Below are 252,722 nucleotides of genomic sequence, written 5' to 3' on the forward strand. Positions count from 1 at the left end.
TCCTCTGATAGCCTTCCCCTGGTCAGGGAGGGGCAAGTGAGCAAGGTGACCTTGTCATCTGGACCTCAAGAAAGGTTTGTTGTCTCCTTGCCCCATCTCTGTTACCGGGCTCAATGGGTCTGTCCCTTGTGGTGCATAGCCAGTGCACACACCAAGTACTTTTGAGTAAAGCAGAAGCATTTATTACTTGTGACAAGTAAGGAGACAGAGAGCTAGCTCTCAAAGTACTGTCTCTCCAAAGCTGGACGGGGAAGTTTTAAACCTGGGGGGCATGCATAGTCCTGAAAGGGCAGGCATGGTAAAGAGAGGTTACTCTAGGTTACCAAAAACTGCAAGCAAGCAGGTGTTTTGGTTGTTTGTTTGCACTCTAACCTTTTTGAAACATCTGGCGTTTGGAACTTTCTGCAATTTAACAGTTTATGCAAAACAAAGCACACTTTGGTGTGCTTTAACCCCATCCTTTCCCTACTGCTGCTTAGCTAACATATCCTTCTCCAAGAGAGAGCTCCAAGGAGGAGAAAATAATGGTTGTGACATCTAAAAGTCGTACATAAGGTGGCTTGGTATTTTCTCTTTGTTTGTAAAATGCTTTATTTTTTCAGGAGGTGTTTTTTTTCTTTCTTGGCTAACTCCTAACAAAGACCCATGAAGTAAACTGGAACCTACTGTTTCTCTTTGGAAATATCTTCCTTGCATTTGTAATTTTAAAAATTAATATGTATGCTGAGTATTCTGATTTTACATATGTATATATATGTAACCATGTAGATACATATATGTACACACGTATATATACACACATGTGTATACATATATATTTTTAGAATACTTTCATTTAAATGATGTTGTAACTTCCCACATAATTGAAAGTTATTTGAGAATATTTTTAATATTAGACAGTGTTGTTTTTTCATGTGTGACTAACCCAATATCCTTTCTCTCCTTTATTGCTATAAAAATCCGAATTTTGTTTGAAGGGGCAGTGTGCTCAGCTTAACAAAAAACAAATAGGAAGGGAATTCCCTGGTGGTCCAGTGGTTAGGACTCCCACGCTTCCACTGCAGGGGGCATGGGTTCGATCCCTGGTCAGGGAACTAAGATCCTGCAAGCTGCACAGCATGGCCAAAAACAAACAAACAAAAAACATGTTTTAGTTTCCCTTATAGTTGTAAACAAAAGCTGTTAGATTGGATTTCTTAGTTCTTTAAAGGGGTGGGGATGGGGCAGGCTCAGTGGGTATGTATTCTTTTGGCCTTCCTCCTTTCTCCTTCCTGCCTGGAAAGTGGATATAGAGCTGCATATGGAGCAGCCATCTTATAACCATGTACTTACTAGGAAAGGAAGCATAAGAAAATTTACCGTATTATATTAAATGAAAATAGAGGATTTTAAATGGTATATATTGTATGAAAGTTTTTGGTAAACAAAACAAAATTTACCTATAGGTGCATGAAATGTATAGTAGCATTTTAATTCTTTTCATTTTAATGTGGACTGAAATAAAAACACACGTGAGAACTGTGAGTTTCAGTTTTATTTGGGGACTTACTGAGCACTATACCTTGGGAGACAACCTCTCAGATAGCTCTGAGAAATTACTCTGAAGAGGTGAAGGGGTACACACAGTTAAGGATACATCTCGGTAGAAGGTTACTGCCAGTCATGAGGAACAAATATCTCAAGTAATGATTTTAGTGCTTTTCTAAGTTTGGGAAGATGCAAGAATCCAAGTTCATTTAAAAATTCTCCTGAAATAATTCTAACTATCTAAAGGCCCATTTTTGCAGAGCACAGAGGGACTCATCCTGAATTCCTTTCAGGATGTAAGTCAGTGACTATAGTGGCTAATGGCTTGATTCTTGTAGAACTGGATGGTGTACAACATTTTTTGTTTTATAGTTTCCCCCTTTTGGTCATAAGTTCAACCAAGGTTTGTGAGGCATTTTGTGACCAATTTGTCCCATGGTGCTAGGAAGGCTCATTCCTAGGTATGGCGAGGATTTCATTGATGGGCCACTCAGTGTGCTGTTACTGGACTAGGCATTGTTAATGGTAGTCATAAAAGTTTCTGTACCATCTGTCTTACTAGTCTGTTATGGTCTAGGAAATGATTCCCTCCTGCTGCTTCTTCCCATATCTAGGGTTACACTACTGCAATCATTTTGACCTTATATGTATATGTAAAACTATATTTAGTTAATTGTTTCAGGTTGCTTAGTCATCATTATCTTTATTGGAGGCTCAGTCACATTTGGTAATGCAAAAACAATAATTTTATAAAATAGGCAGGGTATAAGTAATACAGCTAGTAGCATTGATAAGATCATAAGTAAGAATTTATACCAAGAGCTTCCATTAGGTGTGGCCCAGTATATCCCCAGTCATCTGACCCAGTGTGTTCCTTACCAATCGCTATCTTTAAAGGTAATGATATATAAGCATTATTCATAAGGCACTCAGCCCAATTTCCTAGTGTTATTAGGCTGGTTATCTTTAGTATGATTTAATTGTTCCCAGCAAACAAATTGTTCCCTTAAATTTAAACAACCATAGCCTGGTATTAGCCATATAAATCCATCCCATGACTGAGGGAGGGTCCCTCCTAATAATCAGGAGTATATATTCTTTCACTGAAATTAGCTCATTTCTCTGAGCTTGAGTAACTTTAAAATTCATATTTATGTCCAGGGTCAGAGCAAGTATGATTGGTTGGCCAACTGAGGGGGTCCCATCTAGTAATATCAATAATGGCCCGAAGAGAACTATAACTTCTTTCTTCTATAATAAATTTCCTAAGGACTATCCAATCATTGCCTTGGAGAGGAGAAATCCCCCAAGGTAACCCAAAAGTACTGGACATAAGTAATTGACCATAAGCCCAACAATTGGATTAAGTTTTAAACTCTGTGTAGAATTTTGCCTGTAATAGAAAACATTTGATTCATATGCAGAAGTCCAAGAGATCAAGAGAACACTATAAATAATCATACAAGTCAGGTCTAGCATCTTGGGATAGCTATTTCTGATGTTGTCTTCTTGTCCTGGTGTGCCATTTCCTCTCTGTTTGAGCATTGTTTTAAGGTGAGTTTGAGGTCAGCAGTGCTCTGTATAGACCAGTACAGTGTAGGGGCCCATTTTAAGTGGGAAATATGATTCTAAGAGTGAATTTCTTCACTTTTGCTGCACATCAACTAGTTTAAGGGTCCTTTCATCTAGGTTGGAGACAGTCCTTTAAATCAGGGGTTCCCAACCCCTGGGCTGCGGACCTGTACTGGTCCGTGGCCTGTTAGGAACCGGGCCGCAGAGCAGGAGGTGAGCGGCTGGCGGGTGAGTGAAGCTTCTTCTGCTGCTCCCTATTGCTCCCCACTGCTCTCATTACTGCCTGAACCATCCCCCTCCCCCCTTCCACGCCATCCGTGGAAAAACTGTCTTCCACAAAACCAGTGCCTGGTGCCAAAAGGGTTAGGGACTGCTGCTTTAAATGATGTTTCTTCATATGTATATAATCTCCTGGTTGTAGGTCACAGGGCATCTGATCTTCATCTAAAGATAGACTACTGTGATAAGCTTCAGAAACAAACCTAGAATGTCTTTTAATAATTCAGTTAAACTTTTGTAATAACACAACGTAGTAACAAGGAGTCATCCAGGAAGTGAGTCTTAGGTAGTAAACACAAACCCTCAGAAGCAATTGACAACACTAGAACTTAACATACATAAAGTAATATCACTAAACCATAATTTTTCTCTCTAAAATTATCCTGATTTCTACCAAAGATAGTCAAATTAAGACTAATTGTTTGCAAAATAAGTTTGGTTTCAATAAACTTAGCCTGATTATTCACATAAGTGTAATTCATCCTACAGGCTCTTTTAAATTGGCTGTGCTGGAACTTTTTATAAGGAATCTCAGATTGAACTTTTAAAAGGCCTCTTAAGGCCAGGAAAGCCCTGCCAAGGACTTGCCACCTGTGATGGGTATAGATTTGGATGAATTCCTCCCTTCTCAAGGTCCCCAAAATAACTCAAAATTCCTGTACCGTCAGGAAGTGGCCTTCCTTATTTACCTGGTAAGGCTGCTGGGAACCTAGGAGTTTCCAATTTCTGGAGGGATCGGGTAGAAAAGATAAATGTTTCTACTGTGCTTACAAAAGTATAGTTTACCAAATTGCTGTCAGTTATAATTAGCTTAAGGGGGAGGGTTTCCTTATATCTGGAAAACAAAGATTAAAAACCAGTAATATTTCAGACAAAAAAGTCATAAAAACTATCATTCAGCCCTATGTAGCTAATTCTTGTTGATCTTGCTCTTTTGTTAACAGTATTATGAAGCCATCAGGGTTTCCATTAGAATTCTTTAATTTCTTACCCAGTTCAGTGGTATGATGTAAAAATTATCAGAAACCTGTACTGGTCAAAAGGTCCTTTCTATGAATCTTCTTGAAGATGAAGCATTTTTATAAAAGCATCAGAGTACAATAACTGCCTATAAATGACAAAAGACTTAAAAACGCATGGTCAAAGATCTGATTACAATGCAATTGGCAAAGAAACTTGGTTACTTCTGTAACATAGAACAATTAAAGATAACAACTAGAATTATGACTGATAACATTATACTAGAACATACCAGACTTTTAGGAATTCCACGTAATTTCTAGAATAGCTATATTAATAACATTTATCCATACAGTATATCCTAAGAGGGTTTATCACCATTCATTTGATAATACTTCCCATGTTCTTTAATATACCAAATAAGCCTAATTAGTTTAATATCTTTCTCTGATAAGGAGAGAAAACAAATCTCTTGAGATGTTCCAGGGGACCTCTGGAAAATGTCAAGTTTATTTCAGGTCAATAACACTTCATTTAGAAGTTGATTTTTGGAAAGTTTGTCAAAAACATCAAATAGGATTATAGGTGCTGTGAAACAATACTTTTTCACTTAACTAAAGTGACAATAAAAGATTTCAAAGGCAAATACAGATAGTTACAACAGATTACTTAAAAGGTAAAGAAACTTTTATAATCTGTTATTAAAGCAGATCACTATTCCAGGAAAACTTTGTCCTCTTAACAGAGAGGGAAACAAATTCTAGTTTTGCACCACCTTACCTTTAATATTAAAATTCATTTACTCAATTAAATTTATTCTAATCTTAGTCCTGATCACACATTAAACTCTTTGCCCAGGGTTTCTTTTCCATTACTTTCTATAATTTCCTTTTTATCTCCAGATTTTGTCCATTTCTCTTCTATCTGACCTCTCTTTCAGACAAAATTACTTTCTTTTCCCTTAACAAAATGTATTTCAATTCCTTATACCTTCTTTTTCCTTGCATACAAGGATGTTTCCTAATTAATTTTTTAAAAATTTATTTTTGGCTGTTAGGTCTTCGTTGCTGCGTGTGGGCTTTCTCTAGTTGCGGTGAGTGGGGGCAACTCTTTGGTGCGGTGTGCGGGCTTCTCATTGCGGTGGCTTCTCTTGTTGCAGAGCACGGGCTTTAGGCGCATGGGCTTCAGTAGTTGCAGCACGTGGGCTCAGTAGTTGTGGCATGTGGGCTGTAGAGCGCAGGCTCAGTAGTTGTGGCTCATGGGCTTAGTTGCTCCATGGCATGTGGGATCTTCCCGGACCAGGGTTCGAACCCATGTCCCCTGCATTGGCAGGAGGATTCTTAACCACTGTGCCACCAGGGAAGCCCCAGAAGTTTTTAATTTTAATGACATCTGACTTATCAAGTTTTATTTTTCAGGGACCATATTTTTGGTGTTTCTAGGAAAAATCATTGCCAAACCCAAAGTCACCTAGATTTTCTCCCATGTTATCTTCTAGAAGTTTTTGTGTTTTTGTTTTTTTTAGTTTTACACTGTAAAGTTAGGCCCATGATTTATTTTGAATTTTTTTTTAAGTCATAAAACCTGGTCCAGATTCATTTTCTTAATGTGGCTATCAAGTTGTTCTAGCAGTATTTGTTGATTGTTACATTTCTCCGTTGATTTGTCTTTGCTGTCTTGTCAAAAATCAGTTGGCTCTATTAGTTTGGATCTATTTCTGAGCTCTCTATTATATTCCATTTATCTACTTGTCTGTTCTCTTGCCAGTACACACTGTCTTGATTACTGTGTCTTTATAGTAAATCTTGAAGTTGATAGTGTTAGTCCTCCCACTTCTTCATCTTCAGTATTGTTTGACTATTCTGGGTCCTTTGTCTTTTCATATAATCTTTAGAATCAGTTTGTCAATATCTACAAAATAACTTGTAATTTTAATATAGCATTGACTCTATAGGTCAAGTTTGGAATACCTGTCATATTAACAATATTGGGTTATGAACATAGAATTTTTTAATATTTATGAACATAGAATATTAATTTATTTAGTTCTTTGATTTCTTTCATCAGAGTTTTCTAGTTCTTCTCATATATCTCTTGTACATATTTTGTTAGATTTATTCCTCAGTACTTTTTTGGTTCTAATGTAAATAATTATGTGTTTTTAATTTCAAATTCCTATTTTTCATTGCTGGTGTATAGGAAAGTACTTGACTTTTGTACATTAACCTTATGTTTTGCAACCTTGGCTATAATCACTTATTAGTACCATGAGTTTTTTGAGCATCCTTCAGGATTTTTACACATTCAACCATGTCATCTGCAGATAGCTTTATTTCTTACTTCCCAATCTGTATACGGTTTCTTTTTCTTGTTGCATTAGATAAGACTTCCAGTACAATACTGAATATGAGTGGTGAGAGCAGATATCCTTCCCTTGTTCCTGCTTTTAGAGGGAAAGCCTTTATTTCCTCACCATTAAATATGATGTTACCTGTTAGTTTTTGGTAGATGTTCTTATCAAATTGAAGAAGTTTCCTCTATTTCCAGTTTCCTGAGAGGGTTTTAATAATGAATGAGTATGGAATCTTTTCATATGCTTTTTCTGCATCTATTGATATGATCATATGATTTTTCTTCTTTAGCCTGTTGATATGATAGATTAATTACTTGATTTTGAAATGTTGAGCCAGTCTTGCATGCATGGGAGAAATCCCACTTGACTGTGGTATGTAATTACTTTTCTACATTTGTTGGATTTGATTTTCTAATAATTTGTTGAGGATGTTTGCTTTTATATTCATGAGAGATATTGGTATGTAATTTTCCTTCCTTACAATGTCTTTATCTGATTTTGGTATTAGGGTAATGACAACGTCATAGAATGAGTTAGGACATCATTCTATTTTCTGGAATAGATCACAGATAATTAGTATTTCTACCTTAGACATTTGGTAGAATTCACCAGTGAAATCATCTGTGCCTGATGCTTTCTGTTTTGAAGGTTGTTATTCATTTCCTCTAACAAATATGGACATACTCAGATTATCCATTTTTTTGTGTGTCTTTTGGTAGATTTTGTCTTTTTTGGGATTTGTTTTGTAAGTCATCTAATTTGCTGGGATACAGGTATTCATAGCATTTCCTTATTATACTTTATATTTCTGTGAGGTTGGTAGTTAAGCCCTCTTTTTCATTCTGGATTTTAGTACCTTCTCCCTTTTTATTTTCATGGTGGTTTTAGCCAAATATTTGTCATTTTGTTGATCTTTTACTTGATTTAAAAAAATTTTTTGACTGCGCCATGTGGCATGTGGGATCTTAGTTCCCCAACCAGGGATCAAACCCACGCCCCTTGCACAGAGTCTAAACCACTGGATCACCAGGGAAGTTCCTTGTTGATCTTTTAAAGAAACAAATTTTGGTTTCATTTATATATTTTTTCTATTATCTCTTCCATTTATTTCTCATCTATTCCTTATTATTTCCTTCCTCTTCTTGTTTTAGGTTTTCCCCCCTAGCTTCTTAAGCTGCAAAGTTAGGTTACTGATTTGAGATTTCTTTTTCTTTTTTAAAATATAAGCATTTACAGCTATAAATTTACCTCTATGTGCTGCTTTATATGCATCTCCTTAGGTTCATTTTCATCTGAAAATATTTTTCTAATTTTCCTTATTTTTTGTTTGACCCTTAGGGTTAATTAGTAATGTGTTTAATTTCCAAATATCTGTGAATTTTTCAAATTTCTTGGATTTCTAATTTAATATCATGTGACTGAAGGATATACTTTGTATGACTTTAATCCTTTTAAATTTATTAAGATTTGTTTCATGTCTCAGTGTGTTTTATCCTGGAGAATGTTTTATATGTATATGCTTGAGAACAATGTGTATTTTGCTCTTATGGGGTGGAGTTTCTATTGATGCCTATTATCTAAGTGATTCATAGTTTGTTCAAGTCTTCTATTTTCTTGTTGACCATCTACCTAGTTTTTCTAGCTGATATTGAAACTGACTTTGAAGGCTCTACCTATTGTGAAATTGTCAATTTTTGCTTCATGTATTTTGGAGCTCTGTTTTTATCTGCATTCCATGTTTATTTGGGCATTTTTATATAGTAACTTTAAAATCCTTATAATTCCAACATCTTTGTCATCTTGGTTTGTTTTGGTCTTTTTTCATTCAAGTTGAATATTCCTTGTTCTTGCTAGGATGAGTAAGTTTTGACTGTACCCCAATGATTTGGGTTATAATCTTATGACACTCTGGTTCCTATGTAAATCTGTTACTTGTTGATAAGCAGGAATTTAGTCATGGCTCTCTTTACACACATAGTATTTGGAGCCCCCACTGGCTGGAAAGGGAAAGAACCTTTGTTACTGCTTCATTGGAGTGATAATTCACATATTGCCCCTGTAAATGTCTGTCAGTGCCAAGTCGCAACAGTAGTCAATGCCCCAGTTGTACTTACACACTCTCAATGCATCTGCCAGCCAGGAAATGAGGTGTGCTTCATGGTTCTTGGGCTAGGTTGGCAGTCAATGCTCTAATCACATACATGATCTTTATAGATGCCCATTATTGATGGGCCAGGATGGCAGTCAGGTCTCTGCTCACACACACAACGCCTCCATATGCCCATTGCTTGGGAGAAAAGTCATTACTGCTGGGCTGGGATCTTAGGCTGTGCACACACAAGGCCTCTGCAGATGCTTACTGGCAAGAAGGGAGGATGGTGCTGCTAGCTGTTGTGCATAGTAGTGTGAAAGATGGGCATTTTTAAAGTGTTCAGCTAATGCAGAGTTGGCATTGTCAATAGGGTATTGTTCTGCAGGGCAGCAACCTTCTCAGCCCTTTGGATAGGAAAAGGAAGCATACCTTGGGTGTTTTTATTTTTTTGTTATTGTTTGGTGTTTTGGTAGTTGTTTGCACCTGGTGGTCTTTCTAATTTCAAGTCTCTGGTGCTCAGATAGGAATATATGGGGAGACAAAAACAACAAAACACCCAGTCTTCTGCCAGGGAACTCACCACTGGGCTGGGTTGTTATTCGAATCCCAATGTCAATAGATTTGGCCTTCATTACTCCAACTTTCAGATTCTTCTTAAGTTTATTTCATGTATTTTTTCCATGGATTTTAAGTCTAATAAGTGGAGAGTAATAGGGCAAAGTGTGTTTACTCCATCATGTCCAGAAGTATGGTTTCTTATCTTTGCTCTTTTGCACATACAGGATATTTCTCCCCCTCCCTGCTTCTAAGATTTTCTCTTTGGCATGGATTTTAATCAATTTCGTTATGATTCCCTTGGAGTAATACCCCCTGTCCCCCATGTTTCTTGTGATTGGGATAGGTTGAACTTCATGGACCTGTGGGTTTATAATTTTCATGAAATTTGGAAAGTTTTCAGCCATTATTTTAATTAATTAATTTATTTATTTATTTATTTATTTTTGGCCACATTGGGTCTTCGTTGCTGTACGCGGGCTTTCTCTAGTTGTGGTGACTGGGGGCTGCTCTTCATTGTGGTGCACGGACTTCTCATTGCAGTGGCTTCTAGTTTCAGAGCATGGGCTCTAGGGTGCATGAGCTTCAGTAGTTATGGCATGCGGGCTCAGTAGTTGTGGCTCACAGGTTCCAAAGTGCAGGGTCAGTAGTTCTGGTGCATGGGCTTAGTTGCTCCACAGCATGTGGGATCTTCCCAGACCAGGGCTTGAACCCGTCTCTCCTGCATCGGCAGGTGGATTCTTAACCACTGCACCACCAGGGAAGTCTCTTAGCCATTATTTCTTCAATTATTTTTTCGGCCCCTGCCCATTCTTTTTCCTCTTTTCTAGGGATCTCAATTACACATAATTAGGCTAGTTGAAGTTGTCATACAGCTCTCTGATACTCTTATTTTCTCAGTCTGTTTTTCTCTGTTTCAATTTATATAGTTTTTATTGCTATGTCTTCCAGTTTACTAATGCTTGCTTTTGCAATGTTTAATCTATTAATCCTAGCAACTGTGTTTTTATGTCTCAGACATTGTTGTTTTTACCTCTAGATTTGTTTGGGTCTTTTAAATATTTTCGACATTGGTACTTAACATGATCAATCTCTCTTCCTTGTTGGATATGTAAAATATAGTTATGACTTTTGTATTGTCAGTATCTATTATTAAATACAAGATCTATTTTTGTCATTTCTAGTTCTGGTTGTGTTTCTATTGATTTTTTGCATTATAGTCATGTATGCCTGCTTATTTACACTTCTGGTAAAATTTATTTGCTACAGACATTATGAAAGTTACCTTCAATGTGCTTGGTATTTTTGCATTTCTATAAATATACTCAAACTTTGTTCTGTAATATACTTATGTTACCTGGAAACAATTTGTTCAAGATTTGCTTTAAGCTCTGTTAGGTGGGACTAGGAAAGCCTTAATCTAGTGCTAACTTGCCTATCTACTGAGGCAATAGCTTTTTGAGTAATCTAACCAGTGCCCTATAAATTATGAGGTTTACCACTCTTGCTGGTGGGGACACAAACTATTCCTGGCTCTGTGTGAGCTCCAAGGATTACCTGTGCTCTTAAGCATTTCTTTTGTTGGCCTCAGGTGGTTTCCTTGATCCCATGCACTGATGAGAACTTGGCTCAATACTCTGCCCTGCAGACTCTAGCCATCACTGCCTCCCTGGACTCTCAGCTCCATCTTGTCTACTTAGGGAGATTACAAAGCTCCCCTTGTATTCCCCCTCACAGTGCTGAGGTGTGGAAATGCTCTCTAGGCAGTAGGCTGGGTCAGGTGTGTGGATCACATTTGTTTATACTTTCTTAGGCATTACCATTGTGTTGCCTGGTGTCCAATGTCTGAAAACCTTTATTTCTCATATTATATCTAGTGTTTTGTTATTTTAGGCAGGAAGGTAAATCCTGCCTCTATTATTCCCATTTTGACTGGAAACAGAGTATTAAAAAAATAAATTCTATTCTTAAGAATTGAAAGAAGAAAAAAAAAAACAAAGAATTGCAAGAGGAACTACAGAGCTTCCATATGCCCTTCTCCGAGTTTGCCTAATACTAACATTTTACACTACTGTAGTATAATGATCAAGACCAGGACATTAACATTGGGAACAATACTATCATCAAATGACAGGTTTGATTGAATTTCATCAAGTTTTCTCTGCTAATGTTCCAAAAATTGAATCCACAATCTGGCATTGTATTTAGTTCCCTTGCCTTTTATGACCTAGAAAAGTTATGAACTTTTGGAGTATTGGGCAAGTTATTTTACAGAAGGGTATTCATTTTGGGTCTGCCTGCAGTTCCTTCATTATTAGAACATAGTTACGCATGTTTTGGTGAGAATACTACCGAAGTGTTTGCCCTTCTTAGTGCATCACCTTGATGCCAGTGTCTCACTGTTGGTGATTATTTGGTTAAAGGGGTGTGTGCAATGTTTTATCTTTGTAATTACTTGGGAGAGATACTTTGAAACAATTCTAATATCCCATTTTTTCCTTATACTTTCACTTTCAACTTTTACCATCCATCAATGGATTTTGTATGTAATTACCACTATTATTATGGTGATTTCCTATTTCCCTCATTCCCTTTACATATATTAATTAGAATTCTTCACCATTAAATTGAACCAGAATCCTTTCCTTGCAGTAGCTAATTTTATGGTTCAGGACAGCAATAAACAGGATAGGTCTGGAACATCCCTTTGTATTTGGGGAAAGAACCCAAAGCTTCCAAGTAGGCTAGGGAAAATGTGGAAAGGATAAAGGAACAAATGAAAATGGAAAGGAATAAATTTTATCAATTTGATCACCAAGAAAAAGTACCAGAAAAAGTACCAAATGTTACATTTTGGTTTATCAGATTAGCAGTCTGTGAAATGACAGGAGTTCATAACAAAATTCAAAGAAAAATGTTAATGTAATGTGACCAAAATATTAATGTAATGTGAACAAAATGTAGCTGTAATTACAAATAAGGGAGACAATAAGGATGTGTTGTATTTTTTTTTCATTTATTAATGATTCAAAAAAATAAGTGTCAAGCCACATGGTTATTTTATTTCTGTCATTAATTTTAAGTCCGTATATAAGGTTTGGATAGTTCATTGTTTTAATTTGTTCGAGCAAGCAAAAAATATTAAAAACACACAAAGAAGTGTAGGACAAGTAGCTCTGAAGTACTGTGCAAGAAGAGGGAAATTAATCAGCATTGATGGTAACTCAGAATAACCAGGTAGAGTAGGATATAAGAGCAAATCAGCAGTGTGGTCACATGACAGCTCAGTAAATAGAGTGAGCTATTAATAACAACATTAATAATTATAATACAATTGAACTATTTCAAAGATATGAAATAGCAAGTATCCTAATAAGGGTAACAACAGAGACCCATTCTTTTACTCTGTAGGACATGAATGATCAGTTACATACTTTTAATAACTGCTAAGTTAAGTAAATTACTAATAAGGAATATGTAAAGAAAACATAGCTCAGTATACCCAATGAGAAAACCTTACTACTGCTGATCATGCAAAACTGGGCAAGATACCAATCTCAAAAATTAAAATCTAAAAAAAAAAAAAAAAAAATTAAAATCTAATGAATGACAGTGATGTAAATGTATGTAAATATAACAGGTAAATTTTCTTATAAAAATTAATAACCAGTGGCTTTTGATCACTTTGATTCTATAACCAGGTCAACTGTCATAAGAAAGAGGTGATGAGTAGCTAAGATTTGCAACCTTATTAACTGTCTCATTTTTTTGTTGTTGTCTTTTCGTTTTTCCTGGTCAGGGGAGATTGCTAAAATCAAAGGTCTACTGATTTTCCAACTGCCAAAACACAGTAAGACAACACTGAATGGAATAAAAAGGAAAATTATAAATAGATACAAAACCCAATTGAAGACATGGTAAATAGGCAGCGTTGTAAACCCTCTTAATTTTAGTGACCAGCTTATAATCATTGCAATAGCTGTAGATTTTCTCCTACTTTTAAAGTTGCCTAAGAAATTTAAGAGATGTAAGATTGGGTTAGAATATTTTATGAAATATTTAAAATGCTCATTTTATTTGGATGCCTACTGGTACTGCCTAGAGGTGAAAAGGCTCCTTAAAGGAATTGTGTTGCAAAAGGTATTTAGGGAAATCTGTTGTGTCAAAACAAAACAGAAATTCAAAAAGAATTCAAACATTTGATGACAATGGAAAAGTTAAAACATCTACCATTAAAACAAAATCAAAAGAAAACAAAACAAATCTACACAAACACCTGGCAGGACCACAAGACTTTAAAATCACATAGTGTCTGGGGGTTCTAACTCTCTGGAGAAGATAAGTATGCCATATAAAACAAGCAAAAAATTAGAATGCAAAAGATATATTTGAGCAGTATTACAAGTCACTAAGCCAAAAACAATAAATAGCCAAAAACACAAAAACCAAAAGTAACTGTAAGCAAAACATCCCTGGACAAGAAACTCATATGAGGGCTCCCCTGGTGGTGCAGTGGTTGAGAGTCCGCCTGCTGATGCAAGGGACACGGGTTCGTGCCCCGGTACGGGAGGATCCCACATGCCATGGAGCGGCTGGGCCCATGAGCCATGGCCACTGAGCCTGCGCATCCGGAGCCTGTGCTCCACAACAGAAGAGGCCACAACAGTGAGAGGACCGCGTACCGCAAAAAAAAAAAAGAAAGAAAGAAACTCATATGAAAATAACTCAAATAATTAATAATTAGGGAAATACATTTCCCATGCATTTAAGAAACGGATTGATAGGCATCATCCTACATAAACGGATATTCAGAATGTTAATTGATATAAAAAGGAGAAATATTTGGTGATATTGAACAAAGCTGAAAGTATATCTCACTTATGAATGAATAATTCTAGTTCTAGAGTGGCCATAAAGTCTGGAAATAGATTTAATTGAGGTAGAATCTCTGCGATAAATTATACTTAAATACACATATTTTTCCAATGAAACTCAGAAATAAATGGGCTTTATATATGTCTTTCATTCAAAAATCTTCTCACCAGTACAACTTGTTCAATGTCAAGTAATTTGCCTGCCCGCTCTAAAGGCATTCCCACATTCCTTACATTCATAGGGTTTCTTACTATTATGAATTCTCTGATGTTTTGTAAAGGATGAACTATGTCTAAAGGCCTTCCCACATGCCTTGCATTCATAAGGTTTCTCTCCAGTATGAATTCTCTGATGTTCAGTAAGGGCCGAACTGTGTCTAAAGGCCTTCCCACATACCTTACATTCATAAGGTTTCTCACCACTATGAATTCTCTGATGTTGAATAAGGGCTGAAGTAAGTCTAAAGAACTTTCCACACACTTTACATTCATAAGGTTTCTGACCACTGTGAATTCTCTGATGTCGAGTAAGTTCACTACCTACTCCAAAAGCTTTCCCACATTCCTTACATTTATATGGTTTCTCACCAGTATGAATTCTCTGATGTCTAGTCAGGGATGAACTGTTTCTAAATACCTTTCCACATGCTTTGCATTCATAGGGTTTCTTACCACTATGAATTCTCTGATGTCTAGCAAGTTCTCGACAGACTCCAAAAGTCTTCCCACATTCTTTACATGCATAAGGTTTCTCACCAGTATGAATTCTCTGATGTTCAATAAGCTGTGAACGAATTCTAAAGACCTTCTCACATTGTATACATTTGTATGGCTTCTCACCAGTATGAATTCTCTGATGTTCAGTTAGTTGTGAATGAAATCTAAAGTCCTTGCCACATTCCATACATTTGTAAGGTTTCTCATCAGTATGGATTTTCTGATGTCTAGTAAGTTGTGCATGCACTCTAAACGATTTCCTACAGAAAGTGCATTCATAGGGTTTCTCACCATCATGAATTCTTTGAAGTGCAGTGATTTTTTCAATTCTTCTAAAAGTCCTTCCATATTGCTTACATTTATAGCACTTCTGATCATCACAGTGTACACTATGGTCTTCACAAAAACTAAATGCATTCCCACATTCCATACATTTACAAGGTTTCATACCAGTATGAATATTCAGTTGTAGGGTATGTGGGTCATCTACTCCAAAGGTTTTCCAATATCTACTGTGTTCAGAGGTTTTCTCAGTATATATTTTCTCATATTCATCAAAGTTTAAGTCACAACTAAGGACCTTCCCAAATTCCTTACAGGGCTTCTCACTATCATGAATTCTCTGATGTAATGTAAGAGATTTATGATTTTTGTAATTGGGTACTTTTTCAGAGATGATTTTCATTTGACTGAAATATCCCACTTCAGGTCTTTGCACTTCAGTCTTCCTTTTGCTTTGCCAATCATTTCTGACAATGGAGTTCTCAAGGCCAACTAATTTACTACTTTCTATTACTTCCCAATGAGAACCATTTTTTTCAATAATGTCCTTCTCTGTAGATAAAGTCTCTTTGTCACACTTGGATTCCAAGTCTGAAAGAAAGGGAAAAAAAAATTTCTTTTTTCATGTGTAACAAAGATAAAATAGTTATAAAATGCACAGGAGAAAAACTGAAAATAATTCACAGTATAAGTGAATGATTAAAATACTGTTATGAAGTTTGAGGAAAGGTAAAGAGAACTCAGAGAATGATAAGAGTATAACATAAGGTTGTGAGGTTTGTGCTAAGAGAAATGGATTAAGTCAGTGGGTCTGAAATTTTGGTGTTGATCATCACCTAGTAAGCTTGTCAAGCACTGATGTTCATGAACTAATCCAGATAAACTGAATCAACACCTATAGATGTGGAAATTAGTCATCAGTATCTTGTAGAAATACTGCAAATACAGATCAAAATTTGATTATTGATACATACTAACAATTTTCTGATACTTCTTTTATAATATAATCCCAATACTTTATCATCGATAACAGGGTGCTGCTTGTAAAACAACATCTTAATCCATTATCCCCTTTCACCTAATCATTTTCACCTTCTGCATCAAACCACATTTCCTATCATTTAGAGATACCCACAAGATATTTCATTTCTCAGAAATGGAATCCTTATATACTACTTCCTTTTCGTTGTCTGGGTCTAAAAGTTACCACCCTCTGAAATTAGGTACTAGCTGACTCTAAGTAAGTTCATATCTATGTCTCTATTCCAATATCTAGTTCCTTGCCCTCATACCCATTTTTCCAATTGTGTAATCTGTAATTTTCTCTGTTATCATACTGTTTATTTCCTTATTAAACTCCAAAAGGACAAATAAAATCATTCTATGTGCCACTGAATAGCAAGCCCCAAGGTCATAGTAATTTATAATTACAGGAAAAGCAAATCACTGGTTGAAAGCAATGTGAGAATAAAAGCCAATATTACAAAAAGAAGTCACTGGAAAACACAATTACCAGAATAATTATATAACTATAAGAATCTCCATGCCTTTAAAACCTCACACGACACTACAGTGATTTTATATATATGTTTATATACATGAAAATTATAATATAGTAAGATACATTCATATATATAATAGTGTTTATAAATGATTGTTTTCCAATTGCCTCTCCACCTACGCATACTGTCTCCATCACTGCTGTTAATTTCCTCCTATGCAAAATCATGAGTTTCTTCATCCCAATAAAGATGGTGTTTTATTTACCTCTCTTCAGTAACATTTTCACTATTATTCATCTATCCTCCTGAAATCCTAGTCTATATTTAAATGTTTTCCTTCATGCTCTTTCCCAGGTATTCCTTTCCATTTTCTTATTCTCAAAGCTAACCACTGCTATACTGCCTAAAATAGTATCAGAATGTTTTAGATATTATAATAGGTATTTCCCATATTTTAAAGCTTATGCAATTCTGAGTAAACCTGCGGCTGAAAAGGAGAATTTGGTAACAGAATGATATGTAAAATGTGGTGAAGGTGGGCAAGAGTGTAAGGCACTTTGTAACAAAAGATCTCTTGGACCTAGCTGGAGATTGGCAATCAGATGAGGGAACAACCTAAGGAAAATCCAAAGTGACTGATATACATTGCATGATAAAAGGCAAAAATAATTTCTTGTGACTGAATTATGTATAATTAAGGTGAAATAATGCAAACACCATTATTTGACTGAAACAATAAAATCATAAATGAATGCCAGTATCAGTAAATTAAAAGTACTTCCAATTAGAAATGAAGACACTTTCTATCAAATAACTGTTTAGTTATTGTAGAAATGTAACAGAAATTACAAAACTTTCAGGGAATGGTGGCGTTGAAAATATTGCACATTAAAAATCTATGAAACTCAATATTAGTCACATAGAAAGTAAGAATTTAGACACTTATATTGATAAAACTGAAAGAATGAAAACCAATGTATACATTCCATTCAAGAAGACAGAAAAGAACAAAGTGACCTAAAGAAAAGGTGAGAGGAGAATACAATAAATATAGAATCAGAATGTGATGAGTTAGAGAACATATAAAGAATATAATCAACAAATATAAAAAGTGAAATAAATCAAAGATGACACAAACAGATGGAGAAATATACCATGTCCTTGGATTGGAAGAATCAGTACTGTGAAAATGACTATACTACCCAAAGCAATCTACAGATTCAATGCAATCCCCATCAAACTCCTAGTGGTATTCCTCACTGAATTGGAACAAAAAATTTTACAATTCGTATGGAAACACAAAAGACCCAAATAGCCAAAGCAATCTTGAGAAAGAAAAACGGAGTTGGAGGAATCAGGCTCCCTGACTTCAAACTATACCACAAAGCTTCAGTAATCAAGACAGTATGGTACTGGCACAAAAACAGAAAAGTAGATCAATGGAACAGGATAGAATGCCCAGAGATAAACCCACACACATATTGTCATCTAATTTACGAGAAGGGAGGCAAGAACGTACAGTGGAGAAAGGACAGCCTCTTCAATAAGTGGTGCTGGGAAAACTGGACAGCTACATGTAAAAGAATGAAATTAGAACACTCCCTAACACCATACACAAAAATAAACTCCAAATGGATTAAAGACCTAACTGTAAGACCAGACACTATAAAACTCTTAGAGGAAAACATAGGAAAAACACTCTGACACAAACAACAGCAAGATCTTTTTTGACCCACCTCCTAGAGTAACGGAAATAAAAATAAACAAATGGAACTAAAAAAATCCAATTAAAAAATGGATGGAAGGGGCTTCCCTGGTGGCGCAGTGGTTGGGAGTCTGCCTGCCGATGCAGGAGACACGGATTTGCGCCCCGGTCTGGGAGGATCCCACATGCTGAGGAGCAGCTAGGCCCGTAAGCCATGGCCACTGAGCCTGCACGTCTGGAGCCTGTGCTCCACAGTGGGAGAGGCCACAATGGTGAAAGGCCCGTGTAACACACAAAAAAAAATGGATGGAAGACCTAAATAGACATTTCACCAAGGAAGACATACAGATGGCCAAGAAGCACATGAAAAGATGCTCAACATCACTAATTATTAGAGGAATGCGAATCAAAACTACAATGAGGTATCACCTCATGCCAGTCAGAATGGCTATTATCAAACAATCTAGAAACAATAAATGCTGGAAAGGGTTTGGTGAAAAGAGAACCCTCCTGCACTGTAAGTGGGAATGTAAATTGAAACAACCACTATGGAAAACAGTATGGAGGTTCCTTAAAAAACTAAAAATAGAACTACCATATGACACAGCAATCCCACTACTAGGCATATACCCTGAGAAAAGCATAATTCAAAAAGAGACATGTACCACAATGTTCATTGCAGCACTATTTACAATAGCCAGGACATGGAATCAACCTAAATGTCCATCGACAAACGAATGGATAAAGAAGATGTGGCACATATATACAATGGAATATTACTCAACCATAAAAAGAAACGAAATTGAGTTATTTGTAGTGAGGTTGATGGACCTAGAGTCTGTTATACAGAGTGAAGTAAGTCAGAAAGAAAAACAAATACCATATTCTAACACATATACATGGAATCTAAAAAAAAAAATGGTATTGATGAACCTAGTTGCAGGGCAGGAATAAAGATGCAGACATAGAGAATGGACTTGAGGACATGGGGTGGGAGGGGTAAGTTGGGGCGAAGTGAGAGAGTAGCATCGACATATATACACTACCGAATGTAAAGTAGTTAGCTAGTGGGAAGGAGCAGCATAGCACAGGGAGATCAGCTCTGTGCTGTGTGATGACATAGAGGGGTGGGATAGGGAGGATGGGAAGGAGGCTCATGAGGGAGGGGATATAGGGTCATATGTATGCATATGGCTGATTCACTTTGGTGTACAACAGAAACTAACACAGTATTGTGAAGCAATTATACTCCAATAAAGATCTATTAAAAAAAATAAATGACAAATGAAAGAACCATCACAGAGGGTATTTTTTAAATGTTATAAGACTCATATGCCAACCAATTTGAAAATGTTGACTTATGAATTATTTTCTAGGTAAATAAATACTGAAAACCCCAGAAGCCATAAAAGTTGAAAAATGAACAATTTGCTAGAAAGAGATAAAATTGTCAAAGACTTACCTCCCATGAAACAAAAAATCATAAGCATGCCTATTGCCCAGGTTGTGGCAATAAACCAGGTAATGAACCATGGCTCCTAAAATAAAGATCTGAGTCACGACCTGGAGCAGGTAAGGTAGAAGATGTGCCCTTGACTGTTGTGACAGAAGCAAGAATGTTTTATAATATTAATGAACCATAACAAAAAGACACAGATCATCAAAGGAGACCACCATTTTGACAATACAATAATCAAAAGAGGGTTAAAAGTACTTTGTGTACCTAAACATGTTAACTAAACACTAAAAATTTATAGCTAGAATTAATTTTTTAAAAAGGAACAAAACACATAAAACATGGAAGACCAGAAGAACTCACTTTAAACCAATTCAGGTGTTTGGTCTGGGATAGGGAAGTTATAGGGTGAGCCTGGGAAAGCTTCAGAAAGCAATAGTAAATTCAAAGAATAAAGAATCAAGTCAAAGGTACACAAAAATCCATAAGGAATTAGTATTTATACAGCTAGGCATCAACAAAGACTGTGATGGGCTAAAGTATACTAAACCAATGAAAATCAACAAATCCATAATGATACATAAATAAGAGGTCAGAAAATTTCAAGTGCACCATTTGAGGTGGCTAATTAGTTACAATCATATAAAGAGTATAATCAAACACTTGCTGCCTTTTCCATTAGATTTCAAGTTTATCAAGTAGCATGAGGGTAACTAATTAAATGTATTAGAAGGAATGACGGACTTAGTACAACACTGATTTAAATGAAGGTTTTCAATTGTAAAGAGCATTAAGTGAATTGTTGATGAGGAACTGTGTATTCACAGAATGCTAAAGTAGGACCAGAGAGATCCCTTTCTGACCATAATATCTGAATTAGTTCCATTGTTCTTCATCCCTTTATTTTGCTTACTTTTCTTCATAGCACATATCACTATCCATGATATATTTTCTAATCATTTATTTACCTATTTATTATATATCTCACTTACTAGTATGTTAGTTCCATGACATTAAGATCTGTATTGATCTTTCTTACCATTGTACTTATAGGGCTAACACAATATCTATCTTACTGTACACACTGATTAACTGTTGATTATATAAATGACCAAGATTTTTTTGTCAGTGAAAACATTTATGTAAGTCTAAATACAAGAGGAACTAGGGGAAATGTTGGTTGAATTGAGGAAGATCTTAATTTCCTTCCCCAAGTATCAGGCTTTTTTCCCATATGGGTTTAAAGGGAGTTTCCCCAAAACATCACAGGGGCCAACCTCCTCTTGGACAGGCTGGGCTTTTTACTCTGGTGATGGCTTTCCTTGCTTCATCAAGTCCTCACTCACCTAGCCCCGTTTACTTGTCACATTCCTCATAACCCTCCAGGGCAACTTCCCTTCCACTAATAAGGCAGTCAAGACTGGCTTAGAAATGGAACACTCTGTTTACAACAAAGAAATGTAACATAATATATAGAAATATATAAGAATCATAACCAATTCTAAAAAACACTTTTGAGAATTGGTTAAGTTTTTAATAAATGAGGTTGAAATGAAAGACTTCAGAGAAGATAAATATGAGAAGATTGAAAGAACATTCACCTTAAAGTGACCATAGAATTACAAAGTATAAAGAGAGTATAAATTTTCTGACCTCTTATTTATGTATCATTAAGGATTTGTTAATTTTCATTGGTTTAGTATACTTTAGCCCATCATAGCTTTTGATTGTTAATGGCTAGCTGTATAAATACTTTACCAGACAGGTAAAGAAATGTCTTCTTTTATTTAAACCCATGCTCTCTCTTTGCCTTGAGAGGCAGTATGTTGTAACAGCTAAGAATATCAACTCTGGCATCAGACTGCTTTGGTAAGAAAACCTGCTTCTGACACTAACTAGTTATGTAACCCTGGAGGGGTAGCCTAAATACTCTTTGTCTTAGCAATCTCTTCAAAGAACAATAATGCAAGTAGTATTTATGCCATAGGGTTGTAGAATTAGATAACTCAGTATATTAAAAGGGCTTAAATCGGGGCCTGGTACAAGGCAAGAACTATGTGAGCTGAGAGGAAAACAAGGAGCTTTCTAAAACATTAAAAGGTCCTTGCTGGAATACTGACTTAACGTTAAATGCAAAGTTCTTTAACCCCATAGCAGGTGTAAGACAACACTTGTGTCAGGCAATGAATATGACTTCTATTTGCCAATGTAACAATATAAATTATACAAATTCTTTTAATAATCATAACAACTCAGGACACAGTATCTTAGCTGTTCTCCCAGAAGGTGGGTAAGAAAGTAATAAAGAAATTTTAGCAATTCTGGGCTCAAACACAATATAATAAATATCTCAAAGGATACAGTGTATGTATACTAGAAGTCAAATCCAAGGACTTCCCTGGTGGCGCAGTGGTTAAGAATCCACCTGCCAATGCAGGAGACACGGGTTCAAGCCCTGGTTTGGGAAGATCCCGCATGCCACAGAGCAACTAAACCCATGTGCCGGGGAGAAGGAGCGGAAATTGGCAGAAGAGTAAGACGTGGAGATCACCTTCCTCCCCACAGATACACCAGAAATACATCTACATGGGGAACAACTCCTACAGAACTCCTACTGAACGCTGGCGGAAGACCCCAGACATGCCAAAAGGCAAGAAACTCCCCACGTACCTGGGTAGGGCAAAAGAAAAAACAGAGACAAAAGGATAGGGACGGGACCTGCACCAGTGGGAGGGAGCTGTGAAGGAGGAAAGGTTTCCACACACTAGGAAGCCCCTTCGCGGGTGGAGACTGTGGGTGGCAGAGGGGGAAAGCTGCAGAGCCGCGGAGGACAGCACAGCCACAGGGGTGCAGAGGGCAAAGCAGAGAGATTCCTGCACAGAGGATCGGTGCTGACCGGCACTCACCAGCCCGAGAGGCCTGTCTGTTCACCCGCCGGGGCGGGTGGGGCTGGGAGCTGAGGCTTGGGCTTCAGTGGGAGCGCAGGGAGAGGACTGGGGTTGGCGGCGTGAACAGAGCCTGCAGGGGGTTAGTGCACCATGGCTAGCCGGGAAGGAGTCAGGGGAAAAGTCTGGAGCTGCCAAAGAGGCAAGAGACTTTTTCTTCCCTCTTTGTTTCGTGGTGCGTGAGGAGACGGGATTAAGAGCCCTGCTTAAAGGTGCTCCAGAGACAGGTGCGAGCCGCGGCTAAAAGCACGGACCCCAGAGACGCGCATGAGATGCTAAGGCTGCTGCTGCCGCCTCCAAGAAGCCTGTGTGCAAGCACAGGTCACTATCCACACTCCCCTTCCGGGGAGCCTGTGCAGCCCGCCACTGCCAGGATCCCGGGATCCAGGGACAACTTCCCCGGGAGAACACACGGCACGTCTCAGGCTGGTGCAAGTCACATCGGCCTCTGCCGCCGCAGGCTCACCCCCCACTCCGTACCCTCCCTCCCCCCGGCCTGAGTGAGCCAGAGACCCCGAAGCAGCTGCTCCTTTAACCCCGTCCTGTCTGAGCAAAGAACAGACGCCCTCCAGCGACCTACACGCAGAGGCAGGGCCAAATCCAAAGCTGAACCCTGGGAGCTGTGAGAACAAAGAAGAGAAAGGGAAATCTCTCCCAGCAGCCTCAGAAGCAGCGGATTAAAGCTCCACAATCAACTTGATGTACCCTGCATCTGTGGAATACATGAATAGACAATGAATCAACCCAAATTGAGGAGGTGGACTCTAAGAGCAAGATTTATGATTTTTTTCCCCTTTTCCTCTTTAACCGTGTGGATGAAAGGCTCTTGGTGCTACATCCAGGAGTCAGTGCTGTGCCTCTGAGGTGGGAGAGCCAACTTCAGGACACTGTTCCACAAGAGCCCTCCCAGCTCCAAATAATATCAAGCAGCGAAAATCTCCCAGAGATCTCCATCTCAACACCAGCACCCAGCTTCACTCAACGACCAGCAAGCTACAGTGCTGGACACCCTATGCCAAACAGCTAACAACACAGGAACACAACCCCACCCATTAGCAGAGAGGCTGCCTAAAATCATAATAAGTTCACAGACCCCCAAAACACACCACCAGACGTGGACCTGCCCACCAGAAAGACAAGATCCAGCCTCATCCACCAGAACACAGGCACTAGTCCCCTCCACCAGGAAGCCTACACAACCCACTGAACCAACCTTAGCCACTGGGGACAGACAACAAAAACAATGGGAACTACGAACCTGCAGCCTGCAAAAAGGAGACCCCAAACACAGTAAGATAAGCAAAATGAGAAGACAGAAAAACACACAGCAGATGAAGGAGCAAGGCAAAAACTCACCAGACCTAACAAATGAGGAGGAAATAGGCAATCTACCTGAAAAAGAATTCAGAGTAATGACAGTAAAGATGATCCAAACTCTTGGATATAGAATGGAGAAAATACAAGAAACGTTTAACAAGGACCTAGAAGAACTAAAGAACAAACAAACAGAGATGAACAGCACAATACATGAAATTAAAAATTCTCTAGAAGGGATCAATAGCAGAATAACTGAGGCAGAAGAACGGATAAGTGACCTGGAAGATAAAATAGTGGAAATAACTACTGCAGAGCAGAATAAAGAAAAAAGAGTGAAAACAACTGAGGACAGTCTCAGAGACCTCTGGGACAACATTAAACGCACCAACATTCGAATTATATGGGTTCCAGAAGAAGAAGAGAAAAAGAAAGGGACTGAGAAAATATTTGAAGAGATTATAGTTGAAAACTTCCCTAATATGGGAAAGGAAATAGTTAATCAAGTCCAGGAAGCACAGAGAGTCCCATACAGGATAAATTCAAGGAGAAATACGCCAAGACACATAGTAATCAAACTGTCAAAAATTAAATACAAAGAAAACATATTAAAAGCAGCAAGGGAAAAACAACAAATAACACATAAGGGAATCCCCATAAGTTTAACAGCTGATCTTTCAGCAGAAACACTGCAAGCCAGAAGGGACTGGCAGGACATATTTGAAGTGAAGAAGGAGAAAAACCTGCAACCAAGATTACTCTACCCAACAAGGATCTCATTCAGATTTGATGGAGAAATTAAAACCTTTACAGGCAAGCAAAAGCTGAGAGAGTTCAGCACCACCAAACCAGCTTTACAGCAATGCTAAAGGAACTTCTCTAGGCAAGAAACACAAGAGAAGGAAAAGACCTACAATAACGAACCCAAAACAATTAAGAAAATGGGAATAGGAACATACATATCTATAATTACCTTAAATGTAAATTGACTAAATGCTCCCACCAAAAGACACAGACTGGCTAAATGGATACAAAAACAAGACCCATATATATGCTGTCTACAAGAGACCCAGTTCAGACCTAGAGACACATACAGACTGAAAGTAAGGGGATGAAAAAAGATATATCATGCAAATTGAAACCAAAAGAAAGCTGAAGTAGCAATTCTCATATCAGACAAAATAGACTTTAAAATAAAGTCTACTAGAAGAGACAAAGGACACTACCTAATGATCAAGTGATCGATCCAAGACAAAATTATAACAATTGTAAATATTTATGCGCCCAATATAGGAGCACCTCAATACATAAGGCAAATACTAACAGCCATAAAAGGGGAAATTGACAGTAACACATTCATAGTAGGGGACTTTAACACCCCACTTTCACCAATGGACAGATCATCCAAAATGAAAATAAATAAGGAAACACAAGCTTTAACTGATACATTAAACAAGATGGACTTAATTGATATTTATAGGACAGTCCATCCAAAAACAACAGAATACACATTTTTCTCAAGTGCTCATGGAACATTCTCCAGGAGAGATCATATCTTGGGTCACAAATCAGTCCTTGGTAAATTTAAGAAAATTGAAATTGTATCAAGTATCTTTTCCGACCACAACGCTGTGAGACTAGATATCAATTACAGGAAAAGATCTGTAAGAAATACAAACACATGGAGGCTAAACAATACACTACTTAATAACGAAATGATCACTGAAGAAATCAAAGAGGAAATCAAAAAATACCTAGAAACAAATGACAATGGAGACACGACAACCCAAAACCTATGGGATGCAGCAAAAGCAGTTCTAAGAGGGAAGTTTATAGCAGTACAGTCCTACCTTAAGAAACAGGAAACATCTCGAATAAACAACCTAACCTTGCACCTAAAGCAATTAGAGAAAGAAGAACAAAAAAAACCCAAAGTTAGCAGAAGGAAAGAAATCATAAAAATCAGATCAGAAATAAATGAAAAAGAAATGAAGGAAACGATAGCAAAGATCAATAAAACTAAAAGCTGGTTCTTTGAGAAGACAAAATTGATAAACCACTAGCCAGACTCATCAAGAAAAAAAGGGAGAAGACTCAAATCAATAGAATTAGAAATGAAAAAGGAGAAGTAACAACTGACACTGCAGAGATACAAAAGATCATGAGGGATTACTACAAGCAACCTATGCCAATAAAATGGACAACCTGGAAGAAATGGACAAATTCTTAGAAATGCACAACCTACCAAGACTGAATCAGGAAGAAATAGGAAATATGAACAGACCAATCACAAGCACTGAAATTGAAACTGTGATTAAAAATCTTCCAACAAACAAAAGCCCAGGACCAGATGGCTTCACAGGCGAATTCTATCAAACATTTAGAGAAGAGCTAACACCTATCCTTCTAAAACTCTTCCAAAATATAGCAGAGGGAGGAACACTCCCAAACTCATTCTACGAGGCCACCATCGCTCTGATACCAAAACCAGACAAACATGTCACAAAGAAAGAAAACTACAGGTCAATATCACTGATGAACATAGATACAAAAATCCTTAACAAAATACTAGCAAACAGAATCCAACAGCACATTAAAAGGATCATACACCATGATCAAGTGGAGTTTATTCCAGGAATGCAAGGATTCTTCAATATATGCAAATCAATCAATGTGATACACCATATTAACAAGCTGAAGGAGAAAAACCATATGATCATCTCAATAGATGCAGAGAAAGCTTTCGACAAAATTCAACACCCATTTATGATAAAAACCCTGCAGAAAGTAGGCATAGAGGGAACTTCTCTCAACATAATAAAGGCCATAGATGACAAACCCACAGCCAACATCATCCTCAACGGTGAAAAACTGAAAGCATTTCCACTAAGATCAGGAACAAGACAAGGTTGCCCACTCTCACCACTCTTATTCAACATAGTTTTGAAAGTTTTAGCCACAGCAATCAGAGAAGAAAAGGAAATAAAAGTAATCCAAATAGGAAAAGGAAAAGTAAAGCTGTCACTGTTTGCAGATGACATGATACTATACATAGAGAATCCTAAAGATGCTACCAGAAAACTACTAGAGCTAATCAATGAATTTGATAAAGTAGCAGGATAAAAAATTAATGCACAGAAATCTCTGGCATTCCTATACACTAATGATGAAAAATCTGAAAGTGAAATCAAGAAATCACTCCCATTTACCACTGCAACAAAAAGAATAAAATATCTAGGAATAAACCTACCTAAGGAGACAAAAGACCTGTATGCAGAAAATTATAAGACACTGATGAAAGAAATAAAAGATGATACAAATAGATGGAGAGATATACCATGTTCTTAGATTGGAAGAATCAACATTGTGAAAATGACTCTACTACCCAAAGCAATCTACAGATTCAATGCAATCCCTATCAAACTACCACTGGCATTTTTCACAGAACTAGAACAAAAAATTTCACAATTTGTATGGAAACACAAAAGACCCCGAATAGCCAAAGCAATCTTGAGAACGAAAAACGGAGCTGGAGGAATCAGGCTCCCTGACTTCAGACTATACTACAAAGCTACAGTAATCAAGACAGTATGGTACTGGCACAAAAACAGAAAGATAGATGAATGGAACAGGATAGAAAACCCAGAGATAAACCCATGCACATATGGTCACCTTATCTTTGATAAAGGAGGCAGGAATGTACAGTGGAGAAAGGACAGCCTCTTCAATAAGTGGTGCTGAGAAAACTGGACAGCTACATGTAAAAGTAGGAGATTAGATCACTCTCTAACACCATACACAAAAATAAGCTCAAAATGGATTAAAGACCTAAATGTAAGGCCAGAAACTATCAAACTCTTAGATGAAAACATAGGCAGAACCCTCTGTGACATAAATCACAGCAAGACCCTTTTTTACCCACCTTCTAGAGAAATGGAAATAAAAACAAAAATAAACAAATGGGACCTAATGAAACTGCAAAGCTTTTGCACAGCAAAGGAAACCATAAACAAGACCAAAAGACAACCCTCAGAATGGGAGAAAATATTTGCAAATGAAGCAACTGACAAAGGATTAATCTCCAAAATTTATAAGCAGCTCATGCAGCTCAATAACAAAAAAACAAACAACCCAATCCAAAAATGGACAGAAGACCTAAATAGACGTTTCTCCAAAGAAGATATACAGATTGCCAACAAACACATGAAAGAATGCTCAACATCATTAATCATTAGAGAAATGCAAATCAAAACTACAATGAGATATCATCTCACACTGGTCAGAATGGCCATCATCAAAAAATCTACAAACAATAAATGCTGGAGATGGTGTGGAAAAAAGGGAACACTCTTGCACTGCTGGTGGAAATGTGAATTGGTACAGCCACTATGGAGAACAGTATGGAGGTTCCTTAAAAAACTAAAAATAGAACTACCATATGACACAGCAATCCCACCACTGGGCATATACCCTGAGAAAACCATAATTCAAAAAGAGTCATGTACCAAAATGTTCATTGCAGCTCTATTTACAATAGCCCGGAGATGGAAACAACCTAAGTGTCCATCATCGGATGAATGGATAAAGAAGATGTGGCACATATATACAATGGAATATTACTCAGCCATAAAAAGAAATGAAATTGAGCTGTTTGTAATGAGGTGGATGGACCTAGAGTCTGTCATACAGAGTGAAGTAAGTCAGAAAGAGAAAGACAAATACCATATGCTAACACATATATATGGAAGTGAAGAAAAAGAAAATGTCATGAAGAACCTAGGGGTAAGACAGGAATAAAGACACAGACCTACTAGAGAATGGACTTGAGGATATGGGGAGGAGGAAGGGTAAGCTGTGACAAAGCGAGAGAGAGGAATGTACATATACACACTACCAAATGTAAGGTAGATAGCTAGTGGGAATCAGCCGCATAGCACAGGGAGATCAGCTCGGTGCTTTGTGACCACCTGGAGGGGTGGGATAGGGAGGGTGGGAGGGAGGGAAACACAAGAGGGAAGAGATATGGGAACATATGTATATGTATAACTGATTCACTTTGTTATAAAGCAGAAACTAACAAACCATTGTAAAGCAATCATACTAATAAAGATGTAAAAAAAAAAACCCGTGTGCCACAACTACTGAGCCTGTGCTCTACAGCCTGCAAGCCACAACTACTGAGCCCTCGTGCCACAACTACTGAAGCCTTCACGCCTAGAGCCCATGCTCCGCAATAAGATAAGCCACAGCAATGGGAAGCATGTGCACTGCACTGAAAAGTAGTCCCCACTCACCGCAACTAGAGAAAGCCTACACGCAGTAACAAAGTCCCAACACAGCCAAAAATAAATGAACGTAGAAATTATAAGAGACTGAGAAGGAACTTCATAGAAATTACATGAAGTTTCTTAAAAGATAGCTTTGAGTTCACTGAATGTCAACTGATATTCTATAGAACATATTCTAAATTATGTAAACAGCTAAATTTACCCAGTGAGACCAAGTTGCTGTAATTTTCCATCATCACGTCCCAGTACAAGTCCCTCTGAGCAGAATCCAGATACTCCCATTCCTCCTGAGAGAAGCTGATGACCACATCCCTGAATGTCACCAATTCCTGAAACAACAAACCACATAAGTATAATTGAAGGAAACATTTTTGAGTAAAAGATAAGAAATAAAGAATTGAATTAAACTATTTTATATAGAATGGATAAACAATAAGGGACTACTGTATAGCACAGGGAACTATATTCAATATCCTGTAATAAACCAAATGGAAAAGAATATATATCTATATAACTGAATCACTTTGCTGTACAACAGAAATTAACACAACATTGTAAATCAACTATACTTCAATAATATAAATTTTAAAAAAAAAGAAAAAGAATTGCATTACAGGAAGGGGGTCTAATAGCAAGTACATCGGCCAGGGGTAGAAGCCTATGGTATGGGAAGTAAGGAAATTAATGCTACCAAACCAGACTATCTACAGGTCTTTAAAGAATCCTTTTGATTCAGAGAAATCTTCCTGCATGCTATGGGATTTCTTAGCTAAGCACGTCTGGAAATAAAATAATCAGTTTACAAATTAAAAGAAATAGTGTATACATGAACGCTGCATGCTACATGCCTGCTGAATGTATTATCAATAATAGTGAATTTCTACATCCTCGTTCCTCTGTAAAGGAAAAATATCTAGCTTAGAAAATGGGATATGAACAATATTTTAAAATTTCTTACAACCCCAAGTTCATCACTGTTAATCACCATTTCACATTATATAAGAATTATAACTTCTAATGAAAAATTATTTATTAAATGCTTTTTAGTGGCTACAGAGTAGTCTGCTTGGTGGAAATATATCAGCCTTAATTATATTTAGACATATAAGTTGGATAAGATCTCCTCCAATTCTGAAATCTACAGTAATCTATTTATGTCTGACTGAGACTAGTCAACATCAAATCCAGTCTACCTGGAAAAATAGGTCTGTTCAGAAGTACAGACTTTGCCCATATGTCATCAAATGGATCCATTTGCTCTTTTTCTCTACCCAAGAGTATGAAAAAGGCTGGTCAATGCCTCCATCTAGGGATTCCATTTCTACCCTATAGCTGCTCTGAACAAAACACTGAACACATAGGAATGTTGAACATTATTTGGAGAATAGATAGACACATAGGAGGTACAGTGTGCTGTTTGACTCCAACTCTCACAAGAAAGTGAAAATGGGGATTTTTATGGGGATGTGGGGTACACTCTTAGGGCTGCTTTCTGGGAAGATTCAGACAAATGAAATGTTCACAAAGGAGAGAGAAATAGCAACTTACATGGTCCATGGTTAGAACTGTAGAGAATTGATCAGGGAATTCCACTTCTGGTATGACAGCATGAGGAGCTCCACCGACATGCTCCCCATTGAAACTGGTAAAAATTATATATAAAAACATAGAGCAAATGAAGTAACATTTGTAAATCTACTAAAACTTATTAAGAACTGTGAAAGTCTGCAGTATCTTAATCTAACCTGCACCCTTCCTTGTCCATCCCATCCTAGTGAGAAAAAGATTCCACTGCAAACTAGTACAGCCAAGGACACAAACTTCCTCACCACTCATGCCCTGTTCCCAGTCAGATAACTATCTTCCTGGGAGGAGTAGAACATCAGCATTTCTCATTCTGCCCCCAGATACCTGTTGCTCAGGCAAATGCAACAAAGGAATGGAGATTTTCTTCTGCCTAGTAGCCACACAAGAATTGTATGTTGTACCATGGGTGTGGCACTGCTGAGAATACTGGGGTTCCAACTGTCTTTGCCTTGGCTCATAGGGCAGGAGTTCCATGCCACAAGAGGCAAGTTGAGACCTAGGACTGCTGCCCAATCCCCTCCAGAGCCCTCTCCAAAGGAACTGCCTTCATTTGCAACAGAGTGTGAAGAAGTTCAAGGGTAAGGACATTCTCAAAAACACTGGAAATTTTGGTGAAAGGCTATTGCAAGAAGATTGAAAAATTCATTGGAGTTAAATGCTAAACTGTAGGCTGGCTAGTTTGTCAGAAAGGATCAGAGAAAGATACTTGGGGAGCCCTTCCTATTGTCAGAACAAATCTCAGACACTGACTTTATTTCATTAGTCTGCGAAGCAGTGTAACCCCACAGCATTACTGAAAACAATAGTGCTATCAGTCACAATCAGTGGATCCTAACAGCTTGGTGTGGTCAGGTAAAGAGACACTCAAAGACAGCCCTGTCAAAACCACTGTCATCCAAGGGTAACTGTGGTAATAGCAAAGTCTATACCCCAAGGAGCAACACCAGAGATTTACACTATGGGGGAGATAGATTTCACTTCATTAATATAGCCAGTCACTAAACAAGAAAGCAAATAACAATAACAGGCCTGGGGAGAAGAAGTAGACAAAAGTACCAGAGTTACAACAACTATCTAAAATATCTACTTTCCACAAACAAGAGACAGGTGAAGAAGTAGGAAAATATAACCCATAAACCAAAAACACTAAAGCCAAAACCAAACAGACAACAGAAACTGCCTGTGAGGAAGAAACCAGATTTAACAAAGACTTCAAAGTAGCCATTATAAATATGTTCAATAAACAAAGGAACCCATGCTTAAAGTAAATGAAGGTATGATCACAATGTCATATCAAATAAAGAATCAGTGAAGAGATAGAAGTTATTTAATATCACCAGATGGAAATTCTGGAGTTGAAAAGTATTAACTGAAATGAAAATTTCACTAGAGTAACTCAACTGTAGATGTGAACTGGGCAGAAAAAAAAGTACTAGAAAACTTAAAGATAACGTGATAGAGATCATGCAATCTGAAGAACAAAGGAAGAAAACACAAGGAAGAAAAATGAAAAGAGCATCAGAGAAATGTTGGACACCATTAAGCATACACCTGTAATAACTGTAACAGAAAAGAGGAAAGGCGCATTTTAATATATTCAAATAAATAATGGATGAAAAGTTCCCAGGACTTCTCTTGTGGTCCAGTGGTAAAGAATCTGCCTTCCAATGCAGGGGACACGCGTTTGAGCCCTGGTCTGGGAAGATCTCACATGCCGTGGAGCAACAAAGCCCGTACGCCACAACCACTGAGCCTGTGCTCTAGAGCCTGCGAGCCACAACTACTGAAGCCCGCACACCTAGAACCCGTGCTCCGCAACAAGAGAAGCCACCGCAATGAGAAGGCCGTGCACTGCAACGAAGAGTAGCCCCTGCTCGCCGCAACTAGAGAAAGCCTGCACGCAGCAACAAAAGACCAAGTGCAGCCAAAAATAAATTAAAAAAAATTTTTTAAATCAACTGTATAAAGTAATTCATATATATGTATACACATACATAAACATATACATGGGCTTCCCTGGTGGCGCAGTGGTTGAGAGTCCGCCTGCCGATGCAGGGGACACGGGTTCGTGCCCCGGTCCGGGAAGATTCCACGTGCCGCAGAGAGGCTGGGCCCGTGAGCCATGGCCACTGAGCCTGTGCGTCTGGAGCCTGTGCTCCGCAGCGGGAGAGGCCACAACAGTGAGAGGCCCGCATACCGCAAAAAATATATATATATATTATATACATATATATACACACACATAACATGTATTATTGGGCCTGCAACATATATAAATGTAGTATGTTCGACAATAATAACACAAAGGAGATAGGTAGAAGAAAAGCTTCATTAGGCAAAGGAAACGAATCCAGGTGGTAATCTGAATCCACAGGTTCAAATAAACAGAATGAAAAATGATAAACAGGATTAATATAACAATGCTACATATCATCTATAGCTGTTTATGTGCTACAATGGTAGAGTTGAGTAGGTGTGACAGAGACTGTGTAATCCACAAAGCCTAAAATATTTAATATCTGTCCTTTACAGGAAAAAAAAACCTTGTTAACCCCTACTGTAGAAGTTAATTTATGCATTTTTCACCTGTTACAACTGTAAACCCCTTGTTGTTGAGTGTAAACTATTTCAGTTACTTTGGGCAACTATTTGACACAATCTACTAAAAAAATATATACTATGACTTAGCAATTCCACTCTTGTGTATATGCCCAATAGAAATGAGTTTTTCCATCCAAAAAGTATGTAAAAGAATTATTTTAGCTGCATTTCTTTATACTGTCCTGAAACTGTTAACAACCCAAACATGCATCAACAGAAGTAGGGAAAAATTAAATGAGATACATTCCTATAGTGGAAGATTACTTAAGAATAAAACTGAACAAACAGCAGATGATTTTCATAAACATGAGGCTGAGCAAAAGAGGGCAGAAAAAAATGTACATAATGGGGACTTCCCTGGCTGTCCAGTAGTTAAGACTCTGAATTTCCACTGCAGGGGGTGCAGGTTCGATCCCTTGTTGGGAAACTAAGATCCCACATGCCACACAGCACGGCAAAAAAAAAAAAAAAAAAAGTACATAATGTACGATTCCATTTATATGAACTTCCAAATTAGTTAAAACTTATCTATTGTAATAGTGAAAAGAATATTGGTTACCTTTGTTGGGGGTAAAGGCAAGTTGGTAATGACTGGAAGGAAACAGAAGGGAGCATCCTGGAGTGTTGGAAATATGCTATATCTTAGCTGTGTAATGGTTTCATAGATATACATAAATGTTAAAAACAATCCAGCTTTAGAATACGGTTTGTATAGTTTACACTAAGTTACATCTCAGAAAAAAACCAAATCCACAAAGTGGCAGAGCTGTTTTGAACTCATATTCCTCTTACTACAAAGCCAGTTCTAACTCTCGTTCTTGTCTCTTTAGTTCAGAACTTCTTCTTTATGTAGTGAAATCTGAGCATGGGTAGTAGTTCACTGGCAAGTTAGAAACAATCTATAAACTACCAAAATTTACTAAAGCATGAAAGTTATTAAATAAATCCATTCATGTTCATGGATATCTCATGGGTGCAGTAAACAATGAACTCAATGGGTCTGGAGTACCCAAACCTTGCTCTTTCCAAAGAAAGGAATGGCCCTTGAACAGCTCCTGGGAGACAACCTCTGAGCCCTTACAATATCCTGCTTGATAAGAGCATATCTGGGCTATGCCAGACAGATAATTTATGCTATAAATGTGATTTATGGTAAACACCTATTTTTGTTGGCCAGGGGTCCTGGGATGCACTGTATCAATTTGACCTCTGTAGCAGCTAAGCCTAGTCACACAGTTGCTCCATGACTGTGTGACTCACTCTCAATAAAGAGTTGGACATCAAGGCTCAGGTGAGTTTCCCTGACCTACTTCACATGTGTTGTTACAAAATGTTGCTGGCAGAATTTAGTGCTGTCTATATGACTCCACTGGAAGCTCACATCTAGTTTCTCCTGGACTTTTCTCTTTGCTGATCTTAATCTGTATCCTTTGACTGTAATAAACCATGAACACAAGCATAACGGCTTTTCTGGATTTTGTGAGTCCTAGCAAATCGTCAATCTGAGGATGGTTTTGGTAAACCCTGACAATCCATGGCTTTAGTGTATGTTGGTAAAAACCTAACAGCCTTGGGTTTGTCTCCATGACATCTCTCCTCATCAACTTCAAATGCATGTCATCCAATTTCTTTAATGATCATTATCATACCCTACTATAGTTTTAGTCCTATTCGCAGTTTATATTATGTGATCAGCTGTAAACAAGTTAAGGGATAGCAACTATGTCTCTTTAATGCTAATATCCACACCAATAACATGAATAAAATTGGCATATTACAGGCATTTAATAAATATTTAATCTGTAAATGCAACTTCTGGAATTTTTTCCTTAAGTAACATAAAAAAGTAGACAAAGTTCTATTAAAATGATGTACATCAGCGTAGTTTATGATAATTCTAAATATCTACGGATAGACAACAGGTTAAAGTGTGGTGAGCTATATGTTAGCAATATCTATGCAGTATTTAACAATGATAACATTGATTCATATTAAATTTGGGGGGAAAACATTTTGATGAATTACTCATCAAACAATCAGATTTTTAAAATAATTGGAGGTTGTGTACTATCATGATAAAGAACATAAAATCTATCATCCAAAATTCAGTTTGCAAATCTTATCTTTGGCTCTTACTGTGTAACCTTTTACTAAGTTACTTAACTGCCTTAATTTCCTCATCAGTAAAATGGAAATAACAATATGACCTACCTCAAAGTGTTGCTGTCTGGACCAAATTAAGTAAAAGACATAAAGCATTTTCAGTGCCATATAAAAAGCACCTAATGATACCTAATAAAAGCTGTCTGCTAATTTATGAAATGGTAAAGAATATTTCACATCCCTTGTTTCATTATTTTTTAAAAATTCCCTCTATGCTTCACCTTTGTGCTACAGTGAAATTTGAGATTTTCAGGTCTGTTCTTTCCTATAATGTTAACTCATTTCAGAGTCCAGCCTTGAGATTACAATTTTTCCTCAATAATATTTGTCACAAAGATTCTCAAAAATGAAAGGACATATCTCCTTGACCTCTACACAAAGCTGCAGACATATAACTAGAATCTATCTAATATGTAACAATTTGAGCATAAAAGGCTTAATCTTGTTCCCCTGTCCAACACAGAGAGTTACATGCATATTTATTTCTGTTTCTATAAAACTGTCCTTTCAAGTGTAATTTGTATAATGAGGTCTTGTATGATACCTGGATTTCCCAGATCATTCCTATGTCCTCTGAAAGAAACCACCACTTCTTAAAAAACCATGAATCTCTGATCAGCAGTCTTAATTCATGATTTGTTCTCCTGGTAATTGTTTATTTGATATCTATGTAATCTCCAAAGCTTTGAAAAGTTAGATATGTCAAATCACATGGTGACCACTGGCACTTTCTACTTATGCCTACCTGCCTAGAAGTGTGATAAAACTGTGACTTTGTCTCACTTATGTGGCAAATTTATTTAATTCTTTTTGCAGAAACAAAAGAAGAAATACATACACAGGTTCAAAAATTCTGAACAAAATATTAGCAAACTGAATTCAACAATACATTAAAAGGATCATACACCATGACCAAGTGGGATTTATTCCATGGATGCAAGAATGGTTCACCATCCCCAAAACAATTAATGTGATACATCATATTAACAAAATGAGGGATAAAACACACATGATCATCTCAATAGATGCATAAAAAGCATCTGACAAAATTACACATCCATTTATGATAAAAATTCTCAGTAAACTGGATATAGAGGGAACATACCTCAGCATAATAAAGGTCATATATAACAAGTCCACAGCAAATATCATACTTAATGGTGAAAAGCTGAAAGCTTTTCTTCCAAGAACAGGAACAAGACAAGGATACCCACTCTTGCCACTTTCATTCAACACAGTATTAGAAGTCTTAGCCAGAGCAATTACATGTTAAAAAAAAAAAAAGAGAGAAACAGAAAAAAGAAATAAAAGACATCTAAATAAGAAAAGAAGCAAAACTGTCACTATTTGCAGATGTGATATTACATACAAGAAAAGCCTAATGATTCCACCAAAAAACTATTATAAGTAATAAACAAATATAATAAAGTTGCAGGATACAAAATCAATATACAAAAAATCAGTTGTATTTCTATGGACTAATAATGAACACTCAGAAAGAAAAATTATGAGAACAATCCCGTTTACAAGTGCATCAAAAAGAATAAAATACTTAGGAATAAACTGAGCCAAGGAGGTGAAAGACCTGTACACCAAAAAATATAAGACACTGATGAAAGAAAGTGAAGACAAAATAAATAAATGGAAAGGTATTCCATGTTCATGGATTGGAAGAATAAATGCTACCCAAAACAATCTACAGATTCAGGGTAATCCCTATCAAAATTCCCATCCAATGGCATCTTTCAGAGAAATAGAAAAAACAATCCTAAAATTTGTATGGAATCACAAAAGGCCCCAAATAGCCAAAGAAATTTTGAGAGAGAAAAATAAAGCTGGAGGCATCATGCTTCCTGATTCCAAATTATATTACAAAGCTATAGTAATTGAACCAATGTGGTATTGGTTTTTTAAAAAAACACACACAGAGGAAGGAACAGAATAGACAGCCCAGAAATAAACTCAAGTACTTATGGTCAATTTATGACAATGGAGCCAAGAATATACAATGTAGTAAGGACAGTCTCTTCAATAGATAGTGTTGGGAAAATGGACAGCCACATGCAAAAGCATGAAACTAGACCACTATTTTGCACCATACACAAAACTCAAAATGGATTAAAGACTTGAACATAAAACCTGAAAACATAAAACTCCTAGAAGATAATACAGTGGGTAAGCAACTTTACATCCGTCTTGGCAGTGATTTTTTTTTGGATTTAGCACAAAAAAGCAAAAGCAACAAAAGCAAAAAACAAAACAAAACAAGACCCCGCCACTCCGCAGCACGTAGGATCCTCCCGGGCCGAGGCACGAACCCGTGTCTCCTGCAACGGCAGGCGGACTCTCAACCACTGCGCCACCAGGGAAGCCCTTCATTGTGGTTTTGATTTGCATTTCCCTGATGATTAATGATGTTGAGCACCTTTTCATGTACCTGGTGGAAATCTATGTTTTCCTTGGAAAAATGTCTATTCAAACCCTCTGCCCATTTTTAAAATCGAATTGTTTGGTTTTTTGCTATTGAGTTGTATGAGTTCTTTGTATGTTTTGGATAGTAACCCCTTATCAGTAATGTGATTTGCAAATATTTTCTCCATTAGAAGGTTGCCTTTTCATTTTGCTGATGGTTTTTTGGTTTGATGTAGTCCCACTCGTGAGCCATGGCCGCTGGGCCTGCGCGTCCGGAGCCTGTGCTCCAAGACGGGAGAGGCCACAACAGTGAGAGGCCCGCATACCGCAAAAAATAAATAAATAAAATAAACCACAATGAAACATCACCTCAACTGTTAGAATGGCTATCATCAAAAAGACAGATAACAAATGCTGGTGAGGATGTGGAGAAAAAGAAATCCTTGTGCACTGTTCATGGGAATGTAAATTGGTACAGCCACTACGGAAAACAGAATGGAGATTCCTTAAAAAAATTAAAAACAGAAATACCATATGATCCTGCAATTCCACTTCTGGGTATTTATCTTAAGGAAACTAAAACACTAACTCAGAAAGACTTATGTACCCCCCATGCTCATGCAGCATTATTTACAATAGCAGGCATGGAAACAACCTAAGTGTCCACAGATGGATGAATGGGTAAAGAAAATGTCACACACACACACACACACACACACACACACACGGAATATTATTCAGCCACTAAAAAAAGAATGAAATCTTGCCGTTTGTGACAACATGGATGAACCCTGAAGGCATTATGCTAAGTGAAATAAGAGCAAGACAAATACTGTATGATATTACTTATATGTGGAATCGAAAAAACCAAAAGACAAACTCCTAGACAGTGAAAACAGGTAGATGATTGCCAGAGATGGTGGGTAAGGGGTGGACAAAATAGGTGAAGGTGGTCAAAAGGTACAAACTTTTAGTTATAAAATAAATAAATCATGGGGATCAATGTACACCATGATGACTATAGTTAATAATACTGTACTGTATATTTGAATGTTGCTAAGAGTGTATCTTAAAAGTTCTTATCACAAGGAAAAAAACAACTCATAATTATGTATAATGATGAATGTTAACTAGATTTATTGTGGTCTTTTTGCAATATACACAAATATCGAATCATTATGTTATTCACTTGAAACTAATACGATGTTATATGTCAATTATATCTCCAAAAAAATAAAACAAAACAACAACAAAAAGCCCCACACACCTAGAGAGAAAAATTTTGGAAGAATGTACATTATGTTATTACAAGTGATTATTCTGGATGGTGGGACTATGAGTAATTATTGACTTTATACTTTCCAAGTTCCTTAAAAACTGAATAGTTTACAACACACCTGCATTAATTCCATCGTCAGAAATATATGAGAGGTATTTCTGCATAACAGATTTAACAGAGTTGGAGGCAAGTTTTCCTTCTGTTTAATAACATTGTGAACAAAAAGATCTTCAAAATGAGTGGGAACATGAAGGAAATTTGTGACTGAAATAAATTACTTCTACAAACTTATGAACATCCTTTAGTTGTATCACTCCAGTGCAGTAGGGTACATTCACTATTCACGTACTTGAATTAACAAAATTCAAGATGGTAGCATTTTCAGATTAAATAAGAAAATGTGTGTAAAGAAGGCAGAAATGTGTTTGGTACAGCGTACACGCTTATTACATATGGCTTAATTTTTTAACTTCATTATTCAAAAACTAATATTTTAGATATATAAAATTGCTTACAAATGCAATCTTAGTAAAACAGATTCATATACAATACTGACAATTTGGAATGTTCTTTTCCCTATGTAAAAATACTGTATAATATTACATATTAATCATTTTTCTTTTTATGACTAACTCCATAGTTTCTCTTATCTGCATGGTATTATCATCACATTTACGTAATGTGATTAACTTAGTTTTTAAGATTATATACACTTATATAACCCCATGAAGTTACAGACATTCTGCAAACAAAACCAAACATACCAAAAAAAAACAAGTTAGGAACTATATAATAGAATAATTTTGAACATAATTTCAACAGATTTGTGGTCCTTTGTGAGCACCAAAATGGAATCAAATTGCCTTAGGTTAAGAATTTCTATTTTAGGACTTTTGCAAATCTGGCTGTTAAAAATTCCTTTTAAGTGCTCATCAAAATTAACTTTATATTTTCATTACTCTTCATTTATAGAAATTTATGAGGAATATTTAGAATCTTCACATAATAACAACTATTTTTTTTCTTGAGGACTTATTAAGTACAAGGTACTCATTAAGTGGTCTAGGGCTATGCCCAGATTAATGTATCCAATTCTCATAAAATCCATAAGGCACTGATGTGATTATTATGTACATTTTATAAAAAGAAATTATAAAACATAGACTAATAACTATTGACCTCCTTGAAATATGACTAGTGTGAACAAAGAACTGAATTTTCAATTTAGTTTTAATTAAAATACAAAAGAAATATAAAATGTTTTTCAATTAAACACAATTTTATTGTTTTGGTGTGAATATATTTCACCTTAACCACTGAAAATTTAGCATCCAAATTGAGAAGTGCTATAACAATAAAATATGCACGAAATTTTGAAAACTTAGTATGAAGATATGAATGTAAAATACTTCAATTTATTTGTTATTATATGTTGAAATAATATTTTAGAGATATTGGTTCAAATAAGATGCATTATCAAAATTAATTTCAACTATTTCTTCCTACTTTTTAAAATGTGTTCAACAGAAATTGTAAAATTATCTAAGTGGCTTTCATTATATTTCCATTAGTATCGCTTTAGACTCAAATACCACTATACCACACTGCCTATCACAGTCTACACCAATATGTGGTCTGAAACAGTCTACTGCCAAATCTCAAACAAGACTTGGTTGTCACCACTCAAAACTCCCCATGGATTCTCTGGAAAAACTCCCTGCCCTTGTACACACATACCTCTCTTCACGAAACTCCAATCATATACCCACTCTTAAATGTCAAAGTCAACTTTGTCACTTACTGAGTGAAATCAAACCACTTCCTATCTTGCCTTGCTTGGAAACCAAAGGTATCTGCTATGTTATTCTACCTAACCTTAACAAAGCATATTCTAAAACAAGCCCTTAATTTATCCTCCATGAGTTGTATTTCTGTGCTATCCTTTGGAAAGAAGAGCATGTGCAGTAATTGAATGATTTACCCAATGGGTATGGGAATATTAACTGGAAGGGAAAAGGGTATTTGGAAAGGCACTGGAAGAGAAGGGGACCCATCTCTATGGCCCTGTTATTAATTGGGAAGGGAAGTCCTATGAACCAGGAAAATTGATAAGTCACAATTAGGTAGGGAAATTTAAAAGAAGGAAAGCAAATATTCTATGCTCTGTAAAACAAAAATGTATGAAAACAAAAAGCAAACACGAACTGACCTTGTATGGGCCATTAAGTTAGTAGCAATGCTCTCCACTTCAGAACTTGCAGAGCTACAGGACCAAGAAGAAGGGACTTGTGAGACTCAGGACTGGCTAAGAGTCGTGGTGAACACACTGTCCACCATCAGACATGACCCATCATCCACCACAAATACAAGCGGATGGAAGTAAGAGTGAAACTAGAATGCTGACTTTTACCAGTATCAGAGAAAAAGGTAAGCATCACCTATGCCCAGACCTGGAATCTAAGTTCACAGCAGTTTCTACAGGACACAGCTCAGGGAATGCTGTGGTTGTGAAATGTGTAAATGGCCTCCATAATGCATCCAAGGGAGTTTAACCCACGAAGGGATTCTACACCTGTGCCCTCCCCCTCATGTCTTCCCAGAAGCCTGTCTTGAAGGCAAGTGCAGGCCTAAATGCTAATCCAAGGATTCAGTATGTAGTTTTCTATTGGGAACTTTCATTATAGGAGTGAAATTCATGACTTTCACTCTGATGGCCATCCCTCTACAGCTAGACCCAACTGGCTACATGGTGTGAGGACAGAAGAGAATCCAGGGAAACACATTCCAAGAAACGATGGAACCTACAATTGGACCTGGATGGGCAACACTCACTTCACCAATGCCCTCTCTGTGTAAAGTACGAGGCTGGGTACTGGGGACATGGTGTTAATAGCTTATACACACACACGTACAAAAAAATTTTACACACTCCTAGGTGAAAAAAACAAAACTCCAAACTTCAACAAGCTCATTGAAAACAAAATTTAAAAACTCCACTTCGTGCACACTTATAGTCAGTCACAACAGAGATATTACAGGATCACTCGGTCACAGTTTCAGACACCCTCGTCGCCACGTCCATGTTAACCATGATCACACAGTAGGCTCCGCCCCCGCTGACAGTCTCACCAACCCAATCAGGTACCAGTAACGCCAACCCAGGGCCCCGTCACACGCACTCTAGCCCTCGCTCTCACGCACGCACAGGCGTGAACTAACACTCAACAAGGACGCCGTCACAAACAGTAGCACCCGCAACCATGGTCGTCCGCGGCTCACGCATACACAAGCTCCTGGCTCCACAAGCCCCATCCACGCTCTGCGAGCTTCAGGCCTCCTCACCGCCAGCCCCTCCCGCAGCTTAACCTGCGTCACCTCAACTCACCAGGTATAACCCAATAATGACCACGACACCGGAAGGTGAACCAAAGGTCGAAGGTCATTGGCGGCTCTGGGGCCTGTGGGAAACGTAGTCCAACACCGAAAAAGTCCAGACTTTCGAGCGGAGCGTGGAGCCCATCAGCTGCAGAGACACTCCCCTCCCCGCCCCGAGACTACCGGGAATTCCAGGGCGCAATGATCGCACGACTTTGGTGGAGGGGTTGCAGCTGGTTGTCCTTCCAGATGCCGAAGAGCCGGGTGATGGTTCTCTGAGAGCGAGGTGAGGTCACGGAAGGAAGGAGCGCCCAAGCCGAGGAAGTAATCGCAAACCTGGGCCGGGGAGGGCAAAAAAGGGAACTGGAAGCCGGGTGCGGGCCGAGGAGGCAAACGGAAAAATCCTGGCTCGGGTAGGGCTGGCTGAGAATTGGAAGCTCCGGGCCTAGGAGGGAAGAGGGAGTTGGGAACCCAGCAGAGGAGGGCCGGGGCGGGAATCGTGAATCTCTGCCGAGGGAGGCCGGGCTAAGAAGGGCTGAAGCCGTGCGGAGGGACTTCGGGCAGGAGAGAGCCCAGGCGAGAAGTTCACTCAGGCCTGTACGTGCGGGACCCCAGGTCCGTGATCGTGAACCAGAGGGTCAAGGGTTTTGTTGTTTTTGTCAGTTTTGGCCCTTGAGAAAACCCCAAAACCCATGGCACATGGCAGACGCGCAGTGAGTGTATGCACGCCCTTGGCGTGTTTAATATCGTCACTGCCAGGAAGTTCGCTGGTGTCTTTTTCCTTTAGTTTCATAGCGGAGACAGCCATAGTTCTGATACATGTCATCGTAGTTTAGCTTTGTCAGTTCTACAATTCCAATTGTCTCCTTTAGCTCATCCTAGTATTGTAAGATTTATTAATGTTGTTTAGTTCATTCCTTTTGTTTCTGGACAGCATTCCATTGTGCAAATGTGCCACAATTTGTGTTTTCATTTTTCTCTGTATGAACATTTAGTTTATTTCCAGGTTTTATGTATTTTTATAACGCTGGCATGTTTCCATTTCTCCTGGGGAGATACCTAGTGGAAGAAAATGCTGATAATAAGTTAAGTTTCTATTTAACTTTCTAAGAAGCTGACAAACCTTGTAGGATGATTAGTTACGATTTCTGTTTGAGACTGTATGTGACTGTGAAGTAAGTGGTTTCTGAGTTTGATTTGGTATTCTTCTATGGAATTAGGAGATGGGCTCAGTGGAGTTAGGAATATCACATATAGTCCATGGAATTGTGGTTTTGTGAAGTGGGTGAGATTATAGGAAACAAGGTGTCTGTACCAACTTTTATCATGATTTTGTGTGTTCATTATAATGTGACTGTGAAAGTGGATCACTACATAAGTGATATTAATGAATGACTGCGAAACTGTGTGTGTCTAGTTAGGTGTGTTTCATTTTGGTTCTGCTTGCAGAATTATGACTGTTTCTAATCAAGTAAAATAGCAGTATAAGATTATCCAAAGGAAATGAAAACAGGATATTAAAGACATACCTGACTCCTTCCTATCTTCACTGCAGCAATATTCACAATAGCCAAGACATGGAAACAGCCTAAGTGTCCACTGACAGATGAATGGATAAAGAAAATGTGTGTGTTTACACCCACGCACTCATTCACACACACACACACACACACACACACACACACACAGGAGTATTATTTGGCCTTAAAGAAGGAAATCCCGCCATTTGTGACAACATGGAAGGACACTGAGGGCATTATGCTAAGTGAAGTAAGTCAGACAGAGAAAGGCAAATACTATGTTCTCACTGTATGTGGAATCTAAAAAAACCCAAACTCATTGAAATACAGAGTAGAATAATAGTGGTTGCCTGAGGGTGAGAGAAAGGGAGAGATGTTGGTCAAAGGTTATAAGATGAATAAGTTCTGGGGATCTAATGTACAGCATGGTGACTATTATTAATAATACTCTGTATTATATACTTGGAAGTTGTTAAGTGATTAGATCTTAAATGTTATCACCACACACAAAAAAGCATAATTATATGAGGTAACTAACCTTATCGTGGTGATCTTTTCCCAATATATACATGTATCAAATCATCACATTGTACACCTTGAACTTAAGTATGTTACTTTAAAAAAAAAGAATTGGAAAGTAGGAGGTAAAATCAATTTCTAGATGACTGGATTGTATACTTGGAACACCATCTGAACTAATTCTAATATGTTGAAATGACTAGGGTTCAATAAGTAGTTCACAAGAAAATACTTTTTTTACCTCTATGTACTACTTTTAACAGATTTGAGTGAGTTTTTTTTCCCTGTTCCTGGATGAAATTATGGGTAATTTAATAACTTTTTCAGTCGCTCTAAGCTAAGGAAAAGTATCTGAAATACTTCGAATCACAAGGTCAGTCTCATAGCAATTAAATTAGTCATTTTCTAATAAAAATGTTTACTGTAAAAATCAATATTTAAACTTCATTTAAAGGAAAAATTTCTTCCATCTGACTGAAACCTGCAGTGTGGAAAAGTACATAATCAGTTTCTTCTCTATTTCCCTAGCCTGTATTACTGAATAGTTAATATTTAGCATAATGAATATTAATATTTAATAGTAACTGTTTACTGTGTAAGTAGGCAGATTTAATCAAGTTGTTATGGAAACTCTAAGGTAAGTGCAGTTTCACATGTTTTCTTATGCCTCCCTTCTCTCTTCCTTGTTCATTTTTCTAAAAAAGAATCGAAAAGAGCAAAGGTCCTCTCTTGCAAATCTTAAAGCCATGGCTCCGATTAGAGGATGTTTCTTTTCTCCTTTCTGCAATAGTCTTTTTCCCCTAGCATATATGAGCAGTTTCCCATTTTGAAACTTCCTGGAGATAGGATTCCCTTTCATGAAACTGGTCCACATTTCCTTTTATTCTCTCCAGATAAACCTGTACCTTATCCAACATCTTCTTCTAATTTTAACTAATGTTCACTTACTAATTGCATGTTTTGCTCAGCATCTCCTTTCTCATGCCCACAAATGGAAATACATTCTCCTGAATTAAATAAGCATATATTCCTTGAATGAACCTTTCTTGTCTAGACAGTGATTTGGTGTCTAAGTATTGAGTGCTTAGGAGAGCCCATACAAGAAGAAGACTTTATTATGTCCACAGACCTTGGTTTTCTAGTGAGTAAACATAGACGTAAAATCAATAGATTATAATATTACTATATGGCAAGAAGGGAGGTTCCCGTGTTACACTGTGTCCTTTCTTCCATCTCCAGCTCACCCTTATGGATCATGTTTCTCCATCTCTCCCTCGTAGTCATATCCCAGGAGTGCTTTGTCCCATTTACACGTCTCCATTCTGTAACAAGCACCAAAGGCATGGAAGTAATCTATGGTTGAAAAAGCAGATAGAAAAGCCTACTTTCTATACACACTAAAGCACTGGAGAAGAGAGAGGTCAAGAGAAGCAGGTCCTTGGTGACAGGAGCCTAGGAATAGAGCAGACCTTGAACCTCAGTAAAATTAGAAAAGCTGCCCTAAGCCTTCCTTTGGTCATTAATTCAATACTACCCACTCTTTTTTCTTCTCCATGCCTCCCTAACATTTTTTTAAAAATGAGGAAATCATTCCATTTTTTTTCTCTCCTCTAGGTAAGAGGCAAGAACAAAGTATAGTAGAAATTTTAAAAATTATTATTTTTTTTAAATTTATTTTTTTAAATTTATTTTTGGCTGCGTTGGGTCTTTGTTGCTGCACTCAGGCTTTCTCTAGTTGCAGTGAGTGGGGACTACTCTTAGTTGCAGTGCACAGGCTTCTCATTGCAGTGGCTTCTCTTGTTGCAGAGCATGGGCTCTAGGTGCACAGGCTTCAGTAGTTGTGGCACATGGGCTCAGTAGTTGTGGCTCGTGGGCTCTAGAGCACAGGCTCAGTAGTTGTGGCACAAGGGCTTAGTTGTTCCACGGCATGTGGGATCTTCCTGGACCAGGGATCAAACCCATGTCCCCTGCATTGGCAGGTGGATTCTTAACCACTGTGCCACCAGGGAAGTCCCAGAAATTTTTTTAAAAGAGAGACATAATAAGTGGATGCCTGCCCCTACTCCCCCTATAAACACAGAGAAATGCCATCTAAACTATGACAGAATGTCTTAAAAATGGTCAAGTTCAAAAGAAAAGAAAAGGAAAAAGGAAAATTCTGCATCCAGAAACAAAGAGATGAATCACAACCGTAAATGTAAAGGTAACTTTGAGCTGACACCTCATAGAGATCTTTGATCCCATATATAATGCTTAAGAGTACTAACTGGGGTCTGGGGTTCTAATTTCTACACAGGAACAGGGGGCAGAGAGCTGGAACTAAGACCCTGCTTAGTCCTATAAAATATTTCTAGAAAAATACTACTCACTGGCCCAAAGAGATGAGGGAGCTTGCAATCTCTGAGACTTTTTTAGGGGATTGGGGGTAAAAAATAAAAATACGGTATTACTCCACTTATATGAAGTATCTAGAGTAGTCAGACATATAGAAACAGATAGCAGGATGGTGGTTGCCAGGGGCTGGGGAAGAGGAAATGGAGAGTTATTGTTTAATGGATACAGTTTCAGTTTTGCAAGATGAAAAGTTCTAGAGCCTGGTTGCATAACAATGTGAATATCCTTAACAGTATTGATCTATACACTTTAAAATGGTTAAGATGGTAAATTTTATGTTATGTGTGTTTTACCATACTTTTTAAAAATGAATAAAGGCTGAAAGAAACTAGAAAAAGACAACCCAAAAAACAAAATCCAAAATAAGTAGAAGAAATAAAAATAGGTAGAAATCAATGAAGTAGAAAGCAGACAATAGAGAAAATGAATAAAACCAAAAGTTGTTTATTTGGAAAGAGTTTTAAAATTTATAAATCCATATTAAGAATAGTTAATAGGGCTTCCCTGGTGGCGCAGTGGTTGAGAGTCTGCCTGCCAATGCGGGGGACATGGGTTCATGCCCCGGTCCGGGAAGATCCCACATGCCGCAGTGTGGCTGGGCCTGTGAGCCATGGCCGCTGAGCCTGCGCATCTGGGAAAGGCCACAATGGTGAGAGGCCTGTGTCCCTCAAAAAAAAAAAAAAAAATAGTTAATAAAAGAAAAAACACAAATTACCCATGTCAGAAATGAAAATGGAGATATCACTACAGACCCCACAGATAGCAAAAAAATAAGGGAATGTTATGAACAAGTTGATGCCAATAAATTAGACAACACAGATAAAATGCTATTATTGCTTGAAAAGCACAACTTCCCAAAACTAACTAAAGAAGAAATAGAAAAACAGAATCTCTCTGTATCTATTAAAGAAATTTAATTTTTAATTAAAAAAAATTCCTACATGGAGAACCTGGTTGAATTCTACTGAAATGCTTACAACTCGGCAGGAAGTAAATGTAACAGCACTGCTTTAGAAATTCTTTTAACTCAGGGCACATGAGATTAAGTTGAAATAAACAACAACCTCTTCCTCCACTGAAATGAGCTGAAAAACAAAACCTATAAATCAACAAGAAGGGACTTCCCTGGTGGTCCACTGGTTGAGAATCTGCCTTCCAATGCAGAGGACACAGGTTCGATCCCTGGTCAGGGAACTAAGATCCCACATGCCTTGGGGAAACTACACCTGCACGTGGCAACTAAGCCTGCGCACCACAACTACTGAGCCTGCACACCACAACTACAGAGCCTGTGTGCCTCAACTACAGAGCCCACATGATCTGGATCCCATGTGCCACAACTAGAGAGCCCACGCACCGCAACTACTGAGCCTGCGTGCTCTGGAGCCCGCCCAGCACAACGAAGAGCCTGCCCACCACAACAAAAGATCCTGTGTGTGGCAACTAAGACCCAACACAGCCAAAATAAATAATTAAATAAAAAGGAAGGAAATTTTTTAAATCAAAAAATTTAAAAAAATTAATCAAAAAGGAAAAAGCCATCACAGGAGAGTCAGCAGGTAAAAAATAAAGTTGGTGGTGGGTAGGGGAATTAGGTAAAGATGGTCAAAAGGCACAAACAAGTAAGTACTGGAGATATACAACAATGTGACTATAGTTAACAATGCTGAATAGCATATATGAAAGTTGCTAATCCTAAAAGTTCTCATCAGAAGGAAAAAAATTATTTTGTAACTATGTGAGGTGACAGGTATTAACTAAACTTATTGTGGTGATCATTTCACAATATATACATGTGTCAGGGATCATGCTGTGCACCTTAAGCTTATATGATGTTATATGTCAATTACATCAGTAAAACTGGGCGGGGGAGTGAAGAAAGTTGGTACCTACAAGAACTGCATATAATATGACAACATAAAAGAATATGAAATAAATGTTTAAAATGGAAAAGTCAATAAAAGCACAATACATAAAAAGAATCTGCAGATAGTAAAAGAATAAAGAGAATTTCCAGAAATAAAAATCAAAGTAAAAAAACAAAAACCCGAGAACTTAAAAAATTAACTACTGAAAAGTAAATTATTAGACTTAAACATGTATCTGAGGGAATCACCTAGAAGGCAGCACAGAGATGAAATGTAAAATATAGAAGGGAAACTATAAGAGATATAGAAGGAAATGAAAAGGTTCAATACACATCTAATGTCATAAAAGGAGGGAAATAGAGAAAGGAGAGGAGGCATCAGAAAAGAAAATGGTTTAGAACTTTTCATAATTAAAGTCATGATTTCACGATCAGGAATCAAAATAAGTTGTAAATGGGATAATGAAAGTAGATCTAATACCTAGACACATCCTGATACTGCAAAATAACAAATCTTCTGAAGGAAAGAAAAAGAAAGAAAACATGTTACCTAAAAGGAATGATGATTAGGCACATGAGATGTCAGAAGACAATGGAATACTACCTTCAAACTGATAAAGGAAAAATAGCAGTCAAGAATGGGGCAAAATAGGGGCTTCCCTGGTGGCACAGTGGTTCAGAGTCCACCTGCCGATGCAGGGGACATGGGTTCGTGCCCCGGTCTGGGGAGATCCCACATGCTGCGGAGCGGCTGGGCCCGTGAGCCATGGCTGCTGAGCCTGCGCATCCGGAGCCTGTGCTCCGCAACGGGAGAGGCCACAACAGTGAGAGGCCCGCGTATGGCAAAAAAAAAAAAAAAAAAAAAGAATAGGGAAAAATAAAGACATTTAAGGCAAAGAATGGGGATTCTTTCATAGACTCACTGGAGAATTTCTAGAACATACACATTAGCAAGAAGTAAATTGATCCCAGAAAGACAGAATGAGATAAAATTTGTTGGGAAGTCTAAGTAAGTGTATACTAAGTAATAATGATTAATTAATGGCGTTTCAAAACAAAAGATTAAAAAGCACTAACAATAGAAAGAATAGACTTAAAGCATTCTAAAATCTTCGAGGTGTCCTCTCCCAGTGAAATCATGGACGATGCTAACTTTTTTCAGCAATAGTGTGTGACTAAGCATGGAGTACTGCCAATCAGGGAAGCTCATCTGAGCCTTGGTGGCCAGAGTTTCTACTGGGGCTCAGTCATATAGACATGGTTGACTGCCTGCATGGCTGACCTTAGTTTCCAGCCCCCTCCAGAGTTTGCACTAATACTGCATGACTCAAAACTCCAACCTAAATCACATTATTAGATTCTTCGGTTTTTACCCTCAGGTAAACAATGACACTATCAAGCAGGATATTCCAAGGGTTTAGTGATCACCTCCCAGGAGCCAAATGCAAAGGCAAGACCTCTTTTTGTGTAAGGTTAATTCTTTACTACATAGGAATAAAAACAGAAAATATTACAATAACTAAACTAATAGTATGTGTTAGGAAAACTCAGAAAAAATTCAAGAATAAATTACAAATGAAAGTTTACCAGAAGTGAAGACAAACAAGCAATAAAGAAAAACAATAAAACCACAGATTATATCTTAAGACAAATAAAATTTTAAAAAATACAAATTTTCAAAGTAAAGAATATATAAGCAGCCAGGGGCTCAATAGTCTACCATAAGAGTTTTCAGTTCTGGGATAAGGAGATTGCTTCACTTGGTGTTTATACCTGCCACAAGAGTGGTGGGTCTTAGTATCAGGGCTTGCTTGCCCACAGCCTCTATGAGATTATTTTTCCAAAAAAAAAATTCAAAATAAAGGTATAAAAAGAGAAAGAGTTCACATATCTTCTGTCAGAGTGGTGGAAAATGGAGCCCATGAAGGAGCTCAATCTTCTTGACCACAACTGGGGAGAGAATCAGGGTCTGGCCCATGTGTTGACATGTACAGAGAAACTCAGGCAGAGTTTGTGGTCTGCATGGATGACAGCCTGGATACATGCAGAGTAACTGGGTAATAACTAAGTATACTGAAGATATCTGGAACCATGATTCTCATAGTCAGAGAAGATAGGTACAAACATGTAAAGGAAGAGGTCTGAAATAAACCTTGTTAAATTGGATTGGAATTAGAGGTGTCAGTGTCCACTACACAATATTTAAAAGTGTTTAAATCTTAACAAGGCAGAATTCTATATTCAGAGAAAATATATTCAAGAATGAACGAAGGGGCTTCCCTGGTGGCACAGTGGTTGAGAATCTGCCTGCTACTGCAGGGGACACGGGTTTGAGCCCTGGTCTGGGGGGATCCCACATGCCGCGGAGCAACTAGGCCTGTGAGCCACAACTACTGAGCCTGCGCGTCTGGAGCCTGTGCTCCGCGACAAGAGAGGCCGCAATAGTGAGAGGCCCACTCACCGCGAGGAAGAGTGGCCCCCGCTTGCCACAACTAGAGAAAGCCCTCGCACAGAAACGAAGACCCAACACAGCCAAATATAATAAATAAATAAATAAAAATTAAAAATCACAGTATTCCAAATCATTAAAAAAAAAGAATGAATGAAAAATAAAGATACTTTTAGATAAGAGAAAAATAACAATTTGTTACCAACAGACCTGCATTACAAGAAATGCTAAAAGGAAGCTTTTCAGGCTAAAACACAATGCTACCAGTGGGGAAATGGAATCTTCAGGAACAAAGGAAGAGAGCATAAATGGTAACTCTCTGGATAAATGTAATAACTCTTTTATTTTAACTTCTTTAAACTACATATAAGTATTCAAGGTAAAAATTATAGTCTGTTGTGTTTATATAGATACAGATTGTATAGCTAGTAGAGTGGCTATACTGTTTTCAGATAAACTACACCAGTGATAAAGAGGGACATTCCATGATAGAAGAGTCCATACATTAGCAAGAATTATTATCATATATGTGTACACACCTAAAAACACAACATCAAACAACACTGCACTTGCATGACCCTAAGAATGAGTGCCTCCTTAAATTTTGCACCCCAGGTGCTTTACTCAATTCAGCATTACTGTAGTCCTGGCCCTGATTTTAATATCTCAGCAATTGAAAAAAATACAAGTCCAAAAATATCATGAAGACGTAAATGATATGAACTATCAACCAACTTGGACAAATTAATATTTGTACAATAATTCACCCAACATCCATCGAATACATATTCCTTTCAAGTGCACACGACATATTCACCAATGTAGACTATATATTAGGCCATACAAAAAGTGTCAATGAATTTCAAAGGATCAGAATCATACACAGTATATTCTCTGATCAAATAGGACTAGATTGAAAATCAATAACAATGAAGTAGCTAGAAAACACACAAATGTTTGGAAGTTAAGCAACACACTTCTATATAATCCATGGGTTAAAGAGGAAATCAAAACGGAAATAAAATATTTTGAACTGACTGATAAAAATACAATATATAAAAATTTGTGGAATGGAGTTAAAGTAGGGAATTTCTGGCTTTAAATGTTATATTAGAAGAGAAAAAGGGTCTAAAACCAGTAACCAGAGGTTCCACTTTAAGAAGCTAGGAAAAGAAAGGCAAAGTAAACCCTCAGTACCTAGAAGGAAAAAGAGAAGAAATAAACTAAATAGAAAATAGACATACAATTAGCCAAACCAAAAGTGATTTCTTTGGAAAGAGCAACAAAATTGATTAAACCTTACCTAGATTTGTTAAAAATAAAAAACTGCAAAGACAAGTCACCAATATCAGGAATGAAAAAGAACTTATCACTAAGGAATATATAAATAGTAGAAGTCTAACAAGGGAATTATTATGAACCACTTCATTGCAACAAATTTGACAACTCAGATGAAATGGACAAAATTACTGAAAAATATAACAGTATAAGACAGATACAAGATGAAATAGAATATCTGAATAGCCCAATACCTATTAAAGAAAGTGAATTTGTTATCATAAACAAAGAAAACTCCAGGCCTAGCTAATTTTACTAGAGGATGCTACCAGACATTCAAGAAATAATACCAATCTCATACAAACTTTTCTAGAAGAGAGGAGGAAATAGTTCACATCTTATTTTATGAGGCCAGTACTACACTAATACCAAAACTTGAGAGAAAATGACATACTAAAAGCTTTGTGCAAAATTTCTTAAGAAAGTGTTAGCAAATTGGGTAGGAAAAACACATTCCTCCTGTGTTTCTCCTTTAGTCTTACACTGCTATCACACTTTACTTCTGGTCACCAAAAGTATGGGGTTTTTTTAACATCAGCTGGGTGTCCTAAAATTTAACTCAATTCTGATGCCATCTACCTAGAGATAGCATCAGATCCCACAGGTTAAGGGCACAGTCCAAAAAGACTCTCTTCCCTACTCCCCCACCCCATTTCAGATGCCAATCAAAAGCCCCAGGTTGTCACCTGTACTTTTGACCAACTGGCTATAAATCGGGGTTCTTCATTGGGTATGAGCATTTCCTAGAACTCACAGAACTCAGAAACACTTATGTTTGCCAGTTTGTTATATAACAAAATATATCATAAAGGATACAGACGAACAGCCAGATGAGGGGGTACATAGAAGGAGGTCTGGAAGGGTCCCAAGCCAAGGAGCTTTTGTCCCCGTGTTGGGCCACACCACCCTCCCGGTATGTGACTGTGTTCACTGACCTGGAAACTCTCAGAATCCCATACTTTGGGGATTTTTATGGAGGCTTTATCATGTAGGCATAATCAATCATTAGCTTAATCTCCAGCTCCTCTCCCTTACCTATGATGGGTGGGGCTGAAAATTCCGAGCTTCTAATCATGGCTTGATATTTCTGGTGACCAGCTACCATCCAGGGGTCCACCAAGAGTTACCTTCTCAGAACAAAAGACACTCTCCTATTACCTAGGAAATTCCAAGGGATTTAGGAACTCTGTCAGGAACCAGAGTCAAAGACCAAATATTAGAACAAAAGATGCTCCTAGTACTCTTATGACTTAGGCAAATACAAGGGTTTTAAGAGTTCTATACTAGGAACTGGGGGCAGAGATCAACATATTTTTCTATTATTTCACACAAATTTAATATGGAAATATATATAAGGAAAGACAACATGACCTACATATACAAGATTGAGTTAACAATCAAAAATCAATTTAATTCATCATATTAGTTGAATGAAGGAGTAAAGACATATTGCTTCAGTAGATTCAGAAAAAGTATCTTACAAAATATAATATCCCTTCCTGATAAAAACTTGCAGCAAGCTAGGACTAGAGAACTTGCCAAATTTGATAGAGCATCTATACAAAACCTCCACCTATGTGTAATGATGAAATATTAAACATTATCCTCCCATGACCAAAAAATGGCAACAATGTCTACTTTCACTACTTCTATTCAACACTGTATTGGAAGTCCTAGCAAGTACATTAAGGCAATAAAAATGAATGAAGATATAAACACTGGCAAAGAAGAAGAAAATCCTATTTGTAGATGGCAATTGTTTGTTTACAAAATCCTAAAGAATCTGTAAAGCAAGAACTAGCACTTATAAGTAAATTAGAAAAGTTGCTGCATACAAAGTTATTATGTAATAATTAACTAATTTTATATAGTAACAGCAAACAATTGAAAAGTGAAAAATTTTTTAAAAAGCCCTAACAGATGTAATTAAAGTTCCCTGCCTGATCAGCCCTCACTCAGCTGAGCTCTCTGTCTTCTTGACAACCCTCCCAGCTTCTTCCCTTGCTCGAATATGGTGGTCACACTGCCTATAAGAAATAAATATGAAATAATGTATAAAAATATTAATAAGAATTAAAACCAATTCTATAAAACACTTTGAGAATTAAATTTCTAATTACCTGTAAGCAAAAATAATATTGGTGAAGACTTCAGAGAAGGGTAGAGGGATTGAGAGAACAGTCACCTTAGGGTGATGAAAGAATCACAAAGAATAGAGAAATGAGAGAGGTAAGAAAGGTCTTATTTAAACCTATACTGGCTCTCTGTATTAAAAGGCAATATAGTATAACAGTTAATTCAATGAGAACTATGTTGGCTATGATTACTATATTTTTGTTATTTGCTAAGAGGAAAAGGGGAGATTTCTGAAACATTCACAGGTTCTTTCTAGAATGCTAAACAAATGCTGATAAATGAAAAGTTCATGGACTGTCATTTTCAATGACAATGTAGGTCAAATAAAAAAATTTGTTATAAGAAATGAATATGTTCACTTCATTTAAAATATTTTTTGACTCAATGCATCACCATGTAAACTGTAGAGATTACTTTGAAAATCAGTACAAATCAGGATTTTTTCTGTCTGTTCTAAAGGTGGGTCAGAAAATAATGTACAGCATCTTTACCAATTCTGAGTTCAAACACAATATAACACCTGGTTTCTTTGTCAATAGATATGTCTTAAGTGTCCCACAAATCACATCTAGCTCCCTGGGTATCAAAGAAGGTAGAAATTATATGAAGGGACTGAGAAAAGTATGACTATCATGAAGAATGAATGTCATGAAGAATGGTGAGGTGTCATCTGCAACACAACAAAGCTTAACCCATTCCTTTGAAAACAGGGTGAAAAAAATCACCTAGTTTCTTAAAAGATAGCCTTGATACTCCAGAGAGAATATTTAAATTATTTGAGGCAGACAGCTTACCCAGTAAGACTAAGTTGCTGTTTTCCATCATCACATCCCAGTACAGTTCCCTCAGAGCAGAACCCCAGATATTCCACTCCTCCTGAGTGAACTCTAGGGCCGCTTTCCTGAATGTTCCCCATTCCTAAAAGCACAAACCCATGCATTACTGGTGAAATTCAAGAAATGTTTTCAAAATAGAAAGAGAGTAGATAAAGGTTTGAAATCCAAGAAGGGAGCTATATAGCAAGCAAATAGGCTGTGGCTGGAAGTCTATGGTAAGAGAAGTTAAGGAAATCAGTGTTTCAGAAGCAGATTATACACATATTTTTAAGTAATCTAGTTGATTTAGTTCATGCCTATTATGTGATTCCTCAGTTATAAAAACATGGCTAGAAACATGGCTAGAAATGAATAAAAGAATCACAATTTACCAATTAACTGAAATAGTGAATATGAGCATACCGCATACCATATGCCTACCTCATAAGTTATTAATAAATGTTAATTTTTACATCCTCTTTTTTCATTATAGACTAAGAAAATATAACTTATGGAATTTCTTTTCCAACATAGTATTAAATCTCTATATAGATAGAGAGATAATAGTTTGCATAAAATTAAAGAATTTCTTCAAGCCTCAGGTTCATCATTATGTTATATACCATTTTTTTTCTAGTTGTCATTTTTTTAATGGTTTCATATTTCACACTAAATTGTTCTCTAACTTGTTTCGGTTTGGGTGTAAGACCATTATTTAAAAATATGTAATAAGCACTAAACTTTCTTATGCCAAAGTATTTAGTAAATTTTTTTAACAGCTACAGTTAATCTAGTAGATATATCACTCTTAATTATTCTTTTATACTACCAAGTTTAGGGTGGGGAAAAAAATCTCTAACATCTTTTCTACTGATGGGAGTCTGTAGTTAGCTACTTCTTTTAAATCTAGCTGAGCCACCATCCCTCACTGAATACTTTCCTTGATCCTGAGTTAGTGGATATAAAACACAGAATGGTCCATAATCACATAGAAAATCATCTTAAACCAGCACAAACTTTTCAAGTACACAATAAATCTTCCTCCTGATAATCATCTTTCCATGACTGATTCCCAAGGTAGATCCCTGATTTCTCTGTATGCAAGTCCCAATTTTACTCCTACCCAATCCTAAAAGCCTCATAAAACATGTAATCTCAACACATACCAACACTGGGGCCAATCAACTGCCAATCGTATATTTTCCTAGAAAATGCAAAGAATTTCTAAGTTTTTCCATGAGTAATCAAATGGGACCAACTTCTCTTAATCATCTCTTCACCATTCTTTGGATGGTGAAATACCTCCTCCTCAAGCGATTTAATTTTACTCCATAACTCTTCTTGAAATAAGGCTGAACTTATAGGAGATGCTACATATTAATGGAAGAACAGGGAGACCCATCAGGAGGACCCTGGGCTGGTTGGCATCATACTTCACTGGTATGGGAGGAACTGGGGACAGCTTCTTAGAGATCTCTGTTACACAGGACATTTCTAAATAAAGAAATGTTCACATGATCTAATATATAACTATGTTCAAGAACTAGAGAGAAACAGAAACTTACCAAAGCCATGGTTTAAAATGGTTGAGAAACTTGTCAGTACTCTTCAGGGTTTCCCTCCTGGAGAAGCACAGAGACTACAGGGGTGAGAACTGGGAAAAGAAAAGTTGCTCTGACACCAGATGTACTTCTCAGCTCCCCAAATGATACACATTAATATGTGCTTTTTTCTTTTGTCTTCCTGCCTGTAAACAGTACCTTATCAACATACATAGAAAATAACAGGTAAGATGGGTTCTGGACAAATCTAAACAGTCCACACACAAAGAATCCAGTAAACAGGCACAGATACCAAGCAGAGGTCCTCCTGTCTGAAAGTAGGATCCAGACATTTCAGCAGGAGGGTTCTGGCTCGTCCTCCACTCTGCTAATACTGGCCTGGGCCTGAGATTGGACACATCTCGAGCAGATACTCCTCCCGCTATTCTACTTTGCAGGGCTGCAAAGGGAAGACATCATCCACACCTAAACCTCATCTTTGGCCTCAGAGATTGACACATACTGTAAATTCCAATAAGGCGCACATACTGTAAATTCCAGTAAGGCCCACAACAATATTTCAGGTCCTGCATGTCCTTCCAGAATTTTGCCATTCACCTACTTCATCAAGAAGTGGGGTTTAGGGGCTTCCCTGGTGGCGCAGTGGCTAAGAATCTGCCTGCTAATGCAGTGGACACAGGTTTGAGCCCTGGTCCAGGAAGATCCCACATGCCGTGGAGCAACTAAGCCTGTGCACCACAATTACTGAGCCTGTGCTGTAGAGCCCACGAGCCACAACTACTGAACCCCGGGCACCCTAGAGCCCGTGCTCCACAAGAGAAGCCACCGCAATGAGAAGCCTGCGCACCGCAACAAAGAGTAGCCCCCGCTAGATGCAACTAGAGAAAGACCACACGCAGCAACGGAGACCAAACGCACCCAAAAATAAATTAATTTTTTTAAAAAAGTGGAGTTTATTTCCCTTCCTTTGAAACAGAACAGGCCTTTGTGATTCTCTTGATGAATAGAGTGCAGTGGAAATGACACTGTCTATTTTCCGTGGCTAGATTAGGAAAGGCAATAGAGCTTCCTACTAACTCACTGTCAAGACGCTCACCCTGAAACCCACCCATTTTGCTGTGAGGAATCCAAGCAGCTACACAAGAAGGCCACAGCTAGATATTCCAACCACAGTCCAGCTGAGGTTCCAGCTGACTGCCAGCATCAACCACCAAATACATAAGTGAGCAAGCCTTCCGATGATTCCAGTCCCCAATCTTAAAACCACCCCAGCTGAAGCCAAGTAGAGCAGAGACTAGCTGTCTCCACAAAGTTCTGCCCAATGAACAAATTAATGATTAAAACAAATGCTATCATTGTTCTAAGCCACTAATTTTGGGATGGTTTTTTATGTAGAAACTGGGAATGCCTGATCACCCCACACACAAAACCAGAAAACAGTGCCATTGCAAAACAACATTGGCTCACATGGAGTCCTACCCCCAAGCCAACACAAGTCCCAGAATCCAACAGCTTAGCACTTCCCATTTCTTTCTTTTTTTTTTGCGGTACTCGGGTCTCTCACTGTTGTGGCCTCTCCCACTGCGGAGCACAGGCTCCGGACGCGCAGGCTCAGTGGCCATGGCTCACGGGCCCAGCCACTCCGTGGCATGTGGGATCTTCCCGGACCGGGGCACGAACCAGCATCCCCTGCATTGGCAGGCGGACTCTCAACCACTGTGCCACCAGGGAAGTCCCTACTTTTGTTAATCTTTGATTTGTATATCCTGAAGCTGTTATTAGGTATATTTAAATTCATGATCACTATATCTTCTTTTTAGGTTTAAACATTTATCATTATGAAACGTCCCCGTTATCTCTTGTAAGTCCTTTTTTTTTTTCTGAACTTAATAGAGAGACACCAACTTTCCTTTAGTATTCGCATTATACCTCTTTCAGATTTCGTTTTCTGTGTCATTATACTTAATATGTGTCAGCTGCTAAAAGCATATGGTTGATTTTGTTCTTTTCAACAATTTTCTTTTTATTGGAGTGTTTAATCCACTTTCATGAAATTTAATTACTAATAATGTTGGGTGCACCAACGTTTGCTTTTATGTGTCCCCTCTGTATCTTTGTTCTTCTATTCCACCATTCTTACCTTCTGTTGTATTAGTCAAATACTTTTATTATTCTAGTTTTCCCCATTAATTTATACTGTCATACATTATTCTTAGTGGTTATCATAAAGATTGCAGTATTATGCTTAACTTATTACAACTAGAACTCTCATGCAGTGGCTGTTAGAGCATACCATACTGGAAATATGTTCATTGATGTCTACAAAACTAAACATAGATGTATTACATAACCCAGCAATCCTTTCCCTGTGCATCTCCACAGCAGAAATGAATGCTTAAGTCCACAAAACACATGTACAATAATGTTCATAGCAGTAGTATCTCTTCAAGAAAAATTAGAAACAACTCAAATTTCCAACAACGGAATAGCAGAAAAATAATCTGTACAACATCCTATAATGGAATACATAGCAAAAGAAAAGGTGCCTGCTATATGCAGCAACATGGATGAATCACACAAAGATGTTGAAAAAAAAAAGATCTATCTTTGGGCTTCCCTGGTGGTGCAGTGGTTAAGAATCCGCCTGCCAATGCAAGGGATGTGGATTCGAGCCCTGGCCAGGGAAGATCCCACATGCCGCAGAGCAGCTAAGCCTGTGCACCACAATTACTGAGCCTGCACTCTAGAGCCTGAGAGCCACAACTACTGAGCCTGTGTGCTGCAACTACTGAATCCTGTGTGCATAGCCCGTGCTCTGCAACGAGAAGCCACTGCAATGAGAAGCCCGCGCATTGCAACGAAGAGTAGCCCCCGTTTGCCGCAACTAGAGAAAGCCCGTGTGCAGCAACGAAGACCCAACACAGCCAAAAATATAAATTAATTAATTATTTTTTAAAAAGATCTATCATTATGTGAAGTTCAAAACAAGTAGATTTTGAATGGAGAGGTACATAGGTATTTGTATTCAGTGAGACCCAGATAAAAGGGTAAACTATTCAGTTCCTACATTATTCCCCTGAATAAATACACCTGAGCAAGTTACTGTCATCTGCATTCCACCCAGCAGGAGCCAATGTGACGCTGCAGAACATGTCTACACTTGAAATGACACAAATATTCCCAGAGGGTCCTAGATGGGGAGGTAAAGTTGGCCAAGACATGGGAGCTGCAGAGCAAGTAGAAGCAAATGCCCAGGTAAGATTCAGCTTTAGCAATAACTGATTTGTTTAAAATAAATTATAGAACATCCATTCATGACTACTAAGGCGGTCATTAAATGCATGGTTATAAAAAAATTTGTAGTTAACATGTTCAATTATATCTCAATAAAGGTTGGAAAAAGTACGAAAATATTCAAAACATATTCAATAGTTTTTTTAAAATAAATACATAAATATAATGTCATTTTGCCTGTAAAATGTATATATATAAACAGAAAGAAAAATATCTGGAAAGTTATGAAACCTTTTGTTAGCATTGCTTCTCTATGCTGTGATTTTTTTATTTAAAACTACTTCTTAAGAGTGGCCATGTATTAATATATTTTTGAAGAATAGCTTTCTTTTTAAAGACTTTTAAAGTGCATATTTATATTAATACATGGCCACTCTTAAATTAAGAAGTAGTCTTAAACAGTCTTCCCTGAACTTTGAGAAGATGCTCAGGACAAATAGATGCCAACTCTGAATGGCTTTTGTTTCTTTCTGCTCCCAACACCTGATTTAACACTTTGATTTTTACATATGGCAAAAGAAGTTGGAGTTTTGCCTAGAAAAGAACGGTTAAAAGTCCCTGAGAGAAGTCTCATAAGTTTTGATGTTCTAAATGCTGCCTTCATGTCTTCCTGATGTATGGGTTTAATTCACTTCTAATTCATTCCTTTTAGCCCTGATGACAACCAAACACCTGTTTAATCTTGTTCTGTTAGTCTCATTTTTACATCTAATCTCACGAAAATTTTCTTGAATAAAACCTATTTACCTCCCCAGAGCTTTTATGTCTTCCAATATAACTGGTCATAACCTAAGAATGCTGTCATCAGAATGTCTCTTCCATATGCATTCCCAACATGTGTCATCTGACTTAAGAGCCTTTATCACAGTCTACCTTATATTTATTCCCACATATATTTGATCTTTGCTTAATAATGAGCAACTTACCTCTTTTTAGTGCTGGTGTCCCGTCAAGTACTAGAATAAGTTCTGGCATATTTTGAGCAGGAAACATATAAAAGTAGATGAAGATATATCTTAAGGATATTCATCATAGTTTTGATAATCATAAATATCTCAGGGTAGAAAAGAGGTTAAATAAATTATTGATGGGAGTTCCCTGGTGGTCTAGTGGTTAGGATTTGGCACTTTCACTGCTGGGGCCTGGGTTCAATCCCTGGTCAGGGAACTGAGATCCCACAAGCCACATGGGGCAGCCAAAAAAAAATTATTGGTAGCTATTATTAATATGTACGTTAGTTTTTAAAGGTGATTACCCTAATTCATAGTAAATGTTGAGGAGAGACATTTGTAATGAATTAATAAGTAAGACAGGCAGGTTAAAAACTTATCGAGATTATGTGCAGTTGTAAATAAGAACAAGCTCTGTGGTTAAACTTTCAGAATGTCAACCTTAGCTCTAAAAGTTATTGCGTGTGTTCATAAGTATCTTATCTGTACTGCCTAGATTTCCTTATCAATAAAGTGAGAAAAACAATAGTACCTAGTACCTCAAAGAGTTGTCAGGATTAAGTGAAAAAAAAAAAACCAACAAAATATTATCTATTTTTTATTGATGATGAAGAGACTATTTCATATCCTGTAACTACCATTAAAGGAAATTCTCTTCTTTGCTTACCATTTTTTCTGAAAGTGAAATTCAAGCTTCTTAGGCCTGCTCTTCCTTATAATGCTAATATATTGCAGAGCACAGCTTACAAATATAATTTGTTTTCACCAGCAACATTACCCACAAAGAATGGGAGAAAGAAGAGGACAGCAGCTGCAGGTAGACACCATTCTGCCTCATAAAGCTAGCTAAGAGAATCTGACCCACTTAAGTAAGAAATTGAAAATACTAACAAAAAATCAATCTTGTTCGCTGTCTAACCCAGGCTTTTATGCTGGGTTATTTATAACTATGCATATTTATAACTACTAACATCTAATTCTGTTATCTGAAATTATAAACTCATCCTTGTCAGCATAATTTATATAATGGAGTCTCCTAAGATATTTGGTGTTGAGATATTAGCGCTATTTTCCGAAAGTAACTATGCAAAAAAAGAAAATTAAATACTTAATTGAGTAGCTTTACTTGATAATTTGTTCCCCTGGAATTATGCATAAATTGTTATCTGTAAAATTGCAAAAGGTCTGTCAAATCAGTTGGAGGTCATTGTTACTTCCTTATCCCTACTGATAAAGTTAATTTGTGTATCAGGATCCACAAAATGGGGGCCATCCCAGTGGTCCAGTCTACGTCACAAATGTAAACTTAAGTCAGCTTACATTTACAGGAAACACCTATTAAGGAAATCTAACGTTACACCAATCACAATCTTCGAACTCAGCTTTGGCTAGCTTACCTTACCCTAGAAAACTGGACCAGCTAGCCTTATAAGAAAATCCCTGACCTCCTAGCCAATTATGCCATTTCCCTGTTGCCTCTTCTAACAGTATATAAAATTCTCTCTTGCCCAAAACCCCTTGGGAGAGTGCTCTACTGCTTGTGAGGCACTGTACTCCCCCAATCCATGGATTGTTTCCCTTGAATTAAAGACATCAAACTCGTTGCCAAATTGTTTTAGTTTTTGTCATTTGACACTACATACAAGGAAGTATAATAAACCATTGATTGGGTTGAATTCCTTTTTCAAACTAAGAGCTAGAGAGGTCTTTATTCATTTAAATGATTAATTCACGTGATTTTTTTTCCTGAAAAAACCAAAATCATATAAACATAAGCATAAGGAAAAATTTAGAATGTACACCAAAATGTTAATAGTGATTATTTCTAGATGCTAAAATTATAAGTACTTTTGATTTTATAAGTGCAATTTGGATTACTAATTTTTTTCAACAAGACTACGTTCATTTGATCATCAGGAATTAACACCTATTTCCATATAAAGCATTTTTCTAAAAAGCGTTGTAGGGAGGGGTATCTTCTACTTCTTATGAAAACTGTGAGCAAACAGACTGGCAAAATGACAGCTAAAAGCACTAAAAAACCAGTGTGACTAAAATAAATAAACCTACCAAGTATTGTACCTTCTCTTACTGTATTTCATAAACATAGTGAGACACTTTCTATGTTAAGATTCACCTGTGAATGCTGCTCAGTATTCTGTAATAACCTAAACGGGAAAATAATTTGAAAAAGAATAGATACATGTATATGTATAACTGAATCACTCTGCTGTACACCTGAAACTAACACAACATTGTTAATCAACTATGCTCCAATATAAAATAAAAATTAAAAGAAAAATCTTCAGTCCTAAAAAAAAAAAATTCACCTGTGAATGTGCACAATTTAGGTAAGTGACACTTTCAATATTTGGTTCATAGTAGAGACTTAATAAATGTGGCTTTATCATTGCCTTTCTCTACTGAACGACCAGTTAATGTATCATATTGGATACAATCCTTGAAAAATTGGTAAGAAATGCCATTATAATAATTAAACTGATTTATAATTTAGCAATTTGAGTAATTTTGTTCATAAACATGAATACTGCATAGCATTACACTTTGTATTTTTCATACTAGAATCTCTTTTTGTATCTATATAATATTAATCACTTGAATGTAATGTGATTAACCTTATATTTACATGATACAGGAAATTATTTTGGGACAAACTCCTCTTAAAGTTCACTTCCAGGTGTAAATTATTGTTTCCAGGTCAGTGATTCAAACCCTGTTTGGTTCCTGTACACCTTTGACAGTCTCCAAATTATAGACTTTTTCCCCAAGAAAAATATACATTAATAAAATAAATATACAATAATTTGGTATACAATTCCAGGGCAAATCATTTAAGGTGAAGGATACCTGTTATAGACCATCTAAGCATATACCTTGTTTTCTTAAAAATGCCCATTATAATTAACTTTATATTTTCATTGCTCCTCATTCATGAATGTGGGATGACTTAGGATATCCACATAATAACAACAGGGTTCTTTTTAATTTTAATATTTTTAACTTATTTATTTATTTTGGCTGTGCGGGGTCTTAGTTGCGGCACACATACTTCTTAGTTGCAGCATGTGAACTCTTTAGTTGCGGCATGGAGAATCTAGTTCCCCGACCAGGGATTGAACCTGGGTCCACTGCATTGGGAGCGCAGAGTCTTACCCACTGGACCACCAGGGAAGTCCCAATAACAGGTTTTTAGGTTTCTTTTCCCTTTTTTTTCTATAAATTTATGCATTTATGTATTTCTTTATTTTATTTTTGGCTGCACTGGGTCTTTGTTGCTGTGCATGGGCTTTTCTCTAGTTGTGACGAGCAGGGGCTACTCTTCGTTGCGGTGCACAGGCTTCTCATTGCGGTGGCTTCTCCTGTTGCGGAGCACAGGCTCTAGGTGCACAGGCTTCAGTAGTTGCGCTTCGCGGGCTCTAGAATGCAGGCTCAGTAGTTGTGGCGCACGGGCTTAGCTGCTCCGTGGCATGTGGGATCTTCACAGACCAGGGCTCGAACCCGTGTCCCCTGCACTGGCAGGCGGACTCTTAACCACTCTGCCACCAGGGAAGTCCCCGAATAACAGGTTTTAATTTAAGCACTTATTATTGCTAGCCACTGTTCTAGTGCTGTTAATATTAACTCTCCTAATCCTCATAAAAACTGTTTGAAATTGGCACTATTATTTGTGTTTTACAAACAATAAACTCTGGAACAGAAAGACACTGAATATATTGCCCAAATTCACCAATACTTACAAGACCAAGATTTTAATCCAGATACTCTAGATTAGGGGTCAGTTAATTTTTCTGTAAAGGACCAGGTATAAATACGTTGGGCTTTGTGGGCAAAAGAGAAAATCAAGGATATTATGCAGGTGCTAATGTAACAAGAGAGAAAACAAATTTCCATAGAAGTTTTTGACAAAATTCAAAACTTTATTTATGAACACTGAAATTTGAATTTCATATAATTTTCACATCATGAAATATTGTTCTCCTTTTGATATGCTGTCAATTATAGAAAAATGTTAAAACCAGTCTTAGTTCACAAGCCATAAAAAAAATTGGCTACAAGCTGGATTTGGCCTGTAGGGTCATGGTTTGCTGACCTCTGCTCAAGACTCAGAGACCATTATACATTGCTGACTCAGTCTACACAATTATGTGACTTGAAAAAAATGGATGCTGCCTAATCTTATTCAATAATTGGTTGGTACCACATAAATCTCCTAATTCCTTGGAAAAAAATTTCTGCCCTTCTTGAAAGAGATGTCTCTATACATACCCCTAATAATATTCTTAAAGGTCTCCAAAACAGAAGACCGTTTTTACTGAAGACTGTTACTGAAATCAATCAAACCTTATCCTACCTTGCCATTTTCCCACTCATGTCTTTGAAGAAAATCTAAAGTATCTAATGTGTAATTCTACCTAAGCATTAACAAATCACCATGTAAAGGAGGACTGTTTCTGTGTCATGGGACTGCTTAGACAAAAACAGCACAAGGGGAAAGTGTTGCCAAGTGGTTATACAAAAATTAACTGTAGGAAGGGCATTTGATAAGGAACTGGGAAAGAAGGGTATCCATCCTAATGGTACTATCATTAACTGGGAATAGAAGGCTTGGCCAGGTAAATGGATTAGTCACTATTTGGCAGGGCATTTAAGATGAAGTTATTCTATATCCTGAGAAACAAAAATTCATTCCATGAAACAAAAACCTCAAAATGACTTCTAGGAAAGGGGAGCCCTCTTGCACTGTTGGTGGGAATGTAAATTGATACAGCCACTATGGAGAACAGTATGGAGGTTCCTTAAAAAACTAAAAATAGAACTACCATATGACCCAGCAACCCCACTACTGGGCATATACCCTGAGAAAACCATAATTCAAAAAGAGTCATGTACCCCAGTGTTCATTGCAGCTCTATTTACAATGGCCAGGACATGGAAGCAACCTAAGTGTCCATTGACAGATGAATGGCTAAAGAAAATGTGGCACATATATACAATGGAATATTACTCAGCCATAAAAAGAAATGAAACTGAGTTATTTGTAGTGAGGTGGATGGACCTAGAGTCTGTCATACATTGTGAAGTAAGTCAGAAAGAGAAAAACAAATACTGTATGCTAACACATATATATGAAATCTTAAAAAATAAAAAAATGGTTCTGATGAACCCAGGGGTGGGACAGGAATAGACGCAGACATAGAGAATGGACTTGAGGACATGGGGAGGGGGAAGGGTAATCTGGGACGAAGTGAGAGAGGAGCATTGACATATACACTACCAAATGTAAAATAGGTAGCTAGTGGAAAGCAGCTGCATAGCACAGGGAGATCAGCTCGGTGCTTTGTGACCACCTAGAGGGGTGGGATAGGGAGGGTGGGAGGGAGATGGAAGAGGGAGGGGATATGGGGATATATGTATACATATAGCTGATTCACTTGGTTATACAGTAGAAACTAACACAACATTGTAAAGCAACTATACTCCAATAAAGATGTTAAAAAAAAAATGACCTCTAGCTTGGCTTTGAGATGTGCAGCTGCAACACTTCTCCTTTCATGGCCCTTCTTTTGGGATATGGCAAAACTTGGAAGGAAAAGGGGATCATGACATACTAGGCCTTTCATACCAAGACAGGCTAAATAAGAACACATTCTTCATCACTAGCAAGCCTCCATCATCCATGTTAAATACACCCAATGGAAGTAAGAGAAAGATTGGAATACCCTTGACCCTTCCCTGTATCATAAAAAAAAAGTCAGGTTGACTGAAGCCTAGGAGCAGAATTTGTTTCTGCGTTCACAGCAGTTTCCTGTCAACAAAGCTATGAAAATGCTGTAGATCTGCAATATGCAGCTTGCCCCCACAGAGCTTCCAAGAGGAATCTTTGGAGGAAGGACTCCTACTCTTGGTGCCTTAATATCATGTCTTCCCAGGACCCTGCCTCGAGGGCAATTCCAGTTCTAAAATCCCTGTAATAAACACGGAGCTCTGATTTTTTTAGTTGGAACCTTCATTCTAGGTCTCAAATATTCAACTTCCCTTTGAATATTTGAGACCTAGAATGCTAGCCATTTTTGTGCAGCTAGCATTTCTGCGCAGTGTGGCTATAACAGGTGAAAACACAGAGGCAGCGAAAGAAAGCCCAGTGCAACAAATTCCAAGAAACCATGGAATTGACAATTAGCTCCCAAACAGGTAACACTTAATGTACTGCATGCCTGTGTATTAAGCACTAGGCTAGACAATAGATACAGGGTGCAATGATGAAGGCAACAGGGGCCATGCTTTAGAACTGGGGACCTCTGTGGTTAACAAGGGGCTCGCAGCCTTTGACAGGCACAGGCTGAGTCACACAGGGATCTTGTCCACTGATTCCTCAATGCTAGAACTGCAAAAATGAAACCACCCTCCTAAAAGTAAAAAAAGTCACACCAGGCCAGTTTTGATCTGTCGCTAGTCGGTCACAATAGTGCTGTCACAGGATCACTTGGTCACAGTGTAACACCTCACAGTCGCCGCCGACCACGGTCATTAATAAGGCCCCGCCCCCTCTCAGTCCTAGGAAGCTGATCTGGGCCAGTCAGAGCCTTCCCACCACGCACACAACCCCGACCCCATACTCACACACACGCTCTCGCTTGCTCGCTCTCGCCCTTTCTGATACACACATACACTCATATGCGTGTATCTTACACTGATGCAGTCACACAATCACACGTGCCCACCCACAATCACCTTCCTCAGCAGCTGACTCACAAAGGCCCGAGGCTCCTGCCTCCACCTGCCGCATCCGTGTCTGGGAAACTCCGGGACTCCTGCAGTGAGCTCCTCCCTCACCCAGACCCGGGTCACCTCAACTCACCGCACAAAATCGATGACCACAAGGCTAGCGGAAAAAGAACCAGAGGCCGAAGTTCATCAATCTCCCCAAGGCCTGTGAAAAACGGAGTCCAACCCGGAAGAGTGCGGACGCCGACACTAACACACCGGAGCGTCCGCAGCTGGGACCTTGCCGTTCCTAACCCGCCGCCCCGCAGACTCCTGGGAGCGCCTGCCCGCGCGGGAGTACGCAGGCGCAGAGAACTGAGCCTTGGCGGGGGTGAGGTTGGTAGGTCCTAGGGCCTCTGAGGAGGAGGCGGGAATTGGGAGCTCCGGTCCCGGAGGGCAGACTAGGGAAGCGGGACCTGGTGGGCAGTCTGGGGAGGAAACCGGGAGCCCAAACCCGGCCTGGTAATTATGAGGAGGGAACCGGAACCGGGCCGTGGTAACCAGACACTCAGATCTGTGCTACCGGGGCCTCGGGCGTGGTGCGTGGGCGTGACCCTGAAGGTGACAATCGAGTGTGACCTGGAGCGAGTTTTGCGAGGAGAGATTTTGTCTGTTTTGACCCCGAGGAATCTCCATCGCAGGGAGCAGGGCCTCACACAGAGGATGCTGTGTGTGTGTGTGTGTGTGTGTGTGTGTGTGTGTGTGTACCAAATGGAAGCGGCCTCCTGTGTCCAACCTGCTGCGTTTTGGATGCGTGCTGCTCTGTGGGATGTTGCGGCTGACTGTGTGTGAAACTGGATGAGTCTTCTTGCGTGGGGACTCCTCTGCATATGTCTCTCTTCGGATTAGGTGTGAGTCGTGTTTGAGATCGCAGGTGACTATGGAGAAGCGAAATGATTTGTGATGTGATTTTATGACTTTGCCTGGAATTAGTAATGTGCTGTCTGAGATTGTGAATAACATGGGGGTGCTGTGAGACAGTGCTTTTCTGAAGTAAGTGATCGAATGTAACTTTGCATGTGTTTGTAACCTACTGTTACTATTTGTGATTGAGAGACTCTGTATGACCACTAGTTAGGTACTTAAGATTTGATTATCTGAATAGTGGTCATTAAGCCTGCCTGCAAAATTGTAACTCAGTAGCAATTTAGCAAATAAAATAGAGGTATGAGTATTGGAAAGGAAGAGGTAAGATTTCATAATTCCCAGATGGTAAGGTTCATTACAGGGAAGTATTATATGAACTAAAACCAATGTGTTAAAATGATTAGTGTTCCGTGGGTAGCATGCAGGAAAAAACAATTTTTACCCATAACTAGCACTTTCAACACTGATATATGAGTAAGTTTTCCTGCTTCTGGATGAAATCTATGGCAGGGTCAATAGCCTCTTCAGGCATTCCATGATATAAAAGTATTAGGTATACTTTTAATCATAAGACCAGCCTCATTTTAGTAATTAAAATATTATTTTGCTATTTAAAATATTCACTGTAGCAGTCAATACTTCAGACTTCATTTAGCAAACTATTCTTCTCTCTGCCTGAAAGCCTACAGTGTGGAAAGATCAATTTCTTTTCTATTTCCATACCTGTACTACTAAAAAGGGTTGTTCAGTAGTTAATACTTAAATTACTATTAATAAATTAATAATGAATAATGGTTAATTTTCAATAATTAACTATGCTAATTTGTAGTACGCACGGGTGAATCAATAAAGAGATGAAGTAGAGAAATTAAATAGAAAGTCCAAATATTCTCAAGTATATAGTGATGTGTAATGATGATAGAGATGGCATTTCACATCAACTGAGAACATAGTATTGCTAAACAAAACATGCAGGGAAAAAAATCTTCACAAGGCATAAACACTTTAATAGTTACATGAACAGCTAAGAAAAATTACTTTCAACTTAAAATAGATAAAGGTTTAATTTATTAAATCGAAAAAGAAGATAATGTCAACCAATTAGAAAATAAACACCTATGAGAAAAACAGACATACTGTAAGATGTCATCACAGAAAAGAAATAAAAACTTATTCTCATAATAAGAAATGTGTAAATTAGAATATATATATTATATATATATGGTAGGCAGAGATTAAAGTTATTTTCAACTGCATTCATTAGGGTGTGGAGAGGTATTCTCATGCACTGCTGGAGATAGTGTAAATTGGTAGGAAATCCATGAAGAACGATTTGGAAATATATGATAAATCTGTCTTCCATGGCAGATGGAAGGTAGAGCTGCAGAGGGAAACACACAATGTTCCCTCTCTCCAAGCTACAACAGATTCCCCAGAATCTATTCTACCTCACCAGAAGATTAGGTTTCTGGCATTGATAAGGCAACAGGATTTGTCCATTTCCCTACTAATCTCTGTCCTGGATTTGTGTGGGGTACACAGAGTGGGCAAGTGCTGAAACTGAAAATAGATGTAGATTTAACTGAGTTATTCTGGGTGATCTAAGTCAAATATGGTTTCACATGGCTCCTTGTATCTTCCCATCTCTGCCTTCTCAGGACTCTTCCCTTTTCCAAAAGAAGAGCTCATAAGAGAAGTTTCATCTCTTGCAAATATCAAAGCCATGCCTCAGGTGAGATGATGTTTCCTCTCTTTCTGAAGTAACTTGTTTTTAGGTTATATGAACATTTGCTTCCCTATCCTTAAATTTTCTGGATATTGGGATTTGCTCCCATCAAACTGGTCTCCAGTAGGGCAAGCAAGTGGCCTAGGTACAAAATTTAAGAAGGACCCTCAGGGCTGTCCAGCTCTAACTTTTGTACCCTTCGTGTCTTACCTGCCTCACCCTAGTTGCAGTCCTGTTCCCAGTTTCTCTCATTCCAACCGGATAAACTTAAGTCTTCCCCAAATGCACCTTCTAGTTGTAGCCAATGTTTGCATATTGATTGGGTGTATCATTCATCATCTCCTTTCTCAGTCCTCTCATAAAAGTACTGCTGGAACAGAAATGTATTATCTTCATTTAAATGGGAATATATTACTTGAATGAATCTATCTTGTCTAGACACTGATTTGAGATCTAAATTTGTGAGGAGTCAGGGAGCAGACATGCAAAAACCTTGATCATCTCCACTGACCTAGGTTTAGTGGGGGGTAGAATTGGTAGATCACATTATTATTTTGGATTAGATTTCCTGTTTTGTGAGGTTTTTAGGATAGAGATTTGCTTGCAAGCTTGTACAGAAAACTGAAATTTTACATTGCTCTCTGATATATTTTATCCACATCTGCCAGCAATTCCTATAAACTGTGGCCCACCAGTGAAAACCTTTCCAGTGTTTCAGTGCTATTATAGATTTATTCTTATATTTTTGGTTTCTTCTAATCTTTATATGTGCATGCAAGAGAAGGAGATGCATTTGCTAATCCACTTTTGAGATTCTATTCTTGAATCAAAGGTGGTACTTTCTCCTGTTTCCATATCTTTCTTTCAGAAAATTCCTCTTCATCTACAAATCTTTGAAATACCAATCTGGGTTTTCCCCAGATGGTAATTGGTTCCCTTCTCCTCTCTGTCTCTTTTTCTGTATGCACAGTCATATTCACTCCAGAGGTTATACTGATCTGATTCTAGTGACTCTCAGATACCTCTCTCCATCCTAGACCTCTAACCAGAGTGTCAGAACCATATATACAACCTCCAACAGCTATCACTACCTGTATGTTTCATAGACATTTCAAGAACATGTCCAAGGTTTACCTCATTACCTCCTTTGGTCCAGCTTATTATTTCTCCTGCTTCCCATTTCCATTTTCTAGTCTCAGCACCCACCCACTTGCTGTGCAGATGACCTAAGAGCTGTGCTTCTCTTTTTTCCACTCTACAACCAATTTATGACCAGTTCTGTTGAAACTCATCATGAAGCAACAAATTGTCTCCTGTCCAGACCACTAATACCATTTTAATCTTGGACACATCTCTAACAGTGGTTACTTAATTGTCTTTCCCACCTAACACACCTCAAGCCTTCTCTAGTGTTCGAGAGTATTGCCTCTAAAGTACAAATTTTTTCACATAACATATGTGATGACTTAACATTTCTTCATGTTTTTTTATACTCCATAAAGCAGCAGACCCAAAGTGGGGTATGCATTACAATGGAATGTACAAGACAGTATACTGAAAAGGAGGAAAATACTAATAGTTTATATTCCAGAACAGTAATCGTTAACAATGTGGATTGCTATTAATGCCAACTGATGATTTATAAATAAATACAAATATGTTGGGAGTGTGCTCAGTACATTTTTAAGACCATTGCTCTGTCTTAAAACAGAGTATTAAGACATCCAGTATTATTACATAAATATGCCTACTGCCTACCTCCATATACCTTTTTCTTCTTACAGCTCAAAGACTCTTTCCTAACATACTGTACCTTTGCTATTTCCTGAATTTACTGACTGGTTTTACTCTCCCCATGAGTCTCAAAAGCCATTGACATGTAGTTCTACAAAAAATATTCATTGTGAGTACAAAATTTTTATGTCCTCAATGAAGTCTTAGAATACAAAATGAAATTTTCTTTACTTTGTAGTATGTTTCCTTGTACATATTTCTGTCATTGCATCTGCAATATCTATTTTTTTTTTTAATTTTAATTTTTTTTTTTTAAACATCTTTATTGGGGTATAATTGCTTTACAATGGTGTGTTAGTTGCAATATCTATTGAGTGTATGTATTTACACATATGCCCTTCTTTTAGCCTGTAACTTCTTATGAGCAAGGTCAGGGTTTTATTTGTTTTTGTGCACCAAGCAACCAATCACATTCAAGGCAAAGAGTATGATCTCATGTATTTTTAGCATGAGATAATAAGTAAATACTGATGAATGTATTTTCAGAGAGAATTTTCTACAGTATAAAACACAAAGTAAGAAAACCAGTTTGACCACTGAACATGGTCTCCAATGTCTAGTTCTCACTAGTTTCAATTACTTTAGGATGAACTAGACTATGCCCTTACAGGGATCAGTGTCATTCAAGGATGTGACTGTGGACTTCACCCAGGAGGAGTGGCAGCAACTGGATCCTGCTCAGAAGGCCCTCTACAGGGATGTCATGTTGGAAAACTATTTTCACCTCATCTCTGTAGGTAAGGAAAACTCTTTGAAACTTTCAGTGTCATGCATCTCCTTTCAAGAATTTCTGAAACATATGGAACATTGACTTTCAAAGATCAGAGGTGATGAATCCCTTTCTGTTAGTAGAAAGCGTGATTGTGTCCGCACTTGGCCTAGTGCAAGGTATTAACTTTGGTAGGACATTAATGTGTACCTTGTCTGCCATCTTGAAGCTGTATCTTTATCTTCCTTCAATAGTTTTGAAGCCCAACAGCTTAGACCAAGTCTCATTTTTTATTATCAGGATTTCACATGACTAAGCCTGATATGATCCACAAGTTGGAACAAGGAAAAGAACTATGGACAACAGAGAAAATTTTTCCAAGTCAGAGTTACCTCGGTGAGTCTGTATAGATAAAGTCCAGTGGGCTCAGGTAGTTGATGTCTGAATATTTTCAGAGATCTATTTTTTAAATTTTGGTAAAATAAACATAAAATTTATCATCTTAACCATTTTTAAGCATATAGTTCCATGGCATTAAGTACTTTTACATAGTTGTGCCACTATCACCACCATCCATCTCCAGAACCCTTCATCTGTCAGAAGTAAAACTCTGTACCCATTAAACAATAACTCCTCATTACCACCCCCAACTATCCCCTGGCAACCAGTATTCTACTTTCTGTCTCTATGAATATGACTACTGGTAGGTATCTCATATAAGTGGAATCATATGGTATTTGTCCTTTTTGTGACTGGTTTATTTCACTTAACATAATGTCTTCAAGTTTTACCCATGTTGTAGTATGTATCAAAATTTTCTTCCTTTTGAAGGCTGAATAATATTCCATTATATGTCCATGCCACATTTTGCTTATCCATTCATCTTTCAGTGGACACTTTGGTTGCTTCCACCTTTTGGCTACTGTGAATAATGCTACTATGAATATGGGTGTACAAATATATATCTGAGTCATTGCTTTCTTTTGGGTATATACCCAAAAGTAGAATTGCTGGATCATATAGTAATTCTATGTTTAATGTTTTGAGGAACTGCTATACTGTTTTCCATAGTGGCTACACCATTTTACATTCTCACCAACAATGCACAAGGGTTCCAGTTTCTCCACATCCTTACCAACAACTGTTATTTTCTTTTTTTCTTCTTTTTTTTCAGATAGTAGCTGTCTTATTAGGGATCTGTTTTTAAAGGCCTGAGATCTTTGAAGTGTCTATACATGACTGACTTAAATACCTCTAAAATCTAAATTTTATTTTGAATATCACTCCCCACATAAATCCTTTCCTTGTGTGTCTTATGCTTATAGAACTATTGGCTGCTATTACTTTACCAAGAATCCACTCCATGCTTTGTAGGTATAACGTCCAGAGAGATCTTAAGTGTAAAGTTCTTTGAGTTCTGACAGAAGTATAAACCCACGTATCTCACACTCTAGTCAAGATAAAGGACACTTCCATTAACCCATTAAGTTCCATCAGGCCTCTTCCAAGTCAATCCCTCCCTAAGACGATCACCACTGTGATTTCTACCAACATAGATTAGTTTTGTCTATTCTGGACCTTTTTCATGTCTACTGTCTTTCACTCAGCTTAATGTCTGAGAGATTTATACATGTTTTTGCATATATAAATAGTTTATTTTAATTAAACAGAATAGTATTCAATTGAATGGAGATACCAGTTTATTATGCATCTCCTATTGATAGACATTTGAAATGTTTCAGTTTGGGGCTATTATTATTAGTAGTATTATTATTACTATTATTATTATTTTGGCCACACTGCATGGCATGTGGGGTTTTAGTTCCCTGACCAGGGATCAAACCCAAGCCCCCTGCCGTGGAAGCGCAGAGTCTTAACCACTGGACCGCCGGGGAAGTCCCTGGGGCTATTATGAATAAAGCTGTGGTGAACATTCTTGTAAAGATCTTTTTGTGGACACACGTTTTTATTTCTCCTCAGTAAATACCTATCAGATGGTGTTGCTCATTCATAAGTCAGGTTTATAGTTCACATTTTAGAAGCTGCCAGTTTTTAAAAGTTACCATAGCATTTTAAACTTTTACAAGCAATGTTTGAGAATTTTGATTGCCTCCCACATTCTCTTCCACATTTGATGTTATCAATATTTTCATTTTGGTCATTGTGAAGTACTATTCTGAAGAATGGTAGCATATCTTAGCAGTTTCAATTTAGATTTCTTTTATGACTAATGATGTTGAGAACTTTTTCATGTGCTTTTTATATCTTCTTCAGAGGTATCTGTTCAAATGTTTGACCCATTTTTTATTGGGTAATATTTTTTTTCCTTGAATAGTAGGAATTCTTTACATTTTCTGAATAGAAGTCTTTTGTTTGATATAGGTATTGCATATATTTCCTCTAGTCTGTGGCTTGCCTACTCGTTTTAATGGTGTCTTTAAATAAGCACAAGTTTTTAAAGTCCAGTTTATCATTTTTATCTTTTATCATTATTTCTTTGACCTCTCAAACAAATATTTGCCTTAGGTTGTAAAGATAGTTTCCTGTATTTTTTTCTAAAAATGTTATGTACATTTTGCTTTTTTAAAATTAGTTCTATGATCCATCTCATGTTAAGTTTATTTATGGTATGAGGTAAGTGTTAAGAGTCTGTTTTCTTCCATATAGATATCAATTTGTCCCATCACTTGTTGAATTGAATTAAATTGCTCTGATGATCTTATCAAAAATTGTTTGATTGCTTCCCTGGTGGCGCAGTTGTTGAGAGTCCGCCTGCCGATGCAGGGGACACGGGTTCGTACCCTGGTCTGGGAAGATCCCACATGCCGCGGAGCGGCTGGGCCCGTGAGCCATGGCCGCTGAGCCTGCGCGTCCAGAGCCTGTGCTCCGCAACGGGAGAGGCCACAACAGTGAAAGGCCCACGTACCGCAAAAAGAAAGAAAATTGTTTGATTGTATTTGTGTCAGTCTATTTCTAGAGTATTCTTTCCTTTGATATAATTTAAGTCCTATTACTAATACCACCTGGTCTTTGATTATTGTAGCTTTATAATAAGTCTTGATGCCAGAGTAAGTCCTCTTAACTTTCTTCTTTTTAAAAAATTGTTTTGGCTATTCCAGGTCATTTTCATTTTCTTTTTCAAATACATTTTAGAATCAACTTCTTGATTTCTTTATTTTATTTTATTTTTTAACATCTTTTATTGGAGTATAATTGCTTTACAATGGTGTGTTAGTTTCTGCTTTATAACAAAGTGAATCAGTTATACATGTATATATGTCCCCATATCTCTTCCCTCTTGTGTCTCCCTCCCTTCCACCCTCCATATCGCACCGCTCTAGGTGGTTACAAAGCACCGAGCTGATCTCCCTGTACTATGTGGTTGCTTCCCACTAGCTAACTATTTTACGTTTGGTAATGTATGTATGTCCATGCCACTCTCTCACTTCGTCCCAGCTTACCCTTCCCCCTCCCTGTATCCTCAAGTCCATTCTCTAGTAGGTCTGTGTCTTTATGCCCATCTTGCCCCTAGGTTCTTCATGACCTTTTTTTTTTTTTTTTAGATTCCATATATATGTGTTAACATACGGTATTTGTTTTTCTCTTTCTGACTTACTTCACTCTGTATGACAGACTCTAGGTCCATCCACCTCACTACAAATAACAATTTCATTTCTTTTAATGGCTGAGTAATGTTCCATTGTATATATGTGCCACATTTTCTTTATCCATTCATCTGTCGATGGACACTTAGGTTGCTTCCATGTCCTGGCTATTGTAAATACAGCTGCAATGAACATTTTGGTACATGACTCTTTTTTTTTTTAATTCATTTATTTTTGGCTGCATTGGGTCTACGTTGCTGCAGGCGGGCTTTCTCTAGTTGTGGTGCAGGGGGGCTACTCTTCATTGCGATGTGTGGGCTTCCCATTGCAGTGGCTTCTCTTCTTGTGGAGCACAGGCTCTAGGCATACGGGCTTCAGTAGTTGTGGCATGCAGGCTCAGTAGTTGTGGTTTGCAGGCTCTAGAGCACAGACTCAGTAGCTGTGGTGCACGGGCTTAATTGCTCCGTGGCATGTGAGATATTGCTGGACTAGGGATCGAACCCACGTCCCCTGCATTGTCAGGCGGATTCTCAACCACTGCGCCACCAGGGAAGTGCCCATGACTCTTTTTGAATTATGGTTTTCTCAGGGTATATGCCCAGTAGTGGGATTGCTGGGTCGTATGGTAGTTCTATTTTTAGTTTTTTAAGGAACCTCCATACTGTTCTCCATAGTGGCTGTATCAATTTACATTCCCACCAACAGTGCAAGAGGGTTCCTTTTTCTCCACACCCTCTCCAGCATTTATTGTTTGTAGATTTTTTGATGATGGCCATTCTGACCAGTGTGAGATGATATCTCAATGTAGTTTTGATTTGCATTTCTCTAATGATTAATGATGTTGAGCATTCTTTCATGTGTTTGTTGGCAGTCTGTATATCTTCTTTGGAGAAATGTCTATTTAGGTCTTCTGCCCATTTTTGGATTGGGTTGTTTGTTTTTTTTGACATTGAGCTGCATGAGCTGCTTATAAATTTTGGAGATTAATCCTTTGTCAGTTGCTTCATTTGCAAATATTTTCTCCCATCCTGAGGGTTGTCTTTTCATCTTATTTATGGTTTCCTTTGCTGTGCAAAAGCTTGTAAGTTTCATTAGGTCCCATTTGTTTATTTTTGTTTTTATTTCCATTTCTCTAGGAGGTGTGTCAAAAAGGATCTTGCTGTGATTCATGTCATAGAGTGTTCTGCCTATGTTTTCCTCTAAGAGTTTGATAGTGTCTGGCCTTACATTTAGGTCTTTAATCCATTTTGAGTTTATTTTTGTGTATGGTGTTAGGGAGTGTTCCAATTTCATTCTTTTACATGTAGCTGTCCAGTTTTCCCAGCACCACTTATTGAAGAGGCTGTCTTTTCTCCACTGTATATTCTTGCCTCCTTTATCAAAGATAAGGTGACCATATGTGTGTGGGTTTATCTTTGGGCTTTCTATCCTGTTCCATTGATCTATATTTCTGTTTTTGTGCCAGTACCATCTTGGTTTCTCTAAATAAATATGCTGGGATTTTTATTGGTGAGAAATAACATCTCAGTAATATTGAGTCTTTCGGTCCATGACTATACTATATCTTAACATTTTAGTTAGCTTCTCTAATTCCCATAAGCAGTGTTTTATTATTTTTAGTATAGAGGTCTTATACATATTTTATTAAGTTTATCTCTAAGCTTTTAATATTTTTCCTGCTATTGTAAATAATGAGATTTTTAAAATTTCTTTTTCCAGCTTGTTCTTAATATGTGTAGCCACAATCGACTTTTAGATATTGACTTTGCATATTTCTTTTGATGGTATTAAATTTTGTTGTTGTTACTCTTGTTCTTTATTTGTTTTGTTATTTTTTTTAGATTTTCTATACATAAAACAGGCCTTCTTGAAATAAGATATTTCACTTCTACATTTGCACACTTTATTGCTTTCATTTCTTTTTCTTACCCTGTTATACTGACCAGGATCTACAGTAAAACGTTGAATAGAGGTAGTGAGAGTGAGCATCCTTAGCAGTTCACTAAATTTAGAAGGTAGACATTTAATATTTCATTCTTTAGCTTAATATTAACTGTATATTTTTCATAAGTGCTCTTTGTTAGATTCTGGAAGTTCTCTTTTTTCCCTAGTTTTTGGACAATTTTAATTATGAATGGATATTGATCTTAAATGCTTTTTCAGCATCTGTTGAGATGATCATATGATATTTCCTTTTTAATCTGTTACTGTATGTATTACATTGATTTATTTTATTTTATTTTATTTTTTTTTGCGGTACGCGGGCCTCTCACTGTTGTGGCCTCTCCCGTTGCGGAGCACAGGCTCCGGACGCGCAGGCCCAGCGGCCATGGCTCACGGGCCCAGCCGCTCCGCGGCATGTGGGATCCTCCCGGACCGGGGCACGAACCCATGTCCCCTGCATCGGCAGGCAGACTCTCAACCACTGCGCCACCAGGGAAGCCCGATTAATTTGTATTTTAAACCAACCTTGTGCTCCTGGGATGAACCCCATTTGGACAAGATGCATTATCTGTCTTATAGATTGACGAAATTGGTTTGCTAATATTTTAGTAAGCTAAATGCATGATTTTACCAAGGATAGTGGTTTGTAGTTTTCTTGTAATGTCATTGAAAAGTTTTTGTATCCAGAATTGTGTCAGCCATATCGAACTGGGGGTGTTTCCTTTTCATCTACTTTCCTATGGAATTTCTGTAAGATTGGCATTGTTGCTTCCTTAAATGTTTGAAGAAAACCATTATTAAGCCATTTGGGCCTGCATTTTTATAATTCAAAACTTCTGCTTCCAGCCCTGAGGAAGTAACAGAGTCCAGAATTATACTACTACAGGAAACAACTAGAAAACTGGACAAAACTATTTTCAGATATTGCACAACAGGCAGCACAGGCCTGGATTCCTGAAAGAAGAGAAATAAATGAGATGCACCCTACCTCATTCCAGGCTTTCATTTGAAGGCAACTTCCAGACTGCAGTGCAGAGAGAGGAATCCAGAAAGAACAGTTTTACTGACTTTAGGGGACCAACACTGGCATTCAAGGAAATTGAGGTGACTAGAATTTGCAGGACACACTTTCCAAAAGAGGGAGTTATGCAGAGAAAGAGTTCCCCAAATCTTGAAAAGGTTCCCCTTGAGTCTTGGCTAAAGATAAGTCTGCACATGGGTAGGTGAAACCCCATGAGACCAGTCAAGGAAATGTTCTAAGAAAAATACAATTACAACAGTGTTGTGAGACAAACAATTCTCATAGCCTGCTGCACCCGGAATCATTTTATTTCCCTTCAGCCAGAGTGGAGAGAACTTGTTAATACATAGGACATTAGATAGACACCCTAGAAAGGTCACACCTAATAAATGGGGCAATAGATTAAAGACTGCAAGATTTGTCATAAAAGGGCTTAAATTAAAGCATCAAAAGGATTAAACTAATCCAAAAATAACTTCTGTGTGCCTGTTGGGTCCTCCAAGGAGATGCTGAGTTGGAGTTGGGAGTATAATAGATTTCTTAGAGGTGACATCTATGAAAGATAAAGGAAGAAGTAAGATCAGAAACAGAAAGCCATCAGACCATGATACAGATATGTGGAAGAAAAGGGGATTGGGCAGGGAGAGCCTTAGACCATTATGTAGATCTGACAAAGTCTCAACCAACCTAACTCCTCTGAAGCAAAGACTGTTCATCAGAGGATTCCTAATGGACAGAAATGGCCACCCTCTAGTACCCACTCAGTGTTCAGTCATTTGGTGGGGATTCCCTGGGGAGACCTTGGCTTGGTTCAAAATCTGAAGAGCATCCTGAAGATGCTAACCATTCTTGCACATGAATGGTAAGTTCTTTTTGAAGGGAGGTCCTAGTGGTGCAACTCTGGATGCCACAGAATGCCAAAAAAAAAAAAAAAAGACTAATATTCTTTATGAAAATACAACCATATCTTAAACTCAACGACATTAAATTGATAATGTCTGATGTCCAGTCAAAAATTATTAAACATATGAAGAAGCAGGAAAATATGACCCATAAACAGGAAAAAACTCATTCAATAGGAAAAAAATGCAGTTAATAAAAACAGACCTAAAAAAGGTAGAGGTGATGGAATTCGCTCACAAGTATGTTAAAACAGCCATTATAAATGACTTGAGTATCATCAAGGATGTAAACTGAAAGTGAACATAATGAGACAAGATAGCAAAGATCGAAATAAAAACTAAAAGAAGCTTCTAAAGATGACTGTTCAGTGTCTGAAATGAAAAGAAAGACCCAACTATGTCCTATGTATTAAAATATAAAGACACAGGTAGGTGAAACATAAAATGATGAAAAAATATGTACCATACTGCCTTGCGATTGCCCTATGTGGGGATGAGATCATCCCCCACTCCACTCACCCAAAATTTGGGACAGATGTCAAGAATGAAATCTCACATAATGATGCTTTCTAGGGAGAGCAGGGAAGATTCCCAAGCTGGTCCTAAAATGGCTTGAGAGAGCAAGGAGGGGTGTCTGGCTTTGGTGTTTATTGTGTTTTGGTGGGGGGTAAGGTCAGGTCTCTACACATAGACTAGGGCTTGCATGGTTTAAACTTCCTGCCAGCACCAACAGAGAGAATATGCAAGGTTTCTGATTGGCTTGCCCAGGTGTGGGGCAAGAGAGGAAAAAAAGGGAGTGGGTCTAGGAAGTTGTCAGCAGTAAGACATCAAATAGAATCTGACTCTATTACACATGGAAACACTAAGAAGAAAATGGGAGTGGCCATATATCAAAGTAGATTTCAGAAAATAGAATATTACAGTGATAAAGAGAGACAGTTCATTGAGAGGTCATAACAACTGTAACAGCTTCAAAATACTTCAGTGTTTCTCAGCTTTTTATCATTTTCACTACCCTAAAAAGTCTTTTTAGAGATTTTCTTTCTAATTGCCCCCCCATGAAATTTTAATACAATAATCTATGTTCTGTTGCCCTTTGGAGGGCCACAAACCATAGTAATATGTAAGATTTTCTTTTTTCATTTTCTTCAGAACCAATTTTGCTCCCTGAAAGAAGCAATATAATTATAGCTTAAGATATAAATACTTTTCCCTCAGTAATTGAGAGAACAAAGAGAAAGAAAATCAATAAGGCTATGGAAGGGTTGAAACACAATCAATTGTACCTAGTTAATCTTTATAGACTATTTTACATGGAACATTCACCAAGATAGACTCTATATGCTGGGCCATATGTATCAATAAATTAAAAACAAGTATCAATAAATTAAAAAGAATTGAAATCATAGTGTATATTTTCTGACCACAGTAGAATTAATTTAGAAATCAAAAACGTATCTCTAAATTCCCCAAATTTTTGGAAATTAATCACATTTCCAAATAACCCATGAAGCAAGGAAGAAATCCTAAGGTAAATTAGAAGGTATTTTGAACTGAATGATAATTAAGACAACATATCAAAATGTGTGGGATGCAACTATAGCAGCATTAAAAATTTTTATTTCTTTAAATCAGGGCCTAAAATGGGTTAAACTGTCACCCTAAGTAACTAGAAAAAGAAAAGTAAATTAAACTCAAAAGTTAGTAAGAGGAAAAAATTGACTAAAGCAGAAATCAATGAAATACATAACAGAAGAATAAATGAGTGGAGCCAAAAGCTGATACATTAAAATAATAAAATTAATAAACCATAGCTATATTACTAATAAAAAATAGAAGACACATCACCAATATCAAAAATTAAAGAGGCTACATCACTACAGATCCTACAGACATTAAAAGGACCATTAGGGAATATACAAACAATTTTATACCAACCAATAAGAGTAGGAGAGAACACTTCCCAACTCATTTTATAAGACCAGCATTATCCACAATCAAAGGCACTATAAGAATAGAAAACTACACAGCAACATCCTTCATGAAGCTAGATATAAAAATCCTTAATAAAATATTATAAAACTGAATCTAAAAAAATAACTGAATCTAGCAGTATTTTAAAAGGATGATACCACATAGCCAAAAGGAGTTTATCCCAGGAAAGCAAAGTTGATTTGGAATTCAAAAATCAAGCTAGGGCTTCCCTGGTGGCGCAGTGGTTGAGAGTCCGCCTGCCGATGCAGGGGACATGGGTTCGTGCCCCGGTCCGGGAAGATCCCACATGCCGCGGAGCGGCTGGGCCCGTGAGCCATGGCCGCTGAGCCTGCGCGTCCGGAGCCTGTGCTCCGCAACGGGAGAGGCCACAGCAGTGAGAGGCCAGCGTACCGCTAAAAAAAAAAAAAAAAAAAAAAAATCAAGCTACAGGGACTTACCTGGTGGCACAGTGGTTAGGAATCTGCCTGCCAATGCAGGGGACATGGGTTCGAGCCCTGGCCTGGGAAGATCCTACATGCTGCGGAGCAACTAAGCCTGTGTACTGCAACTACTGAGCCTGCGCTCTAGAGCCTGCACTCTAGAGCCCACGCACTGCAACTACGGAGCCTGTGCTCTAGAGCTCATGCGCCACAACTACTGAGCCTGTGTTCTGCAACTGCTGAAGCCCGCACGCCTAGAGCCCCTGCTCTGCAACAAGAAAGAGAAGCCACCGCAATGAGAAGCCTGCTCACCGCAATAAAGAGTAGCCTCCGCTCACCACAACTAGAGAAAGCCCGTATGCAGCAACAAAGACCCAACACAGCCAAAATTAATTAATTAATTAATTAAATTAAAAATAAAAAACTATATAATTCACCATGTAAAGATAAAAAGAGGTTGAAACTCAAGGATATAAGCTACCACTTAAAGTATAGAAAAATAAAAAGGAGAGAAGACCACAATCATCTCGGTAAATGCAGGAAAATAATCAAATTCAACTTATATTTATTATAAATCTATTTATTAGCAATCCAGGGGAATTTCCTCAACCTCCTAAAGAATATCTTTGAAAAACATAGCCACCATCACATTCAGTGGTGAAAGCTTGAATGCTTTTCCTCTAAGAACAAAAACAAAGAAAGGATAACCATTATCACCACTTCTATTAAATATTATACAGAACACGTCAGTACAATAAGGCAAGAAAAAGAAGTTAAAAGGCTTCAGATTAGAAAGGGAACTATCTTCATTTGTAAGTGACATGATTGTGTACATAGTAAATCCTCAGGAATCTAAAAGAAAAGAACTGTTAGAACTAATAAGTGAATTTAACAAGTTCACAGAGTTCTTGTTTTAGATAAAATTTGGGAAAATTTTGGTCTGTACTTGTACAGTTTTTTTTCCTGCTCTTTTCTCAATTATATCTTAAATCATTTCATCCTACCCTGTAGTTCACTAAGGATTTTAAAAGTTCTTTTAGTTTGGGTAGTTTCTGTGAACCTGACTTCAAGTTTACTGATTCTTTATTCTCTTATGTTTATTTGCTGTTAAACCCATCCAGTGAATTTTATATTTCAGCTATTGGGTTTTTTTTTCAGTTTGCATTTCTTTATGCCTCCTGACTACTCCATCTCTTCACCCATATTTCCATCTTTTCTTGTAGATTTGTAAACATATTTATCATAGTTCTAATTTCAACATAGGGACATATATCAGTCTGTTTCTGTTGAATGGTTTTTATCTTCCCTATTGGTCACATTTTCCTGTTTCTTCTCAGGAAGACTTTATATAACATGTTGTGAAGTTGCTGGATCCTTTTTCTTCCTCTGAAGATTGCTGAGTTTTAATCTTACAGGAGGTTAAGTTACTGGAGGCTCATGTCGATTCTTTTGTCAGGTTGCTTTTAAATTGTTCAGATTATTTCTATTTCGGTTTCAGTTTTGCCTTTAGTTTTATGGTATTCCTCTAAGTCCTGGGATGCAGCCTTTACTCCTAATACATGGCCCTTCTGGGATTTCAGTAGAAAGACCAAAGTTTTAACCAGGTTCTTCTAACTTGGCACAGGACTGGAATTTAAAACTGTTTTTGCAGAGTTAAGTAGCTGCTGAAATCTCTGCTGAGTTCTTTCAGTGTTCCAGCTTTCTTTTCCCTTTATGCTCCTTCTAGTCTTACCCTGTAGAAATGAAGTTAACCAAGGTTTTGAGGAGGGGTTTATGCTAACGTTGGGGCTTTCCTTCTATGCTTTCTTCATCCTTGGATTCTGTCCTCAATTTACAGCCACTCTGGTACTCCTGAACTCTGATCTCTGATTCTTTTGCACAGGATGGCTCCTGCTTTCTCCTTGAGATCTATCCCCTGTGTGCTGCATGAACTACCAGGGCACACATTGGAAGACCTGGATAAAAGGAGATCTTATTGCAGTATGGTTTCTTTCTTTCAAAGGTTGTATCCATTCCAGTTTCTGCCTGCTTTTGATCATTCTTTAGTGTCTTCAAACAAGTTGGTCTTCTATAATTGGTCCATAGTTATCATTGTTATCAGTTGGAAGGTTGTTCTGATACAAACTTCTTTGCTATTACCAGAATTTTGAATGTCTAAATCAGCAGTTCTCAAACTTTTTAGTCTCAGGACTTAAAAAAAATTTTTTTTATTTAAGTATAGTTGATTTATAATGTTGTGCCAATCTCTGCTGTACAGGAAAGTGACTCAGTTATACACCTACAGACATTCTTTTTTTATATTCTTTTCCATTATGGTTTTTCACAGGATATTCAATATAGTTCCCTGTGCTATATAGTAGGATCTTGTTGTTTATCCATTCTCAATGTAATAGTTTTTATCTACCAACCCCAAACTCCCACTCCATCCCTCTTCCTCCTCCTCCCTTGGCAACCGCAAGTCTGTTCTCTATGTCTGTGAGTCTGTTTCTGTCTTGTAGACAGGTTCATTTGTGCCATATTTTAGATTCCACATATAAGTGATGTCATATGATATTTGTCTTTCTCTTTCTGACTTATTTCACTTAGTATGATAATCTCTAGTTGCATTCATGTTGCTGCAAATGGCATTATTTCTTTCTTTGTTATGGCTGAGTAATATTCCATTGTATACATGTACCACATCTTCTTTATCCATTCATCTGTCGATGGACATTTAGGTTGTTTCCATGTTTTGGCTATTGTGAACAGTGCTGCTATGAACATAGGGGTGCATGTATCTTTTTGAATTATAGTTTTGTCCGGGTATATTCCCAGGAGTGGGATTGCTGGATCATATGGTAATTCTATTTTTAGTTTTCTGAGGAACCTTCACACTGTTTTCCATAGTGGCTGTACCAACTTACATTCCCACCAATGGTGTAGGAGGGTTCGCTTTTCTCTACATCCTCTCCAGCATTTGTTATTTGTAGACTTTATAATGATGTCCATTTTGGCTGGTGTGAGGTGGTACCTCACTGTAGGTTTATTTTTGTTTTTTTTTTTTGTTTTTTTTTGTGGTACACGGGCCTCTCACTGTTGTGGCCTCTCCCGTTGTGGAGCTCCGGACGCGCAGGCTCAGCAGCCATGGCTCATGGGCCCAGCCGCTCCGCGGCATGTGGGATCCTCCCGGACCGGGGCACGAACCCACGTCCCCTGCATCAGCAGGCGGACTCTCAGCCACTGCGCCACCAGAGAGGCCCCTCACTGTAGTTTTGATTTGCATTTCTCTTAATAATTAGTGATGTTGAACATCTGTTCAAGTGCCTACTGCCATCTGTATGCCTTCTTTGGAGAAATGTCTATTAAGTTCTTCTGCCCATTTTTCAATTGGGTTGTTTGTTTTTTTGCTGTTAATTTGCATGAGTTGTTTGTATATTTTGGAGATTAAGCCGTTGTCTGTTGCATCATTTGCAAATATTTTATCCCACTCTGTAGGTTGTCTTTTCGTTTTTGTTTTTTTTTTTTATGGTTTCCTTTGCTGTGCAAAAGCTTGTAAGTTTGATTAGGTCCCACTTGTTTATTTTTGTTTTTATTTCTATTGCCTTGGGAGACTGACCTAAGAAAACATAGGTATCATTTATGTCAGAGAATGTTTTGCCTATGCTCTCTTCTAGGAGTTTTATGGTGTCTTGTTTTATGTTTAAGTCTTTAAGCCACTTTGAGTTTATTTTTGTGCATGGTGTGAGGGTGTGTTCTAACTTCACTGATTCACATGCAGCTGCAAGACTTATTTATACTCTTAAAATTATTAAGAATCAAAAGAACTTTGTGAATGTGTATATATCCTATTCAAAATTAAAACACATTTTAAAATATTCATTTATTTCATTTAAAAAGAACAATATAAATATAATAAAGTCATTACATGTTGACATAAAAATCATATTTTTACCAACAAAAACTATTTTTCAAAAGAGAAAAGTGAGTAAAGGGGCATTGTTACATGATTGAAGATTTATTTAATGTCTTGCTGAATAAAAGATAGCTGATTTTCACATCTGATTCTACATTTAATCTGTTGCAATATGTTGTTTTAATTGAAATATATGGAGAAAATCTTCCTTCATGCGTATATGTAGTTTGAAAGAGAAGTATTTTAAAAACCTTTTTAGATTGTCATGGATATTCTTCATTAATACTACACCCAAACTTAACAATTGGTAGTTCCTAAGTAGTTAGTTGCCACTTAACAATTGGTTATTTCTAAACAGTTAGTTGCAATATAAAATCTGAAATCATAACAATGAACTTTTGTAGACTATTACATAAAATCCAATGGTCTATTTAAATATTTTACCCATGCATTGTTTTGTAATATGTATTGGTCATTTTGAAAGTAACAATTCACTGGTGCATACAGGTCTGCCAAATTTTGACACATTTCCATATCAATATTTTTTTAAAAAACCCAAGCCCACATGTGTTAATATCACCAGCAATCTCATTATAAAAGTCTTTTAAGTATTGGGAAGTTGACAAGCTCACTGTAGCAAATACAAGCTTTCTAACATAATGACTTATACTTCTTTTATCCTAGGTAACAAGTATTGGCAGATGTTTTCTTTGAATAGACAGGTTCACATTGTTCAAGAAAATGTTTACCAGATACCCACATCTGAATAATAGTGTTTTTTCAAGTAAAACTGCTGTTCCACAAAATGTAGATATTTAGTTCTCAACTCACATAATTACACCAGCACTTTTCCTCACAAAATACATTATATGATTGGCCCTTGAACAACATGCATTTGAACTGTGCAGGTCCATTTATATGCAAATTTTCTCAATAGCAAATATTACAATACTACACGATCCACAGTTGGTTGAAGCCACAGATGTGGAACTGTGGATATGGAGGAACTGAGGGCCAACTATAAGTTATATGCAGATTTTTGACTGTGCAGAGGATTGGCGCCACTAACTCCCCATGTTATTTAAAGATCAACTGTACTCTGGTATGCAAAAGAAGTGCTGTATGCATAATTCTTTAACAATCACACAGAATATTGAAAATATATGTACTCAAGGGTGGAGATCTAATAAAATTAATGAATTTTTTCTGCTCTATCAAAAAGTCTTAAGTGAAACTTTTTTCCTGCGAGTGTGTGGTAGTTAGAAATGCAGCAATTACTATTATAGATTGGTGCCAGTGCTTTGATATATGTTAATGTGCCAGCATTTTACCCACCGTATCAATCATTTTTAAATTTTCTATATTTTATGTTTTGACATCTTTGGGGAGTCCTACTGGCTGAGGAGAGATTGCCCTTCCCAGAGCTAGCCAATTTCTAGAGATAGTAAACAAACAACTTGTTGGTGAGCCCACCTTTCATATACAAATCAACCAATCCCCACTCCATATCCTCAACCACCTCCTTTATCTAACTCACAGACACCAAGCCAATATTTACCCTGCCCTAAATCACCCAGGACCAGGTACCAGACAACTGGAGAGCTCTCCTATAACCCATAACCTGCCAACACTCTTCAAACTAGCCAATCCTAAGCTGTTTCCCCTGCCTTGCCTTGCCTTTCCCATGCAAGCAAGCCCCAGTAAAGGCTCTGGCCTACACTTTTCCCTTGCTTCTTTCTGCCTCCTGACCAAAGCTGGTGCTTCCCCATGTAGCCCTGCATGGCATGGCATGGCCCCTCCTCTCAGGAAAGGTAAGTAATAAAAAATTTTCTTTTAATAGCATTAGCCTCCCTGTGTCATCACTCAGTCACCTCTATAAATTAAAATTTCATGAGACAGCCACCAGTGCTTTTGCTCCACTAATGCAAATAAGAACACAGTTTAAAATACTATTATTTTTGTTAATAATGAAGTGTTGTTATTTTTATTATTATTTTGACTGCACTGTGCAGCATACGGGATCTTAATTCCCTGACCAGGGATTGAACCCATGCTGCCTGCATTGGGAGCACGGAGTCTTAACCACCGGACAGCCAGGGAAGTCCCAATGAAGTGTTATTATTATCTTTTTTTTAAAAGATTTTTTGATGTGGACCATTTTTAAAGTCTTTATTGAATTTGTTACAATATTGCTTCTGTGTTATATTTTGGTTTTTTGGCCACAAGACATGTGGGATCTTAGCTCCCCGACCAGGTATTGAACCTGCACCCCCTGCACTGGAAGGTGAAGTTCTAACCACTGGACCACCAGGGAAGTCCCCCTGAAGTGTTATTACTAACAAAAATATTTTTGACTTACTGCACCTCTCATAAGGGTCTCTTGGAAACTGTTAGTTTAGGCCTTTCTTCTTGCTTTTCATCTCTTTCTTTAACATTTCAGCTCTTTATCTTTCTTCTTTTATGATAGTCTCCTATTTATATGCATTCTTAAATCTATCCAAAATATAAAAGGGTAATCATTGATAATATTAATCTTCCTCTTAGTTTTCATTTCCTTTCCTTTCTACTTGTTTTCTGCACTCAGTCTCACATCCCATTCTCACTGTGAGACCAACTGTCGGATTTCAAAATCCATATGCCTTGGACTAAAGTGATAATTTCAGTATCACTTCTTTCAGTAAATTTCTTCCCAATAAATCTCCGTGTTTCATAACATAGTGCTCAGATTCCTGATATGTACCCACCTTGATTTGGGTGAAAAACTTATCCTACATTCCTGAGTGCCTTTTTCATCTTGGTTGCTTTTCTTCCCTCTGACAAAATAAATATTTGTTGAATAAATGGATTTTATTTCAGTAGGCTCTCATCGGTATCCTTAAAGAATCTTTCTTCATCCTCAGTTCTTGTCTTTATAAAAGCCATGTAAACTGTAATAATCTGATCCATTCTCAAGTTGTGATTTCCTTATTTTATGTGAGTGGCTTTCAAATAGCCATTTTCAGCCCATTTCTCCCACTTGGACTCTAGTGGTATATATATATTTTTTTGGTTTTTCTTTTTTTCTTTCTTTTCTTTTTTTTTTTTTTTTTGCAGTACACGGGCCTCTCACTGTTGCGGCCTCTCCCGTTGCGGAGCACAGGCTCCGGACGCGCAGGCTCAGCGGCCATGGCTTACAGGCCTAGCCACTCCGCGGCATGTGGGATCTTCCAGGACCGGGGCATGAACCCGTGTCCCCTGCATCAGCAGGCAGACTCTCAAAAACTGCGCCACCAGGGAAGCCCTCTACTGGTATATTTTAATCTGCCTACAGCAATATAGGGTCACTTGTCTCATCCTTTTGGTTATTGATGTTTCAGAAATAATAGTCATTAACTTTATCTTATCTTTGTATATCCTTTGTTCCTGTAGTCAGTTTCTTGTAACATCAGGTTGATTCCATCATCTCTGCAATATTTTAAAAATTATCTCTCCACAATTTGTGTTTTATTTCACTCCATGAAATCTCTTTACATCCTCTCATATTCTTGTTTGCCACTGACGTCTTCAAAAGTGAGAGCCATGTTATTTCATGTTATTTCAGGTGTGGGCTGCTGTAATTACTATTTGGATTTGCCATGATTTATTTTCCAGTTCTTTCAGTTTTCTTTCAGTCAATATGCAAAAAAGATATCACTTATTATATGAAATTTAAATCCCTTCTATTTCAAGGGCTGACAGAATAATATCCCATCTTGTCATTCCACATGTATTTCTCTTTTTGACTAAGAATTCCTGCTAACGTCTGTTCGAGTCTCCCAAATGTACTCAATAGAATTGATTTTATTCTTCACAACTGGACCTTTCATTATATGAGAGCTGCCATATAACCATAGGGATACTTGCAAAGTTAGCCAACTACAAAGTAAGAGAGTACAGTAGTACACACAAGGCCACCCTCACTTCTGATACCAACTGTAAGTTCAAGGGTCCCCATGACTACTGTTAGGATCAATAGTTTTCTATAAGGACTTACAAAACTTACTGAAAGCTATAATACTCACAGTTATGGTTTGTAAGAGAAGAATACAGATTAAAATTAGCCAAGGGGAGAAGCACATAAGGCAGAGTCCAGGAAAGTACCAAACACAGAGCTTCTAGTAGTCCTCTCTCTGGAGTCATGGACAGCATTACTTCCCTGTGACAATACATATAGAATACTGCCAGCCAGGGAAGATTCACCCAAGTCTATTATCCAAAGCTTATATTAGGGCTCCATCACATAGGCATGCTTCACTGCCCATGTGGCTGACCTAAGTTTCTAGCCCCTTAAGAGACTGAGCTAATATTCTGTGACCCAAAGCCCCCCGCTCTCAATCACATTGTTGGTGTGACTCAAAGACCACCCCCCCCAAATCACATTGTTACTTTCTGGTTGGCCAAAGGCTCCCAGGCAATTAATACTCCTCTCAGGCATGACATTCCAAGGACTTAGAGATTACCTCCCAGAATCCAAAGGCAAACGTCAGACTTCTCTTTGGGCAAGATTATATATTCTTTACCACACAATACTACATATCCTTTGAATAAAAGATCAAATTTCACTTCCCCATGAAATGTTCCTTGATGACTCCAAAGCATGTGAGTTCCTTTTTTTCTGCATTCACATTATACTTAGTGTCTATAAACATGCAAACAGACAAATCCTCTGATATGATCTAGTAATTTCCTACCTGATTCAACATTGTTTTATCTGAGGCCTCTCTTCCCATCTGATTAACAATTCCCTCAAAATAAGGTCCTCTCTTTTACTTTTCCTTACTGTGGCTTGTAGCAGAGGCTAGATATTCAATAGTTACTTGATTGATGGCCTGTGGTAGCATGCAAGGAAAACATTTCTCATCCATTCAAAAATCATTTAATGGTAAGTTCTTTTTAGATATACATGTCAAGATCATATCTCTTTACCACTGATAAGTGTGTTAATGTATACTCAGAAGGTTTCGAAGAAGATAGTCAATAAAATGTTGATGTCCAAGAGCATAAGTGTTAGTTGGGAAGGCATTATTATCAAATTGAGCATTTTATGTATAATTTTATATGAAAATAGCAGGTTGTTGAAAGATTGCTTGAAATGGATGGTCCAGACTATAATTATATACTAATTTCAGACAAAATAGACATTGAAGGGTAGAAAGAATATGTGAAGGCTTTTGGATAAATTGGATTGTAGCATATCCCTGCAGGTGGCTGAATTATCAGGAAGGCAGTATAATTACAATTATTGATACAGATTAGTTTTGTGTGTCCTAGAACTACACATAAATGGAATTGTACGACATGTACTCTTTTGTATAAAGCTTTAAATCTAAAAAATGTTTGAGATTCATCCCTTTTGTCATTATGTATCAGTAGGCTTTTTCCTTTTTATTGCTGAGTGGTATTCCATTGTATAAATTTCACTGAAGTATTCCATTTTATAAATACATGATACAGTATTACCTGTTTACCTTTCAATGTCTAGTTTGATGGGATAAAAGGGCTGTTTTAAATAAGATGCAAGTCGTGAGTAAGATGAATCCATCTTTAAAATTGCCCCACCAGATATGGGAGGTGGTAAGGCAACAGTAGTAAGATATAGTTTTTAAGGCCAATCAGTGCTGTACATATACACTGAAGAATTCAATCTTTCACAGCCCAAATAGGAAATAGCAGAGTTAAGGTATGTTACTCCACTGGGAGGAAAACTTGAACCCATCCTTCCCTAAAACTGAAAAAGTAATTTAACAAATTGAAAGGAGGAAAAGTTGTAATTGACGGTCAAGAGAATTTAGTTATTGATCATTTCTGGAAGAATACATTGATGGTAGCAGCAGTCAGAACATAACAGTGATTATATTCATATTGCAGATATACTTTGTCCTCTGGTTTATTTCACAATTCCTAATGGAATTATGTTTTCCTAATTCTTCCCTTTCAAGAGAAAAAAATTACAGTGATATGGAGAGTTAGGGTCTAGACAATAGACTAGTGTGTCTGTTTGCACTAGGAAATGAGTCCTAAGAAAGTTCATTTGCCATGGGTGGGCTAAATACAATTGAGGAAGAAACACATGGAAGTATTTTATAACACTTATTTAGTCATTAGGGAATAAATATATAGTCTTTCATCTTCACCTGGACATTTTCATTGCTTACTGTTTAGTACCCTTGATAGACTCCCTCCATTATCTCTGAATCTGCCCATTCCAAGAGCAATCCCACTTTCACCATCCTTTATCTTCTGCTTACTTGCCCTTGTGTTTATTACACCTGCTCAATGTAGCTTATATTTACAACATCCCAAAGATATGTGTTGTTTGCTTATGGCAATTTTTCCTCATTTTAATGTTATATACATTTTCCCTCCAAGAGGTAATTTATTTTGGCCTTTCTGTAGACTACAGTAGTGAGATAGACAGTCCCACCATGGGTTGTTTGTATATATATCTTATCCATAACGTTTATGTGAAGACTTACTGGTATTAATTGTATTTTTTCTAGAAGAAGATTGGAAGGCTGAAGATGTTTTAGTGAAGTTCAAAGAATACCAAGACAGGCATTCTAGATCAGTTGCATCCATCAACCACAAAAGGCTAATGAAGGAGAGAACTAATATTTTGGGGAAAACATTTACTGTCAGCAAGAACCGTATTATTTCAAAAACAACACTACGTGAATATAAACCTGATGGAAAGATTTTTAAAAATATTTCAGAATTAGTCATTAGAAATATAAGTCCTGTAAGAGAGAAGTTTGGTGAGAGTAATGGATGGGAGAAATCACTCCTTAATACTAAACATGAGAAAATTCATACTGCAGTGAATCTCTATAAACAAACAGAGCGGAGTCTGAGTGGTAAACAAGAGCTTATTCAACATCAGAAGGTTCAAACTCCAGAGCAATCATTTGAACATAATGAATGTGAAAAACCCTTCCTTATAAAAGGAATGTTATTTACACATACTAGAGCTCACAGAGGAGAAAGACCCTTTGAATACAATAAAGATGGAACAGGCTTCATCGAAAAGTCAAATCTCAATGTTCACCAACAAAATATGGAGAAGAAGGCCCACACATACAGCAAATATGGGAAGTTCCTCTGTAGGAAGTCCATTTTTATCATGCATCAGAGATCTCAAATAGAAGATAAACCCTTTCAGTGTCCTTACTGTGGGAATAGCTTTAGAAGGAAGTCATATCTCATTGAACATCAGCGAATTCACACAGGTGAGAAACCTTATGTTTGTAGTCAATGTGGAAAAGCCTTCCGTCAAAAGACAGCCCTCACTCTTCATGAGAAAACACATATAGAGGGGAAACCCTACATTTGTATGGACTGTGGGAAGTCCTTCCGCCAGAAGGCAACCCTTACTAGACATCACAAAACACATACAGGAGAGAAGGCCTATGAATGTACTCAATGTGGAAGTGCTTTTAGAAAGAAGTCATACCTCATTGATCATCAGAGAACACACACAGGAGAGAAACCATATCAATGTAATGAATGTGGGAAGGCATTTATCCAGAAGACAACCCTCACTGTACATCAGAGAACTCACACAGGAGAGAAACCCTATATTTGCAATGAATGTGGGAAGTCCTTCTGCCAAAAGACAACCCTCACTCTCCATCAAAGAATTCACACAGGAGAAAAACCCTATATTTGTAATGAATGTGGGAAGTCCTTCCGCCAGAAGGCAATCCTCACTGTTCATCAGAGAATACATACAGGAGAGAAATCCAATGGATGTCCTCAGTGTGGGAAAGCCTTTAGTAGGAAATCAAACCTCATTCGCCATCAGAAAACTCACACAGGAGAGAAACCATATGAATGTAAAGAATGTGGAAAGTTCTTCAGTTGTAAGTCAAACCTCATTGTCCATCAGAAAACTCACAAGATAGAAACCATGGGAATTCACTAAAATCTGTGACTTTTTTGGTGAAAACTTTTAAAGTCATAGTAAACCCTGTACATGATGTTGCTTGCAAGTGTAATAATATTAAACAGTTTAAGGTACTGTACCACATATTTACCTACTATTTGCTAGCCTATAAAACACACAAAAGGAATTACTGGACAAATTAAATGATAAAAGTCATTGAAAATACAAGCATAAAATTTTTATTAGATTCACCAGACATAAATTCCTCTATCAAATTGCTACAAACATTTTAAATTGCTTATTTTAAATTTTAATATATACCTTGTTGTGACCCAGTAATAAACAGTAGGCTGCCTGGCAGTGGTCCATGGACCACACTGTGAACAGAACTGCTTTAAAAGAAAGGTGGTGTGACTGTATTTCTCATTGCAAATATGGTATAAAATTTGTTACCTCCTCAGTGTTAACCACAGTTCTAACTTCTAACGTTATAGTTTTTGCATATAATAAACCTTTATATAAAGTAAATTATACATGTATTCTTTCATATATGGCTTGTTTCATCCATCACTCTGTCTTTAAAACTCATCATTAGTGCATGTGGCAGAAGCTTATTTATTTTCATTCTGTATAAAATTCCATTGTATGATTATATTTCAATTTATCCAATCTACTGTTGATGGACTTTTTTTATTGTTTACAGCTTAGGGTCATAATAAATAATGCTTCTTTGAATGTATTTATATTTTGGTGTACATATATTCATTTCTCTCGTGTATATACTTAGGAGTGGAATTGCTGGGTCCTGGGGTATATGTATGTTGATACTATCAAACGACTCATAACTTTCATAACATGAGATAATTCACTCTGAAGGAAGACAACTGTAAATAGTATCAATATGGTGATGGTTCAAACCAAGAATTCATACTACAGGGAAACTCTATGAATGTTGTGAAAACTGGGAATCCAAATATAATGCATGTCCAAAGGCTTTTAGCCACAGCTCAAATCCTAAATACCAGACACATGTAATAAATGTGAGACTGCCTTTACCCATAAGAATGCCTATTTGAAATCAAAGTCATACTAGAGAAAGGGAGGCATCTAGTATCTTCCTTGCTCAACATTAGAGAATTCTAACTGGATAAAATACTATCTTACTGGTCATATAAAAATGATAAATATGGAAAAGCTTATAGCCATAGCTCAAATCCTTACAACACCAGGGAATTCACAATGGATGGGAACACTTCAAATGAAATGACTGTAAGAATGATTAGTTCTAACTCACTCTATACAACAGCAAAGAATTCATACTAAAGAAAGGAAGGTTGACAAGGGAACAGATGAGGCTTCAACTCTTAACTCTGGGGAAAGCTGTTTCCATGAAAGAAGTCCAACCATACCGAGATCATGATGCTAGAGAGCCTATGCGTAGGCACCCTAGTCAATAGCCCCAGCTAAGCACCAAGCCATTATCCAGTATCATCTGCCAACTATATGAATGGGCTATCTGGGGCAAGTCAAGTCTTTAGATGACTGTAGCTGCTCTGACATCCAACTGGAACCACATGAGAGATCCACTCCCCTCTTCCCAAGCAGGAACTGCTCAGCTGAGGCTGCCTCAAATTTCTGACCCTCAAAATTAAATGGTCACATTTTAAAATTAAATTTGATGGATTAAAAGAAGGGGAAAATAATCTCTTTGTATCTGTATTATAAAAATGAAGGTAAGAATATTTGGATTCCAGGGTCAATGAGCAAAATTGTGGTGACTACGAGGTGATCAAGGCATGAGCAAAAACTGGCCCTGAAATACAGTTGAAGTTTGGACTGTAATTTTTGTTTACAATTACATATCTAAATAACAATTCAGTGAGGAGTCCATATACATATCTTTTTTTCATCCTTATCTTTTTTTTTTTTCTCCTTTTCTGGTAGTAAGTTACACTCATCAACTTGATTACCAATGCAAATGTATACTTCCCAATTTTGCGAAAAAAATTAAAATAGCCCCAAAATACCAGCTGTGGACAGTGCAGAGAGAAGTAAGTCTATCTTTGAAAGATCCTGTGCAGAGTCATTTCATGAACTAAGGTGAAGATAGAAATCAAGATATAGAATCCAATGGACATAAGTACAGCCATATCCTTGTAGGAGGTACCTTTGAATGCCTTGAAGAAAGCCTAAGTGAAGTTTTGCTTTCTAACAAACGTTCAGGAAAATTAGGTCCAATAGATTTATTTTGGTATGAAACAGGATTGGGCTATATTCCAGACTCCTGTGTTAAGATTTATTTTGAAGAAGTTGAAAATGTTCTTTTTCTTTAATTTTTATGGGTCCTTATTTTATGAATTGATAAATATATGAAATGAGGATTTTCATCTAACTGATCTTTTGGTCAGTGAAGTTTGTGCAGCTCTGAGGAGTGGACATGGTTTTGGAATCCAAGTCCACTTATTCCTAAATATATACAAGATACAAATTAATTTGAAAATTCATATTTTGTAGACATAACTGCAAGGTCATAGGACACAAGAGAATTAACATGGGCAAAGATTTCATCAGTTCAGAAGAACTAACAAAACTCCACAGAGTATATACGTGTAATGCTTTCCTTTAAAAGCAAAGGATGGGGCTTCCCTGGTGGCACAGTGGTTGAGAGTCCGCCTGCTGATACAGGGGACGCGGGTTCATGCCCCGGTCTGGGAAGATACCACATGCCTCAAAGCGGCCAGGCCCGTGAGCCATGGCCGCTGAGCCTGTGCGTCCGGAGCCTGTGCTCTGCAACGGGAGAGGCCACAACAGTGAGAGGCCCACGTACCGCAAAACAATAAATAAATAATAAAAGCAAAGGATGCAGCTTACCAAGAGAAAGGGTAGGCAAGCATTTGGTTGGGGGGAGTCCAGTTGCAAGCTCCCCAGTGTCCTTATTCACACAGAGACTGCACTCTTACCTCCTGACTGAACCACTAAGATCTGTGTGAATCTTGGCTCTGGGAGAGCTCAAGGCAGAAGTTCCCCACAAGGGCTTTTATGCCCCTCTGTTCACTGGTCACACAGTCAAGCTGGGTTATCTAATCGTTTATGTGAGTAAACAAATTGACTCTGGGCTGTCTCTGAGGAAGTTTTCAACTTTAAACAGCACCTTATATATCCCTCTGCCCTTATCTCAATCAAAGTCAACATCAGACATTCAAGCATCATGGAGATAATGTTAGAGATTTTCCAGTCCAACTATAAATCAATTCCATCCTATAAACATGGTTCCTACAACTCCTATGTATTTTCTGATAATCTGTGTATGCAAACAAGCATGTCGCCTCACTTCTTGTGTCCCCAGTATCATATTGTGCATAGTGCATCTCAAACCTGAAACATTTTTGCCAGGTAATACTTGAATATCTTCACTTAATTTGTGGTCCAGAAATAGTGCCACACTTGTCATGCCCTGCCTTATAAGTAATATACAACAGCCAAAACACAGATATCAACACTGGTCTCTATAAACTGGGGCTTTTCAGAATCATAGATGTGTGACAGTACCAAGCAGTGAAGAGGATGTGAAACAACTGGAACTCTCATACACTGCTAATGGGAACGCAAAGTGGTAAAACCACTATGGAAAACAATTTGGTCGTTCTTAAAAAGTTAAACATACACTTCCCATGTGACCTAGCAATCCCACTTATATTTAGCCTAGAGAAATGAAAACTTATGTTCACACAAAAACCTATTCATGAATGTCTATAATATTATTATTTATAATCACTAAAAACTGGAAACAATCCAAATGTTTTTCAATGGATAAATGGATACACCATGGTACATCCACAAAATGGAATATTACTCAACAATAAAAACAATGAACCATTGACACATGCAACATCATGGATAAAACTAGTCTCAAAAAGTTACATACTGGGAGAAGCTTCAAGATGGCGGAAGAGTAAGACGCTTCCTCCCCACAAATACATCAGAAATACATATACATGTGGAACAACTCCTACAGAACACCTACTGAACCCTGGCAGAAGACCTCAGACCTCCCAAAAGGCAAGAAACTCCCCACGTAGCTGGGTAGGGTAAAAGAAAAAACAGAGACAAAGAATAGGGACGGGACCTGCACCAGTGGGAGGGAGATGTGAAGGAGGAAAGGTTTCCACACACTAGAAGCCCCTTCGCGGGCGGAGACTGCGGGTGGCGGAGCGGGGGAGCTTCAGAGTCACTGATGAGAGCACAGCAACAGGCGTGCGGAGGGCAAAGTGGAGAGATTTCCGCACAGAGGATCGCTGCCGACCAGCATTCACCTGCCCGAGAGGCTTGTCTGCTCACCTGCTGGGACGGGTGGGGGCTAGGAACTGAGGCTCGGGCTTCGGTCGGATCCCAGGGAGAGGACTGGGGTTGGCTGCGTGAACACAGCATGAAGGGGGCTAGTGTGCCACAGCTAGTCGGGAGGGAGTCTGGGAAAAAGTCTGGAGCTGCCAAAGAGACAAGAGACTTTTTCTTGCCTCTTTGTTTCCTGGTGCGCGAGGAGAGGGGATTAAGAGCACCGCTTAAAGGAGCTCCAGAGACAGGCGTGAGCCGCGGCTATCAGCGTGGACCCCAGAGATGGGCATGAGACGCTAAGGCTGCTGCTGCAGCCACCAAGAAGCCTGTGTGCAAGCACATGTCACTATCCACACCACCCCTCCTGGGAGCCCGTGCAGCCCGCCACTGCCAGGGTCCAGTGATCCAGGGACAACTTCCCTGGGAAAATGCATGGCACGCCTCAGGCTGGTGCAACATCATGCCAGCCTCTGCCACCGTAGGCGTGCCCCGCATCTGTACCCCTCCCTCCCCCCAGCCTGAGTGAGCCAGAGCCCCCGAAGCAGCTGCTCCTTTAACCCCGTCCTTTCTGAGAGAAGAACAGACGCCCTCAGGCAACCTACACGCAAAGGCAGGTCCAAATCCAAAGCTGAAACACGGGAGCTGTGCAAGCAAAGAAGAGAAAGGGAAGTCTCTCCCAACAGACTCAGGAGCAGCGGATTAAATCTCCACAATCCACTTGATGTACCCTGCATCTGTGGAATACCTGAATAGACAACGAATCATCCCAAATTGAGGAGGTGGACTTTGGGAGCAACTATATATTTTTTCCTTTTTTCTCTTTTTCTGAGTGTGTATTTGTATGCTTCTGTGTGTGATTTTGTCTGTATAGCTTTGCTTTTACCATTTGTCCTAGGGTTCTGTCTGTCCATTTTTTTCTTTTTTCATTTTTTTAATACTTAAAATTTTTTCTTAATTATTTTTATTTTAATAACTTTATTTTATTTTATTTTATATTCTTCTTTTTTTCTTTCTTTTCTCCCTTTTATTCTGAGCCATGTGGAGGACAGGCTCTTGGTGCTCCAGCCAGGTGTCAGGGCTGTGCCACTGAAGTGGGAGAGCCAAGCTCAGGACACTGGTCCACAAGAGACCTCCCAGCTCCAAGTAACATCAAACAGAGAAAATCTCCCAGAGATCTCCATCTCAACGCCAAGACCCAGCTCCACTCAACGACCAGCAAGCTACAGTGCTGGACACCCTATGCCAAACAACTAACAAGACAGGAACACAACCCTATCCATTAGCACGGAGGCTGCCTAAAATCATAATAAGGCCACAGACACCCCAAACACACCACCAGACGTGGACCTGCTCACCAGAAAGACAAGATCCAGCCTCATCCACCAGAACACAGGCACTAGTCCCCTCCACCAGGAAGCCTACACAACCCACTGAACCAACCTTAGCCACTGGGGACAGACAACAAAAACAACAGAAACTACGAACCTGCAGCCTGCGAAAAGGAGACTCCAAACACAGTAAGTTAAGCAAAATGAGAAGACAGAGAAACACACAGCAGATGAAGGAGCAAGGCAAAAACCCACCAGACCTAACAAATGAGGAGGAAATAGGCAATCTACCTGAAAAAGAATTCAGAGTAATGACAGTAAAGATGATCCAAACTCTTGGATATAGAATGGAGAAAATACAAGAAACGTTTAACAAGGACCTAGAAGAACTAAAGAACAAACAAACAGAGATGAACAGCACAATACATGAAATTAAAAATTCTCTAGAAGGGATCAATAGCAGAATAACTGAAGCAGAAGAACAGATAAGTGACCTGGAAGATAAAATAGCGGAAGTAACTACTGTAGAGCAGAATAAAGAAAAAAGAATGAAAAGAATTGAGGACAGTCTCAGAGACCTCTGGGACAACATTAAATGCACCAACGTTCGAATTATAGGGGGCCCAGAAGAAGAATAGAAAAAGAAAGGGACTGAGAAAATATTTGAAGAGATTATAGTTGAAAACTTCCCTAATATGGGAAAGGAAATAGTTAATCAAGTCCAGAAAGCACAGAGTCCCATACAGGATAAATCCAAGGAGAAACACACCAAGACACACATTACTCAAACTATCAAAAATTAAATACAAAGAACAAATATTAAAAGCAGCAATGGAAAAACAACAAGTAACACATAAGGGAATCCACATAAGGTTAACAGCTGATCTTTCAGCAGAAACTCTGCAAACCAGAAGGGAGTGGCAGGATATATTTAAAGTGATGAAAGAGAAAAACCTACAACCAAGATTACTCTACCCAGGATATATTTAAAGTGATGAAAGAGAAAAACCTACAACCAAGATTACTCTACCCAGCAAAGATCTCATTCAGATTTGACAGAGAAATTAAAAGCATTACAGATAAGCAAAAGCTAAGAGAATTCAGCACCACCAAACCAGCTTTACAACAAATGCTAAAGGAACTTCTCTAGGCAGGAAACACAAGAGAAGGAAAAACCTACAATAATAAACCCAAAACAATTAAGAAAATGGGAATAGGAACATACATATCGATAATTACCTTAAATGTAAATGGATTAAATGCTCCAACCAAAAGACATAGACTGGGGCTTCCCTGGTGGCGCAGTGGTTGAGAGTCTGCCTGCCGAAGCAGGGGACACGGGTTCGTGCCCCAGTCTGGGAGGATCCTATATGCCGTGGAGCGGCTGGGCCCGTGAGCCATGGCCGCTGAGCCTGCACGTCCGGAGTCTGTGCTCTGCAAAGGGAGAGGCCGCAACAGTGAGAGGCCCACATACCACCAAAAAAAAGACATAGACTGGCTGAATGGATACAAAAACAAGACCCATATATATGCTGTCTACAAGAGACCCACTTCAGACCTAGGGACACATACAAACTGAAAGTGAGGGGACGGAAAAAGATATTCCATGCAAATGGAAATCAAAAGAAAGCTGAAGTAGCAATTCTCATATCAGACAAAATAGACTTTAAAATAAAGACTATTACAAGAGACAAAGAAGGACACTACATAATGATCAAGGGATCAATCCAAGAAGAAGATATAACAATTGTAAATATTTATGCACCCAACATAGGAGCACCTCAATACATAAGGCAAATACTAACAGCCATAAAAGGGGAAATTGACAGTAACACAATCATAGTAGGGGACTTTAACACCCCACTTTTACCAATAGACAGATCATCCAAAATGAAAATAAATAAGGAAACACAAACTTTAACTGATACATTAAACAAGATGGACTTAATTGATATTTATAGGACATTCCATCCAAAAACAACAGAATACACATTCTTCTCAAGTGCTCATGGAACATTCTACAGCATAGATCATATCTTGCATCACAAATCAAACCTTGGTAAATTTAAGAAAACTGAAATCATATCAAGTACCTTTTCCGACCACAATGGTATGAGACTAGATATCAATTACAGGAAAAAAATCTGTAAGAAATACAAACACATGGAGGCTAAACAACACACTACTTAATAACCAAGAGATCACTGAAGAAATCAAAGAGGAAATCGAAAAATACCTAGAAACAAATGACAATGAAAACACAACGACCCAAAACCTATGGGATGCAGCAAAAGCAGTTCTAAGAGGGAAGTTTACACCTATAGAAGCCTATCTTAAGAAACAAGAAACATCTCAAATAAACAACCTAACCTTACATCTAAAGCAATTAGAGAAAGAAGAAAAAAAATCCAAAGTTAGCAGAAGGAAAGAATCATAAAGACCAAATAAGGAGATGGAAGCAACCTAAGGGTCCATCATAGGATGAATGGATAAAGAAGATGTGGCACATATATACAATGGAATATTACTCATCCATAAAAAGAAACGAAATTGAGTTATTTGTAGTGAGGTGGATGGACCTAGAGTCTGTCATACAGAGTGAAGTAAGTCAGAAAGAGAAAGACAAATACCGTATGCTAACACACATACATGGACTCTCAGAAAAAAAAATCTTGAAGAACCTAGGGGTAAGATGGGAATAAAGACACAGACCTACTAGAGAATGGACTTGAGGATATGGGGAGGGGGAAGGGTAAGCTGTGACAAAGTGAGAGAGTGGCATGGACATATATACACTATCAAACGTAAAATAGATAGCTAGTGGGAAGCAGTCACATAGCACAGAGAGATCAGCTCCGTGCTTTGTGACCACCTAGAGAGGTAGGATAGGGAGGGTGGGAGGGAGGGAGACGCAAGAGGGAAGAGATATGGGAACATATGTATATGTATAACTGATTCACTTTGTTATAAAGCAGAAACTAACATACCATTGTAAAGCAATTATACTCCAGTAAAGATGTAAAAAAGAAAGAAGTAAATGAAAGAAAAATGAAGGAAATGATAGCAAAGATCAATAAAACTAAAAGCTGGTTCTTTGAGAAGATAAACAAAATTGACAAACAATTAGCCAGACATATCAAGAAAAAAAAGGAGAAGACTCAAATCAATAGAATTAGAAATGAAAAAGGAGAAATAACAACTGACACTGCAGAAATACAAAGGATCATGAGAGATTATTACAAGCAACTATATGCCAATAAAATGGACAACCTGGAAGAAATGGACAAATTCTTAGAAATGCACAACTTCCGAGGCTGAACCAGGAAGAAATAGAAAATATGAACAGACCAATCACAAGTACTGAAATTGAAGCTGTGATTAAAAATCTTCCAACAAACAAAAGCCCAGGACCAGATGGCTTCACAGGTGAATTCTATCAAACATTTAGAGAAGAGCTAACACCTATCCTTCTCAAACTCTTCCAAAATATAGCAGAGGGAGGAACACTCCTAAACTCATTCTACGAGGCCACCATCACTCTGATACCAAAACCAGACAAACATGTCACAAAGAAAGAAAACTACAGGCCAATATCACTGATGAACATAGATGCAAAAATCCTCAGCAAAATACTAGCAAACAGAATCCAACAGCACATTAAACAGATCATACACTATGATCAAATGGGGTTTATTCCAGGAATGTAAGGATTCTTCAATATACGCAAATCAATCAACGTGATACACCATATTAACAAGCTGAAGGAGAACAACCATATGATCATCTCAATAGATGCAGAGAAAGCTTTCGACAAAATTCAACACCCATTTATGATAAAAACCCTGCAGAAAGTAGGCATAGAGGGAACTTCTCTCAACATAATAAAAGCCATATATGACAAACCCACAGCCAACAGCATCCTCAATGGTGAAAAACTGAAACCATTTCCACTAAGATCAGGAAAAAGACAAGGTTGCCCACTCTCACCACTATTGTTCAACATAGTTTTAGCCACAGCAATCAGAGAAGAAAAAGAAATAAAAGTAATCCAAATTGGAAAAGAAGAAGTAAAGCTGTCACTGTTTGCAGATGACATGATACTATACATAGAGAATCCTAAAGATGCTACCAGAAAACTAATAGAACTAATGAATGAATTTGGTAAAGTAGCAGGATACAAAATCAATGCAAAGAAATCTCTTGCATTCCTATACACTAATGATGAAAAATCTGAAAGTGAAATTAAGAAAACACTCCCATTTACCATTGCAACAAAAAGAATAAAATACCTAGGAATAAACCTACCTAAGGAGACAAAAGACCTGTATGCAGAAAATTATAAGACACTGATGAAAGAAATTAAAGATGATACAAATAGATGGAGAGATATACCATGTTCTTGGATTGGAAGAATCAACATTGTGAAAATGACTCTACTACCCAAAGCAATCTACAGATTCAATGCAATCCCTATCAAACTAACACTGGCATTTTTCACAGAACTAGAACAAAAAATTTCAGTTTGTATGGAAACACAAAAGACCCCGAATAGCCAAAGCAATCTTGAGAAAGAAAAACGGAGTTGGAGGAATCAGGCTCCCTGACTTCAGACTATATTACAAAGCTACAGTAATCAAGACAATATGATACTGGCACAAAAACAGAAATATAGATCAGTGGAACAGAATAGAAAGCCCAGAGATAAACCCACGCACATATGGTCACCTTATCTTTGATAAAGGAGGCAGGAATGTACAGTGGAGAAAGGACAGCCTCTTCAATAAGTGGTGCTGGGAAAACTGGACAGCTACATGTAAAAGAATGAAATTAGAACACTCCCTAACATCATACAAAAAAAAAACTCAAAATGGATTAACGACCTAAATGTAAGGCCAGACACCATCAAATTCTTAGAGGAAAACATAGGCAGAACACTATGACATAAATCACAGCAAGATCCCTTTTGGCCCACCTCCTAGAGAAATGGAAATAAAAACAAAAATAAACAAATGGGACCTAATGAAACTTACAAGCTTTTGCACAGCAAAGGAAACCATAAATAAGATGAAAAGACAACCCTCAGAATGGGAGAAAATATTTGCAAATGAAGCAACTGACAAAGGATTAATCTCCAAAATTTACAAGCAGCTCATGCAGCTCAATATCAAAAGAACAAATAACCCAATCCAAAAATGGGCCAAAGACCTAAATAGACATTTCTCCAAAGAAGATATACAGATTGCCAACAAACACATGAAAGAATGCTCAACATCATTAATCATTAGAGAAATGCAAATCAAAACTACAATGAGATATCATCTCACACTGGTCAGAATGGCTATCATCAAAAAATCTACAAACAATAAATGCTGGAGAGGGTGTGGAGAAAAAGGAACCCTCTTGCACTGTTGGTGGGAATGTAAATTGATACAGCCACTATGGAGAACAGTATGGAGGTTCCTTAAAAAACTAAAAATAGAACTACCATATGACCCAGCAATCCCACTACTGGGCATATACCCTGAGAAAGCCATAATTCAAAAAGAGTCACGTACCAAAATGTTCGTTGCAGCTCTATTTACAATAGCTAGGACATGGAAGCAACCTAAGTGTCCATCAACAGCTGAATGGATAAAGAAGATGTGGCACATATATACAATGGAATATTACTCAGCCATATAAAGGAATGAAACCGAGTTATTTTTAGTGAGGCGGATGGACCTAGAAACTGTCATACAGAGTGAAGTAAGTCAGAAAGAGAAAAACAAATACTGTATGCTAACACATATATATGGAATCTAAAAAAAGAAAAAAAAGGTCAGAAGAACCTAGGGGTAAGACAGGAATAAAGACACAGACCTACTAGAGAATGGACTTGAGGTTATGGGGAGGGGGAATGGTAAGCTGGGACAAAGTGAGAGAGTGGCATGGACATATATACACTGCCAAACATAAAACACATAGCTAGTGGGAAGCAGCTGCATAGCACAGGGAGAGCAGTTAGGTGCTTTGTGACAACCTAGAGGGGTGGGATAGGGAGGGTAGGAGGGAGGGAGATGCAAAAGGGAAGAGATATGGGGACATATGTATATGTATAACTGATTCACTTTGTTATAAAGCAGAAACTAACACACCATTGTAAAGCAATTATACTCCAATAAAGATGTTAAAAAAAAAGTTACATACTGTGTGGTTCCATTTATAAGACATTCTGGAAAAGGTAAAAATATAGGTACCCAGAATATATCAGTGGTTGCCAGGTATTAGGGGTGGGGGAATATTCTGAATAGAAAGGGGATGCACGAGGGGATTCCTTGAGGTGTTGTAATTGTTTTGCATACTGTTTGTGGTCATAAATATAAAAATATGCATGTGAAAAAAAATAATAGAAGTGTGTACATACCAAAAATAGTGAACTGAAGTAGTAACACAAGGAAGATGGTGGAATAGAGTTTCCGGCACTTGTCCTCTCATTGAAACATCAATCTGAACAACCATCCACACATAAAAATGCCTTCACATGATCTAATACAGCACTTGAGTGGAGCACAGAAATGAAAGATACGTTGAAGAGGATAAAAAGGACAATTTCACACTACCTGCATTACCCTTTCCCCAAGCCTGTGCAATGAAGTGTGGAGAGATACACCCTTTGCATTGGGGGAAGAAGAGTGAAGTGAGCATCCAACTTTGCCATAGACCCAAGCACCAGCCTCCTCCAGTGAATCCAGGCTCCAGGAAAGCCCCTACAGGTAAACCATGACTCAGAATCCAGGCCTGCCCCTGTGGACGCAGACAGCAGGCTCCATGCTGCCCAACCGATCACCACACTGGCCCTACAGACCCAGGTACCATATTGGCACCAATGGACCTAGGCTCCAGGCCTGCCCCAATAGGCTCCAGTATGAGGATTGCCCCTACGGCCTCAGACCAGGCGTACCCCGATGGATCCAGACAACAGGCCCACTCCACCAAGGTCAGCTCCCACAGATTAAGGTTCAAGGCCTGTCACTGTCACAGGAACAGGTCAGCTCCTGTGGACCCAGGCTTCAGGCCTATCTCCACAGATCCAGTCACCAGGCCAAGTCCAGTGAACCCCAGCACCAGGCCAGCCCCTACAGGCACAGGCAGGTCTACTGCACAGACCCAATTAACAAGCCCAGCCCAGTGGCTCCTGGCACCAGATCAGACACCATGGATCCAAGTTTCAGGCCTGTCCCTGCAGTCTCAGGTACCAGGCCCACTCACCTGCTGAACCAAGCACCAGGTCAGCCTGCCTGAAGGCTCCAGAAGCAAGCCTTCCCATGGACCTCACCAGCTGATCCACCCAGAATCTCTGGGCAGCTAGTTTGCAAATCCAAAAGGACCACAAATAAGCAGGGAAACATGACACCACCATAGTAACAAAATAAAGCATGAGTAACCAACCCAAAAGAAATAGAGATCTGTAAACTGCCTGACAGAGAATTCAAAATAATCATCTTAAAGCTCAGTGAGCTACAAGAAAGCAAAACAAAATCAGGAAAACAATACAAGAACAAAATGAGACAGGACAAAGAGCTAGAAACCATAAAAAAGAACCAAATAGAAATTCTGTACTTGAAAAACACAATGACTACATTTAAAAATGCCAGCACTTCAGTAGGAGACTTGATCAAGCAGAAGAAAGAATCAGTGAGTTCTAAGACTTGCTGTTCATTTGAAATCACCCAGTCAGAGGACCAAAAGAAAGTCTACAGGAATTATGGGGTACCAGCAAGGTATCAATATATGCATTATGGGAATCCCAGAAGAGGCAGAGAAAGAAAAAGGGGAAGACAGGTTATTTAAAATATAAAAATAGGGCTTCCCTGGTGGCACAGTGGTTGAGAGTCCGCCTGCCGATGCAGGGGACACAGGTTCGTGCCCTGGTCCGGGAAGATCCCACATGCCGCAGAGTGGCTGGGCCCGTGAGCCATGGCCACTGAGCCTGCGCGTCTGGAGCCTGTGCTCTGCAACGAGAGAGGCCACAACAGTGAGAGGCCTGCGTACCACAAAATAAAAAATATATATATACATATATATATATGAATAGAAAATGTCCCTAATCTGGAGAGGGAAATGAACACCCATATCCATGCAGCCTAAGTAACTCCAAATAATTATAATCAAAGTGTCAAGAGTTGAAGACAAAGAGAATTTTGAAAGCAGCAATAGAAAAGCAAATTGTCACATCCAAGGGCACCCCCCTAAGACTATTAACAGATGTCTCGGCAGAAACCTTGCAAGCCAAGAGAGAGTGGCATGATATCTTCAAAGTGCTGAAAGGAAAGACACTGCCAACCAAGAAAACTACACCTGGCAAAGCTGTCATTCAGAAATGAAGAGGGAAAAAAAATTTCCACACAAACAAGGAGGGAGTTTACCACTGGACCACCTTACTAGAAATGCTAAAGGGAGTTCTTCAAGTTGAAATGAAAAGATGCTAAGTAACAACTTGAAAACATATTAAAGTATAAAACTCAGTGGTAAAAGTAAAGTCAGAATACTCTACTATAGTACAGTGGCATGTTAATAACAGAACTTTAGTATAAAGATTAAAGGACAAAGTATTAAAAATAACTGTAACTACAATTTATTATTGATACACGAAATAAAGTGATGTAAAGTGTGATATCAATTAACATTAAAGGTGGGGGGAGGAGAAGTTAAATCATAGAGATTTTGTATGTGGTCAAAGTTAAGTTCTTAGCTTGAAATAAAGTTATAAGATGTTTTTTATGTAAGCCTCATGGTAACCACAAAGAAAAAATATGCAGTAGATAAACAAAAGATAGAGAAAGGGATCAGTGCATTGCACTATAAAAAAAAAAGCATCAAATTATAAAGGAAGATAGCAAAGAAAGGAAAAAAGGGACACACAAAAAACGAAAACAATGAACAAAATGTCAATAAAAAGACCTTACCTATCAATAATTACTTTAAATGTAAATGAAATAAATTATTTAATCCAAAGATAGTAGAGTAGCTGAATCAATCAGCAGCGTAGTTGAAGGGATTGAAAAACAGATCCAACTTTTTGCTACCAACAAGAGACTCACTTTAAGGATATCCATAGGCTGAAAGTGAAAGGATGGAAAGAGATATCCCATTCAATGGTAACCAAAAGAGAGCTGGGATGGCTATACTTATATCAGACAAAATAGGCTTTCAGTTGGAATCTGTCACAGAGAATAAAAAAGGTCACTATTATGATGTGGCCAATTCATAAAGAAGATATAATAATTGTAAATATATATGCACCAAACATCTGGGCACTTAAATATATAAGGCAAATATTAACAGAACTGAACGGAGAAATAAACAGTAATACAGTATTAGTAGGGAACTTCAATACCCCATTATCAACAATGGATAGTTCATCCAGACAGAAAACACTACAGAACAAATGAATATAATGGACATACATAGAACATTCCATCCAACAGCAGCAGAATACATATTTTTTCTCAAGCACACACGGAACATTCTCCAGGATAGATCATATGTTATGGCACAAGTCTTAACACATTTAAGAAGACTGAAATCATATCAAGTATCCTTTTGACCACAATATTATGAAAATAAAAATCATTAACAGGAGGAAAATGGGAAAATTCACAAATACATGAAAATTAAACACACTCTTTAACAAGCAATGGATCAGAAATCAAAAGGGAAATCAAAAAGTATCTTGAGAAAAATGAAAATAGAAGCAAAACATACAAAAGCAGATGGGCTAAAGCAAATGCAGTTTCAAGAGGGAAGTTTATAGAGATAAAAGCCTATATTTTTTTTAAAAAAAGAAAGATCTTAAGTAAACTACCTAACTTTATGCCTTAAGAAACTAGAAAAAAGAAGAATTAAGGCCAAAATCTGCAGGTGGAAAAAAGATAACATTAGAGCAGATATAAATGAAATAAAGACTAGAAAGACAATAGAAAAGATCAATAAAACTGAGTTGGTCCTTTGAAAAGATGAAGTTGAAAAACTTTTAGCTAGTCTAATCAAGTAAAAAAAGAAAGATAGGGCTTCCCTGGTGGCGCAGTGGTTGAGTGTCCGCCTGCTGATGCAGGGGACACGGGTTTGTGCCCAGGTCCGGGAAGATCCCACATGCTGCGGAGCAGCTGGGCCCATGAGCCTTGGCCACTGAGCCTGTGCTCCGCAACGGGAGAGGCCACAACAATGAGAGGCCCGCATATCGCAAAAAAACAAAAACAAAAAAGATAGGACTAAAATAAATAATGTTATAAACAAGAGAGAAGAGTTCCAATATTGCAGAGCAGGCAATGAAGAATTTGGAGCAGAAAGGCAGTAAATAGTTGGTACAGTATTTATAAATCCTTCTAATACATTAAAATTAAATAAAAGTAGGCTAAAATGTGGACTGATGAGAACATCATGAATCATGGACTATGATTAATCCACTTTTGTCCAAAGAATTTTTAAAATTTAATTCCTGGAAGAATACAAAAGAAGTGACAGCTATAGCTACCCCTGTGTAGGGAAAGCAGATGGTTATAGGACTAGATATTAGGGAAGATTTTATTTTCACGTTATTTTGGGTAACTTTTGAACTTTTATAGTATCTGCTTTTATTTCCCATTTTTTTAAACTACAAAATTAATGTAACAACAGAACAGACACACACTTTCATGGTTGGGAATCTGCCAATAGAAACATAAGAATGACAATCTAAGAATGTTTATTGCACGATCATTTCTGGTGAAAAAGAAGTAGAAACAATTTGAATGTCTACAGTAGGGAATGGCTCAAAATACTGGCATACATCCCATAGTAGAAATATTCTGAAACTTTAGAAAGAATGAGTCAGATCTACAGTATTGGCCTGGGAAAATGTCCATGATTATTTAAGTGTAAAGGGCAAAATGCCAAGAAATATGTCACTATAGGGGGTAAATCCTTTCACAGACATCCAATAAACCCTTCATATGTGCAGATATGTTCGAGCACAAAGAAAGAAGCAACACACATACATATTGGTTATTTCAGAGATTTGTGGAAGGGGAAGAAATTGTTTTATTTCTGCCCCACTTCACTGGTTTCAGTGAAAGCAAATAGTTTTATAAAATTTATTTCCAGTATTGATCATTACAATAATTCAGAAATAGCACTGATACCAGAGCAATTTTTTCCTTTTAATAACTTTTCCATTTTCCCACTTGAAAAAAAAAGAGTTCAAAGATTACTAAAATAAATCAATACTAATGAAACCCAGTATTTTACCAACATTTCCTTAAAGAAGAAAAAAGTATATCCCCAAAAATAATTTCATGATACTAGACTTAGGATGGGGAGAGAGGAAAACTTACTGAAGTCTCAACAGTATGAAGTGTCTGGTGTACATTAAATTGTAAGCCATGGTTAATGGCCTTCCCACATTCATATGGTTTCTTCCCAGAATGAATTCTCTGATGGTGTGAGAAGCTTGAATGATAGCTAAAGGTCTTTCCACATTCCTTACATTCAAACGGCTTCTCACCAGTATGAATTCTCTGATGTTGAATAAGGTGTGAATGAAGTCTAAAGGCCTTACCACATATACATTCATGAGGTTTCTCACCAGTGTGAATTCTCTGATGTCTTTTGAGGTGTGAGCACTGCCTAAAAGCCTTCCCACATTCCTTACACTCATAGGGTTTCTCACCAGTATGAATCCTCCGATGTACAGTAAGTTGTAAGCCATCACAAAAGGCCTTCCCACATTCACTACATTCATAAGGTTTTTTGCCGGAATGAATTTTCTGATGGTGAGAGAAGCTTGAGTGATAGCTAAAGGCCTTTCCACATTCTCTACATTCATAGGGTTTCTCACCAGTGTGAATTCTCTGGTGTATTGTAAGGTGTGATCGATGTCTGAAAGTCTTTCCACATTCTTTACATTCATAGGGTTTCTCACCAGTATGGAGCCGCAGATGTTCAGTAAGTTGAAAGCCACGAATAAAAGCCTTCCCACATTGCTTACATTCATAGGGTTTTTCACCAGTATGAAGTCTCTGATGTTGAGTAAGCTGTGATCGCTGCCTAAATGCCTTCCCACATTCCTTACATTCATAAGGTTTCTCACCAGTGTGAATTCTCTGATGTAGAATAAGTTCTGAGCCATAATAAAAGGCCTTGCCACATTCTTTACATTCATAGTGTTTTTCACCTTTATGAATTCTCAAATGTTGTTTAAGTTGTGAGCAATGAATAAAGGCCTTCCAACATTCATTGCACTTGTTACTGTTTTGAATTCTCTGTTGTTTAGTAAGGTATGATGTATCAACAGTTTCTGCACATACCTTACATTCAGAAAGTTTTTCTTTAGAATGAGTTTTGTGATGACTAAAGAATAAATTGTAACTGAAGTTTTTTCTACATTCTTTACATTCAAAGATTTTCTGTCTATTATAAAATTCCTGAGTGAACAAAATATGTTGGCTAAAAATGGGCATGTGTTCATGGTTGATAATAAACTGCCTGAAATAGCCCTTCTGCTTTCCCTGTTGTCTCTCAAACTGACTTTCGCATGCCCAAATATCTCTGAAAATGGATTTCTCAGGACTATGGCTTTTAAATGGTTCCATGATAGCCCATTGGGATGATTCTGTCTCATAAATGTTTCTTTTTGGAGATAACTTCTTGGCCTCACACTTGGACACCAAGTCTGAAAGATAAGAAACACATTTTAATTGCTAGTTTTGTGTTACAAGAGAATTGAAATACCTCTGGTAGAAAAGAGAGAGAATTGAAAATAATTCACATAAGAAATGAAAGGCTTGGGGAGCTCTTAAATACCATCATGCAATTGAATGAAAATAGAGTAAGGAGAATGCAAAGAAATGAAAGCTCATGAAAAGTGAGGGAGTTAATTAACAAGTCAAGTCAGTGGTTCTGAAATTTTGATCCACATCAGAATCACCTTGGGAATTTGTTGCAATTATGGATGTTTACAAAACATTCTAGATCACCTGAATCAGGGTCTACGAGTCTGTATATTTTAACACTCTCCACCAGGCCAAAGGATTATGTGATATCTGCTAGTCGTCCCCAAACATCTATTATTCCCCTTTTGTACACTGATTGAACCCTTGGTTTTTAGTTGAGAACAGGCTGCCCAATATAAACATTGCACTTCCCAGGACCCTTTGCAGCAGAATATGCCATGTAACTGGATTCTGCCTAAAGAAATGCAGAAGTGTTATGTAGTAGCATCTGAGAAGTTTTTTAATTTTTAAAAAAATTTTATTTTTGGCTGCCTTGGTCTTCGTTACTGCCATGGGCTTTCTCTAGTTGTGGTGAGTGGGGGCTACTCTTTGTTGCAGTGCACAGACTTCTCATTTCGGTGGCTTCTCTTGTTGCAGAGCACAAGCTCTAGGTGTGTGGGCTTCAGTAGTTGTGGAATGCGGGCTCAGCAGTTGTGGCTCACGGGCTCTAGAGCGCAGGCTCAGTAGCTGTGGCGCACGGGCTTAGCTGCTCTGTGGCATGTGGGATCTTCCCAGACCAGGGATCGAACCCGTGTACCCTGCATTGGCAGGCGGATTCTTAACCACTGCACCACCAGGGAAGTCCTGAGAACTTTAAGAGTAAGCTTGCCCACACCCTATATCTGTTATTCTTCTGATTCCTCAGCAAAGCCAGCTGCAATGTGCATTTGATGTCATGTCTGTCACAGATGATTTTGCAGAACAGAGTTGCCACTCCAGCCTGGACTTTAATGAAAGAGAAAATTAACCCTCTATATAGTTTAAACTACAATTATTTGGGGGTCTCTGTCACATACAGCCAAACCTATATCCAAACTAATACAGCCTTCCATTGAACTGTTTGAGACCAACAGCTACATAAAGCATTCTGTGCTAACGCAATTTATTTTTCCATTTTCCTAATGATGATCATTTGGGTTGTTTCCAGTTGTTGGCTATTATGGTTAGTACTGCTATCAACATCCATGCACATTTCTTTTGGTGGAAACAGGACTCCTTTCTTCTAGGTGTGAAATTACTGCATCAGATGATATGCATTTGTTCAGCTTCAGTTGACACTATGCAACAGTGTTCTAATTTACAATTCCATCAAACTCTAAAAGAGTTCCTGTTCTTCATATCCTCAGCAACACTTGTAATTGTCAGTCTTCTTCTAAGCATCCTGGCAGATGTGTTGTGATATTGGATTGTGGTTTAATTTGTAAATTTTCAGGCTGAATACTTTGCCATATGTTTATTGGCCAACTGGATATCGTCTTTAATAAATTGCCTATGCAGGTGTTTCGTCCATTTTTATTAATTTTTTGGGCAATAAAATACATACAAAATCCACCATTTTAACCATTTTGAAGCATACAATTCAGTAACTTATAGTGTATTCCCACTGTTGTGCAACCATCCGATCCCTAATTCCAGAATATTTTCATCATGCCAGAAAGAAACCTCACACCCATGATCATGTTCTATTCTCCTCCCCGCCCCACCCCCAGCAACCATCAATCTGCTTTATGTCTCTGAATTTGTCAAGAAATTTCATAAGCACGAAATCATACAATATGTGACCTTTTGTGTCTGTTCTCACTCAGTATGTTTTCAAGGTTCAGTGATGCTGTAGCACATATCAGTACTTCATTTCTTTTTATGGCTGAGTTATATTTTATTGTACAGATAACCATGTTTTGTTTATCCATTCTCCAGTTGAGGGACATCTGGGTAGTTTCTGGGTTGTATTTTTCTTTTTGATTTGTAGGAATTCTTAATTTATTCTGGATATAACCAACTACATAATGCAAGTATCTTTTCCCACTCTGGGGCTGGCCCTTTTGCTCTCTTAATACTATGTTTTGATAAACAGAAATTCTTAATTTTAAGATAGTCTAATCCCAAGTTCATAAAAATATACTCATATAATCTTCCAGAAGCTTTTACTATTTTACCTTTCATATTTAGATCTATAATCCACCTAGTGTGAGGTAGAAATCAAGATTCTTATTTTTCAATAGATATCAGCACCACTTACTGAAAAGACCATCCTTTCCCTGACTCTGTGTTATATCAAATGACTTTGTATGTGAGTCATTTTCTCTGTAATCCACTCCAATAAATATTTCAACTCCCATAGCTCTGTTGAAACATTTCTAGCTAAAGTAACTAACAAAATTACTTTACCAAAATCAGTGCTCAAATGCCAGTCAACACTCTATTTGACTCATTAGTAGCATCTGACACAACTGATCAATCCCTTTGCTTCCTGTATACCATATTCTCCTGTTTATCCTCCTACCGCTCTACTTATATTCAGTTCCCCTTAATGAATTCTCCTCCACTTCCTGACCTCTAAATGTTGGAATGTCCCAGAACTCAGGCTCTGGCCAGCCCTCAATCTACACTCTTTCCCTTAATAGCAGTCTGGCTTAAATACCAATAATACAATGCTAAGTCTTAAATTTATACCTCTAAAAAATTTTTTTAATTATGATAAAATACACATAACATAAAATTTACTATCTTACCCACTTTTAAGTGTTTAGTGCAGTAATGTTAAGTATGTGCACACTGTTGTGCAACCAATCTCCAGAACTTTTTCACCTTGCAGAACTGAAACTCTGTACCCATTAATAACTCCCTATTCTTCCCTCTTCCAGTTCCTGGCAACCACCATTCTACTTTCTGTTTCTATGGATTTGACTACTCTAGATACCTCATATCACTGGAGTCATATGGTATTTGTTGTTGTTTTTCTGAATGTGACTGACTTATTTCACTTAGCATAATGTCCTCAAGGTTCATTCATGTTGCAGCATGTGTCAGGATTACACACACACACACACACACACACACACACACACGACCACCACACCACATTTTGTTTCTCCATTTGTTTGTTGATGAAACCTAGATTGCTTCCACCTTTTGGCTACTGTATGTAATGCTGCTAAGAACATGTGTGTACAAGTATCTGTTTAAGTTTAAGTTGGTAATTCTAGTTATAATTTTTTGAGGAACCACCATACTCTTTTCCCACAGTGGCTGAACCATGTTACACTCCCACCAGCACAAGGGTTTCAGTTTCTCCACTGCCTCACCAATACTTATTATACTTGTTTTTTGACTGTAACCATCCTAATGGGTGTGAGGTGATATTTCACTGTGGTTTGGATTTGCATTTCCCCAGTGGCTAGTGATGTTGAACATAGTTTCATGTGTTTGCTGGTCATTTACATATCTTTTTTGAAGAAATATCTATTCAAGTCCTTTTCTCATTTTTAAAATTGAGTTGGTTTTTTTTTTTGTTTTTGGTAGGAGTTCTTTATATATTCTGGATATTAACCCCTGATCAGATACGTGACTTACAAAATATTTTTTCCTATTCCACAGGTTGCATTTTCACTTTATTGTGTCCTTTGATGTCTATACTTCTAGCTTTTATCTTACCCCTAAGCTCCATATTTATCACCTAATTGCCTAGTTGAAATCTTCATGTAAATATATAATAAGTACCTCAACAATAACATGTCCGAAGAGAACTTTCAAATCCCGTTTTAAATTCATTCATACTCCAGCTTAACCCATCTCAGTAAATGCAACCATCTTTTACCAATAGGTTAAGCCAAAAGCCTAGTTTTTTTCTTCTTACTCAACTTACAGTCTATTAGCAAGCATGGTCAACTTGTTCTTTAATATATATATAATGACATAATCATTTATCAGCACCACTTCTATTACAGTCTAAGCTACCATTGTTATACTACTGCTGTAACTCTCAAATTGGTCTCCTGCTCTCTTTCTTGTTCCACTAAACACATCATATCTTAGTGACAACACATAACTTTTGCTCTCAAATGCCTCTAATAGTTTCCCATCACATTTAGGAAAAAAAGATTCTTATAATGCTCTATAAGGTCCTATATCCCCTGGGCTCTCTCTACCCCTCTTACCAAAACGTGTAGGATGCAACTAAAGCCACATTTAGAGGAAAATCTATGGCCTTAAATGCAAATAGAAAAAATAAATTCTTAAAGTGAATCACCTAAACATTTATTTCAAGAAGTTAGAAGAAGAATAGCAAACCGAGACCTCAAAAAGTAGAATAAAGTAAAAAACAAAGGCAGAATAAATAAAACAGAAACAAATATATAATAGGATTTCTGGCAAGACTGGCCAAGAAAAATAGACTACCTTACAGATTAAATGTTAATTACAAAGAAAAAAAATACAATGGAATAACCTGGCAAACACCACCCAAACCAAGTGATCAAAGGTAACAACACTAATAATGGGACAGAATGACATTATGTGCCTCCGTAAATAATACACTGAGAAAGATAGGTCACCAATGCAATAATCCTACCAAAAATGTATAGCCTGAGTTTAATCTGGAAGAACCTACAAATATACTCTAATTGAAGGACATTCTATAAAAGTGGCCAGTATTCTTCAAAAATACCAGCCATAAAATCCAAAGAAAGGCTGAGGAACTTTTCAGATTAAAGTAAAGAGAAATGTAATGTGAGATCCTGAGTCAAGTGAAAAGGACAATATTTGGAAAATTAGTGGAATATAATACAGACAATAAATGAGATAATAGATTTGGATAAATGTAAAATTTCCTGAATTTATGAAATGTAAGAGAATATCCTTGCTCTTAGGGAAGATAACTATTTAGGGTAAAGAGACTTAAATGAAATAATAAGGAAAATATGGCAAAAATCTAGGTGAACAGCATATGGGAGATTTTTTTAGGTTATTTCGCACCTCTTCCATAAGTTTAAAATTAATCCAAAATAAATTTTTATTTCATAAAAGAGAGAAAAGGTACAAATAACCAATCTTAGGAATGAAAAGGGAAATATCATTACAAACAAATGCATCCCCTTATAGAGTTACATTCTACTGGGATAACATCTAATAAATGATTAGTAAATGAATTAGTAAGTCAGATGGCAAAAAAATGCTATAGAAAAATAAAGAGGAAAAGAGATACAAGGTTATAATGGAAGGTTTGAGATATGTGGCAACAATTTTCCTCCAAAAGGAATGGAGACTAAAGGTATCAGCTTTACCTCCTGAGGGGCTGGAAACTAAAGGTCAGGCACATGGGTAGCCAACAAGGAGCCCCAATACAAATTCTGGACAGTAAGGCTCAGGTGAGTTTCTCTATTTGGCAATATGCCCAAATGCATATTGTTACACACAGTTGATGGGAAAAGTTAGCACTGTCCATGACTCCACTGGGAGAGGACAATGGGTAGCTCCACAGTTGGCACTCTCCTAGGCTCTGCCCTATGTACTTCTTCCTTTGGCTAACTTTAATCTGTATCCTTTTGCTGTAATAAACTGTAACTGTGAGGATGATAGCTTTCAGTGAGTTCTATGAGTCCTTTTAGTGAATTATCAAACATAAGGGTGGTCTCAGAAACCATTGAAATTGCAATTGATGTCAGAAGTAAGGGAAGACTCCTGTAGACAGCTCCCTCTAATTTTCATATGAGACCATAATAAAATCTAATTATAAAAGAAAGACAACAAGAAAATCTCCAAACACCTCCAAATAACACACTTCTAAATAATCTATGGGTGAAATTACAAGTCTCAAAGAAAAAAAATTTTTTGAAGGATTATAAGGACATGTATATCCTTTATATACATGGATATATATATAATTATATATAGATAATCCATCATAATGATAATAAGAACACCACATATAACTTTACACTCATAACTTTGACTTAGAACGTAGAAGAAATATACCAATTCCTTGAAAATCACAAACTACCAAAACTCAGCCGAGATGAAGTAGGTAATCTGAATAGTCCTATAACTATTATAGAAATGGAATTTATAATTTAAAATAGATCCTGAAAAAGAAATATCCAGGTCCAGATGGTTTCACTGGTAAATTTTACCAAACATTCACATCAATTTCTTCCATGAAATGATGAAAAGGGAACACTTCCCAACTTACTTTATGAGGCCATTATTATTCTTATACCAAAAGCAGGCAAAGGCAGCATGCACACGCACATGTGTGCGTGCACGCACACACACACACACACACACACACACACAAAGAGAAAACTACAGGCCAGTATCTCCCATAAACTTAGATGAAAAAATCCTGAATTAAATTTTACCAATCAAATCCAGAAGTGAATAAAAGGAATAATATATCATGACTAAGTGGAATTTTTACAGGTGTGAAAGGCTGATTCTGCATTCAAAAATCAATGTAATCCATCATACCAACAACTAAGAAGAAAAATCACATGATCATATTAATATTCATTAAAAAAAAACTCAGGGCATTAAAAAGAGAGGGGACCTTCCTCAACCTCATAAACATCATATACAAAAAATCTACTGCTAACATAATACTTAATGGCAAAAGACCTTACCCCTGAATGCTTTCCCTCTAAAATTAAGAAAAGAGGCAAGGATGTCCACTATTACCACTCTTATCCAACACAGAACATATTTCTAGCCAACAAAAAGGCAAGAAAAAGAAAGGGCATAGGTTGGAAAAGGAAAAAAAAAAAGACTCTGTTTGCAGATTATATGTTTGTCTACAAGAATGAATCTACAAGGAAAAATTAGTACTAGTTAGTATTAGTACTAACTAGTACTAATAAGTGCATTGAGTAACGTCATAGAATACAAGATTAACATACAAAATTGGCCGAATTTCTGTACACTGACAATGACCAAATAGAAACCAAAATAAAAATGCAATACCATTTACAAATGCTCCAAGATTTAAAAAAAGAAATACTTAGGTAAAAAATTAACAAAACATGTACAGATAATATATGATGAAAATTATAAAATGCTAATAAAAGAAATCAAAGGAAAAAATCTTGGAGAAATGCTGTGTTCATGGATTGGAAGACTCAACAGAGTAAAGATGTTAATTCTCTAATTTCATCTATAGGTTTAACATAATTCCTATTTAAATCTCAGCAAGTTTTTTTGTACATAGAGACAAGCTTATTCTAAAATTTATATGCAAAGAAAAAGCCCCCAAGGATAGCCAAAATTTTTTTGGAAAATAATATAGTGGGAAGAATCACTCTTTCCAATATTAAGGCTTACTATATAACTGCTGTAATCAAAAGTATGGTACTAGCAGAGGAGCGGTTACAAAGATCAATGGTACAGAATATAGATCTCAGAAATGGAGCCACACAAATGTGCTCAACTAATTTCTGATAACGGTGAAAAAGTAACTCAATGGAGGAGGGATAACTTGTTGAAAAAAATAGTGATGGAGAACTAGACATCCATAGGCAAAAAGTTAAACCTTGACCTGAAGTCTCACATCTTCTACAAAAAGGTACTCAAAATGGATTACAGATTTAAATGGAAAATGTAAAACTATAAAAGTTCTAGAAAAAAACATAGAAAATCTTTAGGACCTAGGACTAGGTGGTGTTCTTAGACTTAACACCAAAACCAAACAAAAAAACAACAACAAAACCCCCTAACAATTCATAAGATTTAAAAGATGAATAAAGGCTAGACTTCATCAAAATTAAACTTTTCTCTGCAAAAGACAATGTTAAAAGGATTAAAACACAAATTATAGACTTGGAGAAATTATTTCTTTAAGTCACATATCCAACAAAGGCCTATTTATTGGGTTGGCCAAAAAGTTCCTCCGGTTTTTAAGTAAAAATAAAAGACACAGTTTTCATTTTCATCAAGAACTTTTTTGAACAACGTATTCACCGTTTTGTTCCACTACCTTCTGCCATTTTCAGGCAACTTCCTAATTCCATCTTCCCAAAACTTTTTATCTTTTTGAGCAAAGAACTGTTCCAGGTGCCTTTTACAGTCTTCCAGGGAATTGAAATTTTTTCCATTAAGGGAATTTTGTAAAGACTGAAATCAATGGAAATCCGAAGGTGCAATGTCTGGTGAATAGGGTGGATGAATCAGAACTTCCCAGCCAAGCTGTAACAGTTTTTGCCTGGTCATCAAAGAAACGTGCAGGGCTTCCCTGATGGCGCAGTGGTTGAGAGTCCACCTGCCGATGCAGGGGACACGGGTTTGTGCCCCGGTCTGGGAAGATCCCACATGCCGCGGAGCGGCTGGGCCCGTGAGCCATGGCCGCTGAGCCTGCGCGTCCGGAGCCTGTGCTCTACAATGGGAGAGGCCACAACAGTGAGAGGCCCGCGTACCGCAAAAAAAAAAAAAAAAAAAAGAAACATGCAGTCTTGCGTTATCCTGATGAAAGATTATACGTTTTCTGTTGGCTAATTCCAGACGGTTTTCATTGAGTGATGCTTTCAGTTGGTCTAATTGGGAGCAGCACTTGTTGGAATTAATCGTTTGGTTTTCCGGAAGGAGCTCATAATAGAGGACTCCCTTCCAATCCCACCATATACACAACATCACCTTTTTGGATAAAGACCGGCCTTTGGTGGTTCACTCTGCTTGCCCCATGATCTCTTCCATTCCACATTATTGTACAGTATATATTTTCCATTGCCCGACACAATTTGTTTTAAAAACAGAACGTTTTCATTACGTTTAAGTAGAGAATCGCATGCGGAAATACGGTCAAGAAGGTTTTTTTCGCTATGTGGAACCCAAACATCAAAGTGATTAACATACCAAGCTGGTGCAAATGATTTTCAACGCTTGATTTGGATATTTTGAGCATGTCGGCTATCTCCCATGTGGTGTAACACTGATTGTTCTCAATTAATGTCTCGATTTGATTGCTATCAATTTTAACTGATCTACCCGACTGCGGAGCATCATCCAGTGTGAAATCTCCAGCACGAAACTTCGCAAACCACTTTTGTTACGTTCGATCAGTCACAGCACCTTCTCTATATACTGCACAAAGCTTTTTTTGCATTTCAGTTGTGTTTTAACTTTTCTGGAAATAATAAGGCATAATATGCCGAAAATGTTGCTTCTTTTCTTCCATCTTCAGTATCAAAATAGCTACACAAAATGTCACCAATTTTGATTTTTTAAAAAAATGTACTCTGATATGACAGGTATCACAATACAATCTAACAAAATTGTTTCGAATGAAGTTAAAGAAAACTAAGTGCACTAGAACCATCTTACAGAAAAAACCGAACTGTTTGGCCAACCCAAAAGAATACATAAAGAACTTTGAAAACTCAACAGCAAAAAAACCCAAACAATCAAATCATAAAATGGGCAATAGACATGAACAGACATTCACTGAAGAGGATACACAGATGGCAAATAAACATGATTTTCTATTAAGGAAATTCAAATAAAAACTATAATGAAATATCATTACCCACCTATCAGAATGGTTAAAATGAAAAACTGATAACACCAAGTGCTAACTAGGATTCAGTGAAATGCATCATTCATACACTGCTAGTGTTTGGCAGTTCCTTTCAAAACTAAAAATGAGCTTAACTTACGACCCAGCAATTGCATACTTGAGCTTTATCCCAGACTTATTTTCAAGTACAAACTTTTACATGAATGTAAGGAATATATATATATATATATATATATATTTACATATGTATATATATATGTTCCTTACATTCATGTTATACATATATATATATATAAGAAAAAAGCCAATCTCAAAAGGATACATACTTCAGGATTCCATTTATGTAACTTCATGAAATAACATAGTTATATAGATGTAGAATAGATTAATGGTTACCAAGAGTTAGGAATAAGGGAGAAAGGGATGGGTGTAGCTATAAAGAGATAATAGGAGGGAGTCGTGTGGTGATGGTACTATCTATTTCGATTGTTGGAGTGGTGATACAAGGCTATATGTGATAAAACTACACAGAGCTATACATACGCACAGAAACACACATACAAATAAGTGTGTATATAAGTAGTGAAATCTGAGTAACTTCTATGGATTATACCAATGTCAATTTTTCAGTATGATATTGTACTATAGTTGTGTAAGATGTTAACACTGGGAGAGGCTGGAGGAAGGGTACATGGAACTTCCCTGTACATTTCTTTGCAACCTCCTGTGAATCTATAACTATTTCAAGGTAAAAAACTTTTTAAAAGAAACCACCACACCATACATGCAAAAGGAAAGGCCTAGCCAGGTATCAAAAATTAGTAAAAAGAATAACATCTTACATGAAAGCAAAACATTTAGGAAAGTATATATCATTTTTCCATGTTTCACCTCTGTATTAGTTTCTTAGAGTCAACATAACAGTGTACCACAAACTAGGTGGCTTAAAACAACAGAAATATACTCTTTTCATAGCTCTGGAGTACTATGAGTTACAGACATCATCAAAGACCTCTAATTCAGCGGTCCCCAAACTTCTTGGCACCAGAGACTGATTTTGTGGAAGAAAATTTTTCCCCGGGGGCAGTGGGGGATGGTTCAGGCAGTAATGCAAGCGATGGGGAGCGGCAGATGAAGCTTTGCTCACTCTCCCACTGCTCACCTCCTGCTGTGCAGCCTGGTTCCTAACAGGCCGTGGACCAGTACCGGTCCATCAAAAGATGCAATCAACAGAGCTCAACCCCCACAGCCCAGGGGTTGGGGACCCCTGCTCTAACTTGTGGAATGAACCTGCTCTTAGCCTTCAGGACCCTATACTTTCCTAGGGTCCTACTCCTTCCTTTCTAATCATCCCTCTACCATCTCCATCTCCTCAATGTAGTCATTTGCTTTAATTTTCACAATTTCTAATCAATTAATTTTTCCTAAATATTTTATTAGAAAATATATTCATATGTTCTCGATCCACTACTAGATTAAAAATGTCTTTATAACATTTAAAAAATGTATTCTCATCACCTAGCAAAGCAACTTATATGAATTTTTTTTAAAAATTAATACTCTGGGCTTCCCTGGTGGCACAGTGGTTGAGAGTCTGCCTGCCAATGCAGGGGACACGGGTTCGTGCCCCGGTCCGGGAAGATCCCACACGCCGCAGAGCGGCTGGGCCCGTGAGCCATGGCCGCTGAGCCTGTGCGTCCAGAGCCTGTGCTCTGCAACGGGAGAGGCCACAGCAGTGAGAGGCCTGCGTACCGCAAAAAAAAAAAAAAGAAAATAAAAGAAAATTAATACTCTGTTGATTGCATCTTTTGATGAACAGAAGTTTTTTAAGTTTAATGTACTCCCATTTGTCTATTTTTGCTGTGCCTTGGTATCATAGCCCAGAAATTACTGCCAAATCCAATGTCATGATGTTTTTCCCCTATATTTTCTTCTAGGCGTCTTATAGTTCTGGGTCTTAGATTTAGTTCTTTGATCCACTTTGAGTTAATTTTTGTATATGGCATAAGGAATTTTATTCCTTTGCATGTGGGTATCCAGTTTCCCCAACACCATTTGTTAAGAGTACAGTCCTTTCCCCCATAGAATGGTCTTGGCACTCTTATCTAAAATCATTTTGTCATATATCTGAGGGTTTATTTCTAGACTCTCTATTCTATTCCACTCATCTATATGTCTGTCTTTATGCCAGTACCACATTGTTTGATTACTGTAACACTGCAATAAGTTTTGAATTCAGATTTTCCCTAATTATTCTGTCTAATACAACCTTACATTAACCTTATAACCTTAATATAACCAACATTCTTACCAGATGGCCTACTCCTCACAATAACTTTCTGCTTCCTGATTATAGCTCACTCACCTGGGAACTGGTCTCCTATCACTTCCCTCATAACCATCCAGGGCTCCTTCCCTTGCTCCAATGAGGATATCACAGCTGGCTTAGAAATAGAAAGTCCTGGTTATAAGAAAAGAAATGGAGATGAGGTGGAAATGAAAGTATTCAAATACTGTGTTTCAGAATTTATTTTAAAAAACCTATAGGACAAGATGGTACTCGATAAGGTCTAGAGAAGAAAGAAAAGTGAAATTCTCATATACAGGTAAACTCAGGATCATAAGAAACAAAACAAACAAATAGATGGTAAAACGCTATTTAAGTTATATAACCTTTCACTCCTTATTTTCCTTTGAGAACAAAAGGAATTTCCTGAAATACTTATTCTCAGATACTTTTCCATGTTAAATGTAAAGTTCTTAGAATGTAACTTCCAAATGCAAATTGTTTACATTTGTTGCAGTAAATAGAACAGTGTTCATTTGAGCTGTAAATGTAAATGACATTTCTTGACTCAGTCCCTTACTACACTAATTGGGAAGGCTAAAGGGCTTTGCACCCAGGACCCATGTGCTTAGTTTTATCTACACTAGTGCATCAGCACATTTAGCACAGTGCGAGTGAAACAAAAGACAAAGCCTGGTTTCTTTGACTATGTTATGCTTTAATGGTACAGAATTTCAATTCTGCTCCTTAATTTTCAAGGAAGAAAGTCAATTATAAGAAAGGACCAGAGTAAGATGTGAGGATAGAGAAAATGAAGGTGCAACTCCACTTGGCTGTGCTCATTTCTACACAAAGAGAAAATCCATCTAGTTATTTGAAAGGTAGCCCTAAAATTCATAGTGGAGAAAGCAGAAATTCCAAGAAACAGATTCTGAATTATTAGAGGCAGATAACTTTACCCAGTGAAACCAAGTTGCTATAGTTCTCCAACATCACATCTTTGTACAAATTCCGCTGTGCAGGGTTCAGGCATTCCCATTCCTCCTGAGAGACATCTATAGCCACATCTTTGAACATCACCAACCCCTAAAATGACAAATCACAGTACTGTTTTTGAAATTATAAGAAACATTTTTCAAAAGGAAGAAGCACTGCTAAAAGAAAGCACTGCAGGAAAGGGATGGTACAGTGAGTATATAGGCTAAGGCTGGAAGCTTGTATGGGTCAAAAATAAATTTAGTGAAACTAAAGCAGAGTGCCCACATACTCTTAAACAATTCAATTTCTGCACACACATCCTCTAGCATAGGGTGGAAAACTTCTGTTAATCACTCATCTAGAAATTTAGAAAATAAATAGAGGTTCCCAACTAAGTTAAATAGTTGTAAATTTTTCCAAAATTTCTTATGAAAATCTCCATCTTCAGAAAAAGGACCTGATGATTTTTCTTCCTCATTATGACTAAGCATTTTTACTTTTAATGCAAATTCTTTAGTAAACACCCAGTGCAGACTATATTTTCCAAAGATGGACAGAGCACATCTCCCTTTCATAACCTTGATATGCCCCACTCACTAGCAGGCCAGTAGCAGCTTTCAGCCCTGCAGCAAACCATGTCAGGAACTGATCCCACCCACCAGCATGCCGACACCAGATATGGGACCCTCAGCCCCACAACCACCCACTCCAGAACCTGGCTCCACCCACCAGTAGGCCCCACTGCCAGCAGTCTCGTGATCCAGCTCTGCCAACCAGTGCCCATCAGCCTCTGCATAAGACAGGGCCTGGCAGACAACTGGACCAGGAGCCAGCCACACCAACCAGACTGCCCACAGTAGTCAGCCCACCACAACAGAAGGGCCCACGCAGCCCAAATATGGGGCACCCCTAGACTATATAGCTCTAGTGCCCAGAGGGGAGAGCGCTGCTGGGACATAGAGGACATCTCCTACAAAAGGCCACTTCTCCAAGGTTGGGAAAGGTAACCAATCTATCAGAAACACAGAAATAAAAACAGCCAACTGGGCAAAATGAGGTGACAGAGAAACATCTTCCAAATGAAGGAATAAGATAAAACCCCAGAAGAAGAACTAAGTGAAGTGGAGATAGGCAATCTACCCTATAGAGAGTTCAAGGTAACGATTGTAAAGATGTTCAAAGAATTCAGGAGAAGATTGGATAAACAGTGATAAGCAATAAGTTACATACAAGGGAACTCCCATAAGGCTATTAGCTGACTTTTCAGCAGAAACTCTGCAGTCCAGAAGGGAGTGGCATGATATATTTAAAGTGATGAAAGGAAAAATCCTAACCAAGAGTACTCTACCTGGCAAGGCTTTCATTCAGTTTGATGGAGAGATCAAAATCTTTACAAACAAACAAAAGCTAAAAGACTTCGGCACCACCAAACCAGCTTTACAAAAAATGTTTCTCCAAGTGAAAAAGAAAAGGCCACAGCTAGAAACATGAAAATTACAGAAGGAAAAATCTCATCTGTAAAGGCAAATATACAGTAAAGTAGCAAATTAGCCATGAAGCTAGTAGGAAAGTTAAAAGACCAAAGTAGGAAAATAATCTATATCTGCATTAAGTAGTTAAGGGATATATATGCAAAACAAAAAGATGTAAAATATGATAGAAACAGGAGAAGTTGGGGAGGGTGCAAAACATGCAGAGTTGTTAAAATGCGTTTGAACTTGAGAGATGAGTAACCTAAAATAATGAGAGAAAGAGAGAGAGAGAGACAGATGGAGGAAGAAAAAAAGACTGCTATGTACAGTGTGGGGAATATAGTAGATAACTCTGTAATATTCTTCTATGGTGACATACCATAACTAGACTTATCATGGTGATCATTTTGAAATGTATAAAAATATGAAGTCACTATGTTGTGTAACAGAAGCTAACAGTGTTGTTAGGTCAGTTATACTTCAAAAACAAACAAATTCATAGAGAAAGAGATCAGATTTGCAGTTAACAGAGGCAGGGGGTGGGGAGGGGGATTGGATAAAGGTGGTTAAAAGATACAAACTTCCAGTTATAAGATAAATAAGTACTAGGAATGTAATGTACAACATGATAAATATAATTAACACTGCTAAACGTTATTTATGAAAGCTGTTAAGAGAGTGAATCCTAAGAGTTCCCACAAGAAAAAGAATTTTTTTCTATTTCTTTATTTTTGTATCTACATGAGATGAAGGATTTTACTAACTATTGTGATAATCATTTCATGATGTATGTATGTCAAATCATTATGTTGTACACCTTAAACTTAAACAGTGCTGTATGTAAATTATATCTCAATAAAACTGGAAGAAAAAATGCTGAAAGAAAGCTGTCAGGCTATAATTCTATTTCCAATTAACATCCCTCAAAATGAAGGTGAAATAAAGCTTGGAGTTTTATTTTTGCTGCTGTTGGTTTTTTGTTGTTGTTGTTGTTTTTACGGTATGCGGGCCTCTCACTGTTGTGGCCTCTCCCGTTGCGGAGCACAGGCTCCGGACACGCAGGCTCAGCAGCCATGGCTCATGGGCCTAGCTGCTCCGCGGCATGTGGGATCTTCCCGGACCGGGGCACAAACCCGTGTCCCTTGCATCGGCAGGCGGACTCTCAACCACTGCACCACCAGGGAAGCCCGTTTTGATTTTTTGAGAGTAACAAACCTTGCTACAAAAAATGTGTTGAAGGAAGTTTTTCAAGGTGGAAAAAATTTATACTAAGTAAAAACTTCTATCCACAGAGAAATGAAGAGTGCCAGAAATGATAAATTCGGAGGTAAATAAGAAAGATATTGTTTTCATCTCATAATTTCTTTAAAAGAGAATTGACCATTTAAAGAAAAAAAAAACTGGGAGTTCCCTGGTTGTCTAGTGGTTAGGATTCTGGGCTTTCACTGCCATGGCCCAGGTTCAATCCCTGGTCAGGGAACTGAGATCCTATAAGCTGAGTGGCACACCACACCCCCACAAAAAAAAGCAAGAAAGAAAAAAGAAAAAAAAGCACGTGTAGTTTAAAAGTATTTAGAAATAAAATATATGATAGCAGTAGTAAAAAAGATGGGAAGGGGAAATGGAAATATCCAGTTTTAAGATTTTTGAGTTATGTATGAAGTTGTATAAAATTATTGGAAGATCTAGTCAGATTTTTTTGTTTTTAAAATCACATTAGAAATCTTAGAACAACCCCCAAAACAATAAACAAAACAAAACAAAAATGGTACAGCTAATAATCCTATAATGGAGATAAATGGAATACTAAAATATACAGGATTAGTCCAAGAGAAGGCAGGAAAATAGGAAAAAAAAAAAGGAAGAAAGGATAGATGATAAGATGATAGATTAAAACATAATCATTACATTTAATTTACATGGTCTATCTAGAAGTCAGCAAAATTTTTCTGAATAGGGTCAGGTAGTAAATATTTTAGGCTCTGTGGATCATATATAGTCCCTATAACACATTCTTTTTTCTTATTTATAACCCTTCTGAAATGCAAAACCATTCTTAGGTTGAGGGCCAGAGAAAAACAGATTGTGGGCTGGATTTAGCCAGCATGCCATAGCTTGCTAAACCCTGTGTAGATACTTGAAGGCAGCGACTGTCAGACTGGGTAAAAAAGTAGAACCAAAGTATATGCTGTTATAAGAGATACACTTAAAATAGGTTAAAATAAAAGGATGGGGCTTCCCTGGTGGCACAGTGGTTGAGAGTCCACCTGCCGATGCAGGGGACACGGGTTCATGCCCCGGTCTGGGAGGATCCCACATGCTGTGGAACGGCTGGGCCCATGAGCCATGGGCGCTGGGGCTGTGCGTCCAGAGCCTGTGCTCTGCAATGGAAGAGGCCACAGCAGTGAGAGGCCCGTGTACCGCAAAAAATTAAAATTAAAATTAAAAAAATAAAAGGATGGAAAAAAGATATGCCATGAAGAAACTGGTGAAAGATATGCCATGAAGAAAACGGTAAAAGAAAGTTGAATCAGTTATGTTAATAAAGAGAACAGAATTCAAGACAAAGAATATTACCAAAAGGAACATTTCATGATCAAGGGGTCAATTTGGCAAGAGGATATAGCAATCCTAAATATGTATGCACCTAATAACACAGCTTCAAAATACCATAAAGCAAAAATTGACAGAACTGTAACAGATCCACCATTGTATCTGGAACTTTCAACTGTCCTCTCTCAGTAGTTGATAGACCAAGTGACAAAAAAAAATTAGTAAAGATATAGAAGAGTTGATCACCACTACAAACGTTTGACCTAACTGATAAACACTCTACCCAACAGTATAATACCCTTTTTTTTTAATTGCACATTGAACATTCACCAAATTGTCCACATTTTGGGCCATAAGACAAATCTCAATAAATTTAAAAGGATAGAAATTACAGAGTATGTTCCTCGACCATCACAGAATTAAATTAAAAATGAACTATCAGAAAGATCTGGAAAAGTTCCCAAATATTTGGAAGTTAAAGAGCACTCTTGTAAATAACCCACGGGTGAAAGAAGAAAGGGAATTTTAAGCTAGAAAAATAAGAGAAAATTAAATCTAAAATATACAGAACAAAGGAAAGAATAAATAAGATCAGTAATCAGTGAAACAGCAAGGGCAAACTAGAGAGAAAAACCAGTAAAACTAAAAGCTGGTTCTTTGAAAAGACCAATAAAATTGACAGTCTGCTAGTATACTGATCAAGAAAAGAACACATAAATTATCAATATCAGGAATTTAAAAGTGTGCATTACTGTAGATCTGATAGGCATTAAAATGATAATAAGGGAATATTATGAACAACTTTCTGCCAATAAATTTGACATCTAAGTTGAAATAAACTAATTCCCTGAAAGGCACAAATTACTAAACTAATTCAAGAAAAAAAAAAAACCAAAGCCCTTTATCTATTAAAGAAATTAAAGTCTCCCCATGAAGAAAACTCTAAACTCAGATGGTGTATTAGTTTTCTACTGATGCTGCACATATCACCACAAATGCAGTAGTTTAAAACAACAAATTTATGATCTGTTGGTTAGAAGTCCAACAAGGGTTTTACTAGACTAAATCAAGGTGTTGGCAGGGCTGTGCACCTTTCTGGTAGCTCTAGGAAAGAGTCCATTTCCTCACCTTTTCTAGCTTCTAGAGGTTACTTATGTTCCTTAGCTCATGGCCCACTTCCTCCATCTTCAAAGCCAGTAATGTTGCATTTTTTTAACCGAAGTATGTATATTCCATACTCACATCCTCTTTGGGTTATCTTCAGATAACCCAAGATAATCTCCCCATCTCAAAAGCATTAATTTGGGGGACTTCCCTGGTGACACAGTGGTTAAGAATCCACCTGCCGGATTCAATGCGGGACACAGGTTCAATCCCTGGTCCAGGAAGATCCCACATGCCGCAGAAAAGCTAAGCCCGTGTGCCACAACTACTGAACCTGTGCTCTAGAGCCTGCAAGCCACAACTACTGAGCCCACATGCCACAACTACTGAAGCCTGCGTACCTAGAGCCCGTGCTCTGCAACAAGAGAAGCCACCGCAGTGAGCAGCCCGTGCACCACAATGAAGAGCAGCCACTGCTCGCTTGCTGCAACTAGAGAAAGCCTGCATGCAGCAATGAAGACCCAACACAGCCAAAAATAAATAGATAAATAAATAAATTTATTTTTTTAAAGCATTAATTTAATCATATTTGCAAAGTCTCTTTTGCCACGTAAGGTAACCTATTCAAAGGTTCTAGGATTAGCACGTAGACAGTTTTTTTTTGAGGGGGGCTCATTATTCTGCCTACCACAGATGCTTTTTGCTGGTGAACTCTATCAGACAATTAAGGAATAAATAATACTAATTCTATTAAAAAAAAACTCTTCCAGAAAATAGAGGAGGAGGATGCAAGTCCTGACTTATTTTATAAATAAAGGAGGAATAAAGACATTTTCACATAAAGAAAGCTGAGAGGATTTGTCACTAGAAGATACAAACTACAGGAAATGCTAAGGAAATGTCTTCAAGCCAAAAAGAAATGATATCAAACAGAAATTCAGATCTCAAGAAGAGAGAGCAATTGAAAATGGTGTATATGTGAATAAATAAAATGTATTTGCAAAGAATCAAATACAGTATTTTTTTCAAGAGTCTATTGAATTTCCTTTGTTTCTGTGGATTTTCCCCTTTTCATTTTGTATATTTGTGCTTTCTCCCTTTTCATTCATGATTCAAAGGTTAGTGATTTAACTTATTGGTTTATCTTATTAGTTATAATTTTTTCCTGTTTTGTAACACATGTAATTTTTATCTTTGTAAATCCCTTCCAGATTTCTTTCTACTTATTTTTAACTTACAAATTTTCATTATTTTTTGTTAGAAGCATTTAAATCTATGACTTTTCCCTTAGAGTCCTGCTTTAACTAAATTCCATGGGTTCCAATATGTAGTGCTATCACTGACATGAGAAATTTTTCACTTTTTAGATTATATTTCTTCTTTGATTCAGCAGTTACTAAGACAGATTTTATAAACTGCTGGTAAGAATAACAATTTTTCTGATTCTGTAATTAAATTCTAGTTGTATTTCACTGTGTTCCGAGAATATTGTCTACCATTTGTACTTTTTGGGCTTTACTACAGCCTAATATTTTGTCATTTTCTCCTGAATGGTCCATGGATACTTAAAAAATGCATATTCACTACTATTAGCATTTCATGTATATCAATAAGATAGATTTGATGGAGTATGTGATTTAGTACTTCAATATCCTTAACTAAATTTTGTCCACTTGTCTTGACTTTGACTAAGACGGTTAACTAATATCCCCTACTGCTGGCAAGTATCTATTTCTTCTTCTATCTGCTTTTCTATTTGTTTTTGGAAAGTTGCTGCTGTAATATTTTATATGTAGGTAATTCATAACTATTTTAGCTTCACTTTGAAATTTACACTTTAGAATTATGTAGTGTCCTTCTTTGCCATGTTTTTTTAAAAAAATATATTTATTTTCAACTGTGTCAGGTCTTAGTTGCAGTACGTGGGATCTTTCCTTGCAGTGCATGGGCTCCAGAGTGCATGGGCTCTGTAGTTGTGGTGTGCAGGCTCCAGAGAGCATGGGCTCTGTAGTTGCAGCACACGGGCTCTCTAGTTGTGGCATGGGCTTAGTTGCCCTACAGCATGTGGGATCTTAGTTCCCCAACCAGGGATGGAACGCGCATCCCCTGCATTGGAAGGCGGATTCTTAACCACTGGACCACCAGGGAAGTCCCTCTTTGCCATGTTTAATGGTGTGATGTGGCCTAAAGTTTAGTATGTTTTCCTTTAGTTTTCATTTGCCTTGTATAATTTGTCCATCCTTTTATTAAACTTTCTGAATCACCGAATCACTTAAGCATCTGATGCAGAGAGTTGAATTTTTCTTTGTGACTCAATCTGAAAGACTTTTTCTCTAATAGGTATGTTAAAACTCATATCCAGGGACTTCCCTGGTGGTGCAGTGGTTAAGAATCCGCCTGCCAATGAAGGGGACATGGGTTCGAGCCCTGGTCTGGGAAGATCCCACATGCCATGGAGCAACTAAGCCCATGAGCCACAACTACTGAGCCTGCACTCTAGAGCCCATGAGCCACAACTGCTGAGCTCACGTGCCACAACTACTGAAGCCCACGTGCCTAGAGCCCATGTTCCACAACAAGAGAAGCCACCGCAGTGAGAAGCCCGTGCACTGCAATGAAGAGTAGCGCCACTTGCTGCAACTAGAGAAAGCCTGAGTGCAGCAACAAAGACCCAATGCACCCCAAAATTAAAATTAAAACAAAACAAAGAGAACTCATATACAGTTATTGATTGATAAGACATATATTTGCTCTTTCGTCTTAGTTTTACCATACAATTATTTTGTTCACTACATATACACAGTCATTCCTTGGTATCCACAGGGGATTAGTTCCAGGACCCCCGCAGATACCAAAAGCTGCAGATGCTCAAGTCCCATGTAAAATGGCATAGTATTTGCATATAACCTACACACATCCTCTCACATGCTTTAACTCATCTCTTGATTACTTATAATACCTAATATAATGTAAATGCTATGTAAATAGTTGCTTGCATGGAGCAAATTCAAGTTTTGCTTTATGGAACTTTCTGGAATTTTTTTTCCTGAAGATTTTCAATCTACAGTTGGTTGAATCCATAGATGTGGGACCCACAGATATGGAGAGTTGACCATATATATATATATATATATATATATAATGTATATACATACATACATATGCACATATATATGTGTGTCTTAAGTCTTGTACTATATAAGCTGATTATTTACTTTCTGTCTCTTTCATTACAAGTCAGGTTCCACAAGGAATGATTTGTATGTGTCTGATTTTTACCCCCCACTGATTTATTCCTAGTTACTTAAAAGAATGCCTATCACATAGTAAGTATTCAATAAATATTTGTTAAATCAGTTCATCAAACCAAAGTTCTGACAAGAGGAACATCAATATTTCCCTCAAAAGGATACTATTTCTGTTCTTTCCTTATTCTGGCAGAAGACTCAGCATATGGGAAATAAGTTATGATTTACTGAATAAGTATATAAACTGGTTAGAGAGATGAGCAAAAAAGGAAGATCCTATATTTTTGGCACAATCACTTACTCACTCACTGGCAAGCTACTGTGTGATATTCAGTTAGGTAACAATATCAGGATGAAGAATGAAAATATTCACATGACCTATAGGAAAAAAAGAGGACTACTTCAATGAGGAACAAGAAAACAACAACTTACATGGGCCATGGCTTTTTTTTTAGAATTCAATGTATTTATTAGTTGTCTTCTTAGTTCCACTTTAGAAGAAATTCACAGTCCAAAGAAAGTGTTGCTGAATGAGAGGGGTTTAAAAATAAACAAAAACAAACATGAGATGATCTTGCCTCTGAGCTCCCAATGTGCTAACTTAGAATGACATTTCCCCCACTTCACATCTCCTACTCCCAGACCCCATACACACATACATAAAAGATCAGAGAAAAGATGAACAAATCCCAACCTTACTCAAAGCAAGGAGGGAATCCAGCTATGGATTCAAGAAAGACTGGGCCCAGGCTCTTTAGCAGGAGAGATCTAGAGAGGAAAACCAGTGTCCCAACACTATGATAAAATCGACCCAACTGGCCTGCTCAGACCTACCCTGACCAGATTCTCACTGAATTAAGAGGAAAAAGAAAAGGAAATGGACCTTATGAAAAGGTCAGGGAAAGAGAAAATGACTCAAAAGATGTAACAGATCTTTGGTTATATCTAACATTCTTGTGTAACAGGAACTTCAAAAATAGACACTAAAGCAACACTGAAAAGAAGAAATAGAACAAAGATGTCCGGAGCAAAATAAATACTTGAGTCTTTAGTCTGAAGTACCGGTGAGAATTTAAAAAACCACATCCTGGAAAATCTTCTGAAGTTTATCCCTAAATACAGGCAAAAAAGACCTAAATATCTTTTAATAAGGAATTACAAAACAATATATATTGTGATCTAATCTTTGGGGAAAAAATACTCATGAACATAAGCATATATGTATGTACATAGAGGGTGAAAGCATTTGCAATAAAATGTTCAGAGTGGGTGAAGAATTATAGATAACTTTTACTTTAAATGAAGTAATATAACAAAGGAATTTTGAAGGTTAATGTGAAAATTTCAGGTAAGATGCAGCACCTAATCATCTTAGACACTGTTTTTGGATGTGCAACAGTGCCATTCTTTCCTCCAATTCGAGGTGTTTCTAAGGGAAATGGCAGAAGTAGTGAGGTAGAGAAAAATTATGAGATACTAGGCTTTTCTGGAAGCTCAAATTTTGTGTGACTTTGAGTGTGATGTGGAGTAGATGTTGTCTGTGACCATGAAGACTATGTTTCTCTAATTCTTGGTGATGTGTGTGAGCTCTTCAGATAACTGTTGAGGACACCGACTAAGTGGGCATACGGTTAGTTGTTTGTTCTTGTTTCCTTTTTTTTTTTTTTTTTTACTATATAAGTCACTTTGAGGTTGTGTGATGATGATAAATACGGGGGGGGATGGTGGGATTATGTGGCTTTGGCTTTATGACGTGTGTATGAATCTATAGGTGACTACTGGAATGTCTTCCTAACTGCCTGATTACGGTGAGCCTGGGTTTAAATGTGTAAATGTGCTTTTCTTTTATATAAGTAAATGGGGCTTACACAAATAGCCACCCGCAATCATGATCATAAACACATACAAACTCCATTTACACATATGGCCAATGCACAAAATTACAACGGTCACAAAAGCACGAATCCAGTTGCTGTCACAACAAACAGCCAAATACCCTTAGTTATGAGACTAATTTCCGTCACGCACGCACAGACTAATCTACTCTCCCTAGGTCTGCTCCCGCACTAAGAGGCCTAACACTCCAGACACTCCTCTTGCCCGCTCCTGGGGCTACAGGATTCCTCACCTTCAGCATCCTCAGGAGGAGCTCTGGTCCAAGTTCTGATTGGACTTCCCGGCGAAGCCGCACGCCGAGCCCTGCCTACTCTACCCGTAAGGGGAAGCCCTCAACTGCCTCTGCGGCCGACCATTCAACCGACGTTCTGACCGGAAGTAGCTTTGGAAAGCCGTGTCCTCTGGGAAACTTAGTCCTAGAGGAAGGAGCCCGGGAGGCTAAAGAGGTAGGTCTTCCGCCCGACTTCCGGCCGCACCTGCGCTGTTTCACTCGGGCTTGGAGTGACGACACAACCACCCAGTTTGCGTGGCTCACACCTTGGTTTGGGGTCTGAATTCGGAACCTCAGACTTCTCTGGGGACGGATTTCAAACCTGACACGGTGGCTGTCCCGACCCTCCCAATGTGCACGTTCGCGGGCTTAAGAGAACTGTTGTCTGGTGCGGAGTGATCCAGCCTCTGGATGGTTCTCTCCGCGGTTGCGATGCGAGATGTATTCTGTGAGTCCGTTACGTACGCGGGGGTGCGTCTCATCGACAGGCAGATGATTATGTGACACCGACTGTGAGGGTGTCATGCGTGAGGAAATCTGTATGTGAAAGTGGATGTGCTACATATTCGTGTAGGTTCAAGCAGTGAGCTCGGCCACGTGCAGTGATTGTGAGGTGGCAAAATATGATGTGACTTACCTGTCAGTGGTGCTTTGAGACCGTGTGATTGATTATGCATGCTTGCGAGTGGCGCGGCTGGCTATGCTGGCAGTGACCTCACAACGTTCTGTGGAAGGCTGTCTGTGCTGGGTCCATCTATGACTACCGGAAGGGTTTAGGTGTGGCGAGTGTCCGCAGGTTAATTTCACCAGCGAAGGGAGGAAGCTGGTCTGTTGGAACTAGGAGGGACCCAGTGGATGAATCACAGATCCCTGGGGCAGGCGAGCTGGTCCTGAGCCGTTCGTGGGTGGGGTGTGTGTGTGTGAGGTGACATTGTGTGTCTAAGTGTGTGTGACAGGCTGGAATTAATCCAGAGGGGTGGAAACTAGTACGATTATCTGCGATAAGGGACACATCTATGGTAAAGCTTTTTAATCTTGCTGAGGCCAGAAGCTCCATCTCTTAAGTGTGAGGAAATATAGTATCTGTGAGAACATGTGGTTTGTGACTGTACCTTAGATGGTTTGCACTTGAGCCTATCACTGGGAGGGGTGTTGAGTGAAATATATAAAGTATGTGAAAGTGGTTTGTGACTGTACCCAAGTCTCTGCATATGGCAGTAAAAGGGCTGGTGATTATAACGTTGTGACTTTGATGTTTTGAGTATGATTGAGTGGGAGGTCATGCAAGAGATTTGGTAAAGGTGTTTTTGTGTTAGAATGCAACTTATGCAAGTTAAGATCTGGATGGAAGACAGTGTGTGGTTGTGATCTGAATTTAGAAATTGTGAGAGACTGCAATATTATGTGTGTGAGATTGAGCAGAGGTGATACCTACTCTGAACCTCACATATCTCTAAAAAGATAATAATGGCTAAGCTTCCTGAAGCATCAGAGTTACTTGAAAATTTAAATTTCCAATGGAAATTCTTTTAAATCTAAGAAGAATTAAAACATGACTTTAAAAATATGAAATAATTTATTGTGATGAAGAATGCAAAATGACCATGAAAGGTTTTTTAGTTGGTTTGTTTTTTAATTTCTGTTATGTGGTTACTGGGAGTATGGTTGATATTCTTTGGTGGAAGTGAAATAGATGGGAAGTCTACTAAATTCTTAACTTGATCTGTATAAGTGGAAGAGTTTTAAGTCAAGAGCTTAACTTGAATAATAAAAACAGAGAGTCATGGCTTAACTTGAATAATAAAAACTTGACTTGAATAATAAAAGCTTAACTTGAATAATAAAAACAGAGAGTCATGGCCGCTCAATTCCCAGACTTGACTCAGTGTGCAAACTTAGAACCCCTTTAATGAGAGACGCTCTCCATTGCCAAAAATGTATACTGTTAATTTTTCCCCTAAGCTTTCCCAAAAGAACCTACAGCCTTTACCAGGATAACTGTATGTTGAGGAAAAGGAAATAATCAGACCTATCAGGGATTACTGGACGATGGCTCTGAATTGAAACTAATTTCAGGAGACCCAAAACATCATTGTTGTCCACCAGTCAGAGTAGGCGCTTATGGAAATCAGGTGATCAATGAAGTTTTAGCTCAAGTCCATCTCACAGTGGACCCTGAACCCATCCTGTGGTTTTTCCCCCAAGTTCTGGAATGGATAATTGAGATAGACATACTCAGGAACTGTAAGAATCCCCTCACTGGCTCTCTGCCCTGTTGAGTGAGGGCTATTATGGTGGGAAAGGACAAATGGAAGCTACCAGAATTGCCTCTACCTAGAAAAATAATAAACCAAAAGAAACACTGCATTGCAGAGATTAGTGCCACTATTAAGGGCTTGAAAGATGCAAGGGTGGTGATTCCCACCACATCCACATTAAACTTGCTTATTTGGCCTATGCAGAAGACAGATGGATACTGGAGAATGACAATGGATTATCATAAGCTAAACCAGGTAGTGAATCCAATTGTAGCCGCTGTACCAAATGTGGTTTCATCCCTTGAGGGAATTAGCACATTCCCTGGTACCTGGTATGCAACCATTGATCTGGCAATTTTTTTTTCCTCTCCATCCCTGTTAATAAAGACAACCAGAAGCAGTTTGCTTTCAGCTGGCAAGGCCAGCATTACATCTTCAGTGTTCTACCTCAGGGCTATATCAACTCTCCAACCCTATGTTGTAATTTAGTTCATAGCGATCTCGATTACCTTTCCCTTCCACAAGATGTCACGCTGGTCCATTTCATTGACGGCAATATGCTGATTGGACCTAGTAGCAAGAAGTGGCAACTACTCCAGACTTACTGGTAAGACATTTATTTGTGTGTCAGAGGGTAGAAAATAAATCCAACAAAAACTCAGGGGCCTTCTACCTCAGTGAAATTCCTAGGGACCCAGTGGTGTGGGGCATGTCAGATACCCCTTCTAAGGTGAAGAAGGATAAGTTGTTCTTATCCTTATCTGGCCCCTCCCATAACCAAAAATGAGGCGCAAAGCCTAGGAAGCCTCTGGATTTTGGAGGCAACATATTCCTCATTTGGATGTGTTACTTCCACCCCTTTACTGAGTGACCTGAAAAGTTGCTAGTTTTGAGTAGGGCCCAGAACAAGAGAAGGCTCTGTGACTCTGCAACAGGTCCAGACTACTGTGCAGGCTGCTTTGCCATTTGGGCCATATACCCCAGCAGACCCAATGGTGCTTGAGGTATCAGTAGCAGATAGGGATGCTGTCTGGGGCCTTTGGCAGGACCCTATAGGTGAATCACAGCATAGGGCCTCAGGGTTTTGAATCAAAGCCCTGCCATCCTCTGCAATTAACTACTCTCCTTTGGCGAAACACCTTTCGGCCTGTTACTGGGCCTTAGTAGCGACTGAACACTTAACCATGGGCCACCAAGTTAACACGCGATCTGAGCTGCCGATCATGAACTGGTTGTAATCTGACCCACCAAGGCATTAAGTTGGGTGTGCACAGCAGCAATCCATCATGAAATGAAAGTGGTATGTTGATCAGGCCAAGCACACCCTGACAGCACATGTAATCCTCCTGCTGGGCAGAATTTCAAGCAGTGTACCTGGTTACTTATTTTTCTTGGAAGGAGAAATGGCCAGGTGTACAATTATATATGGATTCATGGGCTGTGGCCAATGATTTGGCTGGATGGTCAGGGACTTGGAAGGAACATGATTGGAAAATTGGTGACAAGGAAGTCTGGGAAAGAGGTATGGACCTCTCTGAATGGGTAAAAATGAAGATATTTGTGTCCCGTGTGAATGCTCACCAGAGAGTAACCTCAGCAAAGGAGGATTTCAATGAAGTGGATAGAATGACCCATTTTGTGGATACCAGTTTCTTTCCTCAGTCATCCTTGTCATCACCCAATGGGCTCATGAACAAAGTGGCCATGGTGGCAGTGATGGAGGTTAGGCGTGGGTACAGCAACCTGGTCTTCCATTCACCGAGGCTGACCTGGCTATAGCCACTGCCGAATGCCCAATCAGCAGAAGAGACCAACACTGAGTCCCCAATATGGCACCATTCCCTGGTGGCAGGTTGATTACACTAGACTCTTTCCATCATGGAAGGGGCAGCATTTTGTTCTTACTGGAAGAGACACTCTGGATACAGACTTGCCTTTATTGCACATAATGCTTCTGCCAAAACTACCATCTGTGGACTTGCAGAATGCCTTATCCACCGTCATGGCATTCCACACAGCATTGCTTCTGGTCAAGAAACTCATGTCACAACAAATAAGTGCAGCAATGGTACCATTCCCATGGAATTCACTGGTCTTACCATGTTCCCCACCATCTTGAAGCAGCTGGCTTGAAAGAACAATGGAATGATGTTTTGAAGACTCAGTTACAATGCCAGCTAGGTGGCAGTATCTTGCAGGGCTGAGGCAAGGTTCTCCTGAAGGCTGTATTTGCTCTGGATCAGTGTCCAATATTTGGTGCTGTTTCTCCCATGGCCAGTATTCACAAGGCCAGGAATCAAGTAATGGGAGTGATACCACTCACTATTATCCCTAGTAACCCAATAGTAAAATTTTTGCTTTCTGTCCCCACAACTTCTGTTCTGCTGCCCAGAGGTCTTAGTTCCAAATGGAGGGATGCTTCCACCAGGAGACACAATGATTCCATTGAACTGGAAGTTAAAGACTGCTACCCAGCCATTTTGGGCTCCTTAACCCTCTGAATCAACAGGCAAATAAGGGAGTTACTGTGTTGACTGGGGTGGTTGATCTTGACTACCAAGAGGAAGTTGGATTGCTACTCCACAAGGGAGGTAAGGAAAAGTATGTCTCAAGTACAGGGGAGCCTTTCCAGTATCTCTTAGTATTAACAGGCCCTGTGATTAAAGTGAATGGAAAACTACAACACTACTCAGGCAGGACGACTGACGGGCCACATTCTTCAAGAATGAATATTTGGGTCACTCCACCAAGTAAAGAACCATGACAGGCCGAGGTGCTTGCTGAGGGCAAAGGGAATATGGAATGGGTAGGGGAAGAAGGTAGTTATGAAAATGCCAACTACAACTGTGTGCTCACCTTCAGAAATGAGGACTGTAGTTGTCATCAGCATTTCTTCCTTATTTTGTTGTATTTGTGTATGTGTGTATAGTAGATATCTTTGTTTTCTTCCCTTTTTTATCCCTTTATCACTGTAACATAAGATGTACTGACCTTTTATCATTGTATTTAAGTATTATTCACTTTACATCATAATATTTAAGTTATGAGATATCAAAGAGAAGAGTAAATATCAACCAAGGACTTTGCATCCTCTTCTGGGCAGAGGATTAATGTGTTTTTCGGTTATCTGCAAGATATTTCTATGATATTAGGTGGAAGTATGACCTTGTTATTGTCTTTATTCGGAGATTAAGTATGGCTTAAGGAGATGCATATACGTGCCAGGTTGTCACGGGGTAGATCTATGATGACTAATTTTATGTATCAGTTTGGCTGCGCACAATGCCCAGATATTCGGTCAAACATCATTCTGGATATTTCTGTGAAGATGTTTTTTAGATGAGATTAACATTTAAATCAGTGAACTTTGAGTAGAGCAGATTACCCTCCATAATGTGGGTGGGCCTCATCGAATTAGTTAAAGGTCTCAACAGAACAAAGACTGACCTCTCCCAAAGCAAGAAGGAACTCTGCCAGCAGAGAGCTTTCAGATTTGAACTGCAGCTGTTCCCTGGGTGTTCAACCTGCTGGCCTGGCCTGCCGGTTTTGGATTTAACAAGCCTCCACAATCTCATGAGCTGATTGCTTAAAATCTCTCTCTCTCACAACCTTATGAGCCAATTCCTTAAAATCTCTCTTAATCCCCCCCCCCACACACATACACACACATCTTATTGGTTCGGTTTCTCTGGAGAACACTAACTAATACACTAGTCTAAGTATTTTACATATATTGTCTCATTTAATTCTCATGAGAACCCTGTGAGGGAGGTATCCTTATCATTCCCAGTAAACCGATTTTTCAAGTGAGGCACCAAGAGCTGAAATAACTTGTGAAATGTCAGAGTTCCTGAGAGATAGAAGCAGAATTTAAATTTCAAAGTCCTCAGCCTTTAACTGTTTAACTACTAGATTCTACCATTTTCCAACTCTATATCTTCTGCTCTGTATCCTGATTCCATGTCCTAATTATTGTGAATTCACAGGAATTCTGGGTATAAATGAATTTTTTCTAGTCAAGCTTATAGTTTTGAATCTCTTGATATTGGGTCCAAAAGGAAACTAATGGAGCAAGGTGATTTTCTCACAGGATATAGGGAATTATGGCTAATATTTCAGAAGTGAAATAAATCCCCCATCAAGAAAACAAAGCAGCAAGACCAAGCTGTGAGCCTCTTAGCTCTTCTTCTCTAGGCAGAACACCCACAGGCATGCTTAGAAACCACGTTTGTTGGAAGGAAACATAAATCATTCATATCCGACTGTGTTTAGAATACACTGAGCTGTAAATCTAACCTAAAGACTTACAACAGTGAGTTTTTTTCACCTATTTTTGAAGAAGTTCCCTTTAACAAAATTCCTTAAAGCATATATTCTAAAATCAATATTGTTCTTATAAATAAATTATACTTAAGTTTAAATTTCTGTAAGTTATCTCATTGTGAGGAAGTTCTGGAATTTATTAAACTAGTATATCCTTGCTGGACTCAGAAAGCTGAACCATGGGAGAGAAATTCCTTGTATATGCTGCCTAGCTCTTGTGTCTGATCCACCCTCCCTTTTTTCCCAGGGTAATATGGGATTAGGCTTTGTAGAGTTGGAGTGTTTTTGTCATTTGCAGGACTGTTGCTTCTGAAGATGTCCATCAAGTTCTCCCAGGTGGAAAGTAAGTGCCTGAACTCTGCTCGGAGGGATGTAACCACAAGGATGTGATGTTGGAGTCTGGTTTTGCCAGTTTAGAGTATTTCCCCTCATTGTTTATAATCTGCCCGCTGGAAGTATTTTCCTTCTGGAGGAAATCTCTGGAGAGCCTTTGAAGAACTGATCTGACATTTGTATAACTGGAAAGAAATAACTGCGTTTTGTTTTTACTGAGGCTTCATTTTCTTGACACCTAAGGTGACCTTATCTTCCTCTGGCCTTTCTCTTCCTCTTCCTTGATTGACATCACCACCACAGAGCCAAGTCCCACACCTTTTTCTATATATAGCACTTTATATCACTAAGCCAGATGAGATTTCCTCATTGGAAAAAAGGAGATAGCCCTGAATGGTAGAGAAAGCAGTGAGTAAACCAGCTCCAGAAAGAGAGATGTCATTGCAGGTAAAAGTTCAGCTGACGTGAAGCATCAGAACTTTAAGCTGAATCAAATTTTGAATTCCTAATTCCCAGTACTTTAGAAAGTGACTGTATTTGGAGATGGGGCCTTTAAGGAGGTAATTAAGTTAAAATGAGGCTGATAGGATAGGCTCTAATCCAATCTAACTAGTGTCCTTATAAGAGGAGATTAGGACATATAGAGAGATATACCATGGATGGGTGTGTAGGAGAAAAGGCCATATGAGGACACAGTGAGAAGGTAGCCATCTGCAACCCAAGAAGATACCTCAGGAGAAACAAGAGCTGCCAACTTGTTGATCTTGGCCCTCCATCCTCCAGAACTGTGAGAAAATTAATTTCCGTTGTTTAAGCCACCCAGTCTGTTGTATTCTGTTTATGGCAGTCCTATTAAACTAATACAGGAGTATTAGCCCTTTATCTGTGATAAAGATATTTATTTGTAAGCTGTCTTTTGATTTTATGTGTTTTTAGTTATAGTCAAATCTTTGAATATTTCAAATTTTTCAATATTTTCTTTTTTTTTTTTTTTTTTTTGCGGTACGCGGGCCTCTCACTGTTGTGGCCTCTCCCATTGCGGAGCACAGGCTCCGGGTGTGCAGGCTCAGTGGCCATGGCTCATGGGCCCAGCCGCTCCGCGACATGTGGGATCTTCCCGGACCGGGGCACGAACCCGTGTCCCCTGCATCGGCAGGCGGACTCTCAACCACTGTGCCACCAGGGAAGCCCCTCAATATTTTCTTTTACTGCATTTATTTTCTGAGTCATAATGAGAAAGTTCTTCCTTACCCGGAGGTTAAACTGGAATTCATCGATGCTTTCTTCTAGGGCCTATATGGTTTCATATTTTTACGTTTACCTCCCTGATCTATTTAGAGTTTATTCTTATGACAGGATGTGAGGTATGGATATAATTTTTTTTTCCAAATGGCAAACTGCTTGTCCCAGCTATGTACTTATATTTTAACTTTTTATTTTGAGATCATTGTAGATTTATATGCAGTTGTAAGAAATAATATAGAGAGATCCCACATAAACTTCACCCAGTTTCCCTCAATGTTAACTTCTTGTAAAAAAAAAAAAATCATGACCAGGATATTTATATTGATATAATACACAGTACTTCTTCACATTTTGCCAGTTTTACATGCACTCGTTTGTATCTGTGTTTCTGTGTATATTTGGTTCTATGCAATTTTATCACATATGTAGAGTCATGCTATTATAGACACTATATTGAGTAAAAGAGGCCAGACACAAAAGAACCTACTGTATGATTCCACTTATACAAAGTTCAAAAACCAGACAAAACAGGGCTTCCCTGGTGGCGCAGTGGTTGAGAGTCCGCCTGCCGATGCAGGGGACACGGGTTCGTGCCCCGGTCCAGGAGGATCCCACATGCCATGGAGCGGCTGGACCCGTGAGCCATGGCCGCTGAGCCTGCGCGCCCAGAGCCTGTGCTCTGCAACGGGAGAGGCCACAACAGTGAGAGGCCCACATACCACAAAAAAAAAAAAAAAAAACCAGACAAAACGAATCTACTGTGTTAGACATCAAAATAATGTTAATTTTGTGGTATACTGATTGGAAAGAGACATGAAGGGAGCCTTCTGGGATGTTGAAAAGTTTCTTTATCTTTATCAAATGGTGGTTGTATGGGCTTATAAAACAAATCACCAGGCTAGGATTTTAAGGTCTGGGCTCTATATTCTGCAAAAGTCTTATTAAAAAGAAAGGAAAAGAAATCATTTCTGGGACTACCCTGGTGGTCCAGTGGTTAAGAATCCTCCTTCCAATGCAGGGTACGCAGGTTCGATCCCTGGTTGGGGATCCCTGGTCAATCCCACATGCTGTGGGGCAACTAAGCCTGTGTGCCACAACTACTAAGCCCGCCTGCCACAACTAGAGACCCCGCACACTACTACTGAGCCCACACGCTCTGGAGCCCACGCACCACAACTAGAGCGCCTGCGCACCACAACTACAGAGTGCCACAACTAGAGAGAAGACCGCGCGCTGCAACAAAGAGCCCACGAACCACAACGAAAGATCCTGTGGGCCACAACTAAGACTTGAAACAACCAAAAATTTAACCATTTTTTAAATTAAAAAAAAAAGAAATCATTCATGTTCAATAAATGGCAGATCTATGTTTTGAATCCACATTTCTTTAACTACAAAACCAGTTCTCTTTCAATTCTGACTTTTATCCAGAAGCCCAGATTTTATTACATTGAGTGAAACCTGAACATGCATAATTTATTTAAACAATTTCCACTAGATTGGTAGATTTAAAAGACTGACGATGCCCTATATTAGTAGACTAGACACTCTCATACTGTGTTGTATATTGGTGAAAATTTAAGCAGGGCAATTAATAAAGATGTATAAGCAGGTTTTAACTACGAAAGCCTCATTGTCAATATTTCTGAGACTGTCAAAAAGATATAATTACACATGTGCACAAAAAGGAGTGTGCAGTAAAACACTGTATAATAATGAGGAAAAGCTGGAAAGAACTTAAATATCCTACAATAGGGAAACAGTTTAAAAAGTTATAGTATATCCAAACAGCGTACTCAAAAAATTATGGCACAGTTTGTCATCTGATGACATGAAAAGCTGTTCACTATATTAGGTTAGATGAAGAAGATAGATGACAAAACAGTATTACAGTATAATTCTGTTTTGAATTTCAAAATCCTATATGGCTATATCCATGTGTTAATTCACAGAGAAATAGGTGAGATGATTTGGAACAAATAAGCTCTTTCTAGATGAGCTTTACTTTAAGCTTTTCTGTATTCTTCAAATTTCTGAATTAAGAATCTAATTTTATAATCAGAAAAAAATAATAGAGCTAATCCCTCCCTCTTTGAGAACAAAAGAAATGATAGGAGATATGAATATAATACATGGAGTGTATTGTTGTAGTTGTTTGAATTCTGTCTTAAGAGGCCTGAACTTTCTTCATAGACATGAAGCCTTTCAAATGAGTGACTCAAATACTACCTTAAAGGTCCTAAATCTTGACTCCCAAGATTTTATACACAATGAATTCCTCTTACTGGTTGCCCCTCAACTAGGCTCAGATTTGCTGGCCGACCTCTCCACTAGCCTTAGAAACTAACAAGGAAACCACATTTGCCTTGGAAATCAATTAATTAATTAAATAATAAAACCTGCACATAGGAGAAGAAATGGGATTTAGGCCTGATGTGGTTAATTCAGACCATTCCCTTTGTCATCAGACAGAAAAGGAAGTTGAAAAAGTAACCTGAAGTATTAGGAGGATGACACTTTTGAAACAACACAGCAGAGATGCCCATTTCCATCTCCAGGAATCATACCAATCCTTCAAATAGCTAAGCACCCTAAAGAGTCACATTCCCCAATGAGTCATAGTGATGAAAGTTAAGATGACTCCAGAATGCAGATTCTGAATTGGAAAATGGAAAAGAGATATTGTAATCAGGGAGACCCAGTTTATTAGTTAAATAAATGTACATTGGTCCTATATCACACCTATATTGAACAAATTCTTGTGAGTGGGGTGAGTCACCTATACACACTCAGCAGAAGTCAATGCCACATTCTTGAGTCTACATACCCCTGAAATGACAGGAACCCATGTTCCCCTTAAGGTCCTGGAAGGGAATGTAAAGTTGGTGAAGACGTGGGAGTTGGACAGGAAGAAGAAGGAGTTGCTCGGGAAAGTTATTGGTTAAATAAATTATAAAATAACCATGTAATAGAACACTTAGATACAAAAATGCAAAGTTGTAGAAAATTTAGGATATGGAATATTTTCAAGGTATAACATCAGTAGAGAAATCACTTAACAAAGCAGGTTGACCAATACAATTATATCAGTATAGGGTGATAGAAAATGTCTAGAAGTTTAAACAGCAGTTTCAGATATCTATTGCTATGTAACCACCCCCAAAAGTTTGTGGCTTAAAACAAAACCATTAATTAGCTCATCATTCCGGGGGTTGGCAATTCGGGCTTGGCTTGGCTGAGCGGTGCTTCTGCTGATCTCACTCAGGTGACAGCAGCCAGCTGGTGGCTTGGTGGGGGCTGGAGGGACCAAATGGTCTCAATGAAACATCTGGCAGTTGTTGTTGTTAGCTTGGCCTCTGTCTCCAAGTGATCTTTTGTCTTCAAGCAAGCTAGTCTTAGCCTTTAGTACCTGGTGGTCTCAAGGCAGGAAGAGGGAAAGAGCAAAAGCTGCAAGACCTCCTAAGGCTTTATCTTGAAAGTCTCACTTCCACCACATTTTATTAGTCAAAGTACATCACAAGGCCCTGCCTAATTGTAACCTAACCATTTCAGGAGGAGAGCAAATACCTCCCTTTTCTGAAAAACTAAAACAAAGAGAACAACAACAAAATCCCTGACCTTGAGCTTGGTTTTCAGGTATGCTCTGTAACGTTTTCCTTTCCCCAGGGCTTTTCTTTCAGAGAGCTGCACTGCAGGGGAAGGGTGAAGAGAAGGGGAGTAAGGACTCATGAGACACCAGACCTTTCTTAGAGCATGAACTGGCTAAACTGGAAGAAATTCTTCAACACCACCCAAGCTCAGTCATCTACCACACACATACTCAGATGGAAGTAAAGGGGAGATGGGAGTACCACTAACCTTTCTTAGTATCAAAGGGAACGGCCAGGGTCACTGATAACCAGAGCTGAAACTTTCTCTAAGTTCACAGCAAGTTTCCTGGGGAGACAGCTTTGGAAATGATGTGGTTCTGAAACATGGAACTTGACCTCAGCTCCCAAAAGAGATCCTCTGAGGAAGGAATCCTACTCCTAGGCTTTCTACAGGTCTTCCTAGGACTCTGCCTAAGGGACACTCCCAGCCCCAAAACTCATTCCAAAAACAGGTTTGTGCTTTCTTGCTTGTATATAACCTTTATCCCACCACTCAAATATCTGACTCCCCTTTTTGTGACCACTTCTCTGCAGCTGTTGTCCTGGCTATAAAGTGGGAGAAAAGAGAAAGCAGTGATAAAAGGATACAGATACTAAGAAACAATAGAACCTAAAATTGGCCCCTAGGCAGGCAACACTTCACTGATACCCACTTTTGCGTTAAGCACTGGAGTCTGGGCACTGGAGGTGGAGGTGCTGACAAAAGCAGCTCAGGCCGTGCTTCAGTGCAACTCTGGTTAATACAGGCATCGTTGTCTTGACAGGCACAGATACACTCTCAGGGAGATCTTCAACAGATCGCCTCAGTCCCGACGTTAAACCAGAACTGCAGAAATGAAGCTCTACCCCGTGACACAACCAAACTCCGACCCGGTCACAAAATTAAAAGCCTCTTCCACCATACTACGTAACAACAGCATCGTCTTCTGAAGGGCGGTCTCAAGCCCCACAGTGTCACCTACCTCAACATCACAGCCGATCACGGTCACCCAAAGGGTCCCGCATCTTGCACCAGACACGGCCTCATCACCGCACACACACCCCGCCTCGTTACTGCCACAAACGCTCACACACTCTTATACACGCCTACACAGGCCTGAGCTCCAGGCTCCACACGTCCTGTGTGCGCCAGAGGGTGGGGGCTTCCTCACCGTGAGTGCCCGCCGTGCCCAGACTCAGGTTACCACTCGGAGCGCGACGACTGAGAGGACCTCAGAAGGGAATCAGAGATGAACCAAATATCAAAGTTCTTTTCAAAAGCAGCCCAGGGGCTGTGGGAAATGTAGTTCAAGGCCGCAAACACCCGGATGTCGAGACGGCGCGCCTGAGACGCAGCGGCGAAGAAGGAGCCGCGGAGACTCTTGGGAGGTAGAGCCCGCGCTGGAGTGCGCAAGCGCAGATGGCTGGCCAGTAGGCGAAGGTGAGCCTGGTGGGTCCTGCTGGCGCTGGGCAGGCTGGTGATTGTGGTACCCGGTGGGGATTGCCGAGCAGGGAGGTGGGAACCAGGACTGGGAAAAGCGAGGAAAGAAGACAGAACCTGGGCTGAGAGAAGGCCGGGGAGGAAAGCGAGGGGGGAAACAAGAACCTAGGCAGGGGAAGGAACTGGGAGCCAGGGCTGGGAACGCCGAGGCGGGTGTGAGCTCGGCCTGGCACACACAGGCGTTCTGTTTGTGTAGCTTTTTGTGCCTAGTCGTGTGTGTGTGTGTGTGTGTGTGTGTGTGTGGAACGTGTGTTACTCTGTGTAACGTTATGGAACCTATTGTTTATGAAAGTGAGAGGGTCTCTGCGTGTGTCTAATTTTTAAATTAGGTGCGAGTAGATTTGTGTTTGAGACTGTATGCGACTTTGGAGAGGCAACAGTAAGGGGTTTGTGAGTAAAATTTTGCAGCTTTGTGTAGAATTATGTAATGGGCTCTGAGAGATTATGCATGAATTGTGTCTATGGGATTAGGATTGTGTAGTGGATGATATAACTGTGAATATGTCAAATTTTGAAGTATTTGTGCACACAAGTAATTGCACAATTCACGTTGACTAGGAATGTGTCAGGCTCGTTGTGTGACTGAGATGGAGCATTTGAGAAAGTAGATGCAAGACTAGTTAAGTATGTATTATGTATTGTTTATACATATAAACATATTTATATTGTCTATGTATGTATATATTTATATTGTCTATGTCTATTGTCTATGTATATATTTATATTGTCTATGTATGTATTGTTTATATTGTCTGAATATTGTCCATTTTATATGCCTGTAGAATTTGACTCTGGCAATTAGACAAGTAAAAAAAAATAGAGATTTTAAAAACGGAGAGGAGGAGGTAAAATTAACATAATTTTCAGATGGAACAATTGTATATTGTGAAACCCCATATTGACTAATGACCAGTATGTTGACATAAGTAGAACATCATTAGGAGAACACAAAAAACTTTCTCCCATAACTGCTACTCTCAGAATTTCTATTTGGGTGAATTCCTGGACAGTAAAGTTTCAATAATTTCTTCAGTCATTATGAAGATAAAAAATCTGTTGAACATTTAAACACAAGATCAGTCTCATTTAGCTGAATAAAGTATTCACTGTAGAAATCAATACTTCTAAATTGTTCTTTTAATTTTATTTTATTTATTTTTTAAAATAAATTTATTTATTTATTTTTGGCTGCATTGGGTCTTCGTCGCTGTGTGTGGGCTTTCTCTAGTTGCGGCGAGCGGGGGCTACTCTTCGTTGCGGTACGCGGGCTTCTCATTGTGGTGGCTTCTCTGTTGCAGAGCACGGGCTCTAGGCACATGGGCATCAGTAGCTGTGGCACGCCGGCTCAGTGGTGGCGCTAGAGCTTAGTAGCTCTGCGGCATGTGGGATCTTCCCGGACCAGGGCTCAAACCTGTGTCCCCTGCATTGGCAGGTGGATTCTTAACCACTGTGCCACCGCGGAAGTCTCACTAACTTGTTTTGTTTTTTGTTTTTTTTTACATCATTATTGAAGTATAATTGCTTTACAATGGTGTGTTAGTTTCTGCTTTATAACAAAGTGAATCAGTTATACATATACATATGTTCCCATATCTCTTCCTTCTTGCGTCTCCCTCCCTCTCACACTAACTTGTTTTAAAAGCAAAAACTCTCCCTCCTGTTGGAAGCCTGCCGCGCTAAAGAAAACATGATCAGTTTCTTCTCTAATTCCTCAACCTCTATTTTGTCCCCTCTTTACTCCCTCTAGGTTGATAGTCTCCAGCTGGAATGGATTGGGAGCTGGAAAAGAAAAGTCAGGGACAAGAAGAGGCTAACATGACTGGTACCGTTATAATTTAGTGTAAGTCATATTTACCTTCTGAGAGACCCCACTACTGGGAACTTCCAAATACAGTTCCCTTTTCATGGGCATGGCCACTTCTCTAGATGCCTCCTCTTGGCATGCAGTGGCCCACCTACTCTGGTAGGTATTGTTCTCTCCCATCAGTCCTCTTGGACAGGATCCAAACCAACCTAGGCATGCTCCATCCGTGGGTTCCATCTGGAGCTCAGGTGATAATTAGCCACTTTAGTCACCACCACCCTGCTCCCCCCCACCACCACCCAAATCCTGGAAACATGTACGTTCCCCCCCAAATTCTCTCACCACTTTGATTTATAGTGGCATCAGGGTCTGAGGAGCCCCTTGTTTATTATAAGGGAGTGAGAAGCACCTACTTTTCTTCCCCCTAGAAAACTATGTTCTAAAAATAATTTGCTCTCTTAAAGAGACATTCCCTTTTCTCAGCCTCTCGAAGTAGGAGGTAAACTAATGGTAGCAAAACGTTGCAGTCAGCTACTTTACAAGACTTTATCTTAGAATGAGGGACAATTGAAAGATTGTTTTGCCTATCATCTTTGGGACATCTGCTGAGTCTGAGGCAGAAAAATTTCTAAGTTACCATCCTGTTCAAAACAATGACAACAGTTAGAAAACTCAGAGGTTTGCTAGAAAAGACATTAATAAATCAACAGGTTTCATATATGTGTCTGTGCGTATGTGTATATATGCATCAAAAAACTATGGAAAGTTGCCAGTGGCCATCAAAATATAAGATACAAAAGACACCATGATGTATAAAAAAATTTTTGATGGGACTCAAAAATTAAAGACTTAAATAAAAGGACCAGGGACACATGATAAATTGTCAAAACTCCCTAACATTTCATGGAGTTTCATTAAAATTTCAGTAAAATTTTTAAACTTTCTGAAGTTCTTAGGAGAAAATGAACAAGACAAAAATTGTTAAAGAAAAATAATGAAGGGGGAAGTAAGCCTACCTGGTACTAAAACATGTTTGTTTGTTTGCGGTACGCGGACCTCTCACTGTTTTGGCCTGTCCTGTTGCGGAGCAGAGGCTCCAGACGTGCAGGCTCAGCGGCCATGGTTCACGGGCCCAGCCGCTCCGTGGCATGTGGGATCTTCCCAGACCAGGGCATAAACCCGTGTCCCCTGTATTGGCAGGCGGATTCTCAACCACTGCGCCACCAGGGAAGCCCCTAAAATATGTTTTAAAACTGTAATAACTGCAGAGTAATCCTGGCAATTAAATGAACAGATCAGTGGAACTAAATACAAAGTCCAGATACACTCAAATATATAAAGGAAATAAAGTGTATGATAAAGAAAAACTATAAAAAATATTTTAAGTAATTACAGAATTAATTTCCTTCCTTTCAAAAAGATCTAATATCAATCCAGAAAATAAAAATAAGTTAATAGAAAAGTGAAAAAATTGAGACCTTTCACAGACAAGAAACTAAAGATGGATGGCGGTGGTGGCTGCCGTGGGGAGTTTGCTGCCTGGCTTGGCCTGGCTTTTATTTAAAAAACAAACAAAAATTAAGGTGCTTTTTAAACATTGTGAATAGAAGCTTATCTTCTCTCATAATAAGAAAAATAAGAACTAGAATCACAGTGTATACCTTGGCAAGCATCAGGAAGTTTGTATCCATGGTACTCATGAGGGTATGGGGTGACGAGAATTTTCACGTATTGCTGGTCATGATGTAAATGGTAGAGCCTTAATGGAGAACAGCTTGGAAGTAGTTAATAATAATAGGCAGGTTAGGAGAGAAAAGATAGTTCTAGAGAGGTGGGGGCTTGCCCAAAATCTAACCCATTACCCCAGGAGCCTGTATCTCTGGCTTTAGGGATAAAATTTTTGTCTAGCTTATTCTCCCCCCATATTGGTGTGGAATATATAGAGTGAACAAGCACCAAAGCAAGGGAAATGGAGTCAATCTTGAGTCGTAAGTCATAAGAGAGCTTAAAAGCATGTGTAGTGGCATGTGGCTTCTTTTCATCTTGATTTTGCCTTCTTAGGAACCGCCCCTTTTCTAAAGAGGAGCCCAAAGGAAGACTGGTCATCTCTTGCAGATCTCAAAACCATGGCTCAGGTGAGATGATGGTTCCTTTCTCCTTTCTGAAATAGTTTTTTGTTGTTGTTTTTAAGAATATTTGAGCATTTCCCTTTCTTGTACTAAAATCCTCCTGTTTATCTTCCCCTTCATGAAAGCAGTCCCCACTTGTTCCCATATTGGTCAGATAAGTTTTACCTCCCATGAGTGCTCCTTCTAATTTTAAGCAGTGTTCACACATTAAGTGGGTATAATCATTCAACATCTTTTCTCAGTGTTCTTCCAGAAGCAGTGCTAGAACAAAAATGCATTTCCTCAAATTAAATGAGAATATATTACTTCATGAACCTGTCTTGCAAAGATAAAAACAGGGGCTTCCCTGATGGTGCAGTGGTTGGGGGTCCACCTGCCAATGCAGGGGACGCGGGTTAGTGCCCTGGTCCAGGAGGATCCCACATGGCTCGGAGTGGCTGGGCCCGTGGGCCATGGCCGCTGGGCCTGCGCGTCCGGAGCCTGTGCTCTGCAACGGGAGGGGCTGTGGCGGTGGGAGGCCCGCGTACTGCAAAAAAAAAAGATAAAAACAGTCAAGATGGAGATGGAATTGATAGATTGCTATTAGTTAAGTGGCAAGAAGTCCTGTCTTGAGGCTTTGAGACTAGAGCTATGCTTTGGCAGATTGTGCAAAAACCAAGAATCCTGTATTTCTCCTCTCGGATCCTTGAGTTCTGCTCATAGCTGCTAATAATTCCTAAAAATCTGTGGTATGTGTTATAGATTTATTCCTATTTTTCAGTTTCTTCTAATTTTATGTTCACATGCGAGATAAGTAAATGAATATACTTAGATCACCATACTGAACTAGAAGTGTAACTCATGAAATAGTCTGCTCTTGATTTCAAAGACATTATTCTGGTTCTTTCTTTCAGAAAATTCATCTTTATTCCTGGATCTCTTTTTTTTTTTTTTAATTTTTATTGGAGTATAGTTGATTTACAATGTTGTGTTAGCTTCAGGTGTACAGCAAAGTGAATCAGTTATACATATACATATATATGTCCACTCTTTTTTTAGATTCTTTTCCCATATAGGCCATTACAGAGTACTGAGTAGAGTTCCCTGTTCTATACAGTAGGTTTTTTTTTTTTTTTTTTTTTTTTTTGCGGTACGCGGGCCTCTCACTGTTGTGGCCTCTCCCGTTGCGGAGCACAGGCTCCGGACGCGCAGGCTCAGCAACCATGGCTCACAGACCCAGCCGCTCCGCGGCATGTGGGATCCTCCTGGACCGGGGCACGAACCCGTGTCCCCTGCATCAGCAGGTGGACTCTCAACCAGTGCGTCACCAGGGAAGCCCCAGTAGGTTCTTATTAGTTATTTTATGTATAGTAGTGTGTATATGTCAGTCCTAATCTCCCAATTTATCCCTCCCCGCTTTATCCCCTGGTAACCATAAGTTTATTTTCTGTATCTGTGACTCTACTTCTGTTTTATAAATAAGTTCATTTGTACCCTTTTTTTTAGGTTCCACATATAAGCGATATCATATGATACTTGTCTTTCTGTGTCTGACTTCTCTCAGTATGACAATCTTTAGGTTCATCCATGTTGCTGCAAATGGCATTATTTTGTTCTTTTTTATGGCTGAGTAATATTCCATTGTATATATTGGACCTCTTAAATACTGGTGTTCTCCAGATTCTGTATTGGTTCTCTTCACCGTATAGCCTCCTGTTCTTATTCACAATCTACCACTGTTATTCTAATGATGCTCAAATAATTTTAATGCTAAATCTCTGTTGTGGGTGTCAAAACTGTATCCAACCTCCAACTAGATACCACCTCCTGTGTCTTCCACAGATACTTCAGGCACATGCCCAAGATTTACCTCATTATCTCCTACCATTTTAGTCCCTTTTTTTTCCCCTCAACCTGCTTATGGGCCCAGCCCCTACCCACCTGCTAACACAGCTAACTTGAGTTAAGGGTCTCTTTTCCACTGCACGACCATTTAGTGGTGAATCTTATTCCTTATATTTCAGTTCCCTTTATCTCCACTGATATCATCATGGGTGTCTCTCTCATACTGGTAACTTATCTTCCCGTTTAACACCTTTGCTCCTTTTCCCATCCTCCAAGTGCTCACCCCAGTGCTCCCTTATGGATGTTTGTGTTGCTTACACTTTTCTGTTTAACTGTGTGTGTGTGTGTATGTGTGTGTGTTTTAAAATATACATTAAATAGGGCTTCCCTGGTGGCGCAGTGGTTGAGAGTCCGCCTGCCAATGCAGGGGACACGGGTTCGTGCCCCAGTCCGGGAAGATCCCACATGCCACAGAGCAGCTGGGCCCGTGAGCCATGGCCACTGAGTCTGCACGTCCGGAGCCTGTGCTCCGCAACAGGAGAGGCCACAGCAGTGAGAGGCCCGCATACTGAAAAAAAAAAAAATTGTGAGAGCTAAAATATACATGACATAAAATTTTATCATTTTAACCATCATTAAGTATATAATGCAGTTCCATTAAGTACATTCCCAATGTTGTATAGCCATCACCAGTATCTATTTCCAGAACTTTTTCACATCCCAAACAGAAACTCTGTACCAATGACATTAAACAATTAACTCTTATCTTACAGTTTTCATAGAATTAGACCCGAAGCACATTTGAAGAATGTTTAAGACAATCTATTAGGGGAGAGGAAAATATTAAAATATGCATTAATAGTTTAATTCAAGAATAGTAATCAATAATGATAATATAGTTTTCTAATTCATGAATATGAGGCACATCTCCTTTTATTTAGATCTTTAAATTCTCTGAGTAATGTTTTTTTGTTATCAGTGTACCAATCTTGCAAATGTTTGTTATATTAATACCTAGGTTTTATGCTATTGTAAATACTATTCATTTTTATTTCAAATTCCCATTGTTTATTGCTAGTATATGAAAATGCAATTGATTTTTTTATATTAACCTGCATTCTCAACTTATTCTAGTAATTTTTTGGTAGATTCTTTAGGATTTTCTACATAGATAATCATGTCATATGTGAATAGTTACTGTTTTCCTTCTTGCTTTCCAATATGTATTCCTTATATTTCTGTCTTGCTTTATTTACTACATTGTCTAGAACCTTCAGTGCATGTTGAATATAAGCAGTGAGAACAAACATTTATGCTTTATTCCTGACTGAGGGGAAAAGCATTTAGTCTTTGACAAAGTGTAACATTAGTGACAATTTTTACTTAGATGCTCTTTATCAGATTTATCAGGTTGAAGAAGTTCTAGTTTGCGGATCATTCTTATCACAAATGGCTGTTGAATTTTGTCAAAAGATTTTTTGTGTCTGTTGGTTTTTCTGCATTATATGGTTTTTACCCTTTTTAAATTAACATGGTGAGTTATATTGATTTATTTTGAAGCGCTAAACCAGCTTATCCCTAGGATAAACCCCACTTGGTCATGATAGATTCTTTTTTCATATATTGCTTGATGAATTTACAGGTTTTTCTTGCAATATCTTTGTCTAGTTTCGGTATCAAGGTAATGCCGTCTTACAGAATGAGTTGGGAAGTATTCTCTTATTTTCAGAAAGAATTTGTGTAGAGCTGCTATTATTTCTTCCCTCAGTGTTTGTTAGAATTCACCAGTGAAGCCATCTGAGCCTGGAGATTTCTTTGTGGGAAGGTGTTTAACTAGCAGTTCAATTTCCTTAATACAATTATGGCTATTCATGTTATCAATTTTTTTTCTCTTCAGTGAGCTTTTATAATTTGTGTCTTTCAAGGAATTGTCCATTTCATCCAAGTTATAAAATTTATTGTCACAAAGTTGTTCAAAAATCTACTCTTTTTATCCTCTTGATGTTTGTAAAGTTTGTAGCAATGCCATTGATTCATTCCTGTTGTTGGTAATTTGTGACTCACCTTTTTCCTTGGTCAGTTGGCTAGAGGTTTATCAATTTCTCTGATTTTTCAAAGTACCAACTTTTGGTTTCATTGATTTCCTCCATTATTTTTCTGTTTCCTGTTTCTTCATTTCTGCTCTTATATTTTTATTTCCTTTCCTTTTCATTACTTTGGGTTTAATTAACTCTTCTTATTTTGTATATGGGAGCTTATATCATTGATATGAGACTTATTTTTTCCAGTAGAACATTTAATGCTATAAATTTCCCTCTAACAAATTTAGACATGTTGTATTTTCATTTTCATTCAGTTGAAAATATTTTCTAATTTCTTTCACGATTTCCTTTTTGACCCATTGATTGTTTAGAGGAAGTGTGTTTAATTTTCAAATATTTGGGGATTTTCCAGATAGCTTTCTGTCATTGATTTCTAGTTTAATTTTGTTACAATCAGGGAACATGCTGTATATGATTTCATTCTTCTTAAATTTATGGAGACTTTTTTTGTACCATCTGATGGATGTTCTGTGTGCACTTGTAGAGGATGTATATTCTAGTGTTATTGGATGGAGTATTCTCTAAATAATCAGGTCAAATTGGTTGATTAGTATGGTAAAGTCTTCTGTATCCTTATTGATCTTTCAGTCTATTTGTTATAGCAGTGACAGAGAAGAAAATCAAAATCTTACATTATAATTGTGGATTTTTCTATTTTCTATTTTTCCTTTTCAGTTCTATCAGTTTTTACTTAATATATTTTGAGGTTCTGTTTTTAGGTGTATTCATATTTAGGATTGTTATATCTTCTCATGAATTGACCCCCTCTATCATTATAAAATACCTTACTTGGGACTTCCTTGACGGTCTGGTGGCTAAGACTCCACGCTTCCAGTGCAGGAGACATGGGTTTGATCCCTGATTGGGGAACTAAGATTCCCACACCCTGCACAGTGCGGCCAAAAATAAATAAGTAAATATAAATAAAATAAAACACCTTGCGTAATCCCTGATAATATTCTTTGTTCTGAAATCTATTTTGTTTGATACTATTGTAACCATTCTGGCGTTCTTATGATTAGTGTTTATTTTTATTTTTTTGTTGGCTGTGTTGGGTCTTTGTTGCTGCGTGTGGGCTTTCTCTAGTCGCGGCCAGCAGGGGCTACTCTTCATTGCAGTGTGCGGGCTTCTCATTGCAGTGGCTTTGCTTGTTGCAGAGCACAGGCTTTAAGTGTGCATGCTTCAGTAGTTGCAGAACATGGGCTCACTAGTTGCGGCACACAGGCTCTAGAGCTCAGGCTCAATAGTTGTGGCACGCGGGCTTAGTTGCTCCGTGACATGTGGGATCTTCCCAGACCAGGGATTGAACCTGTGTCCCCTGCATTGGCAGGCAGATGGATTCTAAACCACTGTGCCACCAGGGAAGTCCCTATTTTTAATTTTAATTAATGTAAAATGAATTAATTTCCAAAAAAGTCTTAAATGTCTTTTAATCTAGAGCATCTCCCTCCGTTTCTTTCTTGTTTTTTTTAGTTGCAGTGTAGTTGATTTTACAACATTATATACATTTCAGGTGTACAACGTGGTGATTCACAGTTTTAAAAGGTTAAACTCCATTTATAGTTATTACAAGTATTGGCTATATTCTGTGTGCTATACAATATATCCTTATAGCTTATTTATTTTATACCTAGTAGTTTGTACCTCTTAATCCCCTATGCCTAGCTTGTTCCTCCCTCCTTCCATCTCCCCACTGGTATCCACTAGTTTGTTTTCTATGTCTGTGAGTCTTGTTTCTGTTTTGTTGTATACATTTTATTTTTTAGATTCCACGTATACATGATAATGTACAGTGTTTGTCTTTCTCAGTCTGACTTGCTTCACTGAACATAATACTCTCCAAGTCCATCCATATTGTTGCAAATGGAAAAATTTCATTCTTTTTTATGGATGAGTAATATTCCTCTGTGTGTGTGTGTGTGTGTGTGTGTGTGTGTGTGTTTGTATGTACACACCACATCTTCCTTATCCATTCATCTGTTGATGGGCACCTAGGTTGCTTCCATATCTTGGTTATTGTAAGTAATGTTGCTGTGAACATTGGGGTGCATGTATCTTTTCAAATTACAATTTTTATTTTTTTCAGATACATACTGAGGAGTGGAATTGCTGGGTCATGTGGTAGTTCTATTGATAGTTTTAGTTTTTGTTTTTCCTAGTGGCTGCACCAATTTACATTCCCACCAACAGTGTATAAGGGTTCCCTTTTCTCCACATCCTTGTCAACATTTGTTGTCTGTGGTCTTTTTGATGATAGCCATTCTTACAGGTGTGAGGTGATACCTCATTGTGGTTTTGATTTGCATTTCTCTGATGTTAGTGCTGGTGAGTATCTTTTCATGTGCCTGTTGGCCATTTCTGTGTTTTCTTTGGAAAAATGTCCATTTAATCTAATGCCCATTGTTTAATTGGTTTTGTTTTTGGTTTTTTTTGATATTGAGTTGTATGAGCTGCTTATATTTTGGATATTAACCCCTTATTGGTCATATCATTTGCAAATATTTTCTCCCATTCTATAGGTTGCCTTTTCATTTTGTTGATGGTTTCCTTTGCTGTGCAAAAGCTTTTAAAGTTTAATTACGTCCTATTTGTTTATTTTTACTTTTGTTTCCTTTGACTTAGGAGACAGATCCAAAATAATATTTCTACAAATTTTGTCTGAGTGTTTTTCTGCCTATGTTTTCTTCCAGGAGTTTTATGGTTTTAGTCTTACATGTAGGTCTTTAATCTATTTTGAGTTTATTTTTATATATGGTGTTAGAAAATATTCTAATTTTATTCTTTTACACATCCAATTGTCCCAGCAACCCTTATTGAAGAGACTGTCTTTTCTCCATTGTATATACTTGCCTCCTTTGTCATAGATTAATTGACCATAAGTGCATGGGTTTATTTCTAGGCTCTCTATTCTGTTCCATTGATCTGTGTGTCTGTTCTTATGCCTGTAGCATACTGTTTTGCTTACTGTGTTTTTAGTATAGTCTGAGGTCAGGGAGTGTGATACCTCCAGATCTGTTCTTCTTTCTCAAGATTCTTTTGGCTATTCGAGGTATTTGTGTTTCCATACAGTTTTTAAATTATTTATTCTAGTTCTGTGAAAAATGTCATTGGTATTTTTTTTGTTTTCTTTTGGCTGCACCACACAGCATGTGGGATCTTAGTTCCCTGACCAGGGATCAAACGTGCACCCCCCCCTACGTTGGAAGCACAGAGTCTTAACCACTGGACCACCAGAGAAGTCCCACCATTGATATTTTGATAGGGGATTGCATTGAATATGTAGATTGCCTTGGGTAGTATGGTCATTTTAACAATATTAATTCTCCCAGTCCATGAACCTGGTACACCTTTCAACCTGTTTCTGTTATCTTCAATTTCTTTCATCGGTGTCTTAATAGTTTTTCAAATACAGGCCTTTTACCTCAGGTAAGTTTATTCCTAGGTATTTCATTCTTTTTGATGTGATTGTAAGTGGAATTGTTTCCTTAATTTCTCTTTCTGGTAGTTCATTGTTAGTCTATAAAAATGCAACAGATTTCTGTATATTAATTTTGTATACTGCAACTTTACCAAATTCATTGATTAATTCTAGTAGTTTTTTGGTAGCGTCTTTAGGATTTTCTATGTATAGTATCATGTCATCAGCAGTGACAGTTTTACTTCTTCCTTTCCAATTTGGATTCCTTTTATTTCTTTTTTTGTCTGATTGCTGTGGCTAGGACTTTCAATACCATGTTGAATAAAAGTGGAGAGAGTGGGCACCCTTTTGTTGTTTCTGATCTTAGAGGAAATGCTTTCAACTTTTCACCGTTGAGAATGATGTTTGCTGTGGGCTTATCATATATGACTTTATTATGTTGAGGCATGTTCCCTTTATACCCACTTTCTTGAGAGTTTTTTTTTATCATAAATGGATATTGAATTTTGTCAAAAGTTTTTTTGCATCTATTGAAATGATCATATGGTTTTTATTCGTCAGTTTGTTAATGTAGTGTATCACATTGATTGATTTACGAATATTGAACCATCCTGTCATCCCTGAGTTAAATCCTACTTGGTTATGGTGTATGATGCTTTTAATGTATTGTTGAATTCAGTTTGCTATTATTTTGTTGAGGATCTTTGTACCTGTGTTCATCAGTGTTATTGGCTTGTAATTTTTTTTGTGATGTCTTTGTATAGTTTTGGTATCGGGGTGACACTGCCTTATAGAATCAGTTTGGAAGTGTTCATTCCTTTGCAATTTTTTGAATAGTTTGTGGAGGATATGTGTTAACTCTTCTTTAAATGTTCATTAGAATTCAGTTGTGAAGCCATCTAGTCTTGGAATTTTGTTTGTTGGGAATTTTCTTATTATTGATTCAGTTTCATTACTGGTAATTGGTCTGTTCATATTTTATATTTCCTGGTTCAGTCTTGGGAGATTGTGCATTTCTAAGAATTTTTCCATTTCTTTTAGGTTGTCCATTTTATTGGCATAGAGTTTTTCGTAGTATTCTCTTATGATTCTTTGTATTTCTGTGATGTCAATTGTAACTTCTTTTTCATTTCTGGTTTTATTGATTTAGACCCCCTCTTTTTTCTTGATGAGTCTGTGTAAAGGTTTATCAATTTTGTTTATCTTTTCAAAGAACCAGATCTTAGTTTCATTGATCTTTTCTATTGTTTTTGTTTTGTTTGTTTTTAGCATCTATTTCATTTATTTCTGCTCTGATCTTTATGGTTTTTTCCCTTCTACTAACTTTGGGTTTTGTTTGTTCTTTTTTAGTTCCTTTAGGTGTAAGTTTAGGTTTTTTATTTGAGATTTTTCTTGTTTCCTGAGATAAGCCTGTATTGCTATATACTTCCCACTTTTTTGCTGTTTTGCTCTGTTTTGCTCTGTCCCATAGATTTTGGATCATTGTGTTTTAATTTGTCTCCAGGCATTTTTTTATTTCCTCTTTGATTTTTTTCACTAATCCATTGGTTGTTTAGTAGTATATTATTTAGTCTCCACGTTTTTGTGTTTTTTGCAGTTTTTTTTCTTGTAGTTGATTCCTAATCTCATAGCATTGTGGTCAGAAAAGATGCTTGACATGATTTCAGTTTTCTTAAAGTTACCATGACTTGTTTTCTGTCCTATGATGTGGTCCACCCTGGAGAAATGTTCCATGTGCATTTGAAAAGAATGTGTATTCTGCTGCTTTTGGATGGAATGTTCTGTGTGTATCTATTAAGTCCATGTGGACTAATGTGTCATTTAAAGCCCTTGTTTTCATATTGATTTTCTTTCTTTGTATAGACACATTGATGTATGTTAAAGTACCCTACTATTATTTTGTTACTGTCAGTGTCTCCCTTTATATCTTAATATTTGGTTTATGTATTTAGGTCTTCCTATGTTGGGTGCATGTATTTTTACAATTATTACATCTTCTTGGATTGATCCCTTGATTATTATGTTTTGTCTCTTATAACACCCGTTGTTTAAAAGTCTATTTTGTCTGATATAAGTATTGCCACCTCAGCTTTCCTTTGATTTCCATTTCCATGAATGCCTTTTTCCATCTCATGTTCAGTCTGTGTCTTTATATCTGAAGTGAGTCTCTTGTAGGCAGCATATACACAGGTCTTGTTTTGTATCCATTCAGCCACTCTGTCTTTTGATTGGAGCATTTAATCCATTTACATTTGAACTAATTATTGATATATTCAATATATGTTCTCGTTGCCATTTTGTTAATTGTTTTGGGGTTGCTTTTGTAGTTCTTTTTTTTTTTTTTTTTGTGGTACGTGGGCCTCTCACTGTTGTGGCCTCTCCCATTGCGGAGCACAGGCTCCGGACGCGCAGGCTCAGCGGCCATGGCTCATGGGCCCAGCTGCTCCGCAGCATGTGGGATCTTCCCAGACCGGGGCATGAACCCATGTCCCCTGCATCGGCAGGTGGACTCTCAACCACTGCGCCACCAGGGAAGCCCTGTACTTCTTTTTTGTTCCTTCTTCTTTTGTTATCTTCTCTTGTGACTTGGTGACTATCTTTAATGTTATGTTTGGATTCCTTCCTCTTTTTTGTGTGTGTATCTATTATGGATTTTTGGTTTGTGGTTACCATGAGGTTTCTGTATAGCAATATATGTACGTGTGTGTATATGTATATGTATATATGTATATTGATTGTTTTAAGTTGCTGATCTCTTAATTTCAAATGCATTTTAACAACCTTGCATATGTTCTCTTCTCCCCTCACAATTACTGGTTTTGACATTATATTTTACTTTTTCTTTTTGTTTTGGATATCCCTTAACTGCTTATTGTGGATATAGATGATTTTACTACTTTTGTTTTAATCTATTAGCTTTGTGCATGGACGATTTAATACCTTTACTGTATGAGAGTTTTCCTTTTGTAATTTTCACGTTTCTAGTTGTGGTCTTTTCTTTTTTGCTTAGAGAAGTCCCTTTAACATTTCTTGTAAAGCTGTTTTGGTGGTACTGAACTCTTTTATCTTTTCCTCGTCTGTAAAACTTTTGCTCTTTTCACTAAATTTGAACAAGAGCCTTGCCAGGTAGAGTGTTCTTGTTTTTTTTTCTAGCTTTTTCCCTTTCATCAGTTTAAATATATCGTGCCACTCCCTTCTGGCCTGTAGAGTTTCTGCTGAAAAGTCAGCTGATAGCCTTATGGGAGTTCCCTTGTGTGTAACTTGTTGCTTTTCCCTTGCTGCTTTTAATATTCTCTCTTTATCTTTAATTTTTGCCATTTTCATTACAGTATGTCTTGGTGTGTTCCTCTTTTGGTTGATCCTGTTTGGGAATCTCTGTGCTTCCTTGACTTGGATGTCTATTTCCTTTCCCAAGTTAGGGTAATTTTCAGCTATTATATCTTCAAATATGTTGTTAGCCCCTTTCTCTATTCTCCTTCTGGGATGCCTGTAATGTGAATATTAGTGTCCTGATGTTGTCTCAGGGGCCTCTTAAACTTCCCTCATTTATTTTCTTTCTTTCTTCTGTTCAGTGGCACTGATTGTCACTACTCTGCTTATAGCTCACTGATCTGTTCCTCTGTATCATTTAGTTTACTGTTGATTCGTTCTACTGTATTTTACATTTCATTTATCATATTCATCATCTCTGTTGGGTTGTTCTTTATATTTTCTAGCACTTTGTTAAAGACTTCTAACTTCTCGCTCTATGCATCCATTCTTCTCCCGAGTCCTTGATCATCTTTATGATCAGTACTTTGAACTCTTTCTCAGGTAAATTGCCTAACTCCCCTTCACTTAATTCTTCTTCTGGGGTTTTATCTTGTTCCTTCATTTGGAACATGTTCCTCTCTCACCTCATTTTACCCAACTTGCTGTTTTTATTTCTGTGTATCTGGTAGTTTGGTTACCTTTTCCCAACCTTGGAGAAGTGGCCTTTTGTAGATGTCCTTTGTGTCCCAGCAGTGCACTCCCATCTTATCACCAGAGCTGTATGCTCTAGGGTGCCCCCTATTGGGTTGCATGGGCCCTTCTGTCGTGACAGGTTGACTACTGTGGGCGGTCTTGTAGGCTTGGTTGGCCTCCAGTTTGGTTGGTTGCTAGGCTTTGCCTTGTGCAGAGACTGCTGGCCGCTGGTTGGTTGGGCAGGTCTTAAGGCAGCTGGCTGGGAAACCCCAGGCGACCCCAGGGCTAGTGCTAGCTCACTGGTGGGCAGAATCCAGGAGACCCTGGGGCTGGTGTCCACTATTGGTGGGTGAAACCAGGTCCTGGGGTCTGGCAGCTGAGTCCAGGGGTCCCAGAACTGGTGTCTGACCACTGATGAGAGGGGCCATTTTTTGACATTGCAGCATGAGGCATGTTCCAAAGTTTGTGTTGACCTGCTAATGGGTGGGGTCAGAGCCCAGCCAGTCCCAGGGTAGGTGCTGGCCTGCTGGTGGATGGGCTGAGTCTACAGGCTACAGGGCTGTGGTTGTCCGACTGGTGTCCACCTGCTGGTGGCTGAGACTGGTCCCAACTCTAGAGCAGGCTCGCTGGTGTGTGGGACCATGGATTCTGGGGCTGGTTCCTGCCCACTGGTGAGTGGAGCAGGGTCTGGTTGCAGGGCCCTGGGGGCCCTGGTTCTAGTGCCTACACACTGGTGTGTGGGGCCAGGTCCTGGGACCTCTGGTGGGCAGGACCATGTCCAGGGTCGGCTGTGGGGTTAGGAGGTCTTGAGGCAGCCTGTCTGCTAGTGGGTGGGGCTTTGTCCCTTCCAAGTTAGTTGCTTGTCTTGAGGCGTCTATGTACTAGGACCTTTGGGCTGTTGGGTGGAGGATGGGTCCTGAGGCTGATAAACTAGAGGGAGGAATCCAAAATGGAGGTTGCTAGCACAGTGTCTACACTGTAGAACAAGCTCCCCAAAATGGCTGTCACCAGTGTCTTGTCCCTAGAGTGAGCTGTAATTGCCTCTGGCCTTTTTGGGAGACTCTCCAAGATGAGCAGACAGGTCTGACCCAGGCTCCTTTCAAATTACCACTTCTGCCCTGGTTCCTGGAGCATGTGAGATTTTTGTCTGTGCCTTTAAGAGTGGAGTCTCTATTTCCCCTAGCCCTCTGGTTCTCCTGAAAGTAAGCACCACTTGCCTTCAAACCCAAATGTTCTAGGAGCTTGTCTTCCTGGCACAAGACCACTGGGGTGGGGGAGTCTGATAATGGGGCTCAGATCCCTCACTTCTTGGGGAGAGCTTCTGGAATTATAATTAGTCTCCCATTCATGGGTTGCCTACCTGGGGGGCTGGAACTTGACTACATCACAACCTCACTCCTACACATCTTGTCATACCTTCTTTATCTGTAGATCTTTTCTTGTAGGTGCCAGTGATTTTCACTGATCATTGTTCTGTAAATAGTTGTAATTTTGGTGTGCTTGTGAGAGGAGGTGAGCTCAATCAGGGTCTTTCTATTCTGCCATATTGGCTGATCTCTTTCAATTAGTATTTACATAGTATACCTGTTCTCCATTCTTTATACTTTAACCTACCTATGTTTTAATATTTATAATGAGTCTGTTACAGAGAGTATATATTTTGGTATTACTTTTGTCTCCAGTCTGATACTCTCCCTTTTCTGGGGGGGGGGTGGCTGTGCCGCATGGCTTGTGGGATCTCAGTTCCCCAACCAGGGATTGAACTCAGGCCATGGCAGTGAAAGCCCAGGATCCTAACCAGGTAACTCCTGATACTGTACCTTTTAATTAGAGTTTTTAGTCCATTTTCATTTAATGAGTTATCAATAAGTTGTGTTTAAATATACCATCTTGCTATTTTTTTGTTTTCCCATTTGTTTTTTGATTGTTGTCCCTGTATTTCTTTTGTTTGTTTGTTTTTTGACTGCATTGGGTCTTAGTTGTGGCATGCGGGATCTTTGAGGCATGCGGGATCTTTTCTTGTTGTTGTTGTGGCATGTGGGCTCTTTGTTGTGGCGCATGGGCTCCAGGGTGTGTGGGCTCTCTAGTTGTGGTGCACAGGCTCCAGAGTATGTAGGCTCTGTAGTTTGCGGCACGCAGGCTCTCTCATTGAGGTGCGCAAGCTCAATAGTTGTGGCACACACAGGCTTCGTTGCCCCGCAGCATGTGGGATCTTAATTCCCCAATCAGGGATCAAACTCATGCCCCCTGCATTGGAAGTGGACTTCACTGGACCACCAGGGAAGTCCCTCAGTATCTTTAATAGTTAAGGGTTTTCAGATTTTTTTTCTTTGGTAACATGTTTTTTAAGTTAAAATATTTGTCCATTTCATCTACATTGTCTAATTTATTGCCTTTAATTTGTTTATAATTCTCTTATCTATTTAATACCTGTAGGATCTGATAATGGCCATGTGTAACATCCCTCTTTATTTCTTAATCCATCTAACTAGAGGTTTTACAGTTTATTGATATTTTCAAGGATTTGGCTTTAGGTTTCATTGATTTTCCCCTATTGCTTATTTATTTTCTATTTTATTGATTTTTCCTTTTTTCCTAACTATTTCCTTTACTTGCTTTGGGGTTAGTTTAACTTATTCTTTTTTAAAGCTTCTTAAGATAAAAGTTTAAATTATTGATATTAAATCTTTCTTGTTTTCTAATATAAGCATTTAAACTTATAACTTTCTCTTTTAGCCTATTCTAATTGCATCTTCAAAATTTGATCTATTTGTATTTAGTTTAATATATTTTATGAAAAACAATTTTTTAATTTTCTTTGACCCTAAATTGGTTACTTGGAAGTGTATTGTTTAATTTCCAAACATTTGGGGCTTTTCTAGATAGGCCATTTTTATTGATATCTAATTTAGTTCATGTGTGGTCAGAAAACATACTTTGTATGATTTGTCTTAAATCTGTTGAGACTTGTTTGTGTTCTATCTTGGTGCATAGTCCATTTACTCTTGAATAAAATGTGTTGTGAAATTATTGAAAGTGGTGGTCTATAAATACCAAATGCGTTAGGTGTCAGTATTCTTTAGAGATTCTAAATCTCTACAGGTTTTCCCCCTTTTGTCTAGTTCTCTCAGTTACTGACAAACATTAACACCAAACATGATTTTAGACTTTTTAAAATCTCATTTTACTTTTGTCAATTTTTGCCTCGTGTTTTGAAACTGTTATTTAAGTACATATACATTTGTAGTTGCTATATTTTCCTCATGTATTTACTCTTTTATTATCAGGAAATGTTCTTTTATGTCTGTAGTGGTAATACTCCTCAGCTTCTTTTACTATAGCCCCATCAGCTTTCCCATGTTTAATGTTTTTATGGTTTTTTCCCATCCTTTTATTTTAAACCTATTTGTGTCTATGTTATTTAAAGTATGTCTCAGAAGACATACTTTTGAAGACAGAATATATTTCGAGTCTTGGTTTTTTACACATTTTAATAATCTGTCTTTTTGTTGGAGTGTTTAGTCCTGTTGTAGTTAGGGCTGCCATTTCACTCTTTGTTTTCTGATTACCTAACCTGTTTTATTTTAATCTTTTAACCATACTTTATATTTTAGTGGTTTTAGGTTCAGACAAAATTAAGCAGAAAGTACAGAGAGTTTCCATTTATGCCCTTACCCCTTGACACATGCATAGCTTTCCCTACTATCAATATCTTACACCAGAGTGGTATGTTGTTAAAATCAATGAACCTACAATGATATATCATTATCATCCAAAGTCCATAGTTTACATTAGGGTTCATTCTTGGTGTTACATATTCTATGGATTTTGACAAATATATAGTGACATGTATCTACCATTATAGTATTATACAGACTAATTTCACTGCTCTAAAAATCCTCTGTGCTCTGCCTATTCATCTCTCCCTCTCCTCTATAATATGTGGCGGTGGCAACCACTGATTTTTTTTAATTTTTTTTTTATTTTATTTTAATTTTTGGCTGCATTGGGTCTTCGTTGCTGAGCTCAGGCTTTCTCTAGTTGCAGCAAGCAGGGGCAACTCTTTGTTGCGGTGCGTGGGCTTATCATTGCGGTGGCTTCTCTTGTTGCAGAGCACAGGCTCTAGGTGCGTGGGCTTCAGTAGTTGTGGTGCACGGGCTTAGTTGCTGCACGGCATGTGCGATCTTCCCAGACCAGGGCTCGAACCCATGTCCCCTGCATTGGCAGGTGGATTCTTAACCACTGCACCACCAGGGAAGTCCCACCACTGATCTATCATCTCCATAGTTTTGCCTTTTCCAGAATGTTATATAGTTAAAATCGTATATTATGTAGCCTTTTCAGATTGGGCTTCTTACCTTTAATAATATGCACTTAAAATTACTCCTGGGCTTCCCTGGTAACGCAGTGGTTGAGAGTCCGCCTGCCGATGCAGGGGACATGGGTTCGTGTCCCGGTCCGGGAAGATCCCACATGTCATGGAGCAGCTGGGCCCATGAGCCATGGCCGCTGAGCCTGTGCTCCGCAATGGGAGTGGCCACAACAGTGAGAGGCCCGCGTACCAAAAAAAAAAAAAAAAAGATTACTCCTAACCTGTTTTTGTGCATCTGTTCCTATATCCTGTTTTATTTTGTGTCAAGCAGTACATTTTCATAATTTTTATTTGTCTTTTGAGTTTGTAGTTATATCAGTTTGCATTATTTTTTTTTGGTTGCTTTAGGGATTACAGTGTGCATCTTTAACTTAATCATGTTTTACTTAGAGATAGTACTGAATTACTTAAGGTAAAATATGTCAACTTGCAACATTGTATTTTCATTTATTGGCTTCCCCATGGTTTGTTTTTTTGTTCGCCATGTGTGTGATATTTATATTTGTAATAAATGGTGTTAGAATGCCTATTTTAAACCAAGGGTCTACAGCCCAGAGGCTAAAAACAGTCTGCTATGTGTTTTTGTACAGATTGTGAGTTTAAAATAGTTATACTTTAAATGTTTGAAAAACATTTGAAAAACATTTAAAACAGAATATTTCTGACCTACGTAATCAAAATATTTCTCACTTACGTAACTTTTATGAAATTTAAATCTCAGTGTCCATACATGAAGTTTTATTGAAACACAACTTTGCTCATTCATTTTATATACTGTCCATGGTTGCGTTCATACTGAAACAGCAGGAAGTGTTCACCAACCCCTGCTTGAAACACTCATGTTTTTTAAATAAGGAAGGAAATGAATATTTATAGTCTTTTATATACAATTTTTCTCAACCTCTTCATTCTTTCCTAAAGACCTTGTTTACCATCTGATGTCATTTTTACCTTCAGCCTGAAAACCTTTCTTTACCATTTTTGATAGTACAGTTTTGCTAGTGATGAATTCTCTCAGATTTCTTCTGAAAGTAGCTTTATGTTGACTTTATTTTCAATAGGTAATTTTGCTCAGTACAGAATTCTTGGTTGATGTTCTCTTTGGCTTTTAACAGTTTGATTAGGATTTACTGAGTGTGGTTTTCTTTTGTTTTTATCCTTTTGGGGTTCATTAAGCTTTTTCAATATGTAAGTTAAGTTTTGCTTACTTTGAATGTGTTAGGCCATTATTTCCTTAAAAATTATTCAGACCCTTTTTTTCTCCCTGTTTTTCTGGGACTCCAATTACACCTCTGTTGGATTACTTTGAAATTGACCCACTGCTCTCTGTGGGTCTATTCATTTTTTCTTTTTCTTTCCTTTTCTATTCAGATTGATTAATTTCTGTTGATCTAGTTATATATAGGCATACCTAATTTTATTATGCTTTTATTTCACTTTGCAGATATTTCATCTTTTACAAATTGAAGGTTTGTAGCAATGCTGAGTTTAACACAAGTCTATTGGTGCCATTTTTCCAACAGCATTTGCTCACTTCATTTCTGTCACATTGGCTATTCTTCAGTATTTCAAACTTTTTCGTTATATTTGTTATCATTTGTGATCAGTGATCTTTGATGTTAGTATTGCAAAAAGATTACAACTCACTAAAAGCTCTGGTGATGATTAGCACATTTTAGCCATAAAGTATTTTTTAATTAAGGCATGTTCATTGTTTTTTAGACATAATGTCATTGCATTTAATAGACTACAGTAGAATGTAAATGTAACTTTTATATGCACTGGGTAACCAAAAAATTCATGCGACTCACTTTATTGCAATAATCGTTTTATTACAGTGGTCTAAAACTGAATCTGCAATATCTCTGAGGTATGCCTGTATTTACAAGGTTACTGATTGCTCCTTTTTCTATTTCTAGTCTGCTACCTACATAGTGAAATTTTCATTTCAGTTACTGTACTCTAGAATTTTCACTTCGTGCTTTTTTAGCAGTTTGTGTTTCAAGATTCCATGCCAGGTTTTTCATTACTTCTTTAGATACATTTAGAACAGCTGTTTTGAAGCCTTTGGGGCAAAATCCAATACCTGGGTCCACTAGGAATTAGTTTCCATGAACTTTTTCTGAATATGGGTCATATTCCCTCTCTTCTTTTTCTGATTTGTTTTGTTTACATGTCTAATTTTTGCTAGAAACCAGAACGTCATGAGTAATATAGTAATCTGAATTCTGTATGTCTGTTTTTCTGAGGATTATTGTTTTTTGTTGTTCTAGCAGACGATTAACTTGCTTGGAATCAAACTTCAAACTCTGCCCTCCCTGCCCCTCCACCTCCACCCCAAGTGTGAAGCAGCTGATAGCTAGGTCCCTTAAGCTCCCACCTGCTGCTTTTTACCCTGGTCCCATGATGGGAGGTAGATTTCCACTGTGTTCATGTACTTTAGCTCTCAAAGAATTTGGTATATATTTATACTTAGATTTGGGGCCTGACTTTCTACATTCTCTTTCTTTCAGTGTTTCACCCCTTATACTTCCTGCTGCTTTTTGTTAACTCCAGCTTCTGACACCTCAGTCCATTAAGGCTTCAGTTTTCTTCTGCTTAAGCTATGAGCAGGTTGTGGAATGCTGTTAATCAAAAATGCAGAAATCTCCAAATCTCACTAGGTACACTTCTGTTTTTCAAAACTCTTTCCTGGTGTCTTTCTGTTTGCTCTTTTTTAAGCCTCCTGTTATCTCTCTAACAATTGTTTAGTTTAACTATCAACCTGGAGTTATGGCAGAGTTTATACTCAGATTTGGGGTCTCATTTTTCCTGTAGTTCTCTCACTTCCAGAATTTATCGCTAAATCTCCAGCTCACCTGCCAGCCCTCAATTCTGTCCCCTGTCACCTTTGAGGAAGCTCTTCACCTGAAGAGCTATGGGCTTTGGGGTACCTTCATGCAAAAAAGCCACAAACCGGGCTTCCCTGGTGGCGCAGTGGTTGAGAGTCCACCTGCCGATGCAGGGGACATGGGTTCATGCCCCGGTCTGGGAAGATCCCACATGCCGCGGAGCGGCTGGGCCCATGAGCCATGGCCGCTGAGCCTGCGCGTCCGGAGCCTGTGCTCTGCAACAGGAGAGGCCACAACAGTGAGAGGCCCACGTAACGCAGAAAGAAAAAAAAAAGCCACAAACCTAACAATTCTTACTCATTGCTGCCTTTTAAGGATAAACTCTCCTCCAATTTTTGCTTGACCAATTCACTCTATTATTACTGGATGCCCAAAGTCACTCCCATGCATTTTAAAACTATATTCTTCCTGCATAACACATTAATCTTGAAAAGGAAAAAATTTACCTCCTCAGTGAAGCCTGAAAAATTGTTCTGCCCTTGTAATACATTGTTATCTTGTACATACTTCTGTTACAGTACCCATAACACCTTCTTGTAGATTTGTGTTGACACATACTTTCTTGAAGGTATGTGTTACATGCTTTGAGGTTGTAACTTCTTGTGAACAGGGACAGCATTTTGTATATCTTGGCACCCTGGTAAACGAGTCCAATTTGGGGTTACAAAGTGACTTCACAATAAACATTTTTAGAATGAGTTATTAAATAAATTTGGTGGCGAGTACTTCTACCTTGATTTTTGTTTCCCTTACTATTTAAATCACAAAACAAGAAAAATGGTAGGCATTCTTTACAAGTTTTCATAAGAATGCCACAAAGGAACAGGATCAAAACTAGTCTCCAATTTCTCGTCAATTTGTTCTGATCACAGTCCCAAACCATTACAGGGATCAGTGTCATTCAAAGATGTGACTGTGGACTTTAGTCAGGAGGAGTGGCAGCACCTGGATCCTGCTCAGAAGATGCTATACATGGATGTGATGTTGGAAAACTATTGCCACCTCGTTTCTGTGGGTAAGAAAAACTCTCTTTGAAACTTTCAGTAGCATGCATTTCCTTTCAAGATGCCTAAAATATGTGTGATCTTGATTTCAGGGATAAGAGGTGATGCATTCTTTTTGGTTGACAGAAAGGATTATTGTGTCTTCACTTGCATAGTGCAAGGTGTTAAATTTACTGTTACACAAAGGAGTATCTTAATTTGCAGTACTGAAAATTCACCTTATTGATTTTTCAAAGGTATTGACGCCTAAGTAACTTAATCCAAATCTTCCCTTAATCAGGGTGTCACATGACCAAGCCTGACGTGATCCTCAAGTTGGAACGAGGAGAAGAGCCATGGACATCATTTACAGGTCATACCTGTTTAGGTGAGTTTCTGACTTGCAGGCAGATGAAATCTGTGGAAAATAAATTTAAAGTGGTCATGTGTTGGGTGACACCTTTGAAATATTTTGGTAGTGTCTTTTTAAAGGTTCCTAACTGTTGAAATGACTATTGTGCCTGCAAAAAAATTAAATCACTTTCAAATGTCACTCTCCCTATATAATAGACTTCCTTAGTTTGCTTGGTGTTATCAAAGATAGTTGCCACTCTTAATCAAAATTAAGCCTTCCTTCTTTTAGATCTCTTTCCTTCCTTCTTATAGATCTTTTTTCTTGATTTGTATCCTTTTTTAGCTTTCTTGGTCCCTTATCTTTTAGCCATTGAATAGATTTCTTTTAGGCATTTTTAAATCTATCTTTAAGAAAGAAAAAATTCTTGGCTAATATTTCTCTTCTTAGTTGCTTTTTCTTTCCCTTTCTTTTATAGTATTTCAGATTTGTTTGCTATGCTAACTCTAAGTTCCCATTCTCACCATGAGTCTAGCTATTAATTTTAAAGCTCACTCACCTTGGCCCAGACTGATAATTCCATAGTTACCATTTTCTTCCATTAAACTTTCATGGTTCATTGTTATATGGCTGATCATCTTTCCTGAAATCATCCCTTGGTTTGGGTAAAACACTGAATCATTCTTATCCTGATTATCTAAGTGATTATTTATTTCCAGCTTACTCTGTTTTTTTTTTTACCACTCTGGCCATATTGACTGGAACAGTGCCTCATACATAATAGTCACAGAACTTTTTTTTTTTTTTAAAGGTATATTTCATTGGACTCTCAGTCTTATTTCTCTAATTTGTCCTCAAGAGATCTACCTTTCAATTATATTAGTCTCATCCACTCTCAGAACTTAAGCTCCTTGTTTTATGTGGAGAACCTCTAATACCAACATACTCGGCACAGTCCTCCCACCTTCACTCCAGTCCTTCACAAGTTCTGCACTATGATGCCTCACCTCTTTTGTGACAATAAGTTGAAAATGAAAATCACCAACTTTCCTAGCTCCTAAATTCGTTCCCATTTAACTATTTCCAAATTATTTTATTACTGCCATGATACCAGCTTGATTGTCTCTGTCATAATCTCTTGTGGATCTCTTCACAATTTGTGTTTATCAGCCCGTGAAATATATTTACATCCTCCCATATTTTCATTTTTTACTCACATCATACAAAATGACGACTACCTTATTTAATGTCTTGCATACGGTAATTACAATTTGTTTTTGCCATAATTTTTGTCCTAATTTTTTCAATTTATATTGTTAACTTTCCTGACAAGCTATATCATCACTTGTTCCCCACTACTTATTATTATAGGAAATTGAAATTCTCCTTCATACAAGGACTACTATAATAAGCCCTCATCTGGTCTTTTCAACTTTATTTCTCTCTTTTGTGGAAAATGCTTGCTAATTTCCACTTCATCTAGTCTCCTAAATGTTCTCTATACATGTAGGGTCTGTCATGATATCTGTACTTTTCATTGTGTTCACCCTTCTGTATAGTGTATATCTTTGAAGACTTGAGATTTCTTCTCCTTTCTATTCCTTGACTACTCCCCAACATATTCACCTTTCCTTTTCCTGAATTTCCATGCTGCTTACTAACTGTAACATACACAGCTCTTGGATGTTATATAATTTGATACTTGATTGTACATTGTTTATGCTTAAGGATTCTTTCTTTCAAAGATAAGATCCTCTGTATCTTCTTTGCTATAGTATACAACATTTTAAGTAGTCAGTAGTTTGCTTCATTTTCTGTTTATGGAGCTGTACAGGGGAGATCTCTTTTTCCTCCATTCATAAAGTATGTACTGATAAGTCCTTTCAGAAGTACTTGCTCAGGCCATGGTTCTGTACATTCTGATTCAAATGGTTGGATTCTAACAAACACTACCTATCTATGATATGCAGTGTTAATGAACTCAGAAGAGTACAAAGGCGATAACCAACAAAGTATTCCTTTATGAGAAAGGATTACTGTTAAAGTCTGCATTTTTCATGAAATATTTATGACACAGTGTAAGCTTGTAAAAAGATTTGTTAAAATTCTTTTTCTAGACCATAATTATTTTCAAGTTATAAAGAAGTAATAAATAAAGTGGTGGTGGGATATATGTGAAGGGTTTTGATATCATGGAGTAGTAACATTTTCTTGAAGATTATCTAAATATGATTAGAAATAAGACTGGAAGGCAAGTCAACTGATTAAAAGAACATGAGCAAAAGCATGTGATTAGGGATAAGGGAGGTATTTATAGGGCAGTAAATATTAGGCTTTGATTGTTATGGGTGAAATTTTTCAGATATGTGGACAACCCTGAAAACTTGTTTGAATATAAAAAGTAAGTCTAGGTAATGTAAAGTTTTGTTTACAGGAGAAATTCCTTGTATGTTAGTGTTGTGGGTAATGGACTCAAGGAAGAAATAGATTTTTGAACCTAGATTTAACATTGTTTCTCTAGATGTGGATGATTGCAAAGCAAAAGAGTCAAATATAGTTCTAAATTTATAAGAGAAATAAAGGTTAAGATTAATGAGTGATTTAGAGCCAGAGTGAACAATCTTTCTGGTCCCCCATATGGAAAACTGGAGTTAAGAATGTTACTGTATTGGGGAAAGACTTGAATCTTTCTTTAAACCTCTAAGTTAGCACTTAAAAAGAAGAATAGTTATAATTAATGATCATGAGAGTTTTGTTATTGAACAATTCTGAAAGAAAATAATAACAACAGCAACCTGAATACACTAGTGAACATACCCCTAGTCTGTTTTAAAGTTCCTGTTGGAAGTGTTTTCCTAGTATTTCCCTCACAAGAAAAAATGATCCCCAGCTATATAGAGGATTATAAACACTAGGAAAATAGTTGATGCTTAGAAAGATTTATTGGTGGGTGTGTGGAAAGAGGGTGGTGGAACAACTGGAAATATTTTACCTTACAGTCTAGGGATGAATATTTAAAAGTATAGGCTCAGGGGGATTCCCTGGTGATCCAGTGGTTAGGAATCCACACTTCCGCTGCAGGGTGCACAGGTTCAGTCCCTGGTCAGGGAACTAAGATCGCACATGCCACGTGGTGCGGCATAAAGAAATAAAGAAATAAAAGTATAGGCTCTGATCTGTGTCCTCCAAATGCCTTCCTCTAAAATTTTCCCTGAACAAACTTTTCTGCTAATTTTTCTTGTTCATCCTACTTAAATCTTAATGCTCTTGAAAGGTTCACTTCATTGCCTCTGAATCCACCTATCCAAGCATGAATTCCTCTTCCACTATTCTTTTGTCTCTTCTCCTTACTGCTTCATGTGTTTGTTTCACTTTCTGTATGAAGTTCTGGTGCAAAATGCAAATGTTACTAGTGTTCATTACTTATTTTTCATCTTTTTCCACACTGAGGCAGAGTTTTTAATTTAGGTTCCATGTCTTTTCCCAGGCAAGGAATAATTTGTCCTTGGTCTTTTTTGGCCTTATGTACTAGACCCTACTACAATTCCTTTCGATAGCAAATATGTGAAGATTCACAAATTGTTATTAATTATATTCTTTCCTAGAAGAAAAGTGGAAAGCTGAAGACTTTTTAGTGAAATTCAAGGAACAACAAGATAAATTTTCTAGATCAGTTGTATTAATCAACCACAAAAAACTGATTAAGGAGAACAGTAGTGCATATGAAAAGACATTTACTTTAAGCAAAAACCCTATTAATTCAAAAAACCTACCTCCTGAATATGACACTCATGGAAAGATTTTTAAAAATGTTTCAGAATTAATCATCAGTAATCTAAGTCCTACAAGAAAGAGACTTAGTGAGCATAATGGATATGGGAAATCACTCCTCAATACTAAGCCAGAGACAGCTCACTCTGGAGGCAAATCCCATAATCAGTGTGGTAGGGCTGTCAGTCATAATGAAATGATTATGCAATATCATGAGATAGAAACTTCAGCACAGTCATTTGGATATAATGACTGTGAGAAATCCTTCCTTAAAAAAGGAGGCCTAATTACACATAATAGAGCTTACAGAAGGGAAAAACCATCTGAATATAATAAAAGGAGAAGAACAACCAATATTGAAAAAAAGCATATATGCACTGAATGTGGGAAGTCCTTCTGCAGGAAATCAGTATTGATTCTGCATCAGGGAATTCACACAGAGGAAAAACCCTACCAATGTCATCAATGTGGAAATTCATTTAGAAGGAAATCATATCTCATTGATCATCAGAGAACTCACACTGGAGAGAAACCCTTTGTTTGTAATGAATGTGGTAAGTCCTTCCGCCTAAAGACAGCCCTCACTGATCATCAGAGAACACATACAGGGGAGAAATCATATGAATGTCCACAATGTAGGAATGCCTTCAGATTGAAGTCACACCTCATTCGTCATCAAAGAACTCACACAGGAGAGAAACCATATGAGTGTAATGACTGTGGGAAGTCTTTCCGCCAGAAGACAACACTCTCCCTACATCAGAGAATTCATACAGGAGAGAAACCCTATATTTGTAAAGAATGTGGGAAGTCCTTTCACCAGAAGGCAAATCTTACTGTACATCAGAGAACTCATACAGGGGAAAAGCCCTATATTTGTAATGAATGTGGGAAATCCTTCTCTCAGAAGACAACCCTCGCTCTTCATGAGAAAACTCATAATGAAGAGAAACCTTATATTTGTAATGAGTGTGGAAAATCCTTCCGCCAGAAAACAACCCTTGTGGCACATCAGAGAACACATACAGGGGAAAAATCCTATGAATGTCCTCACTGTGGGAAGGCTTTTAGAATGAAGTCATACCTCATTGATCATCACAGAACTCACACAGGAGAGAAACCATATGAATGTAATGAATGTGGGAAATCCTTCAGTCAGAAGACAAATCTCAATCTACATCAGAGAATTCATACAGGAGAGAAACCCTATATTTGTAATGAGTGTGGGAAGTCTTTTCGCCAGAAAGCAACCCTCACTGTACATCAGAAAATACATACAGGGCAGAAATCCTATGAATGCCCTCAGTGTGGGAAAGCCTTTAGCAGGAAGTCATATCTCATTCATCATCAAAGAACTCATACAGGAGAGAAACCATACAAGTGTAATGAATGTGGGAAGTGCTTCCGCCAGAAGACAAATCTCATTGTACATCAGAGAACTCATACAGGGGAGAAGCCTTATATTTGTAATGAGTGTGGTAAGTCCTTCAGTTATAAGAGAAACCTTATTGTCCATCAAAGAACTCACAAGGGAGAAAACATGGTAATGCAGTAATAAATGATGTGATTTCTTTGTGAAGCCTTTCTAAGTTATTGTAAAACTTTAGTTTTTTAAAAAAGCATGCTTAACGTGTGAATAAGGTAATTTTAATCACAAATGTAATAATAATTAACTTAATGTACTATACCACATAACTATTTATCTACTGTTTACTAGCATATGAAATGGATATGATCGTTGATATGAACTCTTATCAGCAATGAAGCTAATTTTTTACGTTTTCAAGTTCTCCTGCTGACTCAGTTTATTTTTTTTAATTCTTATATAATACATGCAGAAGCAAGATACAAAGTGGTTTTAAGTATCAGTCTCCATAAGAGGAAGAAATTATGAAGTATATTTCTCATTGCACTCTGTGGAATAAAAGTTGTTACTTCCCCAAAGATTACCACTTCCCTGGCTTTTAACATGAAATAGTTTTTGCATGTCTTTAAACTTTATATTTTATTATACATTACAAATTTTTTGTCTTGTTTCACTCAACATTTTAAAGATTCATACATTATTGCATGTGGCAGTAGTGTATTCATTTTCATTCTGTATACTCTTCCATTTTAAGAATATACTGCTATTTATCTATCCTCTTGATGGATATTTGTATTTTTTATAATTTTGTGTTGTAATAAAAATACTACTATAAATATTCTTGTATATGTGTGTGTGTGTATTTCTGTTGATTTTATATGAAGACTGGGATTACTCAGTCCCAGGGTGTATGTAAAGTTTGTTCAGTTATGTTAGATACTGCCAAACATCTTTCAGACCTTTCTCAATGTGAGATGATTCAATTTGGAGAGTAACAGCTCTGTAATTCAAGTGGAGAAATGTCATTCAACTGGAGAATTCCTACTAAAAAGAAATCTTTATAATATTATAATTGTGAGAAGGCTGTTAGTCATGAATATATAAATGTAATAAATGTAGAAAGACCTTAGCTGTGGCTTAAACCTTACACAAAATCAGAGAATTCATATTGGAGGGCATCCTACAGTTGTCATGATTATAGGGGTACTTTTAGCAATAGCTTATGTCTTAGTCACCATCAAAGAATTTATACTAAAGAAAAGTTAAGAAGGAACATAGATGAATAAAATTTGGGAGTATAGGAGTCTATTCCCTTTAATAGAATTATGAAAAAAATATATAAGTAAGCCTATGTATAATATAATAAGCCTATGTAAAGTAAGCCTTTTATACCTTGATTTATCTCACAGGAAATGTGGGTCTCGAAAATCCCAAATGAAAAATCACTGGAGATTTTGATGTGTGAGAGTCAGAAATCTAAGATAATACCATCTATAGCACCTTTTGAAAATAGTAAGCTCAACAGCAATTTGAACAGTGTTACTAAAGGCCCTTCTTGAGGGGGATTATTCATAACCAATATTCATAACCATACATGAAGTTATTGTAATAAAATTCAGTAGAAATTTAAATAAACTGTTTTTCCCCCCAATTCAGTAGAACTGTAAACTGTATCTAAGTAAGTAGGAAAATAATTGATAGTTCAAGTATCTGACATTAAAAATGTACAACAGGCCGTCTGGCCTATAGAAAGGGGCACCAACTGCCAGTGGATTGTAAATGGAAACATGCTTGTCATTCCTGGTCTTGCAGATGATTTCAGAGCAGAAAAAGAACAGTGGGTGATGAAGCAAATCAGACATGATAAAAATTTAGACTTGAAAGGGACATACGATAAAAGATAAAATGCCATGTCTGACTGGACAGAACTTTGAGAAATATAGCCTTAACTAATAGTTATTATTTATGTTTAGAGTTTTTTTTTTCTAGTGTGTAGGCAGGATGAACATATTAGAATAAAATAGCTACAACAAGTAAGATTACAGGATCTATATTCAGAGTTATGAGAACCTAGAAATTATTTCATTTGAATAAATCTGTGTTTGTAGATGAGTAAAAATATATGCTAACGATGACGACTACCAAAAGAACTGCATTCACAACCAAGGATGCAAGCCTACCTCTTTTTCCTGAGTATGTAGTGAGTTGGAAGCAAAACCCTCCACCAGCAAAAAGATTTTTGACTCACTGAAGGCTAGGATGATGGTTAGCATTTTTTAGCAATAAAGTATTTTAAAATTAAGGTATGTACATTGCTTTTTTAGACAATGCTATTGCACACTTACTGTAGACTACAGTATAGTATAAACATAACTTTTATAGTATAAACATGACACACTGGGAAACCACAAAATGCATGTGACTCACTTTATTGTGATATTTGCTTTACTGTGGTGGTCTGGAACCAAACCCACAATATATATGTGTATTATATATGTATATTAAGGCCACGTTATGACGGACAACGTATAGTTGGGGTTTTTAAGAACTTCCAGTTGGACAATGTCTTAATACTGGTTTTAAACCATTTGTATTTAATGTATATATACTGATATTGTTGGGCTTTAGCTCTAACATTCTTTCCTATGTTTCCCCTCTATTTTTAATTCCTGTTTCCCTTTCTTGCTTTCTTTTTCATTTGAATATATTTTATTATTCCATTTTAATTTATCTATTTAGCTTTTTACTATTTCTTTGTTTATTTTCTTTAGTGGTTCCTCTGGGGATTATAATACACATAATATATATAATTTACAATATACTTTGAGTTAACATTTTAGTACTGCATGTTGAATATGGAAACCTTACCACCATATTTGTCCCTTTTAGCCTCCCCTCTTTATATTATGATTATCATATTTACTATATCTACATCTATTACAAACCTCATCAGAAAGTGTTATACTCCTTGCTTTTTATCAAGTAAATATTTAAATTATTTTTAAAAACCAATAATTTTATTATTTATTCAGCAATTTGCCATTTCTGTTGCTCTTTACTTATTTCTGAAGTTTCAGGTTTTTCTTTGATATCATTTCCCTTCCATCTAAAGAGCTTCATGTAGCATTTCTTTTACAGCAAGCCTGCAAGTAACAAATCCTCTTTGTTTCCCTTTACCTAAGAATATCTTTTATTTACCCTTCATTCCTGATAATTTTCACTGGATAAAGTTTGGGGTTGACATGTCTTTCCTTAAAGCACTTAAAAAATGTTGTTCCACTATCCTTTGGCCTTCATACTTTCTAATGGGAATTAAGGGATTGTTCTCCTATATGTAATGCATCAATGTTCTCTGGAAGCTTTTGAGATTTTTTTTCTTTGATTTTCAGCAGTTTGGTTATGATGTGTCTCAGCAAAAGTTTCTTTTAGTTATCCTTTTTGTGGTATGCTATATTTCTTGAATCTGTAATTTTAAGGTATTTTACCAAACTCGGTAGGTTTTCAACCATTGATTCTTTAAATATTTTTTTCTTCATGGCACTCCATTTTGTTGCTGAGCCCATCAAGTAAGTTCTAATTTTCACTTTTTCAGTTCTAAAATTTCCTTTTATACATCTGAAAATTATATAATAAAAATTTTTAATGTTTAATTTCCTTTTGGTTCTTTTTTTATAGCTTCTTTTTGTCTGCTTAGATATTCACTCAAGAGTTCACCTTTACTTCTTGGAACATGGTTCTAATTCTAATGTGGATCATGTCAGTATTGGTGTCTTTTTCTTTTCCATTGTGAGTTTTTAAATTGTCCTGTTTGTTTGTATGTGGAGTACATTTTTATTGTTTCCTAGACATTTTGAATGATTCTCTGAGTCTAGTTTAAATCCTATGAGAAACATAATTTAGGTTTGTCTTAGCAGGCAGTTTATTTAGATTCAATATGCAAGTTCCAAACTACTTTCTGTGCCCTGGGGTTCCAATGTCAATTCAGTTTTCAAAGCATTTGAAAATTGGCATTCAGTGTGCTTTATCTTTTATGTGCTTCACCCAGTACCCACTCTGAGACCTGGTTGATGGTCCACCTGGTTCAGTTCTCAAGGCCTTTGGTATGCTGCCTAGTGTCAGATCTACACATGTGCACCCTCGAGTTCATATAATACTTTAAGGGATCCCTAACTTGAGTTGCTCCTCTCCCCTATCTCACTAGAACTCTTTAGTTCCCAGAGTCCCCCTTCCTGGATCTAGTTAGAGCAACAGGGCTTTATTTAGCCTTCCCATTCTGCTGTGGCCTTCCCACAGCTAGGTCTTCTTCCAGTGCCAATGAGTGAGAGAATAAAGAGGAAAAAAGCAATGGGATTTCCTCCACCTTCTTCAGAACAGACTTCCACTAGTAAGATAGGATTCCCTTTCCTCAGGGTTTAAGTATTTGCTGGCAGCTGCTGCTACCACCGCCTACCCAATCCAGGACTGGAGCTTTCAGGACTAGTGTTTGCCTGCAGTGAGACCAGAAAGAAAAGAAAAACAACATGGATTTCTTCCACCTTCTCTGCTCCACAAAAACCCGTTCTCCCACTCTTCCAACTATAGAGAGTTTCTTATGGAGCTCTTTCCATCCAAGTTTGGCTCGCAGTTTTGGGATTCAGGTTGTTTCAGTCCAGACCAGCACATCACCAGATCAAACTTCCAACTTCTGGTTTCCTTCTCAGTCTGTCTGCTAACATTTACTTTTCAGTTTTCTCAGCTGCCTCATCCATTCTATGATTTTAGTTGCGTTCAGTGGGAGAGGCAGGGTGGAACATGCTAACTATCTTAACTGGTACTGCTTCTTTTTTTTTTTCTTTCCTTTTAAATTCTTGAGTTTGGATGCATCTTGCTTAAAGATCTGGAAATAGAGTGCAATCATGTGGTACGATTATGTCAATTTCTGAATGGTGACTGATAGGCAAAACAAAAGTTCTGCCTCTCAAGTTATGATTTCCTCCATGTTTGGTTTCATTTTGTTAATATTTTCCTTAGAATATTTGCATTAATATTCATAAGCCCATCTAGATCTTTTAGAAACTATCTTGATCCAGTGTTTAGACTTCTAGTATGAGATTGTAAAATTCTTTTAGAGATTATCCTTAGTTTTTACCTGATATTTAAGTATTGTTTTGTGTGTGTGTATGTGTGTGTGTGTGTGTGTGTGTGTGTAGTACGTGGGCCTCTCACTGTTGTGGCCTCTCCCATTGCGGAGCACAGGCTCCAGACGTGCAGGCTTAGCAGCCATGGCTCACGGGCCCAGCTGCTCCGCGGCATATGGGATCTTCCCGGACCGGGGCACAAACCCGTGTCTCCTGCATTGGCAGGCAGACTGTCAACCACTGCGCCACCAGGGAAGCCCTAAGTATTGTTTTAAAGAGAGGTTTTGGACCAGATTTTCATTTTCCTGCTATATGTATTGGACTATGCAGATTTCTACCTCATCTTGAGTCAATTTTAAAGAAAATACTTTCTGTATATAATATTACTGATATTTTTAAACTCTCCATAAATATATGTGTGCTACCTTATTAGTGCTGTCATATTTCTCACCTTTACATTGATCAAATTTATAAGTCTAGTTTAGATCAGTGTTTTTTCCACAAAAATAAATTAAGGAGGTTTTATTGCTTCTTCCATTGATTTCCAATTTTAACTGCATGAAATGTTTTCTTCTGTAGTTAGGTTAATTTGTTCTTTTTCTGGTTTTTTAGGTTTGATTACATCATCAGTTTTATCAAGTGTCCACTATGTGACAGACACTGTTTCAGAACTAGGATTATAATAGTGTAGTCACGTGGGGCAATGATGTTAATAGTTGAATGATGATGCAAAAAAAGTTCTGGCCCTATGTCTTGATTTCCCACATTTGTTAAAGGGTATTAGTGTTCTTCTAAGATGACTTTGGTCACCTCATACAGGTTTTGTTATGTAGCAACTCATTATCGCTCATATCTGAGTGGTATCCTGTTTTAATACTGGTTTTCTCTTTGAATCAAACAAATAAAATATAAATTTCCAAGAGGAGGTTAGAATCACTCCACAGATACTTTCTAATTGTAAGAATAAAAAAGAACCTTTAAAATGGAGAGAGTTGACAGTCGCCACCTTAACCATATGATCAAATTTAGCCTCATGTTATCAATATGTACCTTGATATACAATACAAAATACTTTGCATCATTTAATATTCTTGCAAAATTGTTTGATCCAAACTTAATCTTTTCTCTATACTTAGTTTCCAATGTAAATGGCAGAATTAATTAAATGACAACATTAGGAAACAAGAACAACAATCGAAAATATGGAACATCCTACAGGACAACTGCATGGACTCTAAGAAGAAAAAGTCATGGAAAAAAAAAAAGTGAAGAACTAAACTAGCCTAAAAGAGACATATCAGCTAAATGCAATTTCTGAACCTAGAGTTGACTCTAGATAAAAAACGAAAGCAAACAACTGTAAAGTCAATCTTGGGACAGCTGGGAAAACCTGAATGTGTGTCACGTGATATATTTTAGAAGATGTGGTTATAGTATGGTTATGTTGAAAATTATAGGAAGATAAACCAAATATGACAAACTTTTAGCTATTAAACTAGGTGGTGGGGGGCAGGGTGGTAAATACATGTCCATTGTACTTTTCTAACTTTCCTGTTTGTTTGAAAGTTTTCATAATGGCAACTTGGAAGGTTTACTAATGGACGGTTTTCTCTTTGTTATCCTTTTGATAATTTCTAATAAACTTTGAATTGTGAGAGGACAGTGTAGATTATGGGATATCTGTTTTTAGGAATTTATTAACAGAAAACTGCTTCATACCCTTTTCTACTTAAGCAACTAGGTATATTCTCAATATATATTTACAGCCACTAGTTCCAGAGTATTTATTCCAGCATTAGTTTCCTGATGCAGCTCAGCAGGAATGAAATTGTCTCACATGTTCTCTGTATTTTACTGGACTTAATTCAAAATCAGTCATCTGAGGTTGAATAGGAGAATGGGGGTGATTGGAGGCTCTTCTAAGTTCATTACCAACATAGTGTCTTTCTCTAAGAATTTGCTAATGATAATGCTATTAATTATCATCAGAACAACAGTAGTTAATATATTTGTCAAATAGTCTTATAAGGGTTTACACGTATTAATCCTCACAAAAACACAGGTATTGTCTTCACCATTTTACAAGTGAGGCACAGAAGTAATATATTGGTATATTGCTGAATATCTTGAAGATGATGATAGGCTAGGTATGTGATGTGACCAAAGGCTTTCTTTCAGTTCCACAACTGATAGATTAAGAGATTCTCCTCTAGTATAAGTTTGCTGGTATCCAACAGGAATTGAGTGGTTTTGATCTCAGGTGGCCTCAGCCTGCAGCAGCTTGAAGCAGGATCTCAGTTCCCCAGCCAGAGATTGAAGTCAGGCCGTGGCAGTGAGAGCACTGAATCCTAGCCACTAGACCATGAGGACCAGTGGCCAGTGACAAGGCCCTGGCTTGTCTGCTTTGTAGAAATGAATTTCAACAAAGAGACGGAAAGTAGTGAAACAAGTAAAGTATTTATTCGGGGGGGGGAAAAAAAGTACGTGTGAGTAGACACACAGGAGGCCTCAGAAAGAGAGCTGCGCCTTCATGGTAGTTTAAATCACTTAGGTGGGGCATCTCTTTCGGGTTTCCTCTGGCCAATCATCTTACTTTGCCAGGTTCTGAGTCCGTATTTGGTATAATTCAGGGTCCTCCCCTGAGATGCACATGCAACTCTTAGCCAAGATGGATTACAGCCCAGAGGTCTATGGATAGGTTGACATCACCTACTATGGGGTGGCGCCCCACCCCCCTTTTTGGCCTCCACAGAGGCCAAATGTGCACATGTAGTCAGGAAGGTCTTCTTGACCTCAGAATGGAAATATGTGGTCTCTTTATCTTTTATTTGGACAGGACTCAGCTCCTCTTCACTTCTGCCATTATCTCTATCTTGGAGTATCTACTCCACAGGGGACAGACTCCAGCTGCTCAGCCTGGGGCCCGTCTATCTCCTGCCTCAGGTTTGGAAGTATTTTATATATTCATTAGATTAAGATACCTGGCAAGAAATCTTTTACGCTAAATAAGTTGTAAGAATGACCAAAAAAAAAAAAAGGTTTCCTAAACATTTCCCCTAGTGTTAATATTCTATAAAGAGTTGAGTCAAAGAAAAAGTACCTTTAAATTAACACTATAAGGTTATGAATTCTCAGGTGTTCATAGAGACATGAATATTGGGCCTTCATACATTTCTTACATTTTTAGAGTCTTTTGCCATTATTAATTCTCTGGTGTTCAGTAAAGCATGAATAAAATCTAAAAGCATTCCCACATTCCTCACATTCAGGGTTTCTACTTAATGTACATTCACTGATGTTCATTCTATCTAAAGGCCTTCCCACATCATCGTGCACATTCATAGGTTTGGTTTCTCACCATTATGAATTATCTAATGATCTGTAAGGATTAAATGAAGTTCAAAGGCCCTTCCATAAATCTTAAATTCACACAGTTTCTCCTTAGTGTGCATTTTTTGATGTTGAATAAGTGTTGAACTCCATCTATAGGCCTTCCCACATTCCCTGCGTTCATAGGGTTTCTCACCAATATGAACTCTTTAATGTTGAATCAGATGTGTCCTCTGCCTAAAGGCCTTCCTACATTCCTGACATTCATAGGTTTCTCATTAGTATGAATACTCTGATGACCTATAAGGTGTGAATGAAGTCTAAAGGTTTTCCCACATTCCTTACATTCATAAGATTTCTCATCTGTATGAATTTTTTTATGTTGACCAAATTGTGCACGTAATCCAAAGGATTTTTTGCATTCCTTACATTCATAGGGTTTTTCATCAGTATGAATTTTCTGGTGTACTCTAAAGTATCTGGAAGAAATGAAAGTCTTCCCACAGGGCTGACAGTCATAGGGTTTCTCCCCAGAATGGATATTCTGGTGTACTTTAAGGTTTTTGCCAAAACAACAGCTTTCCCACATTCTTTACATGTATAGGGTTTCACGCCACTATGAACTTTTAGAGTTGTTGACATATTCTAAATGCCTTCCCACATTCCTTACATTCTTAGGGTTTCTCCCCTGAGTGAATATTTTGGTGTACTCCAAGGTCTCTGCCAAAAAACTAAAAGCCTTCCCACATACGAGACCTTTACAGGGTTTCACTCCATTATGAATTTTCAAACGTCAAGTTGGTTGTTCACGAATTCTAAAGGCCTTCGCACATCCCTTACATGCATAAGCCTTCTCAGCAGTATGAATTCTCTCATGTTTGATTAGATCTGAGCCATAATTAAAGGTCTTCCCACATTCTTTACATTCATAAATGTTTACTAGGAATTCTGTGATGTAGGGTAAGAGATGTATCTTTTCTGTGAATAGATATATTTTCATAGATGATTTTCATTTGGCTAAAATATTCTTTTTGAGGTTCTTGTTGTTTCTTAATCTTGACTTTGTTCTGCCAGCTATTTTGGATAATGGAACCCTCAAGGTCAAGCATTTCATTTCTTTGTCTTACATTTAGATAAATTTATTTCAAAAATGTTTTTGAAATAAATAAAGTTTTTTTATCATACCTGGTCTCCAACGTGGAAAAATAAAGCAAGAAAACTAACAAATGTTGTTTTCCTGTACTGGGGTACAGGAGGGGGGCACAGGGGGACAGCAGAGATAAGTGATAAACTGAAAATACATTAGCAATGAATTTCGATAGTTATTATGCAGTTTGAAGAAGGCAAACAGTTTAGAGAATAATGAAAGCATATGTAGTGAGATCTGTAACAATGAAAATAGATTAAATCATTGATTCTAAAATGTAAGTGTTCAATTAGAATCACCTCAGGAGCCTGTTGCAAGTATTAATTTCAGAGACCAACCCAGACCAAGTGAATCAGAATCTATAAGGGTAGGTCTTAGGCATCTATACTTTTAACCACTCCATCAGATGTATCAGAGGCAGATCAATGTTTGACATTCTCTGTTTTCTGTTTGTTTGTTTTGGTTTTCTTGGCCACGCTGTGTGACTTATGGGATCTCAGTTCCCCTGACCAGGGATTGAACACAGGCCACGGCAGTGAAGGCCCAGAATCCTAACCACTAGGCCACCAGGGAACTCCCTGACATTCTCTACTTACAGATTTTTTTCCAGTGGTTTCTCACTGCACTTAGAACATTATATGACCAGTTAAAGATGGAAAACAAGGCCGTTCTTATAAGAACTCATCTCAACCACTGCCCTTTTAACCTACCTTAAAAATCCCTTGAAGGCACTAAATCTGACACATTATTTCCCATCTTTTGGAACTTCGCATTATGTTGTTTCATCCCCATGAATTCCCCTGACACAGCTCTTTATGGGCCTGACTCCTCATTCTTCAGGCCCCAGATTAAAAGTCGTTTCTTCAGAGAGGCTGTATGATCAGAACCTACCAATTCCATGTTCATTATTCTCTATTCTAATATCTTGTGTTTTGATCTACTTTCACTGTTTTCAATTACATATTCTTTAATTTCTCATTTCTTAATTTATTTCCAGGTATTTCTATAGCCCTAAAACTCATGATGTGTAGATCTAATTCTACTTTATTTACTATTAAGAAACAAGAGATAGGATACAGTAGTTTTTAAATAATTAATTTTAGAATAACGGAACCACTGAATTTAAGAAAGAAAAATAAGAATAAAGGTAAATAATACAAAGATAAGTCATTGGGAAAGATATTTTGATGCCTATCAAAATACACTTTACCATAATTACACAATAGTTACTGTATATGACTCATTGCCTATAATCTCTCACATCTTCCATATACTTGTCTCACACTTTTCCTACAGTGATCAAATACATGTTTTCCTTCATCACTTTCCTTTCTGATGGGTGGAAATGAATTTGATCCAAACAAGCTCAGTTAAATGCACAAACAGAAAAGGTGACTGCATTCTTCTATCATCTTTACCCTTAAATATACAGGTATCTCACCACAGTCGACCATTCTGCCAGTGGCTACTCTTCTTTGTCCCCCATTTCAGTAAGGCAATAGGATGTTTAACTTACGATTCATTTTTAGTATTACACATCTATCCAAAGGTGATTACTAATCTCTCTTGTTCATTGAAGCTTTCTGTCAGGTCCTCCAATCTATTCCTTCATCGTCAAGGCTAACCAGTAGCATACTTCCCAGCAAAGTGTCTCAATGATTATTCAGGTATTATAATAGGTAATATATTATAGTAGGTATATCCAAAATTCGATACTGTGCTAAGATCAAAGTGTTGACAAGGCTGTCTTCCTTCTGGAAGCTGTAGGGGAGAATCTATTTCCGTGCCTTTTCTAGCTTTTAGTGCCTGCCTTCATTTCCTGGCTCATGGCCCCTTCCTATGTCTTCAAAGCCAGAGCATAGCATCTTCAAATCTCCTTCTATGACTCTCCTGCTTCCCTCTTTCTTTTATAGGAACCCTTTGATTACACTGGGCCCACCAGAGTAATAATCTAGGATAATTTCCCCATCTCAGGGTCCTTAATTTAGTCATACCTGCAGAGTCTCCTTTGCATGTAAGTTAACATATTCACAGGTTCTGGGGATTAGGACATGGACTTTTTGGGGACATTAGTGTGTCCAGTTGGATTTATTTGAAATGAAGGGATGGTCAATACTAGATAATCTGTTAATATGACTGGTTGTAATATTAGATCTAATGGGGAAATTCACATAATTCTCTCCTTAGAAGCTCAAAAAGCATGTGATAATTCAAAACCCAATCTTGTTTTTTAAAGTTCCGTAAAATAGGAATTGATATATAGATATATTACAGCTTAAAAGCCAGGGACTTAAGGAGGAAACACTGGAGGCATTCCTGCTACATTCAGAAAAAAACAAAGGTACTCACCATCAACCCTACTATTCACTGACACAGAAGGAAATTAGCTATGTAAAATTTGGGGAAAAGGGCTAAAAAACTAACAATGTACAGATATGATTGTATCTCTGGGAAACTCAAGAAAATCAAGTAAAAATCTGCCACAAACAACCAGAGAATTCAGTTTGGTAGTGGGATATAAAATTAATATACTGAAATTACTAGTCTTCATATATAAAAATAATAGTTTCATATTAGAATTAGGGAATGTATTTTTAAAGCAAAAAACTTAAGGTGAAATTAGCAAAATTTATGAAGGACACAGTAAACACTCCTAAATGACAAATGCATTTTAACCTTGGGAAACATCTTATTCTTCGATGAGAACATTCAACAGCATAAAAAGAAATCGATAATTCTCTTAATTCAGTACAAACTTCATGTGATCCCGCATAAAAAAGCCAGCATGTTTTTTCTCTCAAGAACTAGACAGGTTAAATTTAAAGTTCAGTGCTGGCTTCGGCAGCACATATACTAAAATTGGAATGATACAGAGAAGATTAGCATGGCCCCTGCACAAGGATGACACACAAATTCGTGAAGCATTCCATATTTTTTTTTAATTTAAAGTTCATATGGAGGGACTTCCCTGGTGGTGCAGTGGTTAAGAATCCACCTGCCAATGCAGAGGACATGGGTTCGAGCCCTGGTCTGGGAAGATCCCACATGCCACGGAGCAACTAAGCCCATGCGCTACAACTACTGACCCTGTGCTCAGAGCCCGTGAGCCACAACTACTGAGCCCACATGCCACAACTACTGAAACTCGTGTACCCTAGAGCCCACGCACCGCAACTACTGAAGCCCACACCCCCTAGGGCCCACGTGCCACAACTACTGAGCCCACGTACTGCAATTACTGAAGCCCACGTGCCTAGAGCCCATGCTCCACAACAAGTGAAGCCACCACAATGAGAAGCCTGCATACCACAACGAAGAGTAGCCCCCACTCACCACAACTAGAGAAAGCCTGTGCACAGCGACGAAGACCCAATGCAGCCAAAAATAAAATAAAATAAAAAATAAAGTTCATTTGGAAAAGTAAGGAAGAATAACATGAAAATGTTTGAAAAAGAACAACAGTGGAAGAATAATCATACCAGATGTTGTTTGTGTTATGTTAAAGACTGAATAATGAAAACATTGTAGTACTGATGAATAATTATACAGGCAATATGAATGGAACAGAATACAAAGTTCAGAAGCATTGCAGATATTTTACAAAGTGTAGTGTATATTAAAGTGAACTTCAACTCAGTAGGACAAAGAGATTTTTACATATATGGTAAACTGAAACTATTTTACATACACACATAAACAAAAAAAAAACAGTTATTACTTAAGGAAACCACAAGCCAAAACACAAAACAGCACTGCTACAAAAGGTGAGAGTGACTCACCAGTGGTGTTCCAAGCTCAACATTTGTCAGAATAAGAAGTAGGAAGGAAGACATAATAAAAAACTGGTGTTTATTTGATGGGGGAAGGGTACTAAGCCAAAAGCAGCAAATAGACTGAACCTGCACAGCATGTCTACATGACTACAACTGTTTGCCTTCAGAAGAAAGCAATAGGTGCGGGAACTTGGACATGATTCATAGGCCAGTTGCTGGTAATGCCCAAGAAGGAAAGGAAAGCACCCACATCCACAGTACTAACCAGTAAGGTAACCTGATACCCCATAACACGAAAATATATTTCCCCTTTATCTCTTTCTCTCTTTTTTTTTTTTTTTTTTTTGGCTACATTGGGTTTTCGTTGCTGCACCTGGGCTTTCTCTAATTGTGGCGAGCTGGGGCTACTCTTCATTGCAGTGCACGGGCTTCTCACTGCAGTGGCTTCTCATTGCAGAGCACGGGTTCTAGGCACATGGGCTTCAGTAGTTGCAGCACACAGTCTCAGTAGTTGTGGCACATGGGCCCTAGAGGGCACAGGCTTCAGTAGTTGTGGGGCACGGGTTCAGTAGTTGTGATGCATGGGCTCTAGGGTGCATGGGCTTCAGGAATTGTGGCTCGTGGGCTCTAAAGCACAGGCTCAGGTGTTGTGCACGGGCTTAGTTGCTCCACAGCATGTGGGATCTTCTCAGACCAGGGATTGAACCTGTGTCCCCTGCATTGGCAGGCGGATTTTAACTACTGCGCCACCAGGGAAGCCCTCTCCCCTTTATCTCACAAAAGCAGGTCAGCTGCAAATCCATTTTTCCACTCAAGCTGACTACAAAGAAATCAAGCTGAATGAATGGAAGACTGCCTCCAAAAAATGGTTAGAGAACAAAGAAAACCAGAATTTTAGAATAAGTTTAAATAGCATCCTCAATAGATATAAGGAACTAACAAACCTAGAAAGTGGAATCACTTAGATTATACAAAATTTTAATTTGTACTCATTGAATTAAAAGTTCAGTAGTTGGCTTGAATAGCAATAAGTACATAGTGAAACAGTAAATCAGGACACAAAAAATAGAGAAACGAGCACCAGAATGCAGCAGAAAGGAATGTAGACATAGAATGTGTATATAAACTTGACATTCAGCAATTTAAAAATTTTTGGAGTGATAGGTCACATATCTATTTGAAGACCATATTCACTATGACCCTTTACTCAGAAAAACGTACACATCTACATATACTCATGTGCTGTTATGGGCAAAAGCAGGGACTTACTTAACCTCCAGCAGGACTTACTTAACCTCCAAAATTCACAAATGGACCACACCTCCTGAATGACAATAGCCATCTAACAGAATGTCCAGGAGACAAGAACAGAGAGAATTGTGGGGAGGTCATGTTCTTCACAGGAAGATGGAGATTTCCAAAAATAAAGATGGATAAGAATGCTCAGATTAAATTAGAACCATCATGTGGTTAGCAGGAAAACATCTATATCCCCAGTTTTGAGTTGCACATTTCTTCACATTTTAACATCTCTGAAATTGAGTTTAACAAACTATGTAGCCTAGTTTAATCAGTAGTGATTTTTAAGTGATAAATAAAATAAGTGGAATTACAACCCATGGCTTCTTAAATTCAATCACATGCATTAAATAAAAATACAAAAAATAAATAATACCGAGAAAGTTCTTAGAAAAAATTCAGAACCTGAATGATTAACATAAAAATTCTGAATGTTTCAAAGAGAGAAAAAACTGTGTACTTACAAAAGAACAAGAATCATATTAATATCAGACTTTAATCAGTGACAAATATTTCAGGAAAACTGTCTAAATATTTAAATTAAAAGGAAAATAATTTTGTATTTAGAATGCCATACTCTGCAAAACAGAGAAGGAGAGTCTAAGCAGAACAAAGAAATCTCTGTGCTGACAGCAAATGAATATCCAACTTCCAATCAAGAATTATAGATATTTGAAGAAGCAGAAAAACATCAGTTCATAGAAGCAGATGCAGAAATGACAGAGACAATAAAAACAGCAAGGATGTTAAAAACAGTTATTATAAATAAGATCCAATGCACAGGAAAATATGGACATGATAAGGAGAGAAATTTAAGATAAAAAAAAAACAAGTGGCCTTTCTGGAGGTGAAACTATAACATCTGAAATGATATTATATGAAATTAACAGCAGGTTAGACATTAGAAAAAGTCTAGTGAACTTACGCACATAGCAAAAGAAAGTATCTAGAAAAAAGCTCAGAGGGAAAACAAAATCTGGGGGGGAAAAAACCAAAACACAGCAATAATGACCTGTGGGATAATACTAAGAGGTCCAACATATGTATAATTGTAGTTCTAAACTACAAGAAGCAAAACCAGATACAACTGAAAAAGAAATAAAGAAATCTATAATTACAGTTGGAGATTTCCACACTTCTCTTTCATTGATAGGACAAGTAGACACAAAATAAAAATAAAGACTTGACCAACTGTTTGTATCAATCAACTTTACATTTATAGAACACTTCATTCAACAACAGCAGAATACATATTCTTTTCAACTGCATATAAAATATTCATCATAATAGACCATATTTGGGGCCATAAAATAAGTCCCTATAAGTTTGAAAGGCTTGAAATATATGATGTGACCACAATAGAATTAAGCTAGAAATCAAAAGTAAAGATACTTGGAAAATCTGCAAAATAATTAATATTTAAACAGCATATTTCTAAAGAATCCATAAGTCAAGAAGAAATCATGTGGAAAATGTAAAACTTTTAACCTGGTGATAAAGAAAATATACTGAAATTTGTGAGAGGAAGCTGAATAAAACTACGCAGAGAGGAGGGAAATTTCTAGCTCCAAATACTTGTATTACAAAAGAAAAAAGTTATCAAAATCAATGATCTAAGAAACTATTAAAATGTGTAAATTAAACCCAAAGCAAACAAAATAATAAAGAATGGAAATCAATGACAGAGAAAAAGAAAGATATAGAGAAAATCAATTAAAATTTAATAGGTTCTGTGAAAAGATCAATAAAATTGACAAATTTATACCAGAGGTGATCAAGAGAAAAGAGAGAACACACACGTTATCAATACCAGAAATTAAAATTGTGGACATCAAAATCTCAAATAAACAACCTAACCTTACACCTAAAGGAACTAGAAAAAGAACAAACAAAATGAAAAGTTAGTAGAAGGAAAGAAATCATAAAGATCAGACCAGAAATAAAATAGACACTAAAAAAAAAATAGAAAAGATCAATGAAACTAAGAGCTGGTCCTTTGAAAATGTAAGCAAAATTCATAAACCTTTAACCAGACTCATCAAGGAAAAAAGAGAGAACCCAAATTAATAAAATCAGAAATAAAAAAGAAGTTAAAACTGACAACACAAAAATATAAAAAGGATCATAAGAGATTACTACAAACAAATATGCAATAAAATGGACAACCTAGAAAAAAATGGGCAAATTCCTAGAAATGAACACTCTCCCAGGACTGAACCAGGAAGAAACAGAAAATATGAACAAACCAATTATCAGTACTGAAATTGAATCAGTTATTTTTAAAAGCTCCCAACAAACAAAAGTCGAGAACCAGACGGCTTCACAGGTAAATTCTAACAAACTTTTAGAGAACAACTAACACCAATCCTTCACAAATTATTCCCAAAAAATTGCAGAGGAAGAAATGCCCCAGACTCCAGGGCCGTCAAGTACGCACGCACAGCCAGGTGCAGCCTATTGAGCGAGGACGCCAGAGCCTGACCCAGAGCTGCAAAAGCCCAGGAGGAAGCTGGGAGCTTCAGACCTACGTGTGTTGAGCACCCTACTTTTGTTCTGGGTAGGAATGCTGATGTCCACCATGGGTGTGACCTGGAACGATGTCTGGCGGGGGCAGGGGGGCGTGGTGGATTTTGTGTTTTGTCCCTGGGGAAGCCCAAGCGCCTGGAGCCGGGCCTGGCACGTAGCAGGTGTGACGTGTGTTCGTGTGTAGGTGTATGTCCCGAATTGGGGTGGCCCTCTGTACCTGACCTGATGCTGGTCACCTCGAGCTACTCTGCAGCCGGTTGTGGAAGTGGGTGGACTCGTGTTGCCGTGTGGTGTTTCCTCTGGTGTATCTATTTTTGGATTAAGTGTGAGTCGTGTTTGAGCTTGTAAGTGACTGGAGGAAACATTAACAGGAAGTGGTTTGTGAGTGTGATTTTTCTGTGTAGAATTACTTATATGAGGTAGAGAATGATGTGATGCCTTAGGATTTTGGTTTTGTTGAGTGGATGAGATAGTAGGTAACTGAATGTGTCTGTTTTTATAGATGTGTTAGTATTTATATGATGGTTACAGAAGGGATGTGGTTCTCTTGCATATGTTCTATGGTGGCAGACTGCTGAGCGACTCATAAACCGTGCCTGACTGTGACTAGCTGGATATCTGATACCTGCTTTTATTTGAACCTACAGAATTGTGCTGGCAGTTAGGTAAGTGAAATAATTATAGGTGTAAGAATTGAAAAGGAGATTTAGACTATCATAATTTCCAGATATCATTGTATATCTGGAAACTCCATGTCAACTAATAACAATATATTGAATTGAGTAAGACTCCACGCATTGCTTGCAAACAAAATATTTTATTAACTACTACTTTAAACACTTCTGTGTGTTTTTTCATGCTCCTAAATGAAGTCTTGGCAGATTCGATAGCTTCTTCAGTCACTGTAAGATGATAAAACTGAGGTCACTCTCAATAAGTATAATCATTTTTGCTAATTAAAATATTCTCTGGAAAAATCATTACTTCAAACTTCATTTACAGCAAAAACTTTCCACCTCCTGCAACTTGGAATTTCTTCTCTAATATCCCAGTCTGTAATTTGACTAATTTACTTTATCCCTCTCTGTACGTGGTCTCTGGCTCTTCTGGGATTGAACCAGGGGACAAGAGAAACAAGGAGCAAGAAAAATATAACTTGATTGGTATTGCAGTAATCTAACTAAGGTTATGTCTTGCCTTGGTGGCATTCAAAGCTGACTTTTAAAAATCTCTTTATCTTACAATATGTTAATTATGAAAAACTTCAAACATACCGCCAACTTGAGGGAGTTTTACACTGAATATTTATATACTCACCACCTAGATTCTATCCTTAACATTTTACTATACTAGCTTTGTCATGTATCTATCCATCTCTCTATACATCCAGTAATCCATCTAATTATTATATGCACTTCAAAGTAAATTGCAGACATCTGTACACTACCTCCTAAGTACTTCAGGAAGCATATTAATAAGAGTTCAATCTTTGTTTGCCTTTCTGTTTTGATGTACATACAGGAAAAAATGCAGAAATTTTGAGTGTACTTTCTTGGTTTTGACCAATGTGTATATGTAATCCAAACCCTTATCAAGATATAGAACTTTACAATCACCTGAAGAAGTGCCTTTATGACTCATGGTGTCAAAACTCACAACCAACCATCCAGAGGCAAATATTGTTCTTTTTGGGGGTAAGGAGCTGCAGGTTAACTTTGCCTCTTTCAGAATATCATATAAATGAAATCTTACAAAATATACTTGTTTGTGTAAATGTTCTTTCAATGAGAATGTTTTTGAGATTTTGTATATATATTATATATAACGTACATATAATATTGTTGGGTCTATCAGTAATTCATTCCTTTTTATTGCTAAGCAGTGTTTTATTGTATGAATAATGTATGGTTTATCAGTTCTTACAGAGATGTACACTTGGGTTGTTTTGGCTAAAATCTTCTAATAACATTCTTTTACAAGTCTTTCTGTGATTATAGTTTTCATCCTCTTGGGTAAGTAGCCAGGAGTGGAATTGTTGAGTCATAGGGTGGGTATATGTTTAGTTTTTATAAGAAACTTTCCAGGTGTTTCTCCATTTTCAAGCCCCACCAACAATGTCTGAGAGTTCCAGTTGTTCTACAAAATCCAGGTTTAGGAGTTATTAGCCTTTTTCACTTTAACCATTCTGGTGAGCGTGCAGCGGTATCTTAGTGGTTTTAATTTGCATTTCCCTGATAATTAATGATGTTGAGTTCTCTTACATAAGATTTTTGGCTATTTGTATATTTTTATAAAATGTCCAAAAATTATTGATTTGCAGAGTTCTCTATGTATCCTGGATACCAGTCCTTTGTCAGATATATGTTTTATGAATATTTTCTCCTACTCTGTTCCTTGCCTGTTTGTTTTTTTAAAGATGTCTTTTGGTGAGAAGTTTTTAATTTTGATGAACTCTGAATTTATCACTTTAACCTTTAATGGGTTTAGTCTTCTGTGACCTAAGAAACATTTGCCTGTCCCTAAATCACAAAATCTTATGTTTTCCAATAATCACTCTTTTGTTTTAGCTTTTATGTTTAGGTGTATGACCAAACTCTTATTATTATTATTAATTATTATTATCATTTGGTATGATGGTTAGATAGGGTAAGTAATCATGTCCTCTGCAAAAAGATAGTTTTACTTCTTTCTGATCTATATGCCTTTTAAAAAACAAATAACTCAATCGAAAAATGAGCAGAAGACCTTAATAGACTTTTCTCCAAAGAAGACATACAGATGACCAGTAGGCACATGAAAAGATGCTCAGCATCGCTTATTATTAGAGAAATGCAAATCAAAACCACAATGAGACATCACCCCACACCTGTCAGAATGGCCATCATTAAAAAGTCTACAAATAACAAATGTTGGAGAGGATGTGCAGAAAAGGGAACCCTCGTACACTGTTGGTGGGAATGTAAGTTGGTACAGCCACTATGGAAAACAGTATGAAGGTTCCTCAGAAAACTAAAAATAAAATTACCATATGATCCAGCAATCCCACTCCTGGGAATATACCCAGACAAAACTATAATTCAGAAAGATACATGCACCCCTATGTTCATAGCAGCACTGTTCACAATATCCAAAACATGGAAACAACCTAAATGTCCATTGACAGATGAATGGATAAAGAAGATGTGGTACATATACACAATGGAATACTACTCAGCCATAAAAAAGAATGAAATAGTGCCGTTTGCAGCAACATGGAAGCAACTAGAGATTATCATACTAAGTGAAATAAGTCAGAAAGAGAAAGACAAATACCACATGATATCACTTATATGTGGAATCTAAAATATGGCACAAGTGAACTTATCTATGAAACAGAAACAGACTCATAGACATAGAGAATAGACTTGTGGTTGCCAAGCAGAGAGGAAGAGAGAGGGAGGACTGGGAGTTTGGGGTTAGTAGCTCCAAACTATTACGTTTAGAATGGATAAATAACAAGGTCCTAATGTATAGTGCAGGGAACTATATTCAATAACCTGTGATAAACCATAATAGAAAAGAATATTAAAAAAAAGAACGCATATATGTATATGTGTATAACTGAGTCACTTTGCTGTACAGCAGAGATTGGGCACAACATTGTAAACCAACTATACTTCAATTTTTTAAAAAATTTTAAAAAAGAACGTAAGGACACAAATGTGATATGGTGAGACCATCTATTACATATGCACTTGAAGTCCCAGAAAGAGGACTGAGACAATGGGACAGATGTAATATCTGAAAAGAGAGTAGCTGTTAATTTTCCCAAACTGATTTCTTTTAGAAAATCAAGAAGCCCTACAAATCCCAAACAGGAAATATCACATATATGCCAAAAAACAAAACAAAATCTAAAAACACAGAGAAGAAAGGCTATATTGCTTTCAAAGAAACAAACATAACTGCTAACTCCTCAACATAATGGAAGTCAGAAGTAAGGTAACAGAAGTGCTAACCAAAAATAACTGCCTTCCTAGAATTCAAAATCTAGTGAAAATCCTTCAGAAATTAAGATGAAACAATGGTATTTTCATATAAAAGTATTGAGAGTATTTGTCACCAGTGGACCAACACTAAAGGAAATTCTAAAGGATGTTTTTTTTAAAAAAGATTTTTTTATGTGGTCCATTTTTTTAACTCTTTATTGAATTTGTTACAATATTGCTTCTGTTTTATGCTTTGGGTTTTTGGCCATGAGACATGTGGGATCTTAACTCCCCAACCAGGGATTGAACCCACACCCCCTGCATTGGAAGGCAAAGTCTTAACCACTGGACCACCAGGGAAGTCCCAGTGTTTTTTAATAGATAGAAGAAAAACAATCTCAGATGGCAGCTTGGAGATGCAGGAAGTAATACATAGCAACATCAGTGTGTAAAATGGTGTTGAAATTCCAAAATCCATAAACAGCAGTCAGACATATTGGGTCAAATAAGGTGACACCCGCTCCAATAAAAAAAAGTAAATGCCATGAATAACTTGTGGTAGGGAAATTTTTCATAAACAAGATATTAAAAGCACAAAACATAAATAGTTGAAAATGCCATTACATCAAAATTAAGAAATTTTATCAAAAGACTTCATAAAAATAAAAAAACAAGTCATAACCTAGGAAAAATAATTACAACATATCATATAGCGAACAAATGACTAGTATCCAGAATATATTAAAGCTCCTATGAATCAATAACACAAGGAGCAATACCTGAGGAGTGCAGATCTTGGTTAAAAACCTGTGAGTGACTTTTCAGGCCTGACTATAGGCTGTTAAAATGGCTTTATGTGTCGCAAAAAAAAAAATGGCTTTATGTGGCAGGCCTACAGGGGTAAGCTGCCCTCCCCATACCAGACTTGGTACACTGCCAGTGCACTGCAGTTTCTGAAGGGAGTTGCAGTGAAGGACTCAGGCCCCCCTGGACAGTTATGTTCTTCACATATTTGCATTCCTACCCTTGGTGCCTTCTTTCCCAAGTCTCTGTATCTGAGACCTTGAGCAGAGGTCTTCTTCAGATATCTCTGCTGATAATTCCTTGTTAGGAGAAAGCTTGAAAATACTATTCCCCACTCTGACTCAGTACCCAGTACTTTCCCATTCCTAGGGGAATCCAAGGGGGATCCCTTGTCCGCTCTCTGATCCCAAGGTCCATAAAAGTGCCAGAGCCTTTTGTTCAGGGCTCCCTCAACAGTGAGAATATTCCCACATCTGCACTGATCCACCTGACCCTCAACTGGTGCAACTGATCTCTTCCTGAATCCTAGAAAAGACAGCCCATAGAAATTCAGACACCTTCCTAGGCTGGGCTTATTCTCATGGACTGCCACAAGTCATCATAAGATGCCAAAATCACATGGAAAAACTGTCCTGCCTGCCAGACCCTGCCCAAGACTAAGAGCACTGCCCAGGGATAGATTTCCCAGCCAGTGGGCCAGGATATTCTTGGCAGAGAAACCAAATTGGGCCTCTTCCTATCCAGAGTTTTGCTGGATCCTGACTGCAATTGACACTCTCTGGGTTTGGCCTAGCCATCTACGTGAATTCCACTGACTCAGACCACATAATCCAGGCCCTACAAGACCACATTTGCTTCTTTGGATTTCCTGAACATATTGCTTCTGATGACGGCCCCTGATTTGTGGCCCAAGGCACACATCAGTGCGCCCAATCACAGGGTGTATAGACTCTCCATGCTCCATATCACCCCCAAGCTGAAGGGATGATTGAGCGTTTGGACGAACAATTAAAGGACAGGATTAGGGACTTCCCTGGTGGCACAGTGGTTAAGAATCCGCCGGCCAATGCAGGGGACACATGTTCGACCCCTGGTCCAGGAAGATCCCACATGCCGCGGAGCAACTAAGCCTGTGTGCCACAAATACAGAGCCTGCGCTCTACAGCCTGTGAGCCACAACTGCTGAGCCCGCATGCTGCAACTACTGAAGCTCACGCGCCTACAGCCCGTGCTCTGCAACAGGAGAAACCACAGCAATAAGGCACTGCAATGAAGAGTAGCCCATACCCACCACAACTAGAGAAAGCTCGCACACAGCAACTAAGACCCAGTGCAGCCAAAATTCAATCAATAAAAAATTTTAATAAATAGATAAAGTATACAATTTAAAAAAAAAGAAAAAGGACAGTATTAAGTGGCTGATGGGAGGAGACAAGATAACCCCAACATGGACTACACATCTCAGGTAAGCAGTCTGGGGTCTCAATGCAACAATTTCCCCATAAGGACACTTCTCATTTGTGCCATATGTTTGATCAGAATGTTGTTACTGAACAACATTCTGCATTTTGGGGAAAAATATAACCTTTCGGTCTGTCCCTAAACAAACCTTAAGGGTCCCCTTATGTGCACACAGTAAAGCCAATCTACTGACACCTGGTTGTGGTGAAGGAAAGTGCAGCATTTATTGCAGGGCGCCAAGCAAGGAGCCCATGTAGCAAGTGCCTGAAAGACCCGAACTCCCTGAAGGCTTTCAGGGAAAGGTTTATAAAGACAGGGTGAGGGAGAGGGGTTGTGAGTTATATAATCAGCTTGTGGACATTCTTCTGATTGGTTGGCAGTGAGGTAATCGAGAGTCAGCATCATCAACCTTCTAGATCCAACCAGCCTGGGGTCTGTGTGCTTGTAGGCAGCATATAGTTAACTTCTTCCACATGGTAGGGGTTTCAGTATCTACAAAATAGCTCTAAAGGATATGGTTCAGAATATTATCTGTAGCCCTTGACTTTCTTAAGTGACTAAACTGTTATTGTCCTGCTTGACTGTTTTCCTTTCTGCATTTTCTCACTTCTCTGATTACTATTCAGAACTCAGGGAAGGCCTAGAAGGCTAAAGTTTTTCTATAGACAAGAGGCAGGCAGAGGACACTGGGGCGGGGCGGGGAGGTGGAATCTGTCTTGGGAAGACCCCATAGGGTCCTGCTCGGTTACCTGGTCTGCTCCCTTCCTTCAATTATACATCCTTCTTTTGTAGTTATTGACACCTTAGTCTCCGTTGGGGACCCTGCAAGGAGCTTCCGTCTCCTTTGACCACTTTCTGGAAAGTCAGATAGATGGAAAATTAAGATGGCTATTAAACAGTAAGGGATGGGGGGTTATATAAACCCGTTTTGAGGTATTTTAAAAATTCAAATTTTTGTGCTAACCAATTTTTAAACATAATGTGTCGTTCTGGTTAAATTATAAAATTCTTTCTATGAAAATGCTTTTGTCCCTCTTGCATGCAACCCTTCCAGAAGAAAGATCTATTGGTATTAAACAAGAAGGCAGGAAGACAGTAACCTGTGTGCAGGGCATGGATTTTTGCCTACAAGGACTTTGAAGATAATAACCATCAATCTGAGGTTTCTAGGTCAATATTTTCCTTAAGGTGACCCTGCTGTTTTGTCCCAGGTAGCCTCCTGGGATGGATATCAATATATAGAATAGAAACTTTTCTTGAGCCACAAGAGAATCTAAGCCCAAAGATTTGGATTCATTTTTCTGGCAGGGGCGGGGGGTGTGGTGGTTGTGGTGGATGAAAGGTGCTATGCTTGCTCATGGTATAGGACACATCACAGTCGATGGGGAAAAATTCTCCTGGTAGGACAGGAGCACCTTTGGCCCAGTGAGCCCAGGAACGGGGGAGGGAGGGAATGGAGATGTATCATCTCTCCTCTCTCTCTTACAGAGTACCCTGTGTGACCTCTACCTGGAAGTGGAAGCCTGTTTGTTTATCCCCATGCAGCAAGAAGTACCATTAAGGGAAAAAATGTCTATTTGGCTGGCCAGTAGATAGCCCAACACTACTAGGTGGTGGTTTGCAACCATGGCTGCCAGAGAGCACTGCCCTTCTTTTAGGGCTTTGAGGGCTGTTAAGTTTTAATTATATATTTGGTTATTGTCTTGGACATTTCTTGATTGGCATCAATTATTTTGTTTTGTTGTATAGTATTGTGGGCTTCTAAGGCAGCACCAGTGACTCCTAAAGTGGTCAGCTGAATAGGGCAGTTGGCAAGAATACAGTACGCTTGGTGCATGGGAGTAAGACTGATGCGGTTTGTTTAGGGACAGACCAAAATGTTATATTTTCCCCAAAATGCAGATAGCACAAGTCAAATTATTTTGTATATTATATTATATTATGTTATATTAGGGAGTGGGGCTAGAAGAGCTGAGTTCTGGGAAGCAGAAAGCAAAAGGGTTAAAGGAGAAGGGAGGATAGTTTGTTGTGGCTGCGGCTGAATTGGGAAAGAGAATTGGAGAGAGCAGCAAGGGGTCTTGGGGTAGAGGAGACCTTTGACAGCAAGGTATAATGAGGGCTTGGTGTCAGGGAAGATTCCATCTAGGATGAGTCCAGCTGCGGGGCTGAGGTTATCTGATGGTCCATCAGGCTGTCACAGAGTTGGTTAAGGGTGAGGCCATGGCCTTAACTAAGTTTGTAATAATCTTTAGCCAAATTCAGGACCTTGCAGCATAAACTTTGTTGGTTGGGAGCCACAGAAATTTATGTGGTTGGATAATGAGAGGCACAATGAATAGAAAAGAGGTTACTATCTTGGCATCATATTGGGGATATAAAAATCCCCAAGAAGGGACTTCCCTGGTGGCACAGTGATTAAGAATCCGCCTGCCAATGCAGGGGACACGGGTTTGAGCCCTGGTCCGGGAAGATCCCACATGCCATGGACCAACTAAGCCCGTGCACCACAACTACTAAGCCTGCACTCTAGAGCCCGCAAGCCACAACTACTGAGCCCATGCACCACAACTGCAGAAGCCCACACACCTAGAGCCCGTGCTCTGCAACAAAGAGTAGTCCCCTCTCGTCGCAACTAGAGAAAGCCCGCGCACAGCAACGAAGACCCAACGCAGCCAAAAAAAGAAAAAAAAAATCCCAAAGAAGCCTCATTGCATACATCCCCATGTGAAGCTTTCCATTGCCCTTTCAGTAACAGTCTGACTTGTATTTTGAGAGGCCAGGCCTGGGCATAGGGATATTAATTCAAGAGCCTTAACAGTGGGGGTATGGAACAAGTATAAACGCTGCCTCCTATGTGACTCCCTTGTAAATTTAAAATAGCCAATAGGGGCTGCTTAAAACTAAACTTTTGCCAGCAAGGTGGAAATGGAATTATGGTGCCATCTAGTGGTTGGCTGTGGCAGTGCTGAAGAGCTCTAGTGAGTATGGGTGACAGTATGGGCAGCCCCAAAACCCACTGGCTGTCACATTGCCAGCTGGGGCCTGTTTAATGGCCTGCAGTGTCCCAGGCCCACGTCATTACCCAAAATATGAATGCTATGATGTCAGGCAAGTTCTGAGCTGCGGATAAAGGCTTTCCCACATTCTTTGCAATTATAGGGCTTCTTGGCAGTATGAATTCACTGATGTAGAGTAAGTTGTGAGGCACAAATAAAGGTCTTCCCACATTCTTTACATTCATAGTGTTTCACAGCAGGATGAATTCTCTGGTGTTCAGTAAGTTGTGAGCCACGAAGAAAGGCCTTCCCACATTCCCTACATTGATAAGGTTTCTCACCAGTATGAAGTTGCTGATGTTGATCAAGTTGTGAATGCAGTCTAAAGGCCTTCCCACATTCCTTATAACCATAGGGTTTCTCACCAGTATGAATTCTCTGACGTCAAGTGAGTTCTGAGCCACAAATAAAAGCTTTCCCACATTCCTTACATTTATAAAAGGTTTGTCACCAGTATGAATTCTCTGATGTCGAGTAAGGTGTGCAGATTGTCTGAAGGCCTTCCCACATTCTAACATTCATAGGGCTTCTCGTCTATATGAATGCTCTGATGTTGAATAAGATGTGAGCCATGAATAAAGGCTTTTCCACGTTCCTTACATTCATAGTGTTTCTCACCAGTATGAGTTCTCTGATGTTCAGTAAGATAGGAAAAATGACTAAAGACCTTCCCACATTCCTTACATTTATAGGGTTTCTCACCAATATGAATTCCATGCCATCCTGTAAGTCCTGAGCCATAAATAAAGGCTTTCCCACATTCTTTGAATTTATAGAATTTCTCTCCAGGATAAATTTGCTGATGTAGGATAAGAGATGTTTGTAGGCTGAAAGTTGGCATTTTTTTGTAAGTCATTAATGCTTGCCCCAAATATCCCTCCTGATTTATCTGTCGCCTTTCAAATTGGCCTTTGCATTCCCAGACATCTCTGATACTGGAGCCCACAAGTCTATGACTTGTTTCCATTATCATCCATTGGGATGATGTTACTTCATAAATTTCTTTCTGCAGACACAGTTCCTTTGTTTTGCATCTGAACTCCAAGTCTGAAAGATAATCAGAAAGTAAACATACTTCCATGTTTCCTCTTTGGGCAGAAATAAAATTTCTGTGGTAGAAATGGGGGAAAAACTGAAAATAATGTCCTTAAGAAGTGAAGATGGTATACAAGGCCTTCAATTTGAAAAAGAAGTCAAAAGCATAAACACTTAAGAAAGATGAGAGAGGCTGTTAGGAAAACAGGTTAAGTCAGTACTTTCCAAATTCAGGTGTAGATTAGAATCACATAAATAGTCTATTAAAAGATTGGATATCAGTGTACCACCTCAAATCAAGTAAATAAGAATTTACACCAATAGGTCTTAGGTTTCCTATGTTTAATACATTCAACCAGCCAATTCTGATGTTGCACAAAATTTAACAATCCCACCTAGAATTTTTCAATGGTTTCCAACTGCACTTAGAATAAAATCCAAATTCCCTTATCACAGCTTATGAGATCCTCCATAATCTTATCTTTGACATATCTCAACCAAAATCCTATCCAACACCTTCTCAACCCACTTTTCCCCAGTGTTCATTATGTACCAAATATTCATCACTTCTGAGCATCTGAAATAAGTACTTTACCTTCTCAAAATTTTCCACAGACTGTTCAATTTGTTAGAAATTCTCTAAACGTAGCTCTTTTTACAGCTGACTTCAAGTCTCAGGTGAAAAGTCACTTCCTTAGAAAGTTTGAGCTAGACAACCCTATTTAAATTCACTTCTTCATTCTCTATCTCATCATAGTATTTTCTCACTGCAATGTTCTGGATTTTAGAATTATACAATCGCTTACTTATTCATATGTAATCTTTTATTTTCTTTATGTTAAAGCTCTTAAGGGGCAGGAACAATGGCTGTTTCACCCAACACAGAATAACCAACATTTTAGTCATAAAAGGTGTTCCATAGATAATTGTTTAATGAATGAATCACTGGATGAATGAAAGGGGATTATTGTAGGGATAAAAGGAAATACTGTGCAGATATGGAAGTAGGGAAGAATTTAAGGATTATAACAATCATTTATACTTATACTTAATTACAGAATAGTTCTAAACATCTGTCCCTGACTTTAATCTCTCTCACATCACTGAAAGGATAATATAAGCTCTTTACTTCATAAGCTCTTTACTTCACTACTTCCCTCAGAAACTAAAACAAAATCACAACCAAAATTAGGTTATTAAATGATGCAAATAGAAAAATGATATTATATATACCTAACCACCTATCTATCCAATTGTTTCTCCCTTTACTTCTACCAGTGCTCATTGCCATTTATGTGTAGTTATGACTCTCTATACCATAATATACTGAGGTGCCTTTTCTTTTACCCTTCACTTGAATTTGTAGTATTACTCAACCTTCCATCCAATATACAATCTATTTTGTTCCTCCAGGCCCTTTCTCTGGGCTTCCCTTCCCTCCTTTATGTCCAAAACCACTATATTTGTACTTCCCAGAAAACTATTTCTTCCCAGGCATTATAACAGGTTTGAAGCGTATTAAGCAAAGGGACTTGAGAATTTTGGGAGACTAGGATCACAATTTGGTAGAATGAGGTGGGTAGACTGGACGACTAGAAACTATAACAAAGGATATGCTGAATGTAAACTGAAGGAAATGATGGAGAATGGAAATCTAGATAATGGAACAGACAGAATATTCTAAAATGCTGAGTGAGTATAGAAAGTTTACAACACAAATATTCCTCTGACTACAGTATGGTATGTTTTGTGACTCTAATAAAACTATTATTTGGTGCTAATGCTATAAAGATTGTCCTTGAAATAATATAGAGGAGAACTCAGGCAGTCTCTAGCAATGAATGATTTGACAGTAAAAGCTGAGAAATAGTTCAGAGTAAAAGAAAGAGTAATAATGAGATTTAGTGAGGATTTAGTGAGAACACAGGATTCAGACAGACCAGGATTTCAGACCCTAGCTCTGCTGGTGATTACCTTTCTGTGTAGACAAAGTACTTTTACCTATCTCAGTCACCATTTCTTCATATAACAACAGATATAGAAATATCTATTCCGTGGGCTTGTAAATATTAGGAATAATGCATGTAAAGTGCCTGGCATAAAGAGTTCAAGATGTGGTTCTAAGATGAACTGGTTTGCAGGGCAAAAATTGAGACACAGATGTAGGGAACAAACGTATGGACACCAAGGGGGGAAAGTGGCAGGGGTAGAGTGGTGGTGGTGGTGGGATGAATTGGGAGATTGGGATTGACATATATACACGAATATGTATAAAATGGATAACTAATAAGAACCTGCTGTATAAAAAATAATTTTTTTAAAGTGGTTCTATCATTCTTATTACTATGGAAGAAGATTCAGGGGGAAAAAAGGCGGGGGGGGGGCAAGGACTGAGGAAGGAAAATGATCTTAAGTTTTCCTGCACCTGAACTATATGCTTTTCATAAAATTAATGTAAATTTCATAATGTGAATGTGGAAAATTTCATTAAAATTTTCTGTCATAAAGGAGACGAATGTGAAAGGGGTGAGGCATGAAGACAAACAAACAAAAAGACTTCCAAAACTCAAGCAGTAGGGTGGAAATTGTTCTAGATTCACCCTCTTGTTCATGCCCTCAATCATCTGCAATGTTAATTTTCACTATTATATCCCTGATGGCCTTACCTAGCTTAAATTCCACAGTCCATCATTGTAACTATTGTCTTGCATTTATGTCCCCAACCTGATTAAATCCAATTCTGCCTATTGTTCTTCTCTACCTGAGTAGCTGAACATGGCTGGTAAGGAACACACACCACATTGACTATTCTCACTATACATTTATAACCACACAACTCAAATGGACCCTCAGCATTTTCCCTCACCTCTGCTACATTTCTCATTTTCTCACTCTCTGAGAAAATTTCCCCCACCTCTTTTCTCTCTAAGATCTCAGAACTATCTCCTGGCTGATGTCCAGATTAATAATTTCACAAAGAAGGCGGGGAAAAAAGTAAGAATGAGAGAATTTTCTCTCATGCAATCAAATCAACCAACCTGTACATAAACTCCAATAATCTGTTTCCCCTGCTGATAAAATGCTTCTGTCCAAGGCCAATACCTTAACTGGATCCTGAAGACTATCTTCTCTGACATAACCTTTTCTTGCATATGCTTCTGCAATCCCCATCCTCTCTCCTTCACAAATAGTTTTCCTGCTCTCATGTTTTGGTCCTATCAGCACAAAAGACACTCCTTAAAATCTCCTTTAAAGTATGTACACACAAACAACTTCCTTGACTCTAGGACCCCCGGCAGCTACCAATCATTTGCTTGTCCTCTGTTTTACAAAATTTCACACTATCTACACATTGTCTCACCATCCACACATTGTCTCACTTCCTACTTTTTTGTGTTAAAATAGTTTGCCATAGAAAAATGTAAGCTTTTGAAAGTGGAAAAAACCCAATATAACAATCACTCAGCTTCAACAACTGTCAACTTATAGACACTCTTATTTATCCATCCACTTCTCACAGCCAATCCATAAATTAATTTGAAGCAAATTCCAGGCATCTTATTATTTCATCTGTAAATATTTCAGCATGAATCTCTAAGACAAGAACATTTTTGCAAAAGCATATTAATATAGTAATCAAACCTAAAGTTTACAGTAATTCTTTAAGATCAAATATCCAGTTAGTCTTCCTATTTCCCCAGTTGTCTAATTATAAATGTGTATTTTTCAGTTTGTTTGAATCAAGATCCATGTGAGGTCTGTAAATGAGACTGGTTGCTATCTCTAAGTGTCTTTTAGTCTTTAAGATATATAATTAAAGATAAAATATAGCCTGAGTTCAAAATAATCCTTCCAATTCATATTCAGGACTACAGGGTTTCTATTTAATGTTATCAATCTTACATCTGTATTTCCTTTCTCCTGTACTGACAGTCTCAGTTTTCAAAGGCTCCAACTAAATTGCTCATTTATTTTATTCCACAGAACCTAACAATATCAGCACTGCTACCACTAGTATGGGTACTAAAAACATTATGGTGGGGTTTTTAGATAGTGTCTTTTCTTCTTAGGGTATATAACCAATGGATACACATTTAGATTGAATTGTTTCCTTTCTCTTTTGGTTTCAGGGGTTTTTCTAAAGTGAATTTTGTTTTATAATTGTGTAAGATGTTTATTATAGTTCCCAACTCAAATCTACAAAATAAAGTATAATGAAAGAAGTCCTCTTCATCCCATTATTTTCCCTCCCCTTGTATAAAGTAACAACTAAAAAACACTTTATTTTTTTCCTCTTTGATCTTTATTATTTCCTTCCTTCTGTTGACTTTAAGCTTTGTTTGTTCTTCTTTTTCTATTCTTTTAGGTGGTAGGTTAGGTTGTTTATTTGAGATTTTTCTTGGTTTTTTTTTTTTTTTTTGAGGAAGGCCTGTATCACTATGAACTTCCTTCTTAGGACTGCTTTTGCTGCATCCCATAGATTTTTGTATGGTTGTATCTTCATTGTCATCTATCTTGAGGTATTTTTTGATTTCCTCTTTGAGTTTCTCATTGACCCATTGGTTTTTTTAGTAGCATGTTGTTTAGTCTCCATCTAATAGGTGTTTATTGTTGTTGTTTTTCATTTTTCTTTCTGTAGTTGATTTCTACTTTCATGACATTGTGGTCAGAAAAGATGCTTGAAATAAGTTATATTCTCTTAAATTTGTTGAGGCTTGTTTTGTGTCGTACTAGTGGTCTATCCTAGAGAATGTTCCATGCATGCTTGAAAAGAATGTGTATTCCGGAGGCGGGGGTGGTTTGGATGTAGTGTTCTGTATATATCAATTAAGTCCAACTGTTCTATTGTGTCGTTTGGGATCTCTGTTGTCTTATTCTAAAAAACACTTTAAAAAATACAATATCCTTCCTGTTTTGATAAATAACAGCATGTTTTAGTATAATCACTGTTTGGCCTTAGTTCTATCATTTTGATTTATGATACATAAACACTCGAACATGCACACATACATATCTTTTATCTATACAGTCTTTCTCTATGTATACCATTTTACTTATTCTCTATTTTGGGGCATATCTTTTCATATTTAGTCAAGTTTACATTTTTGATCCAAAGCTTATTTTTATCCTGATAAATTAATATAATAACTGTTGTCCTCCTACTCTCTCTGCTATTACCTACTGGTTTCCTAATACGAGACATATTGAAAATAATTATTAACTTCTTATCCCTTCCCTAGGCTCTGATTTGAAATACTTACTTCCTCTGTTAATATCTGTAAGGTAATTTACAAGCTTGTTGTACTTTTCATATACCCCTCACATTCTCACCCTACTTCTTAGATAATTATAACTATATATATCTACTATACCTAAACAATAATACTATACTCTCTCCCTTAATACCACCACTTAGTATTACATATACAGGTTATTATATACTTAATGCTCAACCCAGTCCTTAGGTTGATGTCTATTTCTGTTTTCTGAAGTTCATTTTTGGCTTGATCCCTTGGGAAGGGTTTAGAGGAATAATACTCCTTGAGCTTCTGCATATATATATATATATATATATATATATATATATATATATATATATAACAATTTGGCTAGGTAAAAAGTTCTTAGCTCAAAATTTATGTCTTTGTATAACTTAAATAGAAAAATAGACGTTGTCTTCTGGAATAAAGCTTTGCTGTAGAAAGGCCAGATGATAATCTGATTTTCCTTTCCTTTTAAGTGACTTGGTCTTTATGTCTGGATGTCAAAGTTATGATCTTCCTGGATACATGGTGTACTTTTTCAAAACATGGCTTCAGTCCTTTTGTTCTTAATTCTAGTTATCTTGAGTCATTTTTGGCAATTGTTTGTTCCATTAAACTCTTATTGGAACTCTTAATGAAGATGTTAGATTCTCACTATCTTCTATATCATTTTCTCTCTAATCCTTTTTCTCTCCTTCTTAATTTCTTTATTTTTTAGGAGTTAATTAATTAATTGATTTATTTTTGCTGTGTTGGGTCTTCGTTTCTGCGCGAGGGCTTTCTCTAGTTGTGGCAAGTGGGGGCCACTCTTCATCGCGGTGCATGGGTCTCTCACTATCGTGGCCTCTCTTGTTACAGAGCACAGGCTCCAGACACGCAGGCTCAGTAGTTGTGGCTCATGGGCCCAGTTGCTCCGTGGCATGTGGGATCCTCCCAGACCAGGACTCAAACCCGTGTCCCCTGCATTAGCAGGCAGATTCTCAACCACTGCGCCACCAGGGAAGCCCTTAATTTCTTCTTGATTTTGAAATTTTTTCTCCTTTCCATCTCCTGTTTCTCCCAAGGCATTATTTGTTGCACATTTTCATTTTTATTTCCCTTCTAGTTTGGTCTTCACCTCTGAAATGATTTTTTATTTTATTTCTAATTCTTTCCTGAGTCTGTCACCATCTTTAATTTTTTTTTCTCCAGTTGCCTCATATCTGAGTTTTTCTAATTCTGTTTTATTGTTCTTTCAGAGTGTCTATCATTTTCTGACATTTTTAGCTAGTTTTGAAACATTATGACTGTTTGTACATATGACGTGCTGGTGTGCCTCTCATTGTCTATAGGAATGTTGTTTTATCCTTTAATCCCTTTTATAGCAATTTTATGCAAGGTTAAACCAGAATCTTTTCCTATTGCTTTTATTTAAATTTTTAAAATTTAAATTAACAGAGCAAAGCTTTCTTGTGTATAGTTCTATGAATTTTAATACATGTAGAGAGTCATATAACCACAATAATTATACAGAATAGTTTGATCACCCCCAAAACTCCCTCAAGCTATCACTTTATACTCCCTCCCTCCCCTAGTCCCTAATCTCTGGCAAACACTGATCTGTTCTCCATCTCTACGATTTTTTTTCATTTCCAGATTGTTATATAAATGGAATCATACAGTATGTAACGTTTAGAGATTTTTTTCCCATTCAGCATAATGCTGTTGAGATCCATGCAAGTACCTTCATGTACTTATAGCTCATTCCTTTTTACTGCTGAGTACTATTCCATTGTATGGATGTGTCATTCACATGCTGAAGGACATTTAGGCTGTTTTCAGTTTGGGGCAATTATGAACAGAGCTACTACAAATAACCCTGTATAAGCTTTTGTGTGAATGCAAGTTTCCATTTCTCTAGGGTAAATACTCAGGAGTAGGATTGCTGGGTTGTGTATGTGTAAATTCATAAGAAATTGCTAAACTCTTTTCCAAAGTTACTGTACCATTTTGCATCCCTTCCAGCAAAGTATGAGAGTTCCAGTTGCTCAGTATCCTTGCCAGTACCTAGTAATGGCAATATATTTTATTTTAGCCATTCTAATAGGTGTTTAGTTTCTCATCATGGTTTTAATATGCATTTTCCCAATGGCTAATGGTGTTGAACATCTTTTCATGTGTTTATTTGCTATCCATATATCCTCTTTGATGAAGTGTCTGTTCAAGTCTTCCTCTTTGATTCATAGGCTATTTAGAGGTGTCTTGTTTCATTTCTAAGTGTTTGGAGGTTTGCCTCTTATCTTTGTTATTGATTTCTCATTTAATCCCATTATGTCAAAGGACATAAGATGTATGGTTTCAATTCTTTTAAAGTTTGCTTTATGATCCAAGATATGTTCTATGCACACTTGAAAAGAGTGTGTATGCTAATATTGTTGGGTAAAGTATACTATATTCATTTGCATGATTATATTCATTTGCATGATTGCATTATTTAGTTTTTCCATATACTTGCTGATTTTCTGTCTACTAGTTCTATCAATTACTTAGAAAGGCATGTTGGAATCTATATAAAATTGTGGATTTAATTATTTCTCCTTTCAGTTCTGTCAGTTTTTATTTCATATATTTTGGAGCTCTCTTGTTAGGTATACACATTGAGAATTATTATGTCTTCTCAGTGAATTGACCCTTTTATCATTATGTAATGTCCCTCTTTATCCCTGGTGATTTTCTTTGCTCTCTAGTCTTTGTTTCCTGTTAATATTACCATTCCAGTTCTTTTTTATTAGTGTTTGCTTAATGTATCTTTTTCTATCCTTTTAATCTACCTATATTTGAAGTGAGTTTCTCAAAAATAGCACACACTTCAGTCATGAATTTTTATCCATTTGGACATTCTCTGTCTTTTAATTGGTGTATTTAGTCCATTGGCATTTAATGTAATTATTGATGTGTTTGGATTCAGGTCTACTATTTTATTATTTGTCTTCTATGTGCATCCTGTTTTTCATTCCTCTGTTTCCAATTTTATGCCTTCATTTGTACTGACACTTTTTTTGGCCCATCATCCTTTTCTTTTTAATGGTGGTAAAATATACATAACATAAAATTTACTATCTTAACCATTAAGTGTACAGTTCACTAGTGTTAAGTATATTCACATTGTTGTGCAACCAATCTTGAGAATTTTTTTATCTTGCAAAACTGAAACTCTCACATTGTTGTGCAACCAATCTTGAGAAATTTTTTATCTTGCAAAACTGAAACTCTGTGCCCACTAAACAAAGTCTCTCTCCAAGTCTGTACTCTAGATACCTTAGAAAATTAAATCAGTTTGTCTTTTTGTTACTGGCTTATTTCACTTAGCATAATGTCCTCAAGCTTCATCCATGTTGTGGTATGTGTCAGTATTCCTTCCTTTTTAAGGCTGAATAATATTTCATTGTCTGTTTATACTACATTTTTGTTTATCCATTCATTTGTTGATGGACATCTTGGTTGCTCCCTCATGTTAGCTATTGTGAATAATGCTGCTATGAACATAGGTGTACAAATATCTGTTTGGGCCCCTCCTTTCAATTCTTTTGGGTATATGCCCAGAAATGGTATTGCTGGATAATATGGTAACTGAATACTTTTTAATATTCCATTTTAATTCTTACTCATTTTTAATTGAGATGGGTGTTGTTCTACATTTAGGAGGAAAAATTGGACCAGGGTAGAGTTTATAGCTTTGTAACATTGAAGGTCCCTCTTTGTGGTTTTCTATGAGTGCTCAAAACTGTAGTCTTAAACACTTCCTGAAATATGCCTCTTCTGCTCCCCTCCCCCACTTTTATCTAGACCACCTTCTTCCTTTGCCACTATCATCCCTGTCCTGTTGTTCAATTTGGATTCTACTACCAGAAATGTTTCCTGAGTAGTAGATGTTGTCCTGAAAGGCATCTGTAGTTTGGATTCTAGAGTTTAAGAGGCCCAGACTTTAGCTGTGCTGTATTTACCTTTCACTTACCTGCCTATAGAAGGATGACTTCCAGTTTCAGCTGCTGCTGTACTTTCTAGTGAGTAAATTTATGATTTGAGGGTTCTCTTCTTCTCAGAGCTGTCAGATATTCCCTTGCTTTTATTTCTACTTCATCCCATAAAAACTGCAGACACCAAAAGGGTCTTAGGGCTGTCAGTTTATTCCCAGTTAATCTTCTTATAGGGTTTGAGGGGGTGACTTGTCACTTAGCTTTGATGTAGATGTTACCTGTGGATTTGTATTTTGCTCTTTTAGTTTCTCTCTTGTTTGGTTTGTTTGGTGGGAGATGGGGAGGATTCAAGGAAAGCAAAAACATTACACATTCACAGCCACCATTTTCCCAGAATTCTCTTCCACTTTTTTTAAAGCCATTTCAATAAGGAATGATTTTTGTTTCATAACTCCACTGAAAAAACACTCTTTCTAAGACCACCAAAACCCTCCCTTTTGTTAACTCTAGTGGTCAGTTACTGTTCTTCCAGTAATGTGTGACAGTTTATCTACTGGTACATCCATACTTACCTTGGTCATTTTCTACTTTGCTCACCAGTCTTTCTCATTCTCCTTTTAGATACCATCTAGGGTAATCAACCATCTCAGTTTGCCTAGGATTGTCCTGGTTTTACCACTGAAAAGTCCCACATTCTGGAAAACTCCATAATTGGGAAAACCAGGACCATCCTCCTTTCCTGACTTCTAAGTGGAAGAATGGCTCAGAGAACAGTCTTTGTCACTCTTCTCCTCTCAATATTTCACTCATTTATCAAGTGATCTCTTTCAGTCTTATTGCTTAATAAACTATCCATCTGCTGGTGATTCCCAGCTCTACCCTCTCCACTCTGCCAGAAGCTCACATAGCCAGCTACTATTGATCCTTCTGGCTTAACCTTAAAAAAAAATCCTGAATCTAATCATTTTCTCAACATTTCTACTGTTAACATCATAAGCCTCAGCAAATTTTTTCTTTAAGGGCCAGAGAGTAAACATTTTAGGCCTGCAAGCTACAGTCCCCATTGCAACTACTCAACTTGGCCACTGTAGCACAAAAATAGCCAAAGACAACACGTAAGTGAATACGTGTGGCTATGTTCTGATAAAACTTTATTTACAAAAAATAGGCAGCTGGCTCACAGGCCATACATAGTTTGCTGACCCCTAGTCTAACCTATCATCATCTTATGTGTGAATTATTAACACAGCATCCCAATTAGTCACCTTATTCCTCTCCTTTTAGCTTCATTAGTCAGAAAGTATTTTTTGTTAAGAAATACATACAAATGAGAGTGTTTTGTGCATTTGTATATACACATATTTAAAAGGTATGAAGAATAATGAAATGAATACTATGTATCCATTACTAAGCTTAAAAAATAAAACATTACAAATATTGATGCTTCTTGAATATCCCTCCCAAAGCAAATTGTTCTCGCTTTCCTGTACCCTACAGGTAACCACTATTTTGAAATTTGTATTTCTCATTCTCTTTCCTTTTATTATTGTTTTACTGTATATATGTGAATTCTTATTTAAGATACTGTGCAGTATGACAACATTTGAAAACTATATATAAATAGCCTCATACTTCTGGTATTCTGTGACTGTTTTTATGATTAGCCTGATATATTAGCTATAATTCATTCATTTCATGGCAGTATGGTTTTATTTAGCATACAATAGAAACAGGATGATTTACTGATCTATTCTGATGCTGAGAGACATTTAGATTGTTTCTAGTATTTTGCAAACACTGCGGGTACTGACATTCTTCCTCATCTCTCCCACTGCAACCTCTGCTTTTAGCAGTATGGTACACTTTATCTATCCTGAAAAGTAGTCTTATGTTGCAAAACTGCTAAATGCTGGATATATCAAAATAAAGGTATCTTTAAGCTTGCCACTGAGCGCTCAAGAAAGTAAAGGAAATTCCTAAAAGCAAAAACAATATAAACATACTAAACACAGAAAAGAAAACTGAAACTGGAGTGGCAAAGCAAACCCGAGAACTGAAACCACCTTGCTGTGGGGCATCCCAACAGAAACCAAGAGCTTTTGTGGATTGATGTCCATATGAAGGAACAAGGTTAAGTCTCAAACTACGCAAAGTGAAGAACGAAACCTGAGACTACAGCATGAAACCCAGGTCTTCAAAGAAGCCACACCCAGAGTTAAAGGGCGGGCTAGGAAAAAGTCTCCTGCCAGTTAAGGGACTAACAGGTAAATCTGCTCTCCTCCGCTGTGGTTCTAGATTTCACCACCACTACCACCATCAAAAAAAAAAAAAAGAGGGCTTCCCTGGTTGCGCAGTGGTTGAGAGTCCGCCTGCCAATGCAGGGAACAAGGGTTCGTGCCCCGGTCTGGGAAGATCCCACATGCCGCGGAGCGGCTGGGCCCGTGAGCCATGGCCGCTGAGCCTGCGCGTCCGGAGCCTGTGCTCCGCAATGGGAGAGGCCACAGCAGTGAGAGGACCGCGTACCGCAAAAAAAAAAAAGTAAGACTAGCAGAAATAAGCCACCAGGTATTAGCATTAGCAGAAATAAGAAACAGAAGATTTAAACCACCAGCCACTTCAGATACTAGGAGAGAAAATATATAAAAATTCACTATATATATTTTTTAAAAGATGGAGTCAAAAAGTGAGAAGTACCCAAGTATCAACAAGTACAACAAGTACCCAGATCTTGATTTCTAACAATATTCTCCAATAAATAAAACCAGGGCTCCTTCAAGAAGTTGCTGATTCTAGGGCTGGGACAGGAAATATACATGAGGAGCTTGAAGCATCTCATATACCAGAAGTAAAGAAATGCTTCCAAAAACCCAGAGTGATGGGGTTCAAAGAGACAAAGAAGCCACTTGAAAGAGCTCCCCATGGCCAGAGCAACAAAGTAAATAAAATAGTATTAAATTTATAGCTCATAATATGAAACAAATATTCATGATTCCATACTGATATAAATAAGTTATTGAATAAATAAATAAGTGGAGGAGAAAAGACAAATCTCCTAAGCAGAAGAATTTTAAATAACTTATGTAGATACTCTGTCCCAAGGAGGTAGAACATAATTCCTATTCCTTAAGTGTGGATTGTGCATAGTGTCTTCCTTCCAAAAAATATAGTATGGAAAGGGGGGAATAAAAGAATAACTTTACAGTGGAGAAACCTGACAAACACTACCTCAGCCAGGTAAGCAAGGTTAACATCATCAGTGGTAAGTCATGTTGACAGTATGTGCCTGTGATATCATGTGATGAGAATGGCACTTTACCTCTGTGGTCTTCCTTCCAAAAACCTGTAACCCCAGTCTAATCATGCAAAAAGTACCAGACAAGTCTCAATGAGAGACAGTCTACAAAATACCTGACCAATACTCCTGAGAACTGTCAAGGTCATCACAAACAAGGAAAGTCTGAGAAACTGTCACAGCCAAGAGGAGCCTAAGGAGACATGACAACTAGATGTATGTGGTATCCTGGATGGGATCCTGGAACAGAAAAAAAAAACCACACATTAGATAAAAACTAAGGAAAACTGCATAAAATACGGGCTTTCATTAAAAATAATGGATCAGTATTGGTTCGTTAATTATGACAAATGTACAAATGAAAGTTGTTAATAATAGCGGAAATGGTGTGGGGTATGTGGGGACTCTTGGTACTATCTTTACAACTTTTCTGTGAATCTAAAAAGTTTAGTTTTTTAAAAAAATGAGAATAACAACTGATTAACAAAATAACCAGGGAAACTTTTTTAAAAAATACAAATGGAACTTTAAAAATAAAAAAAATGAAATTTAAAAGTCAATGGATGAATTGGAAATATTAGAATATAATCAAGACATGTTTTTTTCAAATACTTCCTAGTTTCATCCATTGACGTTTTAGAAACAGTGACCAATCCAGCAGCATGAGCAGGCTAATGACTAGATTGCTGTCTCTAAAAACTATTTCTCACTCCAAAGAATCAGGGCTCCTTGGAGCATCTCAGCGACAGGGCAGAAAATGTATATTATGAGCCCTAGAGCAAAGTGGCATATTAGAAGAGCAAAGCAGCTATCAAAGACTTCCTAGGGTCATGTCAAAAGGACTCAGGAATGAATCTGAAGAGGCTCCCACTGGTCAAATACAGGACAATTTTAGCATATATTTAAGAATAATAACTGTAATGTAATAACTGATGAAACACCAAATATTTTTTTAAATCTATGAGTTTATAATAACAGTTTTTAAATTCTTTGGTAATTTTTAGAGGATGAAATGGCTGCTAACACCACAGAAAGAGAAACAAATGGACATTAAATGCTTCCTGATAAAACGCACAATACTAATACAGTTTGTTTATAGGGAATAAAGGGGAGAGAGGTACAAGTTAAATAACAGGACAGATGATCCAGTTTCTTTAGCATATAAACTATGAGAAAGGGAAGGAAAGGAATCAACAACAAAATCTCACTGGACAGATTAAGTAGCAAATCAGATACAACTCATGAGAGAATCAGTGACTAGATGACTTATCTGGAGAAATTTTATATCACATACTATATAGAGGAAAAGAGACTAGAAATATGAAAGCAAAGTTAAGAGTCATGAAGAAAGGACAAAGATCTTATCTGTCTTCCAAAAAAGAACAGGGTTGAAACTATATCAAAGATGTAATAGCTTTTTTTATTCAGAACTGATGAATTTTTCTTTCTGGGATCATTTTCATTTTTTCTAAAGTACATCCTTAGAAGTTTCTTTCTGTTCATGATAAATTCTTGCAGTACTAGAAACTTCTAAGGATGTACTTTAGAAAAAATGAAAATGATCCCAGAAAGAATAACTAAGAAGAAAGTGTAAAGTAAGACTTTGAAAAATGTAAGCAATAACTGCTTACAATTAATGTAATGAAACAATAATAATGTTTAACTAATAGCATTAAAATTCTGAATAATAATAGCATATGAGCCAGAAGATGGGGGACTGGATTATAACATTTTAAAATCTTTATATTACTTGAGAAGATTATGATAAAGATACTGATTTTCACTTTAAGTTAATTAGGTATGATGAAATCTCAAGAATAAGAACTAAAAGAAAAGAGAAAATAATAGCTAACAAACTGTGCTTGCCATGGGCCAGGTACTATTCTAACTGCTTTATACATATTTGAACTCATTTAATCCTCACAAGAATCCTATAAGTAGGTATCACTACTATCTATATTTACAAATGAGAAAGTAGAAGCCCAGAGAGGATAAGTGAATTCCCAAAAGTCACACAGCTATTAAATGGCAGAGCCAATGACACCAAAAGCAACAAAAGCAAAAATAAACAAGTAGGACTACATCAAAAAAAAAGTTTCTGCACAGCAAAGGAAACCGTCAACAAAATGAAAAGGCAACCTACTGAATGGAAGAAAATATGCAAATCATATATCTGGGGTTAATATCCAAAATCTAAATACATAAAGAACTCATACAACTCAATAGTAAAAAATAAATAAAACAATCTGATTTAAAAATGGGCAGAAGAGGGACTTCCCTGGTGGTCCAGTGGTTAAGAATCCACCTTCCAACCCAGGGGATGCGGGTTCGATCCCTGGTCAGGGAACTAAGATCCCACATGCCACGGGGCTACTGAGCCCGCATGCCTCAACTACTGAACACGCAAGCCACAACTTGAAAGCCCATGTGCCTCAACTACAGAGCCCACACGCTCTGGAGCCCACGAGCCACAACTAGAGACAAGCCCAAGTGCCACAGCGTAGAGCCGGCACGCTGCAGTGAAGATCCCACGTGCTGCAACTAAGACCTGACGCAGCCAAAAATAAAAATAATAAATAAATATTTTTTTCTTTTTTTAATGGGTAGAAGATCTAAATGGACATTTTTCCAACGACATACAGATGGCCAACAGGTAAATGAAAAGATACTCAACATCACCAAACATCAGGGAAATGCAAATCAAAACCACAGTGGGGAATTTCCTGGCAGTCCAGTGGTTAGGACCTGGCACTTTCACTGCCGGGGCCCGGTTCAATCCCTGATCTGTGAACTAAGATCCCGCAAGCTGTGAGACGGGCCAAAACAACCCACAATGAGATATCATTTCACACCTGTTAGAATGGCCATTATCAAAAAGAATATAACAGGGCTTCCCTGGTGGCGCGGTGGTTCAGAGTCCGCCTGCCGATGCAGGGGACACGGGTTTGTGCCCCGGTCCGGGAAGATCCCACATGCCGCGGAGCGGCTAGGCCCGTGAGCCATGGCTGCTGAGCCTGCGCGTCCGGAGCCTGTGCTCCACAACGGGAGAGGCCACAACAGTGAGTGGCCCGCGTACCACAAAAAAAAAAAAAAGAATATAACAAGTGTTGTCAAGGATGTAGAGAAAAGGGAGCCCTTGTCATTACTGATGGGAATGTAAATTGATGCAGCCACTATGGAAAACATATGGAGGCTCCTCAAAAAATTAAAAATATAACTACATATGATCCAACAATTCTTATTCTGGGTATTTTTCCAAGGAAAACAAAAACACTAATTTGAAAAGATATATGTACCCCCACATTCACCGCAACATTAACCAAGACATGGAAACAGCCTAAGTGTTCATCAGTGGATGAATGGATAAAGAAAATGTGTGTGTGTGTGTGTGTGTGTATGTATACACAAAATTAAACAGACAATTACCATATGATCCAGCAATTTCACTTCTGGGTATATACCCAAACAATTGAAAGCAGGGACTCAAACAGGTATTTGTACACCCATGTTCCTAGAAGTATTATTCACAATAGCCAAAAGATGGAAGCAACCCAAATGTCTGCTGATGGATGAATCGATAAACAAAATGTGGTAAATACATACAACACAATTCAGCCTTAAAAAGGAAATTCTGACACATACCAGAACATGGATGAAACTTGAGGACACGGTACTAAGTGAAATAAGCCATACACAAAAAGACAAACATTGTATGATTCAACTCATATGAGATATCTAGAATAGTGAAATTCATAAAGACGGAAAGTAGAATGGTGGTTGCCAGGCCCTGGTGGGGAAGAGGAATTGGGATTATTATTTAATGAGTACATAGTTTCATTCTGGGAAGATGAAAAAGTTGTGGAAATGAATACAGTGATGGTTGCAAGAGAATGTGAATGTACTTAATGCCACTGAATTTACACTCAAAAAAGGTTAAAATGGAATACATTTGTTATTCATTGTTTTAACACAATTTTAAGTAAGTAAATAAATAACTCCTGCAAATTAATTAATTATTAAGAAAATAAACCTAAACAATCCAGTGGAAAAGATGGCAAGATTTTACATAAAAAGAAAGTATATTTATACTTTTATTTATGTATTTATAACTAAAAGTATAAATTTATATAAAATTTATATAAATAAAATAAAAATTAAAAAGTCAGCTTCCCTGGATCATGCATTTCTGTGCTAGAATATCAGGAGCTTTAAAGGGTTTAAACTTTTTTGGCCCAGGAATCTCATCTCTGATCATCAAATATGAAAATATCCATCTAAATAAAGATGCATCAGAGTAGTCATTTTAAATAGAAGAAACTGTGAAAAGCAACTTATATATTTAATAGTATTTAAACGTATGATATCTGGGTCTTGCTTTAAAATACTTCAAGGGTGGGGGATGCAGAGGTCAATGAGGATAGATGAAATAAGATTGAAAACATGTTAATAACTGCTGAAGCTAGGGCACGAATTCATGGGACGTCCATTCCTCTGTCCGTAATAAAGTAAAAAAGAAAAAAATTTAAACACATTTGTAATGTTCTGTGAAAAAAAATGAAATCATCTCTATCCTACAATTAGAACACTATTTTAAGTCAATAAATGTTGATTAAAAGTAAATGAATATCTTTTAATGCACAGAATTGCTGCATCAAAGCAAAACTAGTCAGAGGGGGCTTCCCTGTTGGCGCAGTGGTTGAGAGTCTGCCTGCTGATGCAGGGAACATGGGTTCGTGCCCCGGTCCGGGAAGATCCCACGTGCCGCGGAGCAGCTGGGCCAGTGAGCCATGGCCACTGGGCCTGTGCATCTGGAGCCTGTGCTCCCAACGGGAGAGGCCACAACAGTGAGAGGCCCGCGTACCGCAAAAAAAAAAAAAAAACTAGTCAGAGGGAAAAAAATTCAAAGATCAGTAGGAAAAATGAACAGTAGGGCTTAAAAATGCATTTCAGAAGATTCTTTTTAAAAACACATGAGTTTAAAAAAGGGAAAGAAGTGGATCTAAGTTATATGATATAAAATGACTCTTAAAGAAAAAGGGCTTTGAAGTGGGAGGGAATTATGACAGATGAATAGCACAGAGAGCACAGGTGGGGGTAAAAGGGAAGGACTTTACATTTTTCCACGTGTTTTAGGGCTTTTCTTCACAACCCTTGGATAGGTCTTCAAAGAAGAGATTCCTCAATCTATACCTTTAAGGTGCTGCCTCCCTCACCAGATGGGTTCTTTTTTTTTTTTTTTTTAAATATTTATTTATTTATTTTGGCTGCACCGGGTCTTAGTTGCACCATGTAGGATCTTCTTGGTGGCATGCAGGATTTTTAGTTGCAGCCTGCAAGATTTTTAGTTGCGGCATGCAGCCTTCTTAGCTGCGGCATGCATGTGGGATCTAACTCCCCAACCAGGGATCGAACCCGGGCCCCATGCATTGGAAGAGCGGAGTCTTACCCACTGGACCACCAAGGAAGTCCCACCAGCTGGGTTCCTAACTGCAGTGCCTTTCCCTACCTGTTCAATCTAATCACCTGGGCACCATCCTCCCACCATGTTTCTTGAAACCATCCAGGGCTCCTTCCCTTCCTCTAATAAGAAAATCACATCAAGCTTAGGAATAGAGAGTGCTGTTTGTAAGAAAAAATAAGAAGACATAATCATGCTGTTCCTGAATTCAAACCCAGTCCTCAAGAAAACAGGCAAAAACATGAAGGGCAAGAGGAAGGTGTAAAGCAAGGAGAAGATAAAGGTACCACAAAGTGCTGCTCATCTCCGAATCTACAATGTACAAAATAATTCCCAAGGAAATAGGTAGAAACCCACCCAGACAATTGAAAATACACCCAAAATTCACAAGTTATTTGGGAATAGAAATCCTTACCTAGGACTTCCCTGGTGGCACAGTGGTTGAGAATCCACCTGCCAATGCAGGGGACACGGGTTCGATCCCTGGTCCAGGAAGATCCCACATGCCGCGGGGCAACTAAGCCCGTGCACCATAAATACTGAGCCTGTGCTCTAGAGCCCATGCGCCGCAACTACTGAGCCTGCGTGCCACAGCTACTGAAGCCCGCGCACCTAGAGCCCATGCTCCGCAACAAGGGAAGCCACCGCAATGAGAAGCCCGTGCACCACAACGAAGAGTAGCCCCCGCTCGCCACTAGAGAGAGCCCACAACACAGCAACGAAGACCCAGGGCAGCCAAAAGTAAAAATTAAATAAATAAATAAATAAAAGAAATCCTTACCTAGTAAGACCAGGTTGCTGTAATTCTCCATCATTACATCTCTATATAAATCCCTCTGCGTAGAGTCCAGGCATTCCAACTCCTCCTGAGAGAAGTCTACAGCCACATCCCTGAATATCACCAACCCCTAAAATGACAAAACCATGTAGTACTGTTAAAATTAAAGGAAATGTTTTTCAGATCAAAGAAGAGATGGAAAAGGACACTGAGGGATGGAGAAAATACACTGAGCAAATGGGTTAAGCCAAAGATAGGGCAGAGTAAAAAAATTAGTGTAATTAGAACAAAGTGCCTCTTGAATATTCCTATTGCTGTAGACAAACCTCCTTCATACAGTGAGACATTCCCATTATCCCACGGCTAGGGCTAGGAATGAACAAAACACACATTTATTTACAGTTTCCCAAATAATGAAATAGAGTAGAAAAACACACAGCAACCTGTAGGCCTGGAAAATTACTATTTATTTTAATGATCATCCCTGACTTACCAATATTTTTATTGTGGAAACTTTCAAACATACAGAAAGTTGAAAGAACTGTATAGTGAACATCTGACATGCTAATTACTGCTTACAATAAACTCTTAAATATGAGCTCCTCCTTTCCCTTTTTTTTTTCTTACTTCTTAAAGGAAAAAGTCAGAATCTTTCTAAAATATTTACCAAACAAACAAGCAAAACCTCTGTTGCACATAATAGGACTTTGATCTAATTAAATTGTACACCAAATACTAAGAATCATCATTTTCAGAAAGTATCATAAATATTTTTCTTTATAATGCAAGTTCTTTAATAAGCTCTTTTTAACTGGATATATCTTTCATCTTAGGAAGGCAAGACATAACCATTCCATTATTTTGGATATTGAGATCGAACAAGATCTCTAAGTTCCTTTACAGCTTTGAAAGTCTAAAATTCTCAAAAACTTATGCATCTGGCTAGTCTTGTTAAAAAGTTCAAAACTATAGAAAAGCTAACAGTATATTGTTTAGGGATAAATAGTAAAACAATTGTGAAAAGCAAGAGAAGGATGACTACAAAATTTTCTTTACAGGTTACACGTTGAGAGGGAGGGCAGGGTACAAAAGGGTCTTCAATAGGCCTTCCTATTCTATGTGTTAAGTACATGAGTGTTCTATTATTCTTTTGTAGTAAGAAATACTTCATATTTTTTAAAGGGGAACTCAAAAATTAACGAAAATAAACAGGCCTGTAAAGATGAGTTATCCCATTCAACAATCATTTCCACTTCATTAAACCATAATTCTGAATCTGAAAAAAAAAAAAAACCACAATTCTGATATGGGAGGCCCAGTGGAATGTATTTAGGCTCCATCATAGAGTACTGCACACAAATGGGAACACTGTTAGAAAAGAATGGGATGCTAGAACAAAAAGTGCACACATTTATGGTCAATTAATCTATGACAAAGGAGGCAAGAATATACAATGGAGAAAAGACAGTCTCTTCAATAAATGGTGATGGGAAAACTGGACAGCTCCATGTAAAGAATGAATTTAGAACATTCTCCTATACTATTTACAAATATAAACTCAAAATGGATTAAGACCTAAATGTAAGACCAGAAACCATAAAACTCCTAGAGGAAAACATAGGCAGAACGCTCTTTGACATAAATCACAGCAGTATTTTTTTGGATCTGTCTCCTAAAGCAAAGGAAATAAAAGCAAAAATAAACAAATGTGACCTAATTAAAGTTAAAAGCTTTTGCACAGCAAAGGAAACCATCAACAAAATGAAAAGACAACCTACGGAATGGGAGAAAATATTTGCAAATGATATGAGCAATAAGGAGTAAATATCCAAAATATATAGAACTCAACGTTTAAAAAAAAAAAGCCGATTAAAAAATGAGCAGAAGAACTGAATAGACGTTTATCCAAAGACGTGAAGATGACCAAGAGGCACATGAAAAGATGCTCAACATTGGCTAACCATAGGGGAAATGCAAATCAAAACCACAATGAGATACAAAATGGCTAAGTCTTAAATATAAGACGGGACACCATAAAACTCCTAGAAGAGAACACAGGCAAAACATTCTCTGACATAAATTGTACCAATGTTTTCTTAGGTCAATCTCCCAAGGCAATAAAAATAAAAGCAAAAATAAATAAATGGGACCTAATCAAACTTACAAGTTTTTGTATGGTAAAGGAAACCACAAACTAAATGATAAAACCAGCGTACAGACTGTGAGAAAATATTTGCAAATGATGCAACCAACAAGGGCTTAATTTCCAAAATACACAAACAGCTCACACAACTCAACAACAACAACAAAAACCCAGTCAAAAAATGGACAGAAGACCTAAATAGACATTTTTCCAAAGAAGACATACAGATAGCCAACAGGCACATGAAAAGATGCTCAACATTGCTAATTATTAGAGAAAGGCAAATCAAAACTACAATGAGGAATCACCTCACACCATAATTTTAAAAATCTACAAATAACAAATGCTGGAAAGGGTGTGGAGAAAAGGGAACCCTCCTACATTGTTGGTGGGAATGTAAACTGGTGCAGCCACTATGGAAAACAGTATGGAGGTTCCTCAAAAAACTAAAAATAGAGTGGCCATATGATCCAGCAGTCCCACTCCTGGGCATATATCTGGAAAAGATGAAAACTCTAATTCGAAAATATACATGTACCCCAGTGTTCATAGCAACACTATTATATACATATATACACATACCTCATCTTCTTTATCCATTCATCTGTCGTGGACATACACGCACACACACACACACACACACACACACACACACACACACACAATGGAATACTACTCAGCCGTAAAAAAGAATGAAATCTTACCATTTGCAACAACATGGATGAACTTGGAGGGTATTAGGCTAAGTGAAATAAGTTGGACAGAGAAAGACAAATACTGTAGGATATCACTCATATGTGGAATCTAAAAAATACAACAAACTAGTGAATATAATTTTTTAAAAAAGCAGCAGACTTACAGATATAGAGAACAAATTAGTGGTTATCAGTGGGGGAGAGGGAAGGGAGGAAGGTTAATATAGGGGTAGGGTATTAAGAGGTACAAACTATTATGTGTAAAATAAGCTAAAAGGCTATATTGTACAACACAGGAAATATAGCCAATATTAATAACTATAAATGGAGTATAACCTTTAAAAATTGTGAATCATGTTGTACACCTGTAACTTATATTGTACATCAACTATACTTCAATAAAGAAAAAAAAAGAAAAGAGTGGGATACTAAGGGACAAGACCCTGCTGCTGGGTGCCATCACTCGCTCCCTGACAGAATGGGAGGACCTGAGATGGGTTCATAGATGAAGCTCAGTTGGGCAAGGAAGTTTCTAGATAAAGAAATGTTGGGACTTCTCTGGTGGGGCAGTGGTTAAGAATCCGCCTGCCAAAGCAGGGGACACGGCTTTGAGCCCTCGTCCGGGAAGATCCCACGTGCCACAGCGACTAAGCTCGTGCACCACAACTACTGAGCCTGTGCTCTAGAGCCCGCGAGCCACAACTGCTGAGCCCGCGTGCCACAACTACTGAAGCCTACGTGCCTAGAGGCTGTGCTCCGTAACAAGAGAAGCCACTGCAATGAGAAGCCCGCACACCGCAACGAAGAGTAGTCCCCGCTCGCCGCAACTAGAGAAAGCCCGTGCGCAGCAACGAAGACCCAGCACAGCCAAAATAAATAAATAAATAAAATTTAAACGCTTTATTAAAAAAAAATGAGATTTCACCTCACACACCTATTAGAATGGCTACTGTTAAAAAAACAAAAAATCTTGGTGAGGATGTGGAGAAAAGGGAGCCCTTGTGCATCATTGATGAGAATGTAAATTGGCACAGGCATTATGGAAAACAGTATGGAGGTTCCTCAAAAAAAAATTTTTTTTATTTACCATATGATCAAGCAATTCCACTTCTGGGTATTTATTTGAAGAAAACAGAAACACTAACTTGAAAAAATACATGCATCCACATGTTCATAGCAGCATTACTTACAATAGCCAAGATATGGAAGCAACCTAAGTGTCCATCAGTGAATCAATGGACAAAGAAATTGTGAGATATATATATATATATATATATATATATATATAGACACACACAATGGAATGTTATTCAGCCATAAAAAAGAATGAAATTTCGCCATTTGCAACAACATGGATGGACCTTGAGGGCATTACGCTAAGTGAAATAAGAGGAAGACAAATACCATATGACCTCACTTACATGTGGAATCTAAAAACAAAACAAAAAACCAAATTCATAGATGCAGAGACTAGATTGGTGGTTGCCAGAGGTTGGGGGGGGAAGCAAAAATGGGTGAAAGTGGTCAGAAAGTACAAACTTCCAGTTATAAAGTAAGTCCTGGGGATGTAGTGTACAACACGGTGACTATAGTTAATAGTATTATATTATATATTGAAAGTTGCTAAGAGATTAGATATTAAAAGTTCCCATCACAAGAAACACGTTTGTAAGTACCTGCAGTGACGGATGTCAACTAGACTTTTTGAGGTGATCATTTCATAATATATACATATATTGAATCATTATGTTTTACACCTGAAACTAATATGTTTTACGTCAATTATATCTCAGTTAAAAAATGGTAATAAGAGCTATGAAAAAATAAAACAGTATAAGGGAGATAGGAAGTGCACTTGTTGAGATGCTATTTCACGTAGGGTGGTCAAAGAAGGGTTCTCCAATTTGGTGACAGGTGACCAAAGTCTTGAAGAAGTGAAAGAGTAAGTGATGCAGATATCAGGAGCAAGAAAATGCCAGGCAGGGGAATCAGCAAGTTCAAAAGCAGAGGGGGCAGAATTAAGTTACCTAAAAATATATAGAAAATCAAGTCAGAGAGGCAGCCGAGAGCCAGATTACATTGGGCTGTGTAAGCCATTGTAGAAACTTTGGTTTTTACTCTGAGTGAGATGGGCAGCCACGGAAAGTTTTAAGCCAGGTAGTGATGACTTACATTTTGGAAGAATCACCCTGGCCGCTGTGTTAAGAAGGAATGTTAGGCAGGCAATGAAAGAAGTAGGGGGATCAGTTAATAGGCTGTTGCAATATCAAAGGAGAGATGCCTGTGGCCTAGATGAGGACCAGCTGAACTTGTACATGCAAGGCTTTCAAGTTCCGAGTCGCCCTCACTCAGCTGGGCACAGGCCTATCACCTTTCTCTCCACTATCTGGAACTGCCCCCCTTGCTCCCAAGAATAAATTAAGTCTAGCTGGAATTCCAAACTGTGGATGTTTGATAATCTAATTAAGTGCTACGTGAAGTTTAAAATGTCCAGCATTGCCTAAGCAATTCGATACATGCTGTCCACCTACAATGTTTTGATCACCTTATATCCCCTCTTTGCCCCTTCATGGCCACCCCCACCAGGGCACTACGGGGGCACAGGCCTCTGGAGAAGAAAAAAGTTTTTGTCATTTCAGAAGAAGGAAGTATTCATGGATGTGGTCAAATCCATGAGTGGTTGTGGAGGACAAATGGATAAATCCTGTCCAGAGGAACTTCTTCAAAGATGTGATAATAGAGAAGTAAGGAAACATAGTTCTACTAATTGAGAAGTTTCCCCTATTATTCATAATCTTCCCTTTAAGACATCTATTTTCCTTCATGTGTATCTCCAGGGAGCTTCTGAAGAGCTTGACTCTAGCTAAGAATTGGTTTGATATTTACTGAGCTTCAACTGACAGCTCTAAAGCTTCTTCATTTTGAGGACCTCACATTCCTTTGGCCCTTTTACAAATAACTTCTGTTCCTAAAAAAATAGGGAGGAGATTTAACTATACAATGTCTTGAGTACTTTCTATTTATTTTATTTTAAATTTTTATTTATTTATTTTTGGCTGCGTGGGGTCTTCGTTGCTGTGCGCAGGCTCTCTCTAGTTGCAGCGAGTGGGGCCTACTCCTGGTTGCGGTGCGCAGGCTTCTCACTGCGTTGGCTTCTCTTGTTGTGGAGCACGGGCTCTAGGCATGCGGGCTTCAGTAGTTGTGGCTTGCGGGCTCTAGAGTGCAGGCTCAGTAGTTGTGGCACACGGGCTTAGTTGCTCCGTGGCATGTGGGATCTTCCCAGACCAGGGCTCGAACCCGTGTCCCCTGCATCGGCAGGCGGATTCTTAACCACTGCGCCACCAGGGAAGCCCTTCTATTTATTTTAAATTGCTTAATGTTAGTCATAATAATGAAAATGGATATGTTCTATCTCAAACATATTTTTACTTAGCTGCATAAAATGCCACCTTATATTGGGATTTACTTAAAATTTCCCTATTTGTGAAAAGTAATTTTGGATTTTATTATCTCAAAGGTTGTCCCAAAGTGTTATAGTCTCTGCTTTTAGATCTATCCGTGGTTCTACCATTTTTGTAACCCTTAGTGAATTTCATTCCAGTCCTCCTTCCCTTTAGATATCTGGTGATGGAGACCATGGATTCCAGATTGAGAACTCCAACAAGGACCATTTGAGAATTTAATTCAAAATAGACCTGGAAACTGGTCCAAGTATTTACTCACAAATACCTGGCAAATCCCTTGTCCTATTGGTATAGAACTCTTTGATCAAGCCCCCATGTCATTCCTACTCCAAAAATATTGGCAAAGTGAAAGATCTTATCACCTGTTTGGACTGAGACTAACCAAAATCAACCCATAAGTTGCATGGCTTTTGCTTGGTGTGTGGTATGGTGTGTGCCACATATGCCCTCATCTTATTTTCAACAATTCAGTTGTTATGATGAAGCCTCTGTATTTGCCTCACTAGGCCAGCAGAGATCTTAGAGGAGATATGGCACACAGGAGAAACTGCCGAATTAATACTAAGACGTAGGGGACATATAGGAAACTGGGTCTCTGGGTCTAACCCCAAGGCCTCCATTATGTATCCAAATGGGAAGTACTAAGGACAAGGTCTCTTGAATGGGCTTTTGGTAGTCAGGAATTGTCAGAAGAGGAAAAAAATATATGCCTTGAAAAACAAAGATTTCAGGGAAGAAAGAAAAAAACCCAAAGCACTTTGATGTTGGCTTTTGGATGTTCAGAAACCATTCTTTCCTCTTAGTGAGGTAACTGAGGAAAAAAGAAGAAACTGATGAGACACTTAAGCTTTTCTTGGGATCCCACACTTTCTCCAGCTTTTCTTGGGATCCCACACTTTCTCCAGCCCCTCTTCACCCACACACACATACAGAGGAAGGTCAGGGAAGACTGAAGAATCCAGCCCAATGCAGTTACAGGAAAAGAGCTACAATCTATCATGGGCTCACAAATGACTCCTAGGTATGGAGTGGTGAAGCCACACTTGCACCATCACAACCCACTCACCATGGCACACATAGTGCTATACAAGGTCACCCGGTTACATATAATCCCACATACATACCTAGGGGACACACAAGGTCTCTATCGCACAGCCACAGGACTCCCCGCACCCACACACTAAGGTCATATTAGTTGCACCTGCACAGTCACAGGCGCCTGACACCACAGTCTCAAACCTCCAAATTCTAGGCACACGGTGCTGCACACATTCAAACAATCACACACCTATTACCGGGACACACAGTTCCAAATGCACAGTCACTTGCCCTCTACATCCCCCACAGTGGCGCACAATGCAGTAACAATCACAAACCCTTTCTGGGAACACGTACAGTCACAAGCACCCCACTCCATCACCCAGAGTGATCACCACATACTGTCACCATCACACACTGCGAAGACACACTGTAACAATTACCACACACACACGATCTCCTCTCTTCTGCTCGCTCCGGACACGAAAGGCCGGGGCCCCAACTCCTCACCCTAGTCCTTCCCTAGTTCCGGTCTGGTCAAAAGTAGCTAAGTTGCACCGGGTTCCAAACGCCCCTCAGCAGCTAACTCCGCGGAGCCAACGGCCCCACCACTGTGCAAAACTCAGCAGCGAAATACCGCGGAACATAGCGTGGGCCTGCGGATTTCTCTGGGAAATGTAGTCCAGAGGCTGAAAACGGGCCCCCGATTCCTCTCAGCGCGGAAGCTAGGTTTGCGCTCATCCACCGCCTCTCTGCACCAATCAGAACCGCAAGGCCCGAACGCCAAGCGGTTCGCAGATGGAGCCGGCATACCTGCTGGAGTTGCCAGTCCTACCCATCTCTGGCAGCTCAGTTATCGCCCGTAAGCAAAAGGCGAGACCGCAAATTCGCCTCTTAAGCAGCTCCGAGTCGCAGAGCCTCTGGGGAACGTAGTTCACGCCAGAAAAGCAGCCAATCGGCCAGAATGCAAGCGAACTGATTCTTTTCAGCTGGTCCTGACCCCCGTGACCCAACCCGCCGGGCCCGGGAGATTTCTGGAGGTTCTAGTTCGCCCTCGGAATGCAGAGGGGATGACACACTTTTCATCTTTGTCCGTCGGGTGAGTCCAGGCCTCGGTCCGCGCAGCGCTCAGGGTAAGAGTGAAGGTGGGACCTAATCTCTTTCTGGACTGTATTGAAGAGGCGATAGAGAAGAAATCACGATCTTGAAGAGTGTGTGTGCGCGCGTGCGTCTCTGCACTCAGGTGAGGAAGAGGGCGGGGCAGAGGTTGCTGAAGATGCTGAGTTGTGACCGCAGGTGTGACTGGGTGTTGTGTATATGTGAATGTGTGTCGCCTGTTTGGGAGACCAGGCTTGTATCTGTGTAACAGAAATTAACCTCTGTTAGGCTTTTGTAAAATGATAAAAGAGGGTATCTTTATGGGGCATCAATTTTATTTGAAGGTTGACAGAATTCTTTTTAATCTACTATATGCTAAACAACATTAACGGGTTATGTTAACATAGGCACTTTTACTATGGTTTAGAATGCAAGTTCAACATGCTTTTAAAGCAAGAAGGAAGATTGCAAAGTAATTTATTACGAGATGCTTGGTTTTATCTGTCCCAGACCCTCAAGTATAGACACTCTCCTCTACAGTGAAACTACTAAAATATTTGGGTTTAAATCTGCCATCTTACTATTTGTTTTCTGTTTATTCCACCTGTTCACAATCTTAACATTTTCAAAGAGTACAGATTAGTTATTTTGTATAATGTTCTTCAATTTGGGTTTACCTGATGTGTCCTGATCATTTATACATTTTGGGGAGGAAAATCCCATAAATGATGCTATGCTCTTCTTGGTTTATTTTATCAGGAGACACGCAATGTCAATATGTTCCATTACTGGTAATGTTAACTTCCTCCCCCCACCCCCCACCCGCCAGATCTTAGTTCCCGGACCAGGGATGGAACCAGTGCCCCCTGCATTGGGAGCGCAGAGTCTTAAACACTGGACCACCAGGAAAGTCCCAGGTTTTATCACTTATAGTTTAAATGGTGTCCATAAGATTTCTCCACTGTAGAGTTAATTAATGAGTATGTTCGATTTATCAGTGAATAAATAAAATGAAGCCAGCTGACAAAGGAGCCTGGGAAATGTAGTGTGCAGAGTCCCAATCCCAGCATTACAGAGAACCATATAGAAGATTCAGTGTGGGACTGAAACACAATAAATGAATAACCAGCACATGACCATCTTGGGAATTTCCTTCACCTCTTATGTTGGATTACGTGTTTCCTGGAGCTTATGTCTTCTTTTTTTCTTTATTTAGTCTCACATTTTAATTTTTTAAAAAATCCTCCATTAGCACCTTGAGAGAGATTAATTTGGAATAAAATTTTGGGGCCCTTACAAGTCTAAAACGTCTTTATTCTAACCTCTTTGGGACGATAGCTTAACTAGGTTTGGAATTTTAGGTTGGATATAATTTTCCCTTAGAATTTTGAGAGAATTATACCATTGTCTTCTAGCTTACAGTTTTTATCTTAAAGTATGATGACAATTTGATTTGTATTTTGTTGTTCTTTCTCTTTAGAAGCATTCTTTTTTTTTTTTTTTTTTTGTGGTACGCGGGCCTCTCACTGCTGTGGCGTGTCCCGCAGCGGAGCACAGGCTCCAGACCCGCAGGCTCAGCGGCCATGGCTCACAGGCCCAGCCGCTCCGCGGCATGTGGGATCTTCCCGGACTGGGGCACGAACCCGCGTCCCCTGCATTGGCAGGCAGACTCTCAACCTCTGCGCCACGAGGGAAGCCCTAGAAGCATTCTTAAATGCTTCTCTTCACACCTAGTTTTCTGAAACTTCACAAAGGTGTGCTCTGGTATGAATCTTTTTGGTTCATTGTATGGGGTATTCAGTGGACCCCTTTATGTTGAAGAATCGTGACCTATATTTCTAGAAATCTTAAATTTTCTGAAATTTTCCTCCATTCAGTTTTCTCCTCTCTCTTTCTGGAACCTTCTCTTTCTGGATGTTGAAATTCCTGATTTTATCTGTTATCTTTCTCATCTTTTATTACCTTATTTTTTAACTTTTTTCCCCCTACAACTGAGTGATTTCCACGACTCTTTCCCATATCTGCTATTAAATCTTTAATAATAGGTATTTTATTTTTAATTTCCAAGAGCAGTTTTTATATACATGTTAATTGTTTCCTGGATATAAGATCTCCTCTTACCTCTTGGTGCTATTGTAGGGGGATTTTGGGTGGCTTTTTCCTGTGTGTGTATTTTTCTGTTCCTTAACTGTATTCATTTCCTTCTTTTTTTTTATTGTTTTCATCTGTCTTTCGTATTACTAGGTTTACATTTACATAGTGCTAGGCTTTCCTTAGTTTGTTGATTAATACTGTCCATCATTTATTAATAATGCGCTAAAAAGATGACTGTTTTTGGGCCTCAAAACAGGCCACCCCAAGAAATGTCACAATGGCATATTGATTGTTTTGAATTAAAGTTACTTGAGAAACAGCTAGTGGGGAAAAATGATATAGAAAACACTCTGACCCCCTTCTTTCCCCAGAAAGCAGGAAATAAATCTCCTGTGTAAAACTATCCTCCCTATACCAAGAGAATAAAAACCGTCCTTATCACCAGAGTTAGGGAATTCAAGGCTAAGAAAGCTGTATAAACGAACTTTTTTACTGCTTCATTAGTCTGCTCCGCTAAGCACAAGGCCCTTTGTTAAATCTTCACAAATAATTGTTCCTTTGTCAGGGGTTCCATTTCTATGAGACCTTCATACATATAAATTAAATTGGTTTTTTTTCCTCCTGTTAACCTGTCTTGAGTCAATTAAATTATTAGACCAGCCAAAAGAATTCAAGAGGGGTGGGGGGGGATTTAATGTAATAACAATAGGTAGATAGACAGGGCTTGTCAACTTGTGAACTTCAGTATAGATTTCAGACATTTCTTTGTCAGCCCCAAAATGTTAGCATTATAGCTTTTCTCCTAGACTATTCCGTTTCTCCAGAGAAGAATCTTCTCACCTCTTGACTGCCAGAATTTTGAGGGTCCAATAGTGATGAGGTCCCACCATTTATTTTTTATTTATTTATTTTTATAATTTTATTTATTTTTGGCTGCATTGGGCCTTCGTTGCTTTGCGTGGGCATTCTCTAGTTGCGGCGAGTGGGGGCTACTCTTCGTTGCAGTGCTGATGGCTTCTCTTGTTGTGGAGCACAGGCTCTAGATGCGCAGGCTTCAGTAGTTGTGGCACACGGGCTCAGTAGTTGTGGCTCGCAGGCTCTAGAGTGCAGGCTCAGTAGTTGTGGTGCACCGGCTTAGTTGCTCTGTGAGATCTTCCTGGGCCAGGGCTCGAACCCGTGTCCCCTGCATTGGCAGGCGGATTCTTAACCATTGCGCCACCAGGGAAGTCCCCCATTTATTTTTTATTAAAGTATAGTTGATTTACATTCCACTATTGTTTTAATCCCCTGATTTCAGCATGGTGCCTCTGCCATCTGCTTTTCTTCATAGCCTTGTGTCTAAAGCTTCCCTGATTCAGTTTCTCTAGGGAATATTCTATTCTTTGCCAGGATGGTGTGGTAGTGTATTATCTATTTCTGCATAACAAATTGCCTTACAATGTAGCAGCTTAAAACAACAGACATTTATTCTCTGAAACAGTTTCTGAGGGTCACAAATCTGGAAATAGCTTAGCTGGGTGATTCCAGCTCAGGGTCTCTTGTGAGGTTGCAGTCAACCTGCTGGCCAGACTTGACTGGGACTGGGACATTTGCTTCCAAGGTAGATGGCTCATTCACATGGTTTCTAGTAGTTCCTTTCTGGCTATTGTCAGAAAGCTTCAGTTCCTTGTTACCTGGGCCTCACAGGGCTGCCTGAGTGCCCTAACGACTGGTTTAATAGATTACCCCAACGACTGGCTTAATAGATTACCCTAAGAGCAAGTGATACAAGAAAGACCACAGTGCCTTTTATGATCTGGGTTCAGAGGTCTCATCCTATCACTTCCACCATAACCTGTTCATTACAAATCCAAAGTCATGAAGATTTACCCTTATCTTTTCTTCTGGATTTTATAGTTTTAGCTCTTATGTTTAGGTCTTTGATCCATTATGAGCTAATTTTTGTATATGGTGCGAGGCAAAGGTCTGACATCATTCTTTTGCATTGATTTTCCCAGCACAGCACCATTTGTTTAAGAGACTATTCTTTCCCCATTGAATGGCCTTGGCACTCTGGTTGAAAATCAATTGACATAGATGTATGGGTTTATTTGGGGACTCATTCTATTCCATTGATCTATCTCTATCATTATTCTAGTAACACACTGTTTTGCTTTGTAGTAAATATTGAAATGTATCTCTTCCCCAGTCTCTTGCTTCCTAGGCTTTTCAGTCTGTCTGCTGCTTGCTCTATTATTTTTTTTTCATGGATAGCTGTGTGTAGTATATGCCTTTGAATACTTTTGACAAAAGCCTCCCAAGGGGCCACTCCAACCCTTACAGAGTTCTGAGAAGGGAGAGGAGAAACAAAGGCAAGCCCCTGTGCTGATCACTCAGGGAGCCACAAAACAGGTCAAAATAAGCACAATTTTTTGGGAACAAGTCTGTATTGTCCACTATGGCACCAACAAGCTGCACGAGGAATGCAGGCCACCATACCCACAGCCACCTCTGAGGTGCGAGATAGTAGGTTGGTATGCCAAATGCCACAATTCCTTCTACTGAAATTTAGCAGCTTCTTTCTTCCTTAAGTACTCCCTTGGTTTTTGTAAATTTTAAATTAGATTCAATAGTTATGAAAAGTTGATTCTGACAATTTTTGCCAGCTTAATCATTGCTTCATTGGAGGGATGGATCCATGGAGCCCCCTACTCCACCAGTGACATCACACCCATTTCTACAAGTTATGCTTTACATATTCTACAGCTCTGTTGTTTGGTACATACACATTTAGGATTTATACATTTGAATAAACATTCCTAAAGGATATTTTCACTAGGTAGAGAACTCTGGGTTGGACAGTTTTGCTTTTCTTTCACCACTTGAAAAATGCTGTGCCACTTCCTCCATTTCTGATGAAAAATTTGCTGTCATTCAAATTGTTTCCTCCTATAGATAAGGTGTCATTTCTCTGTTTGCTCTCAAGATTTTTTCTTTAGTTTTCAGAAGTTTGATTATAATGTGTCTTGGCTGGGATTTTTTTTTTTTTTTCTTTAACACTGTTTGAGTTTTTCTCAGCTTCTTGAATCTGTATGTATGTCTTTTGCCATACTGGGAATATTTTCAGCCATTATTTCTTCAACTATTTATTTAGCCCTGCCCTCTTTTTCCCCCTCCCTGTGGGACCCCTGTGACACAAATATTAGATCTGTTTTTGTTTTCAGTTCATTTTCTCTTTGCTTTCAAACTGAATGATTTCCATTGTCTGTCTTCAAATTCACTGAGTCTTTCCTCTGTACCTTTCACACTGCTATTGAACCCATCCACTGAGTTTTGTTTTGTTTTTTATATTTTCAATTATTGTATCTTTTTTTTAAGAAGATGTTGGGGGTATGGGTTTATTAATTTATTTTTATTTATTTTTGCTGTGTTGGGTCTTCATTTCTGTGCAAGGGCTTTCTCTAGTTGTGGCAAGTGGGGACCACTCTTCATCGTGGTGCACGGGCCTCTCACTATCGCGGCCTCTCTTGTTGTGGAGCACAGGCTCCAGACGCACAGACTCAGTAGTGTGGCTCACGGGCCTAGCTGCTCCGCGGCATGTGGGATCCTCCCAGACCAGTGTTCGAACCCATGTCCCCTGCATTAGCAGGCAGACTCTCAACCACTGCGCCACCAGGGAAGCCCTCAATTATTGTATCTTTCAATTCTAAAATTTCCATTTGGTTCTTCTTTATGTTTTCTATTTCTTTTTTTTTTAAAGGTAATTTTTTTTAAATAAATGTATTTATTTTATTTATTTATTTTTGGCTGGGTTAGGTCTTCATTGTTGTGCGCAGGCTTTCTCTAGTTGTGGAGAGCGGGGGCTACTCTTTGTTGCAGTGCACGGGCTTCTCATTGCGGTGGCTTCTCTTGTTGCAGAGCATGGGCTCTAGGCATGCGGGCCTCAGTAGTTGTGGCACCCAGGCTCAGTAGTTGTGGCTCACAGGCTCTAGAGCGCAGGCTCAGTAGTTGTGGTGCACAGGCTTAGTTGCTCCATGGCACGTGGAATCTTCCAGGACCAGGGCTTGAACCCATGTCCCCTGCGTTGGCAGGTGGATTCTTAACCACTACACCACCAGGAAAGCCCCATGTTTTCTATTTCTTGCTCAAACTTTCTATTTCTCATTTGTTTCAAATGTGCTTTTAATTGCTCATTAAAGCATATTTATGATGATTGCTTTACAATCTTTATCAGATCATTCTAACCTGTCATCTATGTTGGCATCTATTGATATTTTTAATAGAATTTATTTTTTAGAGCAGTTTTAGGTTCAAAGCAAAACATCTTCATTTTATTGGACTTCACTTTATTGTGCTTCACAGATATCGCATTTTTTACAAATTGAATGTCTGTAGCAACCCTGCCTTGAGCCAGTCTATCAATGCCATTTTTCCAACAGCATTTGCTCACTTTGAGTCTTTGTGTCACATTTTGATAATTCTTGCAATATTTCAAACATTTGCATTAATATTGTATTTGTTATGATGATCTGTGATCAGTGATCTTTGATGTTACTACTACAACTTGCTGATGGCTCAGATGACAGCATTTTTTAGCAATGAAGTATTTTTTAACTAAGGTATGTACATTTTTTAGGCATAATTCTGTTGCACACTTAGCAGACTACAGTATGGTGTAAACATAACTTTTATATGAACTGAGAAACCAAAAAATTCGTCTGACTCACTTTACTGTGATATTTGCTTTATTGCGGTGGTCTAGAACTGAACTCACAATATCTCCAAGGGATGCCTATATTGATTTTTATTCAAGTTGAGATTTTCCCCATTTTGTGAAATTTTCTAGTTTTCCTGTAATTTTCTATTGAAGTGTGGACATTTGGGGCATTATGAGACTAGATCTTATTTAAACCTTCAGTTTGGGCTGGCTTCCTCTGATACTGTCATAGCTGAGAGAGCTGGAGACAAGACCTTGTTTCTGCCAGCTGTGGGTAGAAGTCTAGGTTCCCAATTCAGCCTTCTTTGACACCTGAGGAGGGGAAGGCCTCCTTGTTATTGCTGAACAGGGATGGAAGTTCCAGCTCCCCTTTAGGCATCCACTGGTAATCACCATGGCTGGGATGGATAAGACTATATATTATAACCGTCCCCCAGGTGGTCTCCACTGACACTACAGGGGTTTGTGTGGTCTCATTAACACTGGGCAGTAGTTAAAGTACTGACTTTCCAGTAGGTCTCCCTGAGACCACCCAGTAGAGAGGTTGAGGGATGCAGGTGCCTCATTACTGCTGGGTAGAAGTCCTAGATCCCCAAAGGGTCTACACTGACACCATGGGTGGGAGTGCTGTCTCATTACCACCCAGTGGGGATAAAAGTCCCAACTCCTTAGTCGTCCTTTTCTGAAACCACCCCTGTGAAGGAGAGGTAGGGTTGGAGCACCTTTACAGCCTGGTGAGGATTTACACGGCCTTTGCTGTTATGGGTGGGGCCACTCTTTTCTGTGGTGTTTGGCTTGAGTAGAGCAGCTATTATCTAAAATTTTTTTGTCTTACTAGGCTGTCCCTTTCCTTGTTCTTTGGTTAGAGAACGGGCTTTTTTCTGAGGCTTTTTCTTTCTACATCAATTGGCATTCCAGGGTTGCCATCTTCTTCAGCTCCAAGAGTCTCAGATGTACAAGGCAAAAAGAAAACCCAGAAAACTAATCACCATGTTATTCCTTAGGTCCCATGGTTCCAACCATGTCCACCTTTCAAAGTCTTGTTTGTTTTCTGTAAATATTCAGAGTTTTTATTTGTTCTCAGCAAGAGAAATAAGGAAAAGTACACCTACTCAATCTTCCTGAAGCAGAAGCCCCTCTTCTATTATTTTTAAATGACTACTTAATCTTATACTGTTTTTTTTTTCTGGCTGCATTGGGTCTTCATTGCTGTGCGTAGGCTTTCTCTAGTTGCAGCGAGCGGGGGCTACTCTTCATTGCGGTACACGGGCTTCTCATTGTGGTAGTTTCTCTTGTTGTGGAGCACAGGCTCTAGGCGCACAGGCTTCAGTAGTTGTGGCTCACAGGCTCAGTAGTTGTGGCACACAGGCTTAGTTGCTCTGTGACACGTGGGGTCTCCCCCGACCAGGGCTTGAACCCCTGTGCCCTGCACTGGCAGGCGAATTCCTAACCACTGCGCCACCAGGGAAGCCCAATATACTGTTCTTTTCTGGCTCTTTTAAATGTCTATTATACATATAGAGCATATTCTGGATGTATTTTTATGTTTTTCCTTTCATAATCTGTGTCATTTTTCTCAGTCCTTATCAAGCTGTTAAGATTGACTGATTTGGTACTCTACCATATCCATCCTGCTAATTATAGTTGCTGAGTCCAATTGCTTCATTTTATTGGCCTCTGTTCACTTGTAAAGGGATTGGAATAATTAGCCTTTAGCTTCCCAATTTATCTCTAAACATGCTCTATTACAATAATGGTTTGAGAACTAATGGTTAATTCCTAACTGTGTAAAATTCTATTTCCTCATCTGTAAAAAAAAAAATGAAAATGGTTAACTACTAGCTGTGTAAATTCTATTTCCTCATCTGTAAAATGGAAATAAGTGACCACACTTCATAAACTTGACGTGAATATTGACACATTATAAAAGACTCAGTGACTGGTAGTTATTATACAAAAACCTATGATTCCTGAGAGGAAAAAGGCAGAGAAGAATAGGAAAGGCTCAGTGGAAGAGTGACAACTGATCTTTGCCTTTGATGAATATATTTTGATAGCTGGTAATTGACAATTATAATGGATGGACATTCCAAACAGAGGAAAAGGTACAAGAAATGTTGCTAATGTGGAAAAGAGCAAAGCAAGTTCTGGGACCATTAAGCATGTTTAGTTGACATATAAAGTACATGTGCTAAATTAGTGACAGATTAAATTAGAAAACTAGAAAATAAATAAAATATGAAAGACCTTGAATAATGTGGTAAGGAGTTCAGTTTTCTTTTCAAGAATTGAAGAATGATAGACATTTATTCTTCATATAGCAATGAGATAAAGTTGCCTTTCAGATTTCTGTGGGAGATAAACAGAGATTGCATGTTTACGCAAAGACCACATTCTGCATAGCTCTATCATCTCAAAAAATTTGCTTCTCTGGTAATTTCCTTCCTGGATTATGTATCAGACTGGAATCTCCCAATTAACTCAGCAACCCAGGCAATCATTTCACTGTTTCCACTAAATGAAGTTAGGAAGAATAAAAATTGGTTCTGGTTACATGTGAAAAGGATGGATGACTGTCTGCAATGGTCCAGAGTCCTTACACCAGAAAGCCAAACAGAACTGTGAGGCCTCTTAAGCCCCACTTTTCGGTCCTGTCAGCACAACCTTTACAGTCAACCATATTAACCTGCACTTCCGCTGTAATACTGTCTGTGCCTACATTTCATTTTGCCCTTGGAAATGCCAGTTGTATCACAAACACTGCAAATGTGCTAAACCTCAACAGTAAAGGTTTTACCTCCATTTTCTGCCTTAATTTAGCCATACTTTTTCTAAGGATTTCTCTTCCTCTTTAGGCCTCTGGAGTTGATGTTGCTCATTTCCCATGCTTCGCATCCCACGGATCCCAGAAAAAGGGTGGGTGTTATTTTTTATTGCCTACACATTTGTATCCCTCATTCTCATATAAAAGTCCTTCAGTGAGAGCTATGTCATATGCTTATATCACTTCCTGTAAGGTCGGATCTTAACAAACGGCACCGTGAAACAGAGGAAAGCTTCAAGTGAGCTTTATTAGGGAGCGCTCCTGGGCGAGGTTCACTGGTCCGAGAGAAAGGGGCCAGAGAAGTTGCACCCGGGCGAGGGTCGGGCAAGATTTTATAGGGGAAGAAGGGAAAGGGGTGTGGTGAATCTGGGAGGACGCAGGGTATTCCTTATTTGGTGGTCTTTTCGGGTATCCTGGGGGACCGTTAGTCCCGTCCCTTGAAAGGCGGGAAGGCTGGGCTGGGTTCAAAGTCCCCAGGTCAGTTCCTGGAACTGGGTGGTCCGGAGAATTTCGGTCTGATGCAACCTGTGAATCTGATTGTGTTCCCCTGCCTCGGGCCGGTTGGCCTTACATCCCGACATCTTTGGTGTAATGGGGCAGCGTTCTGATCTCTGGCTACTTCATGCTGAATGGGGGCGTCGAAAGGGGAGTCGGGCGACCAGAGGTCCGAGGCTTAGGGGAGACCAGTGAGAGGTTCTGTAGGAAACAAGGTGTAAGGACCGAGGAGCATTTGGTTTGTGGCCACCCGAGAGACTTCCTCCACGCGCCTGAGAAGGAACCTAAGAAAACAGGGAGCAAGCATGCTATGAAGAGGGTGCGGTCCGGTTTTGAAAGAGGGGTGTCAAAGGGTCCCTCTCTCGGCGGGCTGAGGGCCTCTACGACTTGGGGGCAGGAGTGGGAAGGGGAGGTCCTGGTATCGGAGATAAGCAAGAGGGAGGCCGGGTTTAGGCGGGGGAAGAGGTCGAGGGAGATAGCAGGGTTTTCAATGAACAGTAGGTGGAACTCCTGGATGCGGGACGGGCTCAGGAGGGAGAGAGACTTGTGGCCTAGGAGGTCGACCAGCCGGTGGGAGGAAAACACGGTTAGTGGGTGGGCCAGAGTCAGTTTGAGTGTTTGTTTGGTCAGTTCGGCTGCGCTGCTAGGCCCCGAAGGCATGGTTGCCATCCCCGAATGGTTGGGTCTAGCTGTTTGGACAGGTAAGCCACGGGGCGGTAGCAAGGCCCTACAGGCTGGGCAAGGAGTCCAGTGGCTATTCCGGCCTGTTCATCCACAAAAAGGTGAAAAGGTCGGTTTGGGTTGGGCAGAGAAAGGGGAAGAGAAGATATCAGAGCATTACGGAGGGTGAGAAAGGCCTGTTGAACGGCAGAAGGAGAGGTGAGGGGTCCTTGAGGGGTTTCTTTAGCGGCTAGATATAAGGGTTTAGCGAGGAGAGCAAAGTTAGGGATCCAGTGCCGGAAAAATCCTATAAGGCCCAAAAAGGAGAGAATTTGTTCCGCTGTTTCTGGAGGCTGGAGTTCACGGATAATCCGGGTGCGGTCGGCTGTTAGACCTTTTGTGGTAGGGGTAAGGTGGAGCCCCAGGTAGGTTACAGAAGATACAGGTAACTGAGCCTTGGCTGGGGAGACCCGATAACCGCGAGAGCCAAGGTAATTGAGGAGATCTGCAGTATGTTGTCTTGAGAGGCTGAGAGACGGGCTACAAAGGAGGAGGATCATCTACATATTGAAGGAGTGTGCTGGGGGTAAGGGAGCAGGAAGTGAGGTCCCGTGCGAGCGCCTGACCGAAGAGGTGAGGACTGTCACGGAAGCCCTGGGGAAGAACTGTCCAGGTGAGCTGACTGGAAGTATGAGTATCCGGATCCGTCCAGGTAAAGGCAAAGAGGAAATAGGAGTCGGGATGTAGGGCGATAGTGAAAAAGGCATCTTTGAGATCCAGAACCGTAAAGTGGGTTGTGGATGGGGGGATATGGGAGAGCAAGGTGTATGGGTTTGGTACTACTGGGTGGAGAGGAATTATGGCCTCATTGATTATTCGGAGGTCCTGGACCAGGCGATAATCCCCAGAGGCCTTGCGGACAGGCAGGATGGGGGTGTTGCAGGGAGAGTCAGTGGGGATAAGGAGTCCCTGGTTTAGGAGTCTGGTGATAATAGGTTGTAGGCCCTTAAGGTGAGTCTCAGAGATGGGAAATTGGGGCCTTGATGGAAATTTGGAGGGATCGTTTAGGCAGATGAGAACGGGGGAATGGTGTGTTGCTATTATGGGCTTAAAAGTATCCCAGACTTGGGAATTGATTGGGTTTGGTGTGACTGGAAGAGGGGGATAGGAGGGGGAGGGTTCTAGAGACAGGCCGAGAAGAGGAAGAAGGAGTTGGGAGGAGGGGACCTTAGGGTCAAGTCTAACCAGCTGGAGGGAGGCCCCTAAGTGGAAAAGGACATCTCGGCCTAGCAAGGGAACTGGGCAGGATGGTATGACTAAGAAGGAATGAGTAAAAGGGAGTCCTTCTATATGACATGGGAGTGGACCGGTCTGGATTGGGAAGGATGGTTTGCCATCAATACCCATGACCGAGATCTGGGAAGGAGAAACTGGCCGGGAATAAGTAGGCAGGACCGAATAGGTAGCCCCCGTGTCCACCAGAAATGAGATGGACTTACCCGCTACCTGTAGCGTTACCCTGCACTCGGCGAGAGTGATGGGGGTCTTCGAGTCCGGGCGCCGTCAGTCAGCCAATCCCAGCAGTTCGAGGGGTAATCCCGTTGGGTCGGCCTGCCCCCCGCGTGGAGACGCTGAGGGAGGGCCAGTCGTAGGGCAGTCACTCTTCCAGTGGCCCATTAGCCCGCAGCTGGGACAGGGCTTAGAAGGAGGTCGGGGATTGGGACATTGGCGAGCCCAGTGGCATTCTTTTCCGCATTTGAAGCAGAGCCCCGGCGGGGTTGCCTTTTGCGGACCCCGTGGATACTGTGATCCATGGGAGATGGCCGGCCTTAGGGCGGCTACAAGAGCTTGGGTTTGGAGGGCCACCTTCTGGTGCATCCGAGCCTGTCGGCTGGAGTCTGCCAAATCCTCACGGCCATTATAGACTTTAAAGGCCATTTTTACCATATCTCGAATAGGAGTTTGAGGGCCGTCTTCTGCCCGTTTTAATTTCTTTTGGATGTCCGGGGCTGATTGGGTGATAAAATGGGTGGCTAGGACCGCTGCCCCTGCCGGGGTGTCGGGATCCAGCCGGGTGTAGAGAGTTAAGGCCTCTGTAAGGCGATTGAGAAAGATAGCTGGATTTTCGTTAGGTTCTTGGGTTATCTCTTTTAGTTTTTCAAAATTGACTACCTTATGAGCGGCAGCCTGCATGCCAGCCAGGAGGCATTGGATCATGAGGTCGCGTTTACGGCGGCCATCTTGGCCATCCTGATAAGTCCAGCCTGGATCGGTGCCAGGTACGGCAGTCGCTCCGACAGGCATCGAGTTGTCGGTAAGTTGAACCTGATCTGCATGGTTTCGGGCAGCAGTTTGAATTCTTTCCCGCTCGTCAGGGGTCAGAGTAGAAGATAGGATCACAAAGATATCGTGCCAGGTTAGATCGTAAGCTTGAGAGAGATAGCGAAATTCTTTGATGTAGCGGGAAGAGTCGGCAGAAAAGGAGCCTAATCGCTTTTCTATTTGAGAGAGATCTTGGAGAGAAAAGGGAACATGAACTCTAACTAATCCTTCCGCTCCTGCTACCTCCCTCAGAGGGCAGAGGAGATTTGGATCTTGGGAATCGTGAGAGCGTGTATGTGCACTAATTGGCGAAGCAAGGGGCGTGGGAGGAGAAACCGTCGAGGGAGGCGGGGGAACGGTTGGAGGGGCCGGAGCGGGTTCGGGAGGAGGAGGGACCGCCTCAGGGTAGGGTGGAGGTTGGAGAGGAGCTCTGGAGCGGGGAAAGGCGAGAGATTCAGGTGGGTCGGCTAGTGGAGAGGGGTCATCTTCAAAGGAAATTAAGGGCTTGAATGTAGATGTCTGTTTGGCAAGAAGGATCTGGGAAGTGGAACAATCAACGCAGAGGGAAGGGCGGGAGCGCAAATACCAGAAGGCCTGAACATAGGGGACCTCGGACCTTTGCCCATCCTGCGGCAGTAATTATCTAGATCACGGAGGATGTTAAAATCGAAAGTCCCTTCAGGATTGATTGTCTAGAGGATATTGGGGCCAGGCCACAGTGGAATAGAAAATAAGTCGTCGGCGACGGAGAAACCGAGGGCTGTAAAATTGGCTAGGAGACACCCCAGGGGCGTCTTAGAATCTGGTTTCGATTGTGAGGTTCCCATGACCCCCAGTCTGTCCCTGAGTGAATGGAGAGGGAGAGAGGCGTCCCTGGTCTCAGTCTCCAATTCACGGCAGGTCGGAGGGCGGTCAGGCAATTGGGACGTCTCCACAGTTGCCCGAGGCCCGGAGAGAGGATGGAGAGGACGGAGGAATCCCTGACGCAGCCGCGATTAAGGACAGGGAGTCCGGTGGGCAGGGACTCTGAGGGTCGGAGGGAACAAGGGAGGGGGACTTACCCCATTTTCTGCCGGATCGGGTGGATGAGTAGAGGTTCCCTGGTTGTCTCCTGGGGGAGGGGAGGAGCGGCCCGCGTGGTAACCCAGGAGGCTTGGTACCCCTCCCGGGTTTCGGCACCAAATGTAAGGTCGGATCTTAACAAACGGCACCGCGAAACAGAGGAAAGCTTCAAGTGAGCTTTATTAGGGAGCGCTCCTGGGCTAGGCTCACTGGTCCGAGAGAAAGGGGCCAGAGAAGTCGCACCCAGGCGAGGGTCGGGCAAGATTTTATAGGGAAAGAAGGGAAAGGGGTGTGGTAAATCTGGGAGGGCGCAGGGTATTCCTTATTTGGTGGTCTTTTCGGGTATCCTGGGGGACCGTCCCTCGAAAGGCGGGAAGGCTGGGCTGGGTTCAAAGTCCCCCAGGTCAGTTCCTGGAACTGGGTGGTCCGGAATGTCTCCAGGGCAGTTTCTGGAACTGGGTGGTCCGGAGAATTTCGGTCTGATGCAACCTGTGAATCTGATTGTGTTCCCCTGCCTCAGGCCAGTTGGCCTTACACTTCCTATACTTCAAACTACTGTAACCTGTTCAAAACTCATTCTGGGAATATAGTTTTGAGAAAAACTTATGGATCTAAGCTTTTTTTTTTGTTGTTTTTTAAATAAACTGTTGCATTTCAGCTAGACTTGCTCTAACTCATGCTGGTAGTTTTAAGGACTTATGTATCTGTGCTTATTTTCACAGAAACTGCTGTTTCAACTAGGTTTACTGATTTCCAGGTTGTGGGTTATATTATGCTTCCCAAAAAGACATGTTTAAGTCCTACCCCCAATACCTGTGAATGTGACTTTATTCGGAAACAGGGTCTTTGCAGATGTAATCAAGCTAAGATGAGATCACACTGGATTAAGGTGGGCCCTAAATCCAATAATTTGTCATAAAGAGAAGTTCTGGACATACAGAGGAGACAAAGGGGAATAGGATCATGTGAAGAGATTGGAGTGATGCAACTACAAGCCAAGGAATGCCTGGGTCTACAAAAGTTGTAAGAGGCAAGGAAGGATTCTTCCCTAGAACATTCAGAGGGAGCATGGCCCTGATCACACCTGTGGGTTTTGGACTTCTAGCCTCCATAATTGTGAGAGAAGAACAAAATACCACAAGCTTGGTGGCTTATCAAAATATCTGGTGGCTTGTTTTAAGCTTTGTGGTACTTTGCTATGGCAGCCCTAAGAAACAAACATTCCTCAGTGACTGAAAACTTCAACAGCAGTTTTTGAATTTTCTCTCTCTAGTTCCATTATCATTATCTGCATGGAAAACTTACCCAATTGGCTTGTCCGCCTCTTCTGTCATATACTTTCACAATGGTAGAGAATAGTAACGAAAGAGCACATATCATGTGCATTATAAACTTAAGTTTAAAAGGGGAAAGTATATGTCACTTTCATTTATGCAATCAGATTTGAAAGCTTAAAATACTACCAAACTTATTCCAGTAGGACTCCAAATTGGCCAAACAGGAATTCTACAAGGAATGCCATAAATGGACTTTTGTTGTTCACTTTTGGTACACAATAAAAGATAGAAAAAATAAAGACACATTTTTTAAAAGATAGAAAAAAATAAAAGGAAAAAACTCAAAATCATCCATAATCCCAGCTATTCAGGATTACCACTCTAACATTTGCTAACCATCCTTCTTCATATTTTATTCTGAACGTGTACAGAAAGTATATTTGTATAGAAATGGTTACTTATTTTACATATTGTTTTGTTGGCTTCCCTATCACACTGTAGAAAATTATGTATTTCTATTGCACTGTAAAAACACGAGGGCAGTGGAGAAAGTGACCTGAGGGTAATAAAATGTGCAACTTACACATAGCCCTCTGAGAAGGCCAGGCCTGAATGGTTATATATAATTGATGGGTGAGGAAATAGTGCCCTGAGTAGGAAAAGCCAGGTCTAGGCCATGACACAATTTGGGCCAGCTCCCATCTCTTTCAAAGAACTCCATCTCCCATCATTTTAGGCATTCAATAATAAGGGATTAAAAAATGATGGAAACGATCACGAGTTTCTCTTGCGTTGGCTTTGCTCCTGATAGTTTTAAAATACCTGGTTAATTTGTCAATTTCTCTCTGTAGTTCTTTTAATTTGTTTAATATTCTCAGGCTATATTATTTAGCAACATACATGATTAGAATTATATCTTCCTTAGTGAATTGAAATGTTTACTGTTCTCTAGTGACTTTATCTCTAGTAATGTTTTCCTTCAAGACTACTTTGTCTGTTATTTAAATACAACAGCTTCCTCTTAGATACCATTTGCCTGGCATATCTTTTTCTGTATTTTTCACCTTTCTGTCCTTATCTTTTTAGAGATACACTTTGTAAAATGGCTTATAGCTGCTTTTAAAAAAGAATCCTATTTCATGATCTTTACTTTTAACTGAAAAATTGAGCCTATTTACATTTCCTTGATTAATGATGTACTTAGATTTATTTCTACTATTCATTATATGTTTTCTACTTATCTCCCATTTTTGTTGTTTCCTCCTCATTTTCCTGCCTTTCTTTGGGTTGGTTTTTTTCTCACTCCATTATGTTCTTCTACTTTAGAAGTTTTCTCTCCCTGCCACCCCTCCTTCCCTTTCTTAGTGGCTACCCTGGTTATTTCAGCACATACACTTAAATCAGTACATCTGCCATCTTCCTGAAATAAAAGGATCTTACAATGCTTTAACCCAGCAACTCATTCACAAAAGTTTGCGTCTCAAAACTTTATATAGTTTTGTTAAGGCCACAAAACAGACATTATCATAGTTTTATAGTCACTATTAATTAATAATAAAAACATTTATATTAAACATCCTTTTGTATATTCAACCCTTGGTATATTTTAGTCTGGTCTCCGGTATTTTCTGTTTTACATATCAACCTATTTTCTACAAGATTCCTGATGTAGCATTGCTAGGAATTCCCTGGCTGCATATGCTAATTAGCACAGCTAATGCAGATGTGCCCTAAAGTTCACTCCTCTAACCGTCTGCATTTTCAGTTCTGTAGGATGACAATCTCATTATATAGAACTTTCATTCAATAACATACTCTCAAAATTTCCTGTGATATTCGTATGTGAATAAATGTCTCTCAAGTCTGATATTCATCTTAGGGTAGAAAAATAATCATTAGAGAAAAGCCATCATTAGTATGTTCTGGGTCAATTCCACAATACCCTCCTTCCCTGCCCCAGGGCACGCAGTTCAAATTGGACACATCTTAGGAATGTCTGAAATGAGGGGTGACTGTTGAGGAAAAAGGAATTTTTACTGAAAAGTTCGAGACTCAATTAAGATATATTTTATTGGGGACCTATGAGCATGCTTCAACACTTCAGTATGAGAGACCTCCTTTATCTCCTCAAATCTTGCACATTCCTTCCTCCGCTTTCGTTCTAACCAATTTCATCTTTCACTGAGAAAATACAATTAACCAAACACCCACCATCAAATTCTCAGATCTGCTTGCACTGACACTTATATTCTCTTCCCTGCTGTTCAGGGAAAGTAACCCAGTTCCTATCAACCACTAACTGGGTCATCTCTGCAACAGCTCATCTTCTCCCGGCCTCCCAAATACTTTTGTCCTGAAGTGTTTACCTTACAGTTTACAAATATACTTTACCCAGCCTTAATAACAAACCAAAACCAAAGAATCAAAACTCCCTTCCTTTATCTCACATCTGCCTCAAACTAACTTACCTCTGGGCTTCTAGTGAAACACTTAAAGGGTAGTCTACTCGTGCTGCCACTCTTCCTATCTTTACCTTCACCCTTTAACTCTAAGAATGATAAACATTTATCGAGCACTTAACGTGCTGAGTACTGTTCTAAGATTTTTTTAAAATGTTAATTATTTCTTAATCCTTACAACTCTATGAGAAGATGATGTACTGGAGATAAGGCAACTGAGGCACAAATGTTACAAAACTTGCAGAAGGCCTCAGAAATAGTGACAGGAAGAGTTTTCAAACCTGAGAGCAGAGCCAAGTTCTTATCAATTTACCCTATGCTAAAGCAATGTGGTTTATGACCTCCGCAGTCCACCAAAAAGGCTTTTGAACAGGTTTACAGTGGCCTACATACTGCCAAATTTAAAGGACACTGGCTCATCATTTAATTTTGTAGTAAAATCAACAGAATGACCATTTCTATCTTCATATACTTAGTTTCCTTGGCTTCTAAGACACCATACTCTAAATAGGCTCCTGCCTCATTAGCATAGGAGATCAGCTACTTTTCTTTCCTCTGCGTGACTTCTAAACATTGGAGAGTACCAAAGCTCAAACCTAGGCCTTCTTATTTCCTCTAAAGACTGTACTTTACCTCAGGGATCTTATCCTATCACCTGTCTTTAATATACTATCTGAAGGCTTATGATTCCAAATTCTCTGATTCCCACTTAGTGTCAAACAAGCTTTTCAAATCTAACACACCTCAAACCAATTTTTTTTTTCTTAAAGGAAACTTTTTTTTTTGATATGGACCATTTTTAAAGTCTTTATTGAATTTTTGTTACAATATTGGTTCTGTTTTATGTTTGGTTTCTTGGCCGCGAAGCATGTGGGATCTTAGCTTCCCGG

At 38.4% G+C, this 252,722-nt stretch overlaps 4 protein-coding genes and 1 non-coding gene across 24 annotated transcripts; 3 read left to right on the forward strand and 2 right to left on the reverse strand.

Annotated features, from left to right (window-relative positions):
- Positions 1–1,394: 1,394 nt before the first annotated feature.
- On the reverse strand, positions 1,395–77,978 carry ZNF529 (zinc finger protein 529). Of its 14 annotated transcripts, XM_089902270.1 has the most exons (8): positions 68,563–77,978; positions 57,442–57,530; positions 55,856–55,979; positions 46,122–46,199; positions 41,673–43,897; positions 30,970–31,063; positions 29,624–29,750; positions 1,395–15,802 (listed from the first exon to the last, which is right to left on the reverse strand). In XM_089902270.1, exons 5-8 carry the CDS (start codon positions 41,684–41,686, stop codon positions 14,400–14,402), a joined length of 1,638 nt encoding a protein of 545 aa, XP_089758396.1. In that variant the 5' UTR covers positions 41,687–43,897; positions 46,122–46,199; positions 55,856–55,979; positions 57,442–57,530; positions 68,563–77,978; the 3' UTR covers positions 1,395–14,399. The 14 variants fall into 14 exon arrangements, with proteins under 14 accessions (XP_089758396.1, XP_089758391.1, XP_089758397.1 ...); XM_089902265.1 differs by having other exon boundaries at positions 41,673–46,199; positions 57,442–57,498; XM_089902271.1 differs by having other exon boundaries at positions 41,673–46,199; positions 55,856–57,080; positions 57,442–57,498.
- Positions 42,625–95,981, forward strand: ZNF382 (zinc finger protein 382). Of its 3 annotated transcripts, none has more exons than XM_022586307.3 (5): positions 42,625–68,808; positions 70,994–71,067; positions 73,508–73,592; positions 73,865–73,960; positions 93,861–95,981. In XM_022586307.3, exons 1-5 carry the CDS (start codon positions 68,379–68,381, stop codon positions 95,279–95,281), a joined length of 2,106 nt encoding a protein of 701 aa, XP_022442015.2. In that variant the 5' UTR covers positions 42,625–68,378; the 3' UTR covers positions 95,282–95,981. The 3 variants fall into 3 exon arrangements, with proteins under 3 accessions (XP_022442015.2, XP_022442025.2, XP_022442026.1); XM_022586317.3 differs by having other exon boundaries at positions 67,080–68,808; positions 73,466–73,592; XM_022586318.2 differs by lacking the exon at positions 42,625–68,808 and adding an exon at positions 68,837–68,930 and having other exon boundaries at positions 73,466–73,592.
- A 9,204-nt stretch (positions 95,982–105,185) lies between these two features.
- On the reverse strand, positions 105,186–150,128 carry ZNF461 (zinc finger protein 461). Of its 3 annotated transcripts, XM_022586345.3 has the most exons (5): positions 136,957–144,919; positions 135,261–135,354; positions 126,433–126,559; positions 125,552–125,647; positions 105,187–113,590 (listed from the first exon to the last, which is right to left on the reverse strand). In XM_022586345.3, the coding sequence occupies exons 2-5, from the start codon at positions 135,267–135,269 to the stop codon at positions 112,227–112,229; spliced, it is 1,596 nt and encodes a 531-aa protein (XP_022442053.1). In that variant the 5' UTR covers positions 135,270–135,354; positions 136,957–144,919; the 3' UTR covers positions 105,187–112,226. The 3 variants fall into 3 exon arrangements, with proteins under 3 accessions (XP_022442056.1, XP_022442055.1, XP_022442053.1); XM_022586348.3 differs by lacking the exons at positions 135,261–135,354; positions 136,957–144,919 and adding an exon at positions 149,956–150,128 and having other exon boundaries at positions 105,186–113,590; XM_022586347.3 differs by lacking the exon at positions 135,261–135,354 and having other exon boundaries at positions 105,186–113,590; positions 136,957–144,922.
- On the forward strand, positions 149,077–185,479 carry ZNF567 (zinc finger protein 567). 3 transcript variants are annotated; one of them, XM_022586270.2, is made up of 6 exons: positions 149,077–150,224; positions 152,032–152,124; positions 154,150–154,223; positions 173,658–173,784; positions 174,054–174,140; positions 177,713–185,479. In XM_022586270.2, the coding sequence occupies exons 3-6, from the start codon at positions 154,215–154,217 to the stop codon at positions 179,428–179,430; spliced, it is 1,941 nt and encodes a 646-aa protein (XP_022441978.1). In that variant the 5' UTR covers positions 149,077–150,224; positions 152,032–152,124; positions 154,150–154,214; the 3' UTR covers positions 179,431–185,479. The 3 variants fall into 3 exon arrangements, with proteins under 3 accessions (XP_022441978.1, XP_022441977.1, XP_089758366.1); XM_022586269.3 differs by having other exon boundaries at positions 149,081–150,224; positions 177,710–185,479; XM_089902240.1 differs by lacking the exon at positions 149,077–150,224 and adding an exon at positions 150,246–150,908 and having other exon boundaries at positions 177,710–185,479.
- A 6,185-nt stretch (positions 185,480–191,664) lies between these two features.
- On the forward strand, positions 191,665–191,771 carry LOC115802624 (U6 spliceosomal RNA). Its single transcript, XR_004023127.1, has one exon. It is a non-coding gene; the product is annotated as a U6 spliceosomal RNA (small nuclear RNA).
- The last annotated feature ends 60,951 nt before the right edge of the window (positions 191,772–252,722 follow it).

The sequence above is a fragment of the Delphinapterus leucas genome, chromosome 20 (assembly GCF_059928025.1).
Source record: "Delphinapterus leucas isolate spDelLeu-1000000601 "Yukka" chromosome 20, BTC_Dleu_Yukka2, whole genome shotgun sequence".
Classification (NCBI taxonomy): domain Eukaryota; kingdom Metazoa; phylum Chordata; class Mammalia; order Artiodactyla; family Monodontidae; genus Delphinapterus; species Delphinapterus leucas.

Bases quoted from the DNA above. Each gene is read 5' to 3' on its own strand.
- ZNF529 (XM_089902263.1), bottom strand. From the start codon at position 31,089: ATGTTTTTATATATAATTTTTACCAGTTTCAATGGGGAGCATGTCGGT. The intron at 29,751-30,969 runs GTAAGTTGCTAT...TTGTTGTTTCAG, and splicing joins CAGTTCTAACCATGGACCAT to GAATTGGTGACATTCAGGGA. The intron at 15,803-29,623 runs GTAAATTTAGCT...CCTTTCTTTCAG, and splicing joins CAGCAACTTGGTCTCACTGG to ACTTGGAATCCAAGTGTGAC.
- ZNF382 (XM_022586317.3), top strand. From the start codon at position 68,379: ATGCGTGTATCTTACACTGATGCAGTCACACAATCACACGTGCCCACC. The intron at 68,809-70,993 runs GTAGGTCCTAGG...CTGCCTTCTCAG, and splicing joins CCTTGGCGGGGGTGAGGTTG to GACTCTTCCCTTTTCCAAAA. The intron at 73,961-93,860 runs GTGAGTCTGTAT...TATTTTTTCTAG, and splicing joins TCCAAGTCAGAGTTACCTCG to AAGAAGATTGGAAGGCTGAA.
- ZNF461 (XM_022586347.3), bottom strand. The intron at 125,648-126,432 runs GTAAAGTTATCT...TCTTATAACCAG, and splicing joins TAGCAACTTGGTTTCACTGG to GACTTTCTATTTCTAAGCCA. The intron at 113,591-125,551 runs GTGAGTGAGCTA...CTTATCTTTCAG, and splicing joins GATAGGAGACCAGTTCCCAG to ACTTGGTGTCCAAGTGTGAG.
- ZNF567 (XM_022586269.3), top strand. The intron at 173,785-174,053 runs GTAAGAAAAACT...TCCCTTAATCAG, and splicing joins TTGCCACCTCGTTTCTGTGG to GGTGTCACATGACCAAGCCT. The intron at 174,141-177,709 runs GTGAGTTTCTGA...ATTCTTTCCTAG, and splicing joins TACAGGTCATACCTGTTTAG to AAGAAAAGTGGAAAGCTGAA.